This window comes from Candoia aspera, chromosome 2 (genome assembly GCF_035149785.1).
Source record: "Candoia aspera isolate rCanAsp1 chromosome 2, rCanAsp1.hap2, whole genome shotgun sequence".
Lineage (NCBI taxonomy): Eukaryota > Metazoa > Chordata > Lepidosauria > Squamata > Boidae > Candoia > Candoia aspera.
The window spans coordinates 233,589,462-233,836,303 of record NC_086154.1 but is presented as its reverse complement, the minus strand read 5'-3'; the positions used below and the strand labels follow the sequence as shown (position 1 = coordinate 233,836,303).

The 246,842-nt window shown below is 39.0% G+C and overlaps 3 protein-coding genes across 6 annotated transcripts; 1 reads left to right on the top strand and 2 right to left on the bottom strand.

Annotated features, from left to right (window-relative positions):
* Positions 1 to 125,470: 125,470 nt before the first annotated feature.
* POC5 (POC5 centriolar protein) lies at positions 125,471 to 155,132 on the top strand. Of its 2 annotated transcripts, none has more exons than XM_063295537.1 (13): positions 125,471 to 125,529; positions 127,351 to 127,452; positions 132,081 to 132,183; positions 137,860 to 137,970; positions 138,968 to 139,164; positions 143,273 to 143,449; positions 143,898 to 144,014; positions 144,561 to 144,740; positions 148,069 to 148,231; positions 150,472 to 150,722; positions 150,923 to 151,036; positions 152,616 to 152,792; positions 154,680 to 155,132. In XM_063295537.1, exons 2-13 carry the CDS (start codon positions 127,369 to 127,371, stop codon positions 154,824 to 154,826), a joined length of 1,821 nt encoding a protein of 606 aa, XP_063151607.1. In that variant the 5' UTR covers positions 125,471 to 125,529; positions 127,351 to 127,368; the 3' UTR covers positions 154,827 to 155,132. The 2 variants fall into 2 exon arrangements, with proteins under 2 accessions (XP_063151607.1, XP_063151605.1); XM_063295535.1 differs by lacking the exon at positions 125,471 to 125,529 and adding an exon at positions 125,748 to 125,924.
* A 2,736-nt stretch (positions 155,133 to 157,868) lies between these two features.
* ANKDD1B (ankyrin repeat and death domain containing 1B) lies at positions 157,869 to 199,531 on the bottom strand. Its single transcript, XM_063295534.1, has 15 exons — positions 199,202 to 199,531; positions 194,386 to 194,489; positions 193,135 to 193,233; positions 188,786 to 188,884; positions 188,590 to 188,694; positions 187,369 to 187,467; positions 185,924 to 186,022; positions 180,610 to 180,708; positions 179,506 to 179,604; positions 177,821 to 177,919; positions 176,602 to 176,700; positions 173,149 to 173,244; positions 170,543 to 170,735; positions 159,698 to 159,829; positions 157,869 to 158,403 (listed from the first exon to the last, which is right to left on the bottom strand). The coding sequence occupies exons 1-15, from the start codon at positions 199,326 to 199,328 to the stop codon at positions 158,345 to 158,347; spliced, it is 1,608 nt and encodes a 535-aa protein (XP_063151604.1). The 5' UTR covers positions 199,329 to 199,531; the 3' UTR covers positions 157,869 to 158,344.
* A 5,419-nt stretch (positions 199,532 to 204,950) lies between these two features.
* Positions 204,951 to 241,742, bottom strand: POLK (DNA polymerase kappa). 3 transcript variants are annotated; one of them, XM_063295531.1, is made up of 15 exons: positions 241,613 to 241,742; positions 235,037 to 235,206; positions 233,574 to 233,693; positions 231,850 to 232,002; positions 226,071 to 226,202; positions 222,284 to 222,434; positions 221,293 to 221,544; positions 215,260 to 215,384; positions 213,290 to 213,456; positions 212,674 to 212,706; positions 211,294 to 211,387; positions 207,814 to 207,985; positions 205,855 to 206,691; positions 205,238 to 205,289; positions 204,951 to 205,122 (listed from the first exon to the last, which is right to left on the bottom strand). In XM_063295531.1, exons 2-15 carry the CDS (start codon positions 235,169 to 235,171, stop codon positions 205,038 to 205,040), a joined length of 2,508 nt encoding a protein of 835 aa, XP_063151601.1. In that variant the 5' UTR covers positions 235,172 to 235,206; positions 241,613 to 241,742; the 3' UTR covers positions 204,951 to 205,037. The 3 variants fall into 3 exon arrangements, with proteins under 3 accessions (XP_063151601.1, XP_063151603.1, XP_063151602.1); XM_063295533.1 differs by having other exon boundaries at positions 226,083 to 226,202; XM_063295532.1 differs by lacking the exon at positions 241,613 to 241,742 and having other exon boundaries at positions 235,037 to 235,296.
* Between the last annotated feature and the right edge of the window lie 5,100 nt (positions 241,743 to 246,842).

Below are 246,842 nucleotides of genomic sequence, written 5' to 3'. Positions count from 1 at the left end.
TTCCAGACATTTGTGTACCACTTGGCATATGAGTACAGATTCAAACATGCATGAAAAATGTAAGTGAAGCATTTCCAGGATAGAATAGTACCCTACTCTTTATCACTGGCCATTCTGCATCCATTTTATGCATGCTAGTTACTACTCTCAGCAGTTTAAATGAATTACATCATTCCTGATTTGGAAGAATTAACCTCTATAATGTTTGTTTCAAAACAAATAAGCCTGACTTACTCTCAGGTTTGGATTTTAAACCAAGCGAAGAAGTCAACTCTTACTCCATTCTTCTTCCTCTTGCCTCAGTCTAGACATCCTTCTACTAAGAAGGGAGTTTCTTTTCCGACCCTGCAACTTGCTTTCCTCCAGCGTATGTCCATTGCTGAACAGCAATCATTCAGTTATGCAAATGCAAAGGTTTAAGTAACTCTCTGCCATCTTGCATACAGAACCTATAAATATAGCATCTGTTCAGACTTTAGGCTTACCGCACAGCACATCAAGGATAGGGTACTTTTCCATTCATCTTACACTAAAAATATATGCCCATCAGTCTATAATTAGGTATCAAATATACCTGAAATGAAATCAAGTATTTATTTGATTTCTGCATCATAAAATCACGTCACATAGAGATTTCAGGTTGCATTATCTTTAATAATCATTACATGCTTAGTTGTTTCATCTAGAAGAGATCAGTGAAACTTGAAGACCAACAGAATGAAGGCAATCCAATTAGACAAAAAGCCAAACTTCTCTCTAAGGACTCTGACTTTAGTCCTAAATGCTGTTATCAAAATGATTTAGTAATTCTGCTAAAAGGAAAAGGGATGGAATTGTCACTATATAGTCCCATTTTCCAATGATTAAGTGTTAACATATTCACCGCAGCACACTCATGAATAGAGCATCTTTGATTTAAAATCTGCCTGACATTGTTCCAAAACATCTCATGAAAATGATACTGTAAAAAGCTAGCCCCAGCAGCCTCAAGAGTTATATTTCATCATCTCCTGTAAAGGTAATGTGATTTCATATATCCAGAACTGAAAGCTGATAAGAAAACACAAAGACAGGAAAGGAGAGAACAGTATCTTTGCAAAACATGTAATTATTATTTGGGGGGGGGGCTTATTCCCTCACTGTGGCTGCATTCATTTGTTTTCATTCATTAAAATTATTCAACAATACCTTATCCCATTCTTTTCTGTGAAATCAGCTGTCTAGCATACAATTGCAAAAATCTCCATAATTTATTTAAACCATCCTCCATATCATACAAGCCCTTAATATGAGAAGGGGTAAGACACAAAACTATTTAGCAGGTCCTAGCTGGTACCTGAGAACATTCAATTTGGAGAACCTGTTATCAGATGGACACTGAAACTAATCTCACACAAGTAAAGGTTTCTAGATATTTAGGTGACCAACATTTGAATTAGGGTTGTTTTTCTACCAGAAGCACGAGGAACGGGACTAGTTTGACTTTTTTGTGGAGAAGTAGTTCTATTATTCAGCCTTTTCCCCCTCTTTTCAATCTTGCTTGTAAATTACTTTCAATGTTCTATTAATTTTCCTATTAATTTGATATAATAAGATAGCCTGATTGAAGCATGAAAACTCTGTTAATTAGAAAAACAAAAACAAGAGAGTGAAGAAAATTGGCCTGATAAAGCCAAACAACCTATAATATCCTGGTTGAGAAACTAGGGCTTGGGAAGAGGAGGGTGACCCCCGGGCCCCCAGAAATGCATCCTGCTGCTTGAAGTAGATGTAATCCTTTAAGGACTTTGACCACTTTGCAGCTAAATGAATCTGGAAAGGGGATTAATTAGGACTGGAGGAAAAGAATGTTCTCTGATCTTTATTGATCACCAAGTACTCTCTGAGCTCTAAAAAGGATCAGTGATCTTACCAGAATTAAGTTAAATGTCTGGGAATTTATATTCTGTGCTCCAGGGCAAATGCACAATGGTATCAGAGTTGAAGGCCAGATACACAAAGAAACAGATAATTCAGCCATCTCCCACAACAGCACTTATTATTCAAATTTATAATTTGGCGATTCCTTACTCTGTGTGTGTACTGCTTTTTAGGGCTGAGAGAGAGTGACTGGCCCAAGGTCACCCAGTTGGCTTTGTACCTAAGTTGGGACTAGAACTCATGGCCTCCTGGTTTCTAGCCTGATGCCTTAACCACTACACCAAATTTGCTCTCTGATTCCTTATAAAACTTCTAGTTATATTTAAAGTTGTCTCTTTATATGGCCATATATGCAGCCTAGGGTGCCCTCCATGTGTTTCAAATTACAACTTTCCTTAGTCTGCCAGCATAACCAATTCTAGTCCAAAATATCTGGAGGGCACTCAAGTTGGCAAAGGTGGCACAAAACTTTGAGACTCTTTCACTTTTGTAAAACTGAATTAGTTCTATATCTACTTTATTTCAGTTTGCATTAATGCAACATCTAGAAAATCTGAATTTGGAGAACCATGCTCAGGGAACATGACTGCAGAAAATACTTTCAAATCTGCTTTGAGTTGATTTTGCTTCTGAGCTTCCTTGGGAGTCATTAATGGAGAAAGCAGAGAGAGGGCATGTTTTACTCCTAGAATTTGGGGGTCCTCCAATGAATGGGATGAGATATGATTCAAGACAGACAAGATAGTAGTTAAGGGGGGGAAGGACATACCTTATCCTACCTATATCCTAATCAACCTGGCTGTTTAGTCTACTTAAATTCACCGATAGGTTTTTCATGCACACACAGGTGACAATAATACTTAGCACGTTTTGGCACATGAAATCAGCATAATGTGTGAGAAACCCCTCTACTTGCTCCACCACCACCTCCAACCCTGATATGACTGAAAAAACATTGTCTGCGCATTTCTATGATAATCTAAAAGGGGCTCTCTCTCTCTTAGATAATGGTGTGGAGAACTTCTAAGTAGAATAGGTTGTTTTAAAGACATTGCATAAAGGAGTATGTTTGTCATACCTCTCAACACCTCTCTCTTCAGCTTATTTGAAACAGTGATAACAAGAATCCTTTCTTTATGGACCTTTGGAATAATGTCATAAATCCTTAAACTTTTAAAAAGTGCTTTCCAAATATTTTCCCTCCCTCTGATTTGTCTGCCAATATTTCTAGTTGTTATTTCAGTGGTAAGATAGATTGAATAACAAGGAAATGTGTTCCTTAGAAGGAACTGATAATGTGAACAAAGTAAGCAATCAGGGAATGCATCAGTAGTTCTGTGTATAGAAGTGAATGTTGCAGTTGAAACAGACAAGCTCCTTGTCTTTGGCTAAAGGAAATGGCTAAAGAATGGCTTCACTATGAAACAAAAAAGTTATGTAAGAGGCTGGTAATCATATAGCCAAATAATTCAGGTACAATGCTATTTTCCAACTGATAGTTTAATATGATTTACTTTGATTGTATCAAAATTAATAACTGTTGCCAGTTTTCTTTCTGAACCGCTTGTATATTGAATCATCTGTACAATACATTCGGTCTGCTTACAAGGCCTTCAAAATGCTGCTCTCCAATTTCAGCAATGGAGATATACCATAACTTCAATTTTTATACCCCGAAAAAGTAAGTAGGGCAAAATCAAACATTATTACTAGAATTCAGGAAAAAAATTAACTTACCATATGTTATACATGTATAAATAACATAATACAAAATAAGGTGCAAAAAAAACCACAATTATCTGGAATAAGGAGAAAACACTACCAAGCCCATGTGGTTCATTTATAGTTCAGTATATCATGTGAGCTCCCAAAATTGGGTTAACCATGAATATAGAGCAAATACAGCCTGAGATAGTGATGTGATAGACCGTGCTATTTCAGGTTGCAAGGAAGGTAATTAATTCTGGACCCTCCCACCATGCAAAATTCTGCAATTTGTACTAGCCCTGAAGTGTAAAAACTTCTATGCTAGACTACCACTAGCTCTGCTAGTTCTGCAAAATTTTACTTGCATTTTACCAGCTCATTCTGATGTACCTATTACTACAGGCTGTTAAACAATTATGTGGTTTATGTTTTCTAACTGCTATTGTTTTGCCTTAGCATGATATATGAACCCACCCATCATTTGTTAATGAAATATGAGAACCAGGATACCTACTGAACAAACCGTATTTCAATATCCTTCAGTATCAATCCAACTCACATAGCCAAGCACATACATTACTTTGGAGATGAGAAATGATCTGAATATGGAGCATGATAACATTTGTCCTTTTCTGTGGCTAGATCACTTTCTGGTCAAATGGCATATCAAGGCACTTAGGATTTTGGCAAGGAGTTCTACTTCATACCTGGCTGATTCCTGGAATTCAGAGACAGTCAGAACACTGGATGAGATTGTGCCTACAAAGCTTCTTTCTGATTCAGTGGAGCTTCCTGATTTACAGAGGTGCTGTGGGAGATGAAGCAAGTGAAAAGGTGCCTAGAGTGATGATGGCACTCCAAATTCATCACAAAAGTCATTGTCTAAAGAAGCATTTGGAGGAAAAAGGGTAAAGTGTTTGAAGAAAAGAACACCTTGTCAACCATTAAGCATAGGAATGACTCTACTGTGTTTTGGGGATGCATGGCAGGAAATAACATATAAGTGGAAAGAAGAATGGATCAAACTGAATATTAATGTGTCTTAGAAGTTAACATGCCAGTCAGTGAAGAAATTAACAGATAGTTAAGTTATGCATTCAGATGTGGAGAAAGATGTCATATTTTACTTTGTACCATATAGAGTGTGTGTCAATTTCTATTTCCTTAGGGATTCACCGAAACATACCATCTCACCAAGGGGCCTAAGCTTTTATATGCAGTATTACTGTAGAATATATTTTGCTTCAATCAGGCATATATCCTCTGACACTATCAAGAAAAGTTCTTGCTGTGTCACAGTCAATATGTGAATTCTTTTTTTTTTCCTATCCTATGCACAAAACATTTCTAAATCAATGGGGAAATGGCCATCTTTCATCATTCTTAGAAAAATCTATAGTAAGACTGAAGTAACTGACTAAATTAAACTAGAATAGTAGACTAAGCTTTTTTCAGTAACCGTTAATGCGCAGACACCAAATGAAGTATGTTAAATAATACATTGAACTGGATATATAGTGTGCATATTCTATTAGCCATAAACTGAATATTTTAACAACTTAAACAGCTGGGCATATTTATTTATTTATTTATTTATTCATTCATTCATTCATTCATTCATTCATTCAGATTTCTGTCAAATTTCTGTCACCGTCCATCTCCCCCCAAAGGGGAGATTTAATTAAGTTGCACAAGCCTTGCTTTATGTACACTATGTATTGGAAAGATAATTAGTGAAACAGCCTTAAATTTAAAAACAAGTATGTTATCCCCTCAACATTGGGATTTAAATCCCTGTATGATAATTTTTTTAATTGAAAATTCACTAAAACATGGCCTAGCAAGTCACACAAATTACAAAAGTAACACAAATCATTTAGTTGTGATAGACAGAAAAACTCATTAGAAGAAAACTAATGCCAAGTTAACCAATCAATGGCCCTTAGCAGATATAACATTAAATCATACTTAAGAAATGTTCTAGTTATCACACAAGACTCTTAGATCTGTGCTTCTTTCTTGCACCAACCTTCAAGAACTAGAGCTTATTCTTAACATTAAAATTGTAGAAATTCTTCTTAATTAGAACCATAAATAATTGTTTAATGTCACATTAGAAATATCTGAAGTGTGGGTTATAGTATCTTTCTGTAGTTGAACGGAGATGGTTTGGCATAACTTTGAACTTCGGTGTTATCTATGCTATGGTCTTCTTCAAAACCAAATATTTCTTCCTGAAACAAGTTATTTCTTTTTCCAAATGCTAACTCCTTTCCAAAATCCTACCTTTATTTTTTATTCTAGTATTTGCTGTGTTCTCTTTCCTTTTATTTTTTAAAACAAAACCAATATTCTAAAGTACAGTACTTTGTCTTGCAGATTTCTAGCTTTGTACATAATCTTAGCCGGGTGTTGATTCTGTACTCCATACAGCTGTGTCTGATTCATTTATTAAAACTATAACATGAGTTATGGAGGGAGGGAGGTTCGTCTATTTATTCCTCTTCAACTTTGCCAAGTTTCTAACATTAAAGATGTGAACATTATTTCTAATCTAGTTGTTTAACATCTTCTCATACTTTGACCTCTATAATTTCTTCAGCTTTTCAACATTCCTCCTATCAATCTCATCACACTGCCCACTTTTCCCAAGTAACTATATTCTTGGATCATTAAAGCATGGTGATGATGTTATTGTGTGCTAGGACCTGCAGCCTATCTGCCTCATTTTATTTCATTAAAAAGCATCAGACAGAAGACAAGTAGTTTTCACCCAGAAAATCAAAAGATACTGAGATGTTTCCCAGCATTATTACCTCTAGATATATGGATCTAGATAATATAGTGGACTCCCATTAGATATGATAGGAGTTTCAGTTCCAGACATCTGGAAGGTATTTGCTGACAAGGCTTGGGTCAACAGCTAAGTTGTTTTTCTAGATGAAAAAGCCAAAAATCAAAAGCTTGATAGAATTAACCTACGAAGTTTAATTAAGTAATCCATCCTCAACAATAACACAGAGATAAGGGTAATTACTAGGATTAATCAAGCTTTAACACAGAAGAGCTGTAGTGCTTAATTTTAATCTTTGCTCACTAAAGCTCTCACCCACCCCAGAATTCTTACTCCTTTTGCTTCACATATGACAGTTTATCACTTGCCTGATAGCAACTCTCTGCACTGACAAAATAGAGAATTAGAAGATAGCCTTCTCCAGAAGTTTCTACTAAATACAGTACCAGATAAATTCTCTCTCTCAGCAATGGGATATAAGAACATTTAAAAATGGGCACATATGCACATCCATGCAACAAAACAACATATATTTTAAAAGAACACACCCAAGTGAAAAGGACCTGAGGATGCAGGTCAATTGTTCGATAACTACCTGGTAATAATTAATTAACTGCACAAAATGCTCTACGGTGAAACACGAAAGGACTGACGAGTATGCTAAAAGCTGTCTCCCAAATTTAGTCTTGATCATCAAAGTCTGAATTCTTCAGATAAATACATGGCAGATTCATCTCTTTCTTTAATTTTATTAGATGAAATCTTCAACATCCTCTTAGAGTGGAATATATTCATTAAAAAAAAGAGAATATTGTATTCAGGAAGAGAACTAAAGTTAAACCTTTAGCTATTCCATTTAAGCTAATGGTGCAACAGTCCATGAGTTCAATTCCTGGTAGAGAATTTGAACCCCAGAATAAGATGTAGCTCTGTATGTCTGATGATTCCTGCTAATGATGAAATTGATCACATACTGTATCCACTGCAATATGCTAGCCATGGAAACCTTACTTCTGAGTATATTTGTGTAGCTTTGCCCTCTGCACCTGTTCTTCCTTCTGAAGGTAAAAGAGGAAGCTTGCCTCCTAGTGGCCCCATTGGGACATCCAAGTTGGTGTTTTGGCAACAATAGGGAAGTGGTTTGCCCCTGCCTTCCTCCAGGATGTTCCCAGTCTAACATAACGCCCTGGTATTCCTTGAAGATCTTCCATCCAAATGCTAACCTGATTTGACCCAGCCTAGTTTGATAGCGATCAGTCAAGTTCAGCTAGATGCTGTTATGACTCTACCTTCAAAAACTTCTCCCTACACCCAGAACTGATAGCCGATGAGCAGTGCATGGGCATCATTTGTAAAGAAAAGAAAAAGTCACAAGAAATACATTCACAAACTTCAAATTTATACTTATATTTTGGATTGTATATGCCAGTGTATATCTTTGAGACTATATATGTAGCCACCATGAACATGAAGCAAGTATTGGCTGCAACTTTATTAGGTGATTATACTGTAAGGAAACCACTTCAATTCTCAGCACGTTCTTTTAAGAATATGTCTCCCTGTCAAGAAAAATTAGCAATTTCTTGCATTATAAGTTTTAATTTCTCCCCTTTGACAATTTGGCATTTCCATAATAACTAGTTACGGATACTGTTCTTGAATAAAATCACTTCTGCTCTTAAGCAGTCCTTTGGATGCAAAAAAAAATAAAGCCTGTGTGAATATAATTCACATTCACAATTTAAAAAAGCCTTCTTTGGTGCAACTGTAGACATTATGATTACCTGCAAACCATAGAAGCATTTCCTCATCAATATTGTTCCCTGTATGTCACAGATAAGGTGCACTGTATTGTTATCAACACCTAATTATACAAGCTCACAGAAACCAAAGCCTCTACAATTCACAAAGCTCTAGAAACAATTCATCATTCATTGTTGTTGCTATTGTGTTTTTTTTTAACTACGTATCCTAGATTAACTAATAATATCATTAGGAATTTCTTTATGACAACACTCGCTAACTTGTTTGCAGATCCTTGTTTCAAGTGTCAGTTTTCAGGTACCAAGTTAACCAGAAGATGCGACGTAAGAACATTGATTTCAACCCAACCGCAGGAATACAACCTAAAGCAGCTTTTTAAGCCCAGACTTCTTCACCCTAACCCCCTCCTGATGTGCTGAACTACAGCAACCATTCTCCCAAGCTAGTCTGAGTGAGATGGGGTTGTCCAATGCTCATGGAAATTGTCAGGCTGAAGAAGGCTGTTTTAGTCAGATACTGTCTGCTAACAAAGGAAAAGAGCAGCGTAGAAGATACCTTCCAATCCCTCATCCTACAATTAATGAAGATAATTAGGTTGACATTATATGTAAGTGAACATGTAGAAACATTTAGGATCAAATTCAAATTAAAAATTTGGAGGCACATCACTACTGGACTGTGTCTCTTATTCACTAATCCACTAAAACAAGCCAGTTTGAATTTTATATTTAGAACAAGGATTTGTGAAATGTTTATTAATGTATTTAAAAAATCTCAATCTTCATTTAGATTTTTTCAGAGGAACACTTCATAGATTTTGCCTCTACACATGAACTGATGAATGAGGAGTCTGCACGAATGCTCTACCCTTTCCAATATGGATGGATGGATGTTAATACACACATACACACAAGATCCTAAGAACAATTATATCAATAGAAAAAAGAGTCACTTGTGAGAGTTCTTGAGCTTTTACTGGAAATTGTTTTGATTTGTATGATCACTTAATTATTTAAAAATCAAAAGAATTGGCCAGTTCTATCTTTAGAAAAATTATTGACCCTGAAGATATAGTAGTAGATATTACCAAGTGCAGTTATTACTATAACTATAGCATATCAATATATATGTGTGCTTTTATACTATGTCCTTGAATCCTTGCATGAAAAAATATTTGAACAATATTTTATATACTCTTCCCCGTTAAAGGAAGCCTATTTTAGAGTAATACATGCGTCTTAATTAGATCTCTTGCTTTCCCTTCAATGTAGTCAAATTTCTACTTTTCATCTGAAAGCTCAGTGGCATTAGTCTTTCTAAATTTTCCAAAACAATTGTTATAAGACCTAGGTAAAAATGTATTCTAGAAAAATCCTTTGATCTCAAAACATAAGTCAAAATTTTAAATTTCAACAATTCTCTAAAATGGGAAGGAATCTCTTATGTTTCCATTTTTAAAGAATACAGAATACAGGATATATATGGCATTAATTTTACAAGTGCTTTTAAAAATTTATTAGGATATGACTATTATTTTCCTTAAAAAGGTAGTACAAAAAAGGCCATAAATACACTAAAGCTGAGGCTCCTAATTGTTTTGTTTCAAGGAGCACATTAGACATTTTGAGAGCAATCTACAGGCCAAGAAAAGTACTGCCAATGTGGGCTTGCCCATTCACAAAATGGCAATCCCACTAGGTATTATCAGCCAGAAGACACCAGCAGAAAACTGGTTAGACTGCTCCCAGCCATTCTCTTAAGGCCTTTCACTCACTATTAATTCTCACCTTTTCTTCTTTCTGGTCAGATGGGAACATTTATAAGTAAAGTACTGTGCTACAGACAATTATGATTTTTATATTCTAAGAATGCCTATACGGTCTATACAGAATAATGAATTCCTGGAAATAATGCTTCTGGAGTTCAGTGGTTCATTTTAATTTTTTTTTAATTGAAAAAATAGAATGGTGTAAGGGAGCTGGTAGGTACCAGGATCTCCATAAATACACTGAAGCTCACCAGCACCATGCCTGAGATGACAGCAATGAATTGTAAACTTGGAAATACTTCTCCAGAAATCTCAGAATATTCTAGAATAGTCATGATCATCTCTATTCCTGTCACTGTGCCAAGCCATGGTTTGTATAATTCATTTATTGAGTAACCATGGATGGCTGAGCATAGATAAGACACTCACACATAAACTATAATTTAAAAATTGTAATGTTAGGTTTGAATATACTGTTAAGCCAGTTCCAAACAAAGATTAGAACTTAGCTCAACATGTTTACTGAAGCATGATATAGCTCTGACTTTATTTTGTTCTGCAGTACTACTGATTCAGCCAAACTGTATGGATCAGTTGCTCATTATAGTGAAAATACTCTAAACTCCTACCTGAGATCAAACTGTAATTGCATCGATTATAGAATTCTCCTTCTCAGAAATATTATATAATGAATATCAATGGAGTTATGGGATTTATTAATATGTGAATAATTCCATCTTCACACATGATTAATTTTCTTCTAATATAACAGAATTGGGACGTAATATTTGAGTTTCCAGAGTAGGTACGGTGAACTCAAGATGGCTGTTCGAAAGCATAGCCAACAACCATGGGAAAGACCAAGGAACCGGTGAGTAGACTGATCCCTTGGAACCTGTCCAGATAAGGAGAGGGCAGAAGATCATCCACATGTGCTCTAGATGGCTGCTCTTCAAAAGGAAATAGATCCTCTTTTGGTTTTTACAAGATGTAACAAAATAAGCAATTTTATGATTTCAAAAACTGGACACTAGAGGGGACTAAATATTTTAGGAAGAGGAAAGATATACAAACTTATAAAATGATGCAAAATGTTATAATGATAAAAATACTGAAGGAGACTTTTGAAGAATGGAATCAGAAAATAGTAGCCACAATATCAAAAATATCAGTAATGATGTCTGCTTCTATAGACAGACTATATCCAAAAGATGTTATTAAAGAAATGACAGATGTAGAACAAATTTTATCTGACAAGATAGACATGGTATCAAAAGTGGATTTACAACTGACTGGCCAAAAGAATGACTTAGAAAAGGATGTTTCACTGGATCTATAAAATAAACTGGCTGAGGTTTTAAAATTTAAAAGGGAAATACAAACCAAGAAAATTTTTTCTTACTGGATTTACAAAAGAGGTTTGTTAAAGCTTTGAAGAATTCTGTGCAATGGGACAAAGAAGAAATAAAGAGAAATCAAATCCTACAATATTTCAATGAACTAAAGATTAAGACTGTTAGACGTAAAAGGAAGGAATATAAAGTTGGTTTATTTGATCAAGGTTAGAACAAGATATGTTGTTACTTCTGACAACCCTTTAAGACTCTGCTGACACCAGGACTGAAAAAATGTTTTAAGGATTTGTTTATAGATAAGAGATGGCATATGGGATGAAGAGATAAATGTTTGTAACCTTAGAGGAGGTGAAGAGTCACTAAATGTGTTTATACTTGTGATGAAGGTTGGAAATCACTTCTTTATATATTTCTTTTCTCTTTCTATTATAGTCTTACTTTTCTTTGTCTTTTCTTAGTCTTACTTTTCTTTTTCTTTTTTTTCCCTTGCACTTTTTACTCCTGTCTATTCTCTTTTCTTTCCTTAAGTTTAGTTTGTATTAGATTTTACTATTATAATCAAAATTCTTAATAAAACTTATATATAAAAAGAGAGATATTTGAAATGAGTCCTCACACTGAAATATTAATAGTTCTAGAAACTTAATGTTGAAAGAATATATTAATTATATATTCTTAATTCTCATCCTAAAAATACTGACTTGAAAAAGCTTATTGATTTTTGTTTCAGCATATGTACGTTGATGATAAAGGCTTTCAATTGTAGTTAGTCAAGCACCTTTAAAAGGTCAATGGAAATGGATCAAAAGTTCTAAGATCATTAAATATATAACCTCCCAGAACTAGTTTCAGATAGTGGACATACAATATACTTTCTAAAATATATCACTACTACATAGGTTTACTTAATAAATTCAATTTTAAGAACATAAATATAGCATTAGAGAACCAAAAATGACCGTAAGCCAAAATCTCACCATGAGGAATTCCTTGCAAATATTTTGTCCTCATAGAAGTGCATTTTGGCAACTGGGTAAACAGGAGCTTTAACATAATTCTATCACTATCTGTTCAGAAAAGTACTCCACACAATACATTATCTTAAGTGTACTATAATTCCATTCATTTTGCTGCCTTTAGGTGTCTTCAAAGCATTTGATGGAATGGAATGCAAATTTCTTAGGAGTTTGTTACTCGAAATGGGATTCGTATTTAATGTTATTGCTATAATCAATCTATTATATTCACCACACAAGCCATAATCAGAATCAATGGAGCAGATACAAAGGTCTTTGAAATAAACAGGGGTACTAAACCCAAGTGCCAACTTTTTCCTATTTTATTTAATCTCATTATACAAGTATTACCACAGAGTATTAGGAGCAATAAAAATATTTATTTCATATAACTGATTTGTTTAGAAATGATATACTTCTTTTTCTTCAAAATCCTAAGAGACACAACTCTATTACAACTTGAAATGAATAAGGTTCCTATAGAAACAGGAATAGAAATCAAATTTGATAAACTTATTGGTATGATAATAAACACTGATCAAGAGTATCTACCTGCCAGATAGATTTAGTATTACAGGTTAATTATTACAAAGGATTGGCACTAATTAAAGATAATTGTAACTCTCTTGCAAAAAAATTGACACAGAATCTTAGCTAGAACATCTTTTTCATGACTTAGCAAAATAGGCACAATTAAAATGATTCTTCCTAAAATTTTATTTTTGTTTTAAAACCTTTCTGTTCGCTTATTCACGGCATAGACATTTATAAATGGCATATACATTCACGGTTTTTCAAAAAGGGAAGAGAGAGGGCTGCACCTCTTTGAGGCATGCATGCAATATCACAACACACATAGAAAAGCTCCCACCCCCACAGATACTGGTTTAGACAGGGATCTCAAGGGGAAGGAGAGAAAAGCTGCAAACTAAGGCAGAGAAACACAGGTTCAAAAATTATATAATGGGAAACCCCAGGGATCCAGGAATAATGGAGGCCAAGGGAAATCTATTTGATGCAACAGTTGTCTCAGGATGGATAAATAAAATGTTTAGCTAGCAATATTTCACAAGTTTACTTTTAGTTTACAATGTGTATAGCTATTTAGGCTTTATAGTTTCTAGCATCACCATATGCTTAAAATAAATAATTACAAATACCACATGCATATTCTAGCCTGTATTTATGATTCAAGTGGTGCAGGCCTCCTAACAGTATATAAAGATTAACTGCTAAAAATTCCATACAGTATTTATAAAATGGAGGTCTGTTTGCTCGCATCTGCAGTGTATTCCTATTCTCTCTCATGTTTAATTACAAACTGTTGAATGAACCTGGCTTTTTATTATTTATTATATGCATTTAGGAGGCATACATTAAAGAAAAAATGTCCAGTCATTTAAAAACAGATAATACAAGCATATTTTAAATCAACTGTTCAAAACATCAACAATAAAAAAGAATGTAAACTCAGTATAATAAAAAAAGCACATTGCTATACACAAAATTCTATAGATTGGTATTTCTATTATTCATTTTTATTCTGAGACTTGTTATGTATTTGAATCATTATACAGATGCAGCCAAAAGTATTAGTACCCCTCCACTTTTTCCCCAAAGAATCCCAATTTGCCGTGAAATAAGTTGAAACTGAAACAAGGAAATGGCATCCAACATTCTTTATTCCATGATCCATAGAGCAGACACTTTGCTTTTTATTATGGACTCTGGTAAATAATAAACAAATGAAAATGGCATGGACATAACTATTGGTACCCCTAATCTAATATTTCATAGCACACCCTTGAGGCAGTAACTGCAATCAAGCACTTCCTGTAGCTCTGAATGAGACTTCTACACCTCTCAACTGGCAATTTGTCAAACTCTTCTTAAGCAAACTGCTCCAATTGTGTTAGGTTTGACAGGTTCCTTCTCCCAATTGTGAGTTTCAGCTCTTTCCATATTCTATTGGATTCAGATCTGGACTCATAACAGGCCACTTCAGAACAGTCCAATATTTGCTTTTCAACCACTGTTGGGTTCTCTTAGATGTATGTTTTGGATCATTATGCTGCTGGAAGATGTATGACCTGCGACTGAGACAGAGTCTTCTAACACCGGGCATTATGTTTCGCTCCAAATGCTTTGGTAATCTGATTTCATTGTGCCCTGCACAGATTCAAGGCACCCAGTCTCAGAGGCAGCAAAGCAACCCCATGGTTTTTTTTTAAAGCATTGTTTTTTCTTCTGTGAACATAGAGCTGCTGTGACTAACCAAAAAGCTCTGATTTTGTTTCATCTGTCCAAAGGACATTCCTCCAGAAAGACTGCAGCTTATCAACATGCATTTTAGCAAATTCAAGTCTGGCTTTTTTGTCTCAGAAGGGGGTCATCCTCGGTCTTCTACCAAGGAGGCTATTTTTAGTCAGACAGCGATGGATGGTGTGACTTGATATTGTTGTACCATGGTCTTGGAAATCAGCCAGGATCTATTTTGAAGTTTTCCTTGGTTCCTTCTCCATCATTCAAACTATCCTTTTGTTCAATCTGGGGTCAATTTTCCTCTTGCAGCGATGCCCAGGGAGGTTGGCTACAGTCCCACACACCTTAAACTTCTTGATAATATTAGCATCTGTGCTCACAGGAACATGAAGCTCTTTGGAGATGGTTTTGCAGTCTTTACCTTTATGATGCTTGGCTATTACCTTCTTCCTGTCCTCCTCACACAACTGTTTTTCCTTTTCTTGTCCATGTTCACTGTGCTGCACACAGTGACACAAAATGCCTGAGTAAGTACTTTTCTCCATTCAAATAGGCTGAGTGACTGATTATGAGATTGAAGATATCTATGATACTAATTAAAATAGGTTGTTTGAGAGAAAACTGAAGTCCAGTAATGTATTTTATCTTCTAAGGGTACCAATAGTTATATCCATACCATTTTCATTTATTTTATTATTTACAAAAATATGTTAAGTCATACATCGAAAGTAAAGTGTCTGCTCTATGGACTTGTGTCAGTTTCAACTTATTTCATGACATATTGAGATTCTTTGAGGAAAAAGTGGAGGGTGCCAATACTTTTGGCCGCATCTGTATTTATTGCTATTTCTATAAAAAATTGTGAGCTGCTTTGAGTGCAATTGGATGGAAAAACAACAGATAAACAAAAATACCACATAAAATCATAAAATCAATCAGATTGGTTCAACGATGGCTTTGTTTAGATTTAATACTAAATTATTATTTAAATATGTGAATGAGTTTTGTTGCTACTTTTAACTGTATTTTATCATTATATCTGGACCCAGACCAACAGTATATAGTTCCAAGGAAATAAAACTAATTTAAACAATGATGCTGGAAGGAACAAGAAATCAAAGGAAACCTCAAAAACTCCTTTTCAATTCAAAATAATTTGATTATGAGCCTCAGTGACTTCCACCAAACACACAGCTATTTAAAACCCAATTCAAACACTGTAATTTCCACAAGAAAATTTTTAGATTGTGGTGTTGTCCAGTCACCCAAATTTCCACCAGAAATTCTCAAAGATTTTCTCCTTCTCAAAGATGGAAAGTCATCAGGGCTAAATGATTTTGTATCTGTTATTGTGAAGCATTTTCCAGTGTCAGTGTATGGTAGGAACCAAGAACAGACATTACTCAAAGTTGTCACTTTCCTGACAGAACACAGTCTGACTTTAAATCACCAACTTTAATTTAGTTTGTCCCCTAAAACAGGGATGGGCAGCCTTCAACCCTAAAGCCAAACATGCCATTTTATTCTAATTACATCTGATTTCCAGTCTACCTCGGTAAACTACCAGTTCAAACCACTGGCAAGAGATCTGCCCTCTCCTGTCAACCTGGCATGAGAAGACACACACAAAGAATGCATGACTGCTCAGTTTAGGTATGGCCTGCCTGCTACTTCCTTCAGTCCATTTGCCACTAGCAGGTGACCTAGGCCTCAACAATTACTCCTGAATATTTCTTCTCATCTACCAGATGAACCAAGCATTTTGATCAGTCAGCTAAGAGATTCTGAACAGCACTTCTTGCATTGAAGAATGGGGGTCTCCCTATATTTCAGTTTTCCTATAATTGTATTTGCCCACTCTTAGGAGACCTGTAGACTATATGGAAGAGTAGATGAGCCTAAGAAGATGATAGATGCATTTCACCCAGCACAGTTTTGCTCCTAATTGCTGCTTGCTTTGCTCTTTCTCCCTCCCAGCAATCTTTCTATCCATCCTTTCTCCAGCTTCCTTTCCCTACACCAAGTTTTATGTTCTCAGTTCTCCCTCCCTGCTCTCTCAAGCCCATTCCAAGTTTTGTTCTCTTCTTTTCCCCAATTATGAGCCAGACAGACTCCCTCTTTTCCATCCCTCTATTTTTTCCCTAGTGCTATTTCAAGCCCCTCAGTTTTCACATTGATTTCCAAGGTGGTGATGGGTTGATCTTTGCTTATATCTTTACCAAAAGATCCCCAAACAGTTCATGGACACTTTAACAACAGAGGAAGAAAACTCCAAGGACTCCCCAAAACCAGACAAACATATATAAAATGAGCTTGCAATTACTTTTTTTTAAAACTGTTGTAATTACTAATCCAAGCCTTGTGTGGCGCAGAGTGGCAGTACTGCAACCGAAACTCTCCCCCACAACCCAAGTTCGATCCCAGCGGAAGCTGTATTCTCAGGTAGCCGGCTTAGGTTGACTCAGCCTTCCATCCTTCTGAGGCTGGTAAAACGCGTACCCAGCTTGCTGGGGAAGGTGATGACTAGGGAAGGCAGTGGCAAACCACCCCGCTATGGTCTGCCCAGAAAACACCACGAAAACAGTGTGCCCCCAAAGGGTCAGACATGACTCGGTGCTTGCCCAGGGGACCTTTCACCTTTTACTTCATCAGTCAATAATCCACAAATGCATTTGCAATAGCTACAATGCTGACTTTTCTGCCCTGTTCTAGGGACCGTCCCTTCCCTCCACTCTAAATTAATGGTTTGGTTCACACAAGAATCTAATGTCACTGTGGTTTAATTGGTTTTGCCTTAGTAGGTTGTATGAACCAGATGCATGGTTTATAAATAATTGTTTATTACTTCAACCATTTTCAAATTCAGGCATCTAATTTATTCAATAAATCTGGTTAAACAAACTATGGGTTAGTGTGATATAGTGTGACCCTAACCCAGTCGATGAATTACCCAATACTACAAGGATATGGGGTTACGGTTAATTAGCACTTGGAGTAGGGGACTAATTATCTTTGTAAGGTAGTAACTTTCATTATCAACTGATGTTTAATACTTCAGGCAATCATAATTTACACATTTAGCTGATTTCCTAAACATTTTATTTAATCAATAGTAATTTCTGTTGTTTTTCTCTGAATAGTAATTTCTCTTCCTTCTTGAAATAATTTTCACAACCAGCATGCTAAGTGATAGATTTGACATCACTACTCCTTTCTAGTTTAACCTGTTCAAATTATACCCAGGAAATTCTATCAAACTAGTAACTGCACTATCATTTTTCTTTCCTATAAGATCAGAATGGAAAGCGAGTTGCGACCAGCAGGACTCTGTCCAGCGACAGTCTGGTCAATCAAGGTGATCGAGGTGGTAAGATCAGAAGACACTGCTATTTTATCCGCTTGCATCCACTGTCTCTATTATGAATGTTAATGCATCACTTAAATGTGGATTTGGGGTGGTGGCAATAAAAGGAAACAAACACCCAAAAATTCAAATTCAAGGTTAGCAATAATACAATTATTACAATAATACAATACAATAATACAATAACCCTAACCCTTTACTGAGTGGATTAATGGAAGAAGAAAAATGTCAATTCTGGAATGAATTTTATGCATATATAGAAACATATAGTGCATGGGCAAAAGCGTTCAAAGTCTTATAAACCAAGGTTGTTGCTTTTTAATTTGAAATCCGAGTTCCTTTAATTGACAACCCCCTCAAATTATTGTACATTTTAACAGTAAATGTATTAGATTCAGGTTCTTCTGAAACTTCAGTTTTCCACTCTATGCTGTAGTAGAAAATTTTTTCTCTGAAGGACCATGTTAATGAATTCTAAAACTGACCCCAATGTTCCCTCCTTTAACAGTACTCTCAAAAGTCATAAAACTGGAAACTACTGACCTAGTACAAGCCTTAGTTGTTCCAGCATAAAATGTTGATTTTGAAAGACAAGTTAAAATTTTATTTGGAAGGTAGAATTTTACTTCACCTTTAGAGAAGTAGAATAAGAAGCTCTTTAATTACTATTTAGTAGCTGTTATTTCAACTTGTTTTCTTTGATACTTTCTTTTGACTTGTTTTATTTAGTTACTCTGAATACTTATGAAGAACAGTATCCTAAACATATCTGTACAGGTTGCAAGGATACCCATGAGACAGGCATTTTATTTCTCTGCTCCCTACTTCTTCAGAAATCATAAAGAACTTCACAGACTAATATGACACTGGTTTCTTAGAATGAGTCAGTGAAATTTCATACCAGAATTCCTTCTTCTGATCTGAATATCAGCTTTACTATCTGCTTAGTTAACACGTATTAGACTTACGTTTTCCCCTGCTCAAAATATCTAGCACAGAAAATACAGAATTTAAATACAGTCACTTCATCCTAAGTTATCCAAGCTTTAACTATTAAATAATCAGATAGGCGAGCCGCAGATAAAACATCAACATCTCTAGTAGTTTTCCTACCTTTCAAATATCAGCTTTCTATTTAGTATAGAATACCCTATAAATAATTTGCAGACATTCTTTCTTTCTAAAAAACATCACAACAGTTAAGATATTCTGGAAAGTGCATTTTTGTTAAAATGAATAGTCATACTGTAGTTAAAAAAATAGATTTTTACACCAATTGCTAATTGTCTATCAAAATGCATACTTTTATAAAATAAGGTTGCCTAATTGATATCCTTCATAAAATATACATTTGGTTGCCTGGCCATTGTAACTGCTGGGTTCCAGTGCATAAAATTAAAAGTTACATGCAGCAATTGCAAGAAACATTTTTTTTACTGGTAGGCATACATTTTATGAAGTACATTTTTGAAGTTTGCTCCCATATTTGATCTTGCATCCTAAAACAGAATGTTAAAAAATGTATTTTTATCTTAAAAGGACATACTACAAGCTGGCATACAGTTCTCTTTGTTCTTAATACCCTTGAGCATAAGAATTCAATACATCTAATGCACTTCAATAATACCATAGAAATTTTTACTTAGCTTTGTAGAGATACATACTGTTACTTGGTGAAGCTGAATTAAACTACAGTTACCAACTCCTGATCTATTTTAGGATGTTAAATGCTATCAGGGACATAACATAAACGCAGCACAGCTGAAATTTCCCCTTCCTATTTGCAAATTCATTTAATCTAATGGATGTGTTTTGATTAAATAAGCACCAACATTCAGATTTTGATAAAGAGGGATATACAGATCTCCTGCTATATATAGTCAATGACACAAACTTAATTATATTGAATGGGATTTTTCATTAATATTCACAAGGTTAGGATCAAGCAGGGTGCAAGGTTATAAAAATCTTGCACCATTTACTTGGAAGTCAGTTTTCACAAAATCAGTCAGGTTGTCTTCCAATTAAGATCTGTACAGGATAAAATGGTTAACACTAACAATTTTAACGTAATTTTAATTTTTCACCCAGCCTTAAAATTACACAGCGTTATTTTGCCTTTCCGTTATGTCAATTTATCATGTTCCCCTGTGCTTCTAGCTTGACCACCTTCTCATATACACTAGGCCTTGCTTACAAAATAGACTCCCATTCTCTTGAACATTATTTTCGGCACTTTATTTTTAAATATTTCATTATAACCCACACACTTATATGGAGAAATAGGATACATTTAAAAACATACTGATCTCTGTTATTAAACACTATTTGTTATGCATGTAATATACATAAAAAATGAAGCTAAAGTCTTCTAGATGTTTTTACTTTTTCATTCTCTTTTTTCGTATGTCCAAATCAAGGGAGAAATCACACATTCATAGAACTTGCTTGTAAAAAATGAGATTTTGAAATATATGAAAACAAAGTGTTCAATGAAAATCAAGAAAACATTTTTTTTGCAAAATTTTAATATAAAGTTGATGCTGTGAAATATCTTGTACATACTTCCTGATATTCAACATTAGCTTTATTAGCAAAAATTATATAAATGTTTATTCAGAAATCCTACTAAATTAAATAAAGCTTTCTGCTCAGTAACCGAGTTAAGGTATAGCCTAAATAAATAAAGACAGAAAGGCTTACACTGTAGCATTTAATCTTTTGTTTCCTTTTTCCACATTATTTCATTTGTCTGTACTCATGACATTTACCAATTAAATAATTTTTCAACATTTTCTCTGCTTAGTTTCCTTTTTATTGTAACAGGCATTGTTACTGATATACATAACAAAAATAATTGTAAATATTTAGCAATTCTTTAGAATTTTGGAGTCACACTGAATTCTACTACAAACAAGAATTTGTATATCCTCAAATTTATGTATAACTTGAAGACAGATAGATAAACGCTTCCAAATGTATTACTGTCTGTCTGTGTTTTCTTTGCTCTAAAAAACTGGAGCATTTCAGTACAGAAGCAATCATTAATATTACCAGGTCTAAAAATCACAATATATTTCAAAATAAGGTTCTGCTTCTGACAAAGCAAAACACATTCAAGTTAAATACTATTGTTCATGAAACACACAAATGCTGATCTGCTTTTTATACAGACAGATGTTAGGACATCCCACCAAATACTCAAAATTATTTTCAATGATTCTAGGGAAGGAAACATACTTTTTCTAGTGTATGTTAAATATAATTTTTACTATAGGTTGAAATATCAGCTTATTTAAAAACAACAGGTTGATTCATTTCCAGTGAAAATCACACCAGATACCCCGTTGTGGCATCCCTTCTCTAAACAAGGACATACTGGATCATGTCAACTCCCTGCACTGCAGTGCTATTCAGCCGAGAAGAGAAGAGGTAGGCACCGTAGGCGTGATAGAGATCCCTCTTTATGTTCTGTCCTTTCGAGAACCATCATTCATTTCTTGGTGGGGAGGGACCAAAAATGTGGAATCTATGGGATCTCCGTATAAGAGGGGTGATCCAACAGGGATTCTTGTGCTTGACATTCTGATGTAGCATCTTCACACAAAATCCTATGCGGAAAAGAACCACACTGGGTCCTACTGATCACCGAAACTTAAAGCCGAGTATCTCAGCTGTATAGCTCCGTGGGAACTCCCGTTCTGCTCGTCGGTCTTCCCTTCCCCGCCCGCTTTTCGCTTACACGTCAAAGTGGCAACCCCGAGCGAGCCCACCCATCCCCACTCCTCGTCAGCTTGCAGCAATTAATTTCAAGCTCCCCGGGCGCTGGGGGAAGGAGCAGGATTCCCTGTAGCGGCTACGTGAAGTGGCACGTGCCTGTGCGTTGCAAAATGCCACCCGTCTGCCTCCCCAAGGCATTCCTCAAGAGTATTAGGTCTGCCTTGGACACTCCTTCTTCCACCCCCCCAATCCACGCAACCTTCTCGAGATCACCCTTTATCGCCGCTGCGCTGCAGCTCCACGGACCAAGTAATCCCACGGAGAAAAGGAGGAAGGGTTGGGGAAAGGCGCAGGAGGCAACTCCCAAACGGACCAGTTGCCTCTCAATTGTGCGTCAAAAAAAGTATTCGGCGATTAAAGTAATAAATTAAGCATGTTCACGCTTTGATTGCAAGGAGAACCACAAACCCACAACTTTGCAAGCTTTCGAGATGGAGGAAGAATCTTGCAGATTCATCCTACCGAGAGAGAAGCGGTAAGGTCGCGTGTGTGGGTGCGCGCGCGCGTTCAAGCCCTTTGCAACGCCTCAAGGCTTTCCCTGTCCAGCACACTGCAAAGCGGACCAGATTTTCTGCACCCACCCTGCACATTTTGCGCTTCCTTCCCCGCCGCCGCCACTCTCGCCCGCAGCTTTTCGCTTCGCCTTTCTGACCACACTGCCGTCTGCCTGCCCTCCCTAAAAAGTTCTCTTCGCCTCCCCCACTCCAAGGTTGGGGGGATTAATAAGAAAAAGAGAAGACGTTGTCCATCGAAGCTTCGACAACTGCAACTTAATCCCCTCAAGCTGTGGTTTCCCCCTAGAAATTCCCCAGCGGGCTGTGCCCGCAAAGCAGCCGAGGCGCCTCGGACAAGACTGCAGTACAGCCGCAAACCGCACGCCACCTCACCGTCCACAAAGTCCCACGGAACTCGCCCAAACTTCTGCGCCTAAGAAAATCGCACGAGCGTGTCTCCAGCCTTTCAAGCAGCAGCAGCCCCTCCTTAAAGGACCTTCGGTGAAAAGTGCGAGGCGAGCCCCGTTTCAAAACCTGATGGGGGGAGAGTAGAACTCTCTCCAAAGTTCCTCGCGACGGAGGCGGCGCTGCGTGTGGAAAGCCCACTTACGCCGTGGAAGCGCAGCCCCCGGCTGCTGCCTCTCTCGCCTCTCCAGCCACTCGGAGCGCGGCGTAATAGCGCTGCGGGTTGCTCGAGGTAGCAGCAGTTTGGACTTTTCCCCCCTCCTCCGCCTTCCCCGCCTTCCCTTGAGGAGGAGCCTCGCGGCGTGACCGAGGCTGAGGAGGGGCGGGAAAGTAGCCGCGCGGATCCCCCGGCGCTGCGCGCGTCCCCACCGCTGCAGTGATGAAGCGCTTTGCCAAGGAGGGGAGAGTGACGGCTAGGCGGGAGGAGGCGAGATCTGGCATCGCAGGCGTGGGAGACTGCAATGGCCGGGCAAGCCCATTCCCTCTTGCCCGCCTGCTTGAAGAAAACAGCGGGAAAGCGGAGGAGGAGGAGGAAGAAGATGGGAAGCCGTGCGAAACCGGGCTGACGGAAGGGAGGGAATGGATCATTCAAGGGGACGCCGGAGGAGGAAGAAGATGGGAAGCCGTGCGAAACCGGGCTGACGGAAGGGAGGGAATGGATCATTCAAGGGGACGCCGTATATCCGTCTTTCCATACAGCAGCGTGAAAGCGAGCCCCGGACTTGTGAAATGGGGCAATAAATATGGAGAGAGAAGCATTCCTTAGGCGGGAATGCCGGACATGCAGAGTTAAAAGGACTATCATTTGGTAGTGAAGCAGGGATTTTAAGAATGCCCGTACTTCTGGTCAGGGCAGTGGATTAGGGTTGCTCTGTGCCAAAGTAGTGCCCTTCAGCAGGCTTCCATCAGCTCCAGCCATTGTCCATTAGCAAGGGACTGTGGGAGTCGGACTCCAAAACAGCTGGGTTGCATCAGCTTCCCCACCTCAGTCGTGTGCGACCTGCCTACTGCAGTGTGACCGAGGTGTACTTGTCTTAGGCTAATGAAATGAAATCGGTGAACCTTGAAGACAAATTAGTAATACAATATCATGGAACAAAGCTTGTGCAGTAATAGAATTGTCCTTAAATCTTCACATTGCCACAGGACTCTTTTCTTAAGCCATTCCCCCACTGGGGACTTTCAATGTGGTCTAGTATCAGCCAGCCTCAGAAGACTATCACTTGGGATCACTGTTCCTACTGTGGACCTGCCGGGTTACTGAGCCCAGACAGTGTTCTGGTTTAGCATGATGAATGAAGGCAGCCTCAGCCTGATTTTACAAAGTGGCCCATTGAGATTACAGTCCTGAAATCCCCACTGAGATCATAGAGAATACTGTACACTAAAATGAGCTCCTAAACCAGGCTTCAGATTGCCTAGCTGCCCAGCTGCTTAAAACAGGACATTTCTGCAAGACAGAGTAAAGGTGCAGCAAGACGGGGTTCATGGAAATACAAGCCTAAAAAAGATCTAAAATCTGGATAGAAAAAAGCCCCACAATGGTAAAGCTAGTTTGCAAATAAGAATGCATTAGATTATATTCTAAATATTATTTAATGTAATGCCCTACAGTTTTACCTTTTTTGTGGAACAATCCCTTTTTCCCAGCAGTAGAACAAATTTATTTATTTATTTATTTATTTATTTATTTATTTATTTAATTTAAATGACTTGAGTGGCCGCCCATCTTATATCCAATAACTCTGGCCAGCTCACTGCAAGATTCATATAATTCATCAGGTTGCTATAGTAAAACAATCCAAATGGTTGAGGATAGCAACAGTCTCAGCCAATATACTATCTTAGGCCAAAAGTTATACATCTAGCAAGATGCAGGGCATTCTTGAAGAGCACCAGAATACGAGCATCTCTGCCCACTTTTTTCCCTTTGTTTTTTCATATGAAAAGATAGACCTCCTGAGGTGGGTGGGAAGAATGTTAGCACTGGTGGGTATCACTACTACCCTGCATGTGCATTGCTACTGGGTACTGTCAGTGGTACATAGCTGGTGCTGCAGGAGAGAACTGATCAGCAGTAGGCAACCTAGACCACAACCAGTAGCTGCATAATCCGTTATGACAAGGAATGATTGACAATGTGCCACCTGTCAGTTTTTCCCTTCCACTAACACTAGAGAAGATACAAAAAAGTATCTAGTAGTTGCTCACTTTTCATTGTAGAGGATCTTCTCTGCAGAAAATGTTAAGATCTGTAAACTCAAATTCTATTGGAAACTAAATGCTAAATTAGAAAAACCTTTGATTTACCAGTTGCAGTTGGAAGGAATTTGATTGAATTATACAAAAATATGGGATGCATCCATATTGTAAGTCTAATATAGTTTCCATACTCTACTGAAACTATGACAGCAACTTATAAGGAGAGTCAAACTAAACATGGTATTAATCATGCAATTGGCAATTACAAGCTTTCATATTCCTTTACTAAATATTGTTGGGAGATCCAGATTGGAATTCTTCATGGAGGGAAAAGAAAGGCAGTGTTGTTGGGGGGTTTTGGTAACTTTTCCACACAAGTGACTTACAGCATCTTCATTGCATCACCCAGTAATCATTCAAATAATATAAAGTTGGTCCTCATTATTGTTACTTTGGCAAAATTATAGGTGGATGACACTAGAACAGTGTTTCTCAACCTCAGCAACTTCAAGATGTGTGGACTTCGACTCCCATGCCTGGCTGGGGAATTCTGGGAGTTGAAGTCCACACATCTTAAAGTTGCTGAGGTTGAGAAACACTGCACTAGAAGATATGTAAGTTGTTGGTGTGAAAATTATTTTTGTCTTTTGAAATCCAGATTGCCTTCCACTGTTCCTTGCTCAGGGAGGGGAGTTCCTATTGATACCTATGACGCATCCCTAACAAAACAAATACTAGCAGTGGAGGGAAAAACCAAAAACTGGGACTAGGGCAGTGGCAGAGAGTGAACAAGTTACCAAACCCCATGCTGAATTCTAAATCCAAATTGGATTTGGATTCTTTGGGAGTTATTGAAGGGTTTTTTTTAAAGAAGAATTTAAGCACCATTTAACAGCATATTAACGTTGGCTGTAGAAAGACAATCTAATAAAATACTGTGGATGGGATATTTGCATTTCAAATAATACCACGTGTATGCACACTATTGCACACAGCCTGAACCAAATGACAGTTCTTCTATTTAAGAACATGAGCTTCAAACCTTTCTCAGACATTCGTCTTAAACTCTGTGACATGTTACCTGGACTATGACACTGCAGTCACAACAGAAATAGTGACAAGATATGCCTGTCACTTTCCTGACACTCAGGCCAAAGAATCACCCTGAGCACAAAGCTGCCTTTCATATTTATTATTTTTCTTACGCCACTTGCATTCTCTTGTGTAGACAATATTTATTTATTTATCATATTTTTATCACTACCCATCTCCCCCACACAGGGGACCCTGGGCGGTTCACAATAAAATAATTTAAAATGCAATAAAAGCATAAATATTGTTTGTGAGAAGGTAAATTAAATTGAAATATTTATAATCTTCTAACAATGGAGATAAATTTCCTTTCTGACCGAATCACTCCACACTCTCTAGCAAAGAGTAAAAGGATAGCATAGTTTCTAAGTACTAAAAATAGCAAACCACTCTCTTTGCTTTACCAGTTAAGAGGTACAGACTGGTGCATTTGGGGTTGATTTTGCCTTTCACATTAGCTCCAAAATGCAGTTTGGTATATACCTTCTAGCTTGGCAGTCCCTTTTACATGTTGAAACAATAAATGTGCATTTCTCTTCCCCATGTCTAGAGTTACCATATCTTATACTTCTAAATCTAGCAACTTCATTTGCATATTATGTTTCATTGATCTGCTTTTTAACCCTTTTTTTTTCTTGCTTGCTTTAACAAATACCACATTTCATTATGGAAAGAGCTACAGAATTGACAAGATAACCTGATATGAAGGTTGTCAAATTTGATTAGCTGACTACAAGATAATCTGACATGAAGGTTAATCAAATTTGATTGGCTGATTACATTTTTTTCCAGTCTGATCAGCAAGATAATTTAGCAATTAATAAGGAATTGAATGTATCTATACCAGCTAGAAAATTCCTTTTCCAGAATGAAATATGCTTGGGCATATATCCCAAATGGCATTTCAATATATAAATAAGACAATCATATTAAGTGTTTGAAAATGCATGATGATAGGCTGCAGTTTAGCTTACAGTATTATTTTATATATATATTTATATGATTATTAGTTCCAAGGAAATAAGTCACCAAATAAATTCAGACTGTTGACATATCCTGTTAATATATAGGAGAAGGGTAGCAATCATCTCAAGCACATGACAGGTCAGTGCATGTCAATTCTCTTGTTCCATGCTTAAACTTAAAAAAAAACATGTATAACTTTATCTGTAAAGAACAACAGTGATGTTCTTCAAAGACATATGACAAAGAGCTAATATAACCGCACTAATTACATTTCTCTATGTAACAACAAATTTTCTTACCAAAACTGACCAGACCAGTATTGTCTTTGCCATTAGCAGGCCCTGCTGCTCTTAGAATGGATACCACTAAGGCTGGTAACCTAGTCTACACTTCTTTATTACTGAAAAAGTTTATATTATGTAAAAACCTTGATTGACCAGAGCTATGATGGGCAATGGAAGTCAACATCTACAGTAAGAGTAAATGGTAAAGAGCATGGATTAAATGAAACAAAGAAATTTTTGCTGTGTTTTGTGTCTGTGAAAATAAGAGAAAAAGGGATGAAAATGTCTGATCTTGTGAATGGAGTTGATGCAGGGGAGTAAAGATATAAAGTAAAGTAATTCGGCCATTTGGAGGCCAAAGAATGAATGAGAATGGTGACAGGTGAATGTCTGCTTAGAAAAGTGTCTGTTCTGAATACCTGGTTTAAGCATGACTATATATGTATACATAAGGAATAAAATAAAAAGCATGATTGATGTTATTGTTTATGATGAAATATTGAAAAAAAAACCCACTGAAGGATATATGGGTTAGGGTTAAGAGATAAGGTTATATGACATGGCACAGACTTCGTTTTAAGTTTCAGGATCTTGGGAAAAATAGACATGGATGCAAAAAAAAAATGAAAGAAACAAGGATGAAAGTAGAATGACTATAGGAAGTGAAAGTACAAAAAAGTATTAAAGGATAGTTGCATCTCCCAACAGAAATTGGATACAGGAAAAGATGTTGAAGCTGCCTGAAACAGAGCACAATGGATTGCTTTAAAAGTATGTAATTATACAAATGAGAAATTTGTATAATAGTGGAATGATGAAATGAAAAAGGCTGTGGATGAACAAAAATTCATATACAAAAATTATTGTTGCAAAAAATGAGGATGATAGAAAAATATTGTTAAATCTATGTATAGAGAAAAATATAGTTGAAAAGAATATAGTTAAAGGGGGTCACAAGAGTTAAGATTAAAGAAGTTAAATTAAGATTAAAAGAAGCAGAAAAAATGAACAATGTTGATGAAAATAAAAACATTATTTTGGAAGTGAGTGAAGAGGGAAAAATAATGAATTTCCAGCAGCATGAATGAAATTAAAAATAAAAGTAATGATTTTTTTTTTTTGGATGAAACAGGCAGGGAATGTTGGAAAAGATATTTTAGATATTTGTTTAGAAATGATAACTGTGTTGAGTGCTATCAATTTATTGTCCAATGCTATCAGTGTTACTGTTTAAGAAGAAATGGATGAAAAGGAAGTCATAAATGCTGTGACAATGTTGAAAAATGGCAGGGCTGTAAAAATATGTTAAAATATGGATGTGGTTTGCAAGTGAGGTGGCAGTACCACTTGTTTAACATTTGTGCAATGTCTGCCTGATGATTGGAAACATGCCATTATTGTTCCCCTGTACAAAGGAAAAGATAGCAAGAGTGAATGCAAAGTGTACTAGGGGGATTTATTAATTAATTAAGTATATTTGAGAAGATGTTTAAAGTTGAAAGGGATCAAGAGGTGACAATGAACATTTTGTTACTGGAGCTGAGATTTGGAAACACTGAAGTAAGTTGAATGCCTTGGGAATGGGATACTTAAAAAGGGTATGTGGATAAAACAATGAGGAGGAAGGGTCACAAATGAATGGGTGCTAATGAATGTGGGTGAGAAGTATGAAAGAAGTATGTTGAGGTGACTTGGTCATATAGAGTGAATGAATGAGGATGAACTGCAAAGCAAATATATGAAGAAAGTGAATGGGTTGAAGTTGTGGTTGAATGGAGTTGATGAGATCCTCAGAAAGAGGTGAGAAGTTTAAAGAACAAAAGACCATGTATAAAATGGTGACAGGGTAGAATCAAAAATGGTGTGCAGGGACAGAGATCTTTCGGGAGATGCAATGAATGGTGTGTTAGTATAAACTAGTTAGCTGTGTTTCCTTTTATTTTTCTTATCCCAGCTCTTTAATTTCTTTGATTTAGTGTTTTTTATTCTTTTTCTGTGTTCTCTATAAAGTTACTTACCCTGAAAAGGAATACCATGATAAGTATATGTACGTTGGTTTAAAAAATAAGCCTCTTAATTTCCCCCCATTTCCTTTCCTCTTTGAAGTCTTATGTTTATGTCAATCAAATAAAACTTTCAAACCACATTTTAAAATGTTCAGTGGACCCTTTCCAATATAGTTTGTCATGTAATTGGTTTTACTGCAGGATCTGAGGTTCATAATACTTTAAACTGTATCAAATTTCCTTATTTCTTAAATTATTTTGTTGTTCTGACAAATATTCTTTGAAGATGTGTCTCTTGAACAATTCTCTTACCAGATTCTTTTTAATTAGCATTCTTTTTCTAATATCACTTTTTAATATAAAATCACGCTGCCTTCCCTGAAACGACATGACATGCATTTTATAAATTACTACAGTACAGGAAGTCAAAAACGTTGTAAAGTTTCACACTGTTCTGAAAAGTGAATATTGATGCTAATGGGAAGACTAAAACCTTCACACAAATTACAGCTCAGAAGCAGCATCTTTTGCTTCATGAGTCATAAAAAAATTACAGCATTCGTTTAGTACTGTATAAAAATCATGGCTGCATCAACTACAAACACTTAAAACTAGACATTTTCAGAGTTCTCTGTTTAGCATTTTATGGATACTTGCAGCCTATATATGAAAGTTACCAGTCAGCAACTTTTTGTTTGATATCACTCAACTTTAAAAAACAAAATCCTGGTACCAAATTTGACCATTTGTTTTTCATTATGAGCTCGTGTTTTGTTTCCTACTAGCCTGCATGTTTTGAATCAATATGTTGTTATAGTTAGGGAAGTTAATTTAAATGCTGTCATTGGGAGATGGATATGACCACATTCTGGTTGTAGATGTCCTCAGGGAATGATTCCTGTAAGAAAAATAGAAAGGGAGTAAAAAGAAAAATAATAAAGAGTCCCCTCGACAGCTCTGTGGAATAAACTGGATTATCTTGTCCCAGTTCTAAGTGGTATTTTTAACAGCCTCAGACATTTGGAATTTTGCTATGTGGGACCTTTCCAAAATATAATGTTGCAAAACATAGTTTCTCTTCATCAACTTACTGTAGTAATGGCTCATCTCCTACACTGGGGCAATAAGAGTCAACTGGGGCATTGTCCAAGTGAAATTGTTTTGGAGATATTACTATAAGTCATTTTTATCCTTTCCAAGGTGCTGCAAATGGCTTGGTAGAGGTGCAGTATTTAAATTTTTCTATTTGAATGTGAGAGAGCATGGGATACTTCTGGTTCTTTTGTAATATGAGCTTTATTTACAAATAAAGAAAAAAGAGATTCCTGAAAGTTGCAGAGTATGTACTGATCCAGCATTGGGTTTGAAGAAAGCAACTATTTCAGCTTATTTCAGCTAAAACTTCTTCAGCTGTGTATTTGCCTCACTCCAAGTGCTTCTGTGAAATGTCCAAGACTATGATTACGGAGGGGAAATGACATAGGGAAGAGAGCTCTGAGTACAAAGGAGCCTTGCAAGGGGACTGAAGGACTTTCTTTAAGGAAAAGAGTGGTGATACCAGTACATGAAGAAGTTGAAAGGGAGAGGGATGTCTCAAGAAACTGAATTACTTCTGGTAGAGGCAGATGTGTGAGAGAGAGAATGCCAGGAAGTGCAATAGGAATGAGAAGCAGATTGGCTCTGGCCTGGCATTTGGCATCAATTCTGAAGGTCATGGAGACAGACTAGCCAAGTCTTTGGAGGCAGCGGAAGGTTTGTTTACATGCCAGAAGGCTGAGATACTAAAAAGAGTTCCTCTGTAAGGCTAAAAAGAGAAAGTTGATTCGTGTTTAAAGAAGTAGAAGAATACCGAGCTCTAAAGCTAGCTAATTCAGGGCTGAACAACATCCAACAGTTTGAAGCTTGCACTGAGCTTTGTGCAGCATGCTGAGGACCATACTTAAAATGTCAGTGGGATCATTTTTGTTAGCTTGTTTTTTATTTTTAATGTTATTTATATTTTATTTCCTTGTTTATAATTTTATAATTAATTTTATAATTAATTTTATAATTTTATAATTAATTTTATAATTTTATAATTAATTTTATAATTTTATTTATTTTATTATGGGGAGTATTATAACTGCTCCAACAACCTAAGAGACGGCTTTATACATGGACTTCACCAGATGGACAACACCGAAATCAGATTGACTACATCCTTTGCAGCCAAAGGTGGCGGACATCTGTACAGTCGGTAAAAACAAGACCTGGAGCTGACTGTAGTTCAGATCACGAACTTCTTCTTGCACAATTTAGGATCAGACTAAAGAGATTAGGGAAGACCCACAGATCAGGTAGATATGAGCTCACTAATATTCCTAAGGAATATGCAGTGGAGGTGAAGAATCGATTTAAGGGACTGGACTTAGTAGATAGGGTCCCGGAAGAACTCTGGACAGAAGTTCGCCACATTGTTCAGGAGGCGGCAACAAAATACATCCCAAAGAAAGAGAAAACCAAGAAGGCAAAATGGCTGTCTGCTGAGACACTAGAAGTAGCCCAAGAAAGAAGGAAAGCAAAAGGCAACAGTGATAGGGGGAGATATGCCCAATTAAATGCAAAATTCCAGAGGTTAGCCAGAAGAGATAAGGAATTATTTTTAAACAAGCAATGCGTGGAAGTGGAAGAAGACAATAGAATAGGAAGGACAAGAGACCTCTTCCAGAAAATTAGAAACATGGGAGGTAAATTCCAGGCAAAAATGGGTATGATCAAACACAAAGATGGCAAGGACCTAACAGAAGAAGAAGAGATCAAGAAAAGGTGGCAAGAATATACAGAAGACCTGTATAGGAAGGATAACAATATCAGGGATAGCTTTGACGGTGTGGTCAGTGAGCTAGAGCCAGACATCCTGAAGAGTGAGGTTGAATGGGCCTTAAGAAGCATTGCTAATAACAAGGCAGCAGGAGACGACGGCATCCCAGCTGAACTGTTCAAAATCTTGCAAGATGATGCTGTCAAGGTAATGCATGCTATATGCCAGCAAATTTGGAAAACACAAGAATGGCCATCAGATTGGAAAAAATCAATTTATATCCCCATACCAAAAAAGGGAAACACTAAAGACTGTTCAAACTATCGAACAGTGGCACTCATTTCACATGCCAGTAAGGTAATGCTCAAGATCCTGCAAGGTAGACTTCAGCAGTTCATGGAGCGAGAATTGCCAGATGTACAAGCTGGGTTTAGAAAAGGCAGAGGAACTAGGGACCAAATTGCCAATATCCGATGGATAATGGAAAAAGCCAGGGAGTTTCAGAAAAACATCTATTTCTGTTTTATTGACTATTCTAAAGCCTTTGACTGTGTGGACCATAACAAATTGTGGCAAGTTCTTAGTGGTATGGGGATACCAAGTCATCTTGTATGCCTCCTGAAGAATCTGTATAACGACCAAGTAGCAACAGTAAGAACAGACCACGGAACAACAGACTGGTTTAAGATTGGGAAAGGAGTACGGCAGGGCTGTATACTCTCACCCTACCTATTCAACTTGTACGCAGAACGCATCATGCAACAAGCTGGGCTTGAGGAATCCAAGGCTGGAGTTAAAATCTCTGGAAGAAACATTAACAATCTCAGATATGCAGATAATACCACTTTGATGGCTGAAAGTGAAGAGGAACTGAGGAGCCTTATGATGAAGGTGAAAGAAGAAAGTGCAAAAGCTGGCTTGCAACTAAACCTCAAAAAAACCAAGATTATGGCAACCAGCTTGATTGATAACTGGCAAATAGAGGGAGAAAATGTAGAAGCAGTGAAAGACTTTGTATTCCTAGGTGCAAAGATTACTGCAGATGCTGACTGCAGTCAGGAAATCAGAAGACGCTTAATCCTTGGGAGAAGAGCAATGACAAATCTCGATAAAATAGTTAAGAGCAGAGACATCACACTGACAACAAAGGCCCGCATAGTTAAAGCAATGGTGTTCCCCGTAGTAACATATGGCTGCGAGAGCTGGACCATAAGGAAGGCTGAGAGAAGGAAGATCGATGCTTTTGAACTGTGGTGCTGGAGGGTTTTTTCCCTATTGCAGATGGGAAGAAGCAGCCTGTCAACTCCTTGAGGTAGGCCAACTTGGGAAATTGATACCACTAGAACTACTGGAGCTCTATTGTTGCAGAGTATAATAACAGAATCTCAAAATATGACAGAGATTCTCTTTATACCAAAGAGAATCAAGGTGGAGCAATCTTGAGCTTCTTTTGCACTCCTTCCTCCCTTCCTAGCCTAAGCTGGTATTTACCGAACAGCTGTTGAATTCCTTCTTCAAATGTCAGGAATGAGGCAAAGAAACAACACTAGGTCAGGAATGAAGCTCTAGTCTTTATTGTTTCTACCCTATACAGAATCGTGTCAAAACTGAGCAGAACTAGCAAACTCTAAGGGGAAAACTCCCAGAGGGTCCTGTCTGATCCTCTTGGCTGGGTGCCCAAGGCTTTTTACACTGTGTGTGTGCTTTTCCCCCGGAAGGGGCCCCCTCCTTCCTCACCAGGGATCTCTATAACATCAAAACAGTCTCTGTACTACTCTACCTGGCCTTTGAGTAGGTGAGTAAAAGAGCAATGAGGCTGTGGAAGGTAGTGTTGGGAGGAGTTGAGAAGATAAGAGGGTTGAGAAGAGGTAGGTGATTGTTGGGGAAGTTAATGAGAAGAGGTGAATTGGATAATGGGGTTAAATACCCATTGTATTTGAGCCTGTAATGCAAAAACTTGGGAAATTGATGCAGCCTTCTGGTTCATCAGCCGTTTATATACTACTTTATGGGACCCTCTGTTCTTTTTCCCCTAGATCATGACACTCATTTAGACTGTGAGAGTTCTCCCATTCTTACAGCTGGAAAGAGTTTCAAGGTGGTTCTTAAGGAGCAGCCTCTTTTTAAACACACAAAGATGGTCAGGCAAAACCAGAGGGCAGGTTTTATTGATGCTAACTGAAAGTCAGACAGCACTGGACAAATTCAGAGCAGCCTACTCTGGAAAATAAAACTACAGGACAGGCTGAGAATAATTTCAAAAGAAGATAACACAATTAACAATTTACACTCACAAAGACTGCCCCCTCCCCCCATGTAATGACCAATAAATGTTCTCTCCCAAGATAAAACTATCTTCGTGGAAACCTAATTATTTTCAACCAGACCACCCATATTCTCTCTCTCTCTCTCTCTCTCTCTGCTCATCCTCCTATGTCCCTGTGGTGGATTCCAGTGCTGTTGCTGGTTCCCAGGGGGAGAGAGCATTCCAGACTGATAAAGACTTCACAGCTCAGACTCTGTTACTGGGAAGGTTAAGAAGTTCAAGGCAGCCTCTCCCTAGAGCCCTTTTGAGTTATTTTCCTTAGGTTAGTGTGGTAACCTCCGTCTGGCAAGATTCTGCCTGTAGGGTAAGAACAATAAAGAACTAGAGTTGGAATACCGTCTCAGAGTGGTTCTTGCCCTCAATTCCCTGACAGTCCCTAACTGCAGCATGAAGATGTTCTTGTGCCTTCTTTTTTATGCCATGGCCTTATGACTAGAGGCACCTGCAGGATCTAACAATGTTATCAGAATGATGAAACAAGCAACGTGCTGTTACAATACAAGCTCTCCCCTTTTCATAAGTGCATGTAATATCACGATGTACATACAAAAGGGGCATAACTTGCAATGTGACGGTGCAACATTCATTTCATCATTGCACTCCCTCCCCTCCACATGGATGACTCTGCTCATGATACCTTCCTCCCATCCCCAGCCTACAGCTAAGGCAGTGTCAAGTCATTCTTAGCTGTTTCAATTTTAAAGTCATGTTTTCCTTCTTCCAACACAATTTTTGCACTTCACCAATGAAGTGGCTGATGATGTAGTCAGGGATTGGGAACTCCCAGCTTCTGTTGGCCCTTTTAGGCTGGCATAGGGCCACTCCCTTCTGCACAGTCCCCTTTACCACCATGCTGCTTTTTGTTTCTGGAGAGCCTGGAAACTCACTAGTTACCTTCACAAGAGCTGATGGTGGGTTTGTACAGGCAAAGCCAAAAGACAGCTTAGCCATCTAAATTATTATGTCATATAGTGGGTTTTGTCATGTGGTTTAGTCATGTGGAAATATCTCTTTCTTCCCCCTTTAAAATTATGTTTCATGAGTCACTTCTTCCCATATCCCAACCATTTTCAATCAGCAAATCCAAAAATCACTAACAGTTCTTTCTGGTTTTTGCAAAAAGTCCATATAGGGTTTCCAGTATTTTATAACTATTATCTTATACCTGATCAAACAAGGTGTATAATTTTATATTCTTTTCTCCTACACAGTATTCTGACATTCTTGATCCTTAACTTGACTTCAAAGTGTTGTTGTAGCACCTGATCTCCATCCATATCTTCCTCCTCCCATCCTAAAAGTATTTTTAAAGCTTCAACAGCCCTCTCCTTAGTCCTTCAGTCCTTGAAATGTTGCTAATGTTTTTGATATCCTTACTCTGCTATGAGTTCTTTGGGATTTTATTCTTGGCTGCGGTAACAGGTTTTGGTCATGTGTAGTTATGTTCTTATGTGTTATCTCTTTAACCTGGATTTTGTGAACCTCATAGAGAGTTTTATCTATTAGGCAACATGGAGAAGAGAAGAGAGAACAGGGTAAGGGAGCTACATGTCACCCAAAAGCAGGCAAAGCTTTTCATTTAATGATGAATGATGAATTTTGGCATGTCAGGTAGGAGCTATTGGAAGCAACATAAAATAAAACCACAGATGGATGCTTGCACACAACACTGATTCATACAAATGAATAAATTGCCTTTTTGGATCCATCTTGTTTCAACATTCTGTCTTAAATATATAAATATGTAATTCCTGTACACAGACATAAACATGGTTTCCTAAAACTACACACTATCAAAAATAAAAGAAAGCAGTAAGTGCAGCCAACCCTAGTTACAATTTTTATTTACCTGTTTCTTGTTTAATCTGCATTATCTACCATTATCGTTCTTAACTTTCTTTTCCTATATATTTGCAAACTGGGTGTGATATTTGGTTAACCAATTAGGTTTTTTTGGTCTACAAATCCAAGCATATTCATAACCCATCATTTAATAGCTGTTGTTCTTCAGTGTCAGCATCATTCATTGTCTAAAGCAGTGACATAAAATGAGTCCTTGCCAAATTGTCGCGACTCATACAATTTAGAGAAAAAATAGTAGATGGCACTAGTACATTATCATTATTATACCATTCTTTCTGCTACTAGAGTCTGAAGAACTATGACAATCACAGGCTGTAAATTGGGCCTTTGTCTAATCTGATTGATAATGTGATTTTCAATATTAAAAACAAAACAAAACACATCAGCCAAATACAAATACTCTACCCAGAATATCCACTGTTCGACAACTTCTACATGGACAATCTAAATAAACCCAGCTGAGCACAGTCTGATAACATCTGACAACAGATGCACATAAAATATAGATAATTTGGCACAAGTGCTTTGACCCACTTTTTTTTATTTAACACATTTTCATGATACAGCAGATAATTTAAAGTACAAAAACAAATGAATACAGTGTGTGTGTGTGTGTGTAAGAAAAATCTGTAGTTGAAGACATCAGGGTACTTAAAAAGAGGAAAGGGCATCCCAAGGTTAATTGCTCTTCTTGACATTTGGAGAAATATGAGTTTTGGTGTAGTTCAGGCATGAAGGAACAGCTGGCAATACTGACAGAGAACTGCAGAGCAGGGAAGAAACGATCAGTGTACCACCACAATAGGAAAACTATCTTTTAAGCTGAATTAGTAAGCCCCTGTAAAGCTAGAAATGCCATTACTATTAAGCATAGTATTAGCTCAATTACAAAACAGAAAAAATAATCATAGTATTTTCTTGTTGCCTATTTGATCTTTTTAAAGCCATTTAGATGTTTGAAAAAAAAGGGCATCATGAATATATTTCAGACAGCAAAATAAGGACAGAGGGAGCAGTTTGTGCCTGGCCATTTTAGGTACCTTACATTCTATCCAAAGAATTCAAAGAAGCAGTTACTGTGTATTATCTTTTCCTGTGATTATGGGAGACACTACATTAGGCGACTGTACCACTCATTCATTAACCAACACAGCAACACTTTCTGTTTTTGAAATCATTCACATATTCCAGCATAATATATATTAATCCTTTCAGTGACATGAGCTAAACATTTCAAAGAGCTTTGATTCTAGGTGGATTTGGCTTAAATATATGTGTGCTAAATATGCTAATACTAACAGTCCTGTGAGATGAAAATTTGCCATATTACCATCTCTTTGATGTGCTTAACTCTTCCACTGAAAACAGTGACAGTTAAAGCATGTTTAACTTCAATGAGATCATTAAGTTCTCCATGTATAAAATTCCCTTCAGAACCAAAGATTCTTAAATGATAAAACTGTCAGAGTTAAAATAACAGCAGCTATTTTTCTGGCAGCCTGCTCCAATCTGGTGTCTTCCAGATATATTGGCCTTCAACTCCCATAATTCCCCAAGTCAGAGATTATGTGAGCTGAGTACAGCACATTGGAATGGCACCACTTTGGAGAAGACTAAGATGGTATGTTTATTTGGGCAATGCTTTGACTTTGGGCAAAGCCCAAATCTGAGGTAAATCGGGCCAATAGAGGCTTTTGCTCACTGAGGTGAAACTGGCACCCAGTCCCAACTGAAGAAAAACTCTTGAGAACCTCCAGCTGTAATTTGTAGATCCAAGTTCGTTTGTAATAGAAATGATTCCACAAGGGCAGCTGTTTAAAAATATTTTGGTATTATCAAGTATAAAATGTTTTGGTGAGGATAGGGAAAAGTATTGGAATCAGATCTGATAGACAGATTTCTGCTGAACTCAAAGTGATCTTTGTAGTCAGATCTCCATCAGTCCCTCAAATTGTAGCTGTTTGGACAGTTGACAAGGTCTTTAGGATAGAGCTGCTCAGTACTAACTGGGCAACACAGAAAGTCAACCAAAGAGACTGAGGATTTCTGAGGGCAGGATCAGGGTCTCAGTCAAATTGCAAGCCTAAATGATTATTGGGGCTATTGGAAACACTACAGTAGTAGTTTGAGCAAGTAGTTTCCATCGTTTAAGATAACTGTGATAGATCCTGCCAAATTCAGATTACGGATCTAATTAGGAGATATTGGGATTTGCTACTGGCTTAAGGAAAGCATCAAGGTGGATCTTTGGAAGAGAAATATCCATCTGTCCTTCTAGCCTGTCCCACTATAGAGGCTTGGAGCAGACTCAGTATATGTAGAGGAGTATAGAGATGATCTTGGAGAATATATGTAGCAACCACATAATAAAACATGAGCTTAGCCCAGGAAAATAGGAAAGTGTGAGAAACCCAATTTTGCCCACTGTAACTCTCTGTTTTCCCAGGAAGAGGAAAGGAAGGGGAAATGCTGTCAGGCTTTCAACACTGATGTCAGCCCTTTAAGGTAGGTCAAGTAGGAAACAGACACCACAAGAAATACTAGAACTCTTTTGATATAGGCTATAAAAAGAATCTTGAAAGCCCGAGAGCCTTATATCAAAATGAGTCAAGGTGGGACAATCTTTCTTTCTCACAGTTTCTTGTTTTCCCAGGAAGCTCATGTTTTACTAATAGTTATGACATATTTTCTACAAGGTCATCCCTGTGTTCCTCTAGTCTACAGCATGTTTTTTGTGGTGGGCACAACTTCTAAAGACTGCTAAATAGTGCCACTTTAAGATTCTGGATTCACATGTGTAAACCAACTAGAAACCAAGTTTGCTTTAAAAATCCCTTTCCAAATTTCAACACTTTGGTCATGGTGATGGCCGCTCTGGACTACATCTACCGCAGCCCCTGACTGACAGATCCCTTTACCTGTTTATTCCTTCTGGGCCAGTTAAAAAAAAAAGGCAGCTCAATTTTACTATTTTTCCTGTCACTTGAGCTAGAAGGGAAAGTAACTGAAGTCTTGTCAATTTCACCAGATTGAACAAAAGACAAAAAATGAAACAAACAAAAGTGTTCACTGTTCAACTGTTTGTTGTTTATTTGTTCAGTCGCTTCCGACTCTTCATGACCTCATGGACCAGCCCACGCCAGAGCTTCCTGTCGGTCGTCAACACCCCCAGCTCCCCCAGGGACGAGTTCGTCACCTCTAGAATATCATCTATCCATCTTGCCCTTGGTTGGCCCCTCTTCCTTTTGCCCTCCACTCTCCCTAGCATCAGCATCTTCTCCAGGGTGTCCTGTCTTCTCATTATGTGGCCAAAGTATTTCCATTTTGCCTTTAATATCATTCCCTCAAGTGAGCAGTCTGGCTTTATTTCCTGGAGGATGGACTGGTTTGATCTTCTTGCAGTCCAAGGCACTCTCAGAATTTTCCTCCAACACCACAGTTCCAAAGCATCGATCTTCCTTCACTCAGCCTTCCTTATGGTCCAGCTCTCGCAGCCATATGTTACTACGGGGAGCACCATTGCTTTAACTATGCGGACCTTTGTTGTCAGTGTGATGTCTCTGCTCTTAACTATTTTATCGAGATTTGTCATTGCTCTTCTCCCAAGGATTAAGCGTCTTCTGATTTCCTGACTGCAGTCAGCATCTGCAGTAATCTTCGCACCTAGAAATAAAAAGTCTTTCACTGCTTCTACATTTTCTCCCTCTATTTGCCAGTTATCAATCAAGCTGGTTGCCATAATCTTGGTTTTTTTGAGGTTTAGCTGCAAGCCAGCTTTTGTACTTTCTTCTTTCACCTTCATCATAAGGCTCCTCAGTTCCTCTTCGCGTTCAGCCATCAAAGTGGTATCATCTGCATATCTGAGATTGTTAATGTTTCTTCCAGCGATTTTAACTCCAGCCTTGGATTCCTCAAGCCCAGCACATCACATGATGTGTTCTGCATACAAGTTGAATAGGTAGGGTGAGAGTATACAGCCCTGCCATACTCCTTTCCCAATCTTAAACCAGTCCGTTGTTCCGTGGTCTGTTCTTACCGTTGCTACTTGGTCATTATACAGATTCCTCAGGAGGCAGACAAGAGGAGTTGGTATCTCCATACCACTAAGAACTTGCCACAATTTGTTATGGTCCACACAGTCAAAGGCTTTAGAGTAGTCAATAAAACAGAAATAGATGTTTTTCTGAAACTCCCTGGTTTTTTCCATTATCCAGCGGATATTGGCAGTTTGGTCCCTAGTTCTTCTGCCTTTTCTAAACCCAGCTTGTACATCTGGAAATTCTCGCTCCATGAATTGCTGAAGTCTACCTTGCAGGATCTTGAGCATTATCTTACTGGCATGTGAAATAAGTGCCACTGTTCGATAGTTTGAACATTCTTTAGTGTTTCCCTTTTTTGGTATGGGGATATAAGCTGATTTTTTCCAGTCTGATGGCCATTCTTGTGTTTTCCAAATTTGCTGGCATATAGAATGCATTACCTTTACAGCATCATCTCGCAAGATGTTCAACTGTACCATCAATGGATTTGTTAAACAAAAAAGGTAGGTCCAGCTTTCCATTATTTCATCGATAAACTTGTAAAAAAAAGCCTAGCATTTCACAATTCTGCTGGTAAACTTGTAAAACAAATGGCCATGACAAACCAGTAACTGGAGGGGACGGTGCATTCCTGCTGCCACAGAGCCCAGTAATCAATTGGGATGGAGGGATTTGCCTACAGGAAAATGTCTATAGACACCTCATCACACTATTAAAGTAATTTCTCTCTCATGCAAAGTTTTGTGTGGGAAAAGACCCTGTTTTTTACCTGGATAGATTTAGGTATAGTCCTCTGTGTGATGCCCTCTGACCTAATATACATAGAATTGCTTCTCCAGCAGGGTGGAAGAGAAAGCTGAGGTATATATTCCAGAGGAATCAGTTGAATGAATTGGTTGTTTTGATAGCTCTCTGATTATTTGACAAATTTTTAGAATTTCTAATCTTGGGTTTATATACAAAAGAGCACACAGGGGTCACAAATAAAAAAAAGACAGCTTCATCCCTTGCATATCAAATCTAGGTTGGCTCAGTTTGCCTCAGAAAAAGGGTAGAATGCCATGAGAAACAAGGCTGGCCCTTATTTCAGAGAAGCAAGGCTTTCAGAGAAACAAGGCTGGCTGGGGAATTCTGGGAGCTGAAATCCACACATCTGAAAGTTCTGAGGTTGAGAAATACTGCTCAAGATATTTCTTTCTGCTGGAAATGTCTTTCTTCAAAGCTTTTGTGAGGTAAACACAGAGCTAACAATAAAAGCACTCAAAAAGGCAAATTCATCAGAAGGGGGAATGTGTGGAAGATAAAGCATTATGCAATCCTCTTCTCTCCCACCACTTTCCCCTTGCAGCTAAAAGGAGAAAAATACATTGGGTCATTTTTTTCTCAATATGTCCCTAGTGTCAATCTAATATGTAAGTTCTTTACCTGATCCTCATCAAATATGTTGAACTCCAACCCTTAAAGTTCCAAATCTGCACCAGTAAGTATATTTTCCCAAATGACTGTATCTAGTTCTATTTGTGTACAGAACATGGAAACAAAAATAAACAGGGAGTTGAAGAAGTAGGAAACCTACAGCTATATTCTTGCAAAATTGATCTAACTACAAAAGCATACTGACCAAGCTTTATGTTTGCCAAAGAGAAAGGATTTTCTGTGTGCAACAGCTTCTCTATACATTCCTGGCTTAAGCTTGATCTATGGCATCTATGATACCTGTACTATATACAAGTATACAGTTATGCCAATTCATATGCAGTGGCACAGTTTCACCCAAACATATTGTGATCAGCATCAATAGCTAGAGAGTCCAGCTTTGGGACACAAGTCTCCACTGACTCATGGCAGAATGCCCAGCCCAGAAAGTGAACCATCTGTTATGTTGAGATCAGCTAATATCCTAAAGTATGCCTATCACTCATCAATTGCTTGTCTAGGGCACAGTCTACTGTAAGGCTTTCCTGAACAAGACATGTTAAATGAATGAATAGTCTCACTTTTTCCATCTACATCTTTGAAATTACCATGGCATGGGGAAATACAGTTGAAAATCTTCCTTCCAAAGTGGACTATTGGACAGAGAGAATTTCATTCATGTCACAACACCTACAAGAGGGCAAAAGCTCAGGTGTTGATTTCAACCCATATGAAGAAATATCAACCAGCTCACTGGAACTTTCCAGTCACACCACATGAATGAAAGGCAGACAACAGCTCCTATAGCACTTTGTAGCTTGCATTCACTTTAGTAGTACTTAAACAAATTTGAAATGAACAGGAATATCTAGTGCATTTCCTCCTCTAAAAATGTATGTAAATTAGTTTTTTTCCCATTGCTATAGTATACAGAACAAAATATAAAAAGAACAAAAACAAACAAAAAGGGAAAAATAATACAGTTCAAAATCTTAGTTTTAAAGACAGCATTAAACCTAGATCAGGAGTAATAATATTGATCAATCTATCCATTACATCAGTAAAGAGCCAATTCATAAGCAGAGATTGAATGCATGTCATTAATCCAAGACTGAGGCTGATAATATTAAATGTGTGTCTTTGAAATATTTGTTGATATTTGCATTGTACCACTTCCACTCTCCAATAGTCTCACTTTATCTATCTACATCTTTCAAATTACCATGGCATGGGGAAATACAGTTGAAAATCTTCCTTCCAAAGTTGACTATTGGACATAAAGAATTTCATTCATGTCACAACGCCTACAAAAGGGCAAAAGCTCACATCTTGATTTTGTCCTGTATGAAGAAATATCAACCAGCTCATTGGAACTTTTCAATCACACCACATATTACCCAATTGAACCAAGATGCTCTGAACTGGGATCCCCAGAGTAACCCTTGAGTCTTTATCTTCTCCAAGAAATTAGTCTTTTCCATATCAGAGAGTCCATCACTTCCCTACGTGTTCATAAGAGCAGACAATGACCCTGGGACTAATAAGCAAAGACAATACAGGAGTTAATCTCCAGACCAAAAGTCTGCTTACTTATGGCCTTCCACTACTCAGAGAGGGGCAGAGGCTGGGAAGGCTGATGTGATCTGGGACATGTAATAGATTGCAAACTGTTCGTCTGAGAGCTCTGATTTCTACAATTTTAACATGGTGTAAGGTTTCCCCTCTGGGATTCAACCTTTTCTTTTTGGGATTCAATTTTTGTTTGAAACTAGACAAAACAAAACAAAAAGGAAGCTAAAACAAGATAACATGTTCTATGCAATGGGCAATCTTTTTGATGACTGGAGGGCAACATTTGGAAGGAGTCCAAATGCCACAGTGAGCGGGATGATGATGTAAGGGGATACAGACAGATTTGTTTGGTTTTCCTGGGTTTGGGAAAGGAATTTCTGAGGTCTTCATGTTTTGAGCTTTTGAAAGCTTATTTAGTTTTCATATGTTTCCTGCTTTAAAATAGCATAAAACTGCACCACCAGTTTTCAGCTGTTATGATTAAATTGCTCTGTGCAGCTGCAAAAAAGTAGTTCAGAGACTGTCTGCAGTTCTGGGGAGAAACAATATTTTCAGTACGGCTGTGCAAAGCATTCAAAGGTGGTGTTCCCCAAATGCTCTGGCACAAGGGAAGCATCTTTCAGGAAGGGTGAAAGCTGCTCCATGCTCCTAAAGGCTCAATGCAACTTGCACAGATAATATTTCCTCTGGAATTACCAGCTAAGCAGAGACAATCAAGCCTGGCAAAGACATCCAGTGGATACAGATGCTTTCAAGCTTTGAGGAGGGATTTGTTGCTTCTGGCAATGTTGGAGTATCTCTTCCAAATCTCTTTATTCTTCAGTTTTCATTACAGTGGAAAGAAAATGGACTTTGGTGCAAAGTGTTTTTTTCCCCCCTTATTCCTGTTCTATCTCCCTTCTACATTTTAAGCAGAATCAAAATATCTATTTATCAGTGGCTGGTCTCCATTTACTCTGTGAGTCAGTTTGATGAGAATAGTAATGAACATAATCATTTTGTTGAATTACCTTTAAGTAGAACATGCTGTTCCATATTGATGAAAAAGAAATATTAGGTGCTTTTTGACTAATTTATGGATTTAAAATTTCATTGCAAAATTTCATTAAGTTTTAGCACTGTTATTTGAAATACAATATTGAAGACAAGAAGCCTTGTCTCTAAATCATTATCTAGCAACTGGAACCGATTAAAAACAGATATGATGGGATTATAACCTAGGTTATTTGCTGATATAATAAAGAATTAGTAATTTCTTCATATTATTATTCAGTCTTTTCACACTGAAGATGTCGCCTAGTCTGGCAATGAAACGTCTGCAAGGAAACAACAAGGCTCAGAGAGCACCAAGGACTGTACTCTTCATTATTAATTCAGAAAGTATGACCACAGACTTCTCAAAATACTGCAAATGCCGCAAGTCAATTCCATTTTCTTGAAAGTGCCCATCTGATATGATTTTATTTATTTATTGGGTGACTTCAAATCAGTGTTGACTCCTGGCAACTGCCTGGACTAGTCTCTGCAATTTTCTTGGCAAGATTTTCAGAAGTGGTTTGCCATTGCCTCCTTCCTAGGGCTGAGATTGAGTGGCTGGTCCAAAGTCACCCAGCTGGTTTTGTGCCTATGACAGGACTAGAATTCATGGGCTCTTCGTTTTTAGCCTGGTACCTCAACCACTACCAATTGCATTCTGGATATGTAATATTTAGAGTTTTTTTTAATAGCATAACATAGTTTCTGTACTGCCCTGTTTCTGTGGGTTGGGAGGGTGCCACTACGCATTGAAGCAGAAGTGGTAGAGAGCTGAACAAACGGGTGCTATTTTCGGTGGCAGTGGAACACGTGCTACGACCAAAGTTGGACCAGCATCCCTTTGTTCAGCTTTTAAATGTTATTATTTGCTTTTATGCGGCGACATTTTGGCTTTCTTTTCTTTTGTTTTTTATTCTTAATATTATAAGGTGCTTGGCTTGATTTTTAAGTTTAATTTTTCAGCAACATGCACTATGGTTCAGGATAGATTTTAGTATAATACATTAGATAGAAGAACTGAGATGGTGTATCTTTTGGTTTATGTTTGTGTGAACCCAGCCAGTTTTGCTTTATTCAGTAACCATGTTTAAGCCATGGATTAGCAGAATGTGCACATTTAGTCAGGATGACTTACTGTGTTGCAAATGTGCCCAGACCTTTACATGTACACACTTCAAATTCCAACAAATTCAGTTTCCCTGCGAATAAAGACAGGGTATAGTCAGTAAGACAAATTCCAGTGGTCAACAAGCAAGTCTGAAAAGGAAGCTTTTACTAGGGCAGTGGATGGGGCTGAATATTCCTGGTATAGACCTGGCTTCCTGGACTATACTGTACTGGTTGGCTTCTCTACAGCAATGCTGGCTGGGGAATTGTGGGAGTTGAAGTCCACACTTTGTAAAGCTGCCGAGGGTGAAAAACACTGCTCTTCAGTCTCCTCCTTCAAAGAGCTGAGCAACGACATGGCAATACCATTCCCCCCTCCCCAACATATTAAGATTGCTAGTTCAAGACTCCACCGTTGACTTATCTTGGGAAGAATGTCATTTGCCAAACAGACTGTCCTTCCTTTTAGAAAAGAGGTACCACAGGACATGAACCTTCCTATCAGGGTGGCTTTTTTGTTTTCTCAAGAGATCCATTCTGTTTTACTGACCAAATGGTTTCTCTTCTACAAAGTCTCATTAGAGAAGGGCAGACGTACAAACCTAAGAAACCAGCCATCAAGCCCTGGATCCCAGCCAAGGAGAGAGATGCTCCAGTGCATTAGGCAGAGAAGTTTTTGTTGTGCAGCTGATTAAGTTAGCATGTCTGGCTTCAAACTGAAGAAGCAGAATTAGTGTTGCAAAGCACCTTAATGAATGGGGATAATTTTAAGGGTGAAATTCAGAGGCAGAACTAAAGCAATATATCTGCTATGATTCAGTAATGGTTCAACAAACCAGTAACAGTAACAAAAAAAGCTTTTCCTTCTGAAAGAAAAAATGATGGTGATATATTTGAAGTAGTCTGGTGGCACTTTTTCTGATTTTTTTTTATTTTTATCCCATCTTTATTATTTTTTTTCATAAATAACTCAAGGTGGCAAACATACCAAATACTCCTTCCTCCTCCTCTTTTCCCCACAACAACAACCCTGTAAGGTGAGTTGGGCTGAGAGAGAGGGACTGGCCCAAGGTCACCCAGTCGGCTTTCATGCCTAAGGTGGGACTAGAACTCTCAGTCTCCTGGTTTCTAGCCCAGCACCTTAACCACTAGACAACAAATTTTATTTAAGCTTTTGTGAGCTGCTTTAATACGGCTCTCCTACAATGTCTACCATATTTGATTTCAAAAAAGAGACACTCTCAGGCCAAACAAAGGATCAGTCAGTTCAGGATATTGCTGCTCTTATGTCTTAGACAAAGGGTGAAAAAAAGTAATGAAGGCATATTTTTTAAAAAGGGTTGTTTTGCAAGCTTTGAAGGACTGCTTGAATTGTAAACCCCCCAGGAAAAACAATCACACACATATCCAATGTTGTAACGAGGATTTAAAATAGACTTCAACGTCTTTGCCATAGGAGGGGTGTTTTTATGTACATTGTGTGGGGGGGGCAGTGAAATCAAGAAAATCATTAGGAAAGCATAACGAGTTTGTCCATAATTGAAAGTGCCTAATTTGGGCTGCAGTCACATCCTCTGCTAGCATGTTCAAGCAAATATGTGCCTCCAGGGTTTATCAGCATTACTTTGGCTGCTGGTTGAAATACGCTTCACACAGCTACCTTTAAACACTCTCTGTTGCCTGGTCCTCTTCCTGAGACTTCTAATCTGGGGCTATGACACTTCTGAAGCTCAGTTCTATTACCCCTTTGCGTTCAATAACTTTGCATTATTTACAGCAGTGTTTTTCAACCTCAGCAACTTTCAGATGGGTGGACTTCAACTCCCAGAATTCCCCAGCCAGCATGTATAGTGTTCTTGAGATGGGACTTACACTAGCCTTTTCCAATCTGGAGCCCTCCAGAACTGTACATTACAGCTCCCAGGATTCCCTGAAAGGGAACACCCATACCAATTTGGAATTCTGGGAGCTGTAGCCCAAAACATTTGGGGGGGGGCATTATTAGGGAGGATTGCCTTATATGCACAAATATCTTATAGCACTTTAACTTTTAACCCAGCCTGTGATTAGAAAGCTTTGGGTGAGGGCCACTTGCAGTGTACATCTTTTATCAGATGTACTCATTTATAACGTTACTGTCAGCACCTGATCATTCGAGCATTCACACATACACAGTCAAGAAGCTGGATCTCTTTGAACTGTTTTAATGAAGCTTAATGAACGGTACAGAAGGCAAGCTGTGAATAAAGGTTTCCCGCTCAAACCTAATTTAAAACTACATCCCCTTAGTTAGTCCCCTTTCCCATGAAGCATGTCACTCCCCCTCCCATCCAGATGGTATTGCTACCGTATCTCAACCCCGCGTCCTTGATGTGCTCCATAGCCATAATAAACCACTTTACACTCCAACTTCGCACCCCTCCCATCTGGCAACATGAGAGAATGAAATGATGGGAGATGCCCTGATAAGGGTTTCTGTGAAACCTTTGATCGGGGGATCTGACAGTTACCATCTTTCTGCTGTATCCCTCTCTGTATTTAAGAGATAATCAGGAAAGGTATGCAGCTTGTTCACTGCTACCAATGTTCTACTGCCCATCACTCCCAGTGCACTGTTGGAAACAGTGGGAATTCTAAAGTATGGCCTCAGAATTCTAGATCCTGAAACTCATCTAAGTGACAGATATAAGCCTTGTTCAGGCAGTTTTTGAATGAAAGTTCAAAATCATCTACAGTTGTCCTGCATTCTACATAGTCTATCCTCTTAACACCCTTGTTTTTTCATGCCAAATGGTAGTGTCTAAAGAAATGTTCTACACATATTTGTATCCACATAGACTGAGATTTCCTTGTGATTGCAAGTAAACCCTGTTTTATTCATGGACTTTGATTGCAAGGATAGTTTTATGTCTGTCCAAACTTAGCTTCAGATCAGAGATGCAGGTTCAGTATCACATCCTGTCATATAACTAGATTCAGATCATGTTTCTGAATTTCACATCCTGTCATATAACTAGATTCAGATCATGTTTTCAGATCATGACTTGCCAAAGAAACCTCTTCACTTCTGACAACAGTCTGAGTAGATTTACCCAACAATTTACATACATACAGTATATTCCTCAATATCAGTCTCTAGCATCTCTATATAAGTACTTCATATGGAAAGTTTGCCCCCAAAAGCAGCTGGATTTGGGCCTAAGGTGGGACTCGAATTCATAGTACCCCAGTTTCTAGCCTGGTGCCTTTAACCACTACACCAAACTGGCTCTCATAACAAAGGATTAAAACCAAATTCAACAATACAAATTCAACTGTATGGATCGTTAGCCATGATAAACTGTGTGAGATAAATTATAGTTACTTAAGTGACTGACAGCTAAAACTATGGCTACTTTGCTTGGAGTGAAGAATTGGAAAACTGGATTGAAGGCAAGATAAAAAATATATTTTGCTCAGACTGCTGTACTGGATGTTAAACTAGATAGTTTTACAGCTTTCTGGGACGAAAAAAGATTTTTCCTGTACTTTGATGAGCAACTAGAGAATTAAAGTTGCTCTACCAGCCAATTTGGAGAACTTTTTGAAGCAGATTGTCCTACCTTTCACAAGTTATAAGTGAGTTTTTGAAGTTTAGCTACCTGCGGCTCTGGATCACTCAAAATTTGGCTGTACTGCCTGATGCAATCCATATTGGTGCAGGGAGGAGGAAATAATCATTTTGTTGAGGCCCATTATATTGCACTGGGGAGGGCTGTATCAGAATGTGTGAGAAACGAAAGAGGCCACAGCTCTCCTCTTACTAAAACAGCACAGACATCAAAGAATTCTGCCTGCCAATTTCACATGAAAAATATTACATGCCAAAAGGTGGTAATTATGAAATAGAGCTGACTTTGCAGTCCTTTCTCAATACAGTATTCAGTTGCGATGTTAAAATAATAGGCTAAGGCCTTGACTCCCAAAGCCCATTTGCCTGTTGCTCAGAACCAAATGGAACTCAGCAATGAACTTAATCAAAAGGAGAAATCCCAGCATCTAAAAAGTACCCTTTCTGATACAGTTCTTCCATTACAGCATACCTTGAGAAGAGCAGGGTATGGCCTGCATTTGTCACTTCATCCTCACCCCCATGTTCAGGCAAACCTTTGAACAGGATGCTTAATGAAGCCATTAGTGGCCTGCTAGGACCACAGAATGGAGCTGAGTTTAACACAGCGGAGAAGCTGAGCACAGAAAAAGAATATTATCTTAGATAGCTTTAATGAGCATGTCAGAGAAACACAGTTATTGATCTTACACACTCAGCCCTCCCAAGCATAAAGAATCACACAGTTAGACAGAGTAGCTTCAAAGTAAAGTAAAAAGAGTCTTGGTTCTGTTACATCTATCTCTGGTGGAAAAATGATGTTCCTTGTTTCCTCTGTTCTTTAACTATACATAGTGATCTCTTAGCCCTATAGCTGCTAAGAGCTGCATGGAAGAAAGGGCTAGGCACATGGCTTTAGGCCCAAGATGGAGACAGAGGAGAGCAGCATGCTTGCTGCCTCTGCAGTAGGTGGAAGAAGGAAGAAGAGAAAGAGAGAGGAAGTGGGAGTGGCAACAAACAGCTTCTTCAATAGCACAAAGAGTTTGCATCCTAGAGCAACCATCCATATGCTAATGAGGCATGCTGGATTTGCCAGGACTTCCAACACTTTAGAGGAGTCAGTTCCTCAAAATAGAAGATGTATCTGATGAATGGAGAGAAGAAACATGTCTAGTAACCAGATAACATCAGGAAACTTTGAATAGTCACATAGGTAAGTTGATGTTCATATACAGCTTCAGTTATAGGAGAAAGAGACACTGAATGAGAGGTATGAGCTCTCACAGGTTGTTGCTGTGGGTAATAATAAGGGAAGAGGGTGCACTGCCTTCAGCCTTTAAATGAAAGGTGAGACATAAATGTAATCAATCAATACATTCATTTTCAAATTGATTCCTAGTATTTTCTGAAATATAGTATGCAACTAGACAACCCATGACCCGTTGGGTCATTGTTTCATAAATATTTCTTTACCTAAACAGAGAAACAGAATGACCACAGGTGCATTGCTGACCAAACTGGATGCTTCATCAAGCCACGGCGGACAGTGCAAATGAGGCAGACCCTGCTTTATTAGCATGTAAGAGATATACACCTACCAAAGACACCATGTGTTCTGGTGAGGTGCTTCATGAACAACTTCCTCTTCAAGTTGAATACCCTTGCGATTAAATCTGGCCAATCATATGGCTGCTGATTCAAAAAAAGATGCTGTTGGATTTCTGCCCAGTTTGGATTGCATGTCATCGTAATGAAAAATGAAGGATTGCCTTACTTCCATATTTACCAGGTAAGTATCAGTTTGATGACAAATGTGTGCTTTCTCAGTCAGTAATGTCATGTTTGGCTGGAGATAGTGCGTGATGACTTTTAGCATCATATCACAAGGATGCATATTATTTATATACTATTAAAACTCTCCTGTTTGCCTGTTTATAACCTTCAGTTGGGCAAAATGGTGCATCATAGGACAACAGATTTTAAATCAACCTACCTCAAATGGAAAAACTTAAAGAATGCATCCAAAATCTGGGACCCATTACTCCTGTGGGATTGAAATTTGGAAAAGTTATGGTAGTTTCAGGCCACCACGCTACAGCACCACCATACCACTACTGTCAGCTGCAGTCATGTGATCATCATTTCCAATGCTCCCTGCCAGCTTCCCCCAAGTTAATGGGGAAGCCAGAAGGAAGTGTGAATTCTTTTGAGGTGGTGATGGCACCATATACCTCAGGGACTGAAATTTGGCAAAGTAACCCAGCAGGAAATCTGAACTCTTCTGAGGTGATGATGGATTGTGGTAAAATAAAATAAAATAAAATACTAAAATAAAAATAAAATTAAATAAAAAATTAAAAAATATTGTCAGCCTAATTATACCATGTGGATAGAGAGGGGCGACATTATGGTCAACAACGACACCTAACATCGTCGGGAAGCAGCAAGGAGGAGGAAAGAACAAGAATCGAATGAGGCCAGGGCCACATGACTCCAGGATCAAGCAGTCAGGCAAATAATGTGAGAGAAGGAGAGACAGAGGAGGAGAGGCATGCATATCTCCAGAATGACAGCAAGAGGCACAGAAGGAGAAGAGAGGAAGAGACAAAGGAGCATAGAAATGCACGTCTCCAGGATCAGACACAAAGAACAAATAGCAAAAGATATCAACAAATGGAGGATGAAAGGGCTGCGCATCTCCAGAATGACAATGAAAGACACAGAATGAGGACACAAGAAGAGACAGAGGAAGAAAGGGAAGATCAACTTGAGAATGTGTGGCAAGCAGTAATTGCTGTGAGAGTTCCTCAACATGACAATACCCGCCTTTGATGACAAGACCTCAACAGAGAAAGAGCAAGGGGAAATGCACAACTCGCACAGCGTAATATTTCTGCTGATGTTGGTGCAATGGCCAAAGTCTGCCCTCCTTGTCGTGCCTTCCAATTCCCTGGAGAAACTGCCAATTTCTGCTGTATGAAGGGAAAGGTCAGGATAGGCAATTTTCAATCTCTACCTAATGAACTCCTCAATTTATACAGCAATAATGAACCTATTGCAAACAAGTTCAGGAAGAACATCAGACAATACAACTGCCTCTTCCAAATGACATCCTTTGGTGCCAAAGAAGTCCTTCCAACGAGGAACGGATGGAATCCTTCTGTGATTATTCAAGGCCAAATGCATCATTACATCGAACATTTAATGCCAAACCCCAACCAGCAAGCCCAAATCCTTCAAATTTACTTCATGGATCCTAAAGGCAGGGTAGAATTGAGAATGGGTATACTCCACAATGATGGAATTCAACATGAGATTGTTGAATTATTGGAGAACCTACTATGACAACGAAACCCATGCATTGCATCCTTTTGACTTGCAAAAGAACGAATTCAGAATGTGCATCATCCTCTCTTCAACATTTGTCGGTGGATGGAGCAATGTCAAGATGCCATGAAACCCGGTCTTCTGTTTGAATTACAGTCTTTCCTTTTAGCCTTAAAACGCATTTGTATTTCTATTGGTTATCTTGAGTACACAACAGTGAGAAAAAAATGCTAGAACAAATACATCACATTTTCTCCCTTTAATATGGTCTCTTGTAAAAATGAAATTGAAGTTATATTTTTATATGCTGGAACTGTTCTCTCCCCCTCCCCTTTTTTTTTCCTATTATGTGATTAAAATACTTTCCAGTGAGAATATCAGTTACTAATGGAAGCTCTTAACATTCAGCTCTGGCATGCTTTCCAGGAGACAATAATAAGATGTGGAAGTTCTGAGATTTATTTAAAATTGAATGCTGAAGATTTCTTTGCTCAGAATAATAGCAAATAGCAGTGCAGTTTCTCCAGCTTTGTTTCCATTGTTCTGGAGCCATTCCAGTAAAGATATCTCAGCTTGTATAAAGCAACCCATATGCTGATAAAGCTAATGATCTTCATAACTTAGGAAACATCGATCAATCAGCCAGATTGCCTAATGCAGCAGGATCCCTACTAATGATTTATAGCATCTTCTAGAGTCATCCAACCATTGTTGGCCTATACTGTATAATAGTAATGAGGTCATGCTTTATACTGATTTGGCAATGGCTAGATGACACGAGAAGATACTATATCATTAGTGGGGAAATGACTAAATGTTTACTCAGTAAAGGACTGATTCAGTTACTGTGCTTTGTAGTCTTCCATGCTCCCATTCAAGGAAATGCTTGATTTGTAGCTCATAACCCAGAAAGGGCTGGGTTGACATTTAGACTTGTGCAACTAAAAAACCAACATCAATACCTTGTACCAACAAGGATGGTCTGTGTTGCCTTTCCTAACCTGTTGCCCTCCATTAGAGTTGAGGCACAGCTGGAATTCTGGAAGTTGTGATTTGTGCACATCTGCAGGGTGTCAGTTTAGAGAAAGTTGATTAAGGCATATTTCCTTGCTAGCTAAGTACAAGTGGCTGCTATTTAAAGTTAAACATTTTGTGTGAATGGAATGAAGAATGATTGCTTTTAAAAATGCTATGTCCAGCACCTGAAAATTAAGGTATGAATTAAAATCACTGTTAACTGGTAAATTGGAACTGTTTTTGATCCCCTGCATAGTCAATGGTTAAGTGGCTTAACCTATTGTTTGGACAAATATGGCTGAATGTATTGTTTGACTGAGTACTGACTAGTTGGTTGGAGGATCAAGCTGCTGTCAAACCTGGCCACGTGCAATACCTGTAGGTACAACTGTGTGGGCACAGCTTGCTAATGTATGTATAGATATATGAATCAGGGCCAGAATATTTGAATGGTATATATATTTTAATAATCATATCACTAAAGAAATGTTATTTGACTGCAACCCTCTGGATGATACTTAAATAAGAATACCAGAGAACAGGTTTTGTCTTTGCTATTTAGTAAAAAAACTACTCAAATTTGATTATGTGTACAATTAATTATACAAGACAAAAAAAAAGTATGTCCAGCTTTCTAAATCTCCTTTCCACAAATACATTTTAGTTCACTGATTCTGTGAAAGTTAATAGCTACTAGTTTAATAGCGTTAGGAATTGGTCTTCAATTCAATCGTGTTTTTCCTATAGCTTATTTTGGCTTTGTGCAATTTACAGAACATGCAGCACTGACATACCAGTACTTTGTCTTCCGTTGCAGTGAACTACCTGACAGCTAGTTTTCCAAACTGCAACAAAATAAATTATTCTTGTTTTCCTAGTATAATCACCGAGGGAATCTTCCAAGCACAGCAGCAACTGAACATTCTGCTCTTTGTATCCTTAGCAACCCAAGTCCAGTTTCTAAGCACAGCAGAAAGCAAATGGGGTTACATCTTTCCTAAACAGAAAAGTATTGGCAATTCAAAGCTCCAGTACTGCTGTCGTAGGAAGGAGATGAAGGAACTGAACATCTCACCGAAACCGTACATCATTTCAGAGGATAAATAGCACCTGAGTTATTCCCATTTGGTCCATGAAGATCCATTGCAAGACACAGTTGCAGATCTCATGCACCGTTGATGACTAAGAATTGTTTCAAACTTGGCACAGAAGTGTAAAAGGTAGTGTGGCCAGGGGTGTCCACAGGGGGAATTAAAAAATGGCATTATGACAGTCCAATCAAAACCCTGCCCCTTTTTACTGCATCACACTTGTGTCTCAAGTAAAAAGGGGTGGAGCTTCAGTTATGTGGTCATGGCTGCCATCTTTACTTCTTTGACCCTCCCAGGCAGACACCCTTGAATGGGGCTATGTATTAAAGCAAAGTCTTCTAGGTCTGCTATCACTATCAACAACCTGAAGCAAATGCTGGTACCTTGGGCTTTAATGCCTATTCTGAATCCTTTGATCCTTTCAGCAGCTAGACAATTATGTATTTTGCACAGTGCCATCACCACACTCTTGTTCCAAGGGACTATGGAATTATTCTTAAATTTTGTTTCTAAATAAACAGTGCATCTTACAAACATACTAAAGAACAAAAAAAGAAAACTACACATGAGCAAACAATACTTGGTTGAAAATATATAAAAATATATTTTTTAAATTTTAATAGAAGAAATATATACATCCATAACCAATATTTTTGTGCAAAAGTTTATCTGTAGAGGCAGAGGTGATTTACTTTGTTTGTTAATATAAATAAGAATAGAATACCAAAACTAAATTTTTTTTCCAAAATACTTTGAAGATATGTTAACTTTTCAACCAGTGCCATTTCCCACTTTTGTTAATACCATAGCTCCAAAAAAGCGTAATCTGTTTTCCCAGTGTTTTTCTGAGAAAACCTGACACACAATAACAAAATTAAATTGATTTCTTATGTACCACTTCTTTATATGGGGAAAATAGACAATAAAACTATACTGGTTTAATTACAAGAACTTGTATAATTTTTCCGATTTCCTCAAACAATTTCAGCCAAAATGAATAATTTAATGGAATTACCACTATGACAGCAATATCTATTAACTACATTATAACCCTTCCAATACAATCCAGAAAGGTTTTGATTAATATAATGTAGGAATATAGTACCATTTATTCCAATACAAGAGAATATCTGTAGCTCAGGGTTGAACTGTGGCATCCTTGGTGCTCTCTGAGCTTGGTAGTTTGCATGCAGACCTTTCATTATCTGGCTAGATTACTCTGTGTTCTGTACACTGATGATGTTACCTCGCTGGGTAATGAAACGTCTGCAAGCAAACAACCAAGCTCAGAGAGCACCAAGGACTCCACAGTACCATTTATGAATTATTTTGCAGTCTATTCTTGATAACTTGCCAGGGATTGTGGGATTAATGAATGGTTCATTTTTAATTTATAATAGTTTTTAGTTATTTCTAAAAACGTAATTCAGTTGTACCCATGCTTTAGAAATGTTAAAAAAAATGAAAAAGCAGTACATAAATTTTATAAATAAATAATAAAAACATAAAATTTAAATGGCAACCCATAGGCAGTTCTCTAAAATCATATTATACCAGTGGCATTATGGGAAATTACAACCACATTGCTTAGAGCAATATAATAAGTAATCCTATTAAAGCTCATTACTGTAGAAAATACTGACCTTCTGAGAAAATACTGCCATGGGTTTCCTCAAATTGGGAGTTAATCTTACAATTTTCCAGCCATTGTTCACCACAGATAGATCAAATCCTCATTGTGGACCAATAATTTTCACAATTTCCAAACATGCATAACCAGAACTGAAGTGAAACAAGGTCTTGTATGTTTCAAAAGGAGGCAGATCTCCAATCATGCAGTTGCAGCTGCTATCTTGACTAGTTTTGCTTCCCCAATCCCGCCCCCAAGAAGTCCCTGGTCCTGTTTTTCGTTGTACAATCACCTTCCAAGTTCACCACGCTTCAGTTCAATCCCAAAGGTTCATGAGGGAACTCTTCCCACTGAGCTTTTTCAGATTGGGAAATGTGGGCAGTCAGAATGGAAAGTTGCACAACAGAAAAAGATAATACCAGCTGTGGCAGCTTCCACCATCTCCAACAGTAAATTAAGTTCTGAAATCAACACTTGAGGTTCTCCCACATGACTCATGACTCAATAACTGGTTTGGAGATGCCCCATCAATTGTTTGCAAAAGGCATGTCCTCATAATGCAGCTTTTTCTTGTTCCTAGTCCACTGTGAAGGCAGCCTAAATTAAGCCTTAGATTTTCCAGTTTTAAAGCAGTATTATCTGTCTTTTCCCAGCACTGGTCTTCGCATACAAAGAATCTAAAATGCCTCATTGACAATCTGAATGATTGCATGGCCAGGCTAGTATCTGCTGAGTTCCTCTTGGCTGGTTGAAGCTGCTATGGGCAAGCCACTTCCCTCTAGTTGCTAGATACTGCCCTCCATGACCATTTTCACTTGGACTGCAGGATAAATTGGACACCTGGTTTCCATGGAGGCATCCATCCATGTAATTCCTGACCTGCACTTCACAAAACACCATTGTGTAGCTTCTTTATATGTACTACGATAAGGTTTTCTGCAAGACTACTTGACCTGTTATTAAAAATGTGCTCAGTAGTATTTCAGTAGACCAGAATACCTCTCTGAACAATAAAAAAGACTGCTCATTATTTAAACTGAGAAAAAAAACAAGTTATATTGCTGGTTCTGCCCCAAATGAGTGCATTAAAGCTTTTCTGCAGCTATTTATGGATTTCAGATATTTGGGAGTCAGAAATTGACAGGAGTCTGCCAGTCTCCCTTTATAGCCCTAATGACAGGAATGTGAGAGTTGTTTCTCACACTTACAAAGAGGCAAGTTCTGCCTCACAAAAGAAGCCAGCTTCCATCCCTTTACATCGAAAAAGCAGGAGGTAACAGAGAAGATAAATTGCCTACATAAAAGTGTCTTATCTGAAAGTAACATAGTTGTTGAAATTGTGGTGCTGTAACCTAAATCCTCCTTCTAATAAATACTAACATTCAGTGCTCCTAAATTGTTGTTCAGTGGAGTACCACTTTCTAGTCCAGACTGCAAAGAAAGAAGGTTAAAAAGGAAGATTGGTCAAGTTGTCTACTCTGGTAAAACTTTCTCCAAAATTTTTTTTTTTCTTCCTAGCGTTTTTCCCATGGGTGCAGGTTCCACTGTTTGGATGAACCAAATGTTGATCCATTGGTTGTGACAGGAATTGACTGACCGGCTTGTTGCCTAAGTCTCAGTCATGGGCTGAGAGAGAGGGACTGACCCAAAGTCACCCAGGTGGCTTTCGTGCCTAAGGAGGGACTAGAACTCACAATCTCCTAGTTTCTAGCCTGGTGTCTTAACCACTACATCAAAATGGCTCCAAAAATAATATAGCTGATAAATCAGTGGGATGGAAGATGATTCTGGAGTGGTGCAAAGGAAACCCTCCCCTTCCTCAAAAGATGAGGCTAAACCAGGGTTTATCTTTAAGATTCTGAGTAGGCAGAATGTTTACCTGAGACTCTCCTTTTTCTCACTAAATCCTATATGCCTGCAATGTTTTCTCCATTGTTCTTTGGTTTTTGAAGTAGCTGGCCTAATCAACAAGAGTGTGAGGGAATCCCATCTCCCTAAATACAGATACTGTATAAGTCTCAAAATTATATTTTACCAGATTGGTTTTTCTACCTTGAATGAAAATTCTGATCATTTCAAATACTGAACCAGACCTTGGATGGGGCTCTCTCCATGTGTGGAACCTGAGCATTCATTGAATATCTACCAGAGGGCTGCTGCACTAGTGCTACTCCTACCCTTCCATTCATGTTACTTTCTAAGGCAGCCTTTCTCAACCTTTTGACTCTGGAGGAACCCTTGAAATATTTTTCAGGCCTTGGGGAACCCCTGCACATTCAGGCTCAAATACAGGCCAGAAGTTACAAAATTATTATATTCATTTCATGTGTAGGCTTATATATATGTTCTTAACGGTGCTCTTAAACTAAAAATAAAGAATGAAACTTACCTCTTTAATGTAAAGTTGCCCAAATTTGAAATAAATTTTTAAATAAATTGTGATCTCCCAGGGAACCCCTAGTAACCTCTCATGGAACCCTGAGTTCCACAGAACCTTGGTTAAGAAACCCTACTCTAAGGGGATCCTTGAAGTGAAGCCCTGAGGGTGAAGTTCCAGTTTGCACGTGGAGTTCTCACTCATTTTCCACTGCTTTCTCAGTTATTTCATTGGGAGGGGACTGTTAGTCATTGCTCATAATGGATTGGTTTGTGTGAAGTATGAGATTACTTCTGCCGACAGAGAGCTAAGTGCTACACAGTTCAGGAACAATGACCTTTCCTTATTTCCATGGGCATAAGATTCAAATAAACTACAGCTACTTCATTGTATAGCTAAAATTGGGAATTTTAGCTGCATGCCACATAAAATTCCTCTCCATCTGATGCTTTGAGCTTCATAAACTTTATAGAATAGCCTTTAGCTAGATCTCGTCCTTGTGAATCATTTTTGGCAACAAGTGTGTCAGATGAAATGATCTAGAGTTCAGCTCTGTTGAAATGAGAATAGGAAAGACCCTAAAGGTATTTCAGTAATATCTTTCTTATTTCAAGAAATCCTGGACTTCTGGACTACTTCCAGATAAACATTATAGAAAGGATGAAAATCACTTTAAGGAAAGAAATAAGTCAGCGGGGTGGAGGACAGGCAAGAGGAACTTGGAGGGACCTCTTTGTATATGGCATGTGAGGACCCTGGCCCCACAACCTGTCAGCAGGGTTATTTTTGGACACAAGACTACCAGTTTTCCAGTAGGAAGAACACTGAGAGTCATATTCTGCATAGTATTATTTGTTACCACAATATTTGGTTACCATCAGATTGACAAACTTTATACTATGCTGAAGGGTTTAGTTATTGTTCTGGTTATGGAGTTTGGTAAAGCGCCATGTGCTGTCAAATCATTGCAAACCAAGTAAAGCAGAAAGATTGGACAAGCTTGTGACTCTGCCCTGCGTACTTGCATGGAAAGTTGGTGTTCTTATTTAACATTTCATTATATGACCATTTTGCAATCAGACAAAGTTTATTCCATCAAGAAATCCATTTGTAGTCAATAATTTCCAATAAATTAACGTATGGGGAAAGAAGAGGAAACAGCAGCAAAGCTGGTTCTCTAGTAGAGAAATAAGCAGTATTGCCTAAAGCCAGTAAGAAGAGGAAAGAATTTTTGACATTTGAGATATTAATATTCATTCTGTATGTTCACAACAATAGCAGGGCATAAACAAAAAAACTTCGAATGCTTCAGGCTGAGTAAAGTTATTTTCTTTTGTGTTCCTTTTGTTTTTGAAGAAGGAAGGAAGGAAGGAAGGAAGGAAGGAAGGAAGGAAGGAAGGAAGGGAGGGAGGAAGGAAGGAAGGAAGGAAGGGAGGGAGGGAGGGAAGGGGGGAGGAGGAGGGGGAGGAGGAGGGGGAGGAAGAGGAGGAGAATGCATTGAGAATACAGTAATGAACCAATGAGTGATGTTCTGGAAAATAATTTTAAAATAACTTGTTCATCTCTTTTCAAAAAACAATGTGAATGAAAAATTACAATAGTAAAAACCAAGTTTAAAATAGTAAAAATAAATGTCATTTATGCAACAGTAATAATTGAAGGGGAAGAAGCAAAGTAACAAATCATATGCCTTTTAATCAAGAATTTTTTTTCCAAAATGATTGATGAAAGAAAGATGTTTTAAGAGAAAGAAAGCAATGTAACTGATGGGAAAGTAATGATGGGAAGACAGAATTGTTAAGTATCCTACAGGATACTGGATAAAGCATACTAAATTGACTTCTGCGGATACCAACCCATCCAGGGCCGCAACTAGGGTCTGTGTCACCTGGGGCAAACATGGATTCCGCGCTCAATTTGGCACCCCACCAGCACGGCGCCCGGGGCACATGCTCCGGTTGCACCCCCCTAGTTGCGGCCCTGAGCCCATCCAGTACTAAGGCTTGATCCACAACTATTGAAATGACTGAATTTGCTGGAAATCACCCCAGAGACACTGAATTTCATACTTATTGTCTAGCATGGGAAAAGCAGGGGGAGAAGGTGTATCTTTTTTGTTTTTTCATTAGATCAGGTTAATTTGGGGAAATATTATTAGTAGGATTAACAATTGACCAACTTAGACCAAATGCAAGTAAGGTCATCCTTCTCTGTTTATATAATCGAGATGAAACGCAGGAATTAGAAATAAATAAGCAGGACATGGTGCATTCACAATATACCTTGGTGGGAGTCTGAATCTTACCTTTTCATTTAGAACCCATATAAAGAAATTGAAAGGAGGTCATTGCCCAGAACACCATTATTCAAAAGATTACATATTCCCATGGGGTGTGATGGGGGATCACCCAGTAACCTTGGTTCTCTGTCTCTCCAAGTACAAAATATACATGCCCCTCCATAGCTGTGGAATTATCATAGGTTGTTTGAAGGCCATTAAAACAAATACCCTTCCAGAAAAGTGGAGAACTAGAGCCAAAGAAATGACAGAAAATATAATTGGAGGTTGTTTTGATAACATGTTTGGTATTACATAAAACCTCTGTTATGGAACCAAACCACTGAATACCAGACTGAGTTCTGTTAAACAGGAATGACAGCAGATGTGACTAAAAAACCTTGCGGGGGTGACATGGGCATTCCTTCAAAACAGCAGCTCCTCTCTAGAGCAGGGGAAGAAAGCCCTAAACTGCCTCCATAGCAGATTGTTAAGTTAAAAGTCAATACAGTCAAATGGGGGAGCCCATTTGACCAGAAACTGGGACTGGTGTGAGATTGAGTATGCAACATCTTCTACTCTGTCTTTCATTAGGGGCAGCCAGGACTCCAGTGGACCTTGATGAGGTCAACTCGGAAGCACTGAAATGTGCACAATGTTGGAAAGAAATATGACTTAGGAATGGGTATGGAAAGACCAGAATCATATGACATTTGAAGGAAATTAGATATTTTCAAGACAAATCAGATTTCTTAGAAATCAGTTTGGGAGTGGTTAAATGTGCATCATCTTTTTAAAGAAGCATCCATAACTTTTGGATGTTTAATTGAAGAATGAGATAAATGTAAAATAATAACAATCCATATTTGGAGGAATATTATCAAATATAAATTTATGGGGGAAGCTATTAAATTTCAGGTTGTTTGAGTGAGAGGTCACCAATGTGGGCATCTGCTTATTTATTTTGATATACATTTACAGACAAAAACCAAATTAAAAGAAAAAAGAAAATATGTATTTGTGTGATATATTGGTAAATTGGATTTAAAACGGAACAAATGAGACAAAATAACAAGTAAAATAGGCTAAAATTAAATAAAAAAATAAAGCCTTTTTACAGGTAGATAGATAGATTGATAGATACAGTGTGTGTGTGTGTGTATACACACACACACACACATACATACAGTGTGTGTGTGTGTGTGTGTGTATTGCCATCAACAAAATTTAGCACCTTCCTTAGAATTTTGGGAGTAGTAGTCTACACATCTTAAAGTTGCTGAGGTTGAGAAACACTGGAACAAGAATATGAGGAAAAGATGGTTCTTAGGGTAGGCTTGTCCCAAGACTGGAAGTTTGAAGCTCAAGAGGTAAAAGTTCAGCGGGACTAACTTCTTAATAAGTGAGCCTAGATTGTATCCCTATCTGCGAGTAAATTCTACTGAGATCAATCAGTGACTTCTCACCACATACAGTATAATCAGGATTGGGCTTCTACTTAGAAGCCTATTGAAAAAGCATAATTTCCTTCCAAAAAAAATTAGGATTATGCTACTAATTCACTTCCATTACAAATGTGATAGCAGAATTAATATTTATGTGGAAACAGTCCAGGACTCCAAAGATGATTGACTTCAGGATTTCTTGGATTCAGAAAGACAATAGTGTATGTTTTGCAAACTGAAAACCTTTGGGGGCTGCCCATTTAATTTTCATTTCAACAGAGCTGAACTCCAGATAATTTCATCTGGCAGACTTGTTGTCAAAAGTGATTCACAAGCACCAGATCTAGCTGAAGGCTATTTTATGAAGTTTATGAAGCTCAAAGCATCAGATGGAAAGGAATTCTATGAGGCACACAGCTAAAATTCCAAACTTTATTTGAATCTGATGAGTACCCATGCCCATGAAAATGCGGGAAGGTCATATTCCTCAACTGTGCACATTACCAAGAAAACTGCAGGGACTTGTCCAGGCAGTTGCCAGGAGTCAACAGTGACTTGAAGGCACCCACACAAAAAAATCAAGAGCCAATTTGGTGTAGTGGTTAAGGCACCAAGCTAGAAACCAGGAGACATTGAGTTCTAGTCCTGCCTTAGGCACAAAGCCAGCTGGGTGACCTTGGGCCAGTCACTCTCTCTCAGCCCTAGGAAGCAGGCAATGGAAAACCACTTCCAAAATCTTGTCAAGAAAACTGCAGAGACTTGTCCAGGCAGTCACCAGGAGTCAAGACTGACTCAAAGGCACCCTTCCCCTTCCCCCATGTGCAAACTACAGCTTCACCCACAGAGCTTCACTTCAAGGATGTCCTTAGAGAGTAAGGCCTTCGGACATGAACAGAAGGGCAGGAGTAGCAGCAGCAGCCTGCTGGTGGGTATCCAATGAGTGCTCAGGTTCTGGTATAATATAATTTTGAGACTTATATCTGTATTAGGGAGATGGGATTCCCTCACATTCTTGTCAGCTACTTCAAAAACCAAAGAATACTGGAGAAAACATTGCAGGCATATAGGATTTAGTGAGAAAAAGGAGGGTCTCAAGTAAACATTCTGCCTACTCAGAATCTTAAAGATAAACCCTGGTTTAGCCTCATCTTTTGAGGAAGGGGAGGGTTTCCTTTGCACCACTCCAGAATCATCTTTGGACCTGTGTGAATTTCTACCCTTGTCTATATTCAGCAGCAAGTTGATTAATTTCCATTGCAGCTTTGCTGCAGCTAAAATCACTGAAGCTCTGAAGCTGATGGGCAGACTGTTTTTCCGGAGTTCTGCTTCCCTCCACTGCACAGCCCTAGGGCTCTTGCTTCAGCAGCTCCTTTCCGGTAGTAATCACTCCAGGGGCTTTGCCTACAGTCAGACAAATGATCCTGACCTGAACAAAAAAGCAGAGGAGGAAGGGGAATAGCCTCTTTCTCTATTGTCTGCGATTAAGAGTAATGGGATTTTTGGGATCACTGATAGATTTGGGGAGCAACAATTGAACTCCAGTTTTTGCATTAACTGGAGAGTACAGTCATTGGTTTTCTTAGCATTGAGAGGCTGATGGATGTAAAGACAATTGCAGACCAGGTTCAAAATCTTTTACAAAGATTGGAGATGAGAAATGATAGCACTCTGGAAATACAATGACTCTTCCCAATAGGATGTGTTGTCTGTCTATCAGAATAAGCTGTGTTCCCTCCTTTCCATTTAACATCTCTTCTTCCTTTTCTCTGCTTTCTTATCTCTGAATTCCAGGCTCTTTCCCTGCCTTATTTTTGGGTCCTTTTTTCCTTTGTGTTTCCTCCTGGGCTGGTGATGCCACAAACAGATCATGGTAAAACTATTCCTTAAATAAAACATGGCTTATAAAAAGCTGTGAAACATAAATGGCCCAGTATAGAGAAAATGGAACATGCTCCAAAAAAGAGGCAGAGTCACATTCTTAAAAAATAGATCTAGTTCTAGGTGATCAGAAGCAGGTAGGAGGTTGAATCAGGCGGGAGTCAAAATAGAAGAAAAAGAATTCAAGAAAAAGGAAGCAGGAGTTTGGCAGAGCATTTAGAAACAGGCAGGACATATAGAATAACTGTATAGGTACTACTTTATTTTAATGAGAATAGTTCACACTGCTCCCCAATTACAGTTAACTAATATTATGGTAACTTATTACTAAGACAAGTATATTAGGTTTATATCATGTTGTGTTGGCAAAGCATCAGTGCATTATTTGTTATTATGAGAATTAATGTAATCATGCACAGCTGGATCTCAATGGCATGAAAGCAACCGTAATGCAATCAAACAAAATAACAGGTTGGGCAACCTCCGCTTATCATTTTCTAAATTACCACTTTACCCAAAGTCAAGCATTTATTAATGGTGCCATAAAGCCAATCAAATACTACAGTTTCATAATTTCCTTTGGTGAATTTGAAAGATGGATTTTAAAATGAGAGCCATGTAACAACCACAAAATTTGTTCTCTTTGGCCCAATTAACACAAGAATTCAAAGCTAAATTTCTCAAATCTTAAACATCATAAGGCATTGTCTTTGTATTCCTGTTTGGAAAGCCTTTCATCTGAAAACAAGATAAAATTATGGAGCATTTAAAATAAAGCCATTGTAGTCTTTTGTGAACCTTAAAAAATAGATAAACAACATCTATTAAGAATAGCCTATCACATACTTCTATTGTAAGGACTTTGCCTGTTTCAATAGCTCAGATAAGAGATCCAGCTGTTTAGGACCACTCAGGATGCCTATTTCTCCACTGAACAGATGATCAGCCAAATGCAGGAATAAAATGAACACCTAGAATCAAAAGGGGTGTAACTGGATGCTATGTCAATGGTTGGATTCTTACACTATGCTGAACTATAAACTACTCAACTGCACTTTAGCATAGACCAACATTATGTGAGAACTCAGCCAGAATCTGGGGTGAAGTATGATAGTGTGGTTAGTTTATGCTTCAGTGTACTGTGCAACCCAACCAACAGAGATAATTAGTTTACTTTAATCTAGAAATGGTCCCAGTGAAAAAGCACAACTGACCCTTTTCATTTTTTTCATTTTTAAAAATCAATCTTACCCATTGTATAAAGTTCTCTCCAAAGTTCCTATCTTCCAAAACTTTGAACAAGAAAGCCTAGTGTTAAAGGCCTTCTCTGCATCTAAGAAAATCAATGCAGCTTGTTTTTCATTATGTCTTTCCAAATATTCCAAAATGTCCAACACATTTCTAATATTGTCCTTTAACTGTCTTTTATGTAAAAACCCACATTGATCCTTATGAATAAATTCTTGTAAAATTATTTTCAGTCTATCAGCCAGAATTGTTGTAAACAACTTGTAGTTATTATTCAATAATGATATTGGCCTATAGTTTCTTATTAAAGTCAAATCTTGTCCCTGTTTAGCTGACCCTTTTTATTTTTAATCCATCCCCATGTATTGCACATTTAATGAGGACTACTATCTGAACTGAGGCCCAGTTTGGTGTAGTGCTTAAGGCACCAGGCTAGAAACTGGGAGATACTGAGCTCTAGTCCTGCCTTAGGCACAAAGCCAGCTGGGTGACCTTTGGCCAGTCACACTCTCTCAACCCTAGGAAGCAGCCAATGGCAAACCACTTCTGAAATCTTGCCAAGAAAAGTGTTTCCAGGAGTCAACACTGACTTGAAGGCATCAAAAAAAGAAAAAAACTATCTAAAATATATCACTGGTTCTGTCCTAACAGCCAGGAACCACGCTGAGACAAGGAATAGGTCTCTAGTACTTTATTACTGCTACATTAGACAGAAAATCCTAACAAACTGAAGAAGTGTGGGAAAACCCATACAGATAAACCCCAAAGGTCAAGGCGGGTCTGATCTGTGTCTCTTTGAATGGCTGCTTAACTCCTCAGTACTACGCCTGTGTTTTCCCCCCTCCTGCTCACCATCAGTACTCATGACAGGTTCATTCCACAACCCTTTTATGTATTTGTATTGTCAATGAACATTTAATATCAACCAAAGGAATATTTTGTTGTACCCCCATTTTGTTCTGGTGTTCCAAAACAACAATGCTCTGCAATATCCACTGATCTGTTAAGTGAAACAATCTAAATATCAAATATTTTTCAGTGAAGTATTTTAAGAGACCTCCCTTGAACTTTCTTTGTAATACAATTTTTTCTCTGTTACTTTTAATTTTTGGAGCCAATTTACATGTTGAAAAATTGTTTTCATCCTCTTGTTATCCTTATTTGTGTTTATACTTTCTTTCTATTAGCTTCCTTTTAAAAAAATAATTAATTGAATTATATATCCTTTCTGGGGAGAGGATGTTGTTTATTAATCAATGATATGATAAATGCAAGAAATAAGTCTCAGATCTTCGCTGGCATCTAGGACTGCAAGGAGCAGTTCTAAGGATATCAGTAAGTATAATTTGATTCCAAAGTCCCTGTCTGAAAGCCCTTGATTGAAAAATAGGAGCTATCTGGGTATTGCAGAATTAGCTTTAACAGTTACGATCAATCCTATCAGAAAAAAAAAAGCATCTGCTCCCATAAATTCTGCATCCTCTAACAGACCCCATTAGCCTGTGCCACATTTTCTTCTAATTTTATGGACTATGGAGATCTTAAAATGCTTTAGTAGAAAATAGCAATCCTGGAAAAGAGTATTGTCTTCTCTGTTTTGCTGTTAGAACATTGCATTTTATGTACAGATGATAAAATCTATCACATTAATTTTTTTGCCCACTTCCAATTTTTTCAGTTTAAGTTCATTCCTTCTAGTTTTTGTCTCATTGTGAATTTTCTTGCACATTTCTCATAGCATGGCTCTTTGGACCTGTTTTTTTGTAAAATGTATAAACTTTCCCTTAATACATACAGTACATTTTAGTGTATATTTTTGATACACAGAGGTGTTACAAAACCTATGCAAGTGCAGATGTAAACATGCAACAGCGTTCAGTTTGCCTATTTACATTCAGGAAGGATTAATGAGGTAAGCACACATTAAAATGTGAATTGTATTCCCTCATCCCTCATTTTACGTATCAGACAAACCTGGATCCAAGAATCTAAAATCCCTAAGATCCTATTTAAACTGTGAGGAAAATAACTTTTCAGAGTTTTCAGGGAATGGCCCTGTTTAAACCAAATTGAAGCACAAAGGAATGCAGCAACACCCTTGGCAGCTATCTCATACCAGATTCTGCAGCTTTTGCTAACTTTTATCAGGATATTCCCATAGCAACCCATGAATCTCTGTATTCAAGAAGTTTGCTCTCTCCCTTCTTCCCACTAAGACAATGGCTTTCTTCAGAGCAGATAAGCAGGGCAGAAAGTAACTTGAAATCTATTGCTTAGGAATATGTATGTATGCCTGCATCATCATAGGAATATGTATACCTACATCATTTCCTATTCCTGTAATGTATAAATATCAGTGCATTTCTTTTTCCTGCAGGGAAGACACCCACTAACTATGGTGAGATCCCCTCCAGTGTGCACTGTTTAATATATATTGCAGTTCAGCCTTGATCATTTGCTTTGGGTCCTGTGTTTGATTCCACAAAATGCTTCAAGGCGAGATGTGTCTTATTATTAGGTAAATGGACAGAGGTAGAGCAGCTGGTGAATTAGCTGTTCTCATTAACCTACAACTGACAATCAACTATGAACAGATAAGCTTTGGAAATCACTCATTTTTGGCAGTTAAGGTTTGGCTGGAAAACTGTTTTTGCAGATAGTGGATAATGATTATGTGCCATCTAAAAATTCTAATCAGCCTAATGCTGAAATCTCTCTGGTGTGATAGTCTCTCAGCTGTTGAATTATTGGAGCTCATGTGCCATATAAATGACAAAACTAGCTTAGAACCTTAATGCATTGATGGGTCACAGTGATGAGGTTGTAATCTATACCCTGGTTTAGATTAAAATATTTGGAGGTGGGTTTTACCACATATATGTTCTAGGGATTTTAAAATTAACCACACCAATACCCAAATGTAAATCAGGTTTTAAAATATTACCTTTAAGATATATCATTCTCTTTATTGTATAGAAAGTGTCTATGTAATGTTTGTTTGGGAGATGGATTAGAAATCTGTTTATTTTGAAACTCGAACAGTGCAAATGAGACTTAGTTTGGTGTAGTGGTTAAGGCAGCAAGCTAGAAACTGGGGGACTCTGAGTTCTCCCAGCTGAGTGACCTTGGGCCAGTCACTCTCTCTCAGCCCTAAGAAGAAGGCAATGGCAAGAAACCACTTGTGAAATAATAAATAAATACATAAATACATAACCCAGTGCAAATAGGTTTTAAATTTCCATTTGCACTATCTCATCCTTCTATCTTTTCTGGAAAGTTAGTATGGACTAAGTATAATTAGTTGATATGCTCAGTGCAGTAAAAAGGATTTCCAGGCACTGGCAAGAACTTTTGAAGGCTGCCTTCCCTCCTGATTTAGACCCTGGATTCTGCTCATATTGCCCGGATGTTAGGCCTGCTTTGCATGGACCTTTTGGAATACATTTGTAACTTAGCATCACATATTTTAAAACAATGCTTTATTATTTCATAGACTGCCTATTAGGAAGACTATATGCTTTGCATTGTCAATACTCGTCATTATTCACCTTTAGCTGTGGCAGAATTGTAATTATCTCCAATCCTGTCCTAACAACCAGGAAACACACTGAGACAATGAACTGGTCTCTAATATTTATTGCTAGTACTTAACAGGAATCCTAACAAACTGAAGAAGCGTGGGAAAACCCCAGACATATAACCCCCAAGGGTTAAGGCGGTCCCGATCTGTGTCTCTTTGAATGGCTGAACAATTCATCAGTACTACGCATGCACTTGACAGTCTGGAAGGGAGCCCCCTGCTCGCCATCCTTACTCATGACATCACCCTCCCCTCCAGATTCACATTCCATTTCAGCCTCCTCCCCTCCAGAGTCTTGATAAGATGTGCCGTCTGCTTCTAAAGTCCCATGGGAACTGGGCAAGGATGGCAAGTCTTCAAAGGACAACTCCTCCAAGGACGAAGCAGTGCTGCCCTCCCAGTCCGATAACGCCTCCGGGCCAGGTGGCTGCTGCTGGAAAACATCTAGAGAGTTAGCACGGTCAGCCCCCCTCCCCCCTGGGAAATGCAAGCCCGAGGTTGAGGGCTGTGGTTCCCCCACCTCCTCTGTAACTGGAGTCGAGGCTTCAGGCGGGGGCAGGGGGAAATACACACTCACAAACTCCTCAGCTTGGGCTTCTTCGGCCTGCTCAGGCGAAAGAGGAATCTTGGGTAAAATGCGAGGCTTGGGTTTGTGAGGGAAAAGCTGATGGAATCGATGAACCAGTGCTGGAGCATGTACATCTCTGGCATTCTCCCACGTGCGCTCTTCCTCAGGGTACCCTTTCCAGTGTATGAAATATTGGATGCCCCTTCCCCTCCTCCTAGAGTCCAGAATTTCCTCCACTTCGTACTCTTCCTCTCCCTCCACAATTACTGGAGGTGGGGGGGTAGTTGCGATCGCAAGTTACTTGGGGGAGGGTCTTTGGCTAGCAAGGCTCTGTGAAACACTGGATGGACCTTCATGGATGGTGGGAGCTGTAAACGATAAGCTACTGGATTTATCTGCTGCACCACAGTGAAAGGGCCGACAAACTTAGAGTCCAATTTCTTGGAGGGTCTGGTAGAGATCAAAAACTTGGTAGAGAGCCACACTTTGTCTCCTACTGCAATCGCTGGCCCCTCCTGTCTGTGAGCATCTGCCGCCCTCTTGTAAGCACTCTTTGCCCTGTTCAGCTGCTCCTTTAACAACTCCTGTGCGGCTTGTTGCTCTTTAAGAAAATCAGCTGCGGCTGGAACAGTTCCCTGCTGGGAGGAGGTGGGCAACACCTGAGGGTTAACTCCGTAGAGTGCTTGGAATGGAGACATCTGGGTAGATGACTGCACAGAGTTGTTATAAGTAAATTCTGCCATGGGGAGCAGGGCTGGCCAATTGTCTTGCCGATAAGTGGTGTAACACCTGAGATACTGCTGTAACCACTGGTTAAGTTTTTCGGCTTGCCCATTACTGGCAGGATGATGCACTGATGACAGGTGGATCTGGACCCCTAATGACTGGAAAAGGGCCCTCCAGAACCTGGAAGTGAACTGTGGGCCTCTGTCACTCACCAAGTGATTTATCATGCCTCTATACCTAAAAACATGGTCCATGAACAACTGCGCTGTGGCTGGTGCAGATGGGAGGCCCTTGCAAGGAATAAAATTTGCCATCTTTGTGAAAAGGTCCACCACCACCAGTATGGAAGTCAGGCCCTGGACCGGGGGTAAATCAGTGATGAAATCCATGGAGATTGTATCCCAAGGCCTACTGGGGGTGGGTAGGGGTTGCAAGAGTCCTGTGGGCTTCCCTGGGAGAGGCTTGGCTCGTCTGCAGGTGTGACAAGAAGCAACGTACCCCTTAATGTCTGCAACCATCTTAGGCCACCAGTAGTCTCTCAGAGCTCTATGGAGAGTTTTGAAAACGCCTCCGTGGCCTGCCGTTTGGTGGTCATGACACAGTCTCAGTACTTCTTCCCTCAATGAAGGGGGAATATACAATCGCCCACTATGCCAGAGAATTCCTGCCTCCACATTGAATGGGGAGGCAGTGTCTTGCGGGGCCCTCTGGAGGTCATCCATCCTGGCCCTGGCATACGGGTCCTGTTGCTGCTGAGCTCTGGCTCTTGAAAATAGGTCCTCTGCTTGTCTGCCTGCTGCTAAAATCTCTGTTTGGCTCCCCCTCATCGACTGATCAAAGTTGTGAGGTTGTAATATAGCAGCCTGTACTTCCTGGTGAGTGGGGGGTTTTGCCTGAAAGGATCGAGACAGGGCGTCTGCCAAGCAGTTTTGCGCCCCGGGCACATAAGAAATAACAAAATTGAAACGGGAGAAAAACTGGCTCCATCTGATCTGGCGTGGGGTGAGGGATCTGGTGTTCTGTAGAAGCTGTAAATTCTTGTGATCGGTGCAAACTTTCATAGGAAAGGTCGCCCCTTCTAGCCAGTGCCTCCACTCTTGGAATGCTGCTTTAATTGCCAGCAACTCTCTGTTAAAAACATCATAGTTTCTCTCTGCTGGTGAGAGTAGGCGTGAAAAAAAGGCACAAGGAAGCAATGTATTCTCTGCTTTGTTTGTATATTGCAATAACACTGCCCCAATGGCAACATCTGAAGCATCTGAATACATTATGAATGGCTTCGTGGGGTCAGGGTGCCTTAAGAGCGGTTGGGAAGCAAAAAGCTGCTTCAATTCCTGGAACGCTGCTTGCTCCCTCTCCCCCCATATGAATTTTGAGCCTTTCTTCAAGAGCTGTGTGAATGGTCTGGTACGGTCACTGTAATTTTTTATGAAACGGCAATAAAAATTAGAAAATCCTAACCATCTTTGTACATCTTTAACATTTCGGGGAGGTGGCCAAGAGAGAATTGCCTGGACCTTAGCAGGATCCATGGATATGCCTTCTGTGGATACTATATAGCCCAGGAAATGTACTTCAGTTAAATCAAAGGCACACTTCTCTAGCTTGGCGAACAGCCTGTTCTCTCTTAGTCTTTGCAAAACATTACGTACATGGGTTACGTGAGTTGTGGCATCCTCAGAGAAAATTAATATGTCATCTAGATAAACGACCATATACATCTAGTAAATCAGCAAAAACGTGATTCATAAATCTGGAAAATATGGCTCCTGCATTAGACAAGCCAAAGGGCATAACAAGGTACTCAAATTTTCCAAACCTGGTGTCGAAGGCAGTCAGGTATTCGTGCCCCTCTTTCACCCGGATCAGATTGTACGCACTCCTGAGATCCAACCTGGTAAAAATGCGTGCCTTCTGTAAGCGATCTAGCAGATCCGAGATTAAGGGCAGAGGATAGGATTCTCTTTTTGTTTGTTTATTTAAAAAACTGAAGTCGTGGACCACTCTCATGGGTGTCTCCTGGGTTGCAGGTGCCAACGGGTCAGGCTTCTTTGGTACGAAGAAGGTAGGAGCAGACGCTGGGGACGTAGATGGTTGGATGAAACCCTTTTGGAGATTGGAGTCCAAGTAATCCTTTAAGGTAGCTAACTCCTTGGGGGACATGGGATATTGTTTCCTTGCTGGAATCTTGGCTCCTGGTATCAACTCAATGGTGCAGTCACAGTCCCTATGGGGGGGTAGTGTTGTGGCCTCTTTTTCGCTGAAAACGTCTGCAAAATCTGCATACTTGGCTGGCAAGTGGACTCCCCCTGCTACTGTGACTGCGTTGGTTGCTGGAGAGCGTGGAGCAGCTTGAATCTTGTGGTGCTGGCATTCCTTAGCTGGGAAGGAGATTGCTCCTGTAGTCCAGTTCATCAACGGGTTGTGGATCCTCAGCCAAGGCGTGCCTAGGATTACCAGCACATTTAGCGATGCAGTAACATAAAGCTGGATCCACTCAGTGTGGTCTCCCACTGTCAGTTGCACCGGTTCTGTGAGCCTTCTAATCAGCCCTGCTTTGAGTGGCTGGCTGTCAATGGTCTCCACTTCTATGGGGCATGGTAATTCTCTGGTCGGGATGTTGCTGTCTTGTACGGTCTGCGCATCAATAAAATTAGTTGAAGCTCCAGAATCCACGAGGGCCTCTAGCTTGACCTGGTGCTTTGAGTTGTCATGGATTATTACTGGTAAGTAGTAAAAGGCTTGCCTGGAATCTTCGGAATGAGCCCTCCTTAATTGATTTATGGTCTCCCTGCTGAGCTCTGTGGAGGGAGACCACTGGAGTTTCCCTGGTTGGGAGCAGAGGCGGAGCTGGTCCCTGTTTCAGCTGCTTGCCTTGGGGCTCTTACTGGAGCTGCTTGGCCTCTCGCTGGGCAAGCTCTCACCATGTGCCCCTGGGCTCCGCAGTAGAAACACAGGGCTCTCTCTCTCCTTCTCTGCCTCTCAGTCTCGGAAATCAGTCTCCTGCTTGCCCCAATCTGCATTGGCTCCTCTTGTGATGAGTGAGAGGATGCTACAGAGAGAGCTGGAAATCCTGAAAACGCTCTGAGGGTCTTGCTTCTCCCTGGCTGCATCTGCCTAAGCTCCTCTAGCCTGGCATCTATGACCACCGATAACTGATATAGGGCTTCTAACGTAGCTGGTGTTCCCTGGCGCACCAATTCATTCTTAATTTCCTCATCCAGTCCCTGTTTGAATTGGTCTTTCAAGGCACTCTCATTCCAGTCCAGATCTCCTGCTAACAGCTTGAAATCAGCAATGTAGAGTCCCACCCTCTTGTTACCTTGCTTGAGCCTCCGAATTTCCCGGCTGGCCGTGGCTTCTCTGATGGGGTCGTCAAAGTGTGCTCGGAACCCTGCCAAAAAGTTCTGGTAGTCGTTGAGAATTGGGTCGTTGTTCTCCACCATGGGAATAGCCCATTTGGCAGCTGGTCCCTTTAGCAGGCCTAGGATGAAGGTGACTCTGGTTCTGTCTGTGGGAAACTCTGCAGGTCTGCTATCGAAGAACATAGTACACTGTGTGAGAAAGATTCTCAGCTGTCCTGCTTCTCCTCCAAATTTCTCTGGTAGACTGCCCTGGGATCTCAACATTACTGGTGGAGCTGCTGCTGCTGCTGCTGCTGCTGCTGGTGCCGGTTGTGGGTTAATCGGAGCTGGTTATTGTAACTGCTGTAGCATGGCAGCTTGTAATGTGTTGATCTGGAGATCTACTTGTTGCTGGTGTTGTTGTAGGGCTGCTGCTAATTGTTGGATGGCGAGCCGCATTTCTTGGTTTTCTGAAGACATTTCTAAACGTATCTCCTTAATTGCTTGTTCCTCTCTCTTTCGATGGGAGTAGGAGTTTGTTAGGATTGATGTCCTAACAACCAGGAAACACACTGAGACAATGAACTGGTCTCTAATATTTATTGCTAGTACTTAACAGGAATCCTAACAAACTGAAGAAGCGTGGGAAAAACCCAGACATATAACCCCCAAGGGTTAAGGCAGTCCCGATCTGTGTCTCTTTGAATGGCTGAACAATTCATCAGTGCTACGCATGCGCTTGACAGTCTGGATGGGAGCCCCCTGCTCGCCATCCTTACTCATGACAAATCCTAAGCATTGAAATGATTCCTACATTCCAGCAATTTCTAGGCAAACAGACTTTATATTATTGGCAAATCATCTGAAATATACTTTCACTACATTGAGAATGAAAAATGGCTAAAATTCACAGATAAAAATAATGTGAGAGAAAGATCTAGAAAGGGAGGCAAAATAGGAAAACTTCCTCCCTGCCCACTAATTAAGGGAAGTCAGTTTTCATTAAAACTCTGCATTGTAGATCTGGAAATGAATTACTTAACTGTAATCAGTTAGCATTTCCATTGAACTCACTGACAATCTCAGTTTTTTCCTATCCTACCCACTAGAAAATCTGCCATACACTAGGAACTGAACTCTGAAGACCAAGGAAGCTCCAGTTGTGTGGGCCTTCAGCATTCAGTCTGCCATTTGTATCTAAGTGACAAAAATGAATGAATGGATGGATGGATGGATCATATTGTAGGAGTGGGGTACAGGTGCTGCATATCTATGGGTATAAATGAAAAATAATAGCAAAATATGGATGATATTTAATCATAGCAGAAACAATACATTGGCATCTGATTTGGGCTCAACTCAGTTTATTCCACTAAATGTAGTATCATATCAGCAGTGCTGTAATTATTGGTCAGACTCTGTATTTTTATAGTCAGTTCTGATTTTATTAAATCTGTAAGGCCACCTGCTTCAGCAAAGGATCGTTACCTTGTCATGGTGCTGGAGCTTGAGCACCTCAATGATGCCATGAGCTAAACCATGAAGGGCCACCCAAGACAGGAAGGTCATGACAGAGAGGTCAGACTAAATGCGATCCCTGGGGAAGGTAATGGCAACCCACCCCAGTATTCTTGCCGTGAAAACTAAATGGATCAGTACAACCAGAGATATGTCGGTATACCATCGGAAGATGAGACCCCCAGGTCGGAAGATGGTCAAAATGCTACTGGGGAGGAACAGAGGATGAGCTCAACTAGCCCCAGACGTGATGACGCAGCTAGCTCAAAGCCGAAAGGACGGCTAGCGGCCGACGGTGCTGGTGGTGAACGGCGAATCCGATGTTCTAAGGATCAACACACCATTGGAACCTGGAATGTAAGATCTATGAGCCAGGGCAAATTGGATGTGGTTATTGGTGAGATGTCAAGATTAAAGATAGACATTTTGGGCGTCAGTGAACTGAAATGGACTGGAATGGGCCACTTCACATCAAATGACCACCAGATCTACTACTGTGGACAAGAGGACCACAGAAGAAATGGAGTAGGTAAAGGGTAAAGGTTTCCCTTGACGTAAAGTCCAGTCGAATCTGACTCTAGGGGGCGGTGCTCATCTCCGTTTCAAAGCCAAAGAGCCGGCGTTTGTCCATAGGACACTTCCGGGTCATGTGGCCAGCATGACGACTCGGAACGCCGTTGCCTTCCCGCCGAAGCGGTACCTATTGATCTACTCACATTTGCATCTTTTCGAACTGCTAGGTGAGCAGGAGCTGGGACGAGCAACGGGAGCTCACCCCGCCGCGCGGTTTCGAACCGCCGACCTTCCGATCGGCAGCTCAGCGGTTTAACCTGCAGCGCCACCACGTCCCTAGAAATGGAGTAGCCTTCATAATTAATAGTAAAGTGGCTAAAGCAGTGCTTGGATACAACCCAAAAAACGACAGAATGATCTCAATTCGAATTCAGGGCAAGCCATCTAACATCACAGTGATCCAAATATACGCCCCAACCACAAATGCTGAAGAAACTGAAGTAGAGCAGTTCTATGAGGATCTGCAGCACCTACTGGACAACACGCCTAAAAGAGATGTTATTTTCATCACAGGAGACTGGAATGCTAAGGTGGGCAGTCAAATGACACCTCGAATTACAGGTAAGTATGGCCTGGGAGAACAAAATGAAGCAGGACATAGGCTGATAGAATTTTGCCAAGACAATTCACTCTGCATAACAAACACTCTCTTCCAACAACCTAAGAGACGGCTTTATACATGGACTTCACCAGATGGACAACACCAAAATCAGATTGACTACATCCTTTGCAGCCAAAGGTGGCGGACATCTGTACAGTCGGTAAAAACAAGGCCTGGAGCTGACTGTAGTTCAGATCACGAACTTCTTCTTGCACAATTTAGGATCAGACTAAAGAGATTAGGGAAGACCCACAGATCAGCTAGATATGAGCTCACTAATATTCCTAAGGAATATGCAGTGGAGGTGAAGAATAGATTTAAGGGACTGGACTTAGTAGATAGGGTCCCGGAAGAACTCTGGACAGAAGTTGGCAGCATTGTTCAGGAGGCGGCAACAAAATACATCCCAAAGAAAGAGAAAACCAAGAAGGCAAAATGGCTGTCTGCTGAGACACTAGAAGTAGCCCAAGAAAGAAGGAAAGCAAAAGGCAACAGTGATAGGGGGAGATATGCCCAATTAAATGCAAAATTCCAGAGGTTAGCCAGAAGAGATAAGGAATTATTTTTAAACAAGCAATGCGCGGAAGTGGAAGAAGACAATAGAATAGGAAGGACAAGAGACCTCTTCCAGAAAATTAGAAACATTGGAGGTAAATTCCAGGCAAAAATGGGTATGATCAAACACAAAGATGGCAAGGACCTAACAGAAGAAGAAGAGATCAAGAAAAGGTGGCAAGAATATACAGAAGACCTGTATAGGAAGGATAACAATATTGGGGATAGCTTTGACGGTGTGGTCAGTGAGCTAGAGCCAGACATCCTGAAGAGTGAGGTTGAGTGGGCCTTAAGAAGCATTGCTAATAACAAGGCAGCAGGAGATGATGGCATCCCAGCTGAACCGTTCAAAATCTTGCAAGATGATGCTGTCAAGGTAATGCATGCTATATGCCAGCAAATTTGGAAAACACAAGAATGGCCATCAGATTGGAAAAAACCAACTTATATCCCCATACCAAAAAAGGGAAACACTAAAGAATGTTCAAACTATCGAACAGTGGCACTCATTTCACATGCCAGTAAGGTAATGCTCAAGATCCTGCAAGGTAGACTTCAGCAGTTCATGGAGCGAGAATTGCCAGATGTACAAGCTGGGTTTAGAAAAGGCAGAGGAACTAGAGACCAAATTGCCAATATCCGCTGGATAATGGAAAAAGCCAGGGAGTTTCAGAAAAACATCTATTTCTGTTTTATTGACTATTCTAAAGCCTTTGACTGTGTGGACCATAACAAATTGTGGCAAGTTCTTAGTGGTATGGGGATACCAAGTCATCTTGTCTGCCTCCTGAAGAATCTGTATAACGACCAAGTAGCAACAGTAAGAACAGACCACGGAACAACGGACTGGTTTAAGATTGGGAAAGGAGTACGGCAGGGCTGTATACTCTCACCCTACCTATTCAACTTGTATGCAGAACACATCATGCGACAAGCTGGCCTTGAGGAATCCAAGGCTGGAGTTAAAATCTCTGGAAGAAACATTAACAATCTCAGATATGCAGATGATACCACTTTGATGGCTGAAAGCGAAGAGGAACTGAGGAGTCTTATGATCAAGGTGAAAGAAGAAAGTGCAAAAGCTGGTTTGCAGCTAAACCTCAAAAAAACCAAGATTATGGCAACCAGCTTGATTGATAACTGGCAAATAGAGGGAGAAAATGTAGAAGCAGTGAAAGACTTTGTATTCCTAGGTGCGAAGATTACTGCAGATGCTGACTGCAGTCAGGAAATCAGAAGATGCTTAATCCTTGAGAGAAGAGCAATGACAAATCTTGATAAAATAGTTCAGAGCAGAGACATCACACTGACAACAAAGGTCCGCATCGTTAAAGCAATGGTGTTCCCCGTAGTAACATATGGCTGCGAGAGCTGGACCATAAGGAAGGCTGAGAGAAGGAAGATTGATGCTTTTGAACTGTGGTGTTGGAGGAAAATCCTGAGAGTGCCTTGGACTGCAAGAAGATCAAACCAGTCCATCCTCCAGGAAATAAAGCCAGACTGCTCACTTGAGGGAATGGTATTAAAGGCAAAACTGAAATACTTTGGCCACATAATGAGAAGACAGGACACCCTGGAGAAGATGCTGATGCTAGGGAGAGTGGAAGGCAAAAGGAAGAGGGGCTGACCAAGGGCAAGGAGGATGGATGATATTCTAGAGGTGACGGACTCGTCCCTGGGGGAGCTGGGGGTGTTGACGACCGACAGGAAGCTCTGGCGTGGGCTGGTCCATGAAGTCACGAAGAGTCGGAAGCGACTAAACGAATAAACAACAAAAGGCCACCTGACTCCATGATGACTCTGGATGGCATACTATATTAAAAATAGATTGAAAAAAATTGACAAAAAATTATGAACATCCAGAAAAGATTAAAATAAACACCTTTGACACACTTTAAATGTTGGGAGTTTAACTGATTTCTCAGATCCCATCTTAATCTGACATTTTCATGCCTGTTCTCAGTTCAGTTGGGATTTGACTAGGGATCTGACTAGGGATTTTAGATTTTCTAAGAGCCTTCCCACTTTTACCTAACCACAGTGCATTCAAGCACCCTTGGCAACATCTTTCTTTCTGCCATGTCCCCACATGGTTGCCTACATCTCATCCCCAGCTTATGAATAAGACAGTCTTAATGCATCCTCAGATGTAACAGTGTTAAAGAGTGTTTTTCCCTTTGTTTTACTGGAGCAACAGGGCCCAGGGAGAGACAATGTGGTGCTTGGAGGTATTATTGTGACCTCAGCTACTTCGCTTGGTGCCCACCAGGTTCCCAGCTCATTCTATTTTCAAAGATTATTTCAGTGTTAAAATTAAATAGGCAGCTACCATGCAACCAAGCAAAGGACCAGCATTTCTTCTATTTGGGACATACAAAAGAGCATCTTGAAGCTGATTTGCTTTCTGGTAAGTATGTGTTCTGTGACTGTCTGTGTTCAATCTGGGAGGCATTTTGTGAATGCACTCATCAAAAATTGAAATATGCTCTTGGCTCAGAAAACTTCCCTATCATATAGGGGATAATCTCTCATTATTGCCTTTTAGCCCATGGCATTCATGTTGGAAATGTTAACAAATCAGCATGCCTCATTAGCATATCGATGAGTTGACCCCATGATGCAGTTCTCTATGTGCAAGGAAGCTGTTTGTTGCCACTCCCACTTCCTCTCTCTCTCTTCCTCCTTCTTCACCATCTGGGGAAGAAGCATGCTTTTCTTCTCTCTGCATCTTGGGCTTAAAGCCATGGGCTTGCCCCTTTCTACATGCAGCTCTTAGCAGCTATAGGGCTAAGAGTTCATTAAGTTTAGGGAAAGAACAGAACAAACAAGGAACTTCATTTTTCCACTGAAGGTGGATATAACTGAACCAAGAATAAAGTCACTAAGACTCTTTTTACTTATCTTAAACCTACTTTGTCTAAGCATGTGATTCTTTATACTTGGGAGGGCTAGGTGTGTAAGATCAATAACCTATGTTTCTCTAATGTGCTCTTTAAAGCTATTTAAGATAACGTTCTTTTTCTGTGTGCAGCTTCTCCACTGTGTTAAGCTCTGCTCCATTCAGTGGTCCAGCTGTCCACTAATGGCTTCAATTCAGACATGCGGTACTTCCAAGGATGGCATTTTGTGGAAGAAGCTGCAATCCGCCTGAATACGCTTGCTCCCCTTTCTAAGCTATTGGCAAGAATCACATCTTGAAATCACAATGACTTCCGTAAATATTGACCAGTATTGTGTTTGGCAGGATTTTTTTTTAAAAATAAACTTATTTAGTGAATGCATTTTTAGTGTTCCTAAGTGCAGGTTGTTGCAGCTGCAGATCTAATTCTTTTGGGAGGGTTTGCCTTGGTGGCTTACACTTTTGTATGAAGATCTAACAGCTGTGTTTGTTGAGGTTCATATTCTCCAGTCACATTAGTACACCTGCTTAGCAGGTCAGCAGGGTACTTGTTCACTAGTTCACTCCTCCATATCAGAACTACACACCCCATAGGAGTATCTTTATAGCCAGGTGTCCCGACTTCTGGTTGGTCTTTAACCGAGCTGGTTTCTGATAGGTGCAAGTTGCTGAGGGCAGGTCTCAGCACCAATTGGCTTGGCTTAAGACCAGTCAGAAGTCAGGCCCTCCTCAGTTGCCTGTTGCCTGTGTAGCAGATCACCTTGCCTCTGAGGATGCCAGCCACAGTTGCCAGTGAAATGTCAGGAAATCTGTTGTCTAGATCACAGTTACTACACCCTGAAGTCCAACACTGCCCAACAGGTACTGACTGTGAAAGCTTACACCAGTAAACCACCATCTTTATTTCCCTGAGCTACCCACCTTTCCACTGTTGCTGGGAATTTTTTAATAGTACACCAGTATGTCATTAGCTTCTTTTTTGTTAAACTGAGCCCCAGGTAAATGCAGTGATAAGTCCCTTGCAGTACTTACTCATTTGGCTATTTTAGAACTGCAATACAACCCTTCCAATTCAAGTGAGGAGAAAAACAATTAAATGGTGCACTGAGAAACTGATTTAAAAATTAGCATTAAATGGGTAGCTCCGGGAGAGAAAAACTGTAATTAAAGAAAAAAAAATGTGTTAGGGTTTGAACCAGCATTCCTCTGCATGACAAGCAAATGTTACAGCTGCTACACTACTGAAACAACACTATAATATTAGGTTATAGTGCACAGCACAGGAAAAACCAAAGCTAGGAAAATGTAAGAATGGATTTTTAGTTTAAAGCTGGTGGCTGTACACACATGTGAGTGCATTTTGATGCTTTAACTTTGTAAACAGCATTACATGTTTCAGAAAGGGTATTTGTTCAGTAAAACACCCACAGAAAGGAAAGCAAATGGCACCAAAAGTTGGGGCAGCACATCAGCAGGGGAATTGTCCAATGGTGGTAGGAACTGGGTGTGCAGCAGCCAGCAGTCTGCACACCTAATGTGCATCTGCAAGCTGCTGCTGAAGCATCCTAATCTGGACAGAATCTTCTTAAACCGGTTTAGACCAGCACACAACAGAAGCAGCTTGACAGTGCAGTGCAGAAGTGCCCTCTGATTGTGCTAATATTCTAGGGCAGTGTTTCTCAGCCTTGGCAACTTTAAGATGTATGGACTGAAACTCCTGGCTGGCTGGGGAATTCTGGGAGTTGAAGTCCACACATATAAAAGTTGCCAAGGTTGAGAAACGCTATTCTAGGGAGAAGGTGTAGGTTTCTACATTCTCTCTCTTGATCCCACGCCATTGGGATTTCAAAGTCCTTGGCCTTGTTTGACGACTAATGATTCTGGTGAATTTTTGTCTGAATCAGTGATTCTACTAATTAGTTTTGTGATGTAAATAGCCCCTCATAGACAACATCATCTGCCATATGAAAATGACTAAATATATTTAGACAAGACATTTCAGATTAACCACTTAGTCACTGCTCAACGGTCATTTTGTTTTTCCATTTTGGGAATTAAAAATGCACTGAAATGAGAAGCAGAGCAAGTTTCTCGAAATAACAATATTGTCTACCAGTCGTATGATCTGAATCATCTAAAGTACCTCAGACACCTAGATACTGCAGATTGCACTTTAAACACCCACATCCTCCAGGCCACAAGGCATGAGTGATGGCTGTTAAGTCAGGCTCAAAATCATACAGAAATATAGCAGCTGTTTTCATCAAATGGACCTGATGGAGAGTAATCCCAGTCACTGTGGCAATAGCCCAGAAGCCACCTAACTTTTCAACTCCTTACCTGGTAACAATAGCTTCAGATAGTCAGGTGAGAGGTGATTCAGTGATGCAGTTATGCAATGTATGCAGAAAGTCCCAATTTCAACCTGAGTCCAGGTAGCCAGTGAACATACTTCCTTCACACTGCTTCACTTCAGCTGTCACCAACCACCAGCCTCTTGGCAAGCTGCTTGCAGATGTTCTTCGACCCGCTGTGGAATTTCTTTCATCTAAGCTCTGAAAAAATTTCTAGATGTTCCCACATGCTCCTACATGTAAACAACCCATTTGGGAGCTCTGCCTGCATGCCCAGTGCAGCTGATGGGAGAGAGGCCTGATGCCTGGTGCTGTTTTCCAGGGCCTGCCAGGGATGTGCTCTGAATTACTTGTGGGTGCTTCTCTTACCTCCCTTTCTCCCCCTTCTGGTTTGCCTTATGCCCCTGGGGTGTTTGCTATTACTTTTCTCCCTCATTAAAAGAGTGGATGGGTGGATTTGCAAGGAGTGCAAAAATATTTCTTATGGGCTATTTGGGGGACTGGTTTGATAGTTGGGGTAATTGGAAAGGAGGTGGAAGTTGTTGTTTTAATGTACTTTTATTGACAGATTGACAAATTCAATAGTAACAAAGCATATATAAACTACAAATAAAAATAAATGCTATAGAAAATAAAAGTTAGGTCTACTATTGTTTTCAGTTCTCAGTTTTGTCATGACTCACATGACAAAATTTGGATTATTTTTTTTCCAAATAAATTCTGCAATGGTGAATGGTAGCAGTTGGTGTTTTTCTGCAATCAGGAAAAGTAGTCTTATGTTAATAACTATGTCAACTTGCGGCTGTCCTTAGGATGTTCTTCTCTCGTGATTTTTAAAAATCACCACCACCACCACCACCACCACCATCACCATGGTTTGTCAATCCAACTTTTTACAGAAAGGTTTATCTTTGTTTTCCAATGTATGTGATCACAACTTTTGCAGCTTGCAGTACAGTTAGTTCTCAAGTTACAATTATTTACTCAGCAACTGTTAGAAGTTATGACAGTGCTGAACGAAGGGACTTACAACTGATACTCAAAGTTCCAACTGTTGTAGTGTTCCCGTGGTCATGTGAACAAAATTTGGGTGCCTGGCAACCAGCTTGCAGTTATGACCAGTTGTAGTGTCCCACAGTTATGTGGTCACCATTTCCAACCTTCCCTGCCAGCTTCCCCCAAGCAAAGTCAAAGCAAGTCACTGGGGTAAGTCTCCCCCCACCCAGCCTTTCTTCGCTCACATGCACCGTGCCCTCCTTCCCCCCTTCACTCACACACATGTACACATCCCACACCCCTTTCCACAGCCTCCCTGCACTCGCACGCACCCTGTACCCCCATTCCCCAGCCTTTCTGAGCTCACCAAGCACCCTCTCCCCCAACTCACAAGCAGCCTGCACCAGGCCTCCCCGGGCCTCCCCCACCCCCCTGCAGCATCCCCTGCGCTCCTTACCTGGGACTCCCTCTGCCTCCTGCTTAATGACCTGCATGGGTTACATCACTTTACGACCGCATCGCTTAGTGATGGAAATTCTGGTCTCAATTGCAGTCGTAACTCAAGAACTACTTGTATTGGAATTATGTCTTTGGTATTTTGTTACAGGATAAAAATACATTTTGTAATGTCTGAAATTCAACACAATTCTTTTGAAACAGGCTGACAATGTGTCTTCACATTTGAAGATCCTGCTTCATGTACCTCTTCCAGTTGGGGAATCACATGGCCGTTTTGTGTGTTTGTCTGCACAACAGCTTTGCTTCCTAAAGCAGCATGAACACCAAACTGCTATGCCATATGATTAAAAAAAAAATTGGGGTTCCCAAGGGAAGCGTTGTCTCGCATATGTATGGAAGGAGGCCTCCTGGGAAAGCCTTCTGAGCAGCTGTACTTAGCTTCTGAAGGATGCAGCTGCTTTAATACTTCAAGGAGGGGCATTTTGCTTACGCCAACTCACTCTTGCAAATGCTTTGCACAATCTACTAATCCTACTAACTAGACTAAGGGGCTGATTTAGTGTCCTGGTTCACACATTGCGTACAATCACTGTTTGTTTGTTGAACGGCTGACTGGATACACCAGTCAATAATCCAGCCTGAATAAACTATAGTTTGTGGGTTTCATACTAAAGGCAATTCTGCATGGGAGCCTAAGCTGCTTGTCTCTTGTGCTCTTCCTGGCTGTTCCTGAAGCCAACTTTAAAATTTAAATCTAGGTTGCAGTGGTTTGGCAACAGGTTTGGATTGGTGCTCACTCTGGATTACAGGCCCTGCAGCCCCTGAATGGTTGTTCCCCTGCTTCTGTCCTTCCCATCCATGGAGGGAATGCATGTGAGAATGGATTTCTCAATGCCTGCCTTTTCTTCTTAGGGATTGTCACCTTCTCACTAGTCCCCGTTCTTTGCTTTCCCAGATGTTTGCACACATGGATGTTTTCACACCCATTTCATGGTTGTTTCCTTTGACACTAATGCAAACCCTTTATTTCTTTTTTCACTCTTATTGTACCATCATTCCGCTGATGCTATAATAATTCAAGCAAAGGAAACAGATTATTCTTATGTTCTGCTGCAGATTCATGGAAGCTTTCTAGCAAGGAAGATCTGATGGTTCAGCTTCATAGAAGCAAAACAGCATGCACCGATACTTTCAGTCCAACTTACCTATGTTCCAATTTTAAGACTGTGCCGGAGCAGGGGAAGGGAAGATTTGCAGTACTGTGGGCTGGGGGTGGGAATGCAAGGGAAACAAGCTTCACCCAGAGCCTGGAGGTTGAAAGGGTATCTCCTGGGAGCTGTAAGAGCTGAATGGAGCAATGGCCTTCAGGGGGTATGGGGAGAGCCAGAGCAAGGAAAATTCATTGACTCAGTGGGGTGTGTTGGATCAACCACAAGGTAATTAAGAAATGGCATCTGTCAGCCAGTGGGAAACAGAGGAGCCCAGCAGCCCAGGATGAAATGGCTGCACAGGGCAGCACCCAGCCACTGGAGGGGAGGGGGCAAGCCAGGGTGTAACCAATAGGAGCTGGGGCTGTTACTAGACTGGAAAGAAGTGCTGCAGACCATCTGTTCAGAAGGCTTAAGATGGCTTATAAAGGAAAACAGTAGTTTTGAAGGTGGCAGAGCATGGGCTGGGGGCGTATTCGTGTTGGGCTGGATATAGGTAGGGGATGATGTCATCCATTCCTGCACTCAGTAAGCTGGAGGTGCCCCATACCGTACTGGCAGTTGAGCTGGCAGGAAGTATGGATCTGCCCGAAGCCCAAACCAAGCAAACTATAGTGTATTTTAATGTGTGCAAACCAATTCAGTATGAAGTAGCTCCCTATGTTGAGAAATACCAATACAGAGGGGTTGTGGAGTAAGGCATGCTTTGCCTGTGCTTACTTGCCTTATTCTGTAGTATGCACCCTAGAAAATGCATGTGCCTCTTTTTATAAATGTCTGTCTCTTGCTTTCTTTCTTTCTCTTTTTGTGCTGTCTTTGGTGTATAGGAATCCCAGCTTCTGCAGCAACGTTTTTCCTTTTTAAATAAGGGTAAGAGCACCTGTGGGGAACAGCAAGATTTAGGGCGGTGTAATTTCACCCTGCTTGCTTCAGGCTTGGAGGACAGCATGGCCAAGCAGCTGTGTGGAGGTGGCCAGAGTTGCAGAAACCCTTTCTCCATTGCCACTGGGCCCACTGATCGTGCTAATTGCTGTTCACATTCCATGAGCATAATGAAACCTAGATGCAAATATAATTCCAAAGGGGCATCCTGACAGGGCTAGGATCTTTCCTCACTTGGAAGAGAGCTTCAGGTATATCTGTGCACAAACAGATTTGGTTCTTACATACAGGTGATAATGTAGTTTTGGCTTAGCATGTCATATGAACGCAGCCATTGTGGTTTGTAGACCAAGATCAGTAATTTCTGAACAAAGTATTTAAAAGTTCTCAGAACTAATTTTCTAATCATATTATTTGTTCCACTGGGACAGAGTCCTGAAGCAAGGGTCAGCTTTAGGGAGTTGTGGTCTTCCATATCTATCTATCAGATTCTATTAGAGGCAGAAGATTCTCAGGAAGATCCCCAGAGCAGGAATGCAGAGAATGTAAATCCACAGCTGCTCCAATGAACAGTGCAAGGGAGCATGGAAAAAGAAAGGGCAAAGCATTTTTACACAGGAGAAGGTTTGGAAAAAGGGCATGAAAGATTTGAAGCAGGGGTGGTTATAGAAGAGACTCCGCATGGTCTCTTCTATTTGTTCCAAGACTGTGAACTGATTGTAGTAGGTTCCTTTCCTAAATTGCAATGAAGATTTAGTTCCTACCCATGCTCATCCATGTTCCCAGGGAGTTGTTGCCTGGATCCTGCTGCAATATCCCTTCCAGTCCAGAGATAATGAGAGTTTTGTATAGTTCTTGTTCACTATGGAAGAATAAGCAGATGGGGAGGAGGGATTAAGTTGTATGGAAGCTTAATAGGATATTGTAACAGGTGTCACCATTTATTTATTTATTAGGTGTATATCCCATCTTCCATAAAGGAGCTCAAGGTACCATACATAGCCCTCCTCCTATTTTTCCTCATAACAACAGCTCTGTGAGGTAGGCTGGGCTGAAAGAGAGATGATTGCCCGGGGTCACCCAGTGAGGTTCTCTGGCTGAGGATAGACTAGAATTTAGGACTCTTCACTCCTTGTCCAACATCTTAATTATTACACCATGCTGGTCCTGGTCAGCTTCAAGATAATCTTCAGAGGACATAAGTAGAGAAGTAACACTGATCAAAGCCATTGAGAAACTTATGCTGTCTTGCTGGCACAAGCAATTCACTGCTAATAGATTAATGGTGTCAAAATGGCCAAAAAAATCCCAGTAATTGCTAATAATTTTAACACTTTAGCATTTATACCTATTGGGAAAAGATCTGTTGCATATTACAATCTGAAAAAATAATATCTCATTAACTGTAAGGTTTTAAAACCTAATATTGTAATGTTATTTTAACATCTCCCTTAACTGAGATGTGTATCTTTTCCAAAGTCGCCATCACAATGAACAATGCAGGTTTTTAAAAATGACAGAAATTATATGTAAATGCCTAACAGTATACATTAATTCAGGAAACATCTTCCCTATTACCCCAACTGGGATCCACTCAAGAATATTGCGAGGAGTCTTCCTGCTTGCACTGTTTCTAATTATTTTAAAGTGCAGTGGGAACTAAGTACAGCCCACAGCCCATGTTGCTTCAGAAAACGGGACAGCTTGAAGACCTGGGGAGTTCACGGCCCCAAGGAGCTCTAAATGACAGGAGAGGCTTTTTATTGATTTCAAATAATGGCAGCTTTGGGTGTCAGCCAGCTGCAACACAAGGCAGATTTCAGTTTAACAAACTGCAGGGGAAAAGTAGAGGGCCCCATCACATTTTTCTTCTGTCAGCCTTGTAAGTGCTATTAGTTCTCATGCTTTATCTAATGAAAATTAAAATCTCTTCCTCTCTTTTCATTACCCAATTAAATATTTTTATGCATATTCATTAACCTCCTGCCTGCCTATATACCACCAAATATTTAATGGCAACTGGTAAGTTATAAGATATGGTATAAAAGACTATTGGATATATTAATAAGTATGCTATAATGTCCTATGTCATGCCCAATTTACTTCCAGGTTGGATTACTGCAGTACTTTATATCAGGGGTCCCCAACCCCCAGGCCGTGGACCAGTACCGGTCCGTGGCCTGTTAGGAACCGGGCCGCACAGCAGGAGGTGAGCGGTGGGCGAGTGAGCGAATTTACAGCCTGAGTATTTACAGCCATTCCCCATTGCTTGCATTACCACCTGAGCTCTGCCTCCTGTCAGAGAAAGCAAGCCCATTGGCTGCTATCTCCAAACAGTGTGAAGAAAAAAGAATAAAAGGTTGGGAAAAAGAGGAAGCGCTTGAATCATTCCGAAACCATCCTCCCCCCCCAAGTCCGTGGAATAATTGTCTTCCATGAAACCAGTCCATGGTGCCAAAAAGGTTGGGAAGCCTTTGAGGACTAAGAAGTTACATTGGTAATAAATCCAATTAGGCAAAGGGACAATTGGTAAGTAATCCTGCTTTAGATGTTCTTGTCATGGGGTTGCGATGCCTGGCATATGAAAGCATGAACTGCCAATTCAAAACAAAAGGAAAATCTTGCATAACCCACCCACCTCCTTTTACCACCACATTATGTGTGTTTTTTCTGTGAAGAGTCAAACTTTCAAATAACAGAAAATATGTGCTGATATGCTGCAGTGTCTGTCAGAGCACAGAGCAAAATAATAGTACATATAATTAAACTCAGTTTAATGGTTGTTAATTCCACCCACAAGCAGCCTCTAGGGAGGATCTCTCTGTGTTGTTATCACAAATGCAATCAGTTTCCAACTGGGACCTGTTTCTGAAAGAGTCCACCCACTTTCTGCACAACCTTTGCAGCACTTTCTAGATTGAAGTTGGCTGCTCTAAAAAGAATTTTGCAAAGGATGGAAGCTCAGAGAAATGTTCCAGCAGACTGCAGGCACTGATCATGGCAAATGAAAAAATGGACTGCAGGAATAATGTGAATAATTGCTGTGTGCAACATAAAGCTCTTTGGGATTTGTTTGTTTTTGTAGACATAGCAGATGGGAATCTTAGAAAAAGACAGAGCAACTCTGATGTGGATTGGTTGTATGCTGGAATCCTTTTTATCTGAATGTCATTATTGTAGTTAAACCGTTTGTTCCATTGTTGGTCAATGGGTACGTGGCAATGCATATAGGGAAATGTATCCCACACTAAATTATAGCAATGTTAGTGGAAGTGAAATAGAGATTCTCAATAGCTGTATGCTGCTGTCTCTGTTTACTGCCAACTCTCTTCATTTTTGCCCCTATGTCCATAAACTGAATCTGCAGATTCTTAGCAGTGCTATAGAAATTCTACCACAAGTCTATGTATATACTGTACATATACTGATTTCACAGTTCTAAGGATAGTTACAGTTAAGTCCATAAAAACCCACCACTGCTCTTTCAAAATCCTCACAACCTACTTGAGAATGTAGCCTCTGCACTTTGCTTTCCGCCATGTTCAAAACTGCATATCTGTTTTCTTATCACAGTGGCCATTCTGTTTTGCATCTCCATTTTGTCTCTGTTTAAATTTTCTCCAGTGGCTTTTGTAAAGATGAAATTCATTTCAAACTGCAATCTGCAAACCCCAAAATGAAATTTCATCTAGTCTCAAAAAAAAAACCAAAAAATCCCACCAAAACCAAACCAAACCACCACCCACATTTGACTTAATAAGGGAAAAGAACATCAGGTTGGGGAGAGTGACCTGCTCTTTCAGAGTGAACTAGGTGTCAAGAGATGAGATAAAATTAATTGTGTCCTTGAATGAAATAATTATAGGAGTATTTTAAATTCACTGGATTGATAGAAGCAAAGGAGTGGCTGAACTCATGATAAAATATTTGTACAACCTAAGATTAACGTTACATGCATTATACATTTTCTGACTTAACACGATTTGTGAATCATGTAAAGATACCAGGCAAGCAGCCCACATTGGAATCAGATAAGTTCTTGTTGAGAGGGTCTCAGCCCTAAGAAGGGTGATGTTCTTTGTAACCTCATTCCTTCATGTAACCATCCTCCCAAATGTTGTGCAGGATAGTGCAATGTGTTCTGCCATTCCTTCAACTACTTCTTCTCTCCCACCATATCACTGGCATAGAAGCCCTGCAATTTTTTCTTCCACTGACTTTATTCCAAACTGTTATGTTTGGAGGATGTGTAAATTTGGCGTACTAAGCCCTTATTCAAAATAAGAAAATGTATTATTTTGCAGGTAAATCCTATGGGTGTGTGTGTGAATGCATATATATTATATATATCTAGCGTTCGAGTCAGTCTTGACTCCTGGCAACTGTCTGGACAAGTCCCTGCAGTTTTCTTGGCAAGATTTCAGAAGTGGTTTGCCATTGCCTCCTTCCTAGGGCTGAGAGAGAGTGACTGGCCCAAGGTCACCAAGCTGGCTTTGTGCCTAAGGCAGGACTAGAACTCACAGTCTCCCAGTTTCTAGCCTGGTGCCTTAACCACTACACCAAACTAGCTGTGCATATGGTATATGCAGGTATAGAAAAAAGCTGTAGCTCAGTGGTAGAGCATTTCCTCTCATGCTAAATCCCAGCGTCTCCACATAGCCTATCCAAAAAAAGAGAATAGCTGGTTACCAGAATGAGAAAAAATTATGGCTCATATCCAACATGAGTTTCAATGTCTGCAACTTTAATTGATCATACACCTACCTTCTCTTGCACTTATGATTCATCTTGTCCACAGTCATGGAGAAGAGCAATGATACAATGTCAAATCTCATCCTTTGTATTAGTAAGAAATTAAAAAAACAGTTCACTGAGGATAGGAATGTGGGTATAAATGGATAGGTTCTGAATTATTCAGATGGATGACTATGGATGAATGACTATGAAATCTCATTTAAGAACAGTTTAGTTCATGGCATTCCAAATATGACTTGGGCTTTTGATATAACCCCATGCTAATACCCACATTCCAATACCTAGAATCTCATTGAACCCAGGGGACGTATCCCTAAAAAAACTTGTATTGTATCCTGACCTTTACAAAAATGCAGCAGACAAAAAATATATTAACAGTGGAAGCTAAAAACCTGGGCAATGGTGAAAATGCATTCATCATACTGTCATTTTGTATCAGGAATAAGCTGACAGCAAACAAGTTTTGTCCCAAATTATCTAGCAGTAAATATGGCTCTGTATTTTTCGTATCTATCTCTCAATCTCTATCTCTATCCCTATCATCCATCCATCCATCCATCCATTCATCTATCTATCATCCTGTCATGATTCAGTACTAAGTTCTCTCATACCCCCACTTCCTGCTGAAGGTACCTCATGGTAAAATTTTAGACAGTGACATACACAGAGAAAGAATGACTGATACAGAAAGTGGAGTTTTGAATATGGATCAAACAGGTGAGCACATGCTAAGTATTACTTGAATACCTACTTAACCAACAATTCAAATGCAGCACTCCAATAGCTACAAAAATGGACAGGGTTATGCAAATTCTCTAACCCCAGGTGACATTTAAAAAAAAAATCTGAGCCACCATGACCAAGATGGAAAAACTTCAGACAAGAGGTAGATTATGAGCACATTTTTCCAGTACCCATTTGCCAAGGTATGATGGATGCAAAAAACAAGTTGAGCTTTGATCACACTGTTGTGGCCACCATCATGTCTTTTTGGACCACACCCCATGGACACTCCTGCCATCTATAGTGTTATTTGGTATGCTAACTTTCACTGAATATAATTGTCTCTTTAAAAGATTCTGGGTTTTTTCCCCAAAAGTCTGAGTATAACTGCAGCCTACATTCTTTCTTTCTACACTTCCAACTATTAATTAGGCTAGTTGAAACTGCTCTGAAAATTAAATAATTTTGAACAAGTCACTCTCAATTTGATTTATTGAAATTCTCAGAAACATTAAGTTCAAATTTGTTACCTTAACATTAAAGGAAATTTAACTGACCAATGCTTTTCTGGCACAGAGGCAATTACAATTAAGGAAGTTTTAAAAGCTGGTTACCAAGCAACTGTATCCAGCCTGCATGTATTGTCTTTTCATAATCTCTAGAAAATAACAGAAAATGACAGGCTGTCATTACAGAACAGAAGCCACTGAATTATTACATTCTTGCTCCTACAGGCAAAAGGATCAATTATATCTTCTATGTAATGGTTGGGTTAAACACTGTCGTAGGTATAAAATGTTAGGGTGTCCTAGACAAAGACAGAAAGAGCAGAGAAAAGTGCCATTATCAAAACTCTGATATTATTGTGATGGGCCCATGTTCCAGGCCCAGTTTTCCCTGAAAAAACAGGTGACAGGACTCCTCAATAATCTGAGAGAAGTGTTAATTGTCCTACTTCGGAACAATGTGTTGATTAGTCTGACAGCTAAGACAGAACCAATGCCAGCATTTCTTAATGGCTGGTTAATGGTATATGTTACCCAGGGGTGACTAGAAAAATTGAGCAAATCCTGCATCTGTTCCTGACATAACTTACCAAAAGCTGATTTCTTCGAATAACTAAGCAACTATTTGATCACATCAGCAAATTACGCAATATTTTCTAGGCATCTGGACAAATGTTCCGTAAACAGGCAGGCATCAGTTTGCTTATTCCCTCTTTCTTACCATGCTACACAAAGTCTAGTTTTCTCTTCTGTCAGAAAACTGTCCCATTCCTGGCAGCTTTAAAAAATTTAGGTATTTCCAAGTTTCACCTGTCCGTGATGTCTCTCTGTTACATCAAGTCCAAAAAGGACTGCCCATCAGTAATTATGCCACCTCAGAAATGATGCCGTTACACTATTCTGAAGAAAGATCCAGAGCTTGAACAATTCCATTTTCCTTCCACACACATGCCATTGGATAATGCAATCACCCGTATTCTAATTGCTGCTTCCTTTCCCAAAAGCTCTGTGAATTTGCCTTATGGGAACTAAAAATCACTACATTCCCTCCCCACAACTGGGTGCTACACTATTTGATTTATTGTTGCTGTAGGACAAATGTGCTGGGGTCATCATTAGCTTATCATTAATAAGGTTACTGTCTGTTTTTCTTATACATATACATTCAACTTTTATTTCTGTTGAGAGAGAGAGAGAGAGCACAAAAGCCTGTATCAGGAAGTGCTTTTTTTTCTTCATATAGCTCTGTGGATAGTCATTAATAAGAAATTTTTAAAAAGCTCCCAGTAACAGCTGCCATTGATGCACATCACTAACTTGCACATAATGCGGAGAAAATGCTTTCTCTGTAATTGAAAATCTGCAGCAACCTTTAAAAAGAAAAGATCAGCACAGAGGAAACAAAAGGCTCACTCAGTGTGCTCTCTGTTCTCTCTCCCTGAGCAAAAGAGATTTGGGGAAATGGTACCCTTCTTTAGCTATTTTGCTGCCTATCCATTTTTCAGGACTGATGTTCTGTATCAGAACAGCTTGGGAGCCATGTATTACAAACCAGGAGTTGCAAGGAAGAAAGTGAATTGGGTTAAGCCATTTTCCCTATCTTACGGCCTTCAGATCTGCTGACCTACAACTTCAATAATTCCCAGTTAATGTGAAGAATCATGGAAGTCAGGGGTGTCCATGGTAAAAAAAGTCAAGATGGCAGTTGTGACGGTGTGGTCAAAGCTCTGCCTAGGTTTTACATGATGGGAGTTTTAGTCCAAAATCTTGGCAGCACCACTTTGGGAAAAGTTTGATTAGAGCAATACTTCTTCTCCCTTGTATGATCTTCCACTGTACATTAATTAAACTGAACTAAATATTGCCCTCCAGTCCCTTGACACAATGGTTCAAATTCCCATTAGCATCCACTAAAAAATGGGGATAAACATCTGCACGGTTGAATGTAACTAAACTTAGCAAGATATATTGAGCATCAAAATGAAAAGTTATCCTGGAGCTTTATCTCCATATATGGAGAAAGAGCGGTACAAATACCAGAAGTACATGAGTAATTCCATTTTTCTGAATTTTGACAGAAATTGACTTAATTTGCAGCTCTCAAATTAGTATATACATCAGGAGGCAATCAACCTTTGGATTTTGCACTTCTGTGCATTTTACCATGCAGTTTTCAGCTTAAAATTGTATTAAAGTATGTTTTATAATGTTCATGTTATACTAACATTGCTTATAAACCTTTAATATGTTGTTAAATGTATATTTTGAGATAAAATGGATTAAACAGTATATATTTAAAGGACAGGAAACTAAACAGAGTTACAAATGAATAAATGAGAATTAGAGAAGTACTGGAAACTTGGTATCATCTATCTCTCAGAGTGCTGACAGTACTTCCTATTTGCGAGGGCAAAGTATTTCATTTATAGCAACAGCATCAACCCTGGGAACCTACCTAATTTCAACAGGGAGATCATTAGACTCCACATGGAGAATGCCTTCTCTGCAGCATCACTTTGTGACCACACAGCATGTGTGCAAAACATCTGCAAAATGCAAGGACCAGCTAGGCTCCAATGGAAAGAGAGAGTTTACAAGGTCTTCTATGGAACTCCTCCACAGGGAAAGACACTGGACTGAATCACTCATTGTGTAGAAAATTGGGGGAAATTGTTCTAAAAAATGTCTAGATGTCTTAAAGCCTTGTCAACATTTTTTTTCTTCAGGGGTTCAGGAAACCAGAATAAGAAAGGCTAATTACTGGCCACTAGCTAATGATACAACATGGAAGGAGACTGGTAAAAAATCTGTTGACTCCTGACCACAAACAGATGAACACATACTTTTATTATACCTTAATTACAATATTGCAGTGGGTAGACTTGATGCTACTTGCAAATCTAGAAAACAGTGCAGAGCTTCTATAGAACATCCACACAGGATTCAGGTAAAAGCATTTTGCTGTTTCTCACATCTTTCACAACAAGGACATGGCTGCCCTTTTACTTGGGCTGCAAAAATCCAGCGAGAGAGTTTTCTGTATCTCTTTGCTCCCATTTGGTAGTCATCTGGATTTTGGCAGCCAAACACAGAAGCCCTACTTTTACCCCTTTTTTGCCTCATAAACATAAGGGGTTGCTGGACCAAGTTAAAGGTCTCCTAATTCTGGCATCCAGTTTACCACAGTGGCCAACCAAATACATGTAGGAAGCATTCAAGTTGGAATGATTCAACAGCCTTCTCCCAAGTATTGGTCTCCAGCAACAGGTTGGCTGCATTCATGAAGCATACTTAATCAAGTCAATGCTAGGAGTATCATATCATGTGGTGTCAGCCCTCCCAAGTAAACCAGACAGGAAACATGACCAGATGAACTATTTCTACTTTATTGTTAGGCTACATTAACATAATCTTGCAAGTCTGAAAGTACAAATCTTCCACTGTCCCTATTTACCGCCTGATCCTTATGACGGGTCCTTTCTAAGTTTCTTTCTCTGCCCATTACTCAGTTGTGGGCTCCTTTCTCTTTTATCTGATCGTTCCCTAGGAAGCATCTCTTCCCCCTGTCTTCAAGGTCATTATCCCAGTATGCCCTAGGGCAAGACAAGTTAAATGTTAATTGTGATTCCAACTTTCTCCTGGTCAGCCATGCTGTCCAAACCCCCAAAACCCAATCCACAGTATGGCAGTGTCCTAATCAGCTAGTGGTAAGGAAAAGAGACAGAGTTATAGAATACTTTAATCAAAATGCTTTATTACCAAATACCTTCCAAGGCTTGACAACTTCAGGTCACATCTCTTAAATACCGACTGGCTACATGCGTAGTGCTGCCTGCTCTAAGGCTCATCAGATAGCAGGAAGTCCTGGAAGAAATGTGCAAACAGTCTTTATGGTGGTCTTTTACCAAGTTCATGTGTTTATATGCTGCCAGATACAATGGCAAGTGAATGATTAAGCATACTGTAAGAAGGTATCAGTGCTCATCAAATAAGGGGAGCCCCAGAAGTTAATAAAGTGCTGTTATAAGTACTGGCATCTAATCTGATAAGAGGTCTCCTGCTAATGGTATATGGGCATCAATTAGGATATTTTCTATAGTACTCTAACAGAGTACCTTGTCTCTGAAAGCCTGCGGGATATCTGTGATTTTCCCATCACACTTCAGCTTCTGGGTAGGGAAATCCTTAACCTTGAACTCTGGCTCAGAGTTCTGCCTTTTTGATCCAGGGCTCAGTCCCTTTTCTCTCTCCTTTCTTCTTCCAGTTGTCGCCTTCCCCTCCATCTCCAGTCTCCTCTCATTTTTTCATCAGCTTCTCTCAGACTGTTTCCATTCTAAATATTTAGTATTCCTGATTCATTTACATTTTGGAAAAGGTTTACATGATACCATCACCCATTCACAATGCTCTCATTTGATGTACAACAGAGAGCCAACTTTTTCAGAAAGAAAAGTAGTACACTTTCCACAGCATAGATGCCTTTAGCGCTACAGTACTCTCCCACCTTTCTCAAGAGTGTGACTGATGGCATATTCTGCAAATGAATCCACACTGGCTAGGTTTACATATCACACTGTGTGGTTTGTTTTAATCACTGGTTGTTCTAACCATGTTTTTTTAATAAACCACAATGGCTGGCTTTACATATCTCAATAATAATTTCTGCCCATTCCATGAATTCTGACAGGGTGGGCATGCTCTGGGCCTCTTCTATTAAACAATGTCCCCTTCCTAATGGGACCCAGGATGTGAGCTTTCTCTCTCACGGCACCTGCCCTTTGGAACAGCAGACCCCTGACTGGTCTCAACTTGGCTGGCTGTTTGTAAAGTGCTGAAGGCCTGGTCCTTCCTCCAGGCAATGGGCAGGCTTGTGTTCTGAATCCATGCTTTTTTTTAAGTCACTCTGAGCACATTGTATTGTTTCTGAATTGTTTTTGACCATTGTTAATTATTTTTAATCGTGAGCTGCCCAGTGTCACTTGTCAAATATGTAGCCATATAACATTTAACAATAAATATCATGTCGTTTTAAAATTATTTGTTCACAAAGCTATAGTTACATGAGTCACATATATTTTATGCCTGAAGTTTACAAACCATATCAGTTTACAAACCAGACTAAATAAACCATAAATATAGCTTACTGCAGTGTATCAGCCCAGCCACTTAGTATAACCTTTCCTATAGACATTATTTTATAATGATTAATTTTTGTCCTGCTTTTTCATCAGATTGATAGATTTGACTTTTATGCTTTGCCCAAAGTATTTCACCTTGTACAATCTCTTCCTGATGAATCTACAGTAAGAATTAGCTTGATACATTTAAAGTGGTGTGATTCATACATTTCTTAAGAAGAATGTCAACCTAATGTATATGCAAAAGAGAGAATTAATGCCCTTTTTAGTCCTTGAGGAAGTCACTGATAATAGAAAACAATTCAGTTGACAAGAAAAGCAAAAATGTATCTTGAAATAAGATGGCAAGCCTGATTAACTAAAGTAATGCCATGTCAACTTACTGCAAAGCTCTTATTGTGTACTTTTAAATAAGACTATAGAACCCAGCCAATGTGAGAAGATAGGGGGGAAAAATTACAGATTTCTTTTTAAGAGAATTAAAAGGAATTCAGTAAAACAGAACTGGTTGTAATTTGTGAAATCTGTAATAGAAATCTTGCAAGTATTTTATATATATGAGGCTACCTCAGTATAATCTTCCCCATCCTAGGCACTTGGATGTGTGAACTGAACATTTCCATTGCAGAGAATTCTGGGAATTGGAGTCTACACAGCTGGGAATCACCCAGGTTGGGAAAAACTAAACTAAAAGATGGCATGGAAACTGTAGTTGATCCAGAGTATAATAGCTGGAATAGTCTAGGGCACCCTTTCTCAGCTGGGGTTCCAAAGGACCCTAAGGTTCTGTGAGAAGTTATTAGGGGTTCTTCAAGAGATTGTGACTGAAAAGAAAAATACTGTTTTTTGAACTTCATGTGCAGTGCAATGCTAGAACTCTCAGTAGTGGGAAATTTTATGTATCATAACTCACCTTCTGGGGTTTCCTGAGACCTGAAAATTATTTCAAAGGTTCCTCTAAGGTAAAAAGGTTGAGAAAAGCTGGTTTAGGGGAATATATCTCACCAGCCTGAAAATAATTGTGAGATTCCAGCCAGCCTCTGACTCAGAAAACAAAACTCTTTCTGAGTCAGAGGGGGAAATAGAAACTTACTGGGCTGACACCAGGAAAGTGAAACCCAGAGATGAGTCAGCAGCACGGGAAGAGTCACAGACGCTGATTGGCCAGTCTTTGGAGGAGGATTTGAATGCTCCAGTCAGTGCGCGCCAATGATGGGCAGAAAAGCACATGAAGGAGAAAGCAGTCCGATTGGCTGCAGAAGGGAATAGGCACGCAAAGGATCGGCATAAAAGGCAGACACGCAAAGAGCAAGCTGCTGGAGAGAACCGATCCTTTGAGCTCTCAGCTCCTGCAGAAGAGTCCTTACCCCTGTCGGAAACAGCATCTGTTGCCAGAGAGGAATCAGCGCCAGTGTTTCCCATCAGAGAGGACTTGGATCCTGCTTCTGCTGCCACCGAGGATCTTCCCTCACCGGACTCAGCAATCTCAGTTTCACGTCCAGCTTCAGTCCTCTACGTCCACCTTGTGCACATTCCAGGTGCACTTCCAGTCTTACTTCAAGTTTCCAGCCATGTCCAGAGTCTCCAGTCCAGTCTCGTCATGCTTCAAGTCCGCAGCCTTGCCTCGAGTCTCCAGTTCAGCCTTGCCACACTTCTAGCTCCCAGCCTTGTCCAAGGTCTCCAGTACAGCTTCGTTGTGCCTTCAATCTCCAGCCTTGCCTTGGAACTTCAGCTCAGTCTTGCCATGCCTGGGTTGCATGACATTGTTCCAGAGTTTCACAGCTATCTAGTTGTGAACCAGGTTTGCAACCTTGTCTAGAACTTGTGGTCCACTCCTGTCGTGTCTTGAGTTCCTTGCCTAGTCCAGAACTTCCAGTCCAGTCTTGTTGTGTGCCTAGCTTCTAGCCTCACCAGGAATCTTCAACCGAGTCCAGCCTTGCTCCGAGCCCTCAGCCTTGCTTCAAGTTTGTAGTCCAGAGTATCCAGCCCAGCCCAGTGCCTCCAGTCGAATCTAGTCTTGCTTCGATTTCTCAGCCTTGTTCCAAGTTCCCCATTTTGAGCATCCAGTCCAGCCTGAGTCACCGAGTCCAGTCCAGTCCTCTCGTTAGAACCAAGACTTGTCCAGAGGGCTCCGTTCAGCCTCGCCCAGCATTCTGGTGCCAGCCTAGTCCAAGCGGTGTTCCAGTTCGTGGTCATTTGATCCCAGTTCCAGTAGTGCCACATGCCCTAGCTTCTCCCAGCCTTCCTGTCCTGACAAGCAGGAACCATGCCGAGACAAGGAATGAGTCTCTAGTGTTTATTACTGCTACAGTAGACAGAAAATCCTACCAAACTGAAGAAGCGTGGGAAAGCCCAGACAGATAAACCCCAAAAGTCAAGGCTGGTCTGTTCTGGTTCTCTTTGAATGACAGCTCAAACTCTTCCTACTACGCATGTGTTTTCCCCCCTGGATAGAGGCCCCCTCCTGCTCACCATCAGTACCCATGACACTTCCAACCTCCATCAGAGAATCCTGCTCTGCTGTTTTACTACCGTCTCCCCCTGCAACCTTGCCAGTTTCCTTGTTGTTACCCAGTTGGTCTTGATTGAAACCAGTCTACTTCTTGATTCTAAGGACTTAATTATTGTAAATAATTATTTAATAAAGAGTATTTTTTATATAAAATCTGCCTGGCCGCCTCATAGTCTGAACAGGACAATAATATAATCATTTGCCAAAAATAATGAGTTAATCTACAGTCTCACTAGTCTTACAAGGCCATCTCTTTATATTGTAATTTATCATTACAGAATGTGATAATGGAATGAGCAATGAGCCAAGTTACTTAAAACCTTAGACTTCTACCCCAGAAACCTGTTCTGATAGCACTATTGTAAAACATTTGCTACAGATACCTATTTATTATTTTTTTAAATGTGAGCTAACCACAACAAAAGATAGATGAAAACAACTTAATCATAGTAATGAACAGTAATATCAGGTTAAAAACTGATAGCAGCTAAAAGAATTAGGCAGTGGAGTAAGGGTCTTTTTCTCTGAAGAGACCCAGACACATTGGTCCCCTCTATGTTTGATGAGTTGAGATCTAAACTATTCCATCAATATTGACAGACACCAGAGTAAAGACATCGGCTGAACTTGTAGAAGAATTTGCCAGGCTGAAGATCCAAATCAATAGATGAAAAATTATATGCATATTGTCTTCATTGCAAATAAAACTTTCTCAAATACTACAACAAACAATTTGTTGGTGTACAAAGGCATGATTTTGAAGTCCATCTTTTTGAGGTATTACATAACATACTATGATAATGTCTGACAATGGCCTTTCATTTCCTGGATAAAAATTAAAAATATATTACCAATATATCAATAACATACTGTCCACAGGAAAACAAGTCTTACAGGAAAAGAACTCAAAGGCTTCAAACAAAAGCTATAAATACAATAATAGATTCTTATCTACCTGACTGAACTTGAATTTGGCTTCTAAATTTAGCAGATATGATTCAGGAAGATAAATGGGATTTGAATATTGGTAAGGATGAAGCAAAAAGTCACAAGAATGGCAGCCACTGAAGTCCAATTATAAAGCTGGTAGGTGTGACAATGCATGTTTAGGATGAAAGACTGACATTAACCAGCTACATTTTGTCATCAGAATATGAAAAAATAATAGTTGTATTTTTCAATATAAACAAAAATAAATATCATAAAGAGAGGAAGTAAGGAAAATACAAGTTAATGGAGTAGGGACAATCATGGACTGAAGATACAGCTGCCATGAATCCTAGGATTATGGCCTTCACTTCTGCTCTAAGCTAAAGCCCGCCTCCCACAGCCAGTACAACATTTCAACTATAAGGAGATGCATGGATTGAAGGTCACAACTCCAGGGGGTTGAAGATTACCATTTCCATACTTGCCATGTAGTTATGATGATTAATTTAAATTTGTTGTAGCTGCCCACTCCAACAGACTCTGGGTGGCTTACAAAATCAAAAAACAGGGAAAACAGTTGAATACTGACAGCTAGCCCTAAAACAACCATAACAATACAAGCCTGACAAGGGCTGCGCAAATACATTAATAATTAATAATACATTAATCCCAGATCTGGGAGCAAAGCCAGGTCTTAAGGGCTTTCCAGAATCCCAGGAGAGACAATGCTGCCCATATCTCTGGGGCAGTGTTTCTCAACCTCCGCAACTTTAAGATGTGTGGACTTCAACTCCCAGAATGGCTGGCTGGGGAATTCTGGGAGTTGATGTCCACACATCTTAAAGTTGCCAAGGTTGAGAAACACTGCTCTGGAGGAAAGCTCTTCCAGAGGGCAGGGGCCACGACAGAGAAGGCACACTTCTTCGGTCCTGTAAGATGACAATGTTTAATAGAGGTGACCTGGAGTATACCCACTCTGCTGGAATGTACTGGGTGCACATAAACAATTGGAGATAGGCGGTCATCAGATACCCAGGCCTTATGCAAGATAGATGGCCACCAGCAAGTTCTGTCTAATTTTTCTTCAGCCCCTTATCAAATGAATATTTGGGAAATATTTGAATATTTCTAGATTGTGGCTATTTAGAAAAACATTGCCACAAGAAGTTACTCTGGTTTATTAGTTTATTACAACATGAGAAATTAAATACAGCTGTTCAGGCCTGAGTGGGAAAGAATACAAATAATTCTTTACTGGGTCTTTCTACCGATCTGCCTGTTGCAACCCAGCTCAGGACTAAATGCATGATTTTTCTGAGGAAGAAATGACAATTATCCATGGAATCTGACACTTATTAATGCATACCAAGTTTTAAGGAAAGCTTAATTTTTCAAAGCAGTTTATATCCAGTTATTCTCAGCCATCTTGAGAAAGGCATATAGTTCTTTTCATGCTAGCTTGGTACACATAAATCAGATTATGAGCTCAATTTCAAAATCAAATAATATCTTATGGGGAACTAAAGACATTAACACTTTGAATATTACAACTTCAGCTGAGAACAATTTCTCCTTTTATTCAAGGCAGGAATGCTTTTGTTGACTCCTTTGATTTTTTTCTCTCTCTGAACCTTCTCTCCCAGGCTTCCATCATTGTTATTACACTTCTTTTGTCAGCAACTAAGAAAAAGTTTTGCTTCAAGAAAATAAAAATGTCAGAAACAAGAGCTGTAAGAGTTCAGAAAGTTAATAAATAAACTCCAAGTGTCTGAATACAGTTTAGGAAAATGTTTGGAATTTATATCTATAATGCACTCAATTCTTGTTTTTAAATCAAGCTTTCTTGTTGATTTAACCTGCCTATTTTTATTATATTACCTTTATTATTGGTTTTGAACTGACCTTCAGAACAGTTTTGAACTGACCTTCAGAACAGTTCTTTACATCACAGAGAGAGACTGTGAGGCCCTGAAAGCCTGTTTTTCAGCTCTCTGGTTGCACCACTGAATGTGGGTTTCCTACCATTTTGAAGTGAAAAAAATATACAAAGATATAGTAAAGGTAAAGGTTTCCCTTGACATTAAGTTCAGTCGTGTCCAACTCTAGGGGGCAGTGCTCATCTCCGTTTCAAAGCTGAAGAGCCAGCGTTTGTCTGTAGACACTTCCGTGGTCATGTGGCCAGCATGACTAAACGGAACGCCGTTACCTGCCCGCCAAAGCGGTACCTATTAATCTACTCACATTGGCATGTTTTCAAACTGCTAGGTTGGCAGGAGCTGGGACTAGCAACGGGAGCTCACCCTGTCACGTGGATTGGAACTGCCGACCTTCCGATTGGCAAGCTCAGCAGCTCAGCGGTTTAGCCCGCAGCACCACTATACAAAGATATAGCATGAGACAAAGGAAGACGGGACTTCTGGGGAAGCAGTGGAGAAATGAAGATGGCTCTGCTGAGAGTGGAGCTGACGACTGCAGTGGAATAAGGAGCAAGCGTATGGACCAGCTTCTCAGAATTCCTCTCTGACAAGGAGAGGACTCAGGATCACCCACAAGTGCTCCAAATAGCAGCTCCCTGCAAGGAAACCATTAGACAACAGCCTCTGTTGGGTTTAGAGCTCTGGGAGCCAAGGGATTGCCATATTTGCCCAAGCCACAGTTGGTGCCTTTAAAAGGACACTAGGTTCACATCCTTCCTTTTTTAATCACTTCTGGAAATTGCTTGTTAACAGCTTTTTGAATATTAAGAGCCTTCAGAATGGCATGTTGCATTACACTGGCGAGTTTCCTTCAATCCTTGGTGAAAGAACTTTGAGCAAGTTTAAGGGCTTAAAAAATTCTTATTTTGGAATAAACAGCAGAATTAGATTAGAACATTGATTTTAGAAAGTTACAAACGGACTAAGGGGCCAGATGGATTTGAAATAAGATTTTGAAATTGATTATAAGAATCCTTCTTGTGGGTTGTTTAGAATTCTATAAAAAAAAATGAAGATTTTGAAATTAAATATAAGAAACCTTCCTGTGGGAAAATGCTGTTGATTAGAAAAAAACATGGTAAGATGGGACTTTGAAGGTTGAACACAAGGGGGAACCAGAAAGAACTAAAGATTATAATTAAAGAAGAGATCCACTAATACAGAATGGGGTAAACTAACTTTGGAAGCTTCAGCAAAGGATCGTTACCTTGTCGTGGTGCTGGAGCTTGAGCACCTCAATGATGCCATGAGCTAAACCGTGAAGGGCCACCCAAGACGGGAAGGTCATGACAGAGAGGTCAGACTAAATGCGATCCCTGGGGAAGGTAATGGCAACCCACCTCAGTATTCTTGCCGTGAAAACTAAATGGATCAGTACAACCAGAGATATGTCGGTATACCATCGGAAGATGAGACCCCCAGGTCGGAAGATGGTCAAAATGCTACTGGGGAGGAACAGAGGATGAGCTCAACTAGCCCCAGACGTGATGACGCAGCTAGCTCAAAGCCGAAAGGACGGCTAGCGGCCGACGGTGCTGGTGGTGAACGGCGAATCCGATGCTCTAAGGATCAACACACCATCGGAACCTGGAATGTAAGATCTATGAGCCAGGGCAAATTGGATGTGGTTATTGGTGAGATGACAAGATTAAAGATAGACATTCTGGGCGTCAGTGAACTGAAATGGACTGGAATGGGCCACTTCACATCAAATGACCACCAGATCTACTACTGCGGACAAGAGGACCACAGAAGAAATGGAGTAGCCTTCATAATTAATAGTAAAGTGGCTAAAGCAGTGCTTGGATACAACCCAAAAAACGACAGAATGATCTCAATTCGAATTCAGGGCAAGCCATCTAACATCACAGTGATCCAAATATACGCCCCAACCACAAATGCTGAAGAAGCTGAAGTAGAGCAGTTCTATGAGGATCTGCAGCACCTACTGGACAACACGCCTAAAAGAGATGTTATTTTCATCACAGGAGACTGGAATGCTAAGGTGGGCAGTCAAATGACACCTCGAATTACAGGTAAGTATGGCCTGGGAGAACAAAACGAAGCAGGACACAGGCTGATAGAATTTTGCCAAGACAATTCACTCTGCATAACAAACACTCTCTTCCAACAACCTAAGAGACGGCTTTATACATGGACTTCACCAGATGGACAACACCGAAATCAGATTGATTACATCCTTTGCAGCCAAAGGTGGCGGACATCTGTACAGTCAGTAAAAACAAGGCCTGGAGCTGACTGTAGTTCAGATCACGAACTTCTTCTTGCACAATTTAGGATCAGACTAAAGAGATTAGGGAAGACCCACAGATCAGCTAGATATGAGCTCACTAATATTCCTAAGGAATATGCAGTGGAGGTGAAGAATCGATTTAAGGGACTGGACTTAGTAGATAGGGTCCCGGAAGAACTCTGGACAGAAGTTGGCAGCATTGTTCAGGAGGCGGCAACAAAATACATCCCAAAGAAAGAGAAAACCAAGAAGGCAAAATGGCTGTCTGCTGAGACACTAGAAGTAGCCCAAGAAAGAAGGAAAGCAAAAGGCAACAGTGATAGGGGGAGATATGCCCAATTAAATGCAAAATTCCAGAGGTTAGCCAGAAGAGATAAGGAATTATTTTTAAACAAGCAATGCGCGGAAGTGGAAGAAGACAATAGAATAGGAAGGACAAGAGACCTCTGCCAGAAAATTAGAAACATTGGAGGTAAATTCCAGGCAAAAATGGGTATGATCAAAAACAAAGATGGCAAGGACCTAACAGAAGAAGAAGAGATCAAGAAAAGGTGGCAAGAATATACAGAAGACCTGTATAGGAAGGATAACAATATCGGGGATAGCTTTGACAGTGTGGTCGGTGAGCTAGAGCCAGACATCCTGAAGAGTGAGGTTGAGTGGGCCTTAAGAAGCATTGCTAATAACAAGGCAACAGGAGACGACGGCATCCCAGCTGAACTGTTCAAAATCTTGCAAGATGATGCTGTCAAGGTAATGCATGCTATATGCCAGCAAATTTGGAAAACACAAGAATGGCCATCAGACTGGAAAAAATCAACTTATATCCCCATACCAAAAAAGGGAAACACTAAAGAATGTTCAAACTATCGAACAGTGGCACTCATTTCACATGCCAGTAAGGTAATGCTCAAGATCCTGCAAGGTAGACTTCAGCAATTCATGGAGCGAGAATTGCCAGACGTACAAGCTGGGTTTAGAAAAGGCAGAGGAACTAGAGACCAAATTGCCAATATCCGCTGGATAATGGAAAAAGCCAGGGAGTTTCAGAAAAACATCTATTTCTGTTTTATTGACTATTCTAAAGCCTTTGACTGTGTGGACCATAACAAATTGTGGCAAGTTCTTAGTGGTATGGGGATACCAAGTCATCTTGTATGCCTCCTGAAGAATCTGTATAACGACCAAGTAGCAACAGTAAGAACAGACCACGGAACAACAGACTGGTTTAAGATTGGGAAAGGAGTACGGCAGGGCTGTATACTCTCACCCTACCTATTCAACTTGTATGCAGAACACATCATGCGACAAGCTGGCCTTGAGGAATCCAAGGCTGGAGTTAAAATCTCTGGAAGAAACATTAACAATCTCAGATATGCAGATGATACCACTTTGATGGCTGAAAGCGAAGAGGAACTGAGGAGCCTTATGATGAAGGTGAAAGAAGAAAGTGCAAAAGCTGGTTTGCAGCTAAACCTCAAAAAAACCAAGATTATGGCAACCAGCTTGATTGATAACTGGCAAATAGAGGGAGAAAATGTAGAAGCAGTGAAAGACTTTGTATTCCTAGGTGCAAAGATTACTGCAGATGCTGACTGCAGTCAGGAAATCAGAAGACGCTTAATCCTGGGGAGAAGAGCAATGACAAATCTCGATAAAATAGTTAAGAGCAGAGACATCACACTGACAACAAAGGCCCGCATAGTTAAAGCAATGGTGTTCCCTGTAGTAACATATGGCTGCGAGAGCTGGACCATAAGGAAGGCTGAGAGAAGGAAGATCGATGCTTTTGAACTGTGGTGTTGGAGGAAAATTCTGAGAGTGCCTTGGACTGCAAGAAGATCCAACCAGTCCATCCTCCAGGAAATAAAGCCAGACTGCTCACTTGAGGGAATGATATTAAAGGCAAAACTGAAATACTTTGGCCACATAATGAGAAGACAGGACACCCTGGAGAAGATGCTGATGCTAGGGAGAGTGGAAGGCAAAAGGAAGAGGGGCCGACCAAGGGCAAGATGGATGGATGATATTCTAGAGGTGACGGACTCGTCCCTGGGGGAGCTGGGGGTGTTGACGACCGACAGGAAGCTCTGGCGTGGGCTGGTCCATGAAGTCACGAAGAGTCGGAAGCGACTAAACGAATAAACAACAAAAACTTTGGAAGAATTCAAGGATATTTGGGAACAGTGCACTCAGAAATTACTCTTAAGATTGTCTGCTATTATAAAAATGGATTTAAAAGAGATTATAGAAGAGGAACAGGTTTTACTGGACAAAACAGAGACTGAGGCTGATTCTAATGTGGATTTAAAAATGACAAGTTACAGGAATGATATGGAAAAAGATGTTACCCTGGATTTACAAAAGAAACTGGATGATGCCTTTCTTACATATGTCCAGTATAACTTCTTTTTCCATGTCATTCTGGTAGCCTGTCATTTTTAAATCCACTTTCAACTCAGTCTTGATCTTGTCAGGTAGAACTTGTTCCTCTTTCATAACATCTTTTAGACACAGTCCATTTATAGAGGTAAACACCATTAAAATAAACTTCTGGGTCCATTGTTCAAAAATATCCTTCAGTATGTCCAATGTTAAAATATTTTGCTTTGTTCTGTAATTGTAAGTCAATAATATTTATTTGGTCAATGACCAGCAAAATTTAAAAGGAGAAAAACAAGTAAAACAAAGAAATACAGTAATATACTACCAACTAATTGATTGATTGATCTGTAAGTCAAATTTAAGTGTTTTTCTCCTTTAGTGCTCAAACAAGGCAGTTACATGTATAAGTCTCTGCTATAGAGGTTCATGTTGCCAATAGTCATGCTGGCTTGGGATTTGGGGATGTAGTCCAACATAGCTGGAGAGCAGTTGGTGGTTTTACTATATGTCCACACAGTATCTTATGGACAAGATTAGATGGCTGTTATTTAAAAAGAAAATTCTTCATGGCTTATTCCTGATTAGAACTGTGGGACTAGTTGAGAGATAAGCCTGCTCTGCTGCAAACCATCTCACTCATGTGAGACAGTTGGATTAAATACCTTTTCTTTTTATGCATATGGATGTTAACTTCAGCAACATAAATTTGCAAGCAGTGGGAAGGCAGTTTTTGTTCCTTCAGACTGGTTCATGCTGTGCCAATCAGTACCAGGATTCATCATAACACATAAAATACGCAATCACTGCTGTGAAGAAAAACACTTTGCATTCTCTTATGGGTGAGGAGCAGACCAAACCTGTCCCTGAGTCAAGTTAGATTTCAAAGGGTTTTCTTTGTCAGTTTCACTTGTCACTAGAAAGTGAACAATTTACCAAGCAAAAAATGAAATATTTTTAACTTAATATTCAGTGATTTCCCAATATGGAGCTCATTTAGAACTATCAGATCTGGGCTACAAAAATGTCCATGAAATGGCCGTGAGGATTAGAATTTCTGTATCTTTTTGCTACCATCTGATAGTTGACCAATTTTTTATAGCCTACCAGATCTGGTAGCCATAATTTACCATTAACTTATCACCACAACAAATAGGTACTTGGTCCTTTGATATGGGCCAACACTTTAAGACATAATACGGTATGTTTGGTTTTGCTTAAATGTTATGCAAAGCCAACTATGGTAGTTTATACATTATGCTTTATGGTTTAGCATGTCATGTTAACCCAGCCCGCTTTGTTTTATTCAATATAGTATGATTCAGCAAACTGTGTCTTTGTGTGATGGGTGAATCCAGTCTAAGTTATGATTGAAGCCCATCTCATAGGGCTTCCATATTTGGAAAATATCTCTACATATGTTTTCACATAAATCTTTGATTCTCCTGACCAAGATCTAGAGAAAAGCCTCACTTTTGCAGAGCAGGTCACATGAAAGGACTGTGTAACAGGGTGCCTCAAATTGTGGCCACCTAGATGTTAGTGGACTATCTTGCCTCATCTATTATCATTGGACATGATGACTAGAGCTGATAGAGCTGGAATTCAACAATACTTGGAAGGCCACACAATGCCTGATTGTGCTTTAACTGGGGTGGGGATATGCTGCTTTTCTGGCTTTGTTTTGTCCACTCCTTACTTGCTTTCCTGCAGTAAAAAGAATTCTAAGCCTGCTCTCCAACAGGAGAGGGAGGAAGGCAAGACAATCCAGACAGAAAAAAGCAGAATATTTTCAGGATGCATCCTAATATCTAGATACCTTGCTACCCAAGGTGCTACTAGATTGATGGTTCATACTAGTACCAGTCAATGGACACTGTCTTTCTCTTCCTGAGACGATAATAGAGAGCAAAATAACTAGGGAAATATAGGTGGATTGCAAAGGGGATACAGCAGTGTCTGAATCTCCTGTAAATTCTCATGAGATGGACAGTGCTATTATACTTTAAAAGCTTCATCTTAAGAATAGTCAGTCTTAATACCAAACCAAGCAGCAGAATTTTCAGGCTGTTAACCAGTTTTTGCATGTGCCTGTCTTTGGGAAAGATGGAGTTGCCAATGTTTGTTAAGAACTTCTAATAGAACAGTAAGCCATAAATAGTGTGGTTGGTTGGAATCACATAATGAATTAGATTTAACTTGCGACCTTTCCCCCCCCTCTATTTGATGCAATACAGTGGAGTTAATACACTCTGGTACACCATGATGTGGCCTGTTTGGGTATTGCTTAGAATGTTATGTGAACCTAGGCATTGCTTGCAAATAATAATTTATGGCCAGTTGCAGTTTATTCAATTAAAAACAGTTAAACCAATTACGGCTTAGTGTGATGTATGAATCAAGTCTGTGCTTGAGATCATACATGCTTTTTATTTTCCCAGAAACAGCTGGTGCACTAATAAATGATTGAAATATTTTTTGCATACCTACCTGAATAGATCCTGTATGGTAAAAGGAAAACATAACCAAGACTAAGAAAGCACTTATTCAAGTTCACAGTATGGGAGAATCACAAATTAACTGCTTTGCAGTCAAAGCTTTCATTTAAAGAAATGTAATCAAAGTACTATTTGCAAAGTTTCTCTTCTTTAACACTGGCCAATTATAGTCAGAAACTGAAATAATTATTGTATGTTTTATAATAGGTATTATAGGAAGCACAGTTGTAAGACTTTGTATTGGTGATGAAACACATGCAACCAGTCTTTCATTGTGAAAATAGTACTGAAAAATGGCTGGGCAGAGCATGAAAATAATGGTAGGCTTAATTTATATGTTGTGCTCAGCCCTGTTGTATATGTGGCCCCTTCTACTGAATGAGGCCCTAGAGGCCAACATTCCTAATATGCAAAGAATTTTTTCAGGGCTCTGCTTCCATCATTCACATTGACCTTAACCCAGTCAAAGCTCTTTATCAATGGTTCTGGCAAAGCATAATCACATTAATTGGGTCAAAAGTTCCCAATTATTTTCTCTAGAAATTGGCTAATATCTATGAGCTATTTTACCAGTAAAGTACTGGCAAGATGTTCTGCCTTTCCTACTGATCAAACAAAATATAATATCACTGAAACTTCTAGACGAACTAATTCCAGTGAGTCTGTAAGAATTACAACATATACAGGCTGCCCAAAATAATTGACTAACAATGTACGATCAGTCATGCTTAATCAACTACTAACAATAACCTGATACACCAGACTCCTCCCCACCAAGATGCCTATTATATCTATTATACCAATGCTGTGGTGGCTTTTGTATGAGAATAGGATAAGGTCTGTCACTGCAAATAGGAATACTTGGTGTGTTTGGAGGTACTGAAGACCACGAAGCAACCACCATTTATGTCTCTACTTTGGGGAGAAAGGCTGCTAGAGATAACTCAGATATTACATTTAGGGTGCCAACCACATCAGGTACTATTTCTTTATTGTGATGTGGATTTTTCACATTTTTTACTCTCCAGCCGCAAACACAGCAACTAGCCCACATTTGTTTGACTGTGTGTCCTTTTGAACACTATTTGTATCTTTGCCCTCAAAAAAAAATCAGAGCCCAATGTCATATTTGAGCAGACACTGTAAGCAGATTCCCTTTTTGAGGATTAAAGATGTGGCTGGTATTCAGTGATGAGGGTAAACTCCTTTCTGTACAGTGAACACCCCAAAGGAAACACCAGCTTCCCTGTCTATTGGTGCATCATTTTTCTTCTCAGTGGGCATTCACTGCTACCTTTCATGATATGCCATAACTCTCATACAATGAGCCATCACAATCTAACTTCACTGGTAAGCAGGTGATTATAATACGTGAGTACTGTTTCCAATGTCACTTTTTTTTTTTTTGCTTCTGGGAAAGCTTTTTTGCATAGTTTTGTCCATTGCTATGCCCTTCACATGTGTTGTAAACAGTTCAAGGGATAAAGCACAGTGGCTATATCTGGCAAAAATCTGTTCAGCTAATGAATCTTAAAAAGGATCATAGCTGTGTTGACACTTCTTGTAGTACTCACAATTGTTTGAATTTTCTCTGCATGCTTGTATAGGCTTTTTGCATCAATGGCTCGACCATAATGTGTAGTAATAGGTTGAAAGAACTCTCATCTGTTGCATCATGCTTGAAGACCATGGTCAACCATTCTCTGGAACATTCTCTTTCGGTCTTGCAAATGCATCTCAACATGTTCTCCAGTAACAAGTGTCATTTAAAGAGCACCGAGTGTTTGGACTATTTCTTGTAGCACCTGGTCCCTGGCTCTTTGCCAAAAGCTTGGTGCAAAAACAAGTGTGTTATAATGATATAACCCTTTGTGCCTAATTATGATGAGAAATACCCTAGAATTTTCCTCTATTTCTATCTATAAATATTATCTCCTATGAGCTAACAAAAAATCCTCAGTTCTAGGCAAGGGCGTTGCTCAGCCTGTAGAAGTGGAATGATCACTTTAACCTCACCATTGATCCCGAGAGTTGCATACTTTTTAGCTACTAGAAAGAAACACAAGTTTAGTCCAATGATTCCATTCAACTCTTGAAGGAATTCCCTCAACTTCCACCTGATTCAGTTAAGTTTCTACTTTTTTATATGTGGTATATGGAACCAGATATGCTTTGCAAAATTTGAGTTGGCATTCTTCTGCAACACTTTTTTATCTTTAATGTGCTTGTGTGTGCTGATGCCATCTTTCATCAGTGCAACACATCATCCACCTATACCTTTGGAAGCTTACTCTCATAGTCCCCGTATTAGGGAAGGATAGTATGCGACTTGCAGGTAGAACTCCAGTGGAGCAGCAGCTTTCTCAGCCTATCAATTCCAGAGTGCTGATCAACCTGTTTTCACAACCTAAGTCCAGCATAGCTTTGGTGGGTTATTGTATTTACCAGTTATCAGTATCACTCCAACAGAAATTACCTTTTCTCCAGTATAAGTTTTTCATTTAATTGTATTTCTGATGGTTTTGGTTGCCTCTGAAATGCTGCTCAATTTTGTATTATAGCATTTACAGCAAAACCAATGTCCAATCAATCAATTTGATCAACAACCAGCAAACTATATAAAAACAATTTAAAAGAAAAAACAATAGCATTCAGACTTGCATCAGCTATTGCATCATTTTCATTGGGCAACATAAAATCTAGCTTCCATATGGCTGATAGTTTCATATTTGAGAGGAGGATCTCATAATTATCAGTTCTTCCTGGGAATTGATGCACCAGAGGTAAGATTTAATTATTCCAAGTATCTCTATAGATATTACAATAACTATACACAGTGAACTATTTTTATCTCCCCAGATCCACAGGGACAGGTATGCTTGGCTAGTTGTTGTGTACGAGTTGGGCAAGAAAGAAATTTAATAAATAAATAAAATGTTAGAATACCTACCCTGCCAACGTTCAGAGAGAAGTATGTGTATTATGTATGTCCCTGAAAATGATTTTCTTAGTCTGGGAAAGGTAATAGTGTTTAAATATTTTGCAGCTAAGTTGTGATAACCTGTTGACTTCAGTCTGAGGCTTCATATCATTTAATCTTTGAGGATTTTGAACATTGTAAGACTGAGTTTGAAATAGAGTTGTGTACAAATGAATATGTAATTGCTAAAATGTATAAACTTTTATTGAAATTTGAACAGAAGAAAAACAAGTGGAAGAATGTATGATAAAGTGGGCTAAAAATTTTGGTTATAATATACTGATGGGAAATGGAAAACATGTGGTTGAAAGGACTGAAGTTTACATTGTTATAATCTTAAAGATATTTTTTATAAAATAATGTACCATTGGTTAATGTCACCAGAGAAATTGTCTAGAATGTACAAAGGCACTTCAAATTTATGTTGGAAATGTGAACAAGGGACATATTATGTTCAGTGGACATGTAAAAAAGCTAGAGAATTCTGGATTCAAATACATACACTGATTCAGAGGATTTTAAAGATTAATATACAATAGAGAGCAGAGGTTTTTCTTTTGGGACTGATGGACAGTTGGAAAAAAGTCATGGAACTTTGTTTTTGTACGTAACTGCAGCAAGATTATTGTACGCACGAAGATGTAAAGATTCAGCACTGCCCACAATCGAAGAATAGTTGAAGATGATGGAACTTGCTGAGATGGCTAAATTAACTTTTTTGATCAGAGAAAAGACAATATCTATGTTTATTGCTGACTGGAAATCCTTTATGGAATTTTTGTGTAAAACAGAAAAAAAATGGAATTATGATTTTTTTTTTTAATCATATGGTTTTTCTTGCTGGGAAATCCTTGTGAGGTCCAGCAGCCAGATGCGTAGACTATTTAGCTATGACAAGTCACGTTGCCCGAGGTGTACCACGAGGCTAGTCTACATTGCACCAAGTTGGGCTGAGAGAAAGTGACTGGCCCAAGGTCATCCAGCTGGCTTTCATGCCTAAGGCGGGACTAGAACTCACAGACTCCTGGTTTCTAGCCCAGCACCTTAACCACTAGACCAAACTGGCTCTCGTGATTTATGGTTTGATGATTAGACAGGATAGATTATAGAAAGAACAGAGTCATGCTGTAATCATAGAATAAGTAGTAAATTTATAATTGTACAATTGTACAAAAGTATAATTGTATAATTGCTGTAAAGAAGATCAGAAGCTACTTCTTTGTATTTTTTTTTACTTTTTACCCCTTTCTTGCAGTTTTAGCTTTCTCTTTTCTTTTTCTTACCTTGTATTAGTTTTCATCTTCCTTTTAAAAATATATACATACAGTATATATATCTTTGAGAGGATATTTGTTTGGCATATTTACTTATATCCCAAAGAAATTAAAAATTCTACTTATAACTCATATGTTGCTAGTTCTTTGTTTCACTGCACCCGTCCAGTTTCAAGAACAATTGTCAACAAAAACTAAGAAAACCTATCAGGACAAAGGGATCTTCAGATAGTGGCTAATATTACCCTCTAAGACTGTACCTCTATTTGGGGCATCCTTGTATGAGCAGGGAAATGGCTGCCCTTGAACCACTGTCCCATTACATTAATCTGGTTTTGCTATTCACTTTTGGTGTGAACCACATTGCTGGTCTCGTTTCACCTTTTGTGCTATAGATTTCCACAGTAGCTCTGTTTCCCTTTCATCATCAATTTTTCATCTACAGTACAGCATGCACCACTCACACCCTTTAAAGAAATGATTTAGTTGCTTATCTTTAGCCAATTGTTTGCTTTTCCCTGAATGACAGGCTTTCTGAATATGTTCCCCTGTATTGTTATCTGCAGGTTTCTCCTCTAAATCTGCATTGAGCTGGTGTGTATGTGAACCTTTGCCACAAAGATAGTTTTGTTCATTTTGACCTGTTACTCGCTGTTGTTACTGCTCTTACTCCTGACCGCAGTGCTATTGTATCTCAATTAGCAGTTACCTTGGAGATAACCATTTCAAATGATCTCTTAAATGTTACATTTGTTTCTATTAAGAATCTTTTTTGAATGCTTTCTTTCAAAATTCCACAGACTTTTGAAATAAATCATATGCTTTTCCTCCAATAACACTCAGTAAGACAAGCACTTTTCTTTTCAACAACTCTCTCGTTTTCCTAAAAAAATGTTCAAGTCTGTATGTATCTGCAGATGTCATGATATCTGCAGCACTATCAAAACACATTCATCTTCACAATAAGGGGAGCCATCCTGCTGTGCGCTTTCCCCTTTGTCTTCACCTGCTGTTGACCTGTTCAGTGTTATTCTTTCTCCACCTTTTTCTCCTGCCCACTGCTGATTCTGTTATATCTGCACAACACCTTTACCCTGTCATTGACCTATTAAGCATATTGTGTGTGAACCCAGGCAAAATGAACTTTTCCCCATGTTATCGAGTTTACAGTTGCTTGAGGAACTAATGTCATTAAAGTACCATGTTTATCTTTCTTGCTTGCTTTTCATTGGTGAGAAGTAAAATGTTTTTAGTTTTTATTATAAACACTATAAGGAGACAAAATGTCAGACAGGAAAAAAAAAAAACTAACAATTCTACCAGCTTCTTATATGCACATTTGGGAACAAATTTCTGCTTCTGTCAAACATGCAACGCACACACACACACCCGTACAGTATGAAATGTAACTGGAACAAAGACTACAGGGAGTAGAATTTAATGGATTGTGATTACTGTTCTGGAACAGAGCGTACCTCTTTATAGCCCATGAGAAGACAATGTGAACTGAATTCAAAGAAAGGACTGATCAGATTTTACTACAAGATATAAAAATGTTCTCATAATTTATCTCTTTAGAAGAGATCCCTTAGTTTTTGCCTTTTTTTAAACTTAGAATAGAATACTGCTAATTTTCCTTTGTTTTATTGTCATGCAAGAAATCCTGTATTCAGCCTATTTTGGTGAATTTTAATATGTTTGGATTTTCTGTTATTAATTTCATTTCACATTGCTTATTGAAGATGTATCTTGTATTTCCTCTACATGTCATAGATTATTTCACAATGAAGCAAATCAGTTGTGTCTCAGCCAAAGAATTTAAAGACGACATTGTAATTTTCATTGCAATTCTATCTGGCTGTTACCTATTGTTGTCCAAATCAATCATCCAAAAAATATGTCATTATTTTCATGTTCTTCTCAATTTCAAGGAAGGGAGGGAGGAGGAATTCTAGCTAAATAGATCAACTTTCCCAATATGTGTGTTCCAGATATGGAAACACATATCCCTATTTCCTTGCCAGCGTGTTGGCTGGATATTCTGCAGTTGTAGTCCAATGCATCTAGTGGATTTAAGATGGAGGAAGGCAGAGATAAACCTTTGGTCTCATCATGGACTATAACAACACTGAAATTCTTGAAATAGAAAAACTCTTGCTTTATTATCAGGTGTTTTTGAACAAATACACACAATACAAATTCATAAATACAATGTATTATGAATTCTTTCACTGGGATTCTTTCATTGTACAGATCTCTCTGGGGTAGAAAGTAGAGCTTAAACATGGTCCAAGAGGCTTCAGATTTGTAAACATCAAGGCAAGGTTAAGCAACTCTTCTAGAGTCACTCAAGCATTTGTTGAAAGGCCTTATATTTTCTCAAAATGGCTGGGTGGTGCTAAAGACACAACTCACTAGTGGTGAAATAGCCATTGTTCCAGCACTGGTTTGGTCTCACATGAAGGCTTTTATGCATCTGCCTTTAGAAATCTATCTAGGGTTACTAGTGCTCATCAAAGCCTAACAAACTAATAGCTTAGTGGGCTTGCTCTGAAATAATCCAGTTACTTCTGAGAAACCTTTCCTTGCAATCAAACACTTTTGAATGTCCCAGGATCTGATTTCAGGGACTTGGTAGGTATTCCAACTCTGAGCCAGATTTACACTGAACTCTGCTTCACACAAGACACTCAGAACAAAGGATAATATCTTCTACATATCCAATTAATAAATAACCTCTAGATTTTTGCTCATTATGTCATCGTTTCTAGTACTGTCTGTTATACTAACAAAATAGACAGCTCCTATATTTTATAGATCCTGAGTAGCCATCTGTTTTCAGCCATTTACTAAAACTGAAGAATGCTGCTCAGTGAATTGATGTATCCCAGTTGAGACCACACCATAATGTCTCTGCAGTGTTATCTTACCAAGAAAAAATGGCTTGTGGCAAACCATTTTGTGGGAAAAAAATCAAACAGCATTAATGAGAGGATTTAAAAGTTTAACCCATCTGGTTCAGGTTAATTACCAAGTTCTCTATTTTTGTATAGCTGTGTCTATTAAGAATAGTTACATGATAGTCAGCAGCAGATGCAAACTACGTTGATAGCCACATAAAATAGTCCCCCAAAGGGTCAGACATGACTTGGTGCTTGCACAGGGGACCTTTCACCTTTTCAGACATGGACTAGCTTGCAGCATAACCACAGACCTTTAGATATGTATCCTCAACAGAATAATAAGTTCACTTTGCATTTAAATACCATATTTAGAATTTTTCTAGCAAAAGTCATCCCAAGGAGCTAACATACTATATTTAACTTTGTGAACTTTCCTCTTTTGTTTCAGTTTCATCTTTCCAGTATTGGGGCCATTTTCTTGTCATATTTGGACTGTAGAACAGGGACATAGTCTCTCTTTTGAGTCAAGCTTGACGCCAAGTGACTTCATGGCAATATCCATGCTTTGCTTGGCAATGGTATAAAGTTGATTTGCCATTTTCTTTTCCTAGGATGTTTTTCTATTTCCTCATCTAACATAAAGCCCTGGTATTTCCTGGTAGTCTAACCAGGGCCTGATCCTACTTAGCTTTCCAGTCCTGACAAGATCAGCCAGGTACTGTTGCCCAGTAAGATATCCTCTTACTGTACTACGAAGAATCCATATTGATGACACAGGAAAACAAATAGTTCCCACATAGAACTATTTAATGCCCTTATTTAGGATACCAGGCAGCCAGTCCTGCTCTCTTTCAAGAAATTGTGTTCCACTCTCTACCCATTTCTGCACCCCCGTCCCCCCCAAGTCATTCAGCACTCCATAGACACTGAACTTTTTGAGTTTGCAGGGGATGCTAGACTAAGCTAAAATGGATTTCAGATGTTTGTGGTTAAACATGCTATGTGAATCAGACATCACATTAAGCCATATTATTTGTCTGGGCATAGCACGTTATGTGAACATAGTAATTATGTTTTATTGATCCAGGTTTAGTGTGTTGTGTAAATCTAGCCATTGCAGAGTATATGCCTTCCCTTTTCTTTATGGCTCTTCTAGATTTCTTGATGTTCTTTCAAGCCTGCCAATACCTCCACCCTGGGCATGAATAGTATAGTTTAGGCATAATACAACCAGCACTTGAAGAATTGAGTTGCTATTATTGTATGATAATTTATCAAATGGCTTTTCTTGAAGTCTTTCGCTTCCCTTCCCATACAAGACTGCGGTTTCTCAGTTTTTTGTGTTAATAAAACGTGACAACCCAAATGATGTTGCATCTGTCACATTCAGTCATGTTGATGTTTTCTCTGTTCCAGGGAGTCTATTTTCTTTTTTACTTGAGCCTGCAGTCTCCCTTACTAATGGCTACTCTTCTTTAGACTTTTTTCCCCATTCTAGCCCAAGAGACATTTCTTGTAGAAATACAATTACCTAATGGTGCAGAACAGGCACGACAGTCCCCTTTGATGAGCGCTCCATTTCAACAAGATGTTGTGTATGACTCAGAGTGAATCAGACCGGAGAAAGAGAACTGCAGTCTCACAAAGAATGGATGGCAGTCTACAAGCTACAGCCAGAATGCCGCACTGCCTAATCATCATTACTCGCCAGTCCAATTGTAAAGTACATTGTGCATCTGTAATAGAATTAGTGTACATACATCAATGGCCATGCCCAGAAAAAGCTGCTAATTAACAACAGCAAAGCCTAAGTAAGTCATAATCTGTGGCTACTACGTTATCTGCATTGTAATTTGGAGCCAAACAGCATTAGCAGCAAAATCAAATTTTGAAGGTAAATGACTCTAAAGAAGCAGGGGAAAGCTGGGAGGGGACAAAGGGAACATATTTGTTCCCATTTGCCACACTTACCATTGGTACGTAAGTTACAGTCCACTGCTTCTTTCATCTATTACACCATAAGTCACACTGGCTAGATTTGCACAACAAACTATGCTAGGGTACAATGACATTGGGGAGTTATTGTTCAGTATGTTGTGGGAACCCAGCCATTGTATCAATGTATTGCTGGAACCAAGCCATCACAATTAAAAATATGGGTTGTTTTGGGCATTGCATGTTCTATGAAAACAGCACCAGCTAGGTTTTGATAACCTAAGTTTTGGATTTAGCAAGTTGTGTGAACCCAGGCACTAGTTCCAGGTTTTTAAGCCCAACTGAGAATAAAGAAAATCCATAATTAAAAAGACAGTGCCTCGAGTCAGGTCTGAATGAACAAGACTCCAGAGTGCACAATGCTGGAGACAGAGCCAGGAATCACAGTTGTTTTTCTTGTATACAGGGAGGATCATCCATCCATCCATCCATCCATCTGAGGGTGACTCTGGACAGCATACAGTAAGAAACAAATCATAAAAAGCTAACATTCTACAATTAAGAATACCAATCAGGATTACTAATGACAGAGTAGCAGAGAGTTATTGTTATAGGCAATACAGCCATCCCACTAATTCACCACTTCCTTGAGATTCCTCAAGCCTGTTGACACAACCATGTTTTAAGGGACTGCTGGAAGGATGCCAAGGACGGGCCCAGTCTCACCTTGTGGGGAATGATGTTCCACAGGACAGGTGCCAAGGCAGAAAAGGCCCGCCTCTCGGGTCCCACCAAATGTAACTTCTTCACAGACAGGACCTGCAGCATACCTCTTCTGCCAGATCTAATGTTCCCTAAAGTCTCTAGTATGCCATCCCCACCAAAAAAAGCCCTTTATGCTCAGTATTTTCTGGATATTGAAATTAGATGGCCAATTTATACTGTACGAACCCCTATCCCAAATGGTCAGTGGCTATGAGGAGATACAAAGCTACTAAGGCACTTTCCTTCTGTTGTAATTATGGCATTGCAGTGTAATACCACTGCTGCTGAACCTTTGAGAGAAAGTGGGAGAGACTTACCTGAACCCAACAGGCAGGAGGCAGAGTGAGGCAAATTCCCATCAAGACAAAAACGGCCCACACAAGACTCTGCAGAGCTTCAATGTTCCAAATGGAAACATCGCTTTTTATGCTGTTCTAGGTATACTGAACTAGAAATAAATGAGTTCAGCTGCAAAGCAGCAGTAGGTGCAGAACTATTTCTGAAATAGTGCACTGACTGAAGAGAAGTTGGTGTCCTCCAGAAATATTGGCCATGCTTGCTGGAAATAATGGGAGTTCCTCTATCTGGAGGAACAAGACTGGAGAAAGCTGCATTAAAAGAACATCCCAGCAAGCTGCTTGTTTTAAGTGAAACTTCACAATGCATAGGAGTTATTTTAGTGGAAATAAATTTGCTTTAAGAAGTGTTTAACTTTCCATATAGAGAACGAAAAGGTGCCACAGAATTTTACTTTGCTATAGTGATTTCTTAGATTTGTGCTGCTCTCAAATGCACACTTACTTGGAGAAAAAAAGCTTGGCACAATCAATGGTGCATATTGTTAAATTAACAATGTAAGAATGTGCTACTGGATATAGGTAGTCCTCGCTTAACAATGGTAATTGGGACCAGCATTTCCATTGCTAAGCAATGCAGTCATAAAGTGTGATTATCACATGACCGTATTGCTTAGCAACAGCAATCCTGGCAGTCTCTGCTGCTGTTCTTAAGCAAAGATCTTGGGTCATTAAGTGAGGACCTCATGTGACTGCAACTTGCAGCTTCCTGCCAGCTTCCCACAAACAGTGTCAATGGGAAAACCTGCAGGAAGTTTCAAGTCCTGGTCTCAACAAGCCTTTTCTTAGGTGGCTCACAAGCAGGCCAGCAGGCAGGAGTGCTATGGAGTGTGGGTGGGCAGAGGGGTGGCACTGTAGGTGGGGGGGGGTGTGCTATGGCCCAGTGCAAGTGTGGCCGGGCATGCAGCTGCCCACCTGGGGGCTCCTTAGGAGAAAAAGCAGTGGGAGTGGGAGCAACTTACCAGAGTAACTTACAACCTCCTGCTGGCTTCCCCATTGACTTTGCTTGTGGGAAGCTGGCAGGGAAGGTCGCAAATGGCGATCATGTAACCACGGGACACTGTAAGCATTCTAAGTGCAAACCAGCTGCCAAGTGCCCAAATTGCAATCATGTGACTGTGCAGATGCTGCAACAGCCACAATTTGGAGGTCGTAAATCCCCCGTGTTCAGAGCTGTCATAACTTTCGACGGTCACTGAACAAGCGGTCATAACCTGAGAACTACCTGTATGTAATTTTTTCATGATATGCTAGAGTGACAGGAAAGGATTTTTGCTGATTATTTGACAGATTTATATGGCTGCCCAACTCACATGCAGTGACTCTGGGCAGCTTACAAAATTAAATAAATTAGTTATGCCTATCTCATAGTTGCAGACTTCAGACTAAAAATATTATGTATGAAAATATATTTAATAATTGGAACAACTTTCAGCTTTTACAGAAGTCTGAATTATTGTACAGGTTACTAGATTGTAATCAGAAGATGCTATATTTTTCTTTACAAGTTATTAACCTGTGCAAAATGACAGCTTAACTTCAGTAGACAGCCTGCTATCCTCTAGTATCTGCAGTTGGGCAGATAACAAAACCAATGGAAGAATGAGGCAGAAAAATTCAGATCTACATTTTCTCCCAGTTCTCTTGGTTTGCAGCCTATAACCTTACCCTCCTTCTTGATGATTTTGGCATTTGAGAATCCCTGTTTTATTAGTGAATCTGTTTCTGTTACAAGCATATCAGTACATTAATTCCTACTTATTAGGAAGCAAGTAACATTTCGGTAAATTAAAACATTCAATATACAAAATAGCCATATTGGAGGGAAGAAGGAAAAAATGTACTGTAGCGTACTTCTTTGGCCACAAGCATCTCAAAAAAGGAGAGGTGGTTTATAGATTGTTTTAACTATATGTAATCTCACTGGCGTGGGACACGGTGGCGCTGCGGGTTAAACTGCTGAGCTTGCCGATCAGAAGGTCGGCGGTTCAAATCTGCGTGACGGGGTGAGCTCCCATTGCTAGTCCCAGCTCCTGCCAACCTAGCAGTTTGAAAACATGCCAATGTGAGTAGATTAATAGGTACCGCTTCAGCAGGCAGGTAACGGTGTTCCGTTTAGTCATGCCGGCCACATGACCACAGAAGTGTCTACGGACAAACGCCGGCTCTTCGGCTTTGAAATGGAGATGAGCACCGCCCCCTAGAGTCAGACACAACTGGACTTAATGTCAAGGGAAACCTTTACCTTTACCTAATCTCACTGGCATTACACTGTATATGGCTATGTATCTTTTATTGCTATTCATTTGCCCCTGCTGTTTACTATCTTCTGGAACTTCACACTTAGATTTTTAAGAACAAAACCTATTTGACAGTGGTACAAAATTTTTATCATCTCTGCTTTAGTAACCCTCAGTTCACAGCTGCTTCTCCTCAATATTTGTTATGCATTGCAATCACTTTAGTTGCTCTGAGTGATTGTCAATTTGCTGGTGCCTCACATTATGATGTGTTGCCACCTGCTGTAGACATGATGTAAATTTCTGGAGAAAATGTAAAATACAACAATCATCAGGAGCTGCCTGGCAGTTACAGAGGAAACAAATTTCTTTTGACTTTTAATTTCATCTCAGACATTCATCAATGTCTGGGGGAAAGTAGAAATTGCAATTTAAGATTTAAGTGACAAAAAGTAGTAATCAATTATTCTGTTATTTGGTATATTTATGTACATTGTTTAGCAACTACAGTTGCCTATGTTTTTCAAATAAATAAGCTGGTTTACTACTAGTTTCAGACTTGAATCACATGCTACACAAAGCCACTGTTTCTTAACTAAAGGTTTATTGCAAAGGTAGATGTGATGAGTCTGCTCTCTGCCATAATGTCTTGCTGGTTTTTCATGTATTCATGCATACACCCAAACAAAACAGTTTGTGCTTGCTTTGCTGGTAAGAAGCTGAGAGTAAGGGTTAGTCCATATTCTCATAGGAAATCTATCAAAGGAAAAGGAGGTGTTTCAGGGAGTACATTAGTCTGAAATACAGTGAGTCACTTCCAGGGAAGAATGGTGGACTGAAGACAGCTCTGTGAAAAGCGGAGCTGGCGTCTGCAGCCAAGAACAGGGAGCAGACAGGTAGATGGCTTCTTCAACCCTCTCTGGACAAAGAGAGGACGCAAGATCACCCAAGCTGTTCTCCTTATGGTTGCTCCTCACAAGGAGACCGCAAGGCACCGATCTCCAGAGGGTGGGAGGACCAGGAGACGAGGGAATCACAATTGCTTCAGCCACAAACAGAGCCTTTTTAAAAGACACTAAGTTCGCACTTCCCTTGCTAACCACTTTTGGAAATTGCCTATTAACTGCTTTAAAGAAGTTAAGGTAAAGGTAAAGGTTTCCCTTGACGTAAAGTCCAGTCGTGTCCGACTCTAGGGGGCGGTGCTCATCTCCGTTTCAAAGCCTTGGAGCCGGCGTTGTCATAGACACTTCCGGGTCATGTGGCCAGCATGACGACTCGGAACGCCGTTACCTTCCCGCCGAAGCGGTACCAATTAATCTACTCACATTTGCATGTTTTCGAACTGCTTGGTGTGCAGAAGCTGGGACGAGCAACGGGAGCTCACCCCGCCGCGCGGTTTTGAACCGCCGACCTTCCGATCGACAGCTCAGCGGTTTAACCCGCAGCGCCACCGCGTCCCCTACACCTTCAAAATGACAAGACTGGAAACACCAGGTAAGTGCCTTCAATCCTCAATGTAAGAAAATGAAGCTGTATCTTTATAATCTTTAACAAGTTAAAATAAACCCCAAAAAGTAAGACAAGGTTTTAGCTATAGAAAGTTTTAAACGGATTAAGGGCTCAGAAAATGTTGGAATATTGGATTATGAATATTAAGACTTTGAAATTAATCTTAAAGAATAAATGCATTTTTGCAGGAAAGAAAAACTGTTTTTGATATTGGAGACATAACAAGACAAGTAACTTATAATGGTGTTCAGAGATATTTTTGAGGAACTCATATGTTAAAACCACAGCACATAAAACCAGAAAAATAAAGTATGACCATAACAGGGGAACAGGCAAGCAAACAAACTTGACATAGATCATCCAGATGAACACACATCATCCTATCCCAGGGCCTGGGGAAAAAGCCAGGTCTTCAAGGCCATTTAAAGGATAGCAGGACTGTAGCTGTTCAAAGCTCTGGGGGAGATTCTATTCCAGAAGACAGGAAACACAACAAAGAAAGCCCACTTCCTAAAGTCTGTCAGATAGCATTAAGAGATTGGAAGCAAAATGAACCTGCTGCATCAGATCTCATGGGATGAGCAGAAACAATGGGAGAAAGGCACTCCTTCGTATAACCAGGCCTTATGCCATGAAGAGTTTTATAGGTGACAACCAACATCTTGAATTGCACCCAGAAGCTCACTGTTAATAGGCAGGTTGCAAGCAGGGGCATTACGTGGGTGCACCAAGCTGTAGTTTCTGAGTCATCTTTAAGGGCCGCTCCATGTACAGTGCATTGCAATAGTCCATACATGAAGTGACTAAGTTGTGACTCATCATGAAAAGGGACTCCCGGTCCAGAAAAGGACATGACTAGTGTACCAAGAAGCAGATTACACTGAGAAAGTAGGTGGCAGCTGTGACAAGAAAAGTCTTTGAACAGATCCATCTACCACTTTTCTTATCACAGGTGCCACTTGCTTTTTCAGTGTAATCCGCTCCTTTCAAGACTCTCTGATGCTGCAACCCGATTGTCTTTTCAACTATCTTTCCCAAAAAGGGGAGATTGGAGACTGGGTGCAAATTGTCCAGAACCATTTGGACTAGCAATGGCTTCTTGGGTAGGGGAAATACCACCATCTCCTTCAAGGCAGATGGGACCATTTCCCCAACCACATATCACTTCCCAACTTCATGGACCCAACCACATATCACTTCCCAGGAAATCTTAACCAAACAGGACAAACATGGATTAATAAACAGGAGACTGGGTTAACAGTCCTAAGCGCCCTATCCACTTCCACAGGAGTCATAGGATCAAACGTTTCTCAGATATTTGACTGGACCTGACCAGTCAAAAACTAACTCAGAATGGATCTGAGCAACTTTAGTCAGATGTTTAAAATATTCCTTATAATGGTTTTGTAAATGTTCTTGTGGCCCCTCCCTTTCCTGTAAGGAATGGGTCACTTTGAATAGGGCCACTGCCAGCTAAGAACAAGACGGGAAATATCTGACTCCCGTTAACTTCTTAGATCTGCACTGCCGCCAGGCTGTCCTTGCCAGTTTAACGCTCTGAATTTACCGGCCTGCAACCTGCGGCTTAGAGGGCTTTCGAAGATGATGACCCGACAAATTCCCGGAAGACAAACTTTACTAATAGCCTTTACTAACCACACCGAAACTTTGTATCTCTTTGCTGCTGACTACCAAGACCAAGGCGTTGCTCAGCGTTTTTGCGCCACGCTATTTCCGGAGGCGCCTAGCGGTTTTCTTCAGGAAAGAGGACATGAAGAAAAGGTTGGTCTAATAAAACAGCCGATGTCTCTATCATTTCAGCTACATCCTTCACAGTAATCTCAGCAAGCCACTCCACCCAAGCCACTCCAACAGGCCACCAAGCGTCCGCCCACTCCGCAACCCGCACATCCCTCACCCTATCACGGATTGCATCTCCGCCCCACTACCACGGCTCTGTATACCCCACCTCCGCAGTTATCACGTGGCACCAATTCAACTGCCTCCTCGCTACCCGCCTCTTGAGCCCGGGCTGCAATCAACGGACCAATCAGCACGGCGCTAGGGCGAATTCTATTACGTCCGCATCTGTGACCGGGACTCCTTAAAAATTCCTGTCTGCAGTTGGGGCATTCTGTACTTTTTGATTGGCCACCGTCATCGGCGAAACCCTGCCTCTGAGTTCCTTGCCGGCTTGTCGATTGGTAAGTAAGCGTCTGGAAAGCATTGTCCTGTCAGCGGGCCTTTAACAAAAGGACTGGGACCAATCACGGCAGCCCTCTCTTTCGGGGCAGTCAGTTTGAAACTGCCAGGCTTTTGCTAGGGGAAAGAGGAGTGGCGGCTGCTCTTCAGGTGAGAAGGGAGCGTCCGGTTGCGACGTTGGGGAGGTGGGAAGCCCGAATGAGGTGCAGGAGAGAGAAGGGGCTTAACTGGGGTGCAGAAGATCCTAAGGACTAGTGATCCTTTTCTCTCGCCTTTGGAGTTTCCTATGTTTAGCAGGTATCTTCCTAAACTCGTAATCTTTTTTCAGTTTCTTTCTCCTTGCACTCTCCTCGCAGGTGCAGTTCACTCGTGGAATTGTTCAGATATAGTCCTGTTGACAGACTGCCCACTTCCTTAATTCAGAGCGTTATAAATGTGCTGACCTTCAAGTCCTTCCCAGCAATTTCGGCTGGAAGTCAACACATCTGGGAGGCATCAGGCTGGGAAGGATGATTTCCTCATCAAGTCATCTTTTATTACTAGATGTAAGACAATCTATAAGAGCACGTATGATGAAGCCATAGTTTTCCAGACACTGAGTGCCAGTTCCTATTAATACCAACTGGCACAGCCAAAGATAAATGATGGGAGGTGTAATCCAACCATTCATAGGCACATCAGTTTTCTATCTCTAGATAAGCAATGAGTAAGACTTGGAATCCACTTCATCCATACTGCAGCTTTCTGAACATAAACACAGCAAGGAAGTATAGTGCGTGCACAAGTCTGTCAGGTGCATGAGTTCAATTCTCAGACCTATGGATGTATTGCTTGCTTAGGAATTACAAATTCTCACTAATGTACCTTTTACACTGCTATTGTAGTTAAGACACAAAATATGCTGTTTGATAATATATTGATTCATGCCCAGTATGCCTTTGTAGAAGCATGTCTTAATGTTTTAACCTGTTGACATGGTCCCAAAGCTACCTGTCTTGTCTTATTGATTACCCAGGCATGATTTTCCTCCTTCTCAACTGTCCTTTTTTGAGAGAATTGTTAAGCAAGTTCATTTAGCCTAGTAAAAATGGTTGTCAAATAAGTCTCTGATTCAAATTTTATTTGAGATAAAAGCATCAATATTTATTTACATAAAATATACTTATATTTCAGGTGACATAAAACTAATAATGTTATAGTGAAATAATGCATCAGAAAAGTCACAAAGAAAAAGCCCATCCTAATGCAGTATTATAAAAATACTTTAAAATCATTTTCTTAGTTCAGTGGTTACCTTTCCATTTTGGTTCCTCATCTCAAGCTTGAAAAAAATAAGCTAAACAGCTTACTTACAGGGTTGTGTTATTAATGTAAGCATTCTGGGTTTGATACTTTTTAAGGTGCTATATGAAATGTTTTGTATGATGCCCTTTCTCATTTTCTATACTTGCGTTTGATTTATTTATATGCACCTTAAACAATATTGTATAGTTGATTATGCTAAAGCTTAAGCTAGAGAGCAGTTATGGAGACTGTTGTTTTTGTAGGCTGCTAATTATTTGTGCATTTGAGTAAGGTTTTCCTAAGAACAGTCAATGTCTAGTCAAGTTCTACAGATTCTGCTCCTAGGATTTAGAAGACTCTCTTTGCAGTGATAGAGCCAGAAAACACAGCTAAATGGAATTCTCTGGATTTCTGGCTTACGGATAACTAGCTGTTTTTGTAGTTCCAGTTTTTGTAGTACCAGCAACTAGCTGTGTTAGTGCCTAAACATACCATAGAAACTTTTTTCTGTGGTTTGATTACTCTGACATATAAATCAAGAACAATGGCTTATTCAACACTAGTAAGCCAGATTCAGAAAACAATTTGTTCTTGGATTCCATTTTTCCTGGCTTGGTTTGGAAGATACAAGCCAAACATCCCAGTTACTGATTGAAAATAAAGTTCATCTTCTGGAACTTTCTACAGGAAGTACTTTAATGCAAGATGTCATCATCTGATGAGAAAAGCTCAAGTCCTGTTTTACCGAAAGATTCTGATCGAGGCAGTTCTGTCTCTTCTGATCTTCAGGTAGGCCAAAAATGAATGGTTTTTTTATCTTGTTTATTTGGAGCATGTGCAATTTCTTGTAAAAGTAGATCTCTTAAAGACCATTAATTTGTTTGAACCTGCTAGTTTTATATCAGAACAATACCTTTTTATGAATCCAGTTAACTTGTAAATGCAACAGTATAAAAGAACCATAGTATAAAATTCAAGTGAGATGTTAAATAAATTCTTAGTAGATCATGGTTTATTGAATTATTCAGTTAGTTGTTAGCATAACATGCTAATCATAAATCATGGTTTAAGAACCCACATTCTTGCTTAGTGTCGTGAGTGAACATAGTTTGTACTGCCTCAAAAGAGTTCAAGGAAAACCCTACACGGGTGTATTCTTTGTCTGCAGAATAAAGGGTTCTTTCTGTAACGGCTACACACAGACAGGTACACGTTCATTGCTGGATGTCCCTGCTGCCTCTTCCAGCTCAGAATCAAACTTTACCCTGGGCTGTTAGGATGAGTTGCCACAAACTGGGAAATCTAGCTTACATTCCACCTATTTTCTCTGTATTGCTGCTATCATCATAGCTCCCACTTGGTAGTGGAGGTAAGCCAGGTGAAAATGCAAAAGAGTATTTAGGGTTTGCCTTTCTATCTTGTTTGCTTCTAGATCCTCAGCCAAGAGTAATAACTGAAATGTAAATCTCAGGCTTGGCAGTCAAACAAGACTGGTTTGGCAATGCCTAGTAGGTTAACAACTGTTGCCTTGGAAGCTTTTCATGTGACTATTTTTTGAGGCTAGTTTTTCTGCTCAGTGTTGACTTGCTAGCCTTCCTGCCTCTACCTACTTCAACAATGATAACAGTGAAATAATGTAACAGCAATATAGCTTGTGTATAGATGGAGGCAAAGCACCATATGCATGACCCATCTATCTTCTTACATGTTTGTTTGTTTGTTTGTGTGCATATACTACTATATCCTGCCTGTAAGTATGTTTCTGTGAGTAACATTTTCCTATATATCTGTCATGATGACAGAATCCGTGACTATTCTATACCTGTTTTCACCTTAGCAAAAAGGTGATGAAAGAGATGAAACATATTTTGCCATGAATATTTTTTTAGTATGGAAAAATAACAGTAAAGCACTCCTCTGGTTTTCATGCTGGTGTATCTGCTTAAGTGCTCCCTAATCTTAAAAGGAGCTGAATAGAACTGCATAAATATTGGCTAGAGTTGTAATCCAAAGCTAAGTTCAAACATCAAACTAAAGTATAAATCATGCATAATGGTAGGGTTCTACAGGGCTAAGCCTAGAACAAATAGACCACATTATGGCATAACATATCTTGAAGCAGCAGTTTGAGATATCTAATCTCTTTTTTCAATTCTCTGCCAAGATTTCTGTGATTTGCGGGGTTTACCCTAAGCCATACTTGATATATATGTATACGTTATATAGTTTCTGACTATACTGCAGTTGTAAGCTAAATTTTGTTAAGAATAGTATAGTTTGTTAATAGGAGCTTGACATAAATCATTCTAGGTGATTACAGATTCTGAACTTACTTACAAGGAATATTTTTGTAGTAACTTCATGAAGAAAAAGCTGCACTTAGTTTCAGCAATGGTGTCAGCCTTTCTTCTTTTGAAATGAGAGAAATATTTCAGACATTGCTTATGTGCCCATGGATGAATCTGCCATGGTCTTTTCCTCTTTCCACAAGGCTGTAAGAATCAGTTTCCAGTACAGAGTAAGGATACTGTAGAAATACAAAACAATATAGCACATCAATCCAGTTGTCTTGAAATCCTTTCTGACAATGAGAGCTTGTTTTTGGCCCCTGACTACTTAATCACTATTTTACTCACTCTTACCACTTTTATACACACAGGGTTTTGAGATCCTCCCGCTATGATTTGCTGAACAAGAAGCATCTTTGATATTTTAACATTTTAGATTTAGGACATTATTCTAAAAGTAAATAGAACAGTGATGTGATTTGGTAATCAAGCTGCATGATTTTGTTAAATATATTTTTACTGAAAAAAAAACAAAGGCAGAAAACTGGGAATAATGCCAATGAAATAAGTGGCTGTATCATAAGGAGAAATAATTATTCTCTGTTCTTGGAAAAGATCATATATAGGGAATGGCAGTATTGTTCAGAGTTCTTTTAGTTCTTGAGCAGATTTTTCACATTTTGCCCTATTTTTGTCACAAATAATAGATCTTGTATTTTGGAGATTACATATCTACTATAGGAACATAACATCAATAACTGTTTCCTTGCTATTCTAGGTAGGCTTTAATTGAAATTACCTTTTTGGCTTTGTCACCCAGATGAATGTTTTTCTTCATACGTGCCAAAAAATATTAGACTAGAAACTAATTGAAATTGATATTGTGTATCTGATAAAGCGAAACAGTCTCAATGTCTTTTCTCATAAAATAAACAGATGCTATGAAACATTCTATTTATATACTGCATTCTGCTGGATTTTTATTGGAACATTTCATTTTGGCAAAATATGATACCTTTATCTACAAAATGTTGACAGTCATTATTGTGGTCATGAATAATGGAGCTAATCATATACCCTAGTTCCAGAAGCTTTAACTACTCATCTATCTTGCTGCAGCGCTTACAGTGTTGACTCAGTCCCTTTCTTAGTGAAGCTCAAGGTGGGCACCAGTCACTATATAGCTGAAAATGGCACCGTTCCACACATAAGGTGGAAGCATCAGCAGAATATTGTAAAATACCGTGCTTGTTACAGCTCTGCAGTGCTTTGGATTCAGTTTCAGAACAGTGTTCAGAGCATGCGAGAGCATAGCATCTATTTGCAACTGTTAAAACCAAGCATGTTTTTTTCTGGGACCATGTGGCAGCTGCACAGCATCTGCTTTAAAGAGGTGCTGCAAGACCAGGGGCAATGTTTGTGCTCCAAAGCACCTTTTCCAAAATATTTCTGAAGCACGGTACAGCACAACCCTACTGCTGTTTCTGTAATTATACATTAATTTATTATTAACTGGTTTAATTTTCTTAGTATATAATCTGATGAGTTGATAAATCTCTTTATGTATAATTCTGAACGTGAAATTGAGATTGTTTTTACTTGCACAGTTAATTCAAACACTGGAAGGTTTGTTTTTCATTCACCCAAACCTGTGCAGAGTATCATGAGGAAGGAGGTATGTAATAACAATATCTCAGAAACGGAATAAGATCTGTCATTCATGAAAACCTGAGCAGAGTTTAAAGAATTGTGGTTTGGGCAATACTGATAGGTAGGGTTCTATGTATTTTGAGAATAATTTGGAAGAAGTCTGTTGGCATTCATGAGAGCCTAGCACATCTCTACTATTCATAAAAGTAGTTTTTTCAGGCTTCTCTATAACACTGAATGATGTGGCTGCTTTATGGAATGACCTCAGGAAAATTTACAGTCTTAAGCTGTACAGACTAGCACAGAAGCCTGAAAAAAGATTCACAACTTTAATAGCAGTGATCTGCTGGATTCACATGAGGGCCGAAGCTTGTCTTCTGAATTATTTGCAAGACACAAACAGTGTTACTGATAATGTGTTGCTTGATTTCTTCATGGGAAGCTATGATTTCCTTATAGTGTTCCTCATAGGTCTTCTTGCAACTGATCATCACCTTTACACAAAAGCTTTGTGGCTCTAATCTTTTCCTTCAAGACAGGAGGTGAACATTTTATATCTCTTCTCTTCCTTGTGAGCCGCAATCCTATCGACTACCAAGCTACCTCAGCAGCCATTTCCAGTCCTCTCAGTTTCTGGCTACTATAGCATTTATAAAATGTTACTGAGCATGAACCATCTTTGTAATAGCATGAAAAATGAGCAAGGCAACTGACTGGCTAGTGGATTATAATTGGTTTCTAACTACTGTAGTTGCATGTTATGGGATTGTTATGTTTATGTAAAAAGATAACTGCCTTCAAGTTGATTTCAACTCCTAATAACCAATTTTCTTAGCAGCAGTATAGTAAGGGTCTGCCATTGCCTTTTTCCAAGATGTTTTTTGAATTCCCAATCTAGCCTACAGCCCAGTATTTCCTGTGGTCTCCCATCCAAATACCAACCAAGAATAACCCTGCTGAGCTTCCAAGCAAGGACATAATCGTTTTATTTGTTTGTTTGTTTATTTATTTAACAAATTTATAAGGCCGCCCAACTCACACATGGTAACTGGGCGGCTTACAAAAATAATTATAATCATCCTGATATTATCACCTTTGTTAAAATTATTTCTGAAACAAGTGATTTCAAGAGTGTTCCTTGCCTTGGTAGTAAAATGTAGAGCGGTGCTATGCTTTGCATTTGATTCTAAAAAAAATTCTTTGGAGTCCAAACATTGCACTTACCTTCAGCTTTTTAAAGTAGTGTATTATTTCCTGGGATCCTGTAGAGGGCAGTTGCATGATCCTAGGAAAAGACCTAGCTGCTTTGAAGTTGCTACATTCATGTTCCTCATATTCTGAAGCATCTTTTTCAAATGATTTTTGAAGCTCTGCCCAGCTCTAGTAAAGAGTTATGCACTCATGTTGTTTAAAGACAGGGCAGTTTATGTGCAAATGTTTACTCTGACGTAGCAACAAATATATATCTTTTTATGCTAGGATGAATATGAAGAGCTGCTTCGTTATGCTGTAGTTACCCCTAAGTTTGAGCCAGGTGCATTACGACAGTCAGATCATGCGGAGGTTCGTCAGGTATCTGCAGGTAACATGTTTGGAACTGGGATTTTTTCACGGCATAAAGATTGGTTTATTTTATGAACAAATGAAAGGTGCAGGACCAACCATGCTGAAATTTGAGAATCCGTAGCAGAAATAGGGTTTCTAGTTGAATAGGCTGAAGACCTTTCTTATTTTGGGATGTGGACTCTTCTGCATAGTTTATTACTTGAGATTTATATGTATGCTTTTGAGCTAGCCACTACCCTAGTGAAACTCTTCATTTTATCACCCAACTACAAGTACTGTATGTCCTTTCCATAATTTAGATACAAAGTTGTTTTCCATTAGAAATATGCTCCCAATTTCTATGATCCCCACACAATTATTTGTGATTTTCAATTGCTAAGACATCAAGATCAAGATGTTTTGTTAATTTATAGTAAGATTTACCTCAAGGATGTTTTTGTGGCATAGTTTGACAGCTTGTGTATGTCCTATATTTTTTACAACTATTCTAAGTAAAGTAACTATATTTGGCTAAGCGAGACATAGAATTCTTCATATTTTCAGTGGCAACACTGGCATGGAGTCTAAGTTGCAGTAGTTCTTAATAAAACATTTGTTCCATATATATGGTGGCTTAACGGCTGCTATATACTCCAAATGGACATAATTTTGCTTTACTGTCAGTTTGACCCAGCTCCATAACGGTAGCCCTGGATCATAGCTGGAACCCCAACTTCTGCTCCTGGTGCACAGTTTAGATTTGTATAAAAAGAAAACCTATTTGTTTGTGCAGGTAACATAAAACAAGCCTAAAGAAAAACTCTCCCTCTGAGGAACCTATCCTCTGTGAAAACATTTACATACTTTGTTAGCTATTTACTTATTTTAGCAAATTTATACAGCTGCCCATCTTAAATAACTCTAGGTGGCTGACAAACATCTAGACAAAAACGCAACATAGAAACCCTGAAACAACCCCAATTTACAAGTGACAAATGTTGACACCTCACAACTAGTGTCAACACAAAACATGTCATCCATATTGAGCTCCACTAACATCCCATCCCCAGCATCTGAGGGAAAAGTCTGCTCTTCATAGTGTTCTAGAATGCCAGCAGGGTTGGGGCTATCAGAATCTCAGGAAGGACATTGTTCCATAGGGCAGGTGCCATGACAGAGAAGGCATCCTTTGTGGGTCCCATTAGATGACATTCTTTCACAGAAGGGACCCAATGCCCACCCTGCCAGATCTGGTGGAATGGGCAGAAACCACTGAAGACAGATGGTCCTGCCAGTAACTTGGACCTGTGCATGTAGGGCCTTAAAGGTGTCAACCAGTGCCTTGAATTGCCTCCAGAAGCCTTCTGGAGAATCCTTTCCAGCATCAGAAGACTAATTGTGAAGAGATCAGGAGATATGTCAAGACTGAGCTAGGGGAGGATTTGGTTCTGGAAAATGAAAAGCCTTCAAAATATTCTCCCAGTACAGGAGCTGAAAGTCTTATCTCCTACTTGTTGTTTTTACTTCACATTTGAATCCTGTTACGCCTCCATGTTTTCCTTGATTGTTTTTTATCAGTTTAAAATTGTCTGATAATCTTTAACTCTGTATCTTGCCTGCTCTTTATTTCTATTATTTTTCTTTTTCCAACCTTTCTGTATGAAAAACATGCTTTTTATTACAATTTTCACTGTGTTTTTTTCTTGTGGCATCTTATGTGTGGAAGGAAGTTGCGTCTTGTATTTATTAAAAGCTTCTCTTCTTAAGATAGCATTTGGGGGTTTTATTCCACATTTTTGCTCACCTTCGGTGTAAGGGCATGGGAAGTAATTTACTCTTCTATCAAACCGGGGCCAGCAAATGTTCCCACAAGTGCTCTTCGTTGTGGAGGACTCAGTGCAAGGACTAGAACGTACCATTCCCTCCTCCAGAGAGCAGGGACGGGCAAACCTTTTGCCGGTAATCAGCTGTAGACAAAAGTTTTGGGAGGCTATCATATCATAAGGGGGATGGTGGGATTATTTGTTTTCTAATCATGAAATCCTTATTCTAGGGGTGAGGATTTTTACCTTCATGGTTATTTTTTTTCAGCCATTATAGCTAGAGGATGCTCTGGTGTCCACTGGAAAGGGACTCAGGGCCACATGTGTCTCTGGAACCATGAAACTCCCTTTATCTACAGAGGAAGGTTAGCTCTTTTGGCTGTCGTACTCCGAATACCATGGACATCCATTATGAAAACAAGTCTTGACTGAACCGTAATATTGTTTCTGCCCACTACCAAAATAGATAGCGGGAGGGGGATTAGAGATGTCCATTTATAGATATGGAATCATAACCTGCAGCTAAAACAAGTTCTCTAGTCTGGAGCTGGAAAGGGAAACAAAGGATTGGTTATGACTGACTGCAAAGACAGAGTATGAAATTAGGGACATATCTAATTGAAGCAAGTCGTCTTTGAACAAAGGGAATTCATTTCTAAATAAATATAAAGGGATTGTATTAAGTAGGAAGGGAAAGGACATTGCCACCACAAATTTTGGCTTTATTATCAAGGCCAGTTCAAGCTCTTAGTCCTTATTTTATTATTTTTATACCTAAATAGTATTTGTTTTTTCTTATACTATTATGTATTATATTTTATCTCACTTTCTGTTCAAGAAATGTAATTTTTGAAACCATTTCCCTTCCCCAGGCAAAAGACTGTGAGGAGACTAAGGTGACAAAAGGTAGATGGCCCAAAGTTACCCTGTAATTTCTTGACTGAAGGGTTTTTTTAAACCTGTCTTCTTCTAGTCCTAGCCTGACATTTTAATCTCCACGCAAACCTAGTTCCTAGATTGTACCAAATTTCTCATGGTTCCCAGTTCTTCTCCCCTTTAGATACTGAACCTGCAGACAGTTCTAAATAGCATCTCACATTTATTTGGTGCTCAATATAATACATGATTATGAGGAAAGAATAAAGTTCTGCATTTATTTGAGAACTCTTAAGATTATGTCAAATGAATAAATAACGTTCCATTTAACTGCATATATAAAGAACTTAGGAATTGAGTGCTGACTGAGGAACTAGCATGGGTATTGAAATGTAACTTTTTAATAGCAATGTTTACCATGCAGAAACTGCTGGGATTATGGGATAATGGGAAGATTCTAGAATTATGAGTATTCTAAAAACAGTGTCAAGACTTGAGAAATGTCTTGACCCTAATGAGAAAAACAGTATTTTGCAAGGCTAGCTCTGATCAGCTTTGTATTTCAAGTCCCAACCTATTATGACAAAATACTGCCAAGAATTTCTCCGTTTCCTCTTCTCTGAAATCTTCTGGAGATGCAGCTACAGAGCTGTCAAGTACTAGAGGTAACAATAGTTTTCTGCTTTTGCAGTGATATTGGGGACTAATTACCATTCTCTTGGGTGAGTCTAGCACAGTCTTTGCTGGTTAAATTGTCAGACTCCACAATCAAATGATTGATGAATCATCTGATCGTGTTCATCTACCATGATGAGTCAACGCGTGTCAAGAACCAGTTAGGAGGGGGAAACACCAAGGAGTGTGAAACTATTCTGTTTGGGCTAAGGGGGGAAGTCAAGGTCATGTCATCAGAGACATCTGTGCTTGGCATGCCTGATCACTGGAATTACAGTAGGTGGGAAGAGTTGTAAGGGGGGAGTGGGGTGTCTGCTAACTTTTAATTAGGTAGGTTAGGTGGGAATCTTCAGTTGCAGCTTTTTTCTTGATCTGTACACATTCTCAATAAATCTGAATTCTGCATATTTCAGCTGTGCATGAGTCAGGTCATTATCGGGATCCAAAGTTCTTGCATAAATACTTGGCCAGAGTAGTTTGGACTGGGCCCTCTTAAGTGTAGATGAAACTGTCTAGCCCATGATGAATGGGAGGCAGGAAGTCTTTGTAATAAAATGTGTGTTTTGAAAGGACCAACTATTGAAACTTCTTATATTTATTGAGCTTGTTACACATATTTGTTGTGGGTGTTTTTTATTTGTTTTTCAAAATGATAGGCTTGAATGCAAAATGTCCTGTATAAAATACTGAACAAATTTATCTTGTTACATTAAGATGTACAGGATGTTCTCTTGTTGATTTTGGTATCTCTGATGTTTGTGAATGATTCTGGGTAGTATGGTGTTATCCATCAGCAATAGCTTAGGTTCCTAAGAAGGAAATTCATATTCCCTTACCAGGGATTTGTAATATAAAATGCCATTTGTACTCCCATACAAATGCATGCACAGGGAAGGGACATGAAAAGCTGTAAAGAATGGAAGGTGAGGAATCTGAACAGGTTGAAAGAAGAATTAAAGTAGAAAATGATAGTTTTGAAAAAGATCACAGCTAGGTAAGTAGAGTGCATTGTAATTTGATTATATTTTCAATTTTATGAAGCGCTAACATCTCAAGGTGTTTTTACATTTAAAATAATGGCTTGGAAAATTGTGAGGCCATCATGTTTTTCCTGCCTCTGATACTTTTCATTTTATGAGGTAAATCGTAGATTGTAGAGCTGCTAGTTGACTGAGCATATAGGGAAGTTGATACTTGCAAAAAATTTAAATAGAATAAAACAATCTATGGATTAGATGCAGTGCATTTTGACAGGTGGCTCCAGTTACTAATCGAAAACGTCCCCTTGAATTTCGATTTAAGGATAATTATCTTTAAAACAAGTTTCACTTCTAGATGGGGAAAAATCAGAATAAAATAGAGCCAGTTTGGTTTAGTGGTTAAGGTGCTAGGCTAGAAACCAGGAGACTGTGAGTTCTAATCCCACTTTAGGCATGAAAGCCAGCTGGGTGACTTTGGGCCAGCCACACACTCTCAGCCCAACTCACCTCACAGGGTTGCTGCTGTGGGGTAAATAGGAGGAGGAAAGAGTATTAGGTATGTTCGCCGTGTTATTTATAAAAAAAATAATAAAGGCAGGATAAAAATAAAATAAATGAAAATAAAAATAAAATATGCCATAATGTTAAATCTTGCATTTGAATGTTTTAGCTTTGATTTCCTGCCCTGTGTTATCAACTTAGTTAATTAAATCCCAAAATTTGTAAGGCTACTGTGATTACAGTGGTGCAGGTGCACATGTGCAGCTGTTTTACATTCCTTCTTGGTAAGGTGATGATATTCCAGTAAGGAACACTTACATTTGAGTGAATCTGTCCTAAAGCTGACTTTCCTTCCTTTGCCTCTGAAGTACTTTGTCAAACTTGTGACTGTGCTGTTATCTGCAATTGGCACTTACTCAAATAGCTTTTTTTTTAAATCCACAAAATACTACTTTCAGTAAAATTTTCCATTCAGGAAGGGCCAGCAGATTTACAGTAATCATGTGAGAAATGTCTTGCAGGATCTTGTATCTCCATTTAAAAATAAGATTCACTTTCCCCATGTAAATATTGCTGCCTGATTGCAGTCTTGCTACTTCTTGCTTCTGCCATGCCTGTATTTTACTCTGACTGCAAGTAATAAATGTTTATGCATCTGTTTCCCTAGAATTGGGTTCCTTTTATAGCTGCTTCTTTCCTCCTTTTTTGTACCTATTGATGGGTGACATAGTCCAGTTAGGAATTATCAACTGCTAGCTCTAATATTGAAACAGAATTTTGATCAATGGCATGAACAATGTGGAGCTGAGAGTTTGATACTGCGTGTCTAAATCTAGCCAGTCTTTGTATTTGAAATAGGAAAGAGTCCAGTAATGAATGACCGCAGGCATGAAAGTGCAGGAATGAAATGGAAGAAACATGGAAGAACTCCAGATCTTGCAACATCTAGTCGAACAACAAGGATAGAAGGTATAACTACTAGGAAGAGAAAGAGGATTCTCAAATTCTTATTTCTTAAAAATGAAGTCTTAAAAGCTTCTATTAGGGTTCAGCTTAATATGTAAGCCTAATCTAGTGGAAATTACTTATGGATTTTACAAATATATTCTTATAGTTGTGCAAAAATATAATGTCTGGCTCAAGATCAGTCTGTAACCTGCATGTATCCATATACTGTACACCTGAATTAATGTGTGTCTCTTATACCATATTGTCTCAGTTAGGTCAAGTCCACTATGGTCTTCAAGATGTATTTATTTGCAAAACATGTACAGTGATTATTACCTAATTGTAAAGCATATGGGATGGAACCCTTTTTTTCTATTCATAAATAGCTTCTGTACTGAATATCAAGCTGCCACTACTTTTTAAAATACGTATTTTATTCCCATTTGTGAAAGAAGGGAAAAGAAACACTTCATTATCAAATTAAAGAAGCTCATTACATTTATAGCTTTTCTATCCGATAACATACATATAACTGTACACATATTACTATTGTTCTCCTTCAAAGTAGAATTAGAGAGACATTTCTCTTACCTGACACAAAACATTATATATTTAGAGAGAGAACTCAAAATAAAAAGATTTGTATATTCTTTACAGAAACTACCAGATATTAAAATATATTACTTACAAAAGAGATACTTTTATTTAAAATAATTACAGCTATTCATGTTAAGTCAGTTATAGCAAAAAGGACTTTTTTTTGGCTCATTAAAGACTAGCAAATTGGTTGTGGTGTAAGTAAAATGGACCAAAATCCATTTCATCAAATATTCTTCAGTTCACAAAAACCTATTCCTTACTATATGTCAGTCATTAAGATGCCACAAGATAGCATTGTGGTTTTGCAGAAACATTGGGTTTTTTAGACATTTTGTTTTCAACGTATACTCTGCAGATCCACCAAAATCCAGTACAGTAATATGATATTACAGAACTAGTTGGCTTTCTACTTTTTAAGTTTCAGCATCAGTAAAGGAATCAGGTCATATGGATATGGAAAGACTTTGCCCTGTCCGTTCAGAAGAAAGTTCTTCACCAGGGTCCTCAACTAGTCAAAGAGATCTTCAAGAGACACATGGAACTGACTTGAGCCTTTCAGATGAAAGAGTGACCCAAATAGAGAGCATACTTGATCTGTGGAGTGGCAGCCTTAAAGTAGGTAATTTTTGTACTATATGTAAAATTCTACAGATAGTTTGGTTTATTTTGTCTTATTTCCCTCAGTCTTTGTTATGGAGTATTATACCCTCAAATAACTATTCTTTGATTATGTGTCTATACCTTTGTATGTGTGTAAAAATAAATCTTATGAAATCAAAGTTAATATAAATACATTTAAATTTAAACTTAGCAAAAGAAAAAGAATATGTATATAAATGTTGCTGAAGTCTCCTATGTCTGATCACAATCTGATTTTTTAAGAAATAGCAAAAAAAAAATAGTTCAGACAATATAGAGTATAGAATGAAGAGAGAGAAGCAACATAGCTTTTTTCTATCCACTGCTGTTGTGTGCTAAAATTGTTGGTCTAAGCTATTCTTAGGTGGTTTGGATGTAAGTTGGCTAGAAGGCCCTGACCCTTCCTTGCTGCTGCTTTTGGTATTGAAATTGCTTAAAATGCTTTCATTTTAAGTTATGTTAAGGTAACTTTATGTTTAACAGTTACATATATAACTGTCATGAGCACTGATGGTGAGCAGGAGGGGGCCCCTATTCAGGGGGGAAAACGCATGTGTAGTAGTGAGGAGTTGAGCAGCCATTCAAAGAGACACAGAACAGACCCGCCTTGACTTTTGGGGGTTTATCTGTCTGGGTTACCCACGCTTCTTCAGTTTGTTAGGATTTTCTGTCTAACGTAGCAGTAATAAAACACTAGAGACCTATTCCTCGTCTCGGCGTGGTTCCTGCTTGTTAGGACAATAACCTAAAACTGAAAATCCCACAGAACTTAGTATAAATGTAAATAAATAAATAACTAATATATGTACAATATGACCATGCTTTAAAACAGAGAGCAGTGTTATCTTCTAATAAACTGAATTTCACCTTAGTTTGAATATGATGTAGTAACATGTGTGGCAACTAAAGCCACTACCTCCCTGGGTAAGTGGTTCCTCTGTTGAACTATTCTTATTGCAAAGAAATATTTTGTAACAATTGGAACCTTTCTTCCCATAACTTAAATTCATTATCTTGTGCTGAGCACTCTGGAATGAGACAGAACAGGTATTTATTTTCTTTTTCACCTACTTCCTTTCAGGTATTTAAAGGGTGCAATCGTATCTCCCCACAGCTGCTGTTTTCCCAGGCTAAACATACCTAGGCCCTTCAATCTCTTCATAGGATATATCACCCACCTACTCTACCTTTTCCATTTCTCTGACTCCTTTAAAAAGTGTAGTGCCTAGAACCAGGCATAATACTTGAGGTGGGATTTGATGAAAGCTTAATGAACTATTACTTCTCAATGATTATACTCAATTATACCTCTGTTGATAAAATCAAAAAATGCATTTGTGTCCTAACAGTCAGGAACCACGCTGAGATGAGGAATAGGTCTCTAGTGTTTTATTACTGCTACATTAGACAGAAAATCCTAACAAACTGAAGAAGCGTGGGAAAAACCCAGACAGATAAACCCCAAAGGTTAAGGGGGGTTTGACCTGTGTTTCTTTGAATGGCTGCTCAACTCCTCAGTACTACGCATGCGTTTTCACCCCTGGATAGGGGCCCCCTCCTGCTCACCATGAGTGCTCACGACAATTTGTCTCCTTTGCAGCCCTCTTACACTGCTAGCTCAGAGTTTGCAGTCAAGTCCTATTCAAGATTTAATTCACAAGTATGACTACCAAGCCAGGCATCCCCCACATACAGTATTTCTGTGCATTGTTTTTTGTTTCCTAAATAAAAAATGTTGCATGTGTCTCTGTTAAATGTCATTCATCCATTTCTCTAATCTATCAAGATCATTTTGAATGTTATTAGCTATCCTACCCAATCCTCCATCATCTGCAAATTTATTAAGCATTTTTTTTCACCTCTTCATCCAAGTTATTACTAAAAATGATGTAGAGGGCCAGACCCATGACTGGACCTTGCAGCTCCTTACTCCAGTTATATATGGAACCACTGATGAACATTCTTTGACAATGATTTTTGAGCCAGAAATGTAATTGTTTAATTATCATTTCTTCCAGCCCATGCTTATTTAGCTTGCTAATTAGGTTATGGATTACTTTGGCAAACACTTTGTTGAAGTCAAGATACAGTATACCAACAGCATTCCTGCCACCTATTAAGAAACACTGCCCTAACTCACTGTAGTTGTTGGTCACTCCAGAAATGAGGCAGACACCTATTGTCATGCGCTGCCTACCTCTGAATAATGCTCAGACACTGGTTCTGTGGAACAGGCTCTGATTTATTCACGGTGTAGGTACAGTATAGGAAAAAAGCTGAGAGTGACAGGAGCGCGCCGGTGCGGGGTTTAAATACCCCGCGCCGGTCAGCGCCCCCTCACTCGCGGTTACGTCACCCCCCTTTGTCCAACCCGTTGTCCTGCCGGTAGGTGAGGGGTTGCGAGGCCCCGCTGGCGTTCCGGGATCGCCCATCATCGGTTTCTCTATTCCTCCGGTGATTGCTGTCAGCTGGGCGATCTCCGTTGCGTTAGCGCTAACAGCTTGGGTGTGCCTCGCGATCCGTTTAGCCATTGTTTCTTGTCCTTCAGTCTTTGTGAGTTGATGGCTACTTATCTTGAGCCCCTTCCCCTGTTTCCTTGCTATTGTCATGTGTGCCATTGCGCTGATGTCTTCAGCTCAACGGCACTCATGACACCTATTTTCTTGGAACTGACTGACTTGTACTTCGTGTTTATATGTGTGCATGTCCACACATGGCTCTAAGTCAGTGTTGACTCCTGGCAACTTCCTGGACAAGTCCCTGCAGTTTTCTTGGCACGATTTCGGAAGTGGTTTTCCATTGCCTCCTTCCTAGGGCTGAGAGAGAGAGAGAGAGACTGACCCAAGGTCACCCAGCTGGCTTCATGCCCAAGGCAGGACTAGAACTCACTGCCTCTCCATTTCTAGCCTCATGCCTTAATCACTACTGGCTCTCTGTTTGTACTTAGCTCCCCTGTAATAAAACTACTGCATTTAAAATTTTTGCCTTGTCTTTCTGATGCTTAGGTTCAAACTTTTATTTAACTCAGAAGAGTAATTACTTTCAATTAACTTTTAACAGAGATATCCAATGAAGGAATTTCTATCTCAGAAGATCTTTTATACTCTCTAAGGACAGTTGCTAAAAAAAAGTTTCTATTTTGGAGGTCATTTGTGGTTTGTTCTCTTATTTTAAGGGATAAAATGGTTTTAACATCTGTTTTGCAAGTATTAGAAAAATACCATTGAATAGGAATTAGAAAGTTCCCTTCTACTGTAACTAATGCATACCTAGGAAATGACATATTTTCATATTACAGAATTTTAAAAAATAAAATAAAGTCAACATGTATAAGTGGATATTCCAAAAAGCTTTATTGGTTTACTGCTGGATAGAATATTGTCAGCTAAACCCTAGCTGCATCTTGCTTAAAAACAGACAATTATTTTCTATTTTCAGAAAAGGATATATCATTTAGCCTATCAGATTCTGGAGGCTATTCTTTTTTTTTAAACCAAAGCAGCAAACCATTATGCAAAGGTATCATTTTCCAGTGTGCTGCTGCCCAATTGTCATCCACCAGGTCTTGGGACCTAAATATGTTATTTGAATACTTCCCCACAAACCAGTTTTATTTTATTTATTTATTTTACTATCCCGCCTTTATTATTTTTATAAATAACTCAAGGTGGGGAACATACCTAATACTCCTTCCTCCTTCTCTTTTCCCCACAACAACCACCCTGTGAGGTGGGTTGGACTGAGAGAGAGTGACTGGCCCAAGGTCACCCAGCTGGCTTTCATGCCTAAGGCGGGACTAGAACTCTCAGTCTCCCAGTTTCTAGCCCGTTGCCTTAACCACTAGACCAAACTGGCTCTCTGTTGCCCTAGGGAGGCAAAATACTATATACTTTTTCTCAGCCCTTGCATATACCTTAATACAGCACTGATAGTTAATCAATATCTTCGTCATGGAAGGTTTCTCAAAATTTCAGTGCAGCACTAAAAACAATTGTATGTTTTAGTAAACAAGTTTACTAAAATCAGTTAAAAGCTCAGACTGACCCTTGTTTCTCCACTAAATCATTCCTTCATTTCTTTTCAGACTAATGTTTTGACTGAGCTGAGGAAATGGAAACTTCATTTTATTGAACATCATACTCTAGAAATGAGACAAGAAAGAGAAAAACACGCAGCCCAAGTGAGACAATTGACGAATCAGATGGAGAACTTGAAGGAATTGCTACATACTTATGAGATTTCCATAGGGAGAAAGGATGAGGTAACAAGTTCTAATTTATAGAAAGAATTTTTACAAGGCCCACATTTTCCTTAATGGTTACTATTAAGAATTGTCTTGGCAGCAAATAATTGTTTGGAGGGCCACCATTTCCCCACCCCTGGTCTATGTGCTTGATTTTAATGACCAAATTCAAATAAACCAATTTTTTATTTTATTTATTTACTTATTTACTATACTGCCTTTATTATTTTTATAAATAACACAAGGCGGCGAACATACCTAATACTCCTTCCTCCTCTTATTTTCCCCACAACAATCCTGCGAGGTGAGCTGGGCTGAGAGAGAGCTACAGGCCCGAGGTCACCCAGCCAGCTTTCATGCCTCAGGCAGGACTAGAACTCTCAGTCTCCCGGTTTCTAGCCTGTTGCCTTAACCACTAGACCAATTGCATAATTAATGTTCTTTGTGCATTTTCTAATTTCTTCAGGTAATTGCAAATCTAACACATGCAATTGAGAAACAAAAGGACAGAATAGAGTTAATGAAGAAATTCACAAAATGGCGACTTCAGCACTTTGTGGGCAAACAAAAGGCCAGAGAAGAGGTATATATGGATTTGCTCAGTTGGATTCTTCAACATTAGAATTACTACAGTATATGTTAATCAAGGTTTTTTAAAACTCCCATTTAAGAAACACTGTTTAAAAAACTGACCAAATTAACAGTTCCATGTGGAAACCTTTATCCTCTTTTCTATAAATAATCTATCTCTGTAAACTGCATTTGTGTTCAATCTAAAAATGATACTTTGCACTTTAGGATTACGTTACAATCATCCCATGAGATCATGAACATAAAAATGTTAAAAATGTATTCATCCCTACTGGTTTGCAATGGCAACCAAGCATAAGGCCTGAATTTTAAGACAACCAATGTGGATTCAAGCTTTTATTTGATTTCATGCTGGCAGTTCTGGTTTGCTTACCATTGTATTTGTGTTTTAAAGATACTGCAATATATACTCAATACCTTTTATCCTCTTCATCAGTTCTGGTATGGTGCAACTACAGCACAGCTGGATCCCTGTTTTGGGAAAAGTTAAATAAAGTGTCCAGAAACTCAGACCTGACTTGCTGATGTTCCTTTCCAGGTATACACAAATAGACTGGCTGATCGGCTGTATGAAATAGGTTTGTTGAAGAAAACGTGGATGATTTGGCGATCCCGCATTCATGTAAAATGGAAAGAGACCATGGAAAGGGCTGTTCAGTCAAGTGCGGAATCTCTGCGTGTTGAGCTGTCCAATAACTATGAATCCAAATTTCAAGAGGTAAGGAAGTTTCTAAAGAACTTTTTTCTGATGAACTTTTGAAGAGGTTTCCCCTTTTTCCAATGAAGAAGAATGTAATCTAAGTCCCATTCTGTGAAAGATATTTATACCAAAACAGTCTTAGACAGTAGTGATGGGGGACCTTAATGATCAGTTCTGCTGATTACTCCAATGAGATACAGGTTTAAAGTTACAATAAGAAATATGGGTACTTTCTATCAAACTAGCTGCCAGCCTCTTTTCAGCAGAATCCTATCCTCCTTACTGTAGATTTTCTATACTTGATTCAGTAACATTCTCATCCAAATTAAGTCATATAGGTGATGCTTCCTCTCTCACAAAATGTAAGATCTTCTCTTAGATAACAGAAATCAGATGCTCCTGATTCCATAATGGTATTTGTGAGAAAGATCTTACAATAGTAGTTTATTACAAAAAAATGAATGAGTCAGCACTGTGATATGTCTCCAGAAATCGTACTTCATCAACAAAAGTAGACTTTCCAAAGCACAGGAAGTAATAGTTCTCCTTTACTGCTGGCCAAGCCCCTGCCCTCAGTACTGTTTCTAGAAGGGCTCTGATAAACTGGAGCAGGTTCAGAGGAGAGCAATAGGTACAATTAAGGATTAAAAATTGAAGCACATAAAGAGAGGTTGGAAGAATTGAGAATGTTTAGCCTTGATAAAAGAAGACTGATATGATAGCACTCAAAGCGCTATCTAAATTAGACAACAGCTGGTTTTGACAATACTTCACTTCAGGACAAAGGCCCTATAGGATTTACTTCCAGGAGAATTTAGATAGATTGTAGGCTAACATCCAGTACTTCCCCCACCAGATGTCTTATCAGCCAACCACTACTTTTCTGTTCTGCCTTAACCCCACAAGCCTGAACTGCCCCCTCTCCCTCCCCACAATTATATTGCAATTCTGATCTCATCCCAGCCCAAGATGCTTAGGAGAAGACCAATTCTGCTGATTATCTGCCCCACAAAGTACAGCAAAAGGACAAGAGAACAGTAGACAGCCTAAACTTCTAGTTTCCTTTTTTTAAAAATAAATTTTATTAAGTTTCAAGAGAAGAATAAAAACTACAAAAAAAACAAAAACAAAAAACTACAAAGACCATAATCAATCTCTTACTTTATATTAAACCAAAACACCAGGTTATTTCTATAAATCATTCCACATTAACACATAATAAGAATCACTCAGTACAGTTACTCCTCCCCCTTAAATTAAAATTTTAAAAAAATTCATATAAGCCTCTTAAACATCTTTCTCCCTTCCAAAAGATAACACCTATTTAATTATTCCCTTCCTACCACTATTCTATACATTTTTGTCTACTATGTTGTTGTTGTTGTCAGTTGCTGTCGAGTCGTTTATGACTCATGGCGACCCTACGTATAACAGAACGAAATGCTATTCGGTCTTGCGCCATATGCCTGACTGTTCCAATGTTTGCATCCATTGTTGCTGTAATTGTATCAATCCATTGCATTGAAGGTCTTCCTCTTTTCCGCTGGCCCTTGACTTTACCAAACACGATGTCCTTTTCAAGTGATTGGTCTTTCCTGACGATGTGCCCAAAGTATGAGAGTCTAAGCCTAGTTATCTTCGCCTCTAGGGAACATTCTGGTTATATTTCTTCTAAAACTGATTTGTTTGTTCTTCAGTAATGTTGTACAAATGTTGTTTGTATTTTCAGTAATCTTCACCAACACCACATAAGAATCAAATTAAAAAGTGTGTTAAGTTGTCTGCTATTATACTTAATAGTACAACAATTTTAATAATCCCAATCTTAATAAACCCAAAAAACAAAAACAATTCAAAACAGTAAATCCAAATCTTTAAAAGCAAATAATATCAATCAAATCGATAAAGCAAACCAGATAAACATTCTTTAACCCTTATCCCACTTCAGAATAATCCAGAGCAGTTACACATCCCCACAATGTGCACAGAGCTTTCCTCTTGAAAGAATCAAACAGCCCAACTGCCCCCCTCAAAGATTCCAGGTTTTTTCATGGCATTCCACCAGAAAGTCAATTTTACTTGTGGTTTGCAGATCTCTCTCTCCCTTAAATTTCTCCAACTCCACTATCTAATCTTCATCTCAGTAAAAAATCCCAATGTCACTCTTAAAAGAAACATTTCCATCACTGTTAAATTCCTCAATTTAATCCTCCACATCCCCAATCTGATGGCACATTTTAGATCTTGTATTTTCCACAATGTCCTGAATATCTTGCATAAAAGCATGATAAAAGTCAGAAGAAATCTTTTTAAAATCTTGATGGAAGTCAGAAAGAATCTGTTTGAAATCCTCCATGTCTCACGCAAATATGGTGCCATCTAGGAGCTTAACCAGCGAAAGTCGAAGCTATGGAAAAGTTCCAGAGTGTGTTTATACAAAGTGAAAGTGAAATAAGTGGACAGTTCCCAAGGGAAAGTGAAAACAGAAAGCTGAAAGTTCAAATCAGCCAATTCAACGTGTAGGAAAATGCTAATATCTTCAAATTTAATACAAAAATAATAACAGGATGACAATTGTTTACTCTCAATCCTCCTTTATATTTGGAAGGAAAACAGAATCCAAAACATAAAAAAAAAATTTTTTTAAGTAATCCCAAAAATAACGATAAGCATGAAGAAAGCCAGCTTCTCCTTGCTGTATAAAGCCTCTCTTGGTGTACATATACTTGAAAAAACCCCCCACAAACTGGTGATTTAGAAATGGGGTGGCTGGTCTTAGTGTCCCTTTAAGGCTTGGAAAGCGATGACGTCCCTGCCTCCCAGCTGGCTCTTACCAGTCAAACGCGAACACTGTTTGCGATCCATCCGGAGGACAGATGGGATGGTTCCAGCTGTTCTTCTTCATCCCGAGAACATTTTTGGGCTTCAGGAGAACCTGCCTGAGCCTGAAAAGAAATTGCCATGTCAGGTCTGCCCACTGAACTCGCAGGCACAGCCGTTCAGTCCGCCATTCCCCACCAGAAGCCCAACTTTTAGTTTCCTTTTGAGTACCAGACTGAGCCTCATCCCCAAGTGGGAAGGGAAGCCATTATTTCACTGTGTCTCTAAGGGGTCTCAGCATCAAGTGTTCACCAAGATATTGCAAACAGTTGTAAATTCTGCTGTTGTACCCTTCCACCACAGCAGTTAAGAAACAGAAATCTATTGTAACTCAGTGTTGATTGCATGTTTACTTCTTTCTTTTCTTTAAAGGAGTCAATTGAGTGAAATTTTCCCTCATCTCAAGCTTTTATCAAATATGCTAAGTGATTGTAATTAACTATAAATGCTTTTATTTCTTGGTTAGTTAAATGCCGCACTAGAGGAAGCCAGAGCTAAACTTACTGAAATGCAGAACAAAAGACAAGATTATGAAGATGCCATGAAGAAGGCTTTCATGCGTGGTGTCTGTGCACTGAATCTGGAAGCAATGACCATATTTCAGGGCAAAGACTTCAAATTTGACCCTGGTTAGTATTATAAGGGGAGTGAAAGATTGTTAGCATGCTGGCCCTGTGTCAATGCGTTATCTATGCCAGCTTCCCTAATGTGGTGCTCTTCAGATATATTAAGATTATAATGCCCAGAATTCCCAACCAGTTGGAAAGGCTGAACTGGTGTAAATTTTTCAGAATGTTTTCTGACCACAAAAATACAGCATTTTTCTGGAGTGGTAACAATGTTGCCTTGGGGTTAAGATGCCAGTTAAGTAAATAGGGGCACTTAAGGTATGCTCTAAGTTCCATTTTTGTGCTGGAAATAAATGCATTTTAAAAACCTTGTGGGATGTATCCGTGGAGAATTATAACTCCTACAAATAATTCAGAGACATCAAATCAGTACTTTCTTCCTCCTCCTTTTCAAACAGATTATCACCTTATTTTTGCTTCCTTGAAACAAAAAAAGTGTCTTTATTCCCAGTTCCAGAGGAATTACATTATTCTCAAGTATATTAATTTTTTTCATAGGTTTGTGACTAAATGCTTACCATGCTGTTAGCACAACTCTAAATATGTTCTGACTTTCTCCTTCAAAAACTCTACAAGTAGTTCTGCTTGAATCAGGCTTTCTCCCTTTCTGCTGCTATTAGTAGATGGCTTGAAGTACAGAATCAGGAATGTTTGAATTCAGATTAACCTACTTAACTATACTACGTTAAGCTATGGTTTGTTTAACTGTGATTTCTTGTATACACCACTGTTGGCTGGATTTATTCAACATGTTAAACCATAAAACATAGTTTCTAAATCATTGTGACTCTGTTTATATTCTAATCAAACCTGCCACAATATGCCTTAGTGAGAATTGTGTACCCAGCACTGCAAAGGTGCATCGAAATGAGGCCTGTGCTGTCCTTTGGATTCAAAGGCAAGAACAAGATACTTCATAATGCATGGGGATACTAACATAGCATCTGTCTGCAAACAAGTCTTTCCCAGGACTGTGCTGCAGCTGCAGAGGGCCATTGTGCAGTTCTGGGAAAAGACACAGCTACTTTAAGGTATTGCAAACAGGTGCCATATTTGCACCCTCACATGCTCTGAAGCATACTTTGCCATCAAATTTGAAGCATAGCCCTAATGGAAAGTTCCAGGACTCCTATGCATTTGAGGATGCTAAAAGATTTAGTGGGTTATTTTGTAATCTAATTAATTAAGGATCAAATGGAACAATGGGTGTCTGCTCAGCTATAATGCCTATCCTAACCGTGATTGCCAAAATTCAAAAGCATGAGCTTTTATTCCTCCACAATACTTGATTTTGCACATGCACAATATAAAATAACCAAGGCTTATTGGATCTCATGTTGTGAATCAGTGTTTTTCTTTCTTATTTCTCTTCATAAGGGAAGGATTATTTATAAACCTGAAATAATTAATTTACCACAGGGTGGCACTCTAGTACTTCATAATGTTCAATGGCAAGAGTTCCATGTGTGTATATGTGTTTGTGAACATGGACACTCTTGTGTTTGTGTATGTGAAAATCAAATTCTGTGTCAAAATAGCAATATTACAAACTTAGTGATAGAAAGGAGGGGGAAATACAACATACACACATAGATACACACACACACACACACATAATTTTGTTTTCTCTTAAATCCAGTCTACAGGGTAAATTAAAAATGTCTTTGTAATTTGTGCAAAAAAAACAATTCTCAACATAGGTGGTAGGAAAGTGAGTTTTGCAATTTAAATAGCATGCATTTAAAGGTTAATGCATGATTTGAACCAGGTGGGCTTCCAACTGTACGGGATCACAGAGCTAAACCTGTATATATTCTGCCCTTTTTTTAATCTTATCTCTCTTCTTACCTTGTATTGAATTTAGATTATAATCTTTCTTGGCAAAGACCTAGGAGTGGGGTTAGCTATTAAACTAGTATTTTCCTGAATAAACTATCATGTACAGAGGTAATAGATTATTTTAAGGCAGCCTCCATATCGAATTGAATAAATAAATGTTGTAAGGCTGTTTCTAAATCAGGATGGCAACAAATAGGGCTGGTAATTTTTGTAAGTCTCTACATTGGGAAATACAAATTATACAGTTTTTAATTTTTATACAACAGTGTGCTTTCCAATTTTGTTTGCAAAATTAGAGAGATACATAGTTATATAATATACATATGTAATATCTAAATATTAGCAATATTTATCTCCTTGTTATTTTGTGAAGTTCTGAATGTTTGTTAATTTGTTTATAGTAGTTGATCTATCAGAAAAGAGAGCAGAACCTGGTGCTGGCACTGGTGGACCTACAGCAAAATTTCCTTCATTTCAGTATGATCATCCTTTATCATCTACTTCCTCGCTGCTGCCGCCACCACCACCTCCTCACTCTGCTCCACCACCACCTTCTCATTCTGCCCCAACAACAGCTCCTCACTTTGCCCCAACAACAGCTCCTCACTCTGCCCCAACAACAGCTCCTCACTCTGCTCCTATAGAAGACCTGGTAAGTGCTCATTTAACATAACCTGGATTGAACTAATCTTAAGGCAATTCAATAAATGAGGGTACATTATTAAATAAACATTACAGGGATATTGGGTCTGAAAGTCAAGGTAATATATTGATGCTAATATTTAGGATTAGGAAATGGTGGTATGTGCTTAATCTAAATCAGTCTATTGCAGTCTTTTTCCTGTTTTGCAGTTTTCTTCTCACCAAGGCCATGCAATAACATCTCAAACCAGATTAGACTCTGCTGCTGTATTAACAGCCTGTGGTGCTGCTATAGGATCAGGCACAACGACCATTTCAAAACTGGTAAAAAAAAACAACACAACATTATTTTAATTTTTTTGAACTTCTGTTGAACTCCACATGATTAGTTAATGGGACGTTTTTCTACAGAAACTCAATTGGAAATGGAACTTCAATATATATCCATATCTGCAAGTTACAAGTTTAATTAAAATGTCATACCTCATTTTTTATGCCATTTTTAAATCAAAAGTGGGAAGCAGATTCAACTGTGTGAAAATACTAAGGTAAAGTACAGATAGTCCTTCACTTACAATGGCAGTTGGGACCAGAATTTCCATTACTAAGCAATGCGGTCATAAAGCATGACTGCATCTCTTAGCAATGGCAATCCCTGCAGTGCCAGTTGCCGTCATTAACTGAATCCCATGGTTGTTAGGCAAGGCAACTTTCTGCCAGCCTCCCACAATGGCAGTCAGGAAAGCTGGCAAGAAATTGCAAGTCCCAGGCTGGCAAGCAGGTAAGTGGCTGCTGCCAGGTGGGGGGGTGCACAAGGGTGTGGCATCGGTTGGTGTGCACGAGGGTGAGGGTTGGGGAAGGTGCATGGGTGTGCACAAGTGGCTGATGTGGCACGAGTGCAGAGGGGCTGGGAGAGGGTGTACAGGTGGGGGGCACTTACCCCAGTGACTTGCAACCTTCCCTGCCAGTTTCCCCACTGACTTTCTGGGGAAGCCACAGGGAAGGTTGCAAATTATTTGATCACAGGGCATTGCAACCAGTTGTAAGTGTGAACTGGTTGCTAAGCACCCAGATTGCAATCATGTGATTGCGGGGCTGCTGGGACAGCCGGAACTCCGAGGACTGGTTGTAACTTCAAGCAGTCGCTGACCAAATGTTCGTAGGTCAAGGACTACCTGTATATGTACCCTTTTCCTGAGTCAGTCTAAAGTTCTTGCAATAGAGCAAGACAAAATATGTCTGTTCTTGAAGCACCTGGGGTTGACTTGACAAAAGCTCCCTTGGTATTATCAGGTAATCAATTTTGATTGATTATGAAATGATTTAATGATATGTTTCCTATGAAATATATGGAATCACTTGAAGGTGAAATTCTAGACAAGAATGAAATCAATGAACTGCTGCAAAGAATGGTAAGGAAAAGGACTCTGAGGGCGTGAAAGCCTCTGAAATCTTTACTTTTGGTGAAGAAAGCACCAAAAGCTTTCATAAGACTATTGTCCCCAAGTTTCCCTTCTGGCTCAGAAAATTTTCAAAAGCAGTACTTCTACAGCTCTAGTAATTACAGTAGGATCTTCTGTTTACATAGAAGTAAATCTTGTGGGCTACAACGGAATTTTCTAGTTGCCTTTTCTGAAGAAATGCTCATGTCACAATACAAACCCATAATCTACAAATAGGACTGTGTTTCCAGTTATCAAGATTATAGAAAGAATGTACCTCATTACTGTGAGAATTCACAGGTGAGGGTTTTGATGACCCAGGAACCAAAACTTATGCATTCAGTTTTTTCCTGGCCAAAGACGGAAAAAATATCAAAATACATAGTTCATAATTTAAAGCTGTCTTTGAAAAGTGCTATGTGTTACTTACATAATTAGGATTTTTGTTTGGCTTGCCATAGTCCATGACGAGGGTGGTGACATCAGCTCAACAGAAGCCTGGAAGGACAGTCACTGCTAAAATCACCGGTCGTTCAGATTTTGCAACAAAGAATCGAATTTGCAGTAATTTAGATGTGTTGGGTGTTTCGCCCCCCATGAATTCTGTTGTGGTGGAGAAACATCATCCCATCACTCAGGTAAATAATGAGTTCTGTGAATAACTTCTGCATTTTATGTCTTCTTTTATTCTGTGACTGGTTTGCTTTAGGGTTCTTGTCAAAATTATTGAGAAAGTTCAGATTAAAAATGCCTACTGAATTAATTTGTCTACACTTTTAGGTTACTCTCTATTGTCTGGCATGTGATGGAATCCTACATGTACTATTAGGCACTCAACGATATGTTTTTCTTTTATTTATTTTACTTTGCTTGTATGCCACCCATTCCTGAAAAGGCTCAGGGTGGCTAATAGTAACAATGTGAAATGTGAAAAGTTAAAAACTAGAAAATATAGTTCACACACTTGCAGACGCCACCTTCAGTGACGTTCACCTACACGCTCCAGCACCAAGTAGAACAGGTCAGTCTTCTTATACATTTGCCTGAAGCCCAAGAGGGACCACCTAAGAGAAGGCCTGTTCACTAGTGATACTGTCATCTTCTGGCACATGCAGCAAAATTTCCTCTGATTATCTTAATAATTGGCCAGTTCTTCATCAAAAGTTAAACAGAATTTTCTACTTTGTTTCATTTGCGCTATTTTTTTGCTCTACCTTTTTAGTATATTCACAGATCTCCGTGTTAATTAGATTCATGTTTCTTTTCTGCCAGTTTCCTTTAAAATGCTGCTATAAAGGAAAAAAGGAAGTCAGCTAAAGCTTTTGAAAGCAGTAGTTCTTCAATTCAGTTTAAATAAACACATATGGATATTAATTGTGACAAGTGGCAGGTTGTAAACTAGCATCACTTTAGCCATTTGGGACCAGGCAGATCTTACCCTGTTGATGGTCTTGCTTGGATAGAGTTCAGTAGATCTGGCCCAGCTGCCCTCATTTCTCTGGCCAGACAATGCTGGTTGGAGGATGACCCCACGTTTTCTTTTTTCCTTGCTGTGATGTTTTTATTGGGAGACTAGGATGTGAACTCCCAGTGATCTTTGGAGATCTGACTGTGTTTATAAAGACTAGAAGAAATTCTTTTCTATGTTTCCATAGCAACTCAGCAAAGCACTTGGAACATGTACAATACACAACTTTATTATTAGGTCCAACAGGATAGGAGATTTACTAATAAAGGTAAATGAAGGCAGAGATTTTGCATTTGAGAAGAGTCTTTCTATGCTCATTTGTAGATTCTTGACAACAGAGCCGCAACTATGTGAAAAGGCAAATAATATTGCATCTCTATGGGCTGGGAAGTCTGGGAGTTGGCTGTAGTAGATCAGTATCAGTCCAAATGAAAGCAGGGGAGATTTGCTTCACTGCATAACTAGATTCTAGAGATAATCACTTCTTCATATAGCTGCAACTACTGTAGTCTACATCTAAAACGGCCCAGAATGTTGTACTTTTAAGGCGATTGGGCCGCTGGTTTAATTTTCATACAGAGGAATTTTGATTTTTTTATTGTTGTGGTTGTTTCTTTTTGTTTTAAGAATATCTTGAGAAAAGCTGGTAATATGGTTTCTTAGACAATCTAGATCATTGTTTCTCAGCCTTGGCAATTTAAAGATATGTGGACTTCAACTCCCAGGATTTCCCAGTCAACCACTGATCTAGACTAGAGTCTATTGTTTTAAATTGTAGTGTTGGAACCTATTCAGTGATAATTGTCTGATTAAACAGGTTTAACTGGTTTGTTAAAAAACTTAAGCTTGGGTTGCTTAGTAAAATCTGAGGGTATTGGCTGAGCAATTACTTCACTTCCTTCTTATAGATGGGAGATAGTTATTGAACAACTGAAAGTGTCTTCTGGGAAGCCCTGGCCATTTTGTGCTTTGTGTTCACCTTTTTATATTAATAAATTCTTTTGCCTTGTGGCATTGGATAGAAAATAAATAAGAACTTCCTGCTTATATCTTTCAGCAAACTATATCTCAAGCCACTGCTGCTAAATATCCTCGAACTGTGCACCAGTTTTCTAATGCTATCAGCATGAGACATCTAGGACACAGTGGGAAAACCCATGCCCAGACTCACAGCAACATTCAGTCAATAAAGGTAGTGGAGTAGGTTGGCAGATTAAAACGCTTGTACTTTATTTTAAGCACATGGAGAAAAATTTCCAAGTTATAGTTTAAATGCTCCCTAGTGTTTGCAGATTAATGGAATAATAACCCAAGGATGCATCATGTTTTTCCTCTCAGTAATATTGTAGATGTAAAGGTATTTTGAAGCATAAAAAATACGCCACTCAGTTGGCACAATGTAGTTCTGTGTAACTGCAAATAAGGTATACTTGAAATTTTTACTTTCTTAAACCTATTTTATTAAATATGCTTATTTAATGTTTTTAATAAAAAGGAAGTATTGAACTTGTATATTCTAAAAAGTATTTCTGCTTTATACATTAATAAGAGCGTAGATAATTTTGCCGCATTCTGAACTGAGATCTAAATTGCCCATATAGTAATCAGATGTGAAATTCAGAAATCATTTGGTTCTGCTATATTTTATCTTCAGCCATTCATAGAACAGGAAAATTGCATAGAAATTTGATTTTGTGCAACATCAAACTGGTTTATTATTCTTACTCAGTTTATTTACTATGGTGGGAATCCAGTTGTGGTGCTTCCGTTAGTAGTATTCACTGACACCCTCAATCCCAGCTGTACTCCCTCCAAATATGTTCCACAATATCCTCCAGTGTAGAATTTAAGAATGTGCAGAAATACTGGGGAGTGGCGGGAATGTGACATTAGACTCTACCATAAATGTGGATGAAGAAACACACACCAGCATTTTATGTAAAATAGCAATGCTGTGACTCTTCTCCATGCTAGTAATGATTTTGCCTGCTTCTGCATTGCAATTTGCACTGAGAGCAATGAAGACTTGGCAGTTTCATGTTCATGGGTTTCATCTTCTTGTAGCTCCATATACTTTTCCATTCTTTCCTCTTATGCTACTGTAAGGAGACCTCAGTAGTAAGTAAAGCATAAAGGAATGTGAGAACTGATGTCAGTGCTTAGAAAGAAGAAAAAGAGGCAGCATGAAGGAAAGCAGTGACTTTGGTGTGCTAATGGTGCTATCTTAACTAGACCTCACCAATAGGATTTTTCCACCCATGTTGCCCACCCTTGTGGTCAAATAGGAGTACCAATAGGAGAAGACAACTTGCTATAGCAAGGTAATGTTAGGTACACCTAAGTGGTACCTAACATTAAAGTTGTGCACACCTAAGAGTGTACAAGTGGTGTACATTCTTAGGTGTACACCACTTGTACACCTACTACTAAATGGCTAATTGCAGCATAAAGTGATGATCTGGGTTTGTAAAATGGATGCAGGAGCCTAAGTAGTAAAACAGGTGTTGGAAGTGGTCAGACAAGTAACATACTAGGGATTGGGTTGTGTAGTGATTCAGATTTGAAAAGGAAAAGGTGATGGGGTGTGCGTTTAGCCATGCTAGCACCTCAGATGCATCTTTTACATCCCAACAAAAGACACAGCTTCTTTAAGGCATTGCTGAAGTAGTTACATGAACAGCCCTGTGTGCTCGAAATCATTTTTCCTCCTTCAAATCTGGATGGCTGCAGCTGTACCATGGGTGTGTAGGTTCAGGCTGAAACCTTGTTTGTTTGTTTGTCTATCTCATTTATATGGCCCCCCATCTCACAAAAAAGCGACTCTGGGTGGCATTCAACAATCAGTAAAACAACAAATACATGCAAATACAAATACATAAACAGTCATTATAAAAATATAAGAAGTCTCATTAAGAATAAAAATATTATCAAAAATTAAAATATACAAACCACACGGAAAGAATACAAAGATCAACCACAGCGGAGCCATCTAAGGAGGTCTCTGGTTCCTTGGGTTCCCCAGGCCTGATGACATAACCAGATCTTGAGGGACTTCTGGAACAATAACAGGGATGGAGCTAACCTTACTTTGGGGGGTGGGGGGAGAATGTTCCCTAAGACAAGCACCACGGCAGAGAAGGCCTGCCTCCTAGGACCCACCAAGTGCAAGTCCCTGGTGGGTGGTACCCACAACATGCTTTCTCTGCCAGATCTAATGGGACAGGCTGATGTAATTGGGGAGATTTACTTAGAAGCGCTTTTGTTACGTGCAAACTGTTGCTAAGGGGGCAAATGTGGTTTAAATTTACACTAACAATATTAAATAGTCTATTTACTTTCCTCAGATTCCTAATATAAAGGCAAGGTCTACCTAAGGTTGAGCTTGGCTCCTGGTTACTATATGGACCCATCTATGACAACAGTATGAAAGTGCTTTACCACTACCTTTTTCATACATATATGCACATCATGATATTCCTATTTGGGGTAAGCAAGTGCTCAAAAGGTATAAATAGTAAGCAAAAGAAGCTGGGGGCAGAATATAAATGAAAAATAACTAAATCTAGTTTACACCTACACCATTTGCTATGCTTTTCCATATTTTCTATCCTTGCACACCAGCTTTGTTTCTACCACACCCATCCACCAGTTCATCCTGTCTTTTGTTCTTTAAACTTCTCATCTCTTTCTCAGGATCTCATCAGCACCATCCAACCAGATTTCTCAGTCTTCGGCTTTTTGTTTTCTAATTCTGTACTCATGCATTCTTTCTATATAATTTTATTGCTTATGAAATGTGCTTGGGACTGCAATTTAATTATTACCTAGCTCCAAGGTAACAGTTTTATACTTGGCATTGCCGTGTGCATATTTTCCTGTACGGATTTCCACCTCAAACGATCTCAAACATAAAGTCAAAGGGATTTGATTATGACATGATAGTGCTTTGAGACAAAAGAGTTTGTGCAACCATTTAAATCCTACCTTATTTGTTTTGTTCATAATATGTGTTATTGTTTCTATGCAACTGTTCTTAGAAAATATTTTATATAAAATATACTGTATTTGAAATATTTGAAAAATATTTTATTTAAAATATCAAAGATAACAAAGTGTATTTGTAAAAGCCATGTAACTATCTCGTCTGAAGAAAAGATTTTGATTCTGCAAAAAAAATTAACCGAAATAGCACTATCTCCATATTGTATGGCAGGGTTGATAATGTGCCTTCAGGTTCAAGTGGACTCCCACAGGAGACTATCAGCCATACACAGAAAAAAAAAAAAAAAATCCACCGCTGACTAAAATTGTTTTCAAGCAAAACTCCAGCCACTGCCATGTTCATTTCCCCACTGCTCTTGGTACCCAAGAACTCATATAACCCCATATCGTTTCTTCCAGCTCCAAATTAAGTTTCCAAATCTAGGTCACTCCTCTTTTGCAGGACAAAGAACTTTGGAGTACAGTCACTCAGGATTTTGAAAAAAGGAATTGGTAAGATGGAGAATTCTGATTGGTGAAGTGAGATTAGAAAGCACCATTGGAGATTGAGAAATCCTGGTTGGTGTGGGGCCGGGAAGTTGATGGGGTGAGAGATACCGCAGAAGTGATGAGAAGACATTCAGGGCTTTCTTTCTAGAGAAACATTGGAGCATTTGTTTGTAAACAATATTTTAATACACACTTATTATTCCATGTCATTGTTTCAAATTCCCTGGAATTTCATGAAACTGAACATTTCTTGGATTCTGCGCCAGCATTATTTTCTGCTCTGAACTTTTCTGTAAGAGGAAATACTCTTGTTAGAATTCAGAAAACACAACATGCCTTTAATCTTTTTCAGATATGAATATGCTCAGGCATAATTAACCCACAAATTTGAGTAGCCACTCAACCATCTGCTGCAACTTTAAACGAAAAACGTGTAGTTACTTAAAATGAGACTAAAATTATTACAGATTTATAAAGTTGAAATAAACCCCTCTCAAAATAAACCTGGCTTCTTTGTTTTTACTAAGAAGTTGGATTTATTGACAGGCTTACTGATACTTTGTCTCTTATATGCTTATAAAGTCAACAGATTTTTAAGTTGCAATTCTGTGCTTACACAGAAATAATTCTATCAAACTTACTGAGTGTGGATTTTGCCTAGAAATGCATTCGTGCATCCATAATTATATTTGCAGGTCCTTGTTTTATTTTTTAGAATTTTTGATTATACTTCTGCCTGCCCAGCACACTTAGGTTGCATACTATTTTTCTTTTTTTTTTCTTTTTTGCTTAAAAGAACATGTTCTCCCTTTCCAGACTGCCTCCCCATTTATGTATTTGATTTATATCCCACCATTCATTCAGGCAGCATACACAGTGCTCTCTCCTCCTATTTTCCTGCACAACAACAGCCCTGTGGGGTAGGTCAGACTGAGAAAGTGACTGGCCCCGAGGGTGGACTAGAACCTCAGTCATCTTACTTCTGGTCCAACACCTAATTTGAAGTTGCTCTCTTCCTCCACACTCCCTGCCAGTTTGTTCCCTTCCTGCTACAAGAATATATTATCTATAATACGTAGACAAAGCATTGGATTAAAACAATTACATGAGGAATTCCCTGAATATTGTGCTAGAAATACAGTTTTTAATGATCTAGACCAGTATTTCTCAACCTTGGCAGCTTGAAGATATGTGGACTTCAACTCCCAGAATTGAGAGCTGGCTAGGGAATTCTGGGAGTTGAAGTCCACACATCTCCAAGTCACCAAGCTTGAGAAACACTGATCTAGACTCTTTCCCTGTCTGAACTATGGAACCTCCCTGCTTTTACCACAGCAATCTATTCTGGAGTAGGACTGGCGAATAAGAGCCAGGTGAATTATGTCATTTGGCTCCTGGAAAGAAGCTGCTTCAGGTGTTTTGAAGGGGCTTCTCCCTAGGAGATTTTGCTTGAAGACCCTTTCAGGTAAGGGCATCTTTGTAACTCAGCTCTCTGTACTCTAATGTTGTCCTGAATCTTTCCCAAAAGGGAAAGGTGAAGTACTCTAACAGGATCTAAGTGTGATGCTTACAACAATTGCTCACCAGCCAGTTGTTGAAATCCCCCGCTCACCAGATCCTCATATAAATGTTTAATGGGATTCTGGCCAGCCATGAGAACACCATGTAACCAGATTAGAAGCATTCTGTGTCCATGTTCCTTGTAGCTCTTTTTTCCTAGAGGATAATATACAAAATGTTAGCCTACTGTTTGGAGAAAATGCTTCTAAGTCACATTTTTGGCTGTAAAGATTTGTTTCAGGAGTGTTGCCTAGTATCTTAAGCTTTTTTGTTGGAAGGGAAAGGTGAAAGAGACTGGTAGGGATAGAGCATAATGAAGAACAGGCCTATTAACCTCTTTTGTTCCGTCCTCTATTCTTAAGGGGAAACATGAAGAGATTTACTGCATATATAGAGATGCTCCTTCAGCAGCAGTTTGCAAATACAAAGACAGTAGTGTTGAGGTAGATGTTACACAAATGAGACATACACGAAAATCTGATGACAATAGTCCTTTTTAATACTAAAACTTCGTTGTAGAAGACTGTTATTCAGCTGTCCCCCACCCCGTCCCAATTAGCACAGTCAAAATGCCACTTCCCAAATTGTTTTTGCTATCTAGAATGAAAGTTACGGAGATTCTGTATCTTCCTCTCCACAGGTGAGGTAGTGGCTTTGGCCTGTATGATTCTGAGAAAATAACAACAGGAATGGAAGTAGTAAGCAGCCCTTCCTGATCTGTTGTTTCTTAAAAAAATTAAAGCGATTTATGTTTGGATCTCCCACGTAACATCCGGGGAACTTTACAGATAACAACTTCTAACTCAGAAGCAGCTGCATTTTGCGCAATAAGGGCTTGCTTTCAGTAGCACTGGCATTCCTACCCACAGTTGGATATTCATTTGGGAGGGGCTATATTGCCCCACTCCTCTCACTTGAGTATTTTCAGTGCTCTAGAGAAACAAAACAAAAATGGCTATTTTTCATCCCAAAAATATCCTCCAGGGCAGCATATAAAGTTTAAATTGTCAACAATATAATGGATCAGCAAAGGATCGTTACCTTGCCGTGGTGCTGGAGCTTGAGCACCTCAATGATGCCATGAGCTAAACCGTGAAGGGCCACCCAAGACAGGAAGGTCATGACAGAGAGGTCAGACTAAATGCGATCCCTGGGGAAGGTAATGACAACCCACCCCAGTATTCTTGCCATGAAAACTAAATGGATCAGTACAACCAGAGATATGTCGGTATACCATCGGAAGATGAGACCCCCAGGTCGGAAGATGGTCAAAATGCTACTGGGGAGGAACAGAGGATGAGTTCAACTAGCCCCAGACATGATGACGCAGCTAGCTCAAAGCCGAAAGGACAGCTAGCGGCCGACGGTGCTGGTGGTGAACGGCGAATCCGATGTTCTAAGGTTCAACAGACCATTGGAACCTGGAATGTAAGATCTATGAGCCAGGGCAAATTGGATGTGGTTATTGGGGAGATGTCAAGATTAAAGATAGACATTCTGGGCGTCAGTGAACTGAAATGGACTGGAATGGGCCACTTCACATCAAATGACCACCAGATCTACTACTGTGGACAAGAGGACCACAGAAGAAATGGAGTAGCCTTCATAATTAATAGTAAAGTGGCTAAAGCAGTGCTTGGATACAATCCAAAAAATGATAGAATGATCTCAATTCGAATTCAGGGCAAGCCATCTAACATCTGTCATGTCCCCCGTTGCGATGTATACATACATCACAACGGGGAACATGCCTTTCTGGTGAAGGGGAGGGGGGAGGAAAGAATCAGTGCTAATCCCATAAGCACTGAAAGACAATACAGATAAAGGACAAAGGAGCCATACCTTGGCCCTGACCTGGGACTATCTCCCTGACATCTCTGCATTACCACGGGGGGGACACCTGCTCCGGACACAGGAAGAGGACAGAGGTAATCAGCACTAATCCTCCTGATCGCCCATCAAGACTCCGGAATCGCCCCCTGATCGCCCATCGAGACTCCGGGTTCACCGTCGGTCAGGACTTTGGGACAATGGGTGGGGAAGGATCAGGTCCGCACCGCGGGTATTTACCGGCTACCTCGCACGCCATGTGCTCATTCCCGTCTTTCTCCATGTCTGCATTCTATTCTTAATAAACCGGATATCCTTAGCCCTGGCTGGTGAGTCTGTGTTTTTTCTGAATAAGGCAACCATCACATAAAGACGGGAATCAAAAAAAATTTTCCGCTAGCACCATTCCAGATTTCGTCTGTGAGGGATCAAAGCTGGCGATGGAAAGACTCAACCCACGAAGAGGTGGCTACCAGAGGACTGGCGACAGGGCACCCGACTCCATGGCACAGGCGATCGATGAGAACACTATTCCCAGACGGTACGAAATCCAGGAGGGTTCGAGATCAAGCTCGGAGGAGGAGGAGGCCGGAAGGAGCAGGACACCTGAAGCCACCAGAGAGTCGCAGAGTGAGTGGGTCACCCTGGACGAGACGCCGGGATCCCTGCCAGGGACGCTCGGGGTGTCTAGGAAGCCACGGGACCTGCTGTCCTCGATCGCAGGAGCCAAGGGAAGGCGCCAGATCGGACGAACCGAGGAAGGCTCCCAGACAGCTGAGAGGCTGAAGATAATGGAGGCGAGGCTGGAGTCAATTGAACAGCTGTTCCTGAGATGGTCGGTGGCGTGGGAATCCCGAGGAAGGGGTGAGGTGGAACCAGGTACCAGAAGTTCATCACCCCTCTTCCCACCCCTGAGACACGACAGCTGGGGAGAGGAAGGAGATGGCAGGAGGCTGAGGCAGCGCCGGGCAGAGTTCACCTCGCGGAATCCGCCAGGAGGTCATCTTCCCCCCCTCCCACCCTGGAGACGCAAGCGCTGGGAAGAGGCTGGAGCCGGCACGAAACTGAGGCAACACCGCCTGGAGTCCGGCTTGGGGAATCCCCACACCGAGACCGGAGAACCCCAGCAGCCCGAGGTACGTCCAGATGACCAGATGTGGTTTGGAGCCCACCAGGAGCGGGGGTGAAAGACTGCGGGGTCAAATTCGATGGGGACCCAGCAACATTATCCTCCTTCCTAACAAATGCCAAGAACTACATGGAAGAATTTGGGCCATATTTCCGCTCAGAAAAGGGCAAAATTAATGCCATTGCTAACAAACTTAAAGGAAGGGCAGCTGACTGGTATGTGCAGCTATGCCAGGCAGAAGCCCCACAGCTCGATGAATTCGACGAGTTCCTCTGGGCACTAAATCTGCACTTCAGAGACCCCTTAGAAAAGGAGAGAGCGAAGAGATCCCTAAGGGGAATCAGCCAAGGGCAACGATCTATAGCAGATTATGCCATGGAGTTTAAAGCACTGGCTGGAAAGGTGGTGGACTGGTCGCAGTCTACCCTAATTGAACGTTTCAAAGAGGGCCTGAACTTGGACGTTCTGAGGTGGGCATTATGCAGAGACAACCCAAACACTCTACACGAGTGGATACTGCTGGCTGGTAAGGCAGAAAATGCCCAGGAAACCTTCCTACAAGCCAAGAGGGCGCAACAAGCGGCGACAGTAAAGGGACCCCGAACCGCTGCAGGACCGGTGAGGCCAACATCCCAACCCTGGAGAGAGGAGAGGGAGCGACGGTTCGCCAAGGGGCAGTGCCTTCGATGCAGGAAAGAGGACCACAAGGCGGCGTGCCCTAAAACAAAGGTAGTTGACAGGCCAGGAAAAACGCTGGGCAAACCACCTGTAGGGCCCAAAAAGATGCCAGCGGCCAGGGGAGAGATCGGAGCAAAAGAACTACCTTACTCCAGTGAAGAGGAGGAGAACGACCAGGAAGAACCGTCGGGAAACGCCAGCCACCTGCCCTGAGAAGCGCCAGAGGGCAGGTGGAGGAGGAGAATGGGCGCAGCGACGTCAGGGTGAGTGCCAACTGTCCCACCCTGTACGTAAAAGTTAAGTTAGGTTCCACTGAGAAGTCAGTTGAAGTCTGGGCCCTAATAGACTCGGGCTGTTCTAGGTGCCTAATGCACCCAGACGTGGTTGCTGATTTAAATCTCCCCTGCTTTCCACTTCAGCACCACATAATGTTCACGCAATTGGATGGTTCGGCAGCGGGAGGGGGCCCAGTCACCCAATTCACCGGAGAAGTGGTGCTGCAGTTAGGCAGCCACCGGGAGAGACTGAAATTTGTCGTGGCACCGGTGGGCCACCCTTTAATCATCTTAGGCATTCCGTGGCTGGTACGAAGGAACCCATAAATTGGGAAACCAGGACGATCATGTTTGCAGACGGCTTCTACCAAGCACCTACAGGGGACCAAATTCCCCGTGCTGCGGTGGGGAGGGCGGCGTCTACAACCACACATCTGGCTTTTGATCATCTCAAAAGCCTGTTCACAGCCGAACCGGTTCTACAACACCCCGACCCCACCAAGCCCTTTGTAGTCCAAGTAGATGCCTCCGATTTCTCAATTGGGGTGCTCTTGCTTCAGCGGGATCCAAATGATCAGCTGAAGCCCTGCGTGTACCTCTCCCGCAAGTTCTCCGAAACAGAACGGAGATGGCATGTATGGGAGAAAGAGGCTTTTGCCGTCAAAGCTGCCTTAGAGGCATGGCGACACCTCCTGGAAGGGGCCACTTGCCCCTTTGAGGTCTGGACGGACCACAAAAACCTGGAAGCGCTCAGTACCCCGAAACGCCTCAGCCCCAAGCAGGTTCGCTGGGCTCAATTTTTCAGCCGCTTTAATTTTCAGCTGAAGTTCATACCAGGAAGAAAGAACTTCTTAGCTGACGCTCTCTCTAGGCGGCCCCAGGATGCCAGTCAGGCATCAGACATTATAGGTACTGTGTGAATCGACACACAGCTGGGTTGCCAAGCTGTCACGTGCAGCCAAAATGGAACGCAGCGTACTCCGGCACAACCGCCCGCAAGGGGAGGGAGACGCATGTCAATTTCATCGCAATTGCAACAGCAGTTTGTACAAACCTTAAAAAGGGATACATGGTTGCAAACCAATAAAAACAATGTTTCTTTTGAAAATGATTTGGCCTGGAAACAGAATAGCCTGTACGTGCCAGAGCAATTACGAGCAGAGGTTCTGAGACGTTCTCACGATGACAAAACGGCAGGGCACTTTGGCTTTGTAAAAACGTTACATCTGGTAAGGCGACAATTCTGGTGGCCTACACTTGGGAGGGATGTAAAAGATTATGTCACTGCTTGCCCTACATGTGCTATGGCTAAGCGAAAAGTGGGTAAGCCCCACGGACTATTGCAGCTGGTGGCAAGCCCCTCCCGCCCTTGGGAGGAAATCTCGATGGATTTCATTGTAGACTTGCCACCCAGCCAGCGGAAAACGGTCATCTGGGTGGTTAAGGACTACTTTTCGAAACAGGCCCATTTCATGCGCCTCCATTTCCTCCGCTCAACAGCTGGCATGCCTCTTTTTAAATCACATTTACAAATTACACGGTACCCCCTCCCGCTTGGTCACAGATAGGGGTACACAATTTACTTCACAATTCTGGAAAGCATTTTTGAAGTTGATTGGCACCAAGCAGGCATTGTCCACTGCTTGGCACCCCCACATGGACAGCTCTACGGAAATCCTTAACTCCACCCTGGAGCAATTTTGGCACTCCTTCATAAGCTACCAGCAAGATAATTGGGTAGACTTACTCCCCTTTGCTGAGGTGGCATACAACGATGCAGTGCACCAGAGCACGAGCCACACCCCCTTCCGGGTAGTCTATGGACGAGACTTCGTCCCGATCCTGGAGTTGCCACAGCCAGCTACCCCGCCTTGTTCCCCAGATGACTGGGCTGCTCAGCTAGCCAACGTTTGGCCAATCATTCAGTTGGCTCTCTCTGAAGCCCAAGCAACCTACAAGCATTATGCGGACAACCACAGGGCTGCGCAGCCAGACTTCAAAGTGGGAGATAAGGTCTACCTCTCCACTAAATTCATTACGTCTCCGCAGCCCTCAAAGAAGTTAGCCCCCAAGTTCATTGGCCCTTTTCCAATAGTGGAAATAATCAACCTGGTAACTTTTAAGTTAGAATTGCCACACAACTTGAAACGCATATACCCGGTGTTCCATTGTGCCTTACTGAAACCGGCTACCTCCTCAAAGTGGCATAACGAAAAACCGCCCGCCTCCTCCCATCATGATCGATGGGCAGCAGCACTTTGAAATAAAGGAGGTTCTAGATTCCCGAAGGCTATGGGGCACCCTTCAGTACCTGGTCCGCTGGAGACATTTCCCCCACCCAGAGTGGGTGCATGCCCGGGATGTCTCAGCGCAACGGCTAGTCACACGCTTCCATGCAGCGTATCCTTCCAAACCGGCGCCTTAAAGTTTTTGGGGAGGCAGTATGTCATGTCCCCCATTGCGATGTATACATACATCACAACGGGGAACATGCCTTTCCGGTGAAGGGGAGGGGGGAGGAAAGAGTGCTAATCCCATAAGCACTGAAAGACAATACAGATAAAGGACAAAGGAGCCATACCTTGGCCCTGACCCGGGAAGCCATCATCCTATCTCCCTGACATCTCTGCATTACCATGGGGGACACACCTGCTCCAGACACAGGAAGAGGACAGAGGTAATCAGCACTAATCCCCCTGATCGCCCATCGAGACTCCGGAATCGCCCCCTGATCGCCCATCGAGACTCCGGGTTCACCGTCGGTCAGGACTTTGGGACAATGGGGGGTGGGGAAGGATCAGGTCCGTACCGCGAGTATTTACCGGCTACCTCGCATGCCATGTGCTCATTCCTATCTTTCTCCGTGTCTGCATTCTATTCTTAATAAACCAGATATCCTTAGCCCTGGCTGGTGAGTCTGTGTTTTTTCTGAATAAGGCAACCATCACAACATCACAGTGATCCACATATATGCCCCAACCACAGATGCTGAAGAAGCTGAAGTAGAGCAGTTCTATGAGGATCTGCAGCACCTACTGGACAACACGCCTAAAAGACATGTTAATTTCATCACAGGAGACTGGAATGCTAAGGTGGGCAGTCAAACGAAACCTGGAATTACAGGTAAGCATGGCCTGGGAGAACAAAACGAAGCAGGACATAGGCTGATAGATATTTTGCCAAGACAACTCACTCTGCATAACAAACACTCTCTTCCAACAACCTAAGGGACGGCTTTATACATGGACTTCACCAGATGGACAACACTGAAATCAGATTGACTACATCCTTTGCAGCCAAAGGTGGCGGACATCTATACAGTCGGTAAAAACAAGACCTGGAGCTGACTGTAGTTCAGATCACGAACTTCTTCTTGCACAATTTAGGATCAGACTAAAGAGATTAGGGAAGACCCACAGATCAGCTAGATATGAGCTCACTAATATTCCTAAGGAATATGCAGTGGAGGTGAAGAATAGATTTAAGGGACTGGACTTAGTAGATAGGGTCCCGGAAGAACTCTGGACAGAGGTCCGCAACATTGTTCAAGAGGCGGCAACAAAATACATCCCAAAGAGAGAGAAAACCAAGAAGGCAAAATGGCTGTCTGCTGAGACACTAGAAGTAGCCCAAGAAAGAAGGAAAGCAAAAGGCAACAGTGATAGGGGGAGATATGCCCAATTAAATGCAAAATTCCAGAGGTTAGCCAGAAGAGATAAGGAATTATTTTTAAACAAGCAATGCGTGGAAGTGGAAGAAGACAATAGAATAGGAAGGACAAGAGACCTCTTCCAGAAAATTAGAAACATTGGAGGTAAATTCCAGGCAAAAATGGGCATGATCAAAAACAAACATGGCAAGGACCTAACAGAAGAAGAAGAGATCAAGAAAAGGTGGCAAGAATATACGGAAGACCTGTATAGGAAGGATAACAATATCGGGGATAGCTTTGACAGTGTAGTCAGTGAGCTAGAGCCAGACATCCTGAAGAGTGAGGTTGAATGGGCCTTAAGAAGCATTGCTAATAACAAGGCAGCAGGAGATGACGGCATCCCAGCTGAACTGTTCAAAATCTTGCAAGATGATGCTGTCAAGGTAATGCATGCTATATGCCAGCAAATTTGGAAAACACAAGAATGGCCATCCAATTGGAAAAAATCAACTTATATCCCCATACCAAAAAAGGGGAACACTAAAGAATGTTCAAACTATCAAACAGTGGCACTCATTTCACATGCCAGTAAGGTAATGCTCAAGATCCTGCAAGGTAGACTTCAGCAATTCATGGAGCGAGAATTGCCAGATGCACAAGCTGGGTTTAGAAAAGGCAGAGGAACTAGGGACCAAATTGCCAATATCTGCTGGATAATGGAAAAAGCCAGGGAGTTTCAGAAAAACATCTATTTCTGTTTTATTGACTATTCTAAAGCCTTTGATTGTGCGGACGATAACGAATTGTGGCAAGTTCTTAGCGGTAGGGGGATACCAAGTCATCTTGTATGCCTCATGAAGAATCTGTATAATGACCAGGTAGCAACAGTAAGAACAGACCACGGAACAACAGACTGGTTTAAGATTGGGAAAGGAGTACGGCAGGGCTGTATACTCTCACCCTACCTATTCAACTTGTACACAGAACACATCATGCGACATGCTGGGCTTGAGGAATCCAAGGCTGGAGTTAAAATCGCTGGAAGAAACATGAACAATCTCAGATATGCAGATGATACCACTTTGATGGCTGAAAGCAAAGAGGAACTGAGGAGCCTTATGATGAAGGTGAAAGAAGGAAGTGCAAAAGCTGGCTTGTAAGTAAACCTCAAAAAAACCAAGATTATGGCAACCAGCTTGATTGATAACTGGCAAATAGAGGGAGAAAATGTAGAAGCAGTGAAAGACTTTGTATTTCTAGGTGCGAAGATTACTGCAGATGTTGACTGCAGTCAGGAAATCAGAAGATGTTTAATCCTTGGGAGAAGAGCAATGACAAATCTCGATAAAATAATTAAGAGCAGAGACATCACACTGACAACAAAGGTCCGCATAGTTAAAGCAATGGTATTCCTAGTAGTAACATATGGCTGCGAGAGCTGGACCATAAGGAAGGCTGAGAGAAGGAAGATCGATGCTTTTGAACTGTGGTGTTGGAGGAAAATTCTGTGAGTCCCTTGGACTGCAGGAAGTTCAAACCAGTCCATCCTCCAGGAAATAAAGCCAGACTGCTCACTTGAAGGAATGATATTAAAGGCAAAACTGAAATACTTTGGCCACATAATGAGAAGACAGGACACCCTGGAGAAGATGCTGATGCTAGGGAGAGTGGAGGGCAAAAGGAAGAGGGGCCGACCAAGGGCAAGGTGGATGGATGATATTCTAGAGGTGACGGACTTGTCCCTGGGGGAGCTGGGGGTGTTGACGACCAACAGGAAGCTCTGGTGTGGGCTGGTCCATGAAGTCACGAAGAGTCGGAAGCGACTGAACGAATAAAACAAAACAAAAATATAATGGAATAAGCATCTAAGCTGTGTCATAAATTGAATGGGACAGAATAATTCAACCAGCTGAAAGATGTACAAAGAACATCACCATATAAACAAAATCTTGGGGTAAACAAAACATTTTATTTTTTTGTTAAAGGAAGAACTACTGTGATGCAAGTTGAATCTCCTTTGAAAGGTCATTCCAGAGTATGTGCCCTGTCCCAGAAAATACACCTTCCTAATGCATTTTTCTTACTAAAGCACTTGGAAAAAGGTTTCTTAAGATACAAATAAAATATGGACAGGCTCAAGGTGGTATGGAACCAGTGAGAACAGGTACTGAAAGAACAATCTGTTGGGTTGCAAACTGCCTTCTTTTAGACCATACTCAAAGGATGAAGGTGCCTTGTATGTCTGTTTTTCCTCTATCAGTAGAGGTTGCTCCTTACATGTGCAAGATAAGGGAGGAATGCTCCTTTATAGTATTCATTTTATATTCCAGGCCCAGTCCAACCCTCAATAGTTAAAAAGTAACAAATTAGAAAGACTAGTTTTTCACTTAGTCTAATGGAACAAGGCTCCTATTCCATGTATACTAAATGCACGTTTATGAAATCCTGATGAATATAATTGTTTCTCAGTCCTGTAACCTTTTACTGTATTTGTTTTAGCTAGAATTCAAGTATTACTGAAGATCAGAAGGGTAAGAAGGGAGAGATGAAACCATGTTAGGTACCTTTGAGCATAGTTGGCTGATCATATGCAAAATATAAGAGCTGCACTTATTAACAGTTGTGTACAAGAGAGTTTCTGGCAGGAAAAGCTTTTCATAAAGGGAACAACTTAACCAGTCTCGTTTGGCTAGAGCAGCAAGAACTAAAAGTTTATCAATTTCCAAAACACCTTTTACTTACCTATTCTGAAGGAATGTAAATACTGAAATAGACATCTAGTATAACACACACTGGAGACTGCAGCTGGGATAGTGATGAAGCTCATAAAGGTGGGCCCTAAATCCATCATTTTTATTTTTAATATCTTGCATTTTGACTGGCCTATGTGACAATATACACCTTTAATATACTGTTTGAGAAACTTCACAAAATGAAAGCTATAGTCTCACATTAAAACTGAAAGTAGGGGGATTTTTATTGCATCTTAAGACCTACTCTCTGCCAAGATTAATACATTCAATATACTGCAATGAAAGTATGTTTTGTTTTTCCTTAAGCACACACATAAACTTAATTTTTCTATGCTAGCTTGGAAACGACTCTCAACATTTGCAAAAATATCCAATAGTTATTTTGTTCTGATTTCTCTTCCCCACCCCATTTTTTTAAAAAAACACAGGAAGGAGTGAGATTTATATAGAGAGAATTCTATATAATTCAGAAATAATACCTTGGACTTTAGTTAACTTTTCTGTGTTTGGCATGAGAACACGGGTTTGTTTTTTTTTGATTCAGTAAATTACCTGTCCACTGTTCCTCTATTGCTTTGATTTGTTCATCTGTAAACTTCCAAAACTGTGCGAGTTTTATCCATTCTCGCATTTTTAACCCATTGTAAGCTAGATTCCAAAGAGATGTGCGGATCTGTTTGGTCTGCATGTTGTGATCTTGTTTAAAAGAGAGGTTAACATTTGGCACATCATCACACTGATGCTCCTGCAAAGCATATTTCAGAGATTAAATCATGTATTCTTCCAGTAATTTTTCTACCTCAAAAAACTATGATCTTTGGATTTTATTCTAAATATTTTACAAAATCAACCCTGATGATAATGTCAGATATATGGTACTGAATGCCAAATCCTTCAGGGGTACTCCGTTCTTCAGTTTTGTATGCCTTGTTCACCTGGCTCCAGCTGATACATCTTGGAGCTCTAGTAAAAATAGAGACAGACTTGACAGTGCTGAAGTCTGCTCACCAACCAAGCTTTGGATCTAAAAAAAAAGCATGCAGTGTACTATGCTTCCCCTAATAGTCCTACTTCTTTTATATCTCTTATATATCTGCACAAAGTTCTTTCATAGCTCCTTTCCATTGGTAAGGAATTGACTTATAACGTAGCAGGAAATATTGTGGAAGTGAACTCTCCTTGTTTGTCCGTAAGAGATACTGAAGCACTTTTTATTACAGATTTGCTCAGAAATCAATACTTGCTCTGACTTCCTCTTTGTAATGAAATGTTTCTGTCCTCCTTTGCCCATTTTTGTAATAAGCATCAGCAGATGTATTTATCCAGATGACAATAGCCAGGCTCCAAAGCAGCCCATTTCATTCTCTGTGGTACAGAACAGTTTCTCATACTAAAAAACAAACTTCATCCATAACAGGTTCGTATACAAGACAAGTGGGAAAATGTGCAAATAAGTATCAATATATTTAATATTATCACACAACATTAAGAAAGCCAGTTAAGTCCAAACCAAATCTGTTTTATTTGCAGTTCCTGCTCTGTCCTCCAGCCTCTGTTGTTTTCAGCAGGAGAAAGGAATGCTATACAGTACACAGAATAGAACTCCATTGGTCCCTCCGGCAAAAATGGAGGGTTTGCAACTCTATGCAGTCAATCCATGAATAGATTTGCCATATTTCTTTAGGTCCTGTGCTACAGAGCTTTGCCTGAGAGTGTCAAGGAAGGGGCATCCAGGGCTGGAGCTTGGGACAAAGTCCAGGGTCCCACAGTACTGGGATGGGAGATGTACGAATGACCATCAGAGAGCAATGAGGGTGGGGGTAGCAACAAACAAGCCCTCAACATCTTGCACTAGCATCAACACAGCTGACACTTTATTCAAGGAGGTAGTTAGTAACTAGATTAAGTAGCCTGACTATACAGGTTGTATTTGGTATTCTACATACATGATTGTTGCCTTCCCTTGTTTTCTCTATATTTTCAACTCCTTTTTATATCTATAGATATTGCTTTGTGGTTTTATAAAGGAATTTCTCAATAGACGCTTCCTGCATGGAAGGTAGCACTGTTACAAACCTATTCCTTGTGGTTCTGGATTGGTCCAAGTTTTGTTCTGTCTTTCTAGGCTTTGGGCAGAAGAATCCCCAAGACCTTCCCTTTTGTTTTCCTAGAGCTATGCTGAAGGGTACATCTTGGGTAGAAGGGTTAAGAACTCCACAGTTGTCAGCCTGTATCATGGCCTGTATCATAGCAGCACGGTTGTGATATAAGTTCAGCCTGTATCATCACAGCCCTATTGTAACTATCTTTAAGTGCCTGCCAGGGAGGTTCTAACGTCTCCTCCCTCCTAGTTTGTAATATGCAACCAACATATCCAAGTAGGCACATTTTGGATTGCACTCCATGAAAAGTATCTTTAGAGAGCACCATTTTCTGCAGGTAGTCCTCGCTTAACAACCATTTGTTTAGTGACAGTTCTGACTTATGACAGTGCTGGAAAAACCAACTTGAGACTGGTCCTCACACTTACAACTGTCACAGTGTCCCCATGGTCACGATTTTGGCTTGGCACCGGTTCACATTTATGACCATTGCAGTATCCCATGGTCATATGATCACCATTTTTGACCTTCCTGGACAGCTTCTGGCAAGCAAAATCAATGGGGAACCACATGATTCACTTAAAGACCATGTGGGTTGCTTAACACCATGGTTATTCACTTAACAACCGCCACAAAAAGTCATAAAATTGGGTCAGATTCACTTAATGACTGCTTTGCTTAGCAACCAAAATTCCAATCCCAATTGTGGTCATTAAGCAAGGACTACCTGTAGAAGTGCAGTGATTTCTTCTGTCAGTTTCCACTATAATCAGCTAAGAAAGAAAATTGGAAATCCAAGAGTTTACTAGCACATAGAGGAAGTTAAAAAGTAAGTTTAACTTCTTACTCAATATCTTATCAGTGATGGCATGAGCAAGGGCTGCTGGGCAAAGTGGAAGGGAGAGAGAAAGAAGTGGAATAGTTCAACATTTTCTAGCAGTTCTGCAAGGTGGCTTCAAAATCCAGAACTGAAAATGACGTATTTTGCTAATGGGATTCAATATAATGAGAAACATGCTTGACCAAAAACAGCTAAATAAGTAAGTTGTTTCCTACCTGTTTCCAGATGTAAAACCTCTCTGCCTTTATAATCATGTCTACAACCAAGGCATGATTGCTTCTGGATGCTACAGCAAGTGCAGTTTTTCCTTGCTAAAAATGTAAGCAGTGTGAGTTATCAAAGGTAGACCCAAAAAATTTCTATCCTAAGGTACAGAAATACGTTGTGAAATTTTCTAATCTAACTGGCATGTATCTTGAGAAGTGTTTCAAAATCCTGAATTTTTCTTTTTAACTCATAGTCATTTTGGCCAGCAGCGAGCAAAGCTGCACTTGTTAAGACTATATGGTTGGGATCAATTTTACCCACCTCATCTGGGAGATACTTTTTTATAGCAATCTAAATATAATTCTGTATATAAGTAGATAAAATGTTTCCATGGATTCTCTATTTCCTCTTAAAAAGTTAAAAATCCTGCAAACCAACTAACTTTATCTCTCTTCACCATTCCCTGTAAAAACACAAACATTTCCAACTCAGAAATATTTCCAACATATTAAATTTGTGGAATTCTGAGTAGACTTTTTAAAAAACAAGTTAGTGACTAAGGGTACATTTACATGCCCCACCAACTTTGGCTCAGTGATGTCTGGCTAGTTCTTGAAGGACACCTTCACATGATACAGCTTTCTTCCCATCCCCATAGCCAAGAGCAACTTTTTTCCTAACCTAAGTTGGTGTTTTCCATTTTCTCCCCACAGATGCCTTGCTATTTACATGATGTGGGGTACTTTGATAGTTATTGTGCTAATGATGCAGCAGGATCGGAATTCACCCAGCTCATATTGGTCACTTTCAGTCAACCATGGTGGGTAGTAGATATGACTCTCTGAAGTCATTTACACTCCACCCCAAGATTTCATGCATGGTGTGCTGGAAGTCACATTAGAAGGTTGTGTGCATGGTGGTCCTGCCATAAGCAGGAGCAGTGCCTACTGAGCATAGACTGCCAGTATGACTGCTGGCAGGTCATGCGGTGGTGGGACATGCTAAAGTGGGAATATCATGCCTTGTGTCATCAGTCTGTACAATCAGTGACACTGGCTGAAGCGAAAGACCCTCCTGCTTCAGCCAGCACCACCAACTTACGCATGGAACAGTGGGAGATGTATAGCCAAGTCAAGTGGAGCATTAAGGAGAAAGAGCCTCTCCCGCTTTACTGGAAACTTCTTGGATCAGCTGCTGCAAGTAATCCAGGAGATGGGTAGTCTTCTTGGTAAAGCAGAAAGCCTCACCTGACCTGCAGATCAGATTCTGAGACAGAGCTAAAACCTCTAGTATAGCCATCTGTTAAAACTTAGCTCCTTCCCCAGCTTCAGCCTCACCTCATGATGAGCAGAGAGATGAGTGGATGTCTTTCCCACCATTAGGGAAGTCCAGCTATCACTGCACAATAATTTGCCTCCATTATAGACAGTACCACTCATCAGTCTTGTTAACAATGAAGCAGGGGCAGAGGATCCAACAGATCCTTCCCAGTTACTAAATATACCCCAGAGCAGTGACATGGGGGGGGGGTTTGGAAAATAAGCCACAATGGTGGTTATGACCATGTGATTGAAGCCCCACCCCTTTTTAATCTCCGTGCGACATTGCGCACACATTAAATAGGCTTTGATTGTGCTATTTTGACTGCCATCCTGACTTTTTTACATCCCTCCTGCAAACACCTCTGCTCCCCTGAAAAATATTTAGACTAGCTGTTTTACTTGTCTAAATAATTCCGCTCTCACCACTTGCATTCTGAAACCAAAAGGAAAACCCCCAAAGCTTCAGAAGAGAATAGAGGAATGGAACCACCTCGTTTCTAGGATCTCCTCTCTCTCCTGCAGCTGCCAAATTTTTGGATTCATTTCAGCACCCTGCTTCATGGTAGAAATACTGTGCCAGGGAGTATACACTAACACTTGATTAATCCCTATTTTTTGACAAAATTCAGTTACATTTGGGCAGCAAGAAAGTTCTTAATGAAGCTGGAGTTAATCCCCATTTGGGTAAGTAAAGAAGAAAAGCAAGGCTGCACATGTTGCTATTGCATCACCTCCATCCTCATCCTCATCAACCACAAAGGCTGTGCTCACATAACCCCTTAACCAGGGCAAGAAAAACCTAGTGGTTACACTCACAGAACAGGTTTAAACTTAGTAAATTTTGATTTGGTTTTGGTGTAGCGCAAACCTAACCTGTCTGATTAGTTTATACTCAAAGTATTGTGTGAATTCAGGAAATGGGTCAGCTCAGTACCCAGGTTAAGTATGCTGTGTGAATGCAGCCAAAATGTTAAGAATGGAGTTCTGCAGTGGGAAGTCTTGTATCTATAGAAGTAGGCCACTGAGATTTAGAAGCCTGATTTTCCAGGATACTAAATCATGCGCCCAGGTCACACTGGCAGAAAAGGCTCCCTACTGTTGAGATTCTAGAAAGCACTGAAAATGCTGATGGGCCAAGGTGGATCTAATATGCTTGGGCTTGCTTTTTTCCCCTTTTGAGTTTATTGCACCTAATGCCCTCCAGTCTAGGTTGGAATTACAACTCCCACAATTCACAACCAAGAAATTCTGGGAGTTACTATCCCAAATGTTTTGGAGAACACCAGGTTGGGGAAAGCTGGCATCTATCAAAGCAGAACATCTCAGCAGAACTGTTGTGCCACCACACAAAGCTATAGCTTGAGGATCTGCAAACTGGAGGGAAATCATGGCACTTCCACGCTGCCACTGTTTCCATTCAGAGGTGGGTTGAAGGTAATGTGTGATTGCCTTCCATTCTGCTGGTTTAAATAGAAAACTGAACAAAATTTGTCAACTTCACCCCATTTCCTTTTCTCCATTAAACAAGCATTTTCCTTACAGGATCTGATACTCAGGAGGCAGGGGAAGAGGTGAGGCAAGATTGTTCTTTATAGGGAAGCAGAGCCACAGCATCTCAAAACAAACACAATCTTAGCTCCATTCACTGTATCACAGCTGAATTGGAAACACAACAGGCCAGCTCTCTAACAGTGCTGAAGTCAGGGCAACCAAGAGGTCTGGAGAGAGCTTCAAACTGATGCCGAATCCTTGTGAGTATCCTCACCATAGAGGCGAAGGAGAAGGAGAAGGAAGCAGTACAATTAGTAAAGATCAGCAGAATGATTTAAATCTTTTAAAAAGCAGAGTCTTGTAGCACTTCAAAGACTAACAAAACTCTTAACTTTTTTTTTCTTGGCAACTTACATGGCTACTTCTCTGACACTTCTTTTAAAAAGTTAATTTTAGGGTTGTCACATGTTGCAAAAGTATTTCCCAACAACACACACTTTCATAAAGGAAAACTTAAACCAGCCTTCCCAGTCCAACAATTTCCAGCAGGGGCATCTGCGGGAGGGGAGGGGGGGTGTTTGCCAAAAAAGTCAAGAAAAGCAAACCAAGACATGTAGGAGCACTGCATTTTAATGGAATTATGAATACCTTATCTACAATGCTGAAGTCACAGCCTGCCTTTAGCAGCATTTCTATTACTTCCACATTTCCAAGGTCTGCTGCCAGATGTAAAGGTGTCTGATGTCTCTTGCGGATGCAAAGTAAAGGATATATTACTCAGAAATCTTTTCCATTAGAAAAATGAAATAAAGAAGTTAATATTCACACTATGCAAAGAATGGAATTAAGGTGGCAATGAATGGTTTGACTCAGGGACTGCTGCAAGTTTCCTCTCCTTGCAAGTATAGGAACAGGGACCAGGCAGTGAGCTTTCTCAACGGCAGCCCCCTTTCTCACCCCCAGAGGTACAGATGGCTCCAAAGCTGCTCGCAGTTTGTAAACCAGCCAAAAGAGCATACATTTGTTCTAGCATTCATTTGGCCCATAGATTACATGAGATTGTATTCATTCTAATAGTGCCCATTATGTTTATTAATGGCTTTTAATTATACTACTTTAACTGTTTACATTGAGATTTCACTTTTGCTTTTGTCTTCTGCATTTGACTTTGTTGTATCCTGCCCTGAATCCATTGGAATTCAGACAGGTTACAGATATGGTATCATAAAATAAATAATACTAAATATAGCAAATGAACTTAAATCAATGAAGCTTAGTCCATCACAACTGAACTCCTAGCGATTCAATAATTTCATTCCAAAACTATATCCAAACCTATTGTATTATTATTATTATTATTATTATTTTAAAAGTATTTCTTCTTGCAGACAAAGGTATTAATCTCTGCATAAAATATTCTGGAATATTTTTAAAACCAGAATAAACACATTATTCAAACTTTTTCTAAAAATAAATGTAGCAATGTTGTTGTTTGCTTTTCTGTGTGTGTTTATGTGGAAATTAGGAAAAGTACCTGACTGACTCAGAAAGAAGCTGAACTTGAATTGGAGATTTTGTCTTTACCTTTGTTAAAAATACAAGGATTATTTCCATGGTAATTTTGTCTCAGAGGGCTGTATTGGTTTCCTAGATACATTTTATATTTGGGAGTTGAAGTCAAAGGCAGTAGCCTGGAGAAAGGTGCCATAAAGAACAGCCTAACCATAAATCAAATTATAATGCTGACATGTTATTTTGTACCATATTCTTTAAAAAGTATTGTGTGTACACACACATACACACACACACAAAAGAAAACATTGTCTCCAGGCTTCAAGTCACATGATTCCAATGAAGAATTTCTTACCTTATTTAGGGAGTTTATGTTATAGTTTGCAATTATTAAACTATTTATCACTGCTAAGTTGTTTTTTATGATGGCCAAATGTAGAGGAGAATTATTTTGCTGTAGAGAGAAGTAAAATAACATCATGAAACTATACTATTTGTTCATAAGAAATCATGCTTGACCAGGTTTAGAAGTTTTAAAATGTGATGAAAATCCTTCAGTAACAAATCAAATATATTATTCCAATAATACTATTCAAGGTTTCCACTATTCCACTAAAAAAGCCACTATTCAAATACTAGTTTATGCATTTATCTTAATGGAACTTTATGAGTACCACATCTTCTACAAATCTGGAGTTTTTCTCCAAATGTGTTAGGATGTTAAAACTTATTTATTTATTTAATTTATGTTCTATGCCGCCTTTATTATTTTTATAAATAACTCAAGGCAGTGAACGTATCTAATACTCCTTCCTCCTCCTGTTTTCCCCACAACAACAACCCTGTGAGGTGAGTTGGGCTGAGAGAGAGTGACTGGCCCAAGGTCACCCAGCCGGCTTTCGTGCCTAAGGCAGGACTAGAACTCTCAGTCTCCCGGTTTCTAGCCTGTTGCCTTAACCGCTTGACCAAAATACCTCTCTCTTGATCATAAATGTTTTAATTTCACATATTCAACAAACGTCTCCCATAGTATGTGGGATACTGATGATAAAGCTTTTATAGCAGCATAGACCAAGGGTGTGCTCAGAGAGGAGGTCAAAAAAGTCAAGATGGTGATCACAACTATGCAACTGAAGCATCACTTTTTTTACTTCTGTCACAACACACATAAAAGAACAGGGCTCTGATCACATGACTGTGGCCACCAGCTTGACTTTTTTGACCCCTCCTTGCAGACACCCGTGGTACATACAGAGTATTTGGCTGCAGTTCTAAATAATTTAGGGTTACTTACTTCTGAAATAAAATAGCAACGTGCAGATTGCTAAAAGTCCTGTCCTCTTTAATGTTCCCGTTAGAAGAGCAGTCCTGCGGAATACTGACTTTTTTTTTTTGCGATGTTAAATTGTAGACAACTTCTTAATTATTTACATATGCTGTATCTTGTCACATGAACACATTGGCACATACTGTTTACCACATGTTTTTGTTTTTAATTAGGTAATTCTGCTGAATTTCACCCTGTCAATTTCTTATATCCAGGTTTTTTAACTGTAATTTCATTCAGCCTTTTTCCAATCACAACTACTGCTGTTTGCACAAAACTTCCGTCGTGTACCTTTTTTCTGTGATGGTTAAATTCTGTGATGGATTTTTGAATGAGGAACACGAGCACTTTGATGCTAGCGCTTGTTCCACTGCAAAATCAGGTGCAAGCAAATCACCCAAATTTATTTGCAAAGGCATCTCTTACATCCCTAGCAAATGTATGGGCTGCACATATCATACATCTGGAAATGTTAATGCACAATTCTGCCCGTTAAACACTTCTACTTATATTTTCTTCAGAGTTAGGCATATTCTTAACATTCACCCACCAAAACGGACAGAATATAGAATGCTTAGTTGATTTATACAGACTGTGCTTCTTCTCCTTTTATGTCTTGAATTATGCATAGTTGTAGCTCTCGCCACTTTCGGAGAAAGCCAGGAAATGTCAGACACACAACATATGAGAAAACAACAACAACAAAAAGTTACCTGAGACTGAGCATCCAGATCAATATTATTACTGATAAGAAACCTGACCAAAGGTGTGTGGCCATTTTGGGTTGCGACATGCAGCGCACTGGCATTATGCTGAAAGAAAAATGAAGAAAAGAGGGAAAATTATTTTTATTGTTAGCAACGCAAAGTAATTTAAAAGTGAATTTTTGGAAGATATATACAGTTGTGCTAATATCAAAAATTGTTTAAGAAAAACTAATTAGACGAATCTCTAGAAAATGCATTAGGAGAACAGTTCCTTATCTTCTGCCGCAGTTATTTCATGTTCCATCAAAGCCTGCACCAAATATATGAATATGTTTTAATCTCTCTTCCACCTCCTCTCCTTATGTATTTGGTTCTGATGAAGAAACCCTGGTTCCTTATACTATAGTTTCTAATGACATTCAAATAGAGGAACTATGATTTAAGACACAAGTACTTCTGTGAATATGGGTGTGTGAAATGATGGGGAAAATAGTTAAGAAAGGAGACAGACAAATTCCAAATCAAAATCATGCCACCTTAACTGAACCTATCAGACTAAAGGTAGATTTGTATATACTCTTCATTGAAAACAAAATTACTTCTCAGAAAATGTGCATTGGATTATTGTTGGATGACATGGAAAGCGGAAAACAAAGTTTCAAAAAAGAACCTTTATTGCAATTTTCCTAACAGCTGTTCCATGTGATTAATTTGAATTAGTGGAATGCTTTAGCTATGGGACACTATTAACAATAATTTTACTATTTCCTTCAATTTCCTTGAACTTCTATGTTAATGTCTGCATCAAGATACTTCTTAATGACAAAAGAAAGTAATAAATAAAGGAGACACAAAAGTGAGATAAAGATGAACTAACTGGGACTGTAAAAATCCAGCTGAATACCAGATGGCACCAAAGTGCTACCGAAAACTTGAAATCTAGTGATCTGGATTTTTGCAGCCCAGATCTGGCAGCCCTACTACACTTAATACAACTTCCACAAAAACAGCAATTTATCTGGATCCTGGTTTGGTATTTTAATGCACAAGGAAAATTTCAAAAAAAATTATCTCAGTAATTGAACAAAGAATACCAGGTTATGTACATACTTTGTTCAAAATATTGATGTCACTTCCTGCTTCCAGTAAGAGTTCAGCACATTTTTCATGGCCTCCTTCAACAGCCATATAAAATGGTGTTTCACCATTCTGAAGCACACCAAAAAAAAAGGAAAATATGTTACTGATATCAGATACAGCCGCTTGTATACAGCTACCCAATACTGGCTCATAGGAGGTAAGAACATTTTTCAGATAATTTTTGTAAAATGGAAGAATTAATAAAGGTTATTTTTCCATTGACACTTTTGATGTGAGACTGCAAAATATGTATGCTTGTACAGTATTTCAGCAGTTATTTATTTTCAAAGGCGGCTCATTTAATAATCGGCAAACAAGAAAAATCTCATAAATAATGATAATCCTAGCACTGATCAGATACAATGATTGACTGATTGATTGATTTTACTTGTATACCACCAAATCAATATAGACTCATGGCAATTTATCAGTCAACAATAAAGCATCTATAAACAAAACATCCAGAGCAGATACAATTACATGGATTACAGTAATGCGCTCCACATGGGGCTGTCCTTGAAGACCACTTGGAAGATACAGTTGGTCCAGAATGCAGTGGTGTGGGCAGTGTTGGGCATGCCTTGTTATTTATTTATTTATTTATTTATTCATTCATTCATTCATTCATTCATTCATTCATTCATTCATTCATTCATTCAATTTATATTGCCGCCCATCTCAAACTAGTGATAACAACATAAAAACAGTCATGATATAAAACAATAAAAACAATAACAAAAATTAAAAATAAATATAAATACAGCCAAGCGATCTAAAAGCCATGGTGTTAACATAACCATGATACGGGGCTCTTCCCACACTCAGGGCCCCAGGCCCGGACACAAAGCCTTCAAGGCCCTCCGAAAAGCCAGAAGGGTCGGGGCCATCCTAATATCAGGAGAGAGGACATTCCAGAGGGCAGGCACCACAGCAGAAAAGGACGCTTCCCGGTCCCTGCCAGCCAACATTCCTTGGCTGATGGGACCCAGAGCATGCCCATCCTGCTGGACCGGATTGGACGGGCAGAACTACCTGGGAAAAGACAGTCCCTAAGGTAACCCGGTCTTTGTGACCCCATTGTTCTGCAGTCAGCACTGATTATTGGTTGTTGTTGTTTATTTGTTTAGTCACTTCCGACTCTTCGTGACTTCATGGACCAGCCCACGCCAGAGCTTCCTGTCAGTCGTCAACACCCCCAGCTCCCCCAGGGACGAGTCCGTCACCTCTAGAATATCATCCATCCACCTTGCCCTTGGTTGGCCCCTCTTCCTTTTGCCTTCCACTCTCCCTAGCATCAGCATCTTCTCCAGGGTGTCCTGTCTTCTCATGATGTGGCCAAAGTATTTCAGTTTTGCCTTTAATATCATTCCCTCAATTGAGCAGTCTGGCTTTATTTCCTGGGGGATGGACTGGTTTGATCTTCTTGCAGTCCAAGGCACTCTCAGAACTTTCCTCCAACACCACAGTTCAAAAGCATCTATCTTCCTTCTCTCAGCCTTCCTTATGGTCCAGCTCTCGCAGCCATATGTTACTACAGGGAACACCATTGCTTTAACTATGCGGACCTTTGTTGTCAGTGTGATGTCTCTGCTCTTAACTATTTTATTGAGATTTGTCATTGCTCTTCTCCCAAGGATTAAGCGTCTTCTGATTTCCTGTCTGCAGTCAGCATCTGCAGTAATCTTCGCACCTAGAAATACAAAGTCTTTCACTGCTTCTACATTTTCTCCATCTATTTGCCAGTTATCAATCAAGCTGGTTGCCATAATCTTGGTTTTTTTGAGGTTTAGCTGCAAGCCAGCTTTTGCACTTTCTTCTTTCACCTTCATCATAAGGCTCCTCAGTTCCTCTTCACTTTCAGCCATCAAAGTGGTATCATCTGCATATCTGAGATTGTTCATGTTTCTTCCAGCGATTTTAACTCGAGCCTTGGATTCCTCAAGCCCAGCATGTTGCATGATGTGTTCTGCGTACAAGTTGAATAGGTAGGGTGAGAGTATACAGCCCTGCCGTACTCCTTTCCCAATCTTAAACCAGTCCGTTGTTCCGTGGTCTGTTCTTACTGTTGCTACTTGGTCGTTATACAGATTCTTCAGGAGGCAGACAAGATGACTTGGTATCCCCCTACCGCTAAGAACTTGCCACAATTTGTTATGGTCCACACAGTCAAAGGCTTTAGAATAGTCAATAAAACAGAAATAGATGATTTTCTGAAACTCCCTGGCTTTTTCCATTATCCATCGGATATTGGCAATTTGGTCCCTAGTTCCTCTGCCTTTTCTAAACCCAGCTTGTACATCTGGCAATTCTCGCTCCATGAATTGCTGAAGTCTACCTTGCAGGATCTTGAGTATTACCTTACTGGCATGTGAAATGAGTGCCACTGTTTGATAGTTTGAACATTCTTTAGTGTTTCCCTTTTTTGGTATGGGGATATAAGTTGATTTTTTCCAATCTGATGGCCATTCTTGTGTTTTCCAAATTTGCTGGCATATAGCATGCATTACCTTGACAGCATCATCTTGCAAGATTTTGAACAGTTCAGCTGGGATGCCGTCGTCTCCTACTGCCTTGTTATTAGCAATGCTTCTTAAGGCCCATTCAACCTCACTCTTCAGGATGTCTGGCTCTAGTTCACTGACCACACCGTCAAAGCTATCCCCGATATTGTTATCCTTCCTATACAGATCTTCTGTATATTCTTGCCACCTTTTCTTGATCTCTTCTTCTGTTAGGTCCTTGCCATCTTTGTTTTTGATCATACCCATTTTTGCCTGGAATTTACCTCTGATGTTTCTAATTTTCTGGAAGAGGTCTCTTGTCCTTCCTTATTCTATTGTCTTCTTCCACTTCCGTGCATTTCTTGTTTAAAAATAATTCCTTATCTCTTCTGGCTAACCTCTGGAATTTTGCATTTAATTGGGCATATCTCCCCCTATCACTGTTGCCTTTTGCTTTCCTTCTTTCTTGGGCTACTTCTAGTGTCTCAGCAGACAGCCTCTTTGCCTTCTTGGTTTTCTCTCTCTTTGGGATGTATTTTGTTGCCGCCTCTTGAACAATGTTGCGGACCTCTGTCCAGAGTTCTTCCGGGACCCTATCTACTAAGTCCAGTCCCTTAAATCTATTCTTCACCTCCACTGCATATTCCTTAGGAATATTAGTGAGCTCATATCTACCTGATCTGTGGGTCTTCCCTAATCTCTTTAGTCTGATCCTAAATTGTGCAAGAAGAAGTTCGTGATCTGAACTACAGTCAGCTCCAGGTCTTGTTTTTACTGACTGTATAGATGTCCGCCACCTTTGGCTGCAAAGGATGTAGTCAATCTGGTTTCAGTGTTGTCCATCTGGGGAAGTCCATGTATAAAGCCGTCTCTTAGGTTGCTGGAAGAGAGTGTTTGTTATGCAGAGTGAGTTGTCTTGGCAAAATATCTATCAGTCTATGTCCTGCTTCGTTTTGTTCACCCAGGCCATGCTTACCTGTAATTCCAGGTGTCATTTGACTGCCCACCTTAGCATTCCAGTCTCCCGTGATAAAAATAACATCTCTTTTAGGTGTGTTGTCCAGTAGGTGCTGCAGATCCTCATAGAACTGCTCTACTTCAGCTTCTTCAGCATCTGTGGTTGGGGCGTATATTTGGATCACTGTGATGTTAGATGGCTTGCCCTGAATTCGAATTGAGATCATTCTATCGTTTTTTGGATTGTATCCAAGCACTGCTTTAGCCACTTTACTATTAATTATGAAGGCTACTCCATTTCTTCTGTGGTCCTCTTGTCCACAGTAGTAGATTTGGTGGTCATTTGATGTGAAGTGGCCCATTCCAGTCCATTTCAGTTCACTGACGCCCAGAATGTCTATCTTTAATCTTGACATCTCACCAATAGCCACATCCAATTTGCCCTGGCTCATAGATCTTACATTCCAGGTTCCAATGGTGTGTTGATCCTTAGGACATCGGATTCGCCGTTCACCACCAGCACCGTCGGCCGCTAGCTGTCCTTTCGGCTTTGAGCTAGCTGCGTCATCACATCTGGGGCTAGTTGAACTCATCCTCTGTTCCTCCCCAGTAGCATTTTGACCATCTTCCGACCTGGGGGTCTCATCTTCCGATGGTATACCGACATATCTCTGGTTGTACTGATCCATTTAGTTTTCACGGCAAGAATACTGGGGTGGGTTGCCCTTACCTTCCCCCGGGATCGCATTTAGTCTGACCTCTCTGTCATGACCTTCCCGTCTTGGGTGGCCCTTCACGGTTTAGCTCATGGCATCATTGAGGTGCTCAAGCTCCAGCACCACGACAAGGTAATGATCCTTTGCTGAAGGATTATTGATTGGCTTGGTGCAATTCAAGGTGCTGGTTACCACCACTAAAGCCGTTCATGGTATAGGCCCTGGTTATTTGAGGGACCACCTGTCTCCAGTTGTTTCTGCCTGTCTGGTACGATCAGGCAGAATGGGCATGCTCTGGGTCCCACTAAGTAAGCAGTGTTATCTGGTGGGACCCAGGAAGCATGCTTTTTGTGTCACGGTGCCTGCCCTCTAGAATGATATTCTTCCCACCCAGATGACATATTAAAGACTTGACTGTCGGGTATTCTCTGGCTATATGTTGTTTCTGGACCATTAATGATTCTTTTTTGTGCTTTGCATTTCATTGGGAATCAGGAGGTCTATAAATGTGTGTGTGTTTGTGGGTGTAAAATTAGAAATAACAAATTACTGATCAAAATTACAAAAATAATTATAATATTAATAACAGTTAAAATACATAAAATCATTACAAAAATGAAATAACATTAAAAAATGAAATCAGTTGGTAAAATAAAATAACTATGGCAACAACAACTATCCACCATGCATTCTTTGGAGGAGTTCTGTCTGAAGTACCTTCTAAAACAGAAGATAAAAGGAATGAAGTAAGCTGTCATTTGAATGGGAGGCCATTCCACAAGGCCAGAGCAGAAAGAGGAAAACAGTGGTTCCTGCTCTCCATTCTGCTTCCTTCACAAAAGTGGGGCACAGCCAAAAGCTTCTCCAGGGAAAGCCCACTGGCTGGACAGGCCTGATGCATTTTAAAGGAGGGAGGGAAGAGATGGAGGGAAGGGAGGGGAAGAGGAGGCAATTATTGGCCATCAAAGTTTTGTAATTTAAAGACTTCAAGAACCAATCTGTGGGTTCTGGACATGAGTTGCGTTCTTACATCTTTATTTTCAAAAATAAAGATGCTCTTCTTCATTTTGATGCTTTATGCATCTTTCAATATCTTTCTTGTATTTTTACCTGATTGAATTCGTTTATATGCTCCCACTGCTGAAGAAGAATCTCTATCACATCACTGTGGCCATGTTTAGCTGCTAGATGCAAGGCAGTGTTTCCTTCCTATAAAATGTACACAGACACCTAATGTAGGCTTAAATTATCACTAAAAGCAAACATTCTCAAACTAAGCAGTAACTCTAAATCTTTAAAGCAGGACTCCACATACCCTGTACATTCTCGAGTTTGATAAGAAATATGCAATCTGGCATTTCAAGTAAGACATTTTTAGATTATAACCTATAAAAGGCTTTTAAAATATTTACAATTAACAGTTCAATGAGTTGCAAATTATCATCTTCATTATTTGGCTAATTAAACTCTGGGGGGCGGGTGTTAAAAATCAGAGACTGAACTGCCTTGTGGGTCACAAAGCCCCCCCCTTGTGACCCCTCCTCCCAGGGTCATTCAAGACTGACCTACCTGTTCAGTGCAAACTGCATATAGCACCAGGGTGACTTTCCACTGATTTTTTTTCTATCAGATTTCTGGTAGACATGATATAAGATATTGAAAAACAAATGCAAAGATGATGGTATTCTAGCATCAGTGCCCTCCAGTATTCACTGGACATCAATCAACAAATAAAGAGCGTGGCTTCAGCTGCAAAAAAATCTGCCTGCTGGTTTTATTTTTTTTCTGCATTCCAAATGAATGTTAGGCAAACTTCCTTAATGGTAAGGACAGTGGAACGATAACTGGAGGAGTGGTGGGTTCCCTTTCTCTAGAAGTGCTTAAATGGAGGATAAGGGATGCCTGATAAATTTGTGCACTGAACAGGGAATTGGACCTGATGGCCTAAGTGTGTGTGTTGGAAAAAGATGCTTGTTGTGCGAGAGCAGAGAAGAAAAATTTGCAGCTGAGAGTGTCACGATGAAGTGTAGCTTAGCAGGTGACTGTCTGTGAAAAAGGAGCAGGCATGGATTCCTGCAAGCCAACAGCACAGGACTTGAAAGGGGAAGCAGAGCCCAGAAGCTACTTCACTTCAGCAAAGATGCTGACAGCCTACAACAGTCCAGTAACTGTTCCCACATTCTTGAAAACAGATGGAAAGACTAACACTTCAGCAGCAGTTCAGAAGAGCATAGCAACAGAAGCCAACTAACTTCAAGGTGGGTACATGATGTCTGAAGACTTTGTTATAGTGCAGGCAACAAAGGAGAAAAGAATTGTTTATAGGACTCTTTAAATAAGATAGACATTGGTATAGGTGTGATATAGCATATATTATACATTAATGATGAGTGATAAATTTCAGAAATAAGTAAGTTTGTTAAGTTTTTTATATAATAAAAAACAGGGACAATAACAGTAGTCTGTTGGTGGTCTGCACCATTTCTCAAAAGAATCCCCTCACAATTTAGTACACAATATACAAAATCAAATAATAAGCTTTATAATAGACTTACCTTATCCTTTTCTGAGGTGAATAAATTAAGGGTAATCAATTCATTTATCATTTCTTCATGGCCCATTTCAGCTGCCAGAAGGAATGGCTTTCTACCTTTCTGGGAGAAAAGTGAAGTTTAGAAGTCACTATGGAAGAAAACTGGCATTCTGCAAAGATTACTTACCAATAGCCTTAACCCAGTTGGAAGTAATTTGTGCCCCTTGGGTTGCATATGGTCCTCAGCCTAACAACAAAATTATCTGTATGAACCTGAGTGAGACTTACCTTAAGGCCATTTTACTTAAGCAAGTCTGGCTCAGGATGCAGCTATGGTCTTCCAATCCCATCATCTAACTTCTTTAAAGTGGTGCTAAAGGAAGACTGAGTCTGTAGGTTTTTTCATGGAAAGATTTGCACATGCTACTTGCATCAGATAACAATGAAGTTTTTAAAAGCCTCTTGAACTGCTCTATATTTTATACAACCTATATGCATAATCTTTTAGACCAGAGGCTTCAGGACCACATATGGCCCCCAGAAGCTTGTGAAATCCCATCAAAAAGTAGCTACCAGTTTGCAATTTTTAAAAGTAACAAGGGGAGAAAGCTATTAAGCAAATGTGGATCAATCATATGAATTACATTGGAGTAACTGAATGTTACTTTTATTAAATTAAAATTAAATTAAATTGAGTTTAGATTTTTGAGCCAAGTCTTTTGGAGTGGAGCCCCCAAGTTCACAGGCCAAGTGCAGCCCTTGGCCCAGTAACAGCCAGACATCTTGATGCATGATCAGAATTACTACAGAGAATATGAGTATGAATGTATGTAGGATCAGTTAATGTAATTAACAATATGATATGGTTAATCAAGAGCAGTCAGGAATACACAACACTAGCAATATCTACAGGTTTGTGGGTGTGTGCATCTAAACTGGCAAATTGATGGGCATAGCATTGTGGTGCAAGCCCTGCCCCTTATATATGTGCATGCAATACTGACACACATATAAAAGGAATGGGGCTTGCATCACAAGGCTGCATCCGCCATCTTGCCAAGTTTGACCCACTCGGTGAACACTGAATGAAATAAATATCGATTCGGTAAATATTCATGAAATACAGATAAAAAATTAATGGTGGCCATATTTAAATTTGCCTAGTATTTAGAAAAGGTATTCACAAAAATATTGCTAGCATCCATTGTCCAATTGCTTATAGTATACTTTGCACTCATGATACCTCATCAGGTTTATTGAGTTCCACCAGGTGAAGATCTTGGATAAAATAATTCATTATTCTAACACTATTGTTCTGAGCAGCAAAGTGGAGGACATTCATCCCTTCCTAAGAAAAAGACAGAAAAGTTACTGAAAACAGAATTAGAAATCCTTGTGTGTATGTGGTTGTTGCTGGCTTATATCTCTGGATAACATACCTGATTCTTTGCTTTTTGATCAGCTCCTGCTTTAATTAACATCAGCATTATGTCCAAATTACCAGACCATGCAGCAAGATGAATCGCAGTAAGGCCGTGCTTTAGAAGTAAATAAGTAAAATAAGTTAATATAAACTGCAAAGAGACACAATGAAATTCTAAACTATTCTTTTACAACTTATGAATAAAATCAATGAAGGTTACTTCATTTCATTCTACAGGTTTGGAGACATACTGTGTTTTTTTTTTCCAATTCCATTAGCTGCTTCTTCCCAGTAGACATTTCTGTAGCTAATGCGAATTTATGCAGATTATCAGTTTTTCATCTAAGTCGCTAACATGGTGCAAACAAGGTTCAAACAGCGATTAGTTTCCTCACCCATTTCTTTTCTGGCTTTTTCTTTTAGATTTTTTTAAAATCCTGCCTTTATTATTTTTATAAATAACTCAAGGTGGGGAACATACCTAATACTCCTTCCTCCTCCTATTTTCCCCACAACAACAACCCTGGGAGGTGAATTGGGCTGAGAGAGAGTGACTGGCCCAAGGTCACCCAGCCGGTTTTTATGCCTCAGCCGGGACTAGAACTCGCTTTTTAGTCAACTTGCCTGAGAAAGGAATATTCTGTTATTATAACCAGTTTCAATAAAAGTAGTTTTAGACTTCCTGTGGAATTGATTTTCTGGTCTGGTCTACCTGGTGGGGTTGACAAGTGACACCTGAATCTTAGATTTCATACTATTATGTAATGGGCAGCCTTAGAACCAAGGAAGAGTCTACTTGCTTAGCTTAACCACAGAAAAGTATCTAATAACTGTGATGTAACAATGAGTGTACTTTTTCCAATTCCTCTAATCCTAATATTTAAAAAAAGCTACTTCATTATTTGTTGAAAGGAATATAATTTTTCAAAATCCACTGTAGAATTCATATACAACTGTGAGTGTACAACCTGTTTATACATAACAGTGCAGCTTGAGCTGGAACTCAAGGCCTAATTCCAAAGGACCACTAAAGAATGTCAAGTGACCACATTGGGTTGATAGGCTGGTTGCTACCCCGTTCTTTCTACTTCTTAATTTATATACTTATTTCAAAAAACATCTTATTTGATTTTATCATTTTAAATATATAGGACATTTTTCTATAGCATGATAGGTCTAAGTCCCAAGAAAATAAATGTGGCACCAACTCAGCAGAATTCCCACTTTATTCCTTCTGTTCTGGTGATTTAAGTAAAGTCTTCTTCAATCCGAGCTTGACTCCTAATCACTAGATGGACACCTTCATGCAGCTTTCTTGGCAACAATAGGAAAGAGGGTTGCTGCTAACTTCTTTCAGGATATGGTTTTCAATTTTCCAGTCTAGCCTACATTCCTGGGATCTTCCACTCAAGTACCAATCATGTCTGGCCTTGCTTAGCTTTTCACAGTCAGCCAGAAAAGAAACATTAGAAAAGTTAAAGACGACACATGACACAATCAAAAATATCTTTAAAGAAATCAAATTTATAAGAAGAAGAAAACAACAATAAACTATCCTTCCTGGATATCCTCCTCAGCACAGGAAGCAATGACAGACTACACACCCAAGTTTATTGAAAAACAACCCACACTAGCAAAGTCCTCCACTACCAATGCAACAACCCAACTGCCCTCAAGAGGAGCTTCATAAGAACACTGTTCAGAGGAAAAAAAAAAACCCTGCAGTAACTCAAAACTCCAAAAAGAAAACCCAGACTACCTATACAATAACTTCCAACACAACGAATTACCCATGCAAGTTCATTAAAAGTGCCTAGCTACACAACTTTTTGTAACACAACCATCACAACCTATGAAACAGATAACTGTCCCATACATAAAAATATCTGAGGCAACCAACAGACTATTACAATGTCTTCGCACCACTGTAGCATAAAAACAAACAATATCCCTCCAGAACATCTTAAACCTTTAGGTTTAAGGCCCAGTAATGAAAGAAGAAAAAACAGGAGTCATCTACAACTTACAGTGGAAGAACTGTAATAGCCACTAGGTAGAACAGACAGGTAGAAAGTTGGCAGGACGCATCCATGAACATCTACGGGCAGTCAGAAGACATGATGAAAATTCCTTAACCTCTCAACGAATAGACAAATTCAACTACAATTTCAACTGGGAAACTGACATTTTAGACCAGGCCAAATTAAAAAATGCTAGGGAATTTTTGGAAGTTTGGCATTCTGATTAATCAACTATCAACAGACACACAGAGATAACTCCATCTACATACCATTTAAAAGATACAATCAAAAGTCAAAGAAGGAAACGAACAGCCCAGAGAACATCCCCTAACAACTAATCTCCAGATAAGCAGGAAAAGGCACCAGATAAAAAATCAGGGAAGAAATAATACTTTAATCAAGGAACCACCAAGGAAGAAACCATATCCCAACCAAGACTGGCAAGGCAAGCTATAATATACCACCAAACCCCACTCTCCCTTGCACTGATGATGTTACACAGCCCGGTAATGAAATGTCCACAGGGACACAAGCTTGAAGAAGACCAAGAACCCAATAGCTACATACTGTATAATCCCTACTACTGGCACCTTATTCTGTCATAGGAATTCTGATCATGGAACTCAGATTGAGCCTCATGTTATATCTCCAGTCAACATAAAAATATTCTATCTTCAGACTTTCCTATAAATTACTGTCTTCAATTACCTGTTCTAACCATTGATCAGTTAGTGCAAAGTATATTTAAGGAACAAAATAAAATTAAAATTGCTATAATGACAAATTTCCTATTCCTATTCGGCATTTTTCTTTGTTACTCTCATGATATGTTAATGCCTTTTGTATTTTATTGCTTTTATAATGCCAATAAAGGTTTGATTGATTGAATAAGTTTTGTAATATTTCTGTTCACAGCAATATACCTATTTTTACAGGTAGTCCTTGCTTACCAACCACTCATTCAGTGACCATTCGAAGTTACGACAGAACTGAAAAAGGAGATTTACAATTGTTGCAGCATCCCACAGTCATGTGATCACCATTTGTGACCTTCACAGGTGGCTTGCAACAAGAAAAGTCAATGGGAAAGCCAACAGGAATTGTAAGTCGCGGTCATGTGACATTGCGCTTAATGACTGCAGGTGATTTGCTGAAGGACCGCAACCAGAATTGAAGTCATAAGTCAGGCATGGTCACTTGATGTTTCCCTTTACAATTGTATCGCTTAACGACAGAGTTGCCAGTCCCAACTGCGGTCAGTAAGTGAGGACAACCTGTATTATTTTTATTTATTATTGCATTTATGCCCCACTTTTGTATCCACAACAATCAAGGCAAGAAAGAAAATACAAAGAAAAGACTAAAACAGCATTAATACAATTAAAATCCAAATAACAATCGAAAGATTAAAGTCAAGTAAGTTTGTTACAATATTTTGAAGACTTGATGGGAAAAAAATGGGAATCAAAGGTAATAAACCAGATTTGTTACATTTTTAATTTTAATTATTTATAATTACATTCATATAATTTTTACCTTAAATTTTATTTATTTCAATTCTGTAAATAGTTCTTAGGGTTCTTAATAAAAGGTAGGAACACATGTCTTGGCAAGATAGAATTTTCTTCTGATCGCAGCAACTATTGGGCATATTTAAGACAACTCATTTACTTGCCTGAGGGCAGATTTTCTCATTTTCTGTTAGCCCATACCCGTGAAGGGGATAGAACTATAACAGCTACAGGCTGACTGGGGAATTATATAGGCCTGATCTGATGGCACGTTGGGGAAACGAGAAGGATTTGGATCTGCACATCTCAATGCCCATGGAACATCTTGTTTTGGGCTCTGCTGCTGATGGGAACATGCTATGTAACCAGATGGTGTACTGGGGCCCTCTGGAATGAAAGTGTCATCTGTCTGTTAGAACTTCTCTTTGGCAATAGAACAGTGTTTCCACCACATCTATAAGCACTTCAGTCTTGTCTTTAACTACCTTTAGAATTACTCTATCATTTTATTTCTTACCTATTTAGGAGGAAGACCCTAAAACAACACATTATTAATTCAATTCTTCCCATAGCCTGGGCAAGATAAGTCAGAGGTATTAGCATTAGTGTTTCCATTAAATACATTGTAGGAGGAGAGATGTTTATGCTGTGCTAGCCAAAAATCAGAATGAATCTGGTAGCCCCCTTTAGGACTAACACATTTTATTAAAATGCCTTTAAAGAAAATGTGTTAGTCTAAAACGATACTACCAGATTCCTTGTGTTCCCATTAAGGAGTCTCTAAGTCTATTTCAGCTACTCTAATGTAGTAATAAGAAATCAGTTTTATGTACCTTATCTGCAATATCAGCTCTAGCTTTGTGATGGAGAAGGAAGTCAACTGCAGATATATGATTTCCTGCAACAGCAAAATGGAGGGCTGTGCGCTTCAGCTAAAACATGAAATAAATTATAGGGAATAAACACAGAAAATCAAAAGCAAAATTAGATATAGACAGCACCTAAATTAAGTAAATTAAATTAAATTAAATCTATGGCTAATATTTAAGACTGTTTAATGAGTCACCACCTCCCTAATGCATTCTGAAGAACACATCACTTCCTAAGCCTGTGCAGCTACAGCACAAACCCAAGAAAAGGTGCAGCTTCTATTTTATTTTTATTTTTTAAATTAATAATTTACTTGTTTAGAACATTTAAAAAACAGAATAAATAGCTACATGATAGGAAGAAAGATAGAAATAGACATAGTGAATAAACAATAAAATGTCAGTAAGCAAATGATTTACCATTACCATTACCATAAAATTTAAAATTTATTATTTCATTGAGTAATTAACTAAATAAATGTATAGAAGCAGGTACATTATATCATCTTGAAAAATCTCTGTAAAACTCTAAGGATTAATATTGATATTGCTGCTATTCATCATTGTTCCAGTAATAAATTCACGAACTATATAAAAGAAAAGAAAAGGAAAAAGGAGAGAATTGTTTTTAAAAAATTATTAAAAAAGGAGAAAAATCAGTAAAAACAATGTAAGTTCTAAATCCCCTCCCATTGTACATAATGGTCATTGCATTAAAAATTTTATAAACATTGAAATTGCTTCTAATTACTATCTTTACATCAATTATTTTCCCCTTAAAAGCTATACTCTTAATTGTTTGAGTTTGCTTTTTGGGTAACATATGATACATAGGGGAGCCATTCTTGCTTAAATTCAGACAAAGTTCTGTTCTAGATGTGTACTATTGATTTTGCCATTGTTGCATATAGTTTGGTTTCCCAGTCTGATACTGTCGACAAAGTTTCTCTTTCCCAATGTGGGGCCAAATTTTGTCCTCATGCCAAAAAGATACAGCCTCTCCATGGGCTGACTGACCGGTACAGCAAGACTATGCTTCCTTCTGCTCACCTTGGATCTCAATACTGCACGTCTCTAGTGCAGGGAGACGGCTAAATAAAAGTTCCAAGGACTAAAGAATAATCACTAATCTTTCCTAAATTAAATGAAATAAGATTGAAGAAACAGAATTTGCTTGTTAGAGAAATTCTCCAAAGGAAGTGTTTTTATACTTACAACATTTACAGCATTAATATTAACTTTTTTCCTAAATAATCTTTCCATAGTGTCCAGATTATTAGTTTTAGCAGCATGCTGGAATTCTTTCTCATCTGGAAGCACTGCAAAACAAAAAGCACAGCTTCTGTTTTACTGAGGAATTTCTGATAATAATCTTAAACGCCTAAATTCAAATTACTTAACTTTTCCCCAGAGTGCTGAGAGTCTTCTGTTACCATACCCCTATGAGGTAGGCAAGGTTACAATATCCACAAATATCTGGGAATCATTACAGACGAGTTAGATTTGAACCCTTACCCTGCTGCTTCTAGTCCAGAATCTAAACCTGGTATATCACGCTTCTATTTAGCAATGTGGGTATTTTTTTTCATTTTTATTTCCTTAGTTTTCTACAGGACCATATGTTCCTATATATAAATAGAATCAAGCAATTAACAATTAATTTAAAGCCTTTAAAACTCTACAGAACCCAGGGCCTGATTATCTCCAGGATCACTTACTCTGAAGCAAATCTGCGCATTTAATAAAACCTGTGAAAACAACCCATCTGCTGAAAGACCCATCGCCATGAGAATACCTTCTACAGGACCCCTGAAGCAAGGTCTTTTCAATGGTGGCTCAATGACAGCCCTACAAGGTAGACTAAGAAAGCAGTGCCATATCAGTCACAACTTCTGTTATTATAACAGCTACAGTAACAGACTCTTGCAAGTCTGAATGTGCTTCATTCCCCCAACTTTATCTTTATCTACAAGGGAGGGGCTTGTCTGAGAAGTTTTCTTAACTTATTTTCTTGGCCCAGGCCCAAGCCCCTCTTACCTGACCACTGCTTTCGTAGTGGCTCCTCCTCCCATCCTTCAAGGCCATTCACTACGCCCTCTACACTCCCCTTTTATGGAACAGCTTGCTCTTATAGAAAGCTCACCCACCAAGCCAGATCGATGTAGTGGCTACGATACTGGGCTAGAAACCAGGAGACATGAGTTTTAGCTCTCCCTTAGACATGAAGGCTGGCTGGGTGACCTTGGGCCAGCCACTCTCCCTCAGCCCAACCCACCTCACAGGGTGGTTGTTGTGGGGAAAAGAGGAGGAGGAAGGAGTACTAGGTATGTTCGCTGCCTTAACTTGACCAAGGAGAAATGTCTTTTTCTATGTAAATCACTTTGAACTGTTGGGAGAAAAGCAACATGGGAATGTTATTGAATCAATCAATCAATCAATCAATTGGGAAATTACAGTAAAGGGAAGCAGGGAACTGTTAGATGCCCCAAAGGGAGCTTTCCATGGCAGAGACCCAAGGCTGTCTCCAGGAGCCTTCTCATGTGTGCTGCACAAGGCTGTGTGTCTGCTGCTTCATCGCAGCTGGTTCTCTGTGGGTGACAGGGCTGAAAATGGGAAATTCCAAAGGGATGGTGGGTCTGAATCCCTCCTGTTCTCCCAAAACCCAGGAACTCTAGCTGGCATACTGACTTCCCCTCCCATTAGGGGCAGTGACATACCTAACTAGTGGTGGGGAATGAAAAACATGCCCTCCGATTTTTCTGCCAGAGTTTTTCCTTACTGCCGCTTTAGGAATACTCTGTGAATGATTTAAGGAGATTTCAAATAAATCTAATTTAGATGGAAGACATTTGAATGCAACTATTAAAGTACACAGCAGCACAGGGAAGACAGAGCAGAGAGGTTGACTTTATTGGAACAGATACTATTTGTTATTAGCCAGTAGAAATACTTTTATTCTATCCTTCTCTTCTCTTGAAAGAATGTTTGTTTTTATTGTACTTGCTTATTTTTCATTAATTTGGGGAGGGAGAGAAACTTTTTGTAGCCCCTTGATACAACATAAAAAGACTAGGAAAGAAAAATCAGGTTGTCTTTCCTCACTTCTTTAAGCTAGGCCGGTATTTCTGCATTCTCCCTTTCAAATATGAAGGATTTGAAAATGATCTTTGGCTTATTTTTTGAGCTTCCAATTTCCTAAAACTCTTCTAAAGCAAAAGTGAGGAGCTTGTGCCCCTCCAGATGTTGTTAAGACTCCAATTCATATCAGTCTCATACATCATGGCCAACATACTCAAGACGGTCAGATTAGCTTTCTGGTGAGCTTCTGCTGTTCTGCAGCAACCTTCATCATGCTTTATTAATAATTAGTGCCTGTATTTCATTATCATTCCTCTCCATCTTCCATATATGTATACATGTACAATAATGCAGGACCTGCTTGGAGGGTTTCTATAGGACTGGAGACTCCAGTGTGGCACTTGTGGATACCAGTGTGCCCACCCACAGCTCCCTTGATTCCTGCCAGGTTCTCTGCTGATCCTGACTTTTAAACATTAATTAAAACATATGGAAATGCCAACTTTATTTAAGAATTCCTAGGCCCTATAGAGCAGTGGTTCCCAACCCTTTTGGCACCAGGGACCAATTTCGTGGAAGACAATTTTTCCACGGACTGGGGGTGTGTGTGGCTTCGGGATGATTCAAGCACTTCCTCTTTTTCCCGACCTTTTATTCTTTTTTCTTCACACTGTTTGGAGATAGCAGCCAATGGGCTTGCTTTCTCTGACAGGAGGCGGAGCTCAGATGGTAATGTGAGTGATGGGGAGTGGCTGTAAATACTCAGGCTGTCAATTCGCTCGCTCGCCCACTGCTCACCTCCTGCTGTGCGGCCCAGTTCCTAACAGGCCACGGACCAGTACCGGTCCACGGCCCGGGGTTTGGGGACCCCTGCTATAGAGACATGCTTAAAAAAAATAAAATGATGAGAACTACAGCTCAATGTGTTGTTTGGAAATGTGCCCACCTGTCCTGTAATGATCTAAGGCTAAGGTGCTGGGCTAGAAACCAGGAGACTATGAGTTCTAGTCCCGCTTTAGGCATGAATGCTGGCTGGGTGACCTTGGGCCAATCACTCGCTCTCAGCCCAACTCACCTCACAGCATTGTCGTGGGGAAAATAGGAGGAGGAAGGAGTATTAGGTATGTTCGCAGCCTTGAGTTATAAAAATAATAAAGGCGGGATAGAAAATATTAAATAAATAAATAAATAAGGGTAACTTGAAGCATCCTATCAGAGCTGGCAGAAGAGATAGGTATTGTAGTTTACAGAAATCATTTTATGAATTAGTCAGAGAAGACTTTGACATTGAGACAGCATGGTGCCAGGAGTGGGCAACTTCTAACCCAGATCTTTTTAATTTAGTGTCTGATCCAGCACAACCCCCTTGCTCTCCCAAGGAAAAACTGGACCGTGCTTAATTGGATTTGAACTAATCATGGCAGGTGCTGATATTGGAAACATAAATGGGGCTGGTTGATAATCCTAACTGTGACTGTGGGAACACCCCGCAAACTTTACATCACGTCATGATGGAATGTCCCCTCAGAAGGTTTCCTGGCTCCCTGCAAGAACTACATAATCTTGAGGGTACTGCTGTCCAATGGCTAAACGATCTGGATGTCCGGCCATAGGCTTAGTTACTTTAGTAACTGCTCATACATAATTTATTCATCATTTTATTCATCATTTGTACTGCATGCTTTTAAAATAATTTATTGTCCCAATGTCCACATTTTATACACTTTTATATACTGTTTCTGTGATCTTTATGCAACAATGCTGCATTCTGCTATGCCATACGAAATAAATGTTGTGAATGGGCAAGTCCCTCTCTGGCTATGGTTACCATGAAAGAGGGCTGCAAAGCAGGACCTACAGATAATGCTACCAGTCAAAATGACACTGCATGGCCTTATGAAATAGCTGTTTCCATTTTCTAGTATGAGATCTAATGATACTTTGGCCAGTTTAATTTTAAGTTTTTTGTTTGTGTGTGCCTTCAAGTCCATGTTGACTCCTGGCGACTGCCTGGACAAGACCCTGCAGTTTTCTTGGCAAGATTTCAGAAGTGGTTTGCCATTGCCTGCTTCCTATGGCTGAGAGGGTATGACTGGCCCAAGGTTACCCAGCTGGCTTCGTGCCTAAGGTGGGACTAGAACTCACGGTCTCCCAGTTTCTAGCCTAGTGCCTTAACCACTACACCAAACTGGCTCTCCAATTTATAACTGTATTTTTTTATTTCCTCTGAATTAAAATGAGCTTTAAAAAAAAAACGTTTGCGACATAGTGTGAAATTTGCTTAACCTTGGCCTACTACCATGTCTCAAGGCTCCAAATGTGAGATGGTTGAAATTAGATCACTGGAACCACCATGAACTGCATCAATTATTCCCTTCCATGAAACAAACAGACTCACTGGAAACTTGCCCTTCGTCCAAACTGGATTATTCAAAGTTTTCAGAAAGCCCCGGGAATGCAAGCAGAATCTGGGCTGGATTAGATTTCAAACTTTAGCTCGTTGTTTCTCAACCTTGGCAACATTAAGACGGGTGGACTTTAACTCCCACAATTCCCCAGCCAGCATAGAATTGTGGGAGTTAAAGTCCACCCGTCTTAATGTCGCCAAGGTTGAGAAACAACGAGCTACCACCCTGTTCTTTCCCCCTCCCCGTCTGGAGGAATTCCTCCAGGGCAGCAATGCTCTTTTGCCTGCTTTCCACTCTTCAGGGTCACTGGAATCTTTGCAGAAAAAGAACCAAATTTAGCAAAAAATGTTCCGCCAAATTAGTAGCTCAACGCCTCGCAATCCTCAAGGAGCGACGGGGCTGCGCTCCGCACTCCAAAGAAGAGCTGCGCGCAGGAAGAGCCTCGGAAGCCGGCGGTCTTGGCCGCTGGGGCTCCCCGTCCGAGCCAAGGCTTGGAGGGGCCGGGAAGTGGGCCTCCGCCTCCCGCTCTGCCCTCCATCACTCACAGGTCTCCGCGTTGGCCGCTTCTGCTGCGGCTGCTGCCCTCGAACTGCCGCCTTCCTTTGGAGTCAGGTTGAAAAAGCCCTTCAGATCAGCCAAGCCTTTCACGGTGCGGCTCCGGATTTCCTCCATTGCGGTGCCTGCCGAAGCAGCGGGTGGCGGAGGAACCCAGCGTGACCAGGGCGGGTGTCGCTTTCTAGGGACAACTCCCTTCAAGTACCTGCCAGACACAGCCGGGTGTGTTAAGTTTCCTGCGCTATCTGGATTGGGGGAGAGAGAGAAACAGCTGGAAAGCTGTCTGGTGCAAAAGCAGGATTTGAGAAGGAAGTAAAACTTTCTGGATTAGTCTGCTTTTGATAGCAAACTTGATGAAAAGCCCTCGAAAGCTTGCATACTTCTGTGGCGTCTCAGTTGATCCCACTAAGTATCTCCCAACCTTGGATTTTGAATTTTATGTTATTCATTATATTTTGTATCCCTGCCGGTCACTCTGGTGTATCAAGGGGCTGTTGCGCCCTGAACCGGGATAAGTCAAAAGTGGAAGAGGCTAGAGATTGTTCAGGCCTGAATGCTAGAGAGAGGCATGCCTGAATTTACAGTACAAGGCAACAACTTCTCGACATTTTGACTCACAAAAAATAGAAACTGTTCAATTAATGGAATTAAGCTATTTGTTTAGTTTACGTGGGCAACATTTCCCTGAGTTATGCAAACATACATTCTTCCTGTGCATTTACTCAGGATGTAATGTATATTATCCATTCTGCTAGATCAGCATCAAGTAATTAAGGATTAATTGCAAAAAATCCACACAATGCCAAACTTCTTAGTGAGCAGATGCTAAAAATGCTGAAAACTTTCTCAGTCCCTCAAATCCTTTCCAATTTCTTTGTTAGTTCTATCACAACTTAAAGTATCACCATTGTTGAAATATTTACATTGTGAATCTACAGACTAAAAGAATGCTACTCAGCGGTGTCCTGAGGATATGATCAAAAAAGCCAAGATGGTCAGGATGGTACAAGTGAACTTGCCCGTTTATGTGTATCATGCATAATGGGCAGAACTTTGATCACACCCTCATGGCCATCATTGACTTTTTGAGCAAACTCCCCAGACACTATTTCTGCCTTTCATGATCTGACTGATTATAAAACAACTTTGGCCATATTTAGTCCTTATGTTTGCACTTTGGAAAGTCTTCTGTATCTACCATCTGCATTCACTTAACTTCTTCCCTCTCAGTCTCCTTTTCCTTTTGTATTACAGCTACTAGATTTTAAGTCTAAAAGGTTCTTGGAGTCTTTATGGGATTTGAGGTTGAACGGTAAAATAAAATATATTTAGGATGTACTACTACTACTAACACTATTCTGGCCATAGATCAGTTGCTCCTGCCACATGACTGGACTACTTCATAATGACAGAATTAAGATTTATGCATGATTTTAGTAAATAGAACTGCTAATTTTACACCCTCTAAATAAATATTGACAAAAATGACTCAGCATGAAAGTAAATACAGTTGTGAATATGTCACATTTATAATGTAAAAATAGAGTTACTCAGGAAAGTTGTAGTAAAAAAAATTAGATGCTATTTTAATCAATTGCTTATGTTTGCAAGTATCTTACAACAAAAATATACTACGCATGACACAAACTTTCATATAATTGTGTTCTACTTTCTTTTATATACGTGAAAAAGTATAGGAAGATTGCACTAGAGGAAAACAGTTAAGGGGAAAGGGTTAAGCAACAACCTGCATGCTTTGTGCTAATAATTTCACTTACCTATATTATGCTCTTTTTTAAAAATGTAAACACTACCCATTTAGAATCAAATATAGCAGGCTTGTTTTAAGTAGAGCCATTCTGAAAAAGCACAGGAAACAGTATTTTGGGAAATCCATTCAGAATAACTGTTCCTAATTCTTTCTCTATTGGTTAAATCAATTTTTAAATACTATCAGGGATTTTTTTTATAAAGCTAGAGCTTTATAAAAAAGCTGTGTGTTTCCAATAAATACACATACATTTGAGGTATGTAGTGTACACAGAATTACAACTGATATGTTTTCAGTTGGATGAAAACATACATACATATGCTTGGTTGAAAGAAATTGTGGCTTAACAGAATGTGTGAACTCAACCAGTCTGAATTTGAACCTGGATCAGATGCAAGAGACATGGTAGGAAAATATAGAGGTGAGAAGAAAGAAAGGGGAAAAAGCAGATAGTGGAAGGAATAGTGTATGCCCATTTATCAGTTAATTATTTTAATTATTAGAATGAAGGTCTCTGTAGATTATCTCTGTACATTGCTCAGATGCTGCACTTTCTGTTAATCACTGGATCAAGCTCCTTGCATTTCAATCTTAAATTTATGCCAGCCTGTTAACTCCCTTGCATGCAACTTCTGGTGCCTGTAGCTAACAGTGAGTGCTTGAGGCTTTAGTGTATCTAATTTGCTAACTTGATTCCTTTTTTAGGTCAGGCTAGTTGATTGCTGGCTGAGGAATTCTGGGAGTTGAGGTCCACACATCTTCAAGTTGCCAAGGTTGTAAAACACTGATCTAGAGCTTTACTAAAGAATAAAGGTTGCTATTTTAATGATTTTACAGCAAGGAGGAGGCATAGCTTCTGCCTTTGGCCAACTATCAAATAAAGGGTCTTTTCACGCAAGAGTATTAAGATCTTTAGTCTCAACATAGCACACCACCTCAGTTTAGATTCTTTATAATTTCCAAACAATCAGAACCTATCATTCACAGCAAAATTCCAGCCTCAGGCATTCTCTTCATTGTCAAGTTATGTTTCTCAGCCCCACATAGATGAAAGTGGCTGCCTGTACCCCAGTATGACAGCATGTCCTCTTACCCAGAAAAGGTAAGCAGAGCAGACTGTGATGTAAGTCACCCATGGATTCTAGAGGAGGTGGTGGTGAACAGCCTCGCCACTTCACCTGCTGGTAAGTGGGCATTCTGTGATTACCCAGCACTCACAAGCCAACCCATTTTTAACCTCACAAAATTACAAATGTGCTGACTGGCCTCAGATGGTTGAGGAACTCAGTTTAAGACTAAGCATTCATTTAGTCTTTGACTATAAATTCAACAAAATAGACTACAGAAAATACGAACTACAGTTTCATTAATGTATATTTATTTTACATATTTTGTGTTTATTTTGCTAAAATTATTATCTTGAGTTTTACAGTTAAAAAAACAGTCACAACAGTCACAATTGTTTTGGAAAATGCATCTTAGATTAAAATTATTTTGTAAAATATATTACACTCTGAATAAATTACAAATAAAATTATTTTAAAGTACACAAACGCCAAAGAATCATAAAGTTGCAAGGGCCATTTAGACCATGGAGTCTAACCCCTTGCTCAGTGCAGGAATTCAAAGTAATAGACACCCAGCTTCTGCTTGAAGAACTTACCAGCTTCCTTGGTAATTGGCCCCATCATTTAACTGCTCTGTAGTAGAAAACTGTCTCACCATTCAACAGGAACCTGAATTCCTGTAACTTTGATCATTTATTCCATGCCTTGCATTCTGAGTAGGCTGACCATACGTCCCGTTTTGAATGGGACAGTCCCGTTTTTTAAACACTTCCAGACTGTCCCATCGTTTTAATATAAATGTCCATTTTGTCCCATTTTCATAAAAACCTTACTTAAAAATTTGAAAGTTTCCACGAACCTGTCAGAATGCAGTCTGACTTTGAGTGGAAGGGGCGGGGGGGAGCTCAGCAGAAACAGTAGGAAAAAAGCCACAGAGCTCAACCCGGTAGGAAACCTAAAAAGAGAATAACAAGATCAGCTGATAGGCGGTGATCAAAGGGCGAGCCGATTGGCTTCTGCCTTGAAATGGCAGGAAGAAAAGAATGTAAAAGCACAGCCAGAGGAAGAACGGCTTGTCAGGGACAACCGTTCACTAGACTCTGCAGCCCAGCCTTGCCTCTCGCAAACGAAGGAATCAGAAGATTCCCAGCCTGAGAAAACCGGAGAAGTTCCTGCCTGCCGATCCAGCCTGTCGCCCAGCCCTGCCCTGTTTTGCCATCCCAATGTCCCATTTTTAACCCCGTCCCGTTTTGCTATCCCAATGTCCTGTTTTTGTTCCAAGGAAATATGGTCAGCCTAATTCTGAGATAACAGATCTTGATTTTTCTGTGTAACATCCTTCAGGTACTTGAAAAGTGCAATTGTATTTGCTTTCCTGCCCCCCCCCTCGAACTTAACATACTCACTTTGTTAAGGGGTAAGACAAATTCAGAGAACATGGAAGAGATGTAGAGAAGGGCAATGAAGGTAATCAGGAAATTGGAAAATAAGCCTTAAGAGATGAGATGGAAATGGAAAGATTTCCATCTCATCTCTTCTTATTTTCCAATTTCCTGATTACCTTCATTGCCCTTCTCTACATCTCTTCCATGTTCTCTGAATTTGTCTTACCCCTGGGCACAAAGGGTACTCAAGGTGGAGACTGGTCAACACAGAATATACTGGAGCTATTTTTTCCTGAGCTGAAAACTAGATTTCTATGGATGCAACATGAAATTACATTTGCCTTTATAGCAACTGCATCACACTGCTGACATATTCAGCTTGTGATCAATTACAATTTGAACTTAATATAAATCTTTATTATATAAGGTCCATTTATCTTTAGAAACAATTTAAAATGTAAATAAGTGAATAGCTTTTTATCACATTCTTTGGTAATACATGTGCACTTAAAAGCTGAGTGTCACTTATCCTACTCTTAAAAATTATTTGAAACTCAGGCACCCTAGATTTATTTCCTGATATGTCAAATTTGGCACAGTGTTAATGAAGTCTATTGAACAAACTTGGTAGGTAAATGGACCTCTTAAAATGAAGCCAGTAATTCTAGATAGGCAGAGTACAGTATGATTTGAAGAAATTGTACCGAAATAATCCCTACAAAGGCACAGAACTAAAAAGATACAGCATATCTTAGTCTTTTCCAAGGGTTTAAAACTGGCAAGCTCATTAAGTACATGAACAAAGTTGTGGTTTCTAATTTAAATGAGGCAACTTAATACTAAAACCATATTAGGTTGTCTATATTCAAGATATGCAATTAACATGAAGTTTATTTAGCATGCTTTTACTAATATCTATTATATGTACTATATGAAGTTCTGTTCACCAACGGACAGTTAGCAGACTCCTGCTTAAATTAACAGAGGCTAGAAGTGCACATCTGTGTTACATGAGTGTACAAAAATTGTGTCTGAATTTTGGGTGATAAATGCTTTCTAATGCTTTCTAATATTTTATACAGAATTGTAAAAAGCAAACTAAGCCTTAAATGTTACTGCCTATAAGACAATTTAATAGCACCTGATTTATAAAGTGGAACTTTATATAAATGGAACTTATAATTTTTCAATAAAATCCAAATTCTTTCATTTTCCCTTCCTATCTAAGGGTTGTGAAGATAATAGCCATTACCATCATGTTATTCAAAGAGCAACTGGCTTTTAAAAGTGCTTGACATTCCTAAACAAAGAACTATGTGCTTATCAGCTTTAAAAAGTCAACTTTCATACGTTTTCATACATTCTTTAAAATATGAGACTGCTATTTGAAACTAAAATGGTAGATTAGCTACTGAAAAATCATATATGTACAATGTATATAAGTAATATAATTTATAATCATATAACTTTATATATTAACTTCTATATAGTTATATAAACTTATATTATGTTATATAATTTATACATAATACATAAGGTCCAAGTGACATATTTTACGCTAAGCTTTTGTACCATAATAATCATCAAACTTTCTTTATTGTGTTCATTTGAAAAATGATTCTATAGTGCACCTAGAATTGCTTGACTTGGCTTTTTTGGATGTTGACTGGGGAATCACTGTTCCAGATCTGAAAAGAAAGAAAAATATGTTACTAATTAAACAGCCATAAAAACAGAATGGTTGACAGGGATAAGTTCTAAATATTCAAATAAAAATTCTATTCCCACTCACTCAGAGATTACCTTTTTGTTCCTACTGAAGAGTTTGTATTATATTGTCCTCTATCCAAGATTTCTGGGGAAAAAAATTACTCAAATTTTTAAACTGAAAGCAAAAATGTATTCTATCAGAATTATGAATAACAAATGGGAATTAACAATAATGTCTACTAATATTTTCTTTTCCTCTTCCACTGAAACTATCATTATATCTCCTATATGAACGATGACTTTTCTATAGCTACCCTGTACCCCCCCCCCCACTATTTACATCATTTTTTCTTTGGAAAGGAAAAATAAATATTTGCCCTTTTAACAATTAAGCAGGTACTGTCTATTCTTCTAATAACAAGTGACAAACAAGGTATACAACAGACTGTTGCATAGCTTCTGCATAATCTGTATATAACAAGAGCCCAGCAACATTTATTTTTCCTGCATTTAAAAACTAATTCATTACAATTTACAAAACACCTTTTATTTATTTACAGAAAGAAATATCAGCCTCTTTCTACACAAAATGGAGGAAAAGCCAACTCCTTTATTGAAACCTTATATAAATTTGCATTCTGCACTTCATTTAATGTTCCAAAAAGATCACCTCTAAAAACTTTTGTTTAAATGACTGGTAAAATACTCACCCATACTTGAATTTTCTGTCAACTGCTTGATAATGCCTTTGTTTAAACAAACATCCACGTGCCTGTTGAACAATGCAAGATCCTTTGTTTTTTGTTTTATGTTGCAAACTGGACAAACTAAAACATTTTCAGTAATGTCAGAAGAAAATTGCGAATTGCTTCCTGGGCAGCTTGACTCTTCTTTCTCTATTAATAAAGCTTTAGAAGATAAATCATCTTTAGCATGAATTTCAGATACAGAGGCATTAGAAGGACCACATCTATTCTCATTCTGTTCATAAACTAGAAGCTTTGGTAACACATCTGAGCAACTTGCAGAAACACAATCAGCTATATTTGTTGATCGTTCATCCACTGATGGTTTACTTATTTTAACTTTTATCCTTTCTTTTTTTTCCGCGTCCACAGGCAGATCATTTTTCCAAAATTTGCTAGTATCTGTAATTTCTTCATTTTCTTTTTCTATTGTTCCACTAAGGCACATATCAATATGTCTATTAAATGCTTCTAAAGTGCCATCATGCTGCTCTTCAAAGCAAATAGGGCAAATAAAGATCTGATGTTCATCATCCTTTCCTTGCTTACTTGAAGTCACCATTGACGTGGTTTCTCGTAGACTCTGCTTGTTTGAAGACTCATTTAGAAATATTCCTTGGTTGGTTTCCTGTCTCATAGCTCTCTTTTTATTGAAAAAGCTTTCTCCTTCAGATACTTTTGGGAAAATGTTGACAGTTTTCTTAAAAGCACAGGCTTGTTTTCCTGGTTCTAAGAAATTAACAATGCTCTTCTGCTGATATTTTTTTTCTTCTTCAGTTAAAAAACCTGATACTTTTACACCTGAGTATGACAGACAAGCCACAAAAAGGTAAATGGATATAAGAGTTGTTTAAAAATATAATCAAAACAACTTATGCAGTTTGTTTCAAGTAGACATATATAGGAATGCACAGTAAATTCACTTAATATCTACTTAAAGCAATACAAACTTAGACATGGGTCAACTAACTTTTCAGACTTTTTCCCAGAATTCTCCTGCATATACTGGTTTCAATCCAGTTTTAACATATATAGTAGTGCTGGACTTCCCTTCTCCTTCCACTCCACAGACCCCCTCGGAGGTATCATCCAGGTCCCATCTCATAGTAGGCACGCTCTGGATTCTGTCCATTAAGACATCTGGTGGGATCCAGGAAGAATGCCTTCTCTGTTGTAGAGCCTGTCTTTGGAACACCATATCCCCTGAGATTCACTTGGCCCTGACTCTGCTGGCACTCTGTAAGTCCCTGAAGATTTGGATGTTCTCTCAGGTAAGCCTGTTGTATGATTGTTTGTTGGTATGACTGTGGTTGTATGGCCTGGGTTGGACTGTCTAAAGGTGCCATTGTATTATTACTGTGTTATTACTATTATTTTGTTGTTGTTGCTTTTAATCCTATGTTCACCTCCAAAGTCACGGTTGTGAGATGGACAGCTATACAGATTAATAAATACATAAATAATTTAGTGGTACATAGTGGGGGTCATAGTTGCTTCCTATGATCCCCACACCATAACCCACCCTAGAAGAATCATGGTGGGGGAGGAGACACACAGAAACACAGTTTTACCCACTCAGTTTCACATGCTTAAATCTGGATGCAAACTATGGACAGTGAGGCACCAAGTGAGGCAACAAATAGCCTTTTTACCTGTGGAAAGTCTTAACAGCACAACTGTTTTTTGAAAGGGACAGCAAAGAAGTCTTATTTTAAGCATATGTTCTAACAATAATGAAGAAATGTTGATTTGAGGAAGTTTTCAATAACCAGAAAACTATAAAAGTATAACAACAGTGTATAAGAACGAAGTTTAACAAGAATAGCACAATGATCAAAGCTGTCTTTTCATTGAAATGACCAGCAATAATTGACAGAAGTTACTTGCCATAAATCAGCATAGTTATGTGAAAGTGATATTTACCCATTAATCTTAAATGTAAAGGTTCTGGGGCCACACTCTCCATTTCTGCATTAAGCAAATCTTTAGCAATAGCAAATATTTCTTCTTCAGTAGAAACTGCAGAAAGTACTGTATTAGCTCTTGTTTTCACTTCAAAGTTCACATTCTTCAACTTCAAAGTTACAGTTCTAGCCTATTAAAAATAAACAGTTTTTCTGAAGCTGCCATGTTCTGAGACATGGAAGTAGCTTAATAATAAGATATACACATTCTCTGTAGTAATTTTTGTATCTTATTTCCATTATGCCTTTCTATTTAAGACTGTTAAGCAACTGATTATTTTAATATCTTAATTTGTTCAATTCAAATCTTACAAAAATTACAAATTACAATTTTTACAGTCCTTTACAATCCCCAAGAATTTCTGAGTAACTCCATGCCCTATCACCCTGGCACCAAGACTAAGGGAGAAGAGTCCACCCAATGAAAGAGAAAGACTTTCTGCCTTGCTTAACACTGTACAGTACATACATCTCCAGATCTTAATAAATTGCTACTATAATACAATAAACTTCAACTCTCCCACTATTGCATTTCTATGAAAAAAATAAGAAGCATGAGGATACCGGGTAACAATATACTCTACAAGACTGTCATAAAAACCTCTTTATCTCCCACCACAAAAGCTGTAACAACCTGAGTATTTTTTTAGGACTGATTTAACTCTCAATCTCTCACATATAAACCTGCTTTTTGCAACATACACATATGGACTATCTGCAAGATAATTTTAAACATGTTTAGAAACCATCAATTTTTAAAAGAGTGGTTAGAAATGAAATAGAAATTCTCCTACCCTTGTTTTTGATTAGACATACTGCAATTATATCTGCATCAAAGCCCTGCATTTCTGAATTAAAATGGCCTTGTATTCTGTGAGAAATGAAACAGGAACCTTTTCTCAGATTGATAAAACTGATGATTTATTGGCTAGAAACACTGAAAAATAAGAAAAGGCCTTTTTGATAAAAAAAAAAATTGGCAGATTAGCAACCACATACTTTTCCTTATTTCAGCTTCTAAATACTTGCTAAAAAGTTGTTCTTTTTAAACTGAAAACTGAGAATGTGGGGACTATGGCTTATCTGATGAGAGGACAACAAATTCTCCTTAGAGGTGCTTATGATTAAAAGCTGGCAAGATTACTGGTAGAGAGATGAAACCTATTCCTCAAAGAAACAGAAATAGTGACCATTTGCTCCCATGGGGTTGGGGGGAAATGTATCCTCATCTTTGAGGATATCACTACAGCTGGGGATAAAGATCTCTTGATGCTTCTGTTAGTGTACGTTTGTTTACTGCTTATTGTGCTCAATGACCGGTCTGTCTTCTATTACCGTGTGATCCAGTTTTACAGAGTGGGATATTCCTATGAGCGGAACATAAATACTACATCACTCTGTGCTTCCTGAAGTATACTAAACCCTTACTCCTGTTCATCATAGAGATAACATAATTTGTCAATCATTTGGAATAAATATAATCGTATGTACACTTAGTATTATGTTTGATGAAGCAGAGATCTTTGCATTAATATACACCAGAGACTGACAAAAATAGAAAATCATTGAAATCTCACAAGATTTCATCAAGAATACACCAAGTCCTCATGAGACTCTAGTGAAATGAAGATCCAGCAAGTACAGTTTTGCCAATCTTCTTATAAACTCAGATGTACTATATTAGTTAAGAAGGTCATACACATTGTTTACAACAATATCAATACTAAAAAGTTTTTCATGGAAGAAAACCCCATTTTTGTATAAATAATCTAGTAAGAGACTTATAAAACTTAAAAGGGAGAGAGGATGAGAAAAAGACATAGGATATACCCCAAACAAATATGCGTATGGGTATTATACCATATCAATCTATTTCCTATCATTTTTTGAATACAGCTAAAAACCCTTCCAAGTTGGTAGAATTATCTTTTATCATCCTGAACAACCTTGATATGCCCATGTAATACACACTATTTTGCAAGCTGCACTGGCTGCCTATAGGCTTCAAGTTGCAATTCAAGGTGCTGGTTATCACCTACAAAGCCTTCATGGCACAGGGCTGGATTATTTACAGGGCCACCTGTCTCCAATTATCTCTGCTAGGCCCATGAGATCCAGCACAGTAGGCATGCTTTGGGCCCCTTCTATGAAACAGTGTCCCCTGGTAGAACCCAGGAGGCAGGTCTTCTCTGTCACAGCACCTGCACTGTGGAACAAGATCCTTGTGAAGTTGAGCTGGTTCCTTTTATTTCTTGGTTTGTTTTTCAAATTTATATAGCCACCCATCTCACAAACAAGCAACTTTTGTCCTTCCATAAGGCTCTGAAAACCTGGTTCTTCCCCCGGACATTGGGCCAGAATGCAGGATGATCCTATCTAGAATGAAAGATCTTTGTCAAACCCTAAGAGGCAGGCAAACACAGGAAACAACCACTAAGTGGATTTCTGGAAAAAAAAATTATATTGCTGATAGGGTATTGTAACAGCATCTTGAAAGCCTAGTTCTCCCACATAATTTATACCTAGTATAAAGGCAGAGTTACTCTGAGTCTCTCTCTCACTCTTCCACCGCCCCTGGACTCACAAATCTCTTCAGTAACAGTCCTGTTCCCTTCTTTAACTGTCTTGATGCCCCCTTTGGGTTCCCAACGTCTGTTAAATGTTCCATCCCATTCTTAAAAGATGTATGTGTTGCTGGCCTCAGTTAATTCTGCTGGTTTTGTTATTTCTGTTACTCTGCTCTCTGTTCTGTTCTGGATGTTTATTGTGTTTTATTTTCTAGTTCCCTGTTTTTATGCTTCTATAAACTATAAAGTCACTTAGAGTTGCTTCCTGCAAATTAGGCAGCCGTATAAATCTAACAAATAAACATTTCTCCTTTTCACTGAAATGTCAAAATTAGGAAGTGTGAGGGAGGAATAATGGTCATCCTCTAGATGTTTGATTGTTCTATGTTTGGCCAGACTTCTACCAAAGACAGTAATCCACACTCTATAACTGTCTCTTATTAATTACCCCTTTTACTACAGCTTTTAATCTGCTTGATGCATTCATTTTTTAATATGTAGGAGAACCTGTGAGGTACCGTGGTCAAGGTGGTTGGGCAAGAAGTGGGGAAACACGGGTTGAATTTCACACTCAGCCATGGAAACTCACTGCATGACTTGTGCCAGTCACATTCATTCAGCCCACATCCATTCACTCCAGCCCACATCTTTTGTAGAGAGAACACATAAATCACTTTGAATTCCTGGAGGAAAGGGAGGATATAAATCTAACAAATCATCATTAACATAAATTCTGTCCCAACTAAATTCCTATGACCAAGAGGAATACAGACAAATAAAAAGTATTTCCCACTAAAACAATACACCAATAAATACAGAAGATAAGACTACTAATAAATATGAGGATTAAAAAAAGATATAAAGTTACCAACTTTAAGTCCTTCCTTTTTCAAATCCTGAGCAAGGTCACCGCAGAGTTTTTGACATAACCTGTATTGTTCTGTTGCACTTATTTCATTAAATGTCCTGCCAAAAGAGGGGGGAAAAATCTCAGCAGGCCCTGTTCATGCCAAATTATCAACGGAAGTTTAAGCTAAGCAGAAAATATCAAAATAGATAATCATAGATTTGCAAAATCTATTGAACAATACCTAATAACAAAAAAGGCTATTTAAATTCACTGTGGCATTAAAAATTAATGTTTCACTTCATAATAGATGCTATATACCTACTACACAAAAATCAAAAGTCACAATATGATATCCTGTGCCTGTTGTGTAAAAAGGAAGTGGTACTTTGGTCCAGCATCAATTTAATAGTGGATGTCAGATTTAGAATTGGACCAAGACTAGTTGTCTCATTTCGTTTGCACTAAAGTTAGACATTACTTTTACAATTATTTCAATGGGATCTAATTATAACAAATTTAGTCTGGATCCAATTCAAAACTTTAATTTTCTGTTGATTTATTAAAAAAAATCCATTAATCACTTTGCTTTAAAAAATAGCATAAAGAAAAAATTATTTTGGTTCTTTGGAGATCCAGCATTTAATTCTGTTTGAGGGAATTATTCATTGAATGAAGTTCTACTCATAAAGCTTACTAGCAAAAAGGGGGTAGGTTGAGAGGATGCTCACAATTTCTTAGTATCATCTCCTCCACTGTTTCAGAATTTCAAAGGGTATAGGCAGCTTAGTAAGGAACAGGAATCAATGGAAATCAGATCCTCCTCCGTTAGATCAGTTGAAATGTTCTCCTGAATCATATGCCTTTCACTGATGGAAGGAGCATATCTATGCATGGAGGGAAGACTCTTTTTTCCTTTGGTTTTCTTGGCACAGTCAGTATAATTGTATTTGGTATTACTAATCTAATGGAAAAAATAATTTTCTATAAGAATGTCTCAAGAGAGGCTCAATTATGCAAGAGTTACATAATTTTTATCTCCAAAGAACCAGTATCACTTTTACATTATGGGAAATGTGTGTTTCTGCCAATATTTGCATGAATTGTCTTTGCAGAATTAGTGACTGGCAACTATCTATTCCCTTTATATGGACAGAGTTTTAGCTGTTTTTATGGTTTTCTAATTTTGTATGCCACTGGAATTGGGTGGTCAATACATTTAAATAGACAAACAAATAAACAAGCTAAGCCATAATTCAGGTAATTCCAAACATTTGGCAATTTTTTTGGCATTGTACTGGTATCTCCTGCATTTGGGGGGAGGGGGATAAAATCATATTTATAGTAATTTTAAATACATTCAAGTGGTGAGATGTTTTCACTTGATATACTTTTGAGTACATACCTTTCTGTGCTCATACTTTTTCTCTCCCCGCCCCTTAAAAAAAAAAAAAGTAAGAATGGTCAAGAGTGCTAAATTTCAAAGGTTAGGTCTCAATAAAATAAATGTCTATTTTTATGAGCAGACACACATGCACATAGTAAGAAACATAAAGCATAGAAAAATAATTATTAAAAGCAGACAAAAAATAATTATCTGAAAAGCAGGGTAAAATAAAGGTAGGAAATATTAATACATGTCATCATTTTCTATAACTGTTCAATTATCACTGTGTCCTTATAAGAACGTGTATCTTTTGTTAGAACATGATGGCGCTGAACTTACCAAATAATCTGAAATATATTTTTCAATATAGAAATCGAAGTATTTCACTGAAATTTAATTTTTTTTAAAGTTACAAATATATGTGGTCTACTTTGCACTTAAGGATCTTAGAAGTAGAATTGGGGGAAAGCTCTAAGATTCTGCAGTGCTACTAGGAATTAGAGGAAATACAAGGCTAGATTAAACAAATCCTTGAATAATAAGTCCATTTATTAATTTAATGAGAAATGCAACCTATTAATGAAATATTTAGAAAACAAGTAAAATAAGGGTAAGTATATTTCATATAAAATACCTTTCCAAATGTGTGGAACCCAAACCAAGAGAGATTTCAAGGAAGTTACGGCAGGATGTTTCAGAAAACAGAAGAGAAATCAGAGCCCTCTGCTGGTACAGTTCTGTGCAAGTCACTATTTCCAAAGCTTTGAGCATTTTCTCTGTTACTTTTCCTACGCCTGGCACCTAAATGAGAATGAAAGTGAAACAGGAAGTTTCTAGCAACTCAGTGAAATCTTAATTTTAACATTTCCTTTGGAAATGGGAACATCTATCAGTTCCATATATATCCATTATCAGCAATTACTAACTATCACCTTGGAAACTGAGCATTTTTTAAAGAACTAGAAATAGTTACATGGCTTGGTAGACTGATGCCCATAACTGGTGAACTTGCTGTATTGTTCTGCACTGACATCTGGACAGTTTCTTCATTTCAGTTAGAGGGACCAGCTAAGTTATAAAACATACGCTTTCAAACATTAAGAACGTTTATCATCTATAAATTCTCTGTACTTTTATTATAGTCAACCAATACATCTCTAAGTAGTGAATAAGCCTTCAGGTTCACTGTAACTCATCTTCAGATTGGACATAAAACAAAACAAAAACAGTAAGAAAAACAAAAGTAGACATTTGTACAGTGATTTAACAGACATAGTGGCAAGAAAAGACAAACAGTCCCAGGAGAAAAGGGCATCAGCATTATGGGCTTGAACCAAGAAAGGAAACAAATAGAGATGGGGGCATAATTCCTTTGTAAGCAATCATAGCTTTCTCACTAGACTTTAGTATTTAGTATTTCCTATTATGCTGGCTGGGGAATTCTGGGTTGAGAAACACTGCACTAATGGATATTTTTATTTCTAACATACTAACATTATAACCTCCAATAATTGATCAATTTGTCCATTTCCTTTCTTTCCAAAAGTTCCTTTCGAAAAATTTAAGAACACAAATCAAAAGAACTATTAATGACACAGTCAGATATCAAGAGTTAAAATACTAATTGCTTCAGCTGCTACTTGGCTAAATTTCTGGAAGCAGCAAATATATAACATTAAATAAAAAGCAACAGATTCTTAAAATTATGAGATAGTATTACAGCAAAAAAGTAAACTTATTATGCTCAAACATTCAGAGGACCTATAAAATTAATCATATTTTGATATAATTTATTTTTCTAATATGCAAACACATAAAAAGCAGACATAAAAGGAATTGCCAAAGATGCTCACACAAACTTATTTCACCTTGCAAACCAAGTATTTAAAAAATGCTAGATGAGAATCCTATTTTCCAATAAGAATAGTATAATAACAGTATATGCAACATAATCCCAGAGCCATATGTCCTCACCTAAAAAAAATATAACAGGAAAAAAAGATGGCATGTATGTCCCCTCAGAGATTGAGAAGTATTTGCTTAAACTTGATATATCAATATTTCCCTTTTTCAAGACTGGTGTATAGCAAATGAAAGGAAGTACAAATGAGAAACCAAATGATATTATAATGTCAGGTCACCAGTACATTTTTCATTTACCTAAAGTTTGCAGCTAAATATCTAAGAAATGTAATGCAATTATACAGTGTAGATTTCACTTGGATATGTATTTTTTGGTCTAGTGCTTAAGGAAACAGGCTAGAAACCAGGAGACTGAGAGTTCTAGTCCCGCCTGAGGCATGCAAGCTGGCTGGGTGACCTTGGGACAGTCACTCTCTCTCTGCCCCCAGTGTCAAGCTCAGGCAACAAGCCAGTTGGTCTATTACTTTCTAGCAAATGGATCAACATTCAGTTGATCCAAAAAAAGTTGACCCTGTACATGGCAGCAAAAACACTAGAAAGAAAATACATACATACATACAGTATATATATAGAAGATAAAACAAGTTGATTAGAAAACTTAAGAGACTGAAAGACAGCAACTATTTCCTGAGCACAAACATTCATAAAAGTAATAACACTAAATAAATCAAGATTTCACACCTTTCTAATAGCTAAATTTTTGATGAAGTCCATCACAGCTTCTCTTTCTGGAGGGATTCTATATTGGCCATTAGGTTTATTTTTATCACTGCACATTTTTGCCAACATCATATTTGGAGCAATGCCTACAATGAAATGAAAAAAAATTCAAATAAGAATAAAATAGAATAATAATCTTCCAGCTTCAAGTATCTATTATATGAAAGATAAGCAATCAGATGTGGGATGAAAGTTGGATATAAAGAATACTTTTGTGATAGGATCGTGGGGTGCCATCAGAACATAGACACTATGGGTGTCTTAAAGTGGCTCTGTTGTGGTGCTACTCCACACAAATGCTGTTTCATAGGGAGATGAGGCTAAAAATATAACAACTTTTAGTTAGGCAAAGGAAAGTATAGACTAGGTTACAAGACTGTCATACCTACATCTCATGCAGTATTCCATGCTAATGTAAGGTTATAATACTGGTCAGTTCGGTCATATTTGGCCAGCATGCCACAAGTACAACCAATACCCAGGTTTACCTCAAGTATGCTCACATGTTGCCTGCATCCTATCAACTATGAGGTATATCAGTGTTTCTCAACCTTGGCAACTTTTAAGATGTGTGCACTTCAACTCCCAGAATTCCCCAGCCAGCCACGCTGGTTGGGGAATTCTGGAAGTTGAAGTCTATACATCTTATAGTTGCTAAGGTTGAGAAACACTGAGGTATATACAGTGAATGAATGTGGATTAAATAAAAAAATGAGCGACAAGTATGAAAGGAGTAAAAAGAGGTGGTTTGTGTTGGAATTATCAGGGGTCAACTCAGCATTGTCTCATAAGCATAAGGGGGTAGCTCTAGCAAATCACATCTCTATTGTTCTTGTGGGATGTCACATGGGTCACCTGATTTCCACTTCCTCCTTCTTCTTGGGCTTGGGGGATTAACAATCTCCATTACCCCGTGGGCAGACATGCAAGCAGGAGGGCTGCAGAATGCAGCTCCTCGTCCTTTCTATTCCACATAGAAAGTGTCTACAAAGAACCAGTGATGATTAAGTGCTTTCTACTATTAATCTACCTGTATCCAGATCTACTGAATAAAAGTAAGCTATCTCTATTTTTTTTCATCTAACTACAGTGTGAAGACTGAATTTATTTCTGAACATAATTAAGCTTAATGTGCAAGTTTTCTTTTGGTTCACGCTTCTACTCTGCAAGATTGCTGTTAGGTGCTTGGAGTTCTTTTATTAACATTTAAAAGCTCCATCAGTTTGATCATATAGACCAGTGTTTTTTAAACTTGGCAACTTTAAGATGTGAGGACTTCAACACAAAACACAGATATAGACAGCATGAGGAGTGAACTGCAAAACAAATATATGAAGGAAGACTGTATGAGCTGGGACAAGTGGATGACTGAAGCAGTTCTTCTTGGATGGAGTTGGTAAGATTCTCATCAAAAGAAAATTAGAGTTTAAAGAACAAAAAGCAATATATGAATCAGTACATGGATGTGGTGGAAGCAAGGTTTGTTTGCAAGAACAGAAAATATGGAAGTGAATAGTGTTGGTATAAACGTGTATCTTCCCTCCCAATTTCTTTATCTTACTACATCTTAATCTTTTTCAGCACTTTGCATGAATCTACTTACCCCAAAGTGGAATAGTATAATGGCAAATATCCATGTGGCTAAAAAACATGTAACTAGCCAAAAATCCTAAGCGAGTGATAGAGATTCCCCTTTACAAACCTATTTTTTGTGTTTCATTCAGGATCACTGTTCAATTTTTGTCTTTCTCACTGCACCCTAATGGCAGACAAGATCTTCTCATCCCAATCACTGATTTCTCTCTCAGAATCATTTCTCCCTGCTCTCTCACATACCTATCATATCCAACCCATATCTATGCAGACTCCTACTTTTTTTTTTTTTGCCTTCTTGTCTCTCTCAGAAGTTTTCACATTCTGTAATCTCTCTGCTTCTTTCTAGTTTTAACTCACTGTTTCTGGTCCTGCCCTCTGGAACAATAGAGGATAAGATGACATCTGTGTAATAAACCTTCAGATATTTGAAGGATGCCATCATATTTCCTTTTAGTTGTCTCTTCTATAGGTCAAACATACCCAATTCCTTCAACTATTCCTTGTAGGGCTTAGTTTTCAGACTCTTCACTATCTTGGTAGCCTTCCTCTGAACTTACTCCAATTCATCACTGTTGTTTTTGAGCTGTGGTGCCCAGAACTAGACCAGGACATGAAGAATGGAATTATTACTTCCTGTAATCTGGACTCTATGATCCTGTTAATAATTTATTAAACTTGTATGCCACACAACTCTCAACAACTCTGGGTGTCTCACAAAGGAATTACAATAAAATCAATAAAACATAAAAAAGATAAAAGATGGCAAGCATGATGAAGTGACAGGTCTCACTCTCCCTTGCCAAAGGCCTGGGTAAAGAGCCAGAATGCACCCCAAGAAAACATTTGGCTTTTTACAAATGCATGATACTGCTGTTGCATTTTAACTTGTAGTCAACAAGGACACCCAGATTCCTTTCACATGTACCACCTGTGTTTCCAGATCCTTCTCCCACCTGGCCAATGTCTCAGTCTCTAGAGATTCTTTTAAGATCTCTTCTGGGCATGTGATTCATCTCCATATGTGTCAGGCCCAGCCCAAGAACTTCAGAGAATCTGTTCAGCCAAACTTCAGTTCTTTATTTGCTCACACCATATAGACAGAATCTTGCCAGACTAAAGCTACTTTACCTAACCTAAGGGGAAATAACCTGGGAAAGCTCTAGGGTGGGGCTATTCTGAACCTCTTAGTTTTCCCACATTTGCTTTCTGGACTTTGTCTCGCCTTATCTTGTCCTCCTCCTTGGAATGTGCTCCCTCCTTCCTGAGAACCAGCAGCATTACTGAAATCCACCACAATATGGATCAAGAGAAAATAGTAATAGTTGGCGATTTTGAATAGTCTTTGTAACTTCTTCATCATGTATACAGGCACCTGGAAGACAACATACTTCCTGCAATGCTGTATCTCCACATAGTCACATCCAAGAATCACATTTAACAGGAAATCACCCATGACTATGGCAAGCCTCTTCTTTCACAGGGTAGCTTCTGGATTTCTCAATCCATGGGGCCCAAGTGTCTTCTCCAGTGTTCTGTGTCATGATTTGTTAGGTAGCTGTTGACTGTCCTCTTGAAGGAGAACCTAGTACTGGTTCCTGAGTTCCACTGCCACTGAGTGCTCCCCCCCCATCTTCTTGCTTCTTTGGGACACATTTTTTCATCTGTTTACCTCCATCAAAGGACTTTTTTCTTGGTCTTTGTTGTTTTTTTCACTTCTCTGACCCTCCTAGAAAGCATCAGCTGCCTTGTCCAGGAACCTCTCGTCTTCCTTGGTGCATTTCAGAGCAATAACTCCCTCCTCGAGTCCCTTCACTTTCTCCTCCAATAAAGAAACAAGCTTGCAGCTGCAACTGGTATAGTCTGTGACCTCTTCAGCCAGGAAGACAAACATTGTACACACTCTACAGGTGATGAACATGTGAACATAAGCAGGATCAGTCCCCTCGCCCATCTAGTCCAGCAGTCTGTTCTCACAGTGGCCAACCAACTGCATAAGGAAACCCGCTAATCTCCTATTAGATGACATTCAGAGGCAGTCACACTGCCATCAAGGCTAAAAGCCACTGATCCCCATGACTTCCATGAATTGGTCCAACCCATTCTTGAAGCCAGCCAAGCTGACAGCCAGCACCACATCTCATGGTAGTGACTTAAAAGGTAAAGTTTAATAAACGTAAAGTTTAATTACGAGTTGTGTAAAAAAATATTTCCTTTTGTCCTGATTCTTCTGGGATTCAATTTCATTGGATGATCTCTGGTTTTAGTATTTTGTGAAGGAAACAATAGTTTCTCCTTGTTCACTTCATCCACACCATGTACAATTTTGTACACCTCAGTGATGTCCCTTCTCATTTGCCTCCTTTCTAGACTAAAAAGCCCCAAATGCTGCTACCTTTCCTCATAGGGAAGCTACTCCAGCCCCTTGATCATCTTAGTTGCCCTTCTCTGGCTCCACTATATCCTTTTTAAGGTACAGTGACCAGAACTGCACACAATATTCCAGATGCAGTTGCACTACTGATTTTTATAAGGGCATCTCTATTTTTAATACCATTTCTTACTATCCCTAACATGCTGTTGGTCTTTTTTATAGCAGATGCATACTGCGTTGATACCTTAATTGAACTGTTCACCATTATCCCAAGATCTCTTTCCTCATCAGCCACTGCTAGCTCTGATCCCATTTAGTTTGTATGAATACTAAGGACTATGGGCATCGATTAATGCTTCCCTTTCTATCTAAGTTGCTTGGAGCCTTCCCTACCAACTTCCATAGCCAAACCTCTTGCAAATCTTGTTTGTTTGCTTACTCTGATCTCAAGCACCCAGAAGCTGCTTCTTTGGGTGAGGTCTAGCATGGACTGAAAGAAGATGGAAAAAAGGGAAAAGAAAAGGGGGAAAATATCTTCCCATTTACCTCCCCAGTGACTTCACTTGCCAAACTCTCTGTTTACCTGCTACAATATTTAACTTCATCTGAACTTCATTACGAGCCTGTCTAGATACATTTTCTGAGCTATGGTTAGATAATGGTCAGCTTCATTATTTATTTTCTAAAATGCTTTACATTAAAATTTATGCTATTTAAAAGCATTAAGTCTCTTGTGGATGTTTATCTCTTTTCATTATAAATACTTTTTTTAGGTTAGTTCCTGAGCATATCTACTGACAGAATAACAAAGGCTATCATTTCATACCAATTCAGACTGATTTCCAGATCTCTGTTATTCCAGAAGGCAGAACTAGGACCAAAAAGATGAAAAATTTAGGCAGTGATGGGCTCTCTTTCACTGAAAGAATTTAAGCCGAGGTTGAATAACTGTCATGGATCTGGATGACTTCCAAAGTTCCTTTCAACTTTACAATTCTGTAGCTTTTTTACAAAACCATTATTTATTAGTACTTCCTAAGACATAGCCTTCTATAACCAGCTTTCTTTTTTGTTATTCATATCTGTCCTGTTCTGAAACAGTTGAATGCTATACAAAAGACTGTTTTTTTAAAGAAGTAATCAGCAGTTATTTGCCATCATATAATTGCTGGTTCCAAATATTGCTGAGTACTATAAACAATGTAAGAACAAATGTCTCTCCCTTAATTATTATATATCTCTTAGTATTATTAGATATAAACAATAAACTCACATACTTTGATTACATACTGTACATATTGTATTTATTCAGAAAAATTCAGGGCTAGTTCTCACTAATCTGAATCAGTGCCTCTAGTTGCAGCCAGCCTCCAGATAAAAATCAGGACAATAGATTCAATTTGTATTGTCACTTAAGAGAAAGTAGGTGGAAAGGTTAGGTGAGTAAGTAATTGAGAGATTAAGTCTGAACAATCCTTTGCTATGCCCCAATGCAGTAATGAATGGGAGAATATCTGAGTAGTATCTATGAAAAGTACATAATCACAACTTTTTCAGTTGTGAACTTCCTGGTCTAAAGCCTCCTTTCTCCCCAAGACAACACTGTAAAAGAACCTGGATAGACAACAACTTTATAGGGAAACTGTCCAAAAGCAATTCTATTTTATGCAGATGCATAAATTCTGTGTGTGATAGAGTCCAGAGTCATACCAATCTGCCTTACTCTAATAATCAGTATTTATATGTTTGCACTGGGACCAAGACAATGCACATATCCAACAAGTTGCACAACCTTATGTGGAAAGGAGCTACATAAATGAAATGCAGAACACACTACACACAGGGACGTACAACATATTTATCCAGCTTTGCACTTTTGGTTGGTATAATATGGCTGAATAAGTATAAAGCAGCAAACAGTCACAGATATAACTCTAATCAACCAATTTTGTGAACATACATGTAGCAAATATGAACAGAGCCATTCGAGAACTGTCAAGTGTTATAAACAATAAATACGTATTTACCAGCACTGGCAGTCAGCCCAGTTTTTTGTTCAATTCTAAAGCGAATTTCCTTTACAACTTCCTCAGCTGATGTTTCCAAGACAACTGACTTTAACTGAACTCTTGACTGCTGGCATTGCTGTTCTTCTAAGGGCAGAGATGGTTGAACAGTATGCTTATCAATCAGAGTGTCACTGTCAAACAATACTGGTGAGCAAGAATGCATATCTTCATTCAGGTTTGATTCATCAGATGTAACTATATTCTGTTTTCCTTGTTTTAAAAAATAAAAGAAATTTCAGAATATCATAAGCAAAACAGTCTAATGTTCAAATGCTCTTGTAAGGCTAATAACAGAAATAGCTTCAGCCTTTGTAGTCACTTTATTGGCCAGGTTGTTGCATATATTGCTTTTAGAAATGGCAGCATTCTCATTGTTACTGCTGCAGAGTCATCTCCCATGGAGGGAGAGAAAACAGTTATTATCTATATGCATCTAAGGTATCCTTCATACAGATGAGTTGCACATTTACAAAACTAAAATTTGGTATTGAAAAAAACAATATGCCTCTTTATACCTATACATACATCTATATCTACCAAGGTGACGAAAGAACTCACTGGTATTGGCAACCTAAAATTATAGTAAATTAGTAAGATTTGTACAATTTTCTTCTTAGGAGGAGTAAATTAGAGCTCCAGTTTAGTGTCACAATTCATTTTCCTGACCAAATCACTGGCCCAAATCACTGGCCCAAAGCACCAGAATACCCCATCCCAATGAAATGAGGACTCTTAAATATAATAAATTGTTCAGAATACACTTAAAATTCTGGATTAAGATCTTATACTAGCTTTTGCCTTGGCCTGAAGTTATTCCAAAACAAATATTAAAGCAAATATTAAAATTTAAAATATTCCTGTGTCACACAATTTCCAGGTTTACCAGGTCACAAATGTAAAAGCAACATAACATTTTATTTTAGTCTGAGAATTCCTGAGAATTGCTTACCATTTAGACCAAACTTGTATGTACTGAGATGTTTTCTTTTGTCTTCAGAGCAATGTTTTCGTTCTTCTAAGTAATCTGTTATGTTCAAGTAGGCTTCATCAAGGCCCATGGGCATGAATTGAGGATCATACTCAGCCAGTATTTCCCTAATCTTGAGAAATATAAATACAAATCTGAGTTGTTATTTATTCATTTTTAAAAATATATACCATGTGTCCAGTCAGTATCAGCACTGTATCATTTGGCATACATCATGGATCATACATCAGGAAGGAGATCAACTATCGAAGAATGTTTTTGATCCCACTTCCTGCTAACCATAGCATCCTGATCAAAATTTCACTGAAGGCATGCTATTAGTCATGCTAACAAGAAAAACCTGTTCTCAATGTAGTAAAATGAGGCCTCTAATAAAAATTGGGTAGTTAAAATATTTGAAGACAGAAATGTCTCCCCACAAAGACATTCACAAACTGGCTGCTTCCAGGGATGGGTATCTCAGTTGCAAGTTGCATCCTCTTCTTTACCTCTCTAAAACAACCTTATTCTCCACCCTCACCCCTTTAACAGCAAGTAGTAAAAGAGCTTGCACTTCTTAATGATGCTTGAGATAAACTGTGGGAATTTATACTCCTAGTTCAGTGCTATAAAGATACGCACACCATTTTTACATGGAATGTCAGAACCATGAACCACAATGAACTTGATGTCAGAGCAAAGACTGAACACCAATATTTTGGGAATCAGCTGAACTAGAATGGTTCTAGAATATGTCACTTCAAATCAGAGGGCATCTATTCTTTTGCAGATAAGAAATTCATAGCAATGATGATATAGCCATCATTATTAACAAAAGGGTAACTAAGTCAGTGCTAAGATACAATAATGGAAAATTTGGCCTCAAAGTACAAAATGCTGCCAAGAAAATTCAATGTTTATAACAAATATCTTCTTTCAAAAACCTGAAAGATGACTTTACACTTGGAATCACCAGATGGACAATACCAAAATCAAATTGGCTATATATTCTACAAGCAAAGATGGAGAAGCTCTACTCAGGTACCAAAAATGACCTAGCGCTGACTAAAGATCAGAATGTAAACTCCTACTTGGAAAATTACAACCTAAACAAAAGAAAGCAAATAAAATTATCAGACTAGAAGATATAACCTTAGCAGTACACTATATGATTATGCAGTGAAGGTAAGCATAGATTTGATAAATAAAGTGCCTGAAGACTGACATTTTTGATGTCATTAAAAATACCCCAAAATGCAAAAGCAGCAAAATGATTATCTGCTAACATGCTGAAAATAGCTGAAGGTGGAAATCAAAAGACAACAAAGATAGAGTGAGATCTGACCAACCAAATAGTGAATTTCAAAGAACGATGGGAAAAAAAGGATTTTCATCCAAATATGCAATGCAAAGCAACTGAGTTTAATATCTGAATGGGAAAGGCAACAGATTTATTTAAGAACATTACAGAAACTAAGGAAAACTTTTATTCAATGATAGGCATGATAAAAGACAATCTAAGTACCCAGTAAGAAAGAACACAGGAAGGGATGGCATGAATATACCAAAAAATAATCCCAAAATCAATGATATAAATGAAGGTTTGATCATGAACTAGGGCCAGATATTCTAGAAAGTAAAGTTGAATGGGCCCTAGAAAGTATTGCTAACAACAAACCTACAGGAGTTCATTAAATATTAGCAGAACTATTTAAAATCATACAAGATGATGAGTTAAAGTACTATACATGATGTGAAAACAGGTATGAAAGCACAGCAATGGCCAAAGTCAAGGAACACAGTGAAAAAATGGGACTAAAATTAAACATGAAGAAGACCAAATTAATGACAAGTAAAACAACCAGCCTTAGAATTGACAATGAAGACATTGAACCGGTGGATAGCTTCTGCCTTTTAGGATGAACCATCAACAGTAAAGGAACAAGCAGTCAAGAAATATGCTGCAGACTAGCACTTGGTAGAGCATCCATGAAGGCCTTGGAAAAGATATGCCATGATATGCTATACCTACAAAGATCAGAATTGTGCAAGCCACAGTATTCCCTGGGACACTTTATGGAAGCAAAAAGTTGGACTTTGAAGAAGCAGGATGGGTATTGATGCTTTTGAACTTTGATGTTGGAGAAGACTTCTGAGAATACCATGGACAGCCAAGAAAAGAAACAAATGGATCATCAAACAAGCCAACCCAGAGTTCTCACTCAAGGCACAAATGACCAGGCTCAAATTATCCTACTTCAGACACATTATGCGAAGACCTAGCTCTCTAGAGAAGGCTCTAATGCTTGGAAAGGTGGAAGGAAATTGAAGAAGAGTATGACCAGCAGCAAGGTGGACAGACTCAGTTACAGTGCCAACATGGTCACCATTGGAAAACCTGAAGGACCAGGTTAGGGACATGGAGAAAATCTATCTACTATGTGGTCACTAAGAGTCACCAACAACTTAATGGCACATAATCAATCAATTACATGGAATTAGAACTGCAGGAGTACAAGCTGGATTCAGAAGAGGTAAAGGCATCTGAGAGCACACTGCTTTCATCTAATGAGTAAAAGAAAAGGGAAAATTCACAGGGACAATGAGTGTAATCATGAAATAAAGAGATGTCCATTTTGGAGAAAAATTATAACAGATACAGGCAAAATATTAAAGTACAGAGACATTACACTGACAACAAAGGTATACATTATGAAGGCCATGGTTTTCTTGGGGATAACATGGCTGTGAAGGGATACTGACCATTAGGAAGGCTGAATGAATAAAAATGGCTGCCTCTGAATTGTGGTGCTGGAGATAATCGTTGAGAATACCTTAGGCTACAATAAAATAAATCATTCAATGCTACATGAATAAAAACAGACTGTTCACTGGAAGCAAGAATAAAGAAGCTAAAGCTTAAATATTTGACACATGGTGTGAAATTTGAGTCATTGGAGAATACCCTGATGCTTAAAAAACCAAAGAGGCCGACAAAAGCAACGCACCTTACAGGAACTAAGCTACAATCCCAGAAAAATAATGTCTATTGGGTCATGAAAAGTTGGAAGTGATTGAACAAGTAATAATAAGAGTTTGGTATCTTCATCTTTGCTTTAAGAAGGGAGAACCAAAGTTGTCCTTTCTTAGACAAAGAAATGAGTAACACAATGAGATCAGTATTTAAAACCCTAACCCTAAAATCTCAATATGCACAGGATCAGCTGGGTAAAGTTAAAATGGCCATACTTAGGAGAGAAAAAAAAGTGGGTATTACTTTGTTGTGGAATATGATGATTTTTTTTTTAAAAAAAACAAGGAAATCAGTTCCAATGATCCACTGCAACTTACAAAAATAGAAACTTATATTCTCTGAAAGACAATTGCTTTCTTCATTTGAATTTAAATAAAGAATTGGGATATGCTAAATAAGCAATAATCTCTTTTAAGAGAAATTACAGTTGCTGGAGAAAGATGTTCACCTCAAATTGTTCAGTTCACATGATTATTAAAAGAGATTAATGGGAAAAGAAAATCTAACACTAGTTCTGTGAAACAGAATTAATTCAGTTGTAAATGGTAACACCACTTTTTTCTCCTCCTACTTGCACAGATATGAAAATAATAGTAACAGTATGCTTTATGCAGAATCAAAACAAGCTAATGACAATATAAAGCTTCGTAACATAATTTTCAATGCTTGGTAAACTGCAGACAAATTAAAATAATTATATTAATATGTATTCAGCTATAGAAATGAGTCACATACCTCTTTACTTACTTCTTTGTACTTCTTAAAGTTTAATGGTACTATAGTAAGATGCGGACAAAGTTTCTTAGCAATAAATCCAGGCATAGCTGCACGTACCCCATATCTTCTAGCATGGTAATTTGAAGTGGACTTAAAAATACAAAACCACGATTTAAAAAAAAAAGCTTTTTAAAATGGATTGTACTATAATTAGACTAAAAAAACTTAGGAAAACTTAAAACCCATTAATAACAATTCAAGTACTACTTAAACATGGAAACTAGCTCCTATGATAAAATCAATTCTGCTTAGTTAACCCTGTATCTTTTTAATGTACTGTAACACATAATTATACTTGAGTAAATCTGGACAAAAGCAGAACGTGGCCATTTTAGCTGACCTGGATAGTTCACTTTTAAAAATAGCCAGTCTGTTTTTTCAGGATCTGTCTTAGGCTAAATCCAGAAATTATGTTTTTCTAATCAATTATTTAGAAAGAAACCAAATATTGGCAATCTTTTTATCTTCTTCAACAGAAACAAAAACTAACAGATGAACCAATAGGGTTGAAAATGTGAGGTCTGGGGACATGTATGCTGAAATCCCCATTTATTTATGAAGAAAATAGCTGATTTTTGGACAAAACACTGTTAATACTAACTCTGAAACAGACTTCCATAAGTAAGCCAGTTTTGCTGCCAACAAATACCACTCAGAGGATAGTGAAGTCATGCTTTAGAGTAAATAAAAGTTGGCAAGCATCCCCAACAGGTTGGCTGGAGTCTGTGGAAGTCATTTTCCAAGGCGGTTATATTCTGCTTTGTAACTATTTCATAAATGGTAAGTAGCTATATCCCAAAAATGTATGTAAAACCGTATGTTTTTGGGTGCACCCTCACCCTCAATAATATTGCCAAAGCTGAATCTGCAAATTAAGTAAAAGTGAAATCAACATGAAATGATATAATTTACTGTCTTTTATGGTTCAAAAATCATCAGTTGCACCCATCTATATCATAGACAGTATTACATTCTGGAATATTCTTCATCTAGGTACAATGTAGGTCACAATCAATGATTTATAAGAATTCTCATAAGCATGTCAGAAGTCATAAAAAATGTGTATTTATTGAGATTGATTTCTAGACCAAAAGTACAGTAAGAGCCCATTATTATGGATTACATTGTGGTGATAAGAAAAACAAAATGTAACTTTCTGCACCTAATGAGTCTGCAGATAACTGACCAGCAGTTATTTTTAAAGTGACCCATTCCGTGCTGGAAGAAATGGGCCACAAGAACATCTTCAGAGCTGCTTAATTTTGTAATTCCTGAGGAAGTAGACAGTCCTTGGGAGTGTTAACTTGGCTACACATTTGTTAGATTCATGTCCCTCCTGGTGAACGAAAGCCTCCTAGGAGGTGACATGTGGTTGGGTCTTCCTCTCTGAATGAAAACCTCCTAGGAGGTGACTTCCTCTGTGAGGGAAGGGGTGGCTTCACCTGCCTTGAAGAAAACAGTGTGCACCCAATTTTCAAGAGGCCAGGTCTGGAACCAACAGTCCTGGGCAATTTTTATCTAGTCTCCTTCTTCTTCTTTTGGGGGAAAGTCGTTGAAAAGATGACTGTAATAGCTTTGTGAAAACACAAGTGGTGGTTTCCCAATGGCCACTTTAAGAATATGGAACTCTGCCAAGAGTAACCAGGCTAACTCCATCTCTGTTGCTTGGTGAAAGCAGCCAAAAGCATTCTTATTTAGCAGAGGTTAGCTATGTTTAATTAAATCTATTTATTTATTCAGATTTCTAGGCTGCCCAACTCTAATGACACTTTAAAAAATATATTGCTAGATAATTTAGATTTATTTGATATAAATCTAATAATTTTTTTTAAAATAGTTTCCCTGGCTTCCTTTGATTATATAAGTGGACCACAGAGCCAAGTGGACCACAAGCCACTTGGCTCTGCTTTCAGATAATGTAAAGAAAAACTTACAAACCATCACAATGCAATTCTTCCTTACCACTAAAATAACAACAATAATAAACAATAATAATTTCTAAACTGCTGCATGTCATACTGCCTCAGCACCAAAGTCTGAGGTAAGGGAGAGAGGCCTCTGTCAGAGGAAAGAGACAGGAAAACGTGCAGCTTTGCTGAATATTGCATCACAAATCCCTTAAAAAATCACACGGCTTCTGCAATCAACTTCAGACCCCTGCCCAAGCATATAACCTGTAAGGAGGATGAGAAAGAAGCAGGATGACTCTAGACATAAACAGCCAACAGATGGCAAAGGAGGTTATTGGAAGCTTATCTCAAAAATAACAGAACAGTCTGGGCTGCAAAGGCCCAGAAAGAAGAGATTCAAAACTATCAAAGAAACTCTGCCTTAATTAACTCACTGATAGAAGAAGGCTGGAGATTCCTGTTGCAGTTCCCAAGATACTGTATCTTTACCCCTAATTCTTGCAATAAAACTCCTTATGAAGCCTGGGTGATTCTTGCTTCCTTGATTTGGCCCTGTGTTACAGTGCTTGATATAACCTTTCTCTTAAAAAAAACCAGACTGGATAGCAACACTAGTTTCTTTGACAGTTTGCCATATACTCCTGTCATACTTAATCCCAAATGGGCGTAATGATTCCTGGTTACCCTGCAAAACTGACATAATTCAGCTTCTCAGTGGTTGCAGCATGGATATAATACCACAAATCATAGAGTAGCCCTTCTCTCCAAGCCTGTTTCAGTGTCAGAGTACAAATTAAAGCATCCCTGAAAAATGTCTACAGTATCCACTTTCTTCTTGAAGAGATCAGTGAGGGGAAGACTCACCACCTCTCAAGATTGGTTTCATTGTCAGACTGTTTCAATCATTGGGATGCTTTTTCTAACCTTTAACTGAAAACTCCCATTTTTACCCTTAACCCCACTCCTCCAAATGGTTGAAAATTGCACAACTGAATTTTGGCCATTTTGCTTTCAAATGTCAGCAACGTGACTTTGCAATGTGTTGGAGTATTTTAATGGTGGAAATGGAAACAGCTTGCCTCATATTTCAGTTTCTAGAAGAGTTGAAGACTAGGGTTTTTTGTTTAACTAAGGAGTTTCATTAAATAATCTGGGGATTAATGCCTGTTTCAGATGGAGACAACTGAACCCTTGCTCCCTTCCTTGCCCCAGGGGATCTAGTCAAACTATATGCTTAATTGCCTTACAGAATTAACTTATGTTATAGGTTCACACCATACAGTGAAATCTAAGTCATTGGCTGGGTTCCCACATCACACTCAGCCCAAAAAAATAGAGCTGCTAGATCTCTGACTTGGTTAAGCATTTTGTGTGAACATAATCATGAGTATAGCAGGACTAACAAAAATTAAGCACATTTTTCTACAGGAATTGATGTATCATGAAAATTTTACTACCTGTAATGCTGTTTGATAAGCCACAAGTCAGTCAGATAAGTCTGAAAAGGACTACCATGAAACAGTCATATACAATAAATAAGATGGAATCTAAACCGAATGCTACATGCAAATAAATATAGTCAAGGTTAGCCAAAATGTATATAAAGAAGCCATTCTCAAACTGCATACAGGGTACTCAATTTTGTCATGGTCCATTCAGATGCAAATGTAAGACTGGTATGACAGGGAATGTCATAATGCAATCAATCCAACAGGCAAAAAGGGTTAAGTGGATATACTACCCTTCTTAAACAACTACTTTACACCAGCCAGGATTTGGAGGGGGAAAAGAGAATTTTGACCTCAGTCTTTTGGAGTCCTAATACACTTTTGAGAGTAATACCATCATCATCTGTCATATTGCTTAACTACAATTTTTCCTGTTCTTAAAACAAGCATGCTGCTTTGATCTTCTGAAAGAGATAAACTCTAGTTTTACTTTCACTTTCTTAAGTGAAATTTCCTACTTTCACTTCATTTATTCTGTCACTAAATAAGCCTTCAAACATTTGAAGCAAAATTTGTATGAAGGAACATCTCAAATGCTCAGAAAATAACACTGTAAGAGGAGAATTATTTGAACACATGTGAAACTTGTATTTTGCCAACCAATATTTTGACTGTGACTGCTTCACAACAAAAATGGTTAAATGTGTTGTGCTATAAAACCACATTAGAAATCCTGGACTAATAATTTACAGACACCTCATTAAGTCTGGAAGTGTGTGACAGTATGGATTTATATCTTGATTATATTTTTGAAGGCAAAAGCAAAGAATCTTAAACAGTAGAAAAGGGGACAGTGATCATTCAGTTTCAGAGATTTTGTAAAGAAATACCATTTTGTGAAGAGTTTTGGCACAATGAGATGGTTATTTAGAGCTATGTGCATTTACACAAGCTTGATTTCAGTGAAAACACACTGGAGATGGTTAACAACTGTGAGGAGCAAGCAATAGCTTCTACCAAGAGAAGAATGAGAGGCAGCAGTTTCTTTTTCCTCTTGTATCCCCAAGCATATCTTCATACTCCAAAGGAGACCCCAGTCCTTCAGAGTGAATTATTAAGATGCTCTGTGGGTTGCAGGGATTGAGAACCGTGAGAGAAAATGAAACTGATTGAGGGGAACACTGCTGAAGTTTTGCTCCTTATTTTGTTGCTTCTGTCCCTCCCCCATACTTTTTTTTTCTTATAATGTAGACCAAGTCAGGATATATTTTTCATTTCAGAGTTGCCTGTAGTTTGTGATGGAGTACAGGTGGTCCTCATTTAACAACTACTTGTTTGGTGAGTGGTCCAAATTTGTGATTCGAACTTATGATGGTGTTGAACGAGTGGTAGTTACGACTGGTCCTTGTACTTACGGCAGTCACAGCATCCCTGTGATCATGATTTGTGACCTTCCCTGCTGGCTTTCCACAAGCAAATTCAGTGGGAAAGCCAGCAGGAAGTTGCAGTCATGTGAGGTCCTTGCTTAATGACCTGTGTGGTCCTCATTTAATGATGGCAATTGGGACCACTGGAATTGCCATTGCTAAGAAGCACAGTCATGTGATTTTTCGATTTATGACCGCATCACTTAACAACAGAGTTTCTGGTCCCAATTAGCATCATTAAAATGAGGACTACATGTATATGCTCTTCACGCAAAAGATCAGAGATTCAATTCTCAGCTCTTTAGGAAAGTATAAAAATCTCCCAGGAAGCTGCTGTTGGTCAGTGTCAATAGTTCTGGATTCATGTATTCCTAATGGCATCAATCTGCTAGCAAGTTACAATCCAGAAAAAAAATTGTGATGTCTACCAAATGTTATTTATTCTAAAATATATCTTATAATTCATCCAGGTAGAACCTGCCATTAATAATATAATTACTGTTTTAGGGAAATCTCTTCCAGAAATAGTATTACAGGTGAATGGCTGAAAGTCAGCTACTGAACTTCATGGCAAACTGCTCATCACACGCACCTTTTTTTTTACATTATAAATCATGTTTTCTACCATCCAAGTAAAAATTACAATGTGTAATTTTCTAGAGATTCCTCTACTAGACAGGACGTTTATTTCTCATCTTAAGTTAAACCACAGAACTATTTTATTTAAAACTGGAGCACACAGCAATGAACAAGAATCATGTAAGTTATATTAAGCATACACAAGAAAAAGCAAAATATTAACCTAACAAAAAACACTTGTACTTACAGAAATAATTGTTTACTTTGAATCTCTAGTATCACAAATTTAGAAACAAGGAACTTGTAAAACAATGAAAGAGCATGGTTATCTGTGTTTTCTATGCAAGTGTGCAAATGTTGTGTTTTAGCTTACCAGCATATTCAGTGAACCCACTGCTATGGGCTTGTCCCTTAATTCATGATTGTCTCTCATTTCTACAGCTGCGTAAAAGGCATCCATGTCAATGTGTACAATAGTACAACTAAGATCACGATTCTGATCCAATGCCACTGCAAGTTTATCCATCTGTGCATAAATAAATATGCAAAACTGTATAAAGAAACAGTCTTTTCTCTTACTCAAAGTTGGTTATAAAAATAACTAGAGACCATTTTAGAACCATTTCATAAGCATGTACATATACATAGTATAAACACTGTTACATGGTCCCTTATATCATTTCAAAATATTCAGGCTGCAATAATGTGGAATAATTTGCACAATAATTTTTAATTTGTATCCTAAATAACAGAAAATAGTCACATGAACCAACCATTATGTGGATCATTTCAAAAGGCCTCTAAACTAATTTGCTATGACATGAGAAAGTGGCATATTTAATGTAATTATGCTATGATTATCTTTATGGCTCACCTGGTTAATTTGTTTAATATCTACAATGCTGTTCTTTGCATGTGAGTAAACAAGAACTAAGGGTAACTCATATGAAGCTCTCCTATAATCAAAACTAATTGCTGCCAAGCTCTTTTTCCAAGAGCTTTTTTTGTTTTGAAATGCCATGTAATTGATGAAAAATACATGCCTTCCCATTATTGATGTAGAAATATCTGACATTTAATTTTCAAACAATATACAGTAATATTTTCACATACATAGGATACTTTCAGGGAAAAAACATTATAGTAAAACCCACCACAATCACACAGCTTTGGGAAACGGCCTACATAAATTTACTTCTTGGAAACATTATTTTTATTTTATATATTTTATAACCTGCCTTTATTATTTTTTTATAAATAACTCAAGGAAGTGAACATACCAAATACTCCTTCCTCCTTTTATTTTCCCCACAACAACAACCCTGGGAGGTGAGTTGGGCTGAGACAGAGTGATTGAACCAAGGTCATCCAGCTGGTTTTCATTCCTAAGGCAGGACCAGAACTCTCAGTCTCCTGGTTTCTAGCCAGTTGCCATAACCACTAGACCAAACTGGCTCTAAATAACTCAAGGTGGGGAACATACCTAATTCTCCTTCCTCTTCCTATTTTCCCCACAATAATGACCCTGTGAGGTGAGTTGGGCTGAGAGCAAGTGACTGGCCCGAAGTCACCCAGCCGGCTTTCACGCCTAAGGCAGGACTAGAACTCACAGTCTCCCGGTTTCTAGCCTGGTGCCTTAACCACTAGAACAAACTGGAACCAAACATTGGACCTATATTTAAAACCAAAGCCATAGTTATGTGCATAAGGTGTTGTATAGAAATTTAATAGCTCCTGTAGCTTATAAAGCTGTTAAAAGCTGACAGTCAGGAGCCCCAGAAACACTACTTGAAGCACTACAACAGAAAGCAAGCTCCTGGAGTATAGACAAAGAAGACTGGCAAGACTGAGTAAGTCACAAACCAAACTGACTTCTGTTAAATAGCAACCTTCTATTGAATGTTATCTTAACAGCATGTTTATACATGAGCCTGATATCCTGGATTTTCTTTGTATGCCTACACTAAACCCTAAGCTATACTAGTAATTTCAGATTAAATCAATCTTACACAAAATGGAGTTGAACTACATGGAGAAATCTTTCCACTCTCTTTCTTCTTACCTGGCTGGCGTTTTCAAGACGTTTAGAGAAATTACCTGCAATTGTGCTTTCAAAATCTGTTGCTCTGTGATTTTACTTTTTAGTTTCAGCATTTTTTCAATCCGCTTATTAACCTGTTGATCTTTCTTAAGTTCATTTTCATAAAATTTGGAACCCTGCCAAAGAGATTAAAATTATTTCAGTCTGGCACATATCAGTTTAATTATACTTAAGTTATGAAGGCCACTAGAAGAGCGCAAAGGACTTTGACCTCCAGGTTTGTTATATTAGCTATTAAGGTGGCACACCTTAGGGCATGGAAGAAAGCAGGAATCGCCAAATAAAGAATCACACAGATATACTGAACTGTGTCAGAATGTATTTATTTAGACATAGAAATATTTTGTGCAATATTTTAGTAAGACGTTTCATACCTCATGAAAAAAATAGGATAAAACAATATAAACAAATAAAGCACAGCACAGATACAATGTTATTAAACAAAAAGGAATTGGGCCTATATTTTCAGGGAGACATGTACCAATATTTAGGTACTGACAAGAAGACTGAAATCTTAAAAACAGTTATTTAAACTGTCCCACTGATTCTGAATAATACTGAAATAAAGTATTATTAGTTGTGTCTAAAATTGGCTAAGTTTGGTCTAGTGGTTAAGGCAACAGGCTAGAAACCAGGAGACTGAGAGTTCTAGTCCCACCTTAGGCCTGAAAGCTGGCTGGGTGACCTTGGGTCAGTCACTCTCTCTCAGCCCAACTCACCTCACAGGGTTGTTGTTGTGGGGAAAAGAGGAGGAGGAAGGAGTATTAGTTATGTTTGCCGCCTTGAGTTATTTATAAAAAATAATAAAGGCAGGATAAAAATAAAAATAAAATAAATTTTAAAAGTACATAGATTAAAATAAGATTGTCCTTGAATACAAGATTACTGTCATGAGGTACAAAGCAAACTCATGTACCATTTTTTAAAAGAAATAATTAGTTTTAGAAATCACAACTAAAATTCTTATTTATCTTCAGGATAACAGTGATTTACACATCTATGTCAGTAATTAGTATGCCAACATACTAATGCCAACTTCTACATTCCACTGAATGAGGTGACCAGAAGTGCTCCAAGATTTGCAATACAACTGTTTTTGTACACATGGTATGGAGCTGTATGTTACTTCTCCCCCACTGTTCTGGCTGCTACATGGCTACTTCAAGCTGCCTGATCACATTCCTAGCAATAGGAGACATTGTCCTAGCACAAGTCCTCAAATAGCTGGGAGTACTAATAGTTGAAAGCCCTGCTTGTTATGCATCTTATATCTCAAAACACACCACCTTATCCACTGGAAATGCGCAATTAACTTTATGGATTTAATTTTAAGATTTATTGTAATGATCATTCAGCCTACATCATGCTGGTAGATACTCTACACTTTTTACTGAATATAACCAATGTGAATAGCTAAAACATTTCTTAATTTAAAAAAAAAAAACGTATGTAAACAAACCTTGGAGGCTTCCATTATGATTTGGTTGATCTTTTCTTTATCCAGCCCTTGCATTCCAGCTTTGTTATCATTAAGACCCATCCTAAGGAGTAGCCCTTCTCTGGAAGAAGCATTATCTTTGTTTGCATTTTCCATTGTACAACCAAGCAAACAGTTTCTCAGTTATTACCCTGAAAAAGAAAAACTGTATAGTTTTAGAGTCTACTGCTGACACTCCTACAATATGATAATAGAAGAGAATTATCTGCATAAGCACACATCAGTGTTACATTGTTTTTTCTAAACACAAATATATTCAGACAAGAACCTGGGAGAAGTGTTTCATTCATTATCTAAGCTTATTAATTTATGTTAGTTGAGGAGTTGCAATATCATTTGCCAAAGAAGTGGAAAGTAGCAATATTTTTTGTTAAAGTATCTTCTGATAGATATGGAGCCAGCAGCCTTAGGAGGCTTCAGAATTCTCCCTTATCACTAGAGGGTTTAATGTTTGGATTTTTGGTTTTGTTTTACCATAAAATATGTTTGTAATAGTTTTTTAATAAACAGGGTGACATGGAAGGAACTAGCATCAACACAATTTATTTTGTTTATTATTTAAATTTATATTACTGCCCATCTCCCCCAACAGGGGACAATATCAATTTGGTTCTATATATAATGTTTCTATAGGTTTACAATTACAATTAATTCAACAAAAACTACATGTCTACTGGGTCCCTGGGTATCTGTTTGGAAAGATGGGTTCAGCTAATTGAAATGTAGTGCTGAAAATACAGCATTAACATTATATGACCATATAGTGTCTTCCTTTTAGACATAAATTATTTCAAGTATTAATTATGTTTTAGCAGATTCAAAAGAACATAAGCATGAACAGAAACCAGTAAATTATACACCATCAGTTTGGAAACTTACAGGAAGATGATGACACTAGATATTGCATGGTTTTATGACTGTTTAAAAAACAATACTACAAGGCTGCCAGGGTACCAATTCTCCATCTGTCTGGATAATTTCTTTCTAAATTTGAAAAAAAAAATCAGCTAGAGTCCTATTTGGAGGTATTTTTAAGTGTTTAGGCTGCAAAATTAATTTATATAATTGACTTGATTTTTTATCATAAAGCAAAATGACTTAAAAGATAGTAGTTTATAGGTAGTCCTCATTTAGCAACCACAATTGGGACCACAACTTGGTTGTTAAGGGAAGCAGTTGCTAAGTGAAACCGCAACTATGCTTATGATCTTACTTCACCTTTCCTTTGCTTTACAGACCCGTGAAAGTCGTAAATAAGATTGGCTATAAAGTTACTTTTTCATCACGATCATAACTGCGAATGGTCGCTAAACAAGGCAGTCATTAAACAAGGACCACCTGTAACTGCACGGCATGACAGGGATATATAGTTAGACCAAGTTTTGTTTAATATTTATGAGATGCATGTTTTTGTTGGCATTTTTTCTTTTTTATATAATTAAAAAATAGAAAGCAGATATATTGAAACAGTAATTATAGTTGTAAAGAACAATGGGAATAAAAAGGCTATTACTACTTCTGTATATTCAGTGTTGTAAGCTCAAAACTTATTGACGAAAGATGTTACAAGTAATAGGGCTTTGCTACAGTGCTACTCTGCCTCAAACTGTTGCCTTGATGTGGGTTGATGCAGCAATCCAATTTAATTCAAAGCATTGTCTTGACTAGAAAATCAAATCACTCCGCCTCACACACTGAAAGAACTTGGGTTAGTCACTCCAGGGAATAAGACCATATATAGCGGCACCTTTATGTGGTCTGGTACTTTGAAGGGAATGTTTTCTTTAATACAAGGTACTACTTCAAAGAGATGCTTTGACTAAAACATTATTGAATCAAACCACCCCTTCAAAGCTCTGCACAGTTCTAACAGATTATCTTTGGATATATTTTCACTTTTTACACAGTGATCTGACACAGGAGTAGATAACCTGCCATACCAGAGCTACATCAAGACCAGAAATGATTTTTTACTGCCCCTAAAGCCACCTGCAAATATTGGTGATGTAGTTTCCTACCATTTTGAAACAAAAAAGACACAAAACTGCAAAACGAGCCCTAAAACAATTACAGAAACCCTCTCCCAAAACCAAGAACAATTATGTAAAAGTTTGGTGTTGCTCATTTTTATATCATCTCCCTGCCCGCTTTGCATCATTGTGTCACTCACAATGGCTCCTGGGTCACCAGAAAGTTGCCATTTCCTGCTCCAACACCAGAATTAAAATGACCATAATGCCTCCCTTTTGCAATTAAGTCAGCCGAGGAAAAGGAATGGGCAAAAGATTATCAGTAATATAAACATATTCCAAGCCTCTGAAGGCTTCATATATAGTTAGTAGAACTTTAGCATAACTAGCTAAGTTTTTATTTATTTATTTATATTTCAAATTTAGTCATCGCCCATCTCACTCAAAGAGCGACTCAGTTTGTTTTTCATAGTTAGAAAAGGTTAATAATCATTACATTCGAAGTGAGTATCTGTAGCTCAGGGTTGAACTGTGGAGTCCTTGGTGCTCTCTGAGCCTTGTTGTTTTCTTGCAGATGTTTCATTGCCAGACTAGGCAACATCTTCAGTGCCTTTTTTTTTGTAGTTGTCAGCATGTTGATGTGTTCAGAAGTCATAGTTCGTTCTAGTTGTTCTTTCAGGTTGTCTATGGTGTGTTGATATTTGTTTAATCTGAGATGGGCGTCCATGATCATGAGCCATATCATTTTTCGCCCACTTTGTTGTGCTATCTTCTATCCAGCTGTGCAGTTGATTGGAGGTTTGTATCTGACACTGGAGGGCAGGGCATTCTGTTGCAGACATTTATGCAGAAAGAACAGCTGTTCTTTGGTAGAAGTTCGCCTATCTGCAGATTTCTCCCATTTGTGTGCTTTCTGGAGCGTTTGACGCCCATACGTGGTACCAATTGAAGCGAATATTTGTAGCTCAGGGTTGAACTGTGGAGTCCTTGGTGCTCTCTGAGCCTTGTTGTTTTCTTGCAGACGTTTCATTGCCAGACTAGGCAACATCTTCAGTGCCACTGAAGATGTTGCCTAGTCTGGCAATGAAACGTCTGCAAGAAAACAACAAGGCTCAGAGAGCACCAAGGACTCCACAATTGTTATATTATGTAATAAAGCATTTATTCCAGATAGGATTATTGTTTCAAGTTATCTATTCTGCTGAATTATTTTATTTTTCAGATACATTATATTCTTCACAATGATGCTCTTTTTCTAAAAACTCATTCTTCAAATTGATGAAACTGGATTTTAATAAAATACTGAAGCTCCAACAAAAGTTATTTTCCCTCACCAAAGTCTAAATACTCCATGAATTTAGGCATGTGTCCACAAGCACATCATACTGTATAATCCTTCTGTACTATCAGAACCTTTTTTTCCCAAGTCACTGGAGCTTTGCAATTTGGAAGAGCCATGTCAGAACACAGAATTGTTGTCAGTTTCAGTCTCCTGCTGCTGCTGGAGATATACAAGGAATATATTGTGATTAGCTTGCATGTGCTCAAGGGCTTATGAGGCTTGCTTTATCCTAGGCCTTTTTTAGACGAAAGGTAAAATTACTGTTATAATTTTGTAGCCTTTTTTCTTGCAATCATATCTGTGACTTGGTTAAGCAGAAATCCCATCAACAATTTGCATTAAATAGTCCAAAACTTTAATTCTGATAAGCTATACTTCAGATTGGTATGATAACATTAATCTAGGCTAGTATTTTTAAGTCATGACGGATGATATTTTTCCTGTATCACAGCTGACAACACTTGGAATTAGAATCCTTTAGTGGCATGCAAAATAAAGTTCCTTTTTGGCATTAACAAAATAAGTTGGCTGCTATAAGGAAAAATGAAGCTTAAAGCGCTGTTGGGATAAGATGATTATAAGAAAGCATCAAGAAACAATGCAATTGTAATTGAAGAGCCTGTCAAAGGGGAAAAAAATCCTAATCAACATAAAGATTTTTACATGAAAAAGTCAAGTGTAATCAGACGTAATATGAAAAGTACAAAAAATGGTAGAAATGGAGAAGATATTTTATACCTCTTGCCCACCAGCAACTCAATCATTTTATCTGCACAATTAAAATAAAATAGGAAGTATATGCCTAAGTGATCAGCCACATGATGAACAATTACATAATTTTGTCAGTAATCATCAAGGTTGCAATTATCTTCCTTAGACACATAGAGATAAACCATTCAAAAGAGACAATAAAAAAACTAAGAAGGAAACAAAAAGACCAGAACACGTCCTCTCCAGCAGCCAACACCCAGGTAATCAGGGATTAACCCCAGACAAACAACCAGGCAGAAAACAATACCCTAATCAAGGAACTACCAAGGAGAAAACCACACCCCCACCAACACTGGCAGGGCAAGCTACTGTATATACACAGGGAGCAAACCTCACACTCACTTGTACTGATGATGTTACCCTAGTCAGGTAATAAAACATCTGCAAGCAAATAATCAAGAATACCAAGGACTCCACAATTATCTTCCTATCAAGGGCATTATTATAAATTATTGTCAATGCAGGATTTTTTTAAAAAATTACAATGTCAAGTATGGGAGTTATATACAAGTATAGTTGCTTGTAAACACCTATGTATACATGTCTATAAACAGCCCACTTAAACAGGGCAAATCCACTCCTTATGAGAAATATGAGAAATATTTAAGAAACTTTATTAAAGTTAATTAGATTATCATATTGATCAGATTAGAAATTGGTTAATATGAAGACTACATAATTTCACATCCACAGCCTGTACTGAAAGGTTGCTGCAATGAGAAGCACAGAATAAATAACCATTTCTCCTCCCTGCGTAGCTACCAGGAGGATGTTCATTCCCCATTGTTTTCAAGCTAACAAACTAGATCTAAATATGCTGCAATAATTTCTCATTAGTTTACATCTGTGTATCATCACCAGGTTTTCAAAAATTAAATCACTAAACATTATGTCAGAAAGGGAAATTCAGGTCAGCTACATGCTAGCTATAACAGAAAGCACAGTGTTAATGCTATCTCTGAATTATGCTTTTCAAAACTCTCCATAATAGAACATCCATATATGGTCTACCATTCCCAGTTTTTTAACATTTGAAAGTATCTTAATATTCAGAAGCCAACAATACACAAAAGAAAAAATGTTCTTTATTCTTCAGACAAATTAATAAATTTTTACCCTTAGTATTTTCATAAGATACAAGCAATCCTCATAACTAGTTTCTAACATTTTGATCTATTCAGTTCTCTCTTCTGGACTGTTACCCAGTTTGTCTCTCTCTTCCTCAGTGCAAGACACAGTAGGTCTGGCAAAGGCCAGATTAATACTACATAGTTAGAAAACTATTAGTAAATGGTAGATACTATTTATCTGTCATACTACCCCCACACAAAAAAATCCTCTGAAAAAAACCAAACCACTGTTTTTATCTCTAAAACTAGTTAGTTTGCAGAGTCTTTTTCTTTTTGTTTGAAAATAGACCTGGTGCACTACATAAACAAAACCAATTTGCTCTTCTCTGGTTTTATCCAGCATTAAATTTCATTTATAATTATCAATATTCAGATTTTATTTGATTAATTCCATGTCAGAGTATCCTGTTTCTCATTTTGCTCTCCTCTTTAGATGAATACTACTACTTTTAGAATTTCATATCTGATATTTTAAAAAGGAAATACTCCATTTTTTAATTATCAAATATCTTTCCTCAATATCATGAATACTAATTTGAAAATATCCCAATAAAACTTTTGTGATATATAAACATACCCACATACACATTTAAGAAGGAATATAGACAACTTTTAAATTCACTCAGAGATAAAATGAGGTTGCCATCCTAAACACACTAAGGATAAGTGAACATAGCAATACTTCTGGGTAAACATATCTATAATTATACCATAGCTTTATCATCCTTTACAAGCTTATCAGGGTGTTCAATCCATAAAATTCAATTGACATATTTAGGATTTTGCTATAGTTATGAAGAGAGCCAGTTTGGTGTACAGTAGTGGTTAAGGCATCAGGCTAGAAACCGGGAGACGGTGAGTTCTAGTCCCGCCTTAGACACAGCCAGCTGGGTGACCTTGGGCCAGTCACTCTCTCTCAGCCCTAGGAAGCAGGCAATGGCAAACCACTTCCAAAATCTTACCAAGAAAACTGCAGTGACTTGTACAGGCACCCCTCCCCCTGCCCCAAAAGAAAGCATCAACTATAGCAGAGTCCTAAATTTGTCAGTTGAATTAATGAATTTTATTGAAAACCTTTTCAAATATTGAATGAAGAACATTATTCTGGAATTATAGGAAGATATCTCCCCTCTCCCTACATTAAAAAAAATAGAATGCATGTTGTTTTGGTTATAAACTGTTAATGAAGCTTAACAGTAAGATACTTTATTTTCCTACTTTGTGAAAATGGCTAGAATTAAACCAAGTTATGTGTAATATATTTTATTTAAATTTAAAAAGGCAACTTTAGATCAGTAAAATAAAACATTTCAAGAATGTTTACCAGATACCAGTGAGTAGACTGGTTCTTCAAAACCTCTCTGGCAAGAAGAGAATGGGAGATCTCCTACATGTGTTCCGGATAGCTGCTCCTCACGAGGAGATTGCAGGACAGTGATCTTCCACAGGTTTGAGCACCTGGAGATGAACAGATCAGTCATCAAGCTCACAACAACAGTGAAACCTTTTAAAGGACACTAAGTTTGCTAACCTCACTTTCTATCCATTTTTGGAAATTATTTATTTAACTATCATACGCTATTAGAGATCTTCGGTACAACAAGTTTGAGAAGCTATCTGGTGAGTCTATCTTCATTTCTGAACAAAAGAAAAATTAGCTATAAGTTTAAGAACTTAAAGAATTTGAAATAAATGGCAAAAAGCTAAATAAGATTTTGAACTAAGAAAGTTATAAACCAATTAAGGCTCCAGATAAATTTAGAACATTGAAACTTCACTATAAGATTTTGGAACTAACTATATAAAATAAACAGCTTTTCATGGAAACAAAATTATTTTGTCTACTGTAAGTCATAACAGAGATTAGAGACTTTATCATTTAAACTGGATACTAGCGGGAACTAAAGATTCCAGGCAAAAAGAAAAAAAAATGTAAACCTGCTTTTGGTTTTGATCAATACTGGGATTTACAAAATGGCACAAAACGCTGTAACATTTGAAATATTTGAGAAGATCTTCGAAGAATGGGGCCAGAAATTAGTAGCCACAATATCAACAATATTAGTAACAACGTCTACTTCTATGGATAGAATATGTTCAAAAGATGTTAAAGAAGGAATGGCAGATGTGAAACAAATCTTGCGTGATGCAGAAATAGAAGAATCAAAAATATTGGATTAAAAAAAGTGTGGATTACAAGACAGAGAAGGCATTTAAAGTGGAAATACAAGTGACAGGTAAAGAGAATGACCTGGATAAGGATTCTTTACTGGATATATAAAAGCAGCTGGCTGAAGTTTTAAAGATTAAAGGGGAAATACAAATGATAAACCAAGAGAATAACCTGGATGTCTTTTTATTGGATTTACAAAAGAGACTTGTTAAAGCCTCGAAGAAGCCTTTGCTATAGGACAAATAATTGAAGACACACCAAATCCTATGAGAATATTTGAATGAATTAAAAATTAAGGTTTTCAGAAGTAAAAGGAAGGAGTATAAAGTTGGTTTATTTGATCAAGGTTAAAATATGTTTTTATAAAGTTCTGGAAACCCTTTACAGACCTTTTGCTGACACCAGGATTGAAAAGCTGATGTCTTATGGATTTGCTTATAGATAAGGGGTGGGTTATGGGAAGAAGAGATATCTGTTTATAACCTTATAGCGGGTGAAGAGCTACGAAATTCCTTTATACGTGATGAAGATTGGAAGTCACTTCTTTATGTTTTTCTTTTGTTTTTATTATATTCTTTCTTTTTTTGTATTTTTTAATTTCACTTTCCTTTTAATTTCTTCCTTCTTTGCACATTTTATTCTCTTCTTTCCTTTCTTTCTGAGTTTAGTTTGTCTTTTTTACTAGTGTAATTAAAATCTTCAATAAAAATTATATATGTGTATACGTATACGTATATGTATATGTGTATATATATATATATATATATATGTATATATATACATACATATATATGGATCTTATTTATTTATTAAAATTATTTATATGGCCACCCATTTTACAACAGTGATTCTAGGTGGCATACAAGGTTAAAACAACCTTTAGGCATCTAAACCACAAATTATTATTATTTACTAATAAGTCCAACTTATAAAAACAGCTTTACCAGCAGAGCTCACCTAACCTCCTGGTCCAAACATCTGGGGAAACAGCCTGGTCTTCAGTGCCTTACGAAACTCTAACAGGGTCAGTGCCAACCACATTTCCAGAGGGATGCTGTTTCATGGGGAAGGAACGATTCCTACATCCAACAAGATGACATTGTTTGATAAAAGGGACCCAGAGCATGTCTTTCTTGCTAGATCTAGTGGGCCTAGCAGAGACCATCAGAGACAGGGGGCCCCTCAAACAGCCTGGCCCTATGCCATGTAGGGCTTACAGATGATAGCCAGCACACTGAATTGCATATGGAAGCCCACTGGGAGCCAGTGCAGCTCATGGAGCAGCTGTGTTATATAAGTGTTACAGGATATGTCCAAAACTGCCTGCATAGCTGCATTCTGGACCAGTTGTAGCTTCCAAATGCTCTTAAAAGAGCAGCCTCATGTAGAGTGTGTTACAATAATCCAATGAGAGATGACTAAAGCATGAGTTACTGTGAGCAAGGCCTCCCAGTCTAGGAATGGCTGCAGTTGATGCCCAAGGCAAACCTGTGCAAACGTCCTCCTAACAACAGCATCCACTTACTTTCCGAGCAGGAGCTGTGAGTCTATGGGAAGCCCCAAACTGCGCACCAACTCTAACTGGGGAAGTGCATACTCAGGCAGAATTAAAGATAGAAAATCTCCAAATCAAAACAAATCCTTTATTACAGTCAGTGACCATGAAAATCTTCAGAACCAGGGGGCTTTAAAACCACAGCCACTAGTTTTGTCATGGTTGAGCTGAAGCCTATTCTCCCCTATCCAAACACCTATAGTCTCCAGGCACTGGGAAAGGACCTCAGCAGCATCACTTTTTTGGCTTAGGGCAGAGGTGTACAACTGGCTATCATCAGCGAACTGATACTGCGCCGATGTCAACAGATGACTTCATCCAGCAGCTTAATGTAGATGTTAAATAAAAGCAGGAAGAGAGTAGAGTCCTAAGGCAACCCATAAAGCAGGGGCCCTGGGCTCTATCTCGGTGCCCCCCCCATCAACACTGACTAGAACCAGCTCCAGAGAAAGGAGGAAAACCAGTACAACCCTGTGCTTTCCACTCCTAATCCTTGAAACGGCCTGGAAAAACACCATGATCCATGGTATTGGGGACAGCTGATTTATTGTACTAAGTTCTCAGTAATGTTTATTCGCAGCTATACAACAGATAACACCATTTCAAATATAATAGAAACATAAATCTTTAAAGTATGCAGACTTCATCCTACATAACCTTTTAAGCATGTTACTTGAAACTAATGCTATTGACCTTGAAACCCTAACATAAACAATATTGCTGCAATTGGAAATATTTTTTCTTTGTGGCCAAAGCTATTGCAGCACTGTTCCATGATAGACTGCAATTTGCAGAGAAACTTCACCATCTCCTGAAATTTAACTTATCCAACTTGTTTCTATCTACCTCACCAATTCCCTGAAGGCAGAATGAACACTTTCAAACCAACTTGCCAATATCCTTAAGTTTATCAAATGCAGCCAGGCACAGAATGGATATTTTAGGCAGTTGCTGAAGCATGGATAAAGCAGAGATCAATAAGGAAGAAAAAGAAAAGGAAAAAGGTGGAATATTGCAAGGATTGAAAGTGATTGGGGATGACTGCAAAAAATGTAATTGCTAATTACTCCCTCAGATTCTGTAACCAAACTATCCCACATTAATTTCAGGGTATGTTAACCTTCCTTCCTAAGCCAATAGGACACTTTCATTTGTTTATTGTTATGTATAAATAAGAACTGCCTTGCTGGAATGAGATCAAGAGCTTATATACTGTAGTTCTTACCCTCCATCTTCAACTGTGGCCAGCTGTCTGTAATGGCCATGGTCTGGCTGCTAGAACTACTCCTCATATATTTATTTTTACTATCTATCCCTTTATTATTTTTATAAATAACTCAAGGTGGTGAACATACCTAATACTCCTTCCTCCTCCTATTTTCCCCACAACCATCACCCTGTGAGGTGAGTTGGGCTGAGAGAGTGACTGGCCCAAGGTCACCCATATTATCTCATATATACGGTATGGCTGTGCAAAGCAAAGGAGGTACTTCGCCAAAGCATACTGGGGGGTGAAGCACCCCCCATGAAATCAAAGCAGCCACATACAGCTACTTTGAGGGATATTTTTTGTTGTTTGTACAGAGACACTTCCACTAGGACTAGCAGCAAAGCTGATTCATGCACAGGCAGATTTCTTTTGAATCAGCCAATAAATCTTCTAAATAATCTGGTTGCATCAACACTTGAAGGAGAGATGCATTACTTACAATAATGCATTATGCAAAGTACCTCTTTTGAAATTTTTCAGCTTCTACGGCTGCATCTCTACATCTGCCTATGGAATAGTTTAAGTCCATAAAGCCTCAATCCTATTGTGCTTTCGCAGATCATTAAAATCTTTCAACAGCCCTCAGGCAAGTGGGTTATGATTCACTCCCTTGTACTGGATTGCTGTTTTATGATCACGATCAGGTTGTGTTTTGTTCTTTTCCCCAATGTGGTATTGGTATTATTGTTTATAGTTTGCTTATTTTTATCATCTTGTCATTCTTAATTCTAATATGTAAACTGCCTAGAATCGCCTCTGTGATTGAAGAGGCATTTTTTTTAATCAGCTCAATTGTGTCTGATTCTCAGATGATTACATAAATAGAGGCCACAGCTGAAGACTGTTGAGAATCGGTGGTCTTCACAGAGCACTTTATTTGGTTCTAATAAGCCAACAAGTTTTGGAGGAAAAAAAGCTCAGAGTTACACATGTCATATTTCACAGGGGTTATAATTTAATTGTTAAGTTTTGGATGCCAGTTCCTGGCACCACCAGTCAGTCACATAAGCTTTGTGCTTTATCCGTAACACGCTGATGATGAAGTACAGTATTTGTGAAAAGACAGCTACTGCAACAAGAGGCATTATGTATCATTATACTGGATGAGATTCCTCTCCATTAGCCATCTGTGCTCTGCACCAAACGTTGAACCTATTGGGACTAGTAATATTTTGAGCTATAGATCAAAAGGATTTACAATTTCCATTTGTTTAATAAAATGGGAACCAAACAAATTTATATTATCAAAATGAGAACTCTTAAGGTAATTAGGAAAGGGTTTGGGGTGAAAGAACTAGGTTTCAATTCTACACATACTTTTTCAAAAAGATTCCACTTTATGAATCAGTCTAGTTTTAAAAAAATTCTATAACCTGAAGTATGTTCAACCCTGCTCTCGACAGAGCCAGTAGTTTCTTCCCCCAACAAGCAGCCATAGGAACAAAATAATTAATCCTAAATCAGTGTCTGTGACTTGCAGCACAGCAACGGCAGCATTCTTTTATAGGTTACACGTTTTAAGCCCCATTAAAGTCAAACTGACTTTTCCTCTGAGT

Excerpts from the sequence above, each read along its gene's own strand:
- POLK (XM_063295531.1), bottom strand. The coding sequence starts at position 235,171 with ATGGAAAATGCAAACAAAGATAATGCTTCTTCCAGAGAAGGGCTACTC. Across the intron at positions 211,388-212,673 it reads AAAAGTATGAGCACAGAAAG|GACATTTAATGAAATAAGTG; the intron begins GTATGTACTCAA and ends CTCTTTTGGCAG. Across the intron at positions 205,290-205,854 it reads GACAGAAAATTCAAGTATGG|AAATCTTGGATAGAGGACAA; the intron begins GTGAGTATTTTA and ends TTTTTTCCCCAG.
- POC5 (XM_063295537.1), top strand. The coding sequence starts at position 127,369 with ATGTCATCATCTGATGAGAAAAGCTCAAGTCCTGTTTTACCGAAAGAT. Across the intron at positions 144,015-144,560 it reads AACAAAAGGCCAGAGAAGAG|GTATACACAAATAGACTGGC; the intron begins GTATATATGGAT and ends GTTCCTTTCCAG. Across the intron at positions 151,037-152,615 it reads CAACGACCATTTCAAAACTG|TCCATGACGAGGGTGGTGAC; the intron begins GTAAAAAAAAAC and ends GGCTTGCCATAG.
- ANKDD1B (XM_063295534.1), bottom strand. The coding sequence starts at position 199,328 with ATGGAGGAAATCCGGAGCCGCACCGTGAAAGGCTTGGCTGATCTGAAG. Across the intron at positions 187,468-188,589 it reads AACTCAATAAACCTGATGAG|AAAGGTAGAAAGCCATTCCT; the intron begins GTATCATGAGTG and ends CTTTTCTCCCAG. Across the intron at positions 158,404-159,697 it reads GGGATTTCAACAACTGGCTG|AAAAGTTCAGAGCAGAAAAT; the intron begins GTGAGCAATTGT and ends TTCCTCTTACAG.